Raw genomic sequence first — 288,358 nt, 5'->3', positions numbered from 1 at the left:
ATTTGGAATCACTAGTTTTCAAAGCGCTGCTCCTTCATCGGTTGGTTGTGGAGCAGAATCATAACACACAGACTTTATAGCAACAGGATTGCAGTGTCATGGAATGGAATATTAAACAACTTTAGCTGACCTCTACCATCTTTTAGAACGACCATGTTAGTTTTGATTCCTTCAATCCCAGAACTTTTCAAAAGTTCCCTTCTCAACATAGCTTTTAACAATAGGTGTCATCTCAATCAGATAATGCATTGAAGGTGTTAAGTTAAAGCCTGTCTGTGTCCCAATGTTAGGTCAGACAGATTCTATTTCTATCGTGGTATTACAGAATCTTACGTGTATGAGTTTTTGAGCAAAATAAAATGCGATTCTGCAAGTACAAATTCAACCCACAAACTTTTATGTGTGTGAGTGTGTGCAGGAGAAACCGAGTGATCGTGTGTGTGTGACAGAGTGTAATGGGGTATAAGTCTGTGAGAGGGTGTGTATGTGTGTGTGAGTGAGTGAGAGAGAGAGAGAGAGTGTGAGTGTGTAATGGGGTATAAGTCTGTGAGAGGGTGTGTGTGAGAGAGAGAGCCTTTGAGAGAGCGCATGTGTATAAGAGAGAGTCTGTGTGAGTGTGTTGGTTTGGAGGAGCATGTATTTGTGTAAATGCATGAGTGTGTGAGAGAGTGAGTGAGTGTGAGTGAGTGTCAGTGAGTGAGTGAGTGAGAATGTATATTATAGTGGGGTCACTTGTAGTGTGACTGGAACACAAGGTCCTGGTTGAGGCCATCTCCATGGGTATTGAGCTTGGCTATCAGCCTCTGCCCAGCCACTTTCCGTTGTTGCCTATCCTGAAGTCTACCTTGAAGGATGGTCACCCGAAGGTTCAAGGCTGAATGCCCCGGACCGCTGTAGTGTTCCCCGACTGGGAGGGAACACTCCTGGCTGGTGATTGTTGTGCAGTGTCCATTCATCTGTTGCTGTAGCCTCTGCTCGGTCTCGCCAATATACCAAGACTCAGGGCATCATTGCCTGCAGCGTATGAGATAAAACAACGTTGGCTGAGTCACATGAGTACCTGCTGCACTCATGGTGGGTGGTTTCCCCACGTGTAATGGTGGTAATTGTGTCAACACTCTGATACGTCTTTCATCATCTGCCGTGACAGAGTTGTATTGTGTTGTCCTGAAGGCCAGGCAGTTTTCTGAGAACAATTATCTGTTTAAAGTTTGGCAGTTGTTTGAAGGCGAGAAGTGGAGGCGTGGGGAAGGTCTTGGCGAGGTGCTCATCCTCATCAATAATGTGTTGCAGGCTGTGAAGAACATGGCGTAGTGTTTCGGCTCCTGAGAAGTACTGGACAACAAATGGTACCATTTTGGTTGCAGCTCGTGTCTGTCTCCTAAAGGAAGTCATTCCAATTTCTTGCTGTGACACATTGGAAGTGGCAGTTGATGAGTTGAACATTGTATCCCGTTCTTATGGGATCATGCTTGTGTACTTCCAAGTGTCTGTCACGTTCCTCCTCACCTGAACAGATCCTATGTATGCGAAGGGCTTGTCCAGAGGGGGTGGCTGTTTTAATATGTTTCACTCGAGAAGTGTAGCACTGTCAGGTTATCCTTGGGTTTGTGGTACAGAGAAGTGCTGAGATATCCATCCTTGATAGAGCTGCATGTGTTCAAAAATGAGACAGATACTAAAGAGTGTGGCGAGTGTGATGGTGGGATGAAGCTTGTTAATATCACAGTATCGTTGTTTCAGTGACTCCTCACCATGGGTCCAGAGGAAGAAATGTCATCAATATATCTGGTGTATAATGTTGGTTGGAGGTCCTGTGCAGAAAAGAAGCCTTGTTCGAACCCCTGCGTGAAAATGTTGGCATACTGGGGAGAAAATTTGGTCCCCATGGCTGTTCTATGTGTCTGGATGAAGAACTGGTTGCCAAAGGTGAAAATGTTGTGGTTGAAAATGAAGCGGATGAGTTGTAGGACAGTGCTCAGAGATTGGCAGTTGTTGGTATTGAGTACTGAGGCTGTTACCGTGATGCCATCGTCATGAGGAATGCTGGTGTAGAGTACTGACACATCCATGGATTGAACTAGTCCGTGGATGCTGAGCCTCTGGAAGGATTGGATCAGAAGTCTTGATGAATGCTGTCAGTTCACGGTTGTGCTCTTTGGACAGATCAGCTGGCAGTTGCCTGTCGTGTTCCTGGTCAGTTGTTTGTACACTTCCTTGCAGAAGTCCATTTATTCCGAATTACTCAAAAACTATATAAATCCATGTAAGATTCTGTAGCTCCCACTTTGGAAATAGAATCAGTCTGACCTAACATTGGGACACAGACAGACTTTAATGTCTCACCTTCAATCCATTATCTGAGCTGAGATGACACCTATTGTTAAAAGCTATCTTGAGAATGTAAGTTTAAAAATGTTCTGGGATTTACAAATGAAGGAATCGAAACTAACATGGTCATCCAAGATGCAAGCTCACCTGCACACTTTAGCACAGCTGATCCACCGTAAAGTGCAGATCTTTGGACTGTGGGAGGAAGCCAGAACACCCAGAGGTAACCGACACAGACACAAGGGGGAGAACATGCGAAACTTCACACAGACAGTCACCCAAGGGTGGAATCAAACCCAGGCTCCCGGCGTTCTTAAGCAGCATTGCTAACCACTGAGCCACCATCCCACCCAGTGCTTTGAGGTTCTGCTTTGTCTTTGCAGCTTTTATCTTCTCATGCAGCCTCAGCAGAGGCTGTGTCCTGCTGACGTTGTTGGACCACACCCATTACACTTCCCTTTCCCACTTCTGCAGCCCAGAGCACAGCGGTTCTTGAATCCTGGCATCAGATTCTGATGCCATCTGTGCTTCTGCTGCCAACTGCAGAGAACGGAGTCAATCCCCGTCACTATTCTGTCCCTTATCTCCCCCTCCCTAACGTTGTTCTTACTCCCACCACCCCACAGTTAGCTCCTCTCCCCTGCAGCCTTCTCTCAGGTCCCCTTTACCTGCCTGACCCAGGCTCACACCCTCCTGACCCTGTCCACAGATCCCATCAGAAGGCTCTGTCGGGAGGGAAAGACCATCTCCCGGAATAAAAAGCATCTGATTAACTTTCCTCCTTGCCCTCCCAGCGTGTCAGCAACCTGGCTTCCAGCTCCACCTCTCTGAGCCGAAGGTCCTCCAAGTTGTGTTTGCCCTCGATCACATCATCCAGAGCCTTCCACCTTTTGCAAATCGAAAGACAATTCTCACCCTGCCCTCTCCCGTGTCTATTGTGTAACTGCTTAATCATTTCTAGTCGCTGAGCAGAGACTGATAGCCAAGTTTGGAACCCATGAGGATGGCCTCCACCAGGACCTTGGGTTCATGTTACATTACAGGTGACCCCACTACACTGTACACATTCTGTCTCTCTGTCTCTCACACACAGCCATACATTCTCACATACTCACGCAGGCACTCTCTCAGATATACGCGCTCTCTCAGATGCATACACATGTACCCACCCACACTCTCATCCACACACACATCCTCTCACAGACTTATCCTGCGCACTCTCACTTTGAGCAAAATAGAATGTATCTTCAAACATAATTCTGAAAATGCAAATTCACCCCATAGTCTTATCTATGTGTGCATGCATGAGAGTGAGTGACTGTGTGCATACACTTGAGTCTGGCTGCGAGAGTGTGTGTTTGCATGTGTGCACGCTTGGTAAAGTCAGAGTCCGACGGTAGGTTCAGGTAACTTTTGTTGGGACCCAACTTTGTTGCAGCTTCAGATCGTCCCAGCAAAAAGGTGCACACAAAGTAGCTTTTTTATAAACACACACACACACACACACACTCCCCTGCATCCCACTTTCTTCACTATTGGTCAGCTGAGTTGTCCCTTTGTAATTCGATCCTTGGTGCAGCCTTAGCCTGGAGGAAGTATTGCTTCACTCAGCAATTGCAACCCATAGCCTGTATGCAAGTAAGATTCCCCCCGCGCATTTGCAGAGGGGCTGTCAAGAGTCAACCGCACTGCTGTGGGTCTGGAGTCACATATAGGCCAGACCAGGGAAAGGATGCAGCTGGGACGACTGAGTGAATCCTTTCCCACAACAGCAGTTTCCTTCCCTCAAGCATGAGTGAATCAGATTGGGGTGTTTGTTCCCCGAAGATCATAATGAGATTCTGAATTCCAGATTTCTGACTGAACTCCAAATCCGCCATCTGCTTTGGTGAGATTCAAACCCGGGAGTCCCCAGAACTGGGTTATTAATGCAGTCGATAATGGCACTCGGCCGAAGCTCCTTCAATCCCCCTGCGATGGTCGGTGAACTCACTGATGTCTCTGCAGGTGGGAGGAGCGGGTGAAGCCCTTCCCGCACAGTGAGCAAGTGAACGGTCTCTTTGATCCTCCAAGCTGAGTAAGTGGTGTGAAGTACTGTACTTTTCACAGTCACCGCACTGAATCTCCCTCATTCGGGTGTATCAGTATTCTTCCTGCCACACCAGTGTCCAAGCAGACAAAAGCAATCATTTCTTCTCGACTGGAATGGCTGCTGATATTCAAGTCCCAATGAATCAAGTGGCTCTGTCAGAAGCTGATGTATCTTTTGGTTTCAGATTTCTTTCCCCATGTCTTCCTGCAAAACAAATCACGAAATAAGTCATGGTCAGTACAGTCAAATGAACATAACATCGGTGACAATTCCTTCGATTGCCAGATACCTGCTGATCATATATTATCCATGACACAGAAACCTGAAAACCCTCATTCAGCAAGGTAGCATTAGGTATATAAAGAGGAAAACTTCATCTAGGTGACAATGACCTGGAACAACCTTCCTACAAAGGTGCTGGAAATGGAGCTGAATCAAGGATATGAAAATGAAATGTCAAGGCTGCTTCAGGAAAGAAAGCCAGTAAAGTTGCTGAAAGACTTCCTGCTGACCTGTTCAATAAAAATGAATACAAGAAATACAGGATGTAATCCCATTACTATATTAGAAGGTGAAAAATCATAGCCATGCAGCGTGTACAACGGTGGATATCAGATATACACCATATTATGCAATCATAAAATCCCTACAGTGCAGAAAGAGGCCATTTGGCCCATCGAGCCTACTCCACCATTCTTTAAGGTCATGGCTGATCTATCCATCATCTCAGCTCCTCTTACCTGCATTATCCTGACTACCCTAAATTCACCTACCATCCAAAATCCCATCGATTGTCTTGAATATGCCTGCTTCTATTGCTTCCTTGGGCAAAGAATTCCATAGATTCACCACTCTCCAGGAAATGTAGTCCCTCCTCCTCTGCCTTAAACCTACCCCTAATCTTGTTACCTAGTCTAACCCACCAGCAGAAACGACGAGGTAGGTTGAGTCTGGGTGGCATGCTGTTCGATGGGTCAGTGTGGACTTGATGGGTTGAATGGCCTCCTTCCACACTGTAGGGCTTCTATGATTTACTGCAGTTGTGTTTGTCCAGAACCACAGCTCCCAGAACCTCCCAACTTCTGCAAATTGAAAGACAAGTCCCACTCTGCCTGCTCATATGTGTGTTATCAAACTGCTTCATCGCTTCCACTGAATACAGCCCACACCTCCCGCTGCTGCCAGTAACCTTTACAATGCTGATACAACAATGCAATAACTGCAGTACTGAAAATTGTAAGACTTCTGATGATACCAGTAACTGATTCACCGCTCGTTCTGATGCACAGCATTTGAACTCCATTGTTGGGGGCTGAACGAAATGAGCAGTTTAAAGCAAAAACCCACCTAACCCTTCACTAGGCTTCCCGCTCAGGACACTTTACTTGAAACACTTCAACTCCACATGGCAACAAATTCCCACATTCCATCAAAATCCTGGATGTCCTCACTTACTCAGTTGCTGTCTCTCAAATGAAAGATTTCATTGTAGCTTCTGCTCCCAGTAAGGACAAAATATCTTTGAAAGCTGCTCTGAAATTCCAGTCTTCACGACAATATTTCTGCTTTCCTTCAGTCCAAATTGTCTGTGCTGACCTGATATCCCAAATTAACATAGTCCCATTTGTCAGCACTTCGCCTATATCCCTCTCAATTCACCCTGTTACCAGATGCCATTTAAAATGCTGTAATTATACCAGCTTCCAACACTTCCTCTGGCAGCTCATTCCACGCTTGCATCAGTCTGTGTGAGAAAGTTGTCCATAAGGTTCCTTTTAAATCTTTCCCCTCTCACCTCAAATCTGTGCCCTCTAGTTTTGGACTTCCCTACTCTGGGGAAATGTTTTTGGCTATTCACCCTATCCATGCTCCTTATGAACTTCTATAAGGTCACCCCACAGCCTCCAATGCTCCAGGGAAAACAGCCCCGGCCTATTCAGCCTCTCTCGAGAGCTCAAACGCTCCAACTCTGGCAATAGCCTTGTAAATCTTTGCCAAACCCTTTCAAAGGTTCACAACACTTTTCCTGTAGCAGGGTAACCAGAACTGAACACAGTATTCCAAAAGTGGTCTAATCAATGTCCAGTACATGGGCAACATGACCTCCCAACATCTGTACTGAAATGCACAGACCTATAAAGGCAAGCACATCAAACACCTCCTTCGCAATCCTGTCTACCTGCGACTCCACTTTCAAGAAACTATGAACCAGAACTCCAAGGTATCTGGTCAACAACACTCGTCATTAACTTTGTAGATCCTGCCCTGATCTGCCTTTCCAAGATCAAAATTTCAAAATGAGGTTGAGAAACGTATCAGTTGTGATTGAATGGTGGAGTAGATCTGATGGGCTGAATTGCCTAATTTCTGCACCTATGTCATATGGTCTCTTGCTGTCCTGGGCACAGAGTGAGAGAATTGGGAGCAGGAATAGGTCATTTGGTCTTTCCAGTCGGCACCAGCATTGAACAGTTCATAACTGGATATAAATATACCGGCATCTCGGTGGACAGGGTGGGATTTTTTTCACTGTAGCATCGGAGGTTGAGAGATTACCTTAGAGAGGATTATAAAATTTTCAGGGGTATCGATGAGGTGAACAGCAGGTATTCTTTCCCCGGGATGGGTGTTTCAAGGTTAGGGAGCAAACTTTGAAGATGAGAGGAGAAATATTTGAAAAAGACATGAGGGGCACCTTTTTATTTTAAGACAGAGAATGGTTCTCATGTGGTATCAATGTCCAGAGGAGGTGGTGGATGCAGGTACAGTTACAGTGTTTAAAAGACATTTGGATAAGTACATAGAGTCCTAGAGATGTACAGCATGGAAACAGACCCTTCGGTCCAACCCGTCCATGCTGACCAGATATCCCAACCCAATCTAGTCCCACCTGCCAGCACCCGGCCCATATCCCTCCAAACCCTTCCTATTCATATACCCAGCCAAATGTCTCTTAAATGTTGCAATTGTAATAGGAAAGGTTCAGAGAGTCTGGGCCAAACACTGGCAGGTGGGACTAGTTTAGTTTCAGAACACAGTCAGCATCGACTAGTTGGACTTAATGGTCTGTTTCTGTGCTGTATGACTGTAACTGTTCTATACTGGTCTTAAAACCATTTTCTTACCTTCCCCCAATACCCATCCACTTCTTTCTTCTTCAAAGTCAAATGAACTCAGCCTTGAATACATTCAATGACTGACCTAACTGCAGGAAGACAACCCCTCTTCTGAACTCAACTTCTCTTGCTAATATATCACTTGCCTTGCTGATTGCTTGCTGCTCCTGTCTGACAACTGGCAATGACTGGTGTAGAAGGACGCTGAGGCGCCTTTGTCCATCCACACATCATTCCTGATGAAGGGCTCGTGCCCAAACATTGACTCTCCTCCTCCTCAGTTGCTGCCTAACCTGCTGTGCTTTTCCAGCGACACACTTTGGAACTCTGATCTCCATCATCTCACTTTCACCACATCTCAACATATCACCATTTAAACAATGCGCCTCCTCTCTGCGTTTTTTAAAACACATCAAAGGCTATAGATTGTGTCACTGCATTTGACATGAGTTTGCAAATTGAGACACAGACCTGGATCAACTTTTCCAGATGCTGTCCCCTCCCTCGATTCACTCTTTCCTTTCAGTTGCTGCAAGTTAAAAATTGAAACCCAGAATGAAACAAAAAATGGAAAAATGGTGAGAAACAGACTGTTGTACTCACAAAAGTTAGACAGAGGAAGGAAGTTACAGTCTGGGGTGAAGTTCACAGAGAAAGGAGCGGCAGCATCTTCAGAGATCACAGTCCAACCTCCACATTTCGACAATGGCCGTCTCTGATTGGCAGGAGGACCAGTCTCCTTCCGGTCCTCCAAGGTTCTTCATTGGTCCATGGAAAGGAGCTGACGCGCAGTTTCTGCGGGCACCAAGGAATATGCGCAGTGCTTTGCTGACACTGGCGGTTATGCACATTGACTGCTGACACCGCGGAGCATGCTCAGTGTGCAGGAATTTGTTACAAATTTTAAAGTTAAAAATCACAAAACAAATGGTTATAGTCCAACAGACTTATTTGGAAGCACTAGCTTTCAGAGCGCTGCTCCTTCATCAGGTGGTTGTGGAGTATAAGATCGTAAGGCACAGAATTTATCATCTTATCCTCCACAACCGCCTGATGAAGGAGCGGCGCTCCGAAAGCTTGTGCTTCCAAACAAGCCCATTGGACTGTAACCTGGTGTTGTGCGTTTTTTAACTTCGTACACCCCAGTCCAACACGGGCACCTCAAGATCATGACAAATTTTAAGTGTCCAAATGCGAATACGAGAGAAAAATACCAAAGCAATTTTTTGTCGAAATGTTTTTTTTCCCCTGTGCCTTGACATGTTATTCCTTTTGCATTTTGTCTGGATGCTCAACGTTTCTGTCTTTTCCCCAGAGTAGAGGTATTCCAAAACTACAGGGTATAGGTTTAGGGTGAGGGGAAAAGATTTTAAAAGATTTAAAAGACTAGGAATATAACATTCACCCCTTACAGGGCGAAAGTGAGGACTGCAGATGCTGGAGATTAGGGTCGAGAGTGTGGTGCTGGAAAAGCACAGCAGGTGAGGCAGCATCCGAGGAGCAGGAGAATCGACGTTTCGGGCAAAACCCTTCATCAGGAAATAGCCATGGGGAACTGCAGGGCTGTAGCATAATCGAGTGAGTCTGAGTGGGATGCTGTTGGGAAGGTCGGTGTGAATGGCCTGCAGGGATGATATGCCTTAGCCATATTTATATTGAGAAATGGTTGCCCCAAATCTGCTGTGGAAAGAGTGGGTTCCAGTTCATGGGACACTGACACCAGTCCTGGGGAAGGTGGGATTTGTGCTGTCTCTTGCTTCCCATTCTGCCCCTTGTCCATTTTCTCCCCACCCACTGCCACCGCCCTTTCTCCCCTCTTCACACTGCACCCCAATTCTCTCCCCAACCCTCTGAACCCCAGTCATTCTCTACTCCCCAACCTCTGTCCCCTCTCCATTTCTCTCCCTTTTCCACCACCACCAGTGCCCCCGCCCGTCCTTTCTGGTGCCTCAGCCCTCTTTGATCTAGTGGCCGAGCAGAGGCTGATAGCCAAGTTGAGAACACATGAGGATAGCCTCAGCCGAGACCCTGGGTTCATGTCACACTACAGGAGACCCAGCGACACAATACACTCACACACACACAAGCACACTCTCTTACATACTCACACGCTCGTGCAGACCCTCTCTGATAGACATGCTCTCTCTCAGACAAACAGTAATACATCCCCACACTCAAACTTACGCATCATACACACTCCACACACACACACACACACACACACACACACACACTGTACCCAGCATGCACACGCACACACACGCTCTCTCTCATGCATCCACTCATATATAGAAGTCTTTGGGGTGAATCTGCGTTTGCAGGATTATATATTTGGAAATAGAACCAGTCTCACTCAAGATTAGGATACAGATAGACCCTACCCTCACAGCTTTCATGCATTGTCTGACCTGAGGTGTCACCTCCGTTTATAGAACCTTAAGTTATCTGGAGAATGTGACTTAAAAAGTTCTGGGATTTACAGATTAATGAACCGAAATCTACAACCCGTTTTAAAAGATGAAAGACTCAACAGTAATCTAGGTTTCTTCAATATATCATTTATGTTACATGACACTATAATATTTTATTCGATATTCTGTGTCTTATCATCCTCCTCCACAGTAACCATTGGTCCAAGGAGATCTGTCCCAACTTTCCAATCTACCTTCAGAACTGACAATTCTCAGGCACGGCACCATTCACGTCAACCTGTTCATACCCTGAGACCAACGAGCCACATGCCATGGGCGCAGTCAGCTCCAGAAGCAGCTGAGACTTGCTCAGTACGAAATATATTGTACATTACTCCCAGAATTTCAAGCAGCAACGAGTATCAAGAACATCTGCTTCTTGGTCTGTCTCCCTGCTCCCAGGACACTGCTGTTTGTCCCGTCCCCAGGGACCGGGCTCTCTCCACTAGTGGATAATTGAACCATTTTGTTTCTACTTGCAAGCTGTGCTGGTGGAAGGCAGAGCCCATTCGCTCTTCTGCTCTCTCTCCCTATCACTTGGGGGAGGAGACGTCATTGACACGAATGCATCAAATGGCAACTTTAAACTTGTTCCAAAGGTCTGTTCTCGGAGAAATGGCAAGGTGATGTGCTATCGGGACAGACAGAAATGGACACCGGAGACTCTTCCCTCAGGTAAATTGATATGAGTGCCTTCTTGTGCGACCTGTTTGGTGTTCAGAATTTGCCTTGACACAGCAATCCTGCAGAAAGTATTTTGTTACAAGGGCGTCTGTTTCTTTACCGCAGGAAATGGACAAAAACAGCAAGTCATGTGTTTCTACTTCACCAGTTCATTACCATCTGAGGGAAGAGGTTTCACACTTGAGATCAGAACACAGCGACAGAAGAGGACAAGACAACTCAGAGCTCTACAAGGGTGCCAGCGCAACTGTGTAAATCTGACCCTAACCACTCTCTGCACGAAAACGTTCTTCATAATGTCATTTTAACTTCCTTTGCTCAAGACTCTGCCGAATTGTGAGCGATCCTTTCAGGCGTGGTACCATTTTCATGGTAATATTTTCTCTGTCTAGATCCCTCATGTCTTGGAAAACGTCAACTGGGCCAGATTTCAAACTTCTGTTCTCCAAGGAGAACTGCCCCAACTTTCCAATCTGCCTTTATAATTGACATTCCTCATACACGGCACAATTCACGACAACCTGTTCAGCGCTGTCTCCAATCACTTCAATTCTCCGCTTCCTGAAATTTCACTCGCAGATTTGAGCAATAACGCAGCTGGAGAATTCATTCAGACTCGGATTGTGTGGGCGAACAATCTGCAAAACATGTTCTAACTTTGGACAAATGTTTCCCTTCACAGTGTTCGCTGCAATGGCAGCTCAGCCCCATCCCCGACTTCTGGCAATCCGATCTCGTTTAACAAAGATGCTTTAGTGGAAAAGTGATCTAGCACTTTTGCGGTTCAGATGTCTCCCTCTCTCTGAATCCTTTGGGTGAGAGTTGTCAGTTTCGCTAAAAAGGCCCTGACCTTGCGGTTGCCTGCCGCTTTAACACATCAACCTGTTCCCTGGCCAACATCCCTGTCTCAGGCTTGCAGCAGTGTTCTAGCTCCAGATGAAAGAACAACACCTCATTTTCCACTTGGAGATCTTACAGCCCTCCGGTCCCAGAGACAGGCATGGGACGGCATAAACACGTAGCATCATTCTCGCGGAGACAGAAGCCATTCAGCCCATGGATTCAACGGCGACAGTCTGTCACTCGTCTCTCTCTCGATCTGAGGTTCTTCACAATTGGTGGTTTCCGTCTTAAGAGTGGGGGACGATGTCTGAGTCGTGATGCGTTTTCTGACATGCCTGTCATTCACGTCTGAACCAGGGTGGTGAATTACTGCAGGGAATGGCCGAAACCGCAAGGCATGGGTTTCAACTTTACCCGCTCATTAGCATCGTAGAGAACCGGTTTTCCGATTCGGTTCAGAGGAAACCGACCAAGAACAGAATATCACCGAGACCTCTAAAACCATGCCGCTTGAATGGAGTGGATTTGGCGAGTGCATCGATAAGAACATCGGCAAGTAGATGCAAAGGCAGTTTGCGGAAGAAAGCAGATCAAGGTGAGAGTGAACGATAGCAGCGGATGGTTTCGATCCATCGACCTCTGGGTTACGGGCCCCGCACACTCCCGCTGCGCCACTCTGCGGCGGCTTGCAGAAGCGCGTTGCACAGAACACGTCAGGTTTTTGTCTGGCACGCGGCAGGCACCTTCGAGCCTGATGTCAAAGACCTCCACTGGTGTCGTGTGATATGCTGTTTCGCAGACGTATGGAGGCTGTGTAAATATAAACTTTTCTCTAAATTCCCACATTCTATCGGTCGAACTGTGATTTCACACTGAAACACAACATGTGTCACAGCGCAGACGGAGGCTATGCGGCCCACCTTCGCTCTGCTGGTTCTACACTTCAGTAAACGTGTGACTCGAGTCGTTTCATTCTCTCGCCTTCTCAGCGGAAATCTGCACATCTGAACGTGACCACCGAATTCCCTTTTGGGTCCATTGAATCTTCCTCTTTCTCAATGTCAGACAGGGACTTACTGACCCTCACCACTCCCTGTACGAAAACGTTCTTCCTAATGTCACTTTTACTTCTTTTCCTCGTGACTTAAAATTCTTCCGAATCGTTATGGATCCTTTCAGGCGTGGGAGCATTTTCACAACATTATTTCCTGTTTCTAGGTCCCTCATGACTTGGAAAAGTACGGTTCTCCGAGGAGAGCTGTCCCAATTTTCCAATCTACCTTGATTGCTGACATTCCTCAAACACTGCACCACTCACGTCAACCTGTTGAGCACTATGGCAAAAACAATGACTGCAGATGCTGGAAACTAGATTCTGGAAACTAGATTCTGGATTAGTGGTGCTGGAAGAGCACAGCAGTTCAGGCAGCATCCAAGTAGCTTGTTGAACACGATCTCCAACCATTTCATTTCTCTGTTTTCTGCCTCATTCGTACTCCAGGCAGCCCACGGTCGTTTCACGAAGGTGTTTTTTGAGAAAGGTAATCAGGCAATTTTGCACAAGTCAAGTTAAAAAACGCGGGATCGTCCGGGATTTGAACGCGGGACCTCTCGGAAGTCAGCGCAGTAACAGACCCAAAGCGAGAATCATACGCCGAGACCAACGAGCCAGAAAGCACGCCCGCAGCGAATGCCCCAGACCTCTTGAGCGACCTGAGACATGCTCAGTATGAAATACATTTGAGATTGCTCTCAGAATTGCAAGCGGCAAAGACTTTCCCGAACAGTTGCTTCTCATCCAGTCTCCCTGCTGCTATTTCATTCCACCGCATTCGCTGCTCACAGTGTCGTTTCCCCAACGTAGCATGAAGCATAAACTGGGTGACTGCTTCGCAGAACATCCCGCTTCTGCCCGCAGAAACTAAAGGCCCTGACCTTGCGGTTGCCTGCCACTTTAACACATCACCCTGTTCCCTGGCCAACATCCCTGTCTCAGGCTTGCAGCAGTGTTCTAGCTCCAGATGAAAGAACAACATCTCATTTTCCACTTGGAGACCTTACAGCCCTCCGGTCTTCAATATCGAGTTCTATAACTATAGGGCCTGAACTCCCCCATGTCCTTGACCCCTACCACACAAAAGACTCCTGTTTATCACCTCGTCTGCAATGACACACGACGTATTGTTAGCCACTAACAGTCTCCATTAACAGTTATTCGCCCTCTCACGCGGATCGTTATTCACTCCTACGTCCTTCATATTGTTCTTTCTCTGAGCTGGCGGCAAACACAGCAATGAACATTGGAGACTCTGAGCCAGCTGAAACTTGCTCAGTGTGAAGTACATTCCACATTGCTGCAAGAATTGCAAGCAGCAAAGCGTTTCCAGAACATCTGCTGGTCATTCTGTCCCCGGGGGGGCTGATGTTTGTCTCATCCCCAGGAACTGGACTATCTCCACTGGCGGATAATTAAACCATTTTATTTCTACTTGCACGTTGTTCTGGGGGGAGGGTTGTGGGGGAATGTAGGGTTGGGGGAGGGTAAGAGCCAATTCGCTTTTCTGCTCTCTCTCCCCCTCTCTCTCTCTCTCTCTGAAACTCTTGGGGTGAGAGGTGTCAGTTACATTAATGCGGGGAACATGAAGAAGTTTGATTGTGAACTTTCTCCAAAGGTCTGTTATCGGAGAGACAGAAAGATGCTGTGCTGGCAGGACAGAGAGAAATGAACACCGAGGACTCTTCGCCCAGGTAAATTCACATTGTTGTGCAGCCTGCTTGGTGTTCAGAAATCGTCTTCACGCAGCAATCTTACGGAAAGTCTATTGCAAAGTGGGCATCGCTTTCTTTGCTGCGACCGCGCAGCAGTTAACATCTGAGCCCCAAGTGTCCCAGATGAAGAGAATCCGTGTGAAACCTTCACTCACTGAGAGTCATCCCCACGGCCCTGAGCTGAGGGACTGCAGGCAGTCCAACACGGAAGGGACGGTTAAAAATGAACCATTTTTGCTCCCTCAGCCTGTCTGTCCTAGAGACAGGCAGTGGGATGGCATAAACACGTAGCATCATTCTCATGGAGATAGAAGCCGTTCAGCCCATCAACCCACAGCGACTGTCTGTCACTTGCCTATCTCTGTACTTATTCACAATCGGTGATCTGTCCTAATCGTGGGGGAATGTGTCTGAGTCGTAATGCGGTTTCTGACTTGCCGACTGTCTTATCACTCACGTCCGAACCGGCGTGGTGAATTACTGCAGGGAATGGACAAAAACGTAAGGCATGGGTTTAAATTTTATCAGCTCATTGACATCTCAGAAAAGTGGTTTTACGATTCAATTCAGAGGAACTCGACGGAGAACAGGAGAAGCCCACTCAGACGTCCAGAAGCGAGTCACTTCACTTGCGTGAATTTGGCGAGTGTATCAGTATGATACATGTCACTCAGACACGCGAAGTTTTGGGGAGCAGATGCAAAGGCAAGATATCGAACAGGGCCTCACTACAAAGGAAAGCTACTCAAGGAGAGATTGAGCCATAGCAACAGAGGATAGTATCGATCTATGGGACTCTGGGTTGTGGGGCTTTCGCTGCACCACTCTGCGTTTGGTGTGCCCAGTGTTTTCCTCATAACCCTTCAGCTTTTCGACAGGCGTCTGGCATGCACGTTCCAGACTCATATCAAAGATCGTCACGGCTGTTATGTAATACACTGCTGTCCAGAGGTGTGGAGGCTGTGTTGATATAAACATTCTGTTGGTCGAACAAGACCATCGAATTCAATTGTATGTCCATTGAATCTGCCCCTTTGTCACAGTCAGACAGGGATTTACTGACCCTCACCACTCCCTGTACGAAAACGTTCTTCCGAATGTCACTTTTACTTCTTTTCCTCGTGACTTTAAAACGCTGCCGAATCGTTCCTGAACCTTTCAGACGTGGGAACAATTTCACGACATTATTTCCAATCTCTAGACCCCTCATGACTTGGAAAACTTGCCACGCCGGATTTCAAACTTCTGTTCTCCGAGGAGAGCTGTCCCAATTTTCCAAACTACCTTCATTGCTGACCTTCCTCAAACACGGGACCACTCACGTCAACCTGTTCAACGTTATCTCCGATCATTTCACTTCCCCGCTTCCTGTCCCATTCGTACTCCAGGGAGCCCAGCCTCGTTTAACGAAGGTGCTTTTTGAGAAGTTTAATCGGGCATTTTTGCACAAGTCAAGTTAAGAAAGCCAGGATGTCTCGCAAGACTGCGCGATAGAAGACCCAATGCAAGAATCATACCCCTAGACCAACGAGCCACAGGCCGCTGGCTCCAGCACCTCCTGAACCAGCTGAGACTTGCTCGGTGTGAAATACATTCGCCATTGTTCTCAGAATTGCAAGCAGCAAAAGAGTTTCCAGAACAGTGCTTCTCATTCTGTCTCCCTGCTCATTTTGTTCATTTTCAAATGAACAAAACCAGCAGGTCTAGTCCATCTGTGGAGAGAAAGGAGAGATAATGTTTTGAGCCCAACGATCCGTCTTCGGAACTGATGGGATGTGTGGGCGGGTAAAGACCGTGGAAGAAGGTGGACAGGTTCTAAAATGATTGAACTCGGTGTTGGGTCCTGAAGGCAGCACGGTCTCTCCGTAGAAAATGAGGTTTCGCTCTTCCAGGTTGCGCTGTGCCTTGTGGGATCACTGCAGCAGATCAGACACTGAAATGGTGTCATGGGAACACAGTGGGAGGTTGAAGTGACAGGAAACTGGAAGCTGACGGTTTATGGGAGAAAGGACACAGAAGGGGGATGTGCTACAAAAGTGTATAGAAAAGCCACATCCCAAGACCAGACCCTGAACGACAACACCAAAACACAGACAAGAGAAGCTGCATTAGGACGCTGTTCAAAAGGGCGACAACACACTGCAGCACTGCCTACCTGTGAAGGGAAGAAGAACACGTCTACAGAGGCTTCACCAAGAACGGATATCACCGCAAGTTCATCCACAATTGCCAAGCAGACAAACAACGGGACGAGGATCTGCCACGACCCAACACACTCACCACTTTACCTTATATAATAAACCTCACAGAACTAATAGCCAGACATCTCCGACCACTCGGATTCATGACAGGCCACATACTGACAGCCATGCTCAGACAACAACTCACCAGAACAAAAGACCCAACCACATCATGTGGAAAAATATATAGTTTACAAGATTCCATGCAAAGGCTGCATGAAAACTATACAGTCCAGGACAAGCAGGCAATCCGTAACCATGAACACCATCTACCCATTAAACACTGTCTCTGGTACCCACACAAACACAGATGACAAGGACGATAAAATCGACGAGGACAGCACAACGGTCATAGCACAACTAAACAGAGGACAGCCAGAGAAATCAACAAACATGGCACTCACCCACGGACTCCACCAATAAACACATTGACATATGCCAATCACTGCAACGAACAACCAGAACCGTCAAACAAAAGCAGCAGAAACAGAACCAAATAAATTCCAGAAGACACAGTACAGCAGCGCTTCACAGGTCGCTCCAACGCATTGAAGATGTCACCTAGACAGAGGATGTAACTCCTGCAAATCAACTTCCCAGCTCAGCGAGCTACGACAATCGGCAACCGAGCTACAAAGCTTTCCGTTAATCTTGAACAGAAGTGTAATTCCTGTCGAAATTTGAGAGCATCCTGTTTTTGTCACTCAGTTCCTGCAAACAAAACCTTTGTTGTGGTTCTGTTCGCCGAACTGGGAACTTGTGTTGCAGACGTTTCGTCCCCTGTCTCGGTGATATCCTCAGTGCTTGGGAGCCTCCTGTGAAGCGCTTCAGTGATGTTTCCTCCGGCATTTATAGTGATTTGTATCTGACGCTTCCGGTTGTCAGTTCCAGCTGTCCGCTGCTGTGGCCGGTATATTGGGTCCAGGTCGATGTGTTTGTTGATTGAATCTGTGGATGAATGCCATGCCTCTAGGCATTCCCTGGCTGTTCTCTGTTTGGCTTTTCCTATAATAGTAGTGTTGTCCCAGTCGAACAATGTTGCTTGTCGTCTGTGTGTGTGGCTACTAAGGATAGCTGGTCGTGTCATTTCGTGACTAGTTGTTGTTCATGGATGCGGATCGTTAGCTGTCTTCCTGTTTGTCCTATGTGGTGTTTTGTGCAGTCCTTGCATGAGAATTTGTACACCACGTTGGTTTTGCTCATGTTTGGTTTGCTGACATTCTATATTTTTGGATTCAGTACCACGTGACCCATGCCGAATACATATTCATGTTCCTGGGGCCAGTATCATTATTGCGTCACAATAGCTGCAGGCCATCTCTGGGCATGTCCTATGACGTCGTGTTGCGGCTGGAATTTCTGGTGACAGTTTTTTAAAGAGGGTCAGGCAGCCCTGCATCGGGGCTTCCCTTCCTTCCACTTAAGTTCAAGACCTATCAAACCCCGAAATTCCTCAGGAATGTCTGGAAGCACTTTTTCCCGATGTTGGCTAATGATTTCTGCAGACATTTGGTAAAGTTTGAACACGGTGAGAGCCATCGGCTTCTAAACCACGTTCCCGAATTACTCGACCAATACTTAAAGCAGTGATAGTGCGATAAAAGCACTGTATGATTACGGCTGAGAAAGACTGTATTTCGTTCAGTCAGTTCGTGTTTCGAAAGCGAGACAAAAGTGACAATGCAAGTGAAACGAACGAAATTGCAGACAGGCTGCCATACCACTCTGTTTGTATCCCCACACAGGGGTGGTTTCTGTGACATGGGTGTGTCTGCAGTGTCTGTGGTCAGACTGTTTACAATGAATGTCGCAGCCTTTATTTTGGTAAAGTCACACTGATAAAGGACAATTGCTATTTCAGTAATTGTAGTCTGAAGCTGGAATTCGCTAACACTCGGGTTTCGTGATCTTACTGTTTTTTTACATCTCAGACTCTTTGGTGCATTTAGTCAGCAAGTCCGGCTGTTCACCAAAATAGTTGTAAGTCGAAATGGAGCAAAATTATAGAATTAGGGCCAGACTTTTCAGGGTACATGTTCAGCAGCACTTCTACACAATGAGTTTGTCAGATGTTTGGAAATATCCTACATAAACGGCAGTGGGTACAGGATAATTTGTCAGTTTTAAATCCGAAACAGATTTTTTTTTGTTCAGGAAAGGTATTAAGGGACATGGGCCAAAGACAGATAAATGGAGTTAGGCCTCTGATCAGCCATGATTTCGTTGAACGTTGGAACACACTTGAGGGGCTAAATAGCCTACTCATATTCCTATGTTCCTATAATCTTAACCGTTTCCTTGTTGCACATTTCCGGCCTGTTATTGGGGACACAATCTGCAAGAAAATATTCTCCAGTTATTTGTTCTTGAAATATCGAATACAGACACACCCAGACATCTTATACCAATATTCGGACAAACACAGTCACAGAACAGATAACTGATTGAATTCCTGCACTTGAATCTTTAGAAACGTAATGTTCTTGGTTTCCCGATAATGATTCGCTTTCCTCAGTCCCAGATGGAACGACACAGGAAGAAATAGAAAAGCAGCAATGTTCTGGTCCTATAATCTCTAATCTTCTGCTGCCAGTGAAAAACATCAATGTAACGTAAGTCGGGGTCGACTGCAACCCGGGCCTAATCTCCCAATGAACCAAGCACAGGCTCAGCAAAACTGAGGGAGATTATGTCCTGATCACGAAACCTGCGAGCAGCGTTGGCAAAGGCCCAAGCGAGTCACCCATAAATGTCAGTCATCTACTATCTAAACGTGCTCAACTGCTTACTTTATTTTATAGACCTTTGCAAATCTGAAAGTGAGAATTGGGGATATGTGGGAGCGAGGAGCTGTTTGTGTGTCAGGTTTGCCTGACAGTTTTGTTGATATTGAAGCGAATTTGCTTTCAAAAAAGGCAAAAAAAGACAAACAACTTTACATTCAATAAGAGAAACTGAAGAAACTGGATGTTAGCGTTGAGAAAGAAGCAAAAAGGAAGTGGAATCTTAATGATTTACCTGAGGTTTGAGCAGAAAGCATTGAAGCTGTGGACTTCTGCTGATAAATGTATGTATTTTCGTAAATTTTAAGAAGTTATTTTGCCTTGATAAAATAACTGGTCACACCCTGACTATATGTTCGAATACCTCAGTAGTAGAACAAAAGATTTTTATTCTGAGGTCATGAGTTTGACATCCATATTGTGCAATGTTCCCGTGAAACTTTGCTTTTGTGCGGAACATTCGCTCTTTCTTCAACTGGCAATCTAATCATATTCAAACTGAGTTTTACTCCCGTTCCTTTTCTTCCTGTCCCCGTTGCTCGGTTATGAGGGAAAGCTGAGAGTGAACGGGAGACAAGTTTGTAGTTGTGCGTTAACGGTGGCACTTGAAAATTGACAGATTCTACTCATGTCTCGAGGCCAATAAATGGCTCAATCACAGAATTAGAACGGTCAAGTGCTATGGGAATTAATACCAGTCCATATTAAAGAACACTGAAATGAGTAAGATGTCATTCATTTCGAGGAAAGGAATTAAGAAACTTCGTCACCCAGATTATCTCAGAGCAATCGTTGCGTATGGTACGTTTTATAGTTACTTTCAAAGCTCATGGAACCACTGGATTGTGACTTGATCTGGTACTCAGGCTTTACTAAGTGATTTTGATGCATTTTGTTACAGAGTTGCGACATAGGCTGGGGAGCAATTCCTGTACATAGAGATGAGGAGGGTCGAATCAATTAAACAAGAGGGCGATGCTATAACGAGGACTGTTACCAAATACATTTACCAGTCTACGTTCATCCTATCGATTGTATTAGCAACATCAACACTTCCCATCAAATAACTCGAGAGACTTGCATCACAATTTTCTGTGAACAGTTCGACATTAGCATTGCTGAATGAACCCCATATTTCTTGAAGTGGCTCCTTATTTTCAGCCCTGAATATTAATCTCTCGACGCATGGGAATGGATCCTTCCCACCCGCTCTATCTCTCATCAATGTGTGTAGTTCAATTCGATCTCCCATCAGCCTCCTCTGTCCTGATCAAATCCAGGGGAACAGGAACCGTTGGGGTTATGGCGCGGACAGGACAAGCCCAATACTCACCTTTCCTGTTAGAACTATTCCATGAGAAAGTTTAGACCACAACTTTGGGCGTGTAGTTGCGTCCGAAGAGTTAACGTGTTGGCATAGAAATCCTGAGGGGCTCCCCGCCCAAGGTGGTAACCTGCTGACGAGGTCCACGTCATCTTTCGTGATGAAACACCCAGACCCGCCATTTGCAGATTTTTAACCATTTCGAATCTTGTGAAGTGATTGGATTCAATCAAACTCTGCAATGATTCCCTCTTTCTCAACTCCAGAGGCAGAGAGACCTGGGAAATGAAGCTGTCAGTGTGGTTCTGTACTGGTGGGCCGAGTGGTGAGTGCGATGGAGATGAAATCCATTGCACTTTCCCCACGCAGGTGTGAACCCTGCCGACTACAGTTGAGAAATGTCGTATAAAGGAAAGGGAGATTGCTCCACGATTTTTTTCAAGATGCAACTCAGTGGAGGAGTTGAAATATTTCAATCACATTGGGCCTGGTCGGGAATCTGCAACCCACTGCCAGTCAGGGTGGAACAAGCAGATACCCACAGAGCAGTTTTTGAAGCTATGAGCCAAGTATTTGGAAATGAGACGAGAACAGTTAGGGGTGTGAAGTCGTGATCGAAGTGAAGTAGGCACCTGAGGATTAATGTGTTTTATTTGCCAGTGAAAGATAGTGCTTCACAAAGTTGGGACTATGGAAGGGAAGCAGTGACGGTGATTATCTTCGGCTGTTCCTCTTGTGAATGTTCCCATTGCTGCGCATGTCCGTGTTAACGTCAGAACTCTGCAGCATGGCGGTGTCAGGTCCGCACAGTGCCGGGACGCAATGGTTGACGCATCTGACTCCACCTACCTGTTTGAAATGCAGCTCACAGCTTCTTCACACACCCCAAATAATCTTTCGCATTGTCCTGAAGCCGGCATATGGTTTGAATTCCTGATCTGCGGGAATGAGAATCTTTTCACTGTCTCGCGTCGGGAAGTGTCCCTGAGAACATCAGAGTAAAGTCATAGCGCTGTCAGAGGAGGGGAAGCTGAAATAGCCCCACACGCTGCTCACGGGCACATCTCACTTTCCCCAACTCACCGCCCAAACCACTGCGGCTCCTGGGAGTGAAAAGGGAACAAGCACCAAAACCCAGTCTCAGCTTTGTAAATCTTCAGGAAATAAGAAAACTGTTCATCCCTTCGGGTCTTCCATCCTGGGCTGACAGCGTTGATTTTAAATGGCTGTCCAGTCAGTGCCGATTCGTCTTGGCTGAAATAATCTTCATTATCTCATCCCAGCATTTCTTGCCTCAGAGACCTGTGTGGCAGAGTTCATGTATATATTTCCTTGTGTGGTATTTTTTAAATAACATTCGTTCGCTGGTTGTTTGTATCGGGTATTTCAGGTTCATTAGCCGCTGTTCAAGTGTGATGGTAGGTTTGTGGGCGACCATGATGCTGAGAGGGTTGAGTTGTCTGGACATCATTTCCCAGATGTCTTTAATGTAAAGTAATGTGCTAGGGTTTCTGTCGACGTTGTGTCTGCTTGTGTCAGTTTGTTGATGTGAAATCGTCACACTGAGTTTATTGGTGAGTCAAAAGTGAGGACTGCAGATGCTGGAAACCAGAGTTTAGATCAGAGTGGTGCTGGAAAAGTACAGCAGGTCAGACAGCTTCCGAGGAGTAGTAAAATCAACGTTTCGGGTAAAAGGCCTTCATCAGGAATTAAGGCAGGACGCCTCCAGGGTGGAAAGATAAATCGGGTGTTGCTGGGCCAAAGGTAGCAAAGAGTACAATAGGTGAATGGGGGTGGGGATGGAGGTGACAGGTCAGAGAGTAGGGTGGAGCGGATAGGTGGGAAGGGAGATTGGCAGGTAGGACAGGTCATGAGGACAGCGCTCAGCAATAAGGTTGGAACTGAGGTAAGGAGGGGGGAAGGGGAAATGAGGAAACTGTAGAAGTCTGCATTGATGGCTTGTGGTTGACTTTATCTGAAGCAGAAGATGAGGCGTTCATCCCCTAGGCATCGGGTGGTGATGGAGCGGCGATGGAGGATGCCCAGGACCTGCATGTCCTCGGCAGAGTGGGAGGGGTTTGAACTGTTGGGCCAGAGGGCGATGAGGTTGATTGGTGCGGGTGTCCTGGAGATGTTCCCTCAAGCGCTCTGACACGGCTCTGCGAGGAGTCTCCAGTCTCCCCAATGTAGAGGAGACCGCATCGGGAGCAATGGATACAAGAAATGACATTGTTGGATACACAGGTGAACGCCTTCTCACGACCGTGGCCCAGATTTGATTTCCGGGCAGGGAAGAAACTTTTGGTAGAGCTGTCAGCATTTGCCTGTGTCTCCCTGGTGGTCTAGTGGTTACGATTGGGCGCTTTCAGCCCCGTGGATCGGGTTCTATTCCCGGTCAGGGAACCACTTCTCAGGGGTTTCATAGGTTGCCCGTGCTTCTTAAATACTCGGTTTGTTGATCTTCGTAGTTCCTCGGTGCAGCTGTGTGTCGTGGCTCGTTGAAATAGTGTCCTGATTCAGATTTGTTTGTATGTGTAGGGATGATTGCTTCTGTAGTTAAGTTCTTGGTTCGCGTGCATTGTTTTCCTGTAGACGCTGTTTTGAATTTACCATTGACTGTTCACTCTACTGTGACATGTAGAAATGGCACTTTGTTGTTGTTCTCCTCTTTTGTGAATTTTATGCCAGTCAGGATATTGTTGATGGTGTTGTAGGTTTCCTCTAATTTGTTTCATTTTTTGATGACAAAAGTGTCATTGCTGTAGCGGACCCAAAGTTTGGGTTGGATCGTCGAAAGGGCTGTTTGTTCGAGTCTCTGCATTATTGCTTCTGCCTGGAATACTGATATTGGTGGTTCCATGGGTGTTTCGTTGATTTGTTTGTAGGGCTTGTTACTGAATATGAAGTGGGTGGTAAGGCACAGTTCCATGAAGTTGACAGTGGTATCTTTGCTGATGAAGTTGATGCTGTGTTTGTGTCTTTGGTTGTTCGAGTAGTGTCTTCAGTTTTCTTTGGCCACGTTGATGTTAATGGATTGAACAGGGCTGTTATGTCAAAGGACATCATTATTCCATCCTCTTCGATCTTAGTGTCTTTGGTGTTCAGGAATTCTTGGATGGAGTAAATAGAGTTGTGTGAATCTTCGACTTGGTGTTTTAGCCTTCTACGGAGGCCTTTGACAAGTCTGTATATTGGTGTTCCAAGTAGTGAGACTATGGCCGGAGGGGGGCTCCTGGTTTGAAGAGAAGGAGAACAACAACAAAGTGCCATTCCTAGATGTCACAGTAGAGCAAACAGTCAATGGGGAGCTTCAAACTAGCATCTACAGAAAAACAACACACACAAACCAAATCCTTAACCACAGAAGCAATCATCCCAACACACACAAACGAAGCTGCATCAGGACATTATTTCAACCAGCCACTACACACTGCAGCACAGAGAAACTACGAAGAACAGAAGAGAAATACGTATATAGTGTATTTAAGGAGAATGGGTACCCAATAAACCCAGTCCGCCGATTTCTCATTGATGCTTCCAAGCTGACTCTCAAACATTCGATTTTTCCCTCCATTCTTTCCTGTTTGTTTATTGTGGGTTTTGAAAGCTTTTGCAATCTTCTGACTGAGTATTGGAGTTGGGAAGTTATATTGTAGCTGTACAGGACATTGGTTAGACCACTTTTGGAATATTGTGTGCAATTCTGGTCTCCCTCCTCTCAGAATGATATTGTGAAATTTGAAAGGGTTCTGCAGCAGTAATGGGCAAACAGAGGGGAAGAAGCCCTTCTGCTCCCCGGAGTGCGGGAAGGCCTCTGCCCTGCTGACGCACCAGTTGGTCCATACTGGGGAAGGCTGTTCTCCGGCTCCAAGTGCGAGATGGCCTTCAGCAGTTCTTCCCACCTGCAGAGACACCAGTGGGTCCACACTGAGGAGAGGCCGTTCTTCTGCTCCGAGCTCAGGGAGGGCTTTGTTCTTTCTTCCGACGTGATGGCCCATTGATAGGTCCACATCGAGGAGATGTCGCTCAGTTGCCCTAAGTGCAGGAAGGCCTTCAGCAATTCCTCAGCCCTGCTAAGAAACTAGCCCGTCAACACCGGGGAGAAGCCGTTGTCCTCCCCGGGGTGTGGGAAGGGCTTTACCCGCTCCTCCACACTGCTGAAGCACCAACCAATCCACCCAGGGGGAGGGTTGTGGGGGCGGAGGGCGGTGTCGGAGGGGGGGAGGCCTTTCTGCTGCCCTGAGTGCGGGAAGGCCTTCAGCAATTCCTCCGCCCTGCTGAAGCACCAGTGTGTCCACACTGGGAAGAGGCCCTTCAGCTCGCCCGAGTGTGGGAAGAGGTTCATATTTTCCTGCAACTTGCGGAAGCACCAGCGGGGGCACCATCGCTCCCAGCAATCAGATCCCACCGGTGACGCTGTCTTGGGTAACCCCCCAGGGCTGAACATCCTGCCAGTCCTGACAGTGGGTGCAGTGGGAGAGTCGGTGGGTTGTTTTGTTTTCTGCTGGACTGCAATTGTGTCCCCTACACCCCACAACCACAACCCCATAGTGGCTCAGAGTTGCACTGCTGCCTCATGGCACCAGGAACCCAGGAATAATTCCACCCTTTGGGGTCTGTGTGCAATTTAGGGAGGGTAGGAAAATGGATCTGACTGGGTTACTCTTCAGAAGATCAGTGCAGATGTGTTGGGCTGAAGGACCTGTTTCCACATTGTAGGAGTTCAACCATACTTTGAGCTTTGCTTTCAGTGAACACTGCTGCTCAATGAGCCTGGTACTGCTCATTGCCAAATGAAATGATCCAGAGAAACCTAAGACCGCAAGACCATCGGAGCAGAAGTTAAGCCATTCGGCCCGTCGAGTCTACTCTGTCATTCGTTAGTGACAAAAGTAGCGCAGATGAGATTAGCTTCAGTGTGAAAACAGGCCATTTGTCCCAACAAGTCCACAGCGACCCTCCGAAGAGTAACCCATCCAGACCCATTTCCCTCTGCCTAATGTACCTACCTCTACGGGCAAGGAAGCATGGCCAAAGACCTGCACATCTTTGGTGTATGGAAGAAAACATTTTCACCAGAGAAAACCCACGCAGACGCTGGGAGAAAGTGCAAACTCCTCACATACAGTCACCCAAGGCTGCAATCAAACCTGGGCCCCCGGCACTATGAGGATGCAGTGGTAAACACTAAGCTACTACATACTGCATGCCGAAGCAGGAGGTTGGGAGAATACAGCAAGCCAGGCAGCACCAGAATGTGGAGTAGTCAGCGTTTTGGGTATTAACCCTTCTTCAGGACTGAAACGTTGACCACTCTATGAGAAACGATTTACGGGAATGTTGCAGGGGTTTGGAGGATTTGAGCTACAGGAAGAGGCTGCATAGGCTGGGATTTTTTTCACTGAATCATCAGAGGCAGAGGAGTGACCGAATAGAGGTTACAAAATCATGAGAGGCATGGACAGGGTAAGAGACAAGGGCTTTTCCCTGGGCTGGGGGAGTCCAGAACTAGAGGGCAGAGGTTTCGGTTAAGAGGCAAAATATATTAAAGGGACAACTTCTTCATGCAGAGGGTGGTATATATACGAAATGAGCTGCCAGAGTATATGGGTCAGGTGCTGTCAAATGGGACTAGATTAATTTAGGATATCAGGTCAGCATGGACAAGTTGGATCGAAGTGCCTGTTTCCATGCTGTACGTGTCTCTGACTACTGGTCCTGATGTAACTTTAAAATAGAGTCCAAGTAACTTTGAATAGTTCAATCTTGTTGAGCTCACCTCCTCAAAAGTTTCAAATGAATCCCTCCGAGCGATACTGTTTACAAATGCTGAGTTGGACAAAGTATCCCATCAAGTTCAACATAAATCCAGAGTTGAAGAAGTCAGAAGTCAGAACACCAAGGGGACCAGAACTGAGAGCGATCTAGGGTTGCGGGTTATTAGCTTCTAGAAAATGGAGTCGTGGGTAGGCAGGGTGGTGAAGAAGGCTTTTGGCATGCTTGCTTTCATTGGTCAGAGCATTGAGCACAGGAGTTGCGACGTCTTGTTGCAGCTGTCACACATGCCACACAACAACGATAGGCGTGGCCCTGCCCCCCTCTGACTGGCTGTCCCTTTGAATATCTGTGGGAAGATTAGACCCACCTGCCTGTGTTTGACTCATATGTACGTATCCAAATAATTTTAAATATTGTAACATTACCTGCATCCATCACTCCCTCTGACAGTTCATTCTACACACGAACCACCTTCAATGTAAAAAACGTGATCCCCTTCTGTCCTTTTTAAATCTTTTCCCTCTCATCTTAAAAATATACTCCCAAATTTTAAATGTCCCTACCCTTCGGGAAAATACACTGGTTATTCAACTTATCTTTATCCCTCATGACTTCATAAACCTCCATAACCTCCACCCTCAACCTTCTACACTCCTGTCAAAAAAAGTCCCAGCCTATGCCGTCTATAAATCATTCTGGCAACATCATAGTTAAAAAAAAACGTTAGCTTTCAGAATTTACTGAAAGGGCAGTGAGGATTCAATCAGCTGACAGTGGATTTGAAATCACATGTAGATCATATCAGATCACGTTTAGACAGCAGGAAACCAGATAAGTTTTTACAACAAACCACAACAGTTTTATTATTAGAATCTTAATTCCAGATTTATATTGAATTCAGATTCCACCATCTGCCGTGGCAGGTTTTGAACCCAGGTCCCCAGAACATTACCTGGGTGAAGAGTCTGGTGACAATAAAGTCGGCTATCGCCTCCCCTGAACACATTGACATATTGTGTTTAGAGGTAACAAAGGAGCAAGAGGTTTCAGCAGCTGCTAAGTTGTTGATATTACACAAGGGAACATCAGCACTCTCAGTAAAGGACTCGGGGAACCATCAGAAATAGGAACAGGAAAATGCCATTCAACCCCTTGAGCATGCTTCTCCATTCAGTCGGATTGTGGCCGATCTGACATTCTCCACATGCACTTTCCTGCCCTTTTCCTGTAACTGATCATCCCCCGACTGACCACGAATCTATTGATCTTGGTTTTAAATGTGACATGAAGACTGTCAACAGAGTTCCTTGGATGGGGGAGGGAGGAGCTCAGGTCGAACTTGGGGACTAAAACAGTGGGTTCACACTTCACAATATTTAACTAATGGAATGTTTATAGTTTTTACATAAAAATTCCTGAAGAAGGGCTCATGCTGGAAACGTCGATTCTCCTGCTCCTTGGATGCTGCCTGACCTGCTGCGCTTTTCCAGCAACACATTTTCAGCTCTGATCTCCAGCATCTGCAGTCCTCACTTTCTCCGAGAGAATCCCATGGAGTCTCACAGAGTGACACAGATGTACAGCACGGAAACAGACCCTTCGGCCCAACTTGTCCATGCAGCCCAGATATCCTAACCTCATCTCGACCCATATGCCAGCACTTGGCCCAAATCCCCATAAAACCTTCCTGTTCATATACACATCCAGATCCATTTTAAATGCTGTAATTATACAGCCTCCATCACTTACTCCAGCAGCTCATGCCGTACATGCATCACCCTCTGCGGGAAAAGGTTGCCCCTTAAGTCCCTTCTATATCTTTCCCCTCCCCTCCCTAAAACTATGCGCTCTAGTTCTGGACTCCCCAATCCCAGGGAAAAGAACTTGCCCATTTGCCCTATCCATATCCCTCATGATTTTATAAACTTCTATAAGGTCACCCCTTAGCCTCCGACGCTCCAGAGAAAACAGTCTTATTCAGCCTCGCTTTTTCGCTCAACCCTCCAACCCTGGCAACATCCTTGTAAATCTTTTCTGCACCTTTTCTAGTTTCACAACATCTTTCCGATAGGAAGCAGACTAAAATTACATGCAATATTCCAAACGTGGCCTGACCAATGTTCTGTACAGTGACAACATAAGCTCCCAACATCTATCCTCGATGCTCTGACCAACAAAGGAAAGCACACCAAACGCCTTCTTTACTATCCAATCTGCCTGCGTCTCTACTTTTAAGGAACTATCAACCTGAAAACCAAGGTTTCTTTGCTCAGCAACACTTCCAAGGAACTTACCATGAAATGTAAAAGTCCTGCTCTGATTTGTTTTTCCAAAATTCAGCACCTCATATTTATCTGCATTGACCTCCATCTGCCACTTCTCAGCCCATTGGCCCATCTGATCAAGGTCCCGTTGTAATCTGAGGTAACCTTCTTGACCGTCCCCTACACCTCCAATTTTGGTGTCATCTACAAACTTACTAACTATACCTCCTCCGTTTACATATAAATCATTCATATAAATGACAAAAAGTAGCGGACCCAACATCGATCCTTGTGATACACCATTGGTCACAGGCCTTCAGTCTGAAAAGCAACCCTCCATCACCACCCTCTGTCTTATTTCTCCTAGCAAGTTCTGTATCCAAATAGCTAGTTGTTCCTGCATGCCATGAGATTAAACCTTGCTCACCAGTCTCCCATGAGGAAACTTGATGAACGCCTTCCTGAAGTCCATAGAGATCACGTCCATCGCTCTGCACCCATCATTCCACTTTGTATTTCTTCAAAAAACTCAATCATGTTCGTGAGACATGATTTCCCAAGCATAAAGCCATGTTGACTATCCTTAACCAATTCTTTCCTTTCCAATTACATGTAAATCCTATCTTTCAGGATTCTCTCCAAAAACTTGCCCGTCACGGATGTCTGCCTCATTCCCTGGTCTCTCGTTCCCTGGCTTTTCCTTACCACCTTTCTTAAATAGTGGCACCACCTTAACCACCCTCTAGCCTTCCGGCACCTCACCTGTGACTATTGATGATACAAATATCTCATTGAGAGGCCTAGCAATCACTTCCCCAGTTTCCCATAGAGTTCTGTGGTACTCCTGATCAGGTCCTTGGGATTTATCCACTTTTCTGCATTTCAAGATATCCAGAAATTTATCATCTGTAATATGGACATTTCTTCAACATTTCACCATCTACTTTCTCACATTCTATATCTTCAATGCTCTTCTCCACAGTAAACACTGATACATAATATCCGTTCAGTATCCACGCCGCCCCCCCCAACCCCCACCCGATGTACAACAGCTCCACACAAAGGCCGCCTTGCTGATCTTTGAGGGGCCCTATTCTCTCCCTTGCTATCCTTTTGTCCTTACCCTATTTATAAAAACCCTTTGGGTTTTCCTTAACTCTATTTGCCAAAGCTATCTCATGTCCCCTTTTTGCCCTCATGATTTCTCTCTTAAGTATACTCGTACTGCCTTTATACTCTAAGGATTCACTCGATCTCTCTGTCGATACCTGACGTATGCATCCTTCTTTATCTTAACCAAAATCTCAAATTCTCTAGCCATCCAGCATTCCCTACACCTACCAGCCTTTCCTTTCACCCCAACAGGAATATACTGTGTCTGGACTCTTCTTATCTCATATTTGAAGGCTTCCCTTTTTCCAGCAGTCCTTTAACCTGCGAACATCTGCCCCCAATCAGGTTTTGAAAGATCTTGCCTCATACCTGCGTCTTCCTCCAATTTAGAACTTCAACCTTTAGATCTGATATATTATTTTCAATCACTATTGTAATGTTAATAGAATTATGGTTGCCGGCCCTTAGCTTTTGCACCCTCGCCAGTATGTACATCCTGATTGTGAATTAGAAAATTTCCTTGTACACACTTAACAAATTTCTGTATTTGGCGGATAAGTAAATGTGCAGGAGTTATACCTTGGGTCAACTCTTCCTTCATTCCCATCAACCCTAACCCCATTCCCACCCAATGGCACATTACCTTGCAACTGCTGAATGTGTGACACCAGCCCATTTACCTGCTCCCTCACTATCCAAGGACCCAACCTTACTTTTCAAGTGAAGCAGCACTTTACCTGCTCTTCCTACAACCCAATCTACTGCATTTGTTGCTCACAATGTGGTCTCATCTTCATTGGGGAAAACGAAGCATAAACTGGGTGACTGCTGCACAGAACATCTACGTTCTGCCCGCAAAAAGACCCTGAGCTTCCAGTTGCCTGCCAATTCCACACCCCACACTGTTCCCGGGCCAACATCTCTGTCTCAGGTTTGCTGTAGTGTTCCAGCCATGCTCTGGGCCGTGAGTTTGTGACGCAACGGTCGTGCGTCTGACTCCAGATTAGGACGTTGTGTGTTCAAATCCCATCAAGCTCCCGATAACCAACGTCTTACACTGCAAATCAAGAAATGAGTACGTTCACTCCGGATATCTGTTGAGCCAAGTCTTCTTTCTGGAAACTTTCGATCACACGTGAAGCTTTGCTGTCAGTTTGATTTGTGAACACTGTGTCAGGGAGGTGGAGTGCCCATTGTTTGGGGAAATGCTCAGCTCCCCCAGTTCATCACGGGATTTGAACACAGCCACCTCTCTCTGGGCAGCTGCCTCGTTTAGTTGGTGACAGCTCGGTGTGAACAACATAATACCAACGCTTTAACAACATAATCCAGAGACTCCCAGCTTTATGTTTCTATCGATCAGGAGAGTGACAGCGAGTTCAGATAGAAATGTTTCCCACCAACAGCAAATCCTTTCCTCTCACTGGACACTGTTAAAATTATCGTTATTCAACAGAAGGAGCGGAAACTACAGTCTGACGGCCCCTCTCCACATTAACGGTGAGCCTGAATTTTATAAACGGTGTCAGTAAAATCCAATGGCGGACACTGATTTGGTTCAATCGATTTTTTTGCCAAGTGTAATTCACCGAGAGGATGCTGCTGTGTGAAACAGCGTGGGGAATTAATGCAGGGCCTCCTGCACATGGAACACACCGCAACTGATGTGTTTCACCTTCGCCAGTTTATTCCTATCTCGGAGAAGAGAGGTTTGATGATTCGGATCATAGCAGCCCGACAGAGAACAGAAGAGCACTCAGACATTCACAAGCTTGTCACCACAGCTGGGTCATCGTGGCCCGTGTATCAGTATGGGATAGTGATCTGCATCTACTGACTGGAAGCACAGCAAATTGGAGTGCTGGTGGGACTATCACACAGGAGAAAACGTCTTCGTCCTATCAACTGGAGTGGCCCCAATGCGCATCTCCGCTCACCTCAACTGAATAACTGTAAACAAATTACTCCGTGATTCAAAGGGATACTCGGTTTTGAATCTGCATTGCGTCATGTACCTTCGAGAATGATGTCAAAACACCTTCATTGCTGTGATGGAGTATCCTGTTGAGCAGAATATACCCGTTGTCAATTTTCCTACGTTCTGTTGGTCCAACTCCGATTTCACTCAGAATCACGAAATGTGTGACAGTGCAGACTGAGGCCATGCAGCCCACCTTAGCTCTGCTGGCTCAACACAATATGTAAATAAGTGTCTCATTGTGTCGCCTTCTCCCTGTAAATCTGCACATTGTTACATTGAACATGCCCACCGAATTCCCTTTTGTGTCCATTGAATCTACCTCTTTGTCACTGTCAGACAGCCACTTACTGGCCCCACTCCCTGTGCGAAAACGGTCTTCCTAATGTCACTTTTACTTATTTTCCTGATGACTTTAAATCTCTACCAAATCGTTCTTGATCCTTTCAGGCCTGGGAGCATTTTCACTGCATTATTTCCTCTGTCTAAAACCCTCATGACGTGGAAAACTTCAATCAGACCAGCTTTCAGCCCGCTGTTCACCAAAGAGAGCTGCCCCAAACTTTCCAATCTCCCTTCATTGCTGACATTCCTCAGGACGGTACCATTCACTTCAACCTGTTCAGCGCCGTCTGCAATCACTTCACTTCCCCGCTTCCTGAAGTATCACCCTCAGAATTGAGCGTAATACAGGTGGAGGATTCATTCAGACTCGGATTGCGCGGGTGAAAAATCTGCAATACTTGTTCTAACTTTGCACAAGTGTTTCCCTTCACCGTGTTCACTGCAATGGCAGCTCTGCGCCGTCCCTAATTCAGGCAGTCCGATCTTATTTAATGAAGCGGCATTATTGAGAAAATTCGTTGGGCATTTTTGCTCAGGTCAATTTAAGGAATAATGGTTCGCCTGGAATTGGAACCCTCACACGGCTGCATATGCACGAAGACCCAAAGCTAGAATCATACCCCACACTAACGAGCCACCAGCCATGGGTGCAGCCACCTCCTGAAGCAGCTGAGACTTGCTCAGTACGAAATTCATTGTACATTGCTCCCAGAAACACAAGCAGCGAAGAGTTTCAAGAACATCTGCATCTCAATCTGTCTCCCTGCTCCCAGGACGCTGGTGTTTGTCCCGTACCCAGGGACCAGGCTCTCTCCACTGGTGGATAATTGAACCATTTTGTTTCTACTTACAAACTGCGTTGGTGGAAGGCAGAGCCCATTCACTCTTCTGCTCTCTCACACTATTACGTGAGGCAGGATAAGTCAGTTACCGTCATGCGTAGGAAATGGGCAACTTTGAACTTGTTCCAAAGGTCTTGTTAATGGAGAGATAGAAAGATGCTGTGCTGCCGGGACAGAGAGAAATGGACACCGGAGACTCTTCCCTCAGGTAAATTGATATGAGTGCATTTTTGTGCAGCCTGCTTGGTGTTCAGAATTTGTCTTGACGCAGCAATCCTGCGGAAAGTCTTTTATTACACGGACGTTGGTTTCTTTACTCAGGAAAGGGACTAAAACAGCAAATCACGAGTTTCAACTTCACCGGTTCATTGCCATCTGAGGGAAGAGGTTTCACACGAGATCAGGACACACCGGCAGAGAACAGGACAAGACAACTCAGAGCTCCACAAGGGTGCGAGCGCAACTGTGTAAATTTGACTTGTGTATCGATTTGATATATTGAGCTCAGATCCCGAAGTTTTAGGAAGCAAATGACATGGCAAGGAAAAGAACAATGCACTGTTAGAGAAATTTAGACACTCAGGTAGTCGTTTGAAAAGCAAGATGCTGAACAGAGTACCATCACAAAAGAAAGTCGCTCAACGAGACTCGAAACAATAGCAGAGAATGGCTTCGAGCTCGGGGTATGGGCCCAGCACGCTCCCGCTGCGCCACTCTGCTCCCACGCAGAGCACGCCACTCCACAGGTCCCTTCAGGCTTTCGTCTGGCGTGTGGCATGCACGTTCGAGACTGATGTCAAAGATCTCCAATGCTGTCGTCTTATATGGTGTTGTGCAGACGTATGGAGGCTGTGTAAATATAAACTTTTTCTAACTTCCCGCAGTCTCTTGTGATTTCACTCTGAATAGACGCCATGCGGCCCACCTTCGCTCTGCTGGGTCGACACAGTAAGTAAACGTGGGTCTCTATTCGTATCATTCTCTTGCCTTCTCCATGTAATTCTGCACATTGTTACTTTAAACATGATCACCGAATTCCCGTTTGCGTCTAATGAATCCTCCTCTTTGTCAGTGTCAATTAGGGATTTACTCACTCCAACCACTCCCTGGACAAAAGCGTTCTTCCTCATGTCACATTTGGTTCTTTTCCTGATGACTTTAAAATTCTGCCGATTCTTTCAGGCGTGGGAGCATTTTGATGACATTACTTTCTCTGTCTAGACTTCGCATGACTTGGAAAGCTTCAATCGGGCCAGATTTCAAACTTCTGTTCTCCGAAGGGAGCTGTCCCAAATTTCCAACCGACCCTCATCGCTGACATCCCTCAAACACTGCACACTCACGTCAACCTATTCAACGCTATCTCCAATCATTTCACTTCTCTGCTATCTGCCCCATTGGTACTCCAGGGAGCCCAACCTCGTTTAACGAAGGTGCTTTTTGAGAAAATTAAACGGGCACTTTGGCACAAGTCATGAAACGCGGGCTTGTCCAGGATTTGAGCCTCGAATCTCTCGTACGTCTGCGTCGAAAGAAACCCAAAACGAGAATCATAGCCCGAGACCAACAAGCCTCACAGCAGCTAGCTGTGCGGCCCCGCTCTACCTCTTGAACCAGCTGAGTCTTGTTCAGAGTGAAATATAGTTGACATTGAACAGGCTGGGGCTGTTTTCTCTGGAGTGTCGGAGGCTGAGGGGTGACTTTATGGAGGTTTGCAAAATTAGCATTGATAGGATACGGGCTGAAAATGTGTTGCTAGAAAAGATTTACAAGGATGTTGCCAGGGTTGGAAGATTTGAGCTATCGGGAGAAGCTGAATAAATTGGGGCTGTTATCCCGAGAACATCGGAGGCTATGGGGTGACCTGATTGTGGTTTATAAAATCTGGCAAATGTCAAGATTGTTGGGTAGATGCCAATGTTGTAACTGCACTGATGAGCTGAGAAAACTGAATGCAGTTAGTATTACACTCGGAGCAAGTGAATGATTTCTCCCTAGTGTGAACTCATTGATGTGTCGGCAGAAGTGAATTCTTTTACACACTCTCACCAGAATGAATGTGTTGATGTATCAGCGGGTTGTGGGACTCTCCGAATCCCTTTGCAAACTCTGAGCAAGTAAATAATTTATCTCCAGTGTCAACTCGCTGATGTCGCAACAAGTTTGATGTCCGGCAAATTCCTTCCCACATACAGGGCACATAAACAGCCTGTCCCCAGTGTGAACTCGTTGGTGCACAGTGAGGTTGACTGACTGTGTGAAACACTTTCCACAGGAGGTTCAGCTAAACGGTATCTCCTCAGTGTGATAAGCAAATTTTTCTGGAAGCTGGAATACACTGTGAATCCCTTTCCACATGTGGAGCACGCAGAAGCTTATTTCCAGTGTGACTGTATCAATCAATTTCCAGCTCGACAGGGGAACTACAATCTCTTCCCATAGTCTCCCCAATTACATGGTTGCATCATGGTGTTGGAGTCTTCGTGTTCGTCCAGGACAAATGATCAATGCAATGTGATGAAGTCGAAAGCATGTCTTGCCAGTTTAAGATAGAGAGTGCTTTTCTCAACTTAAAGTACAGCCACAGCTACGAGCAAAAGGTCGGGCTGTTTCAAATGTAGCAATTGGCTGTTAAATGGATACCTGTGTTCGGTTTGATGTTTTTACAACAATTCAAATTTAATTAATTTCAGCTCTGCCTAGGATACCAGAAGGCAATGAGATTTTGAATTTTATTGTTTTGATCTCTGGAAATCAATCAAATAAAAATTTAATGTGTCCTATGGGGGATATAAACCCGGCATTTTGAAAGTTAGTGGGAGAGCAACTGCCGATCTAATACCTTGCTCTCAGAGAAATTGAAAACACTCTCCATCAAAGGTACCTGTTCACGTGAAACATAAAGTAAAAAGAAGAGCACCCAGGAAGATCAGCAGCTAGAAAGGTGAAAACATCAATGAAGAGGAGACTGTGTGGCATTGAGATTATATAACGTTTGTAACGTTTAATAAATATGTTATTACAATAGCATATGAAGTCGTGTCGAGTTGGGGTCAGATAGTAAGTAGTTAAAGAAAGGGGGTGTTGGATTTGTGAATAGGTTTTGTTTAGTGTTCACTATTTGAATTAGAAAAATATTTTCTTTCAATAGTGGAATTTAGGAATTCTGTCACTCACATTTTAACAGATTATGAGGCAAGGTGAGTTTTTCTGGGCGTTTAGTTTAATTAACAGGGTTTGATCTCCATAACGTAACAATATGTATTATTCTTACTCACACACGGACTTATGGATTATGATTCTTCTTTTCCTATGTAAATCTTCACCCCAAAATCCTGTGAGGGAGTTTTACAGAAGGTATTCCTGTCAGTTCATCTTGGAAATTCTGAATAGATACTTCTGGTTTCCCTGAAACACTGTGTCCTCTTGTTGACCAAAGCTGGAAATTCCTGTCTGAGAAAACAGTGGTTTTGTCTCAATGTAACTGGTCTACTCCTAACCAATCCTGGTTAATGTTCTGTGAGAGGTGTTCAAATCTCACCAGGCCAGTTAGGGGTGTTCCGTTAAGTCATTAAAAATCTGGACTGTCTATTATTGTAAGATACCATTGGGCTCACCTTTCTCCGGTTTGACCTATACGTGACTCCATTGTGGTTGACTCTTCACCGTCCTCCAGTCAACGAGGGATGGACAATAAACACACGCCGGCTCAGAGATGAACGCATATCTCTTTTATGCTTCACCTCTTGTGTGATTGACCGCATGTCCTGCCCAATAGAAAGTGGGGCAGCTCGGGACGACATTCTGGAATTGGCGGGACACCGAGCCAATCAGAATGAACAAAAGGCAGCGCCAAGTTGTTTATGGAGCATGCGCAGTGCGGGTGTCTGAGCTGGTGTCGTCGAAAAGTGAGAGACAGAGCTGGAGGGAGGAAATGTATGGGTTTAGGTCAACCTACTGGGAAGTGTTTGTATTCAAGTTAGTACTGAACTCTGGGAAATTCCTTTACACGGGGTTAGAGTGGGTAAGCCATGGGCAATGCAGGGATATGGGGTGAGTCTGTGTGGGATGGTCTTCAGAGGATGGGTGTGTATTCAAACGGCCTGCTTCCACACTATAAGGTTTTTATGATTCTTAACTCCTTTTAGTATCTTAAACAGTACGATTTCTCAATCTCTGATTTTTCCTGATTTAAGTTTGTTTCACAGAGTATCACAGAGACACATCTATCAGCGTGAATTCTAAGCAAATATCTTATCAGCATCTTAGAGTGAGTCAATTCATCAGGATTTGAAAACCATTAGATTGTCAATGTTTGTCTGTGGGAAAAGTTTGCAAACATCGGTGTACCCAGTGACAAATGGACAAGTCCTGCACCAGTTCCACAGATTGAATAACATCCCACCATTCACAGCAGGGAGAGATTGTATCGCCACAATAGCTCAATCCCAGCCTCAGCCGACTGTATCTGTGGAGTTTGCACATTCTCCCTGGGTCTGCGTTAGCTCCATCTGGGTACTCCGGTTTCTTCTCCCAATTCAAAGATGGGCAGGTTCGGTGAATTGACCATCTAAAATTGCACATTGTTTTCAGGTATGTGTAGGTTAGGTGAATTAGTCAAAGGTAAATGTTCAGTCATGGGGTAGGAGAATGGGTCTGGATGTCTTATCCCCAGAGGGTTGGTGTGGACTTGTGGGCTGTAGGGATTCTATAAGTCTATTAACCCTGACCTGTGTCGAAGTGAGGAATCAGCTGATCATCCAATATGGAGAGACATGATCTACACCACAGAAACCATGGAAATGTGCAAACTGTGGGAAGGGATAAAAATGTCGAGACATGCTGGAAATTCATTGATGCAGTCACACTGGAGATAAGTCATTCATCTACTGTTTGTGGGAAGGGATTCAATCAATCACCCGTCCTTGAGAAACAAGAATGGACTTAGTGGGGAGAGGCCATTCATCTGCCCTGAGTGTAACAAGGCATTCTCTGTTATCAGCCTCTAGACACACCAACTGGTAAACACTGAGAGACCTTTGAAATGCTTACATTGAGAAAAAAGCTTTCAACACAGACATGAAATACTGATACATGAGTCCGTTCACACTGGGGAGAGGGCATTCCCCTCTCTGTATGTGGGGAGCGATTTGTCCATTCAAAAAAAAACCTTCTGAAACCCCAACGAATACACACTGGTGAGAAGCTGTTACCTGCTGCTTTTCTGGGAAAGGATTTACTCAGTCATCCCACCTTCTGAGTTCACACCTGACTCAGGCAGCTGTGTGCTGCTGCTGCTGTTCTCAATTAAATTTTGATGAATCTCAACCCCCCCCCCCCCCCGCCCCCAGGACACAGATGTAGTGGAACAGGGAAATGTGGCACTTGTGATGTCACATGGGTAGGCCAGCAGAAGCCGGCATTGTGTTACTGTACTTCTCAGAGAGAGAGAAACTCTGACTTTGAAAGAATGAATTATAAACGTGATGAATCAAAGTTTGTCCCATTGCAGGCAGGACTGGGCACACACCAACACTCACAGGCACAAAATCAGATTCACAGACAGCAACAAAGAAATTTTCAGACACAGGCTTCTGGGACAACGTGTGCCACTGCAGACAGTTTGTCATTCATACACAGACAGACACACTCAAACTTCCCTCCGACATAATCTGTGTCCCATTGCTTGCAGAGATAGTCATATAAACACAGAAAAACAGACATTAACACAGAGATGGAAGCGTAATACAGTCAGAGTGAGACACAGAATCACTGACATTTACAAACATGTCCAGAGATATACTCAGACATTGTTGTGTTTAGCTGTGTGAAAATCCTTGTTTCCTTATGAAATAAATTTGAGTCCTGTGGGTGCAGAATTCTGTGTTTTGTTGTCTAAATGAAAGTGTGTTGTGGCTGCTGCTGGTTTGAAACTGCAGCTTTGTCTCTGTGTGGATTTTAAGTCTGTAATCTGTGTGTGAGGTGAGGAGGTGGGGGAAGGAGGAGAGGGACAGACAGACAGATAGTTTGGACTCAACAATTGAGCTGCTGCTTTCTCTCACACCACCCCCGCTTCCTCTCAACTCACAACTTGTGATGCTCCATCTCTGGGGGAGGTATACTCTCGGAAGAAGAGCTGAGTTTTGGGAATAGAAGGATCTTTAAGTCATAGACCTGAAGGTATTTAAAGCAGGTCCTGTCAGCCATAGTTCCCTCTGCCATGTGGATTGAGCAGGAGGTGAGTGTCAAAGGGTGTGTGTGTGTGTGTGTGTGTGGGTGTGTGTGTGTGTGTGCATGTGTGTGCGCGCGCACGTGTGTGTGAATGAGTGTGGTTACTGTTCGAGTCTCAATGTCAGTTTTGATCGATTAACCACCGTCCATCACCCCCACACTGTCCCTGAACCAGCCAGACTGACGTAGATTCTAGGAGCAGGGCATGTCTCTCATGGATGAGAGGGAGTGTATGAAACCACAGAGAAAGCTGGGACCCACTGGAATTGTATCCCTTCCTCAGTCTCTCTGTGTTTTTCCTTAACTTCTGTTTTTCTGACACTTCACCCTTTTCTCGCTCACTCTGTGTCTCTCTTTCTTCTTGTCTTCCACTCCCATCCGTCTGTCCTATGGGTTCAGGACCATAATTGTTTGAAGTTTGCGTCACCTACTGACCCTGATCACTCCCTGTACGAAAACGTTCTTCCTAATGTCACTTTTACTTCTTTTCCTCGTGATTTTAAAACTTTGCTGAATCGTTGTCGATCCTTTCAGACGTGGGAGCATTTGCACTACATTATTCCTTTGTCTCGACCCTCATGACTTGAAAAACGTCAATCAGGCCAGCTTTCAACCTACTGTTCTCCAAGTAGAACTGTCCCAACTTTCCAATCTACCTTCATTACTGACAATCCTCATACACGGCACCATGAACATCAACCAGTTCAGCGCTGTCTGCAATCACTTCACTTCCCCGCTTCCTGAAATTTCACGCTCACAATTGAGTAATAATGCAGCTGGAGGATTCATTCAGAGTCGGACTGCGCGGGCGAACGATGTGCAATGCTTGTTTTCACTTTGAGCAAGTGTTTCCTTTTACCATGTTCACTGTAATGGGAGCTCGATCCATCCCGACTTCAGGCAGTCCGATCTCGTTTCATAAATGTGCTTGTTAAGGAAATTGCGCCGGCATTTCTGCACAAGGCAACTCAAGAAATTAGGGACTGTCCGAGATTTGAACCCGGGATCTTTCGCAAGTCCACCCACCTGGAGGCCCGAAGCGAGAATCATACCGAAAGGCCAACGGCCCACACGCCAACCCAGGCGCGCACTGCCCTGACCCCGGACGCTCCAAGCGCCCTCCCCTGAAGCAGTTGAGACTTGCTCAGTGTGAAGTACGTTTGAGTTGCTCCAAGAATCGCAAGCAGCAAAGAGATTCCACAACATTTGCTTCTCATTCCGTCTCCCTGCGCCCAGGACGCTGCTGTTTGTCCCGTTCCCAGTAACTGGACTCTCTCCACTGGCGGATAATTAAACCATTTTGTTTCTACTTGCAAACTGTTCTGGGGGAGGGCAGAGCCCATTCGCTCTTCTGCTTTCTCTTAATCATTTGGGATGGGAGACGTCAGTTCCACTAATGCGTAGGAAATGGGCAAGTTTTAACTACATTACAAAGGTCTGTAATCAAAGAGACAGAAAGATGCTGTGTTGGTGGGACAGAGAGAAATGGACACCGGAAACTGGTCCCTCAGGTAAATTCATATGAGTACATTTGTGTGCAGCCTGCTCGGTGCTCAGAATTCGTCTTCACACAGCAATCCTGCAGAAAGACTTTTCTAACACAGGCGTCTGTTTCTTTGCTGCGAACGGGCAGCAGTGAACATCTGAGCCCCAACTGTCCCAGATGAAGATGAAAATGAACCATTGTTTCTCCCTCAGCCGCTCTGTCCCAGAGACAGGGAGAGGGACGGCATCAACGCGTGACGTCATTCCGCCGCAGCCTGAAGCCGTTCAGTCCATCATTTCCATGTGACTCTCTGTCACTTGTATCTCTCCGAGATGATTCCCAATCGGTGATATGTGTCCTCATCATGGGAACTGGGTCTGTGTGGTGATGCTGCTTTCGAAATGCTGATCGTCCTGTCATTCACGTCTGAACCGGAGTGGGGAATTATTGCAGGGAATGAATACGACCGCAAATAATGTGGCTTTGTGGCTCAGTGGTTAACCCTGCTGTCTCATAACGGGACATGAATTCGATCCTACCCGTGTGCGGCTTGTTTGTGTGGAGTTTGTTCAATCTCCCCGTATCTGCATGGGTTTCCTGCGGTGCTCCGGTTTCTTTCCACAGTCAAAAGATGTACAGGTTAGGTGGACTGACCATGCTAAACTGCCCCATAGTGCCCAGAGGTCGGTAGGTTGGGCGCATCATTCAGAAGTAAATGTCGGGTCTGGGCGGGTTACTCTTCGGCGGGTTGATAAGGAATGTTGCGCAGGAGGGCCTGTTTCCACACGGTAGGGATTCAAATTCGAATTGTTTCAACTTCATCAGCTCATTCCCATTTCAGAGAAGAGGTGTTAGGATTCAGTTCAGAGCAGACTGGCGGAAAAGAACTCAAATCTCCACAAGCACTTCCCCTCAATTGTGTAAACTGGGCCCGTGTTTAGTGACATATTCAGCTCAGATGTTCGTAGATTTGGGAAGCAGAGGCAAAGGAAAGACACAGAACAGAGTCCTGGTACAAAGGGAAGCAATAGCAGACGACAGTTTCGATCGAGGGACATGAACCCAGCACCCTCCCGCTGCGCCACTCTACTTTCCCGCACGCAGTGTTTTCCATAGATCCCTTCACCCTTTCGTCTGGCGTGTGACAGGCAAGTTCGAGACTGGTGTCAAAGATCTCCACTGCTGTCGTGTTATATGGTGTTTCGCAGACGTACGGAGGCTGTGTGAATGTGAACTGTTTTCTAAATTCCCATATTCTGTTGATCGAACTGTGATTTAACTCTGAATCATAACATATGTCACAGCGTAGACGGAGGCCATGCGGCCCACCTTCGCTCTGCTGGTTCTACACCGTAAGTAAATGCGTGTCTCAATTCGTATCATTCTCTTGCCTTTTCCGTGTAAATCTGCGCATCTGAACATGACCACAAGCATTGCCCTCCTCAACAGAGAACAGGAGAAGACCACGCAAACCTCCACGAGTGTGTCACCTCAACTGTGCACATTGGGCCAGTATATCAATGTGAAATATTCATGTTGAGTTTTTTGGGAAGCAGATGAGAAGGCGAGGTGCAGAACAGAGCACCCTTAGACGGGTAAGCTGCTAAAGACGACGTTACATGAATAGGAGAGAATAGGACATGGCGGATTTCAGGCCCTAAAGTCATGGAACTCGATATTGAAGACAGGGGGCATGTAGGGTCTTCAAGTGGAAAATGAAGCGTTGTTCTTCCACCTGGAGCTGAGCTTTGCTGGAACACTGCTGCATGCCTGAGACAGAGATGTTGGCCAGGGAACAGGGTGGCGTGTTAAAGTGGCGAGCAACCCGAAGCTCAGGGCCTTTTTTGCGGGCAGAATTGAGATGTTCTGCGAAACAGTCACCCAGTTTATGGTTCATGCTACTTTGGGGAAACCACACTGTGAGCAGCGAATGCAGGAGACTAGGTTGTGGCAAATGTGCAGGTAAAGTGCTGCTTCACCTGGCGGGGATGTTCGAGCCCTGTGATATTCAGGAGGGAGCAGGTAAATGGGCAGGTGTTACACATTCGGCGGTTAGAGAATAAAGTGCCTTGGGACAATGGGAGGTGGGTGTGGGGTGTTGAGAGTGAAGGAAGAGTGGACCCGAGGTGTAACCCTGCCCACTTACCTCCTCTCACATATAAATCCGTGAAGTTGAAAGAACATTCCATCCAATAATTCAGTACCACGTGACTCATGAACTAATTTGTATTCATGTTCCGGGGCCAGCATCATTATTGCGTCACAGCAGCTGCAGGCCATCACCGGGGGCTCGCCCTGTGACGTCACGGTACGGCTCGATGCCCCCGGGACAGTTTATCAAAAAACCTCCCTGTGTGTCAGGGCAACCCTGCATCGGGAAGCACTGGGATGGTCAACCACTACCAGTTAACATGGGGAACACATCTCCACATTACATAGCCTCGAGGCAAACTTCCCGTCATTCTACTTAAAGTTCAAGAGCCCTCAGACCGAAATTCCCCAGGTACGTTTGGAAGAACTTTTTCCAGGTGTCCGCAAAGTACATCTATGAGCAATTTGTTAAAGTTTGAATTTTGCGAGTGTTGAAATTATGTGCTTTTGAGTGAAATCGCAGTTCGAAAAAATAGAATGTGGGAATTTCGACAGAGTTTATATTTGCGCGTCAGTGATATGTCTGCGGGTGCGTGATGGGAGCATCACCCAGAAGGGAAACCATCTCTCCTATTCACTCAATGTCCTCTTTAGCAGCTTTCCATATAAGGGCGCTCTGTTCTGCACCTCGCCAACTCATCTACTTCCCAAAACACTTCGACATAAATATTTCACATTGATACACAGGCCCAGTGTGCAGAGTTGAGATGACACACTCGTGGAGGTCTGCGTGGTCTTCTCCTGTTCTCTGTACCCTATGTTGAGGAGGGCAATACTTGTCACTGGTCACTCAAGTCTCAGAGAAAAGTTTCGAAAGAAAACGGTTTAATTTTCGGCCAGTAGAGAGGGCCCGGTTCCTGGAGACGGGACAAACGGAAGCAGGGAGACAGAATGAGAAGCAGCTGTTCTGGAAATTGTTTGATAGACCCCATTAAAAGCACACAACCCAAGCCAAGGAGGAGCAACCAACACACCGCCACTGGGTGGGCTCGAACAACCAACTTTTCAGTTAACAGCTGAATGCACTGGCCAATAGCGCCACAGAGACAGGCAACGACAAAACGTCATCGCTTAGGGGAGGCTATTAGTGAATTCAAAATTCAGCCTGCCCCGCCGAGAATTACAAGTGTGGTCTATCAGTCTTAATTTTCACAAATAAAGTCTGGGACATTTACTGTGGAGACACTGAACAGTCTGATCCCACTCTCTGCAGACACATCCATGTCACGAGGAACTAGCTTTCTTACTCCGGGGCCGGCGCCCTTCCAGCCTTTCAGTGTTTTGCCTGTTCCCGAGTTCTCTCATTGGCTCGCAGGGGAGAAGGGGTTTGAATTCCTGATGTGCAGGAACGACAATTCTTTCAATGTCTCAGATCAGTTCATGTGCCGAGAACATCAGAGTCGACCTCCCGGCCTCTTCAATAAGGGGACGGTGTCTGGACTGTCTCTGCTCAATCGGACCGGTCATCTTTCACTCTCCTCTAAATCCGCTTCCCAAAGTGTTTCTAAAGGTTCACAAAGCTGGAGACTGGGATTTCTGTTTTGCTTCATGAACATTGGCACATTTTTTCCATTTCCTAACTGACAATATTTTGCCAAATTCGCTTCCCTTGCCTCATGTCCAGGGATGAGGAATTTCCATTCTGGGGAGACATTCCCAAGGTGGAGAATGTTCGCTTTGGAGCAAAGAAGGATAACTGGAGATTTCCTGGGGCTGTTGGTCATGATGGGAGAAGAAGCGGTGGGAATGGGCAGTTTAATGATCAGAAGAACCAATTGCCACTGACCAGAGTCAGTTACCAGAGGACAGGGATTGAAGTTCTTGAATGAAAAGCAGCACTTGTGCCTAATAAACACAGAGAATACTGCAGAAAGCCAACGGGTCGAGCAGCATCTGTGGAAAGGGAAACAGAGCTGACGTTGTGAGTCTGGTACGTTGTTTGTTCAGAACCCGAGTTTCCTGCATGGCAATCAATTCCCAGACATGAGAAAACGGGTCTTTATTGAGACGGGTTTTGTGAAGTTTGAGCGATAATGCAACCAACAGGAAGTCATTTAAAATCGCCAGCGGAGGAAGCATAGCCAGCAGGTTACCACCCTGGGTGGGGGAGACCCAAAGGATCTCTACGCCAACACCTTAAGTGTTCGGCCACAACTACACGCCCAAAGTTGTGGTCGAAACTTTCTCATGGAATAGTTCTAACAGGAAAGGTGAGTATTGGGATTGTCCTGTCTGCGCCGTAGTCCCAACGTTTCCTGTTCCCCTGGATTTGATCAGGACAGAGGAGGCTGATGGGAGATCGAATTGAACTAAACACATTGATGAGAGATAGAGCGGCTGGGAAGGATCCATTCCCATGCGTAGAGAGATTAATAATCAGGGCCGAAAATAAGGAGCCACTTCAAGAACTTTGGGGCTCATTCAGCAAAGCTAATGTAGAACTGTTCACAGAAAATTGTGATGAAAGTCTCTCGAGTTATTTTGATGAGAAGTGTTGATGATGCTAATACAATCGATAGGATGAACGTAGATTGGTAAATGTATTTGGTGACAGTTCTGTTCTAGCCCTGTGAGCGAAACCTGGATCTGAAGGAGTAGAAGGGACATTAACAACATCGATCTGAAATTGGACACGTGACAAGAAACAGAGCCATCATGAACAGTTGGCTTTTGAACTGGAGAAGGTTTCTCGTGAAATTCGCTTGAGGCTTGAGGTATGCAAGGTCAAGATAATTTAGGTAAAACACGGAAACGCTATCCTCATTAGCAGACAGTGAAAGAATTACAAGACACAAATTAAACATTTTCGACAAGTGATACAGGGGACTGGGAAGATAAGTATTATAAACTGTGAACAGCAAAGTTCTGGAGCACAACACTTCCATTCAAAGACCGAAAACATCCAGGTCCTGATTAATCAGATTGCATTGTGGTGCTTTTTTGCAAAACATCCACTTGCAATGTCCTACAAAAGAGTGACAAAACCCATCCCTGTCAGCCCAGGATAGAAAATCCGAAGGGATGAACGTTTGCTGATTTTCTGAAGATTCACAGAGCTTAGACTGGGTTTTGGTGATTGTTTCTTTTCCACTGCCAGGAGCCGCAGTGGTTGAGGCGTTGAGTTGGGGAGAATAAAATGTGCCCGTGAGCAGCATGTGGGGCTATTTCAGCTTCCCCTCATCTGACTGCACTGTGAGTTGACTCCGATGTTCTTAGGGACATTTACTGACGCGAGACAGTGAAAGGATTCTCATTCCCGCAGATCGGGAATTCAAACCGTATGCCGGCTTCAGGGACAATGAGAAGATTATTTGGGGTGTGTGAAGAAGCTGTGAGCTGCATTTCAAACAGGTAGGTGGAGTCAGATGCATCATCCATTGCGCCCCGTCCCTGCGCGTATCTAACGCCACCATGCTGCAGAGTTCTGACGTTAACACGGACATGCGCAGCAATGGGTTCATTCACAAGGTGAACAACCAAAGATAATCACCGTCACTGATTCCCTTCCACAGGCCCAACTTTGTGAAGCAGTATCTTTCACTGGCAAAGGAAACACCCTTGTCCTCAGGTGCCTGCTTCATTTCGATCACGATTTCAAGCACCTCACTCTTCTAGTCTCATTTCCAAACACTTTGCTCATAGCCTGAAAAGAAGCTCTGCGGGTATCGGCTTGCTCCACCCGAACAGGCAGTGGGTTGCAGATTCCCACCAGTCCCAATTTGAGTGAAATATTTTTCCCCCTCCACTGATTTGAATCTTAAAGAAGAAGCCGGGGAGCAAGCTCCCTTTCTTTTCGACGACATTTCTCATTTTGTACTCGGCAGGGTTCACACCTGCGTGGGGAAACCGCAATGGATTTCATGTACATCGCATTCACCACTCGGCCCACGAATACAGAACCACACTGACAGCTTGACTTCCCAGGTCTGTCTGCCTATGGAGCTGAGAAAGAGTGAATCATCGCAGAGTTTGTTTGAATCCAATCACTTCACAGTGATTCGAAAGGGTTAAATATCGGCACATGGTGTTTGCAGATATTTCGGTGTTTCACCCCAAAAGATGAAATGAACTTTCAGTTAGAAATTGCAGGAGGAACTCAGCAGGTCAGGCAACGTCTGTGGAAAGAGAATCAGAGACAACATTTCAGAATTTTGTTTTCTTCGACAGGTACTGTCAAACCTACCGAGTTTCTCTTTTGGTCTGGTCTTCTCAGCATCCGCAGTCCCTTTCCGTTTGGGGAATATTTTCCTGACCCCATTAAAAGCGCACAGCTTCGCCGCCATGGCATCTGTGAGTTTGTGGCGCAGCGGTGGCGCGTCTGGCTCGAGTTCTGAAAGTTGGATGTTCAAATCTTGATCAGCTCCACAACGGCAGCTCCTTACATTTCAAATCCTGGAAGGAGTTCGTTGACTCCGTATATCGTTTGAGCCAAATCTTCCCCTTTGCGTCGAATGAATCTGCCTCTTTGTCGGTGTCAGTTCGGGATTTACTGACCCCAATCATACCCTGTACGAAAGCATTCTTCCTAATGTCACTTTTGGTTCTTTTCCTCATGCCTTTAAAACTCTGCCGAATCGTTGCCGATCCTTTCAGGCGTGGGAACATTTTGACGACATTACTTTCTCTGTCTAGACTTTGCATGACTTGAAAAGCTTCAATCGGGCCAGATTTCAAACTTCTGTACTCCGAAGAGAGCTCTCCCAAATTTCCAATCGACCCTCATCGCTGACATCCCTCAAACACTGCACCACTGCGTCAACCAAATTAAATTGTTTTCTTTCTAAAGTTTTCTCTGACACCGGAGTGAACAGTCACAAGCATTGCCCTCCTCAAAATAGGATACAGAGAGCAGGAGACCCCTCAGCGGTTGTCACCTCAACTGTGCACATTGGGCCAGTATATCATTGTGAAATATTTATGTCGAAGCTTTTTTGGGAAGCGGATGAGAATGCAAGGTGCAGAACAGAGCGCCGTTATACGGGAAAGTTGCTAAAGACGACGTTGAATGAATAGGAGAGAGTGGTCTCCCTGTTGGGTTATGGCCCCAACACATCCCTCATACACTGCACCACTCACGTCAACTTATTCAACGCGATCTCCAATCATTTCACTTCGCTGCTTTCTGTCCCATTGTTACTCCAGGGAGCCCAACCTCGTTTTCCGCAAGTCACGAAACTGGGGCTCGTCCGGGATTTGAACTCGGGATCTCTCGCACGTCTGCGTCGGCGAAGACCCAAAGCGAGAATCATACCCCTCGACCAACGAATCACACGGCGAGCGCGTAGACACCCCTGCCCCCTCCCTACCTCTTGAACCAGCTGAGTCTTGCTCAGAGTAAAGTCCAGTTGACATTGAACAGGCTGGGGCTGTTTTCTCTGGAACGTCGGAGGTTGAAGGGTGACTTTATGGAGGTTTACAAAATTATGAGGGGCATGGGTAGGATAAATAGGCAAAGTCTTTTCCCTGGGGTCGGGGAGTCAAGAACTAGAGGGCATAGGTTATGGGTGAGAGGGGAAAGATATACAAAAGATCGAGGGGGCAACTTTTTCACGCAGAGGGTGGTGCGTGTATGGAATGAGCTGCCAGAGAAAGTGGAGGAGACTGGTACAATTGCAACATTTAAGAGGCGTTTGGCTGGATATATGAATAGGAAGGGTTTGGAGGTATATGGGCCGGATGCTGGCAGGTGGGACTGGATTGGGGTGGGATAGCTGGTCGGCATGGACGGGTTGGACCGAAGGGTCTGTTCCCATGCTGTACATCTCTATGATTGTATGATCAGTTGCTTCTCATTCTGTCTCTCTGCTGCCGTTTGCCCGTCCCCAGGAACCGGGCCCTCTCTACTGGCAGAAAATTAAACCGTTTTCTTTCTAAACGTTTCTCTGACACCGGAGTGACCAGTGACAAGTATTGCCCTCCTCAACATAGGGCACAGAGAACAGGAGAAGACCCCGCAGACCTGCACGATTGTGTCATCTCAACTCTGCATAATGGGCCTGTGTATCAATGTGAAATATTTACGTCGAAGATTTTTGGGAAGCAGATGAGAAGGCGAGGTGCACAACAGTGCGCCGTTATACGGGAAAGCTGCTAAGCTCGACATTGAGTGAATAGGGAAGATGGTTTCCCTTCTGGGTTATGCTCCCATCACGTACCGGCAGACATATCGCCGACGAGCAAATATGAACTCTGTCTAAATTGCCACATTCTATTTTTACGAACCGTGATTTCACTCAGAAGCACAATTTACCTGCTCCCTCCGGAATATCCTTCCAGGCTCGAACATACCTTCCAGGTGAAGCAGCACTTTACCTGCACATTTGCCGCAACCTAGTCTACTGCATTCGCCGCTCACAGTGTCGTTTCCCCAACGGAGCATGAAGTATAAACTGGATGACTGCTGGATCTCGGTTCTGCCCGCAAAAAAAGGCCCTGAGCTTCTGCTTTCCTGCCACTTTAACACGCCACCATGTTCCCTGGCCAACATCTCTGTCTCAGGCTTACAGCAGTGTTCCAGCAAAGCTCGGCTCCAGATGGAAGAACAACGCCTCATATTCCACTTCAACACCCTACAGCCCTCCGGTCTTCAAGATCGAGTTCCATGACTTTTGGGCCTGAAATCCCCCATGTCCTTGACCCCTACCACACACATACGAGCCCTTGTTATCACAAAGTCTGCTACGACACACTACTTATTGTTAGCCACTAACGGTCTCCATTCACAGTTATTCACCCTCCCACACGGATCGTTATTCACTCCTTTGTCCCTCCTATTGTTCTCTCTCTGAGCTGGCGGGAAAGAGAGCAATGTACACTGGAGACTCGGAGCCAGCTGAAACTTGCTCAGTGTGAAATACATTCCACTTTGATCCAAGAATTGCAAGCAGCAAAGAGTTTGCAGAACATCTGCTTGTCATTCTGTCCCCTGGATGCGGTTTCTGACATACGGATCGTCTTGTCATTCACGTCGGTACGGACTTGGCGAACTCCTGAAGGGAAGGCACGAAACCACAAGGTATGCGTTTCAATGTTATCAGTTCATTGGCATCTCAGAGAAGTGGTTTTGCGATTCAGTTCACAGGAATCCGACGAAGAACAGGAGAAGGCCACTCAGACCTCCAAAAGGACCTTACTTGAACGGTTTGAAAGGCAAGGTGCTAAACAAACAGATCACCATTGCAAATGGTAAGTCGCTCAAGGAGGCACTGAACAAGAGCAGAGGATGATTTCGATCCATCGACCTCTGGGTTACGGGCCGAGCACGCTCCCGCTGCCCCACTCTGCTCCTATGCACAACTGGCCGCTCCACAGGTCCCTTCAGCCTTTCGTCTGGCGCGTGGCGTGCACGTTCGAGACTGATGTCAAAGATCTTCACTGCTGTCGTCTAATATGGTGTTGCGCAGACGTATGGAGGCTGTGTAAATATCAACTTTTTCTAACTTCCCACATTCTCTTATGATTTCACTCTGAATAGACGCCATGCGGCCCACCTTCGCTCTGCTGGGTCGACACAGTAAGTAAACGTGGGTCTCTATTCGTATCATTCTCTTGCCTTCTCCATGTAATTCTGCACATTGTTACTTTAAACATGACCACCGAATTCCCGTTTGCGTCTAATGCATCTGCCTCTTTGTCAGTGTCAGTTAGGGATTTACTGACCCCTCAGGTTGTCACCTCAACTGTGCACATTGGGCCAGTATATCATTGTGAAATATTTATGTCGAAGCTTTTTTTGGGAAGCGGATGTGAAGGCAAGGTGCAGAACAGAGCGCCGTTATACGGGAAAGCTGCTAAAGACGACGTTGAATGAATAGGAGAGAATGGTCTCTCTTTTGCGTTATGGTCCCAACACGCACCCGTTGTGCCATTCTCCTGCATTGTTCGGCAGTTTTTCCAGAGAAGTATTCAGCTTTTCATCTGGCGTGTGGCAGGCACGTTTGAGAATGACGTCAGAAGATCTTCTCTGCTGTCGTGTCATATGTTGTTGTGCAGACAATCGTCGATGTGCAAAAATAAACTCTGTCTAAATTCCCACATTCTGTTTTTCGAACTGTGATTTCGCTCAGAATCACTAATTTTCAAAACTCGCAATATTCAAACTTTAACAAAGTGCTCATAGAAATGATTAGTGAACACCTGGAAGAAATTCTTCCAAACTTACCTGGGGAATTTCGCTTTGAGCGGTCTTGAACTTTAAGTGGAAAGAAGGGAAGTTTGCCTCGAGGCTGTTTAATGTGGAGATGTGTTCTCCATGTAAACTGGTCGTAGTTGATCATCCCAGTGCTTCCCGATGCAGGGCTGCCTGACCCCCAGGGAGGTTTACTTGTAGTAACTGGAGTGAATCCATAGATGGAGCAGATTCTGCAAAGGTGCTCAAGTACTTTCTCTCTCTCTTTTAGGTCTTTTCCTTGTGTATTCCCTCAGTTTGGCACGTATGCAGCAGTTTTCACCCTGGAAAATGATTGCTTTTTTCCTCATGTTCACAATTAAAAGTGTAGTTTCTCATGGAACTGAGCCGCATTGAAAGGAATGGCATATTGATATATATATGTACACGTATTTAGCTTAAGATTCGATTAGATTTGAATGACGTTTTCCTCTAAATACACCTGAGGCTATCTGGCTGCATGAGGGATTTCAGGTTTCTGTGTGCTGGGTATTATGTGATCAGCAGGCATCTGGCAAACTACAGTAACTGCCATCTATGTTCTGTTCGTTTAAGTGTACTGCCAATGATCGCTTATTTTGTGATTTTTTTTTGCAGGAAGACGTGCCGAAAGAAATCTGAAAACAAATGATACATCAACTTCTGACAGAGCCACTTGATTCATTGGGACTTGAATATCAGCAGCCATTCCAATCAAGAAGACATGGTTGCTGTTGTTTGCTTGAGAGATTTTGGACACTGGTGCGGCAGGAAGAATACTGAGACACCGAGTGAGGGAGATTCAGTGCGCTGACTGTGAAAAGTGCTTCACACCATTTACTCAGCTTGGGGGAATGAAAGTCTCATCCCTGACGGTGGGGATAGACTATGTCGCCGTTCTGATTGTAATTTCAAACCCAGACCAACACAAGGAAAGCTCCCCCAATGGGGAAACTGTGGAAATATGGGGACTAAGGGAAAGGATTCCCTTCCCCATCCGTGTTGGAAACCCACAGACGTATTCACAGCGGGGAGAGGCCATTCACCAGCTCAGTGTTGCGGAAGGGCTTCAGTCGGATCAGCCATGTGGAGACGCACCAGTGGGTCCAAAAGTGAGAGAAGCCATTCACGTGCCCCATGTACGGGAGGGGGTTCACTCAGTAAACTGCACTGCTGACCCACCAGTGGGTCCACACCGGAGAGAGGCCGTTCACCTGCTGTCAGTGCCGGAAGGGCTTCAACTGCTCCTCCCACCTGCGGAGGCACCAGCGCGTTCACGTGCCATCGCAGGGGCGATGGGAGGAGCGATGGCCGAGCGCCGCTAACAACCCAGCTTTGGGGACTCTCAGGTTCGAATCCCGTCGCGGCAGATGGCAAAATTGGGATTCGGTCAGTAATCTGGACTTCAGAATATAAGGATGAAACCATTTTCAGAGGGCAAAAACCCATCTGATTCACTCCTGTCCTTTTCAGTGATGGAAACTGCTGTTGCGGGAAAGGATTCACTCAGTCGTCCCAGCTGCATGCTTTACCCGGCTGTACAAAGGATACAGTTACAAAAGGACAACTCAACTAACCAATAATAAAGAAGTGTGGTGGGGGGAGTGGGGGTGAGGGTGTGCACTTTGAGCTTGAGGTGCTTTTTTTAAAAGAAAAGCTACTTTTTGTACTCCTTGTGATGTGGAGATCTGAAGCTGCAACAAAGTTGGGTCGCAGTAAAGGTTACCTGAACTTACCATCAGGCTTAAACTCTCATTGAAAGCTGGGAAATCCAACAGCTTCTCATTTCTTTCAGCCACCAGGACCGAGTTTCCAATGTCGTGTCTCAGAAGGAACAGTAAATGAGTAGATGGTATTGTTCGAAATTGTAAATTTTTTAGGACTGCCGGTTTATTGTTTCATTGGCATTGCAAAGTTTACTGGCAACAGTGGGAGGTGCGGGCTGTATTCACGAGAAACAAAGTTTTAAAATGACACAAACACCAGGGTATAGTCCAACAGGTTTATTTGGAAGCACGAGGTTTTGGAGCGCTGTTCCTTCATCAGGTAGCTGTTGAGTAGAATGGTAAGACAAAGAATATATAGCAAAAGATTATAGTGTCATGCAATATAAATGATATATTGAAGAAACCTGTTCAGTCTTTCATCTTTTAAAATGGGTTGCAGATTTCGGTTCATTCATCTGTAAATCCCAGAACTTCTTTTTAGTAACATTCTCCAGGTAACTTAATGTTTTATAAAGGGAGGTGACACCAGAGTTCAGATAACGCATGAGAGCTGTGAGGTTAGAGTCGTTCTGTATCCCAGTCTTGAGTTCGACGTTTTCTATTTCCAAACATATAATCCTACAAATGCAATTCACCCCAAAGACTTCTATGTGTGAGTGCATTCATGAGACAGAGCGTCTGTGTGTGTGTGTGTGTGTGTGTGCATGATGGGTAAAGTGTGCGTGTGATGGAGTATAACTGTGTGAGAATGTGAGTGCATGGGTGAGAGTGTGAGGGGTATATCAATGTGTGTCTGAGAGGGAGCCCTGTCTATCAGAGAGGGTCTGCACGACCGTGTGAGTACTTGTGTGTGTGTGTGTGTGTGTGTGTGTGTGTGTGAGAGAGAGAGAGAGAGAGACAGAGAGAGACAGAGAGAGAGAGATAGGGTTTGTATGTATCGTGTAGCTGGGTCTCCTGTAGTGAGACATGAATCCAAGGTTTCAGCTGAGGTTATTCTCGTGTGTTGCAAACTTGTTATCAGCCTCTGCTCGGCCACTAGAAATTATTAAGCAGTTAAGCAGTTTCACAACACACACTGGAGAGGGCAAGGTGAAGGGCTTATGTCTGAAATGTTGATTCTCCTGCTCCTTGGATGCTGCCTGACCTGCTGTGCTTTTTCAACACCACACTCTCGACTCTGATCTCCAGCATCTGCAGTTCTCACTTTCTCCTCATGGGCGAGGTGGGATTTGTCTTTTATTCGCTCATTCACTCATACAGCCTATCCTTGGTTGTGGCCCAACTGTGCATCCTGAAGAAGGGCTTATGCCCGAAACGTCGATTCTCCTGTTCCTTGGATGCTTCCTGACCTGCTGCGCTTTTCCAGCAACACATTTTCAGCTCTGATCTCCAGCATTTGCAGTCCTCACTTTCTTCTCAGAGAATAGGGCCCCTCAAAGATCAGAAAGGCGGCCTTTCTGTGGAGCCACAGAAAATGGGGGAGATACTAAATGAATATTTTGCATCAGTATTTACTGTGGAAAAGGATATCGAAGATATAGACTGAAGGGAAATAGATGGTGACACCTTGCAAAATGTTCAGATTACAGAGGAAGAAGTGCTGGATGTCTTGAAACGGTTAAAGATGGATAAATCCCCAGGACCTGATCAGGTGTAACCAAGAACTCTGTGGGAAGCTAGAGAAGTGATTGCTGCACCTCTTGCTGAGTTATTTGTATCATCGATAGTCACAGGTGAGGCGCCGGAAGACTGGAGGTTGGCAAATGTGGTGCCACTGTTTAAGAAGGGCGGTAAAGACAAGCCAGGGAACTATAGACCGGTGAGCCTGACCACGATGGTGGCCAAGTTGTAGGAGGGAATCCTGAGGCGCTGGATGCACATGTATTTGGAAAGGCAAGGACTGATTCGGGATCGTCAACATGGCTTTGTGCATAGGAATTCATGTCTCAGAAACTTGAATGAGTTTTTTGAAGAAGCAACAAAGAAGATTGATAAGGGCAGAGCAGTAGATGTGATCTATATGGACTTCAGTAAGGCGTTCAACAAGGTTCCCCATGTGAGATTGATTAGCAAGGTTAGATCTCAGGGAGAACTAGCCATTTGGATACAGAACTGGCTCAAAGGTAGAAGGCAGAGGGTGGTGGTGGAGGGCTGTTTTTCCGGCTGGAGGCCTGTGACCAGTGGAGTACAACAAGGATCAGTGCTGGGCCCTCTACTTTTTGTCATTTACATAAATGTTTTGGATGCGAGCATAAAAGGTACTGTTAGTAAGTTTTCAGATGACACCAAAATTGGAGTTGTAGTGGACAGCAAAGAGGGTTACCTCAGATTACAACAGGATCTGGACCAGATGGGCCAAGGAGCTGAGAAGTGGCAGATGGAGTTTAATTCAGATAAATGTGAGGTGCTGCATTTTGGGAAAGCAAATCTTCGCAGGACTTATATAATTAATAGTAAGGTCCTAGGGAGTGTTGCTGAATAAAGAGACCTTGGAGTGCAGGTTCATAGCTCCTTAAAATTGTAGTCGCAGGTAGATAGGATAGTGAAGAAGGCGTTTGGTATGCTTTCCTTTATTGGTCAGTTTATTGAGTACAGCATTTGGGAGGTCATGTTGCGGCTGTACAGGACATTGGTTAGGCCACTGTTCGAATATTGCGTGCAATTCTGGTCTCCTTCCTATCGGAAAGATGTTGTGAAACTTGAAAGGGTTCAGAAAAGATTTACAAGGATGTTGCCAGGGTTGGAGGATCTGAGCTAGAGGGAGAGGCTAAACAGACTGAGGCTGTTTTCCCTGGCGCATCAGAGGGTGAGGGGTGACCTTATAGACGTTTACAAAATTATGAGGGGCATGGATAGAATAAAGAGGCAAAGGCTTTCCTCTGGGATCGGGGAGTTCAGAACGAGAGGGCATAGGTTTAGGGTGAGAGGGGAAAGATAGAAATGAGACCGAAGGAGCAACTGAATCACGCAGAGGGTGGTACGTGTATGGAATGAGCTGCCAGAGGAAACGGTGGAGGCTGGTACAATTGCCACATTTAAAAGGCTTTTGGATGGGTATATGAATAGGAAGGGTTTGGAAGGATATGGGCTGGGTGCTGGCATGTGGGACTAGATTGGGTTGTGATAGCTGGTCGGCATGGATGGGTTGGACTAAAGGGTCTGTTTCATGCTGTACATCTCTATGACTCTATGATTTTGTCTGGCAGCTCAACTTTTGTCTATCTATTCCCCAGGGTGGAGGAAGTCCAAAACTAGAGGTGTTTAGGCTGAGAGGGAAAAGGTTTAAAAGGGACCGAACGGGGTAACTTTTTCACACAGAGCGTGGTATGCGTTTGGAATAAGCTGCCAGAGGCAGTGGTCGAGGCTGGTAGAATTACAACATTTAAGAGGCTTCTGCATGGAGGTATGAATAGGAAGGGCTGAGAGAGACATGGGCCAAATGCTGGCAAATAGATCACTAGTTTAATTTAGGAAATGTTGTCGGCGTGGACCGAAAGGTTTGTTTCTGTTCTCTGCAACTCTATGACTGTATTTCTACATATTCTGAACCAATTTCACAAGACTAGGGATAGGCCATTCCAAGCTTACCGGCTGTCCTCAATTGTGGCCTAACTGCGCAGATTTCAATGCAGGTTTCAGAAAGATGTCTGCAGCTTTTTTTAAACATTTGAATGTGCTTTCAGACATTACTGACGTTTCTGAACACATCATTTTAGGTATTCTCAATGTTAAAGGTCAGCCATTTCTCACCGCTTCCCTTCCCCACCCCCACCCCAGGTCGCCATCACCATCCATTCTCTCTCTATCATTAGAAGGGTTTGATACAGCGATCAAAGAGGGCTCGAGGCACGAGAAAGGACGGGGGGAGGGTACTCAGAGTGAGATTTGACCGGGGGCGCAGAGACTGGGGAAAGAGAAAGAGAGAAAATGGGTAGGAGAGCAGAGCATCGGGGGTAGAGAATGCATGGGGGTACACAGGGTGGGAGCAGAGAGAGAGAATGTGGTGAAGAGGATTGGGGAGGAGAGAGAGAATGCGGAGTTACAAAGTGTGAAGTGAAAGAAATTGGTTGCAGAGTGTGGGGAGAGAGAATGGACGGAGCAGTGGGTGGGGAGAGAATGGACGGGGGCCTGTGGTGGGGAGAGAATGGACGGAGCAGAGGGTGGGGAGAGAATGAACGGGGGCAATGGGTGGGGAGAGAATTCATGGGGCAGTGGATGGGGAGAGATTGGACGGGGGGCAGTGGATCAGGACTGAATGGACACGGGGCAGTCGGTGGGAAGAGAATGGACAGGGGTCAATGATTGGGGAGATAATGGACGGGGATAGTGGGTGGGGAGAGAATGGACGGTGCAGTGGGTAGGGAGAGAATGGACGGGGCAGTGGGTGGGGACAGAATGGACGGGGGCAAAGGTTGGGGTGAGAATGGTCGGGGTAGAGGGTGGAGAAAGAGAGCAACAATGAATGGCGGGAGAAGGTGGGGGAGAGAAGGAATGGATGGGGGCAGCGTGTGGGAGGTGAGAGAAAATGAGTGTAAGGGAAGGGACTGGATTGGGGAAGGCAGAGGGTGGTGCGATAAAGGGAATGGATGGGGACAGAGGGTGGATGAGGGACTGGACAGAGGGCAGAGGGTGCAGCGATAGAATGGACGGGGTGGGGAGAGTGGCATGTGTGGGACAGAGAGAGAAGGGACTGGTAGGTAAGGGTAGAGAGAGAGAATGGACAGGGGATGCTATGGGTGGCGGTGAGGGAATGGACAGGGGATGCTATGGGGATGATTGGATGGGGAGGTGAAAATGCATCCCACCCACTCACAGCATCCCCTTCTCTGCACATATGCAGTGCAGACTTTTCTGAATGACACGAGAGACGAGTCTGGAACACTGTGTGAGTGCAGTCACCCTCACATCCTGGCATCAGCAAACCACTGCCTTTCTGTTTTAAAAACTAAATAAAGATGTGGGCTCGATACTAAGGATGGCGAGATGTGGCTGAGAAACTGAACAGAGGGTCAGCATTTTCAGGAGAGGGGAGCTGGGCAAAGGCAGGAGGATGGAAGGATGAATTTGGGTTGGAATACATTGAAAGGTTTAGGGATTGAGAGACAGAGATTTCGGGGAGAAGAAATAGAAGGCTGTTCTGTGCAAACTAAAATTCTCTCATCCTATTTTCTGCCCTGCACTGACAGCAGGGATCTGTTTTCTCAAGTTTTTTAGCAGAGGAGGATTTGCTTTTCAGGCATGGACAAGAAATTTAGTCAGGGCCTGAATATCAGCAATGTTTGAATCCAGGAGGGGAAATGTTTGTCTGCAGGAAATGATTTCAAATATCAAAATGCATTGAGAATCCCCGTGAATACACGCAACCTGCGTGGGAGTGCTCAAGGGTTCTAATTGCGGAGAGAACTTTAATTTTTCAGCGAAATGTGGACCAGTATTCTCGCTATAGACGAGCCCTGCATTGGATCGTTGAATCTGCCGCGTTACACCGACCCCTGCCCCGTGGAAACTCTGTGGAAGCAAATTGAATTCCTCAAACTGATTGGAGTGTCACCAGGATTGGGGAGAAGCCAATCGATTGCCGAGAGCTGGAGAGGGGATTCCTCGCAGCGCCAGGGACCTGGGTTCAATCCCACTCTCACAGTGACTGTGTGGATTTTGCACTTTCCTACCCTTCCCCCACCCCATGTCCGCGTCGATTTCCTCTGGGTGCTCGGGTTTTCTCCCATGTTCCAAAGATGTGCAGGCTAGAGTGGATTGGGCGTTCTAAATTCAGGGATTAGCTGTGGGGTTATCGGGTGGGTCGGGGGGGGGTGGGGGTATGTTCTTCGGAGGGTCAGTGTGGACTTGGTGGGCCAAACGGCCTGTTTCCACAGTGAATCCCCCAACGTGTCTGCAGCCTGGCTTCCAGCTCCATCTCTCTGTGCCGAAGGTCCTCCAGTAGGTGCATTCCTTAGTTTCCAGCACCCAGAACGTCCCACCTTCTGCAAATCGAAAGACAAGTCCCACCCTGCCCTCTCCAATGTATGTTGTGTAACTGCTTAATAATTTCTAGTGGCCCAGCAGAGGCTGATAGCCAAGTTCGGAAACCAGGAGGATGGCCTCAATCGCGACCTTGGGTTCATGTCACATGACAGGTCACCCCACTTCACTGTTACGCTCTCTCTCTCTCTCTCTCACTCTCACACACACTCTTACATACTCACACACTTGTGCAGAGCCTTTCCGATAGACATGCTCTCTTTCAGACACACACTCATACGCCCCCCACTCACACCCACGCATACATCTTCGCACATGATTACACTCCATCACACACACACTTTACCCAGCATGCACACGCACATCCACACTCTCTCTCTCATGCATGCACTCACACATTTGGGGTGAATTTGCATTTGCAGGATTATATATTTGGAAATAGAAACAGTCTGAATCAAGATTGGGACACAGACAGACTCTCACCTCACAGCTTTCATGCGTTGTTTGATGTGAGGTGTTACCTCCTTTTATAAAACATCAAGTTTCCTGGAGAACGTGACTGAAAAGATGTTCTGGAATGTACATATTAATGAACCGAAATCTTCAGCCCATTTTAAAAGATGAAAGATTTAACAGCAATCTCGATTTCTTCAATATGTCACTTATGTTGCATGACACTCTAATGTTTTTGCGTTAAATTCTGTCTTGTGATTCTACACCACAGCTACCTGAAGAAGGAGTAGCACTTCGAAACCTAGTGCTTCCAAATAAACCTGTTAGAATATACCCTGGTGTTTGTGAGATTTTAAAACTTTGTTTCCATTGAATACAGCCCACACCTCCCACTGTTGCCAATAAACTTTGCAATGCCAATGAAACAATGAACCTGAAGTCCTGAAAAAATATACAGTTTGGAACAATATTAGCTACTCATTCACTGGTCCTTCTGAGACATGACATTAGTGCTGGAGGCAGAAAGAAATGAGCAGCTTTAAAACAAAAACCTGTTGGACCTCACAGAGTCTAAGCCGGGCGGTAAGTTCAGGTAACCTTTACTACGACCCTATTTTGTTACAGCTTCAGATTTCCCCAGGAAAAAGACATACAAAAAGTAGTTTTTAAAGAAAACACCTCCAGCTCAAAATGCACCCAGTCCCCCCACCCCACTTTCTTTGTTGGTCAGCTGAGTTGTCCGTTTGTAACTGGATCCCTGGTACAGCCGGGGAAAACATGCAGCTGGGATGACTGAGTGAACCCTTTCCAGCAATGGCACTTTCCTTCACTAAAAAGGACATGAGTGAATCAGATGGTGTTTTTTCCCCCTAAAAGTGGTTTCATCCTTAGATTATGAAGTCCAGATTACTGACCGAACTCCAATTCTGCAATCTACCACAGTGGGATTCGAACCTGGGACGCCCCAGTGCTGGGTTGATCGGAGCACTTGGCCATCGCTCCTTCAATCCCCTTGCGCTGGCACGTGAACTCGATGGCGCCTCCTCAGGTGGGAGGAGTAGGTGAAGCCCATTTGGAACTTCCTGGCCTCTCTCCAGTGTGGACCCACTGGTGGGTCAGCAGTGCAGCTGACTGAGTGAACTCTCCCCTGCACATGGGGCACGTGAATGGCTTCTCTCTGACTGAACCCCTTCCTGCACACTGAGCAGGTGAACGTCCTCACCCCGTTGTGAATGTGTCTTTGGGTTTCCAGCACTGATGGGGAACGGAATCCTTTCCCACAGTATCCACATTTCCACGGTTTCCCCATTGGGTGGAGCTTTCCTTGTGTTGCTCTGGGTTTGAAATTACAACCAGAGCGGGGACATAGTCTTTCCCACCGTGAGGTGTGTGATTTTAATTCCCCAATCTGAGTAAATGGTTTGAAGCACTTTTCACAGTCAACGCACTGAATCTCCCTCACTCGGTATCCCAGTATTCTCCCTGCTACACCAGTGTCCAAAGTCTCTCAAGCACACAAAAGCAAACATTTCTTCAGGACCATGGGGGCAATGGATGACGTATCTGACTCCACCTACTCGTTTCAACTGCAGCTCACAGCTTCTTCACACATCCCAATTAATCTTTCTCATTGTCATGAAACCGGCGTATGGGTACAATTCCTAATCTGCAGGAATGAGAATCTTTTCACTGTCTCGCGTCAGTAAATGTTCCTGAGAACATCAGAGTCACGTCATAGAGCTGTCAGAGGAGGGGAAGCTGAAATAGCCCCACACGCTGCTCATGGGCACATTTCACTTTCCCCAACACACCGCCCCATCCACTGCGGTTCTTAGGAGTGGAAAGGGAACGAACACCAAAACCCAGTCTCAGCTTTGTAAATCTTCAGGAAATAAGAAATAAATTCATCCCTTCGGATCTTCCATCCTGGGCAGACAGCGTTGATTTTAAATGGTTGTCCAATCAGTGTCGATTCTTCTTGGCTGAAAATATCTTCCTTATCTCATCCCAGCATTTCTTGCCACAGAGAACTGTGCGGCAGAGTTCATGTTTTTATTTCCTTGTATGCTATTTTGTAAATTACATTCGTTTGCTGGTTGTTTGTATCGGGTATTTCAGGTTCATTCGAGGCTGTTTAAGGGTGTTGGTAAATTTGTGGGCGACCATGATGCTGAGAGGGTTGAGTTGTCTGGACATCATTTCCCAGATGTCTTTAATGTAAAGTAATGTGGCTAGGGTTCTGCAGACGTTGTGTCTGCTTGTGTCAGTTTGTTGATGTGAAATCGGCACACTGGGTTTATTGGGTAGGCAAAAGTGAGGACTGCAGATGCTGGAAACCAGAGTTTAGAACAGAATGGTGCTGGACAAGCACGGCAGATCAGACAGCTTTTGAGGAGCAGGAAAATCGACGTTTCGGGCAAAAGCCCTTCATCAGGAATAGAGGCAGGACCCCTCCAGGGTGGAGAGATAAATTGGGGCTGAGGTGTGCTGGGCCGAAGGTAGCAAAAAGTACAATAGGTGAATGGGGGTGGGGATGGAGGTGACAAATCAGAGAGGAGGGTGGAGTGGATAGGTGGGGAGGGAGATTGGCAGGTAGGCGAGGTCATGAGGACAGCGCTGAGCTGGAAGGTTGGAATTGAGGTAAGGTGGGGGGCAGGGAAATGAGGAATCTGATGAAGTCCACCTTGATGGCCTGGGGTTGAATTTACCCCAAGCGGAAGATGAGGCGTTCATCCTCCAGGCATCGAGTGGGGAGGGAGCGGCGATGGAGGAGGCCCAGGACCTGTATGTCCTCGACAGAGTGGGAGGGGGTTTGAAATGTTGGGCCATAGGGCAATGGGGTTGATTGCTGCGGTTGTCCTGTAGATGTTCCCTCACGCGCTCTGACTTGACTCTGCGAGGAGTCTCCAGTCTCCCCAATGTGGAGGAGACCACATCAGGAGCAATAGATACAAGAAATGACATTGTTGGATACACAGGTGAAAGCCTTCGACCGACCAAGGCCCGGATTCGATTTCCTGGCAGGGAAGAAATTTTCAGTAGAGCTATTTGGCTGGGTCCGTATCTCCCTGGTGGTCTAGTGGTTAGGATTCGGCGCTCTCACCGCCGCGGCCCGGGTTCGATTCCCGGTCAGGGAAACCGTTTTCCGGGGGTTTATAGTCCACCCGTTCTTCTAAAATGCTCTGGACAGTTATTTATTGATCTTCGGAGTTCCTGCGTGCTGCAGTGTGTCGTTGCTCGTTGAAATAGTGTCCTGATTCAGATTTGTTTGTTTGTGTAGTGGTGATTGCTTCTGTAGTTAATTTCTTGGTTTGCGTGCAGTGTTTTCCGGTAGACGCTGTTTTGACTTTCCCATTGACTGTTCGCTCTACTGTGACATCTAGAAATGGCACTTTGTTCTTGTTCTCCTCTTTTGTGAATTTTATGCCAGTAAGGATATTGTTGATGGTGTTGGAGGTTTCCACTAATTTGTTTCATTTTTTGATGACAAAAGTGTCATCGCTGTAGCGGACTCTCAGTTTGGGTTGGATCGTTGGAAGGGCTGTTTGTTCGAGTCTCTGCATTATTGCTTCTGCTCGGAATCCAGATGCCGGTGGTTTCATGCATATTTCGTTGATTTGTTTGTCGGGCTTGTTACTGAATATGAAGTGGATGGTAAGGAACAGTTCCACGAGCTTGACAGTGCTAACTTTGCTGATGAAATTGATGCTGTGTTTGTGTCTTTGGTTCTTCGAGTAGAGTCTTCAGTTTTCTTTGGCCACGTTGATGTTAATGGATGTGAACAGGGCTGTTATGTCAAAGGAGAACATTTTTCCATCCCCTTCTATCTCAGTGTCTTTGGTGTTCAGGAATTCTTGGATGGAGTAAATGGAGTGGAGTGAATCTTCGACTCGGTGTTTTAGCCTTCAGTGGAGGCCTTTGACTAGTCTGTATATTGGTGTTCCAAGTCGTGAGACTATGGTCTAAGGGGGGCTCCTGGTTTGAAGGGGAGGAGAACAGCAACAAAGTGCCATTCCTTGATATCACAGGAGAGCGAACAGTCAATGAGGAACTTCAAACTAGCATCTACAGAAAAACAACACACACAAACCAAATACTTAACCACAGAAGCAATCATCCCAACACCCACAAACGAAGCTGCATCAGGAGATTACTTCAACGAGCCACTTCACACTGCAGCACAGAGAAACTACGAAGAGCACAAGAAAAATACGTATATAGTGTATTTAAGGAGAACAGCTACCCAATAAACGCAGTCCGCCGATTTCTCATTAATGCTTTCAAGCTGACTCTCAAAAATTCGGTTTATCCCTCCATTCTTTCCTGTTTGTTTTGTGTGGGTTTTGAAAGTTTTCCCAAATCCTCTGACTGAGTATTGGAGTTGGGAGGTTATGTTGTGGTTGTACAGGACATTTTTAGACCACTTTTGGAATATTGTGTACAATTCTGGTCTCCCTCCTATCAGAAGGATATTGTGAAATTTGAAAGGGTTCTGAAGCACCAATGGGTCCACAGAGGGGAAGAGGCCCTTCTGCTCCCCTGAGTGTGGGAAGGCCTTCAGTGATTCCTCTGCCCTGCTGTTGCACCAGTTGGTCCACACCGGGGAAGGCTGTTCTCCGGCCCCAAGTACGAGATTGCCTTCAGCAGTTCTTCCCACCTGCTGAGACACGAGTGGGATCATATTGAGGAGAAGCCGTTCTTCTACCCCGATTGCAGGAAGGGCTTTGCTCTTTCTTCCGACCTGCTGGCCCATTGGTGGGTCCTCATGGGGGAGAGGTCGTTCAGTTGCCTAAGTGCAGGAAGTCCTTCATCAATTCCTCAGCCCTGCCGAGGCACCAGTCCGTCCACACCGGGGAGATGCCATTCTCCTGCCCGAGTGTGGGAAGGGCTTTACCCGCTCCTCCACACTGCTGAAGCACCTGCTGGTCCACATGGGGGGATGGGGGGCGGAGGGGGGAGGCCTTTCTGCTGCCCTGAATGCGGGAGGTCCTTCAGCAATTCCTCCGCCCTGCTGAAGCACCAGTGTGTCCACACCGGGGAGAGGACCTTCAGCTGGCCCGAGTGTGGGAAGAGGTTCATGTTTTCCTGCAACTTGCGGAAGCACCAGCGGGGGCACCAGCGCTCCCAGCAATCAGATCCCACCAGTGACGCTGCCTTTAGTCACCCCCAAGGACTGAACCTCCTGCCAGTTCTGACAGTGGGTGCACTGGGAGAGTAGGTGGGCTGTTTTTGTTTTCTGCTGGACTGCAATTGCCTCCCCCACCCCCCACAACCACAACCTCATGGTGGCTCACGGTTAGCACTGCTGCCTCATGGCACCAGGAATCCAGGAATACTTCCACCCTGGGGGGTCTGCGTGCAATTTAAGGAGGGTAGGAAAATGGATCTGAGTGGGTTACTCTTTGGAGAATCAGTGCAGATGTGTTGTGCTAAAGGACCTGTTTCCACACTGTAGGAGTTCAACCATCGTATGAGCTTTGCTTTCATTGGATACTGCTGCTCATTGAGCCAGGGACTGCACATTGCCAAATGAAATGATCCAAAGAAACGTTAGACCGCAAAACCATCTGAGCAGAAGTTAGGCTAATCGGCCCATGAAGTATATTCAGCCATTCGTTAGTGACAAAAGTGGTGCAGATGAGATTAGCTACAGTGTGGAAACAGGCCATTTGCCCCAAAAAGTCCACATTGACCCTCCGAAGAGTAACCCATCCAGACCCATTTCCCTCTGACTAATGTACCTAACTCTATGGGCAATTAAGCATGGCCCATCCACATGACCTGAACATCTTTGGACTATGGAAGAAAGCAGGACCACCCAGAGAAAACGCACTCAGACACTGGGAGAATATAAAAACTTCTCACAGACAGCCACCCAAGGCTGGAATCAAACCTGGGTCCCTGGCGCTGTGAGGCTGCAGTGGTAAACGCTGAGCCACTAAATGTTGCAACTCGAAGTAGGCAAGCAGGAGGTGGCGAGAATACAGCAAGCCAGGCAGCACCAGGATGTGGAGTAGTCAGCGTTTTGGGTATTAACCCTTCTTCATGACTGAAACGTTGACTTCTCTGTGAGAAACGATTTACGGGAATGTTGCTGTGGTTTGGAGGGTTTGAGCTACAGGGAGAGGCTGAATAGGCTGGGACTGTTTTCACTGGATCATCAGAGGCAGAGGAGTGACCTAATAGAGGTTAAAAATCATGAGGGGCATGGACAGGTTAATAGACAAGGTCTTTTCCCTGGGATGGGGAGTCCAGAATGAGAGGTCAAAGGTTTTGGGTGAGAGGCGAAATATATTAAAGGGACAAATTCTTCACGCAGTGGGTGGTACTTATATGAAATGAGGTGCCACAGGATTTGGGTCAGGTGCTGTCAAATGGGACTAGATTAGTTTATGATATCAGGTCAGCATGGACAAGTTGGACCGAAGGGTCTGTTTCCATGCTGTATGTGTCTCTGACTACAAGACCTGATGTAAGTTTCAAATCGAGTCCAAGTAACTTTGAATAGTTCAATCTTGTTGTGCACACCTCCTGAAAAGTTTCAGATGAATCCCTCTGAGAGATACTGTTTAAACGTGCTGAGTTGGACAAAGTATCCCATCAAGTTCAACACAAACCCAGAGATGAGGAAGTCAGAAGTCAGAACACCAAGGGGACCAAAACTGATCACAATATTCCAGGTGCAGCCTCATCAACGTCCTGTATACCTACAACATAACTTGCCAACATCAATACTCAATTCCCTAATTGATGAAGGTCAGTGTGCTGAAACCTTTCTTCACTGCCTTGTGTACCGTTGTAATCAGAAATATAGGACCTACTTTAAACTGATCTACAATCCTGCTTCTGGGAACACAGTGACTAATAGGGAAGGCAAAAGGGAGATTGGCCTTTAAATGGAGTATAAAAGTAGGGAGGTTATAGAGGAGGTTTTGATTGAAAGGGCAGTGAAGATTCAACCAGCTGACAGTGGATCTGAATCACATGGAGATCAGGTCAGGTTCGGACAGCAGGAAACCAGATAAATTTTTACAACAAACCACAACGATTTCATCATTAGACTCTTAATTCCAGATTTATATTGAATTCAGATTCCACCATCTGCCGTGGCAGGTTGTGCATCCAAGTCCCCGGAACATTACCTGGGTAAATAGTCTGGTGACAATAAAGTCGGCCATCGCCTCCCCTGAACACATTGGCTGATTGTGTTTGGAGGTAATAAAGGAGCAAGAGGTTTCAGCAGCTGCTAAGTTGTTGATATTACACAAGGGAACATCAGCACTCTCAGTAATGGCACACACTGAAGTCAGTGTCCTGTATCAGAGGTAAGGGCTCGGGAACGATAAGAAATAGGAACAGGAATATGCCATTCAGCCCCTTGAGCCTTCTTCTCCATTCAGTAGAATTCTGGGTGATCTGGAATTCCCCACATTCACTTTCCTGCACTTTTCCTGTAACTTTTCATCCCCCGACTCTTCACGAATCTATCGATCCTAGTTTTAAATGTGACATGAAGGCTGTCAACAGAGTTACTGAGGTGGGGGTGGGGGTGGGGAGGGAGCTGGGGGCTCAGGTCGAACTTGGGGACTAAAACAATGGCTTCACACTTCACAATATTTAACGAAGGGAATGTTTATGGTTATCCAATGCTGGAAATTGGGCAGACATTCAGATGAAATTATTGATAAATTATGAATGATCGAGGAGTCGGGAGAGAAGTGGTGTTCAGGCACAGTTGGATATCATCAGTATAGATGCCAACACCAGCAGCTACGGTTAAACAAATCAGAATGGAAGACGCGAAAAGCAGACCCTCCCAGAGGATAGAGTGATGCTGGAGAGGGACAGTACTGTCATTAACCCTGATCAAGGCTGTCCGCAGGTCGACGAGGGAATGTTTATCCCTGTCATCGTTACAAAGGATGTCAAACATGACCTTGATAAGAACAGTTTCAGGGGTGGAAACCAGACTCGAGGGCTTCAAACACAGAATTCTGGAAAAGATGGGAATGGCTAATTCAACAATGTTACATCCAAACCAACACTTCCATTCGTGCGATAATAATAGAAGTGTTTTGGTTTGTATTTCGAAGATTCTCAGCAACACCGAGTAAGAAGCAACAAAATTAACACAAGAAATACTGCAATTGCTACAATGTACCTGCTCCCAATAGGGGGCCATCGGTGTGAAATTAACTGTCTACAAGGGGCAATATTGGAAAGGAATTACCCAGTTCATAGCTGTAAGAGGGGAGACACAGACTGCTTGATACAAACATATAATGGGCGGGAGTAGGCCAATCGGCACTTTGAGCTTGCTGCAACATTCAATAAGATCATCCCTGATCTGAATTTAACCTCAACTCTACATTCCAACACATCCCCGACAATCTTTCATCCACTTGGTTATCAAGAACCTATCTACCTCTGCCTTAAAGATTTTGAATCCACTGCCTTTTGAAGAAGACACACAACCCTCAGAAAGAAAAGAAATCATCCTCAATTTTGTCTTCTACATTTGAAATATGACCCTGTACTTTCAGATATTAAGATAGGGACACAAGCTGCATTCAAATAGTACCTGTGGTACAGTTAACTGTGTCAAAGTGCTTCACATGAACATAATGAGAATTCCTTTAAAAATCACAACTGCGGAGCACAGATTAGGACAGGTGACCAAAGACTTGGTCAAAGGGACAAGTTTAGGGCAATCTTTTAAACAGGTTCAATTTCCCAAATATCAGAGGACAAAGACGTGAACAGCAAACACAAAACAGCAAACAATGGGAAACAACAGTGGAGTCATAATGTCACAGGATGGGTAATCCAGGGAACATGAGTTCAAATCCCACCACAGCAAGAGGTGAGATGTGAATAATTCAAATCATAAATGGGGAACACAAAGTTAGTCTCTGTATGGTATCGATGGCACTCGTCAATTGTCATAAGAACCCATGCTCACCAATGTCCTTTCAGGAGGGAAACTTCCATCCATGTATGGTCTGACTTACATGTGACTCCAGACCCACAGCAATGTGGTTGACTCTTAAACTGCCCTCTGAATTGGCACAAGCAAGACACCTTGCACTTAGGGATGGATAAAAAACATCAACCTTACGAAAGTGTCATAACAGAAACTGCTGGAGAAATTCAGCCAGTCTGGCAACACCGGTGGAGAGAGAGAGAGAAAGAAACAGAGACAATATTCTGGCTTGAGTCCAGAACAGTTGTGAAGAAGGGTCACAGCATTGGAAATGCTAACTCTGCTTCGCTCTCCACATGTGCTGCCAGTCCTATTGCCTTTCTCCAGCATTTGATGAATTTTGGGGTTTCAGATCTCCAGCATCTGCAGTTCTTCATTACACTGATTTAGGGACGCTCAAATCCCATAAAAGGGTAGCGCAGAAAGGCTGGAATTACTCAGCAAGTTTGGCACCAGCTATGGAGATAAAAACAGTTCGTACTTCGGGTCATTGAATGATCTTACATCTGGGACAAACTTTTGGGGAAGCTGCAAGAGTAAAAGGCACTGGTGTAACTTCAACATCTGGGAGAACTCTCTCAGCCATGGGGGTCAGGCTGACTCAGCATTCTGGTCCTGCTCATTACCTGTTAAATTCTCCATTTGTTGTTCTTGTTATATTTCTACATGGTTGACATATTCCTCTGTTTTAAAATGAAATTCCAAACAGACAGGAATTTTCCATGTAAGTAATCATACATTAGAGGGTTTGGAACGTGAATGTAACTTTTAAACTATTTATTCATGCATGGGGCGTGGGCATCGCTGGCAATGCCAGCATTTATACCCTTCCTTAACCACCCTGTGGTTGGTTGGAAAAGTGCATGAAGGTGTCTGAGATTGTTTTGATCAGCACAGCAATCTCAAAGATGGGTGTGCTCAGGTACAAGTACCCTCCACTCCCACAGCCAAGTCTGCATTCACTTCAATTATAGATGCCATTTAAACCTCCCAGGACAAAGACAGCATGGAATGACAATCAGAATAAAGCTTCCTCTACTCTTAAATTTCAAGTGAAGCTACTTCAACACTGTCCCCAACAAACACTGCCAAGACAGAGACTGCATTGGGTTAGATACAGAGTAAAACTTCCTCTACACTCCCCCATTCATACAGTCCCAGGACAATGACAGCAGAGGGTTAAATCATCAGTAGAGCTTCTTCCATTCTGACTGACACTTAGTACGTCTTACACCAATCATCAAGGAAAATTCAGAACTGAGTCCATTATCTGGGACTGAATTCACACATCCTAATGGGAATGGCAGAAACAGAAAATCATGTTGTGAAACACAGATAAAACACACACAATGTACAACAAATCTAGACTGTTATTGGGATCAAAGACATTGAAATGACAGGAGACATAGTCCCTGCAGTGATCCGAATGTGAGCTGAACAACATTCTCATGTGAATAATATTCTCTGGGAATGCAATGTCCACCTCACTGATGTCTGGTCAGTTCCTCTGCTCTCGTTCAGGGCTGAGTTGCGGCTGACCACATTGTGGCGTGGGGGTCAAGAGGTTAGACAGTTAAGGTCAACTTGGATTGAGGGCATCCTTTGTCATGCCAGTGAGGTCGAGGGTCGCTCATTTACTCAACTTATAATCGGGGAGAAGGGGATGTCAGGCTGGGCTTGTATCAGTTTGAGTTTAGAAGAAACAGATGATCAGATGGAGCTGTATAACATCTGGAGAGGACTTAATGCAAATGTAATGTCAACTCAATTTTAGCCAGAGATTAGTCTCTCATTTAAGATAGGAGAGTTTTGTTTTTCTCACAAGTGTTCTCGAGTCTTTGAAATTCACTTCTTTAGAGAGCAGCATGTGTCACGGTGGTTAGCACTGCTGCCTCACGGTATCAGTGACCTGGGTTTGATCCCACCTTCGGGCCGACCGTCTGTGTGGAGTTTACACATTCTCCCCTTGTGTCTGCGTGGGTTTCCTCTGGTGCTCTGGCCTCCTCCCACAGTCCAAAGGATGTGCAGGTGAGGGTGGATTGACCATGGGAGATGCAGGGTTACAGGGATAGTGTAACGAACTGTGTCTGGGTGGGACGGTCAGTCAATGTTGACTCGATGGGCTGAATGACCAACTTGCACGCAGTTGGTCTATATCAATCAATAGTATGCACTTGCTTTATGGTTACCGACATCAAATTACATGATTGGTTTTGGTTATTTCATCTCTTATTATCGTATTCAACCAACTACAGCATCTAGAAACTTGCTTAATTACTATATCCAATATCTGCAGAGTACTTTTTCTTTTTGTCACGACCATTTTCTTGAACTCTGACGTGTGACCTTTTCATTGCTGTCAAAGTTCCTTATTTATCCCGACATTATCATGTTTTTACTTTGTCGAATGTCTTCCTGGCTTTTGCAGTTAAGAACCTATATTCTGCCCTTGTCAACATTTTCCCTTACAATTCTCTACTCAGGATTTCATGAAAAACCTCAGAGTGTGGTGAGACTGCGGAACTCACTACCATAGTGAATAGTTGGGGTGGAAGACACGACAACTAAGGGTAAGCAACCCAATACAAATGAATGTCACTCTCACCAGATTCACAACAGAGTGAAATTAAAATATGCAATGTCCCTCAATTTCTCAACGGTTCCGAACCAGACTTTTTGAAGAACAGATCTTGCACATCAACATTATAATTTAAATAAAAAACAACAATGATAAATATGGCAAATTTTCTAGGGCAAAGTTAAAGAAGATAATCTAATTAATAGCAATTATTTAGACCCTTTTATCAAGTCCCCCACCTTCTCAGAGACAAACTTTAGCGGCAAATTAAGAAAGAATTTTTTTTTAAACTTACCAATTCAAGCAAACACTTTCCAACAATGGATTGCCAAGACTTTGTGCAATCCTTGGACAATGACTGTTTCACAGACACGTAACTGTAAATCTGATTTAAAAGTCAATGCTGAATGTGAATAGACACCCCAAAGTATTCAGCCATTTTTTACACCCTGGGACTCATTCCCAGAAAGAGTCAAAAATTCTTTAACTGGACAGTAGAATCTAGAGAGAACAGCTCCTGGGCTCAACAAGCAGCAACGCCCAATGGAAGCAGTTGGCGGCGGGGCAGGGCGGGGCAAGGGCAAAATCAAAAAAGCCCACTGACTCTCCCACTTCACACACGCTGTCAGAATACACAGGGGCTCAGTCCTGGGAGTGACCCACAGCAGTTTCGTGAAGTGAACCACACTTGATGAACAGATCTTGCACACCAGAATTATAATTTAAACAAAAACAAACAATTATGAATACTGCAAATTTACTAGGGCAAAGTTAAACAAGATAATCCAGTTAATAGCAATGATTTAATCCCTTTGATCAACTCCTCCACCATCTCCGAGACAGAAACTTAAGGGGTAAATTAAGGAAGAGAATTTTTCAAATTATCAATTCAAGCAAACAGTTTCCAACAATGGATTGCCAAGCCGTTGGGCAATCCTTCGATGATGAGTTGTTCACAGGCACATAACCGTAAATTTAATTTCTAAGTCACTGCTGAATGCGAATGGACACCCTGAAGTATTCAGCTATTTCTTACAGACTGGAACTCGTTCCCAGACAGAGTCAATAATTGTTTAACTGGACGAAAAAATTCTAAAGAGAACAGCTCCTGGTCTCAACGAGCAGCAGCGCCCACTGGAAGCAAAATTGGAGGGGTGGGGAGCACGACGGCATAAAACAAAAAAATCCAACCGACTCTCCCACTATAAGCACTGTCAGAATGGGCAGGGGTTCAGTCCTCTCAGTGACCCACAGCAGCTTCACCAGCAGAATCAGATTGTTGGGAGCACTGGTGTGCCCGCTGGTGCTTCTGCAAGGTGCAGAATGATGAGAAACTCCAGTTCCACTCGGGGCAGGTGAACGGCCTCTCCCCGGTATGGCCCCACCTGTGCCTCAGCAGGTGGGAGGAATTGCTGAAGGCCTTCCCGCACTCTGGGCAGGAGAAGGGCCTCTCCCCCGTATGGACCCGAAGGTGGGATGCCTGGCTAAAGCCCTTCCTGCACTTGAGGCAGGAGAACGGGGTCTCCCCGGTGTGGACCCGCTGTTGCCTCAGCAGGGCAGAGGTATCATTGAAGGCCTTCCCGTGCTTGGAGCAGCTGAAGGACTTCTCTAATATGTGGACCCGGTGGTGGGTCAGTAGGATGGAGGAAATAGCTGAAGGCCTTCCCGCATTCGGGGCAGGAGAATGACCTCTCGGCTGTGTGGACCCGCTGGTGCCACTGCCGAAAGTAGGAACTGCTGAAGGTCTTCCCGCACTCAGGGCAGGAGAACAGTCTCACCCCGGTGTTACTGCGCCCATGAGTCTCCAGGTCAGATGGGAAACGGAAGCCTTTCCCACAGTCGCCACATTTTCATGGTTTCTCCACGGGACGGGATTCCTTGGGTTTCTCCATGACCGAAGCTTCAGCTGCACACAAACGCGTGTACAGCACCTCTCTGCCGTGAATTCCTCTTCCCAGTCTGTATAACCTTTACTGCCTCCATAATCAGAGTGTTGCAACAGTCGGGTCTCTCTTCCAGTCTCACTGATGCTGAAAACGTACTGAAAGAGGAACCAAAAAGCTTGGTTCCTTCTCACAGAATCATAGCCGAAAAATGTTATACTCCCGATGGATTCAGTGACTGCCAGACATTGACGTGAAATTGAGGACTGCAAATGCTGGAGAGTCAGAGTCAAAGCACAGCAAATCAGGCAGCATCTGAGGAGCAGCAGAGTCAATGTTTCAGGCAAAGCTCTTCATCTATTGATATTGAAATGTCCGTCTTCAGATCTTCAAATAATCTGTAAAAAGAGATTACAAAAGTCATCACTATAAGCCCAGGTTATAAATTCCAAACAAGCAATTCTACTTTCTGCAGAACATTCTTTTCTTTTTCTACAAAATTGAAAGAACCATCCCACCCCCTCTCACCCCTCTATTCTCACTCCGCTCAAACTAATCCTCCCGATGGTACTGATTCAGGATTTTGCAGAGACCGAAAAGTGAAATCATCAAGACAGACACCTCTGAACTTTGGATACCTCCACCTGCGAGTTAGTAACTTTCACGACATCTAGGAGTGAGTAAGTCTGATTTTGCGGAGCAAACAAAAGTGTCAATTCAGGATGAACCTTCAATGCAGCTTCTTGAGAAACAACCAGATACGAAATGGTTAACATCTGGGGAGTGGAAGTGGGGAGATGGAGGAAATGAGATATCAAGGCATTGTCACCGACAACGGATAGATACTGAATATACAGACATGGCAAACATTACGGGCAAACCAGAGTCATGGAGATAACACCTCACAGAAACAGGTCCTTCAGTCCAACTCATCCGTGCCGACCAGATAGCTTAAATTAATCTCGTCTCTTTTACCAGCACTTGGCCATATCCCTCTGAACTCTTCCTATTCATATACCCATCCAGATGCCTTTTTAAAATGTTATAATTGGAGCTACATCCACCACTTCCTCCGACAGATAATTCACACTTGCTTCCCTCATCCCAAACATAATATCGTCCTGTTCTGTACTTCTCCCATCCCAGGGAAATGACTTTGTCTATTTACCCTATCCATACCTCTCATGATTCTATAAACGTCTGTAAGATTACCCCTCAGCCTCTGGTATACGGGGGAAAACAGTTCAAGCAATTCACTGCGTTTACTTCTAGCTTCACACGCACGGATCCTTACTCCCGTGTAAAACATTGTTTTCCTCCCGCACACTGTCCATGGGAAAAGCCAAGAGTGCTGAGACTCTGGAGTTGGGGGAATACCACGTAGAATTCCTGCAATGTGGAAACACGCCATTCAGCCCAACAAGTCCGCACCGACCATCCAAAGCGTAACCCATGCAGACACTTTCCCCTATCCCATGCCACGGCACTTACTGCACACTATGGGCCCATTTAGTATGGCCTATTCTCCCGAAACTGCACATCATTAGATTTTGGGAGGAAATCAGAGCACCCAGAGGAAACCCAGCAGACACGGCAGGGAGAATGTGCAAACTCCACACAAACAGTCGCCCCAAGGCTGGAATCGAAAGCGAATCCCTGGCGCTGTAAGGCAGCAGTGCGAACCACTGATCCATCGCGCTGCGTATGTGTGCAGAAAGAGGTGGGGGCTGGGAACTTTGTTAATTGTACCGCACAGTGGATTGTTGAGTAAGGTTAAATCTCACGGGATCCAGGGAGAGCTAAACAACTGGGTACAAAATTTAGAAGCACGTTGTTGTAGATGCTGGAATCCTTGCTGAAATTAACAAATGCTGGAGATCACAGTGGGTCAAGCAGCGCTGTGCTACTCTATGACTGGATAGTGTGGACGTGGAGATGATGTTTCCACTAGGAGAAGGGTTGAGGATGCCAAGTCATTGAGGGCATTTCAGACAGAGACAGGTTCTTGATTAGTAAGGGGTCAAGGGTGATGAGGAGAAGGCAGCAGAATGGGATGGAGAAACGTATCAGCCATGATAGACTGGTGGAGCAGACTCGATGGGCCAAATGTCCTCATCCTGCTCCTGTGTATTATGGTCTTAAAGCTGGGAAGATGACTTAAGGGGTTCTCACAAACTATTTCAGAATCCTGAAGAGGAGTTGCTGGACTCGAAATTTTAACTCTTCTTTCTCTCCACAGATGCTTCCAGTCCTGCTGAGGTTTTCTAGTGTTCTCAGTTTTTGTTTCAGATTTCCAGCATCCACAGTTCTTTGTCGTATTTATCAAATTCATTTCTTGCCCTTCCCAAGTGTCTGGAACTTCATCTTCCTGATCTACAAACTGTTCACTTACCCTGGAAATGACCAAACCTCCTTATCAAAGTAGACCCCTTTGTTGCAAAATGATTGTCCAATTCTGTGACCAAAATAATTGCATTCGTAATTACTTACACCAGGGACTCTCAATATCTCAGGCCAGAACACAGCTAGATTGTTTCAGACAGTACATTTATGTGATTTGATGTAATTCCCTATTCCCTACTTTACCAGCGTGTTGCTGGGAATGGAGCGTTTGAATTAAGAAGCTGGTACATTTTTTCCAACGGAGCCGAGCAAGTTGACAGATAACTTTGTAGAGATTTTTAAAATCAGGAGGGGTATAGATAAGGTGTCATTTCCAGGAGGCTCAGAATATTTTATTGCTCCAGAAGGTGTAAAAGGGGGTCAAAGCTTCAACAGAAATCGAGCAGAGCTGAGAACAGACAACATTTAATCAGAGGAGAGAGAAATCAGGACCAGAAATCCGAGCTGACACCAGACTACCATGTTATCAGTGCTTTGATTAGCAGTGCCCACCCTCTACCTTTACTGAGCCTCTCACTCGACTTGAATGCCACGTATCTCTTCAAAGTTCTGGATCCAATCCTTGTCATTCTGAAGCCATATCTCTGTAAGGAGTCTCAGATCATAATTATTCTCTTCAATATGTGCAGTCAATTAATTCGCTTTTGTTACAATGCAGCATACATTCACATACTGAGCTTTTAGTTTTATTTATTGTGATGGTTAGAATCCAGTTTTGATTGCTAGTACATTTATTCTCCTTGTCCCTTTCTCTCATTCTCTGGTGTTTGGTTTCCACATCACTACATTGCTCAAAGGCCTTGATTTGGATTGGCCATGCTAAATTGCCCAGTGTCCAGGGACGTGCAGGTTAGGTGGGGAGGCCATGTGAAACGCAGGGTTATCGTTTCAAAGTAATAGAAGGAGTAGCCCATTTGGCCCATCGACCTTGCTCCGCCATTCATTAAAATCATGGTGGATCGATCAATCGTCTCAGCTCCTTCTAATTGCATTATCCCAACTTCCCTTAATTCCCTTACCACGCAAAAAAAACCATCCAACAGTGTCAAAATGAAGCCGCCTCTACTGCTTCCTTGAGCACAATATTCCATTAATTTACCATTAACCACATAGGCCCTGCCCTGAGTTGCCTCATCAAAATGCAACAGCTCATATTTGTCGAAATTAATCTCCATCCACTACTCCTTGGCCCATCGGCTCATCTGATCAATTATAATTTATATTAAACTTTCTTTCCAACCTTATTCCCTAAAAGCTGAAAATCTCCATCCCACACTCTCACCCTCCATTCTCACTTTGTTGAATCTAATCACGGATGTCCTCATCCTGAAGGGTTTGGTTCATGCTGATTAACAGGCCCACATTCAAGGGGGATCTAACTGAAACGTACAGAACATTGAACGGCCTGGACAGAATGGACATTGGGAAGATGTTTTCATTGGGAGGAGAGACTAATACGCATGGGCATAGCCTCAGCATAAAGGGAGAATGGAGAAAATGAGAAATTTCTTTCGCCAAAGAGTGGTGAATCTATGGAATTCATTGTCACAGAAAACTGTGGAGGCCAGGTCACTGAGTATGTTTAACAATGAGATAGAGATGTACAGCACAGAAACAGACTGTTTGGTCCAACTTGTCCATGCCGACCAACTATCCCAACCCAATCTAGTCCCACCTGACAGCACACGGCCCCATATCCCTCCAAACCCTTCCTATTCATACACCTACCCAAATGCCTTTTAAATGTTGCAATCGGAGTAGCCTTCACCACTTCCTCTGGCAGATCATTCAATAAATGTACCATCCTCTGCGTGAAAAAGTGGCCCCGTGGATCTCTTTTGCATCTTTTCCCTCTAACGCGAAACCAATGTCCTCTCGTTCTGCACTCACCCACCCCAGGAAAAGACTTTGTTTATTAATCCTATCCATGCCCCTCATGATTTTATACACGTACAGTTACGACGTTCAAAAGACATTTGGATAAGTACATGAATACGAAAGGTTCGAAGGTTATGGGCCAAACACTGGTAGGTGGGACGAGTTTAGTTTCAGAACATACTCAGCATGGACTAGTTGGATGAAGGGTCTGTTCAGTACTGTCAGACTCTGTGACTGACATGTACTGGTCTTAAAACCATTTTCTTACCTCCCCCCATAAGCATCCACTTCTTTGTTGTTCAAAACTCAGATGGACTTAGCCTTCAATATGTTCAATGACCCCACTTCTGAACTTAATTCCTCTTCGTAATATACCACTTGCCTTGCTCATTGCCTGCTGCATCTGCCCGACAACTGGCATTGACTGGTGTGGAGGGACTCTGAGACCCCTTTCTACGTCCATACATCATTCCTGATGAAGGGCTTGTGCCCGAAACGTTCCCTGTCCTGCTCCTCAGAAGCTGCCTGACCTGTTGTGCTTTTCCAGTGCCACATTTTTCGACTTTCACCTCTCGTCCTCACTTTCTTCACATTCCAATATATCACCATTTAAACAATGCACTGCTTTTTTTTTAAACAGCAAAGGCTATAACTTCACATTGCGGCACTGCACTTGCCATGTGTTTGCCAATTGAGACACAGACCTGGACCAACTTCGGGAAGAGGCAAAAGACTGAGTTCTGAACAAAAACCGTAGCACACTCAAAACGCCGGCTGTTTACCTTTCCACAGATGCTGCTCGACCCGTTGGCTTTCTGCAGTATTCGCTGTGTTTGTTCTACACAAGTGCTGCTTTCCATTAAAGAACTTCAATCCCTGTCCTCTGGTAACTGACCCTAGTCAGTGGCAAGAGGTTCTTCTGATCATTAATCTGCCCATTCACACCACGTCTTCTCCCATCATTGCCAACAGCCCCTGGAAATCTCCAGTGAACCTTCTTTGCTCCAAAGAGAACATTCCCAAACTTGGGAATGTCTCCACACAATGGAAATTGCTCATCCCTGGACATGATGGAAATGTTACAATGGGGAAGAGGTTTTGGCAAAATATCATCAGTTAGCAGGTGGAAAAATGTTCTGGAAGTAAAACAGAAATCCCAGTCTCCAGCTTTGTGAATCTTTCGAAACTCTTTGGGAAGTGGAATTAGAGGAGAATGAAGGATGAACTGTTCGACTGAGCAGAGATAGTCCAGACACCGTCCCCTTGTTTAAGAGACCGGGGGATTGACTCTGATATTCTCGGGACATGAACTGACCCGAGACATTGAAAGAATTCTCTGCACATCAGGAATTCAAATCCATTCTCGGCTCGGGGCCAATGAGAAAATTCGGGAAGAAGCAAAACACTGAAAGGCTCGGAGGGCGATGGCCCCGGTGTAGGACAGCTCGTTCCTCGTGACATGGATGTGCCTGCAGATGGTGGGATCAGTATGTCCCCATGTCTCCACAATGAATGTCCAGGGCTTTATTATGGAAAAGTAAAACAGATATCGGACAATGGTAATTTTTGGGCGGGGCGGGTTGAATTATGAATTGATTAGTAGGTTCCTCAAAGACACTGTGCGGCTGGTGTTTGGCCCGGTCTCTGTGGCGCAATTGGTCAGCGCGTTCGGCTGTTAACCGAAAGGTTGGTGGTTCGAGACCACCCAGGGACGCAGTGTTTCCTGTTCCTGCTCCTATCGCTTTTTAATGGTTTCAGGAAAATGTTTCCCAAACGGAAATCTTCTCCACTGAGGCAGCACAAAGGGGTTTCTGAATTGATTGAAATTCTAATGTCAAGGGCTGCGGATGCTGAGAATCCGAGAGAGAAAGCGAAACTGCTGGAGAAACTCAGCAGGTTTAGCTGTCCCTGGATGAGAAAAAAAACGAGTTCTGAAATGTTGTCTCTGATTCTCTTTCCACTGATGCTGCCTGACCTGCTGAGTTGCTCCTGCAATTTCTGGTTTTGTTTTTAACTGAACGTCCATTTCATCTTTTGGGATGAAACACCCAGACTCGCCATTTGCAGATATTTACCCCTTTCAAAACCTGAGAAGTGATTGGATTCAAACAAACTCTGCAATGATTCACTCTTTCGCAGCCCCACAGGCAGAGAGACCTGGGAAATGAAGCTGTCAGTGTGGTTCTGTATTGATGGGCCGAGTGGTGAATGCGATGGAGATGAAATCCATTTCGGTTTCCCCACGCAAGTGTGAACCCTGCCGACTACAGTTGAGAAACGTCGTCAAAAAGAAAGGGAGATTGCTCCACGGTATTTGTTAAAGATGCAAATCAGTGGAGGAGTTGAAATATTTCAATCACATTGGGACTAGTCGGGAATTTGTAGCCCACTGCCTGTCAGGGTGGAACAAGCAGATACCCACAGAGCTGCTATTGAGGCGATGAGCCAAGAGTTTGGAAATGAGATCGAACAGTGAGGGGCGTGAAGTCGTAATCGAAGTTAAGCAGGCACCTGAGGACAAAGGTGTTTTATTTGCCAGTGAAAGATACTGCTTCACAAAGTTGGGCCTGTGGAAGGGAAGCAGTGACGGTGATTATCTTTGGCTGTTCCTCTTGTGAATGTTCCCATTGCTGCGCATGTCCGTGTTAACGTCAGAACTCTGCAGCATGGCGGCGTCAGGTACGCACAGTGCCAGGGGCGCAATGGATGACGCATCTGACTCCACCTACCTGTTTGAAATGCAGCTCACAGCTTCTTCACACACCCCAATTAATCTTTCTCATTGTCCTGAAGCTGGCATACGGTTTGAATTCCTGATCTGCAGGAACGAGACTCTTTTCACTGTGTCGCGTCAGTAAGTGTCCCTGAGAACATCAGAGTCCCGTCATAGCGCTGCCGGAGGAGGGGAAGCTGAAATAGTCCCACACGCTGCTCACGGGCACATTTCACTTTTCCAAACTCACCGCCCCAACACTGCGGCTCTTGGGAGTGGAAAGGGAACAAACACCAAAACCCAGTCTCAGCTTTGTAAATCTTCAGGAAATAAGAAAACTGTTCATCCCTTCGGGTCTTCCATCCTGGACAGACAGCGTTGATTTTAAATGGCTGTCCAGTCAGTGCCGATTCGTTTTGGCTAAAAAAAACTTCCTTATCTCATCCCAGCATTTCTTGCCACAGAGAACTGTGCGGCAGAGTTCATCTATATATTTCCTTGTATGGTATTGTGTAAATTACATTCGTTTGCTGGTTGTTTGTATCGGGTATTTCAGGTTCATTAGCCGCTGTTTAAGTGTGTTGGGCGGTTTGTGGGCTACCATGATGCTGAGAGGGTTGAGTTGTCCCGACATCATTTCCCAGATGTCTTTAATGTAAAGTAATGTGGCTAAGGTTTCTGCAGACGTTGTGTCTGCTTGTGTCAGTTTGTTGATGTGAAATCGGCACACTGGGTTTATTGGGTAGGCAAAAGTGAGGACTGCAGATGGTGGAAACCAGAGTTTAGATCAGAGTGGTGCTGGAAAAGCACAGAAGGTCAGACAGCTTCCGAGGAGCAGGAAAATCGATGTTTCGGGCAAAAGCACTTCATCAGGAATAGAGGCAGGACCCCTCCAGGGTGGAGAGATAAATTGGGGGTGGGGTGTGCTGGGCCAAAGGTAGCAAAAAGTACAATAGGTGAATGGGGTTGGGGATGGAGGTGACATATCAGAGAGGAGGGTGGAGCGGATAGGTGGGGAGGGAGATTGGCAGGTAGGACAGGTCATGAGGACAGCGCTGAGCTGGAAGGTCGGAACTGAGGTAAGGTGGGGGGAGGGGAAATGAGGAAACTGGTGCAGACCACATTGATGTCCTGGGGATGAATGTATCCGAGGCAGAAGTTGGGACGTTCTTCCTCCAGGCATCGGGTGGGGAGGGAGCGGCGATGGAGGAGGCCCAGGACATGCATGTCCCTGGCAGAGTGGGAGGGGAGGTTGAAATGTTGGGCCACAGGGCGCTGGGGTTGATTGTTGCGGGTGTCCTGGAGATGTTCCCTGAAACGCTGTGACTTGACTCTGCGACGGGGCTCCAGTCTCCCCAATGTAGAGGAGACCGCATCGGGAGCAATGGATACACAAAATGACATTGGTGTTCGCCTTCTTCCTTCCGTGACCCGGGTTCGACTTCCGGGCAGGAAAGCAATTTTCAGGAGAGCTGTCAAACTTCTCCCGTATATCCCTGGTGGTCTAGTGGTTAGGATTCGGCGCTTTCACCGCTGCGGCCCGGGTTCGATTCCCGGTCAGGGAATCAATTCTCAGTGTGTTGCATGGCTATCCATTCTCCTTAAAAGCGCTGGACAGTTACTTATTTGTCTTCGTAGTGACTGGGTGCTACAGTGTGTCGTGTTTCGTTGAAATAGTGCCCTCGTTCAGATTTGTTTGTATGCGAAGGGATGATGACTTCTGTAGCGAAATACTTGGTTCGCGTGTGGTGCTTTCCTGCAGAGGCTGTTTTGATTTTACCATTGACTGTTCGCTCTACTGTGACATCTAGAAATGGCACTTTGTTGTTGTTCTCCTCTTTTGTGAATTTTATGCCAGTAAGGAGATTGTTGATGGTGTTGTACGTTTCCTCTAATTTGTTTCATTTTTTGATGACAGAAGTGTTTCATCGGTATTTCGTTGATTTGTTTGTAGGGCTTGTTACTGAATATAAAGTGGGTGGTAACCACGAGATTGACAGTGCTATCTTTGCTAATGAAGTTGGTGCTGTGTTTTTGTCTTTAGTTCTTCGAGTAGTGTCTTCAGTTTTCTTTGGTCACGTTGATGTTAATGGATGTGAACAGGGCTGTTATGTCAAAGGACAACATTATTCCATCCTCTTCTATCTTCGTGTCTTTGGTGTTCAGGAATTCTTGGATGGAGTAAATGGAGTGGCATGAATCTTCGACTTGGTGTTTTCGTCCTCAGTGAAAGGCCTTTGACTAGTCTGTATATTGGTGTTCCAAGTAGTGAGACTATGGCCTGAGGGGGGCTCCTTGTTTGAAAAAGAGGAGAACAACAATAAACTGCCATTCTTAGATGTCACAGTAGAGCGAACAATCAACGGGGAACTTCAAACTGGCATCGACAGAAAAACAACATACACAAACCAAATACTTAACCACAGAAGCAATCATCCCAACACCCACAAAAGAAGCTGCATCAGGAGATTATTTCAACGAGCCACTACATACTGCAGCACAGAGAAACTACGAAGAGCTCAAGAGAAATAAGTATATGGTGCATTGAGGGAGAACGTGTCCCCAATAAACCCATTCCGCCGATTTCTCATTGATGCTTTCAAGCTGACCATCAAAAATTCGGTTTGAACCTCCATTCTTTCCTCTTTGTTTTTTGTGGGTTTTGAAAGCTTTCCCAATCCTCTGACTGAGTATTGGAGTTGGGAAGTTATGTTGTGGTTGTACAGGACATTGGTTAGACCACTTTTAGAATATTGCGTGCAATTCTGGTCTCCCTCCTATCACAAGGATATTGTGAAATTTGAAAGAGTTCTGAAGCACCAATAGGTCCACAGAGGCGAAGCGGCCCTTCTGCTGCCCTGAGTATGGGAAGGCCTTCAATGATTCTGCTGACCTGCTGACGCACTAGTTGGCCCACACCGGGGAAGGCTGTTCTCCGGCCCCAAGTGCAAGATGGCCTTCAGCAGGTCTTCCCACCTGCTGAGACACCAGTGGGTCCACACTGAGAGGCCGTTCTTCTGCCCCAACTGCAGGAGGGGCATTGCTCTTTCCTCCGACCTACTGGCCCATTGGTGTGTCCACATGGTGGAGAGGTCGTTCAGTTGCCGTATGTGCAGGAAGGCCTTCAGCAATTCCTCTGCCCTGCTGAGGCACCTGTCCATCCACACCGGGGAGAAACCGTTCTTCTGCCCCAAATGTGGGAAGGTCTTTACCTGCTCCTCCACACTGCTGAATCACCAACTGGACCACACGGGGGTTTTGGTGGTGGGGGGGGGGCGAGACAGTGGAGGAGGGGGGAGGCCATTCTGCTGCCCAAAGTGCGGGAAGGCCTTCAGCAATTCCTCCACCCTACTGAAGCACCAATGTGCCCACACCAGGGAGATGCACTCCAGCTGGCCCGAGTGTGGGAAGAGGTTCATGTTTTCGTACAACTTGCGGAAGCACCAGCGCTCCCAGCAATCAGATCCTACCATTGATGCTGCCTTCGGTCACCTCCCAGGACTGAACCTCCTGCCAGTTCTGACAGTGGGTGCAGTGGGAGAGTAGGTGGGCTGTTTTTCTTTTCTGCAGGACTGCAATTGCCTCCCCCACACCCCACAATCACAACTCCGTGGGGGCTCAGGGTTAGCACTGCTGCCTCATGGCACTAGGAATCCAGGAATAATTCCACCCTTGGGGTCTGTGTGAAAGTTATGGAGGGTAGGAAAATGGATCTGAGTGGGTTAGTCTTTGGAAGATCAGTGCAGATGTGTTCGTTTGAAGGACTTGTTTCCACATTGTGGGAGTTCTATGATTCTATGAGCTTTGCCTTCAGTGGACACTGCTGCTCATTGAGCCCGGGACTGCACATTGCCAATGAAATGATCCAGAGAAACCGAAGACCGCAAGACCATCGGAGAAGAGGTTAGGCCATTCGGCCTACTCTGCCATTCGTTAGTAACAAAAGTATTGGATGAGATGAGCTACACTGCGGAAACAGGCCATTCGTCCCAACAAGTCCACACCGACCCCCCCGAAGATTAACCCATCCTGACCCATTTCCCTCTGACTAATGTACCTAACTCTATGGGCAATTAAGCATGGCCCATCCACATGACCTGCACATCTTTGGTTTATGGAAGAAAACAGGATCACAGAGAGAAAACCTACGCAGACACTGGGAGAAAGTGCAAATTCCTCACAGATAGTCACCCAAGGCTGGAATCAAACCTGGGCCCCTGGTGCTATGAGGCTGCAGTGGTTACCACTGAGCCACTACATATTGCAACCCGAAGTTGGCAAGTAGGAGCTTGGGAGAATACAGCAAGCCAGGCAGCACCAGAATGTGGAGTAGTCTGCATTTTGGGTATTAACCCTTCTTCAGGACTGAAACGTTGACTTCTCCATGAGAAACGATTCACAGAAATGTTGCTGGGGGTTGGAGGGTTTGAGCTACAGGGAGAGGCTGAATAGCGTGGGGCTGTTTTCACTGGAGCATCGGAGGCAGAGAGGTGACCTAATAGCGGTTATACAATCATGAGGGGCATGGACAGGGTAATAGACAAAGTGGGCGGCACGGTGGCACAGTGGTTAGCACTGCTGCCTCGCAGCGCCGGAGACCCGGCTTCAATTCCCGCCTCAGGCAACTGACTGTGTGGAGTTTGCACGTTCTCCCCGTGTCTGCGTGGGTTTTCTCCGGGTGCTCCGGTTTCCTCCCACACTCCAAAGATGTGCAGGTCAGGTGAATTGGCCATGCTAAATTGCCCGTAGTGTTAGGTAAGGGGTAGATGTAGATGTAGGGGTATGGGTGGGTTACGCTTCGGCGGGGCGGTGCGGACTTGTTGGGCCGGAGGGCCTGTTTCCACACTGTAAGTAATCTAATCCTTTCCTTGGGGTGATGGAGTCCAGAATGAGAGGGCATAAGTTTAGGGCAAGAGGCGAAATATATTAAAGGGACAACTTCTTCATGCAGAGGGTGGTACATATATGAAATGAGCTGCCAGAGTATATGGGTCAGGTGCTGTCAAATGGGAGTAGATTAATTTAGGATATCAGGTCAGCATGGACAAGTTGGAACGAAGGGTCTGTTTCCTTGCTGTACGTGTCTCTGACTACTGGTCCTGATGTAAGTTTAAAATAGAGTCCAAGTAACTTTGAATAGTTCAATCTTGTTGAGCTCACCTCCTGAAAAGTTTCAGATGAATCCCTCTGAGAGATACTGTTTAAACATGCTGAGTTGGACAAAGTATCCCATCAAGTTCAACACAAACCCAGAGTTGAAGAAGTCAGAAGTCAGAACACCAAGGGGACCAAAACTGATCACAATGTTCCAGGTTCAGCCTCATCAACGTCCTGTATACCTACAACATAACTTGCCAACATCTGTACTCAATTCCCGAACTGATGAAGGCCAGTGTGCTGAAACCTTTCATCACTGCCTTGTGTACCGATGTTATCAGAGATATAGGACCTACTTTAAACTGATCCACGATCCAGCTGCTGGGAGCACAGAAGTAGAGTAGTGCTGCGTGAATGTGCTGGGTCGATAACCCAGAGGTCGATGGGTAAAAAACATGTGATGCTATTGCTCAATGTCTCTGTAAGCTGCTTTCATATACAAAGGTTCTGTGCATCTGGTTCCCAAAGCTTCTTCAGTGGAGGCGTGGCCGCTGGAGCCCAGGAGTTCAACAACCCCCCGGAGCTGGAGGAAGTTCCAAGCTCCAAGAAGCGGGGGGTAAGGCTGGAAGCAGGATTTGCTCAAGGCTTGTATTTTTAACTCATTTTAATGGTACCTACTGTATGGGGCTATGGTTTACATTAAAACCGGAGGATCATATCAGAGTGTTTATATTTAGCAGTGGTAGTTGGTAAAATGCACTCTCTGGAGGAGCACTTTCTATGATGCTGCATTTCTTGCCTTCTGCCCTTACCCCATTTCTTATCTCCCATCTTGATTTTATATTTTTTTGGTCAAATTTAATTTCATATTAATCAGACTTGCGATTCACTGTGTGCTATTAATTTGTTTGTTTGAATATTGTAAGTCAAAATTAATGGTGTCATGTCATTTCTGATGTCAGAGTTTGACATTGAATGTGCAGGTGTGAATACCAGTAAGTTGTGAAAATAAATCAAGAACTTGTGGTTTTTAACAAAAAGAGCAGTTCACTGATATTCATGGCATCGTCTCATTTGGGTGTGATGATTCAAATCTGACCAACAAACCGTTTCATGCAGTCATCCAATTGAATAAAAAAATTCTTTAATTTAATTAAAGAAAATAACTCTGGCAAGCTAAGATTTATGCAATCTATTTATAAGATTATGTCCATTGCTCGCAATATGGTCCCATCCACATTGAGGAAACTGGACGCCAACTAGCGGAACATTCCAGGGAACAACTCTGGGACTCTAAATCTAAACGACCGACCACCCTGTGGCGAAACACTTTAACTCCCCCTTCCATTCCACCAAGGACATGCAAGTCCTGGGCCTCCTCCACTGCCAAACTCTTGCTACCTGACACTTGTAGGAAAACACCTCAACTTCTGCTTTCAGACCCTCCAACCACATGGTATCAATGCATTTTCCTTATTTCCTCTCCCCCACCTTGTCCCAGATCCAACCTTCCAATTCGACACCAACCTCTTGACCTGTCATACCTGTCCACCATGCTTCTCACCTATTTGCTCCATCCTCATCTCTGACCTATCACCATCAATCCCCACCTCCATCTACCTATTGCACTCCCAGCTGCCTTCCCTCCAGCCCCACTTCCTTCCCATTTATCTCTCAGCCCCCTTGGGCCACCCTTTATTCCTGATGAAGAGCTTATGCTCTAAACCAAGACTGTGATGAAGCAACATCCTCAACAAATATGAAATATCTCCCAAGTCAGATTTCATTCCCTCTTGTGTTTCCCAGTTCTTTCAGAAATAAGGAATGTCTTTTTCTTCCACTAGAAAGTGGTCTTCCCCTTTGCGCTGTCTGAAGTGTTATCCCTCACCACTCCTTCAGACACCTTTTAAGAATCCTTTCAACCTGTTTTTCTAACAATTGTGGAGGTGACCAAAAGCAAACATTTCACTTCTCCTCAATGTCCCATTTCTCCTCCTATGAGCCATTTTGTCCTGTTGTCTATGTTACAAACAGCCGAGTGCACTTGGTTTCTCAATTGAAATTTTGCCATTGAAGTGAACAGGATTAATATTTATCGATAGCTAGCTGTGTTTGCACTAACTATAATTATCCACCAATACGATGTCTTTTGTTCCACCAAAACTGGAAACAATGATCTGTGCTTATATTGCAGTCGGATATAGAAAATCATCCCAGCGATCTTCACGTTATTATAGTTTACTGAGGCCATAACATCATTACCTGGCAGTTTGATGTGACTAAAACCTGGATGGGAATCTCTAGATTATGTTGTTAAAATATCGGTATAATGTTATTCACACTGCGCTGTCACCAACTAAACGAAGCGGCTGTGTGTTTAAATACCGTAATGAACAGTTTGTGTTCGACTTCTCACATTGCGGGGAGCTGAGCATTTACCCAAACAATGGGCACACCACCGCCCCGACACAGTGTTCACAACTCAAACTGACAGCAAAGATTCACGTGTGATCAAAAGTTTCCGCAAAGAAGATTTGACACGACCGATATACGGAAAGAACGTACTCCTTTCTTGATTTGAAATGTAAGAAGTTGAGTGTAGTGAGCCAGACATGTTTTGAACAAGGAACCTTCTGATCTGGAGTCAGACGCGCTACCGTTGCGCCACAAGCTCACGGACAGCTGATGACCTCTATTCATGCTTAAGGGAAGTGATCGCACTACAATAATTTTACGTTCAAGTCTGTTCTGTTTCTCCCCCTTCTCTTCCAAGGGTTGGGATTGTCTTTCGATTTGCAGAAGTTGAGATGCTCTGGATGCTGTGATCCAGGGCAAACACAGGCTGGAGGACCTTCGGCTTAGAAATAGTGACGAGCATGTACGGTTATGTCAAGCTACAGGAGAACAAAATTGTGGCTCTACTCTTTTTTTTCCCTACTGGCATTTGACCACTTAAAATCTGTCAGTAACAGCAGCATCTCCAGAGCATACTGCACATGCTCCTCGGTGTCAGCAAGGTCTGTGCTCGTTAGCCGGTGTCAGCAAAAACTGCATGCTCGGCGCTGTCCCCGGAAACGGCTCGCGACCTTCATAGACCAATGGAGAGCATTGTCGGACTGGAAGGAAACTTATCCTCCTGCCAATCAGAGCCCCCTTACTGTCTGAATGTGGAAGGTGGACCATGTCATTCTGAAGCTGCTGCTGTTCCTCTCTCTGTAAATGAAGATTGAGCTTCACCCCAAACTGTAACTTCCTTCCTTTGTGAGTACGGCACTCTTTTCTCACCCTCTTTTTCCATTTATTTTTCATTCGGGGCTTCAGTTGTTGACTTGCAGCAACTGAAACGGAAGAGAGTGAATCCGGGGGGCGGGGCAGACTCTGGAAATGTTGGAGAAATTACTACTGCAGATGCTGAAGATCAGAGTCGAGAGTGTGGTGTTGGAAAAGCACAACAGGTCAGGCAGCATCAAACGAGGGTATGAAGGAACAGAGACTTTCAGCTTCTGTGGAATGAGAGAAAGAGTTCATTATAAATTAGCATTGATCAGATAGGCCAATGGGAGATGGAGTTTAATTTAGAGAAATACATTTTGGTCAAGCAGTCCAGGCAGGACTGACTGGGGAGTGTTGCAGAATAAAGAGACCTTGGAGTGCAGGTTCATACTTCATTGAAAATGGAGCCTCAGGTAGACAGAATAGTGAAGGCAGTGTTTGGTATGCTTTCCATTATTGGTCACAGCATTGAGTATGGGAGTTGGGAGTTGGCTGTGCAGGACATTGGTTAAGCCACATTTGAAATGCTGCATCCACTTCTTGTCTCCTTTCTATCGGAAAGATGTTGTGAAACTTTGAAAAGGATCAGAAAAGATTTACAAGGCTGTTGCCAGAGTTGGAGGGTTTCAATAGACAATAGACGCAGGAGTAGGCCATTTAGCCCTTCGAGCCTGCACCGCCATTCAATATGATCATGGCTGATCATTCCTAATCAGTATCCTCTTCCTGCCTTATCTCCATAACCCTTGATTCCACTATCTGAGAGCTCTATCCAACCCTTCCTTAAATGAATCCAGAGACTGGGCCTCCACTCCTCATCTCTGTCCTAAATGGTCTACCCCGTATTTTTAAGCTGTGTCCTCTGGTTCGGCACTCACCCATCAACGGAAACATGTTTCCTGCTGCCAGTGTCCAATCCTTTCATAATCTTATATGTCTCAATCAGATCCCCTCTCAGTCATCTAAACTCAAGGGTAAACAAGCCCAGTTGCTCCAATCTTTCAGTGTGAGGTAATCCCGCCATTCCAGGAATTGACCTCGTGAACCTACGCTGCACTCCCTCAATAGCCAGAATGTCTTTCCTCAAATTTGGAGACCAGAACTGCACACACTACTCCAGGTGTGGTTTCACCATGACCCTGTACAGCTGCAGAAGCACCTCTTTGCTTCTATACTCAATCCCTCTTATTATGAAGGCCAGCATACTATTAGCCTTCTTCACTACCTGCTGTACCTGCATGCTTGCCTTCATTGACTGGTGTACAACGACACCCAGATCTCTCTGTACTGCCCCTTTCAGCTCCAAGGAGAGGCTGAGTAAGCCAGGGATATTTTTTCTCTGGAGGGTCAGAGGTTGAGGGGTGACCTTATAGAGGTTTATAAAATTATGAAGGTCATGGATAGGATAAATAGACAAGGTTGTTTCCCTGGAGTCAGTGGGGGGGGGGGGGAGGGGGGGTGCGGGGGAAGAGACTGGAGACTAGAGACATAGGTTTTCAGTGAGAGGGGAAAGATATAAGAGTTCTGAGGGGCAACTGTTCCACGCAGAGTGTGGTGCATTTAAGGAGTAAGCTGCCAGAGGAAGTGGTGGACACTCATACAATCGCAACATTTAAAAGGCATCTGGATGGGTTTATGAATAGGAAGGGTTTGGAGGGATATGGGTCAGGTGCTGGCAAGTGGGACTAGATTGGATTAGGATATCTGCTCCACATGGACAGGTTCGAGTGAATGGTCTTTTTCTAAGTTATACATCTATGACTCTATTTGATTACAGATGCTGCTCCTCTCTCTGAATGAAGATTGAGCGTCACTCCAGACTAACTTTCTTCCTCTGTCCAACATCTGAGTACAATACTCTCTTTTATCACCCACGTTTTCAATTTTTTTTCATTCTGGGGTTCAATTGTTGACTTGCAGCAACTGAATGGAAAGGGAGTGAATCCAGGGAGGGGACAGACTGTGTCTCGATTGACAATGTAGACAGTCAGAAGGCTGGAAGAACACAGCAAGCCAGGCAGCATCAGGAGGTGGAGAAGTCTACGTTTCAAGTGTTTCTTCAGGAAGAGGGATGGGTGTAGGACAAGATGCAGATAAAGGGGTGCCGGGAGCAAGGTGTTGAAGTGGGAATTGGTGAAGACAGAGGGTACAACCTGATGGTCGATGGGAGGAAGGAATCTGGTTGGTGGCAGGGAAGAGTGAATGGGAGGGGCAGAGGCCGTGAAGGGAGTTGGGGGATGGAGAACTCCATGTGGAAGATGAGGTGTTGTGGATTGGATCGTTGTGGCAATGAAGGAGGCCAAAGCTGGTCATGTCAGAAAGGGAGAGGGAAGAGGAATTAAAATGGGTGGTGACTGGGACATCTGGTCAGCCTCTGCAGACCCTCTTGCCCTTCCTTGTTTTCGCAAAATGCAACCCCTGGCTTTTATCCACACCTCTCTTATGCACATACTCTCTGACACACACACATCCCCAATACTCCCCCTCGCACAGGCTGATACTCCATAACACTCACTTCACCAAGCAAGCACACATGCAAAAACACACTCATGCACAAACTCACATGGAGACACCTGTGCTGCCCTGCATAGTTTGCAGAAATCTCTCTTCTCTTCAGAGAATCCCCACAGTGTGGAAGCAGGTTACTCGACCCAACGAGTCCACCCGACCCTCCAGAAAGTAACTTCCCTACCCCCATTTCTCTACATTCATCCCTGACTAATGCACCTTACCTGGACATCCCTGGGCACTATGGGTAATTTGAGCTTGGCCAATCCACCCTAACCTGGACAAAGTTAAAAATCACATAACACCAAGCTATTTGGAAGCACTGGCTTTCGGCACGAAACTCTTTCATCAAGTGGTTGTGAAGAATAAGATCATAAGGGTCAGAATTTATGGAAAAACATTTCAGTGGCAGGACACTGCAATGATATATTGAACCAACCTGGATTGTTAAGTCTTTCATGTTTTCAAATGGGTTGCAGGCATCATTAATATGTAAATCTCCAACTTTCTGTAAGGCACTTCTCAACATAACTTAAGGTTTTGTAACAAAAGATGACATCTCAGCTCAGACAATGCATTAAATGTGTGAGGTCAGAGTCCAAACCTTGAATTAAACTGGTTCTATTTCCAAAGTCAAATTTCCAAAATATTATATGTATTGACTGCCAGCAGATTGTGCATTTTTAAGCAAAATAGGATGTATCTGCAAATAAAAATTCACCCCCATGGACTTCTGTGTGTATGCACGCATGAGACAGAGAAAGTCTGCTTCCGTGCAGTACATGTCTATCTCTATTTGATAAGATGCTTCATTTCTGGTGTAAGTATTGTAAATCATAGCTGGGTACTAACAGTTAGATGTAAGGGAGAGAGGATCCTCAAGTTGGGCACAATCAGAATCCTGGGAGAGCCCAATTTCTGGTTTGCTTCCTAATGAACAGACATTAAGCACGAGCACCTATTTATTTCTCATGTTGTTGTTGTTTCATTTTTCTTGTTTGATTCCCTGCTATGACTACACTTTTGTGTCTGGTTGGTTGAGAGACTGGGAGATTGTGCATTGGACTTTGATTGACTGACTGAATATTTTATTGTTCCAGAAGGTGTAAAAAAGAGGGGGTGGGGGTAAAAGCTTCAGCAGAAATCCAGTAGAGCTGAGAACAGATTGACATCTTATTCTGTGGGAACAGGGAGATCAGAGGACAGAAAAATGAGGACCTGAAATCGGAGCGGACACCAGACTACCCTGTGGTCAGTGCTTTGATTAGCAGTGGCAACCCTCTACCTTTACCTAGCTTCCCATTTGACTACCCCCTCGATATTCAGGATCCAATCCTTGTCATCCTGAAGCCATGTTTCTGTGAGGAGCCTCAGATCATAATTATTCTCTTCAATGTGTGCAGACAATTCATTTACTTTTGTTGCAGTGCAGCACACATGCAGAAACACCACTTTTTGTTTCCATTTTTGTGATCATTCAGAATCCAGTTTTGATTGCTGGTATATTTACTCTCCTTGTCCCTTTCTATCATTCTCTGATGTTAATTTCCCACATCACTACATTGCTCACCAGTCTTGATAATGGATTGACCAGGTAAATTGCCCATCATGTCCAGGGATGTGCAGGTTAGCTGGGTTAGTCATGGGAAAGGCAGGGTTATAGTTTCATAGTAATAGAAGCAGGAGTAAGCCATTTGGCCTATCTAGCCTGATCGGCCATTCATTAAGATAATGGTAAAACTATCTATCGTCTCAGCTCCCCCTCCCTGCATTATCCAACTGTCCTTAATTAACCTTCCATGTAAAACCCTAACCAACTGTGTCTTCAATATACTTAATGAGGCTGTCTCTACTGCTTCCTTGGGCAGAGAATTCCATAGATTGACTACTATCCAGGAAAAATAGTTCCTCCTCATCTCTGTCCAAAATCCAGTCCTCCAAATTATGTGGCCTAGTCTCATCCACCAGCAGAAATGTCTGGATAGGGTAGGGTTTCATCCCTACAGTGCAATGAATTCCCAGTTTCCACCAAAGTCCCCTACATAACTGGATATTAAATCTACCTACATCTCAGTGGATAGACTGGGACTTTTCTCACTGCAGCACAGGAGGTTGAGAGGTAACCTTAGAGATTTATAAAATCATGAGGGGGGGTAGATGAGGTGAATGGTGGGTGTCATTCCCCACATGTGGGGATTTTAAGATTAGAGAGCAAACTTTGAAGGTGAGAGGAGAAAGATTTTAAAAAGACTTGAGGGGCAGCATTTTTTTTTAAAAAAGAGAGTGGTTTGTGTGTGGAATGAACATCCCGACACAGTAGTGGATGCAGGTAAAGTAACAACATTTAAAAGACATTTGGATAAGTACATGAATAGGAAAGGTTCAGAGGGATATGGGCCAAACACAGGCAGGTGTGACTAGTTCAGTTTGAGAACATAGTCAGCATGGATTAGTTGGACTGAAAGATCTGTTTCTATGCTATATGACTCTATAACTGTTCTGTACTGGTCTTAAAAGCCATTTTCTCACCTTCCCCCATAAACATCCTCCTCTTTGTAGTTCAAAAATCAGATGAACTCCACCTTGAATATATTCAATACTTCCCTAACTGTAGGCAGGCATCCCCACTTCTGAACACAATTCCACTTGCGAATATACCACTTGCATTGCTCGCTGCACCTGACAACTGGCATTGACTGTTGTTGAAAGATGCGGAGGCCCCTTTGTACATCCAAACGTCATTCCTGATAAAGGGCCCGTGCCCGAAACGTCAACTCTCCTGCTCGTCGAATGTTGACTGAGCGTTTCCAGCGCCACACTTTTCGACTCTGATCTCCAGCATCTGCTGTCCTCACTTTCTCCATATCCCAATATGTCACCATTTAAACAATGCACCTCTTTTCTGCATTTTTTTTAACACCGCAAAGGCTCTAACTTCACATTGGGTATTGTATTTGCCATGTGTTTGCCAATTGTGGTCTTCGGGAGACAGAGGGTAAACGCGGGGAACGGTTCGCCGAGCGTCACAGCTGGGTCTGCAGAGGCCGCCCTGACCTCCCAATCACCATCCATTTTAATTCCCCTTCCCACTCCCTTTCACCCATGACCATCTTAAGCCGCCTCCATTGCCACAACAAACCAAACTACAAATTGGAGGAACACCACATCTTCCACCTGGGCAGCCTACAGCCTGGAGGATTCAACACTGAGTTCTCCAATTTCAAATAACCTCCTTCCCCACTCCTCAAATCCCTTCCCAGGCTCATCCCCACCCCTCCCTGCCACCAACCAGATTCCTTCCTCCCAGTGACCAACCAGTTTGTACTCTCTACCTGTCTCCACCTATCCCCAATTCACCACCCTGCTCCTAGCACACCCTTGTTCTGCAGTTCTCCCAACACCCACCCCCAGTCCTGAACAAGGGTGACACCCAAAGCAAGGAACATGCGCAATGCTTGTTGACACAGAGGAATGTATGCAATATGCTCAGTGGCGATGCTGGTATTATTGACAGATTCTGAAGTGTCCAAATGCCAAGAGGAGAAAAAAAAAGTAGAACTTTCTTATGTCTTTTCCCTAGTGTAGGGGGTGAAGGTCTGCACTAAAGAGGCTCGGTTCAGGGTGAGAGCAGAAAGATATAAAAGGTACCTCAGGGGCAACGTTTCCATGCAGAGGGTGGTGCGTGAATGGGATGAGCTGCCTGAGGAAGTGGTGGAGGCTGCTACAATTAAAGCCCTTAAAAGGTCTCTGGATGGGTCTACTGTAGGAAGGGTTTAGAGGCAGATGAGCCAAGTGCTGGCAAGTGGGACTGGATTAATTTAGGATATCTGGTTGGCATGGACGGGTTGGACCGAAGGGTCTGTTTCCGTGCTGTACATCTCTACCATTCTAAATAATAAAATGTATACTTTGATAAATTACAAACTATATCCATGTTAATAAGGCTTAGTACACCACACACTTCACTAACCATTCTCAACAGGGTCCTACCCCTTCAATGACTGAGGAACATCCGCCTCCAGAATGGGCACCGGCTCCTGCCTGCTGTACAGCCGGGCGGTGTGGCCGTGACACAGCAGCTGCACCAGGAAGGCGGCGGTGCCCAGTGACGGGTGTCTGCCCAGGGCCGCACGGCGCCATTTTCCTAACGGCCACCCCTTCCCCGCTCGAGCGCCTTCTCCTCCCAACCGCCTTCACCCCCGCGTGACGTCAGCTCAGGGGTGATGGGCGGGGCCGGGGAGCCTCACCGTCACCAAGTAACAGCCACCTCGCGCTACAACTGCTGCTCCCTGAAGCGGGAAATCTGCATTTTAAAAGGGACCTGGACATTTAACGGGCTATTTCTGCAAATAGATTGAAATGGACAAGATTACATTTCAAAGGGATGTAGGCACATTCAAAGGGGTATCTCAATATGCAAAATGACGCAGTCATATCTAAATGAATCTACATTTCAAAGAGACGTTGCCCTATTTATAAGTAGAAATGACCCTTTAAGAGACAGTCATATCTCAAGGGGTAAATATACATTATCGAGGGGCAAGATTGCACTTAGAGGAACACAACACATTTAAAGGGCATAATTACATTTGAAGGGGCATTTTTATATTTAAAAAGACACATTGAAATCTCATAATTAAAAGTACATGGTAATATTTAGAAAGCATGACCATGTTTGAAATAGTGCAGCCACTTTATAAGAAAAGGGATTTGGGCTGGGGCGCGGGGGAAGATTTAATTTTTAAGAAAGTAAGCAAGTTATTACGATTTGGAATGATCTTGAAGGGGTGATGGCACCAGTGAGTGGCAAAAGTTAATACAAAATTCTTGAAAAGAAAATGATTCCAGATATATGCGGATGTAGGGAAATAATTCAACAAAAGAGCCATTACAAATTTATGGAGCAAACAATATCTTTTTGAGAGATATAAATGGTAGCATCAATATTTAAATAGGAATTCCAATTTTTGTTTTCCTCCCAAAATCTGTCTTATCGGGGTGCAGTGTAAGCCAGCACAATTTGTTATGCCACAGTAGGCCTTGCAACTCAACCTCATTGTGTCCTCACCCAATATTCATATCTGTGTGCTTAGCAGTCAAGGGAAAGAGGGGATGATGAAACATACTGGTTTTGCCAGTGATGCTCACGTTCCATGAACAAATAAAACAGATCATGGTGCTGCCATCACTGCATGGGTCAGAATTAAATGATCAGAAAAATTCTGAACTCACTACAAACAGTTTGTGCACAATGCCATTATTTCTACTTATTTTGATTGCAATTTAGTCTGTACCAAATTAATAGCAGCCTTGGTTTACGTTTCATTGGCAATTCTACATGTTGACTTTCTATTATCACAATCTCTTTAATTTTTTTATATGTATTTAAATTAATCTTCAGATTGTTCACAACTGAATGACATTCCAGACTGAAAATTCACAGCCTAAAAAATGTTTTGGCATTTGATGAAGTTATTTGGGCAATAGCAATAGCAAAAGCAAATGAAATATCAAAGAAATACAAAGTTATGAGGAGGGATACATATCTTGTTGAACCAAGCACAATGGCAGTGCAGAGAATTTCAGAAATGCACAATAAATATTCACAGTGTACCCCTTATTCAACTCATTCAAGAATTTCAAATTGTGTTTGAGGCAATTCAATGGCAAATGGCAACATTTGTTTGTTAAAACACTCACCATAAATTGTGAATATGATTTTGATAAATAATCTATGTTTAATCCCAAATGGAACAATTAAGTGCAAAGTTACCTTCAACCATTTAATAAAACACTGCAAATTTTATTTCATATGAAAATACAATCATTTTATAAAATCTTTACAAAGGAAATATATTAAACAAAATAGCTTTCCTGGGTATCAATATTTACAACAGTAAAGCAGCTATTATTTGTCAATCGACCAACTAATTTAAATAATTTCAGAATAAATTAGCTGTTTCATTATTATACATTGAGATATTTTAATTAAAATGTCACAAAGGAAATCATATCCGTTGAATCACAAAAAGATGATGCTCAATGTACTAAATGATGGACAAACATTGGAAAGAATGTATATATCTCAATTATGTCTTAAATGAATATTTACTCTGCCTTGGACAACACAACTGAAAGTTTTTTTTAACAAATTGACAACTACAATAGCAAAGCTTTAGAAAATCCACCACTGAGCCAAATCTTGCATAAAAGTTTTTTTCAGGAAATTCTTTCAAGATTTAAGGCTTCTCCAGCTTCAATTAGCTGAAGTAGAAAAAAATGCATCTGGTTGGAGACACGAATAGAACAGAATCAGAGGGATATGGACCAAATGTTGGCAAATGGGTCCCGAGATTAATTTAGGATATTTGGTTGTCTGGACTGAAGGGTTTGCTTCTGTGCTCTACAACTCTATGACTCTATTTCTACATAGTCAGAATCAATTTCACAAAACTAGGATTAGGCCATTCATCCTTTACAGCCTGTCTTGGGCTGTGGCCTAACTGCGCACGTTTCGATGCAAGTTTCAGAAAGATTTCAGCAGTTCTTTTCAAAAAGTGAACATATATTCAGAAACATTGTTAAAGTCTGAAAGTATCAATGTAACTATTCTCAATGTTAAAGATCAGCCATTTCAGAAAGTCATTTAAATGTCGAGCTTTTCTAACAATAGGTGTGAATTCTGTCTGTGTCCCAATATCGAGTCAGACTGACATTGTTGTTCGAAAAGCTCTGCATTTACATGACATTCTTGAAGGTAATTTGAAACAAGTTCTGGGATTAATGTACCAAAGAACAGAAACCCATTCTGAAATATGAAAGTTTTAATCTAAAATTGTTTAGTGAAGGACATCTCCATGACCGTGGACTCCTTTGGCTATAAATTCTGTGATCATGATCTTATTGTCCATGACCACCTGATGAAAGAGCAGCACTCTGAAATGGAGTGATCAGTAAAAATGTCTCATTTGGATCACCCAAGGTTAGAAATGGAAGCATATCTCTTCAAGGTTACAGTTTGATTTGCCCTTTCAACACTCTTCAAATGTAAGATGTTCCATTGTAGTGTTCAATTCTGATCCATTAAAATCAGAATCCAGTCTCATCTGAGTGCAGAACCAACTCAACTGACGGAACAAACAAAAACTTTTCGGTTTGCTTTTTAGATGTGACATCTTCTCTCCCTCCCTCTCTGGTGACCCAACAGGACTACCAGAGCTGGAAGTACCACACTGGAAATACGATTACTGACCTAGTTTTCTTGTGCTGCTGAACATAAGGATTTAAAAGCTGCTAGCCTGATCTCTCACAAAGCACAAAAACAGACTGCTCACCCATGTCTGCATAGAGGAGAAATTTCAGGTGGAACAGATCACAAAATAACTGTTACCAGTCCCACAACACGTGTTTCCCATGGACAAAGCTAAAAATCTCACAACACCAGGTTATAAACCAACAGATTTATTTGGAAACACTAACGTTTGGAGCACCGCTCTCTTATCAGGTTGGTTGTTGAGAATGAGATCATGTTCATGGAATTTATAGCCAAAGGAGTCCAGTGTCATGGAGATGACATATATGAAACAATTTTAGATTAAATCTTTCGTCTTTTAGAGTGGGTTTCTGCTCTTTGGCATATTAATTCCAGAACTTGTTTTTAATTACCTTCTCAAGAAAGTCATTCAAATGCAGAGCTTTTCTAACAATAGGTGTGAATTGAGTCACACGGACATTTTTCTTAGAAATGTTGTGCATTTAAATTACATTCTTGAGAAGGTAGTTTTTAGATTAGGGTGTAGGTTAGGCTGGATTGGCCATGCTAAATTACCCTTATTGTTCAGGACATGCAAGGTAGGGGGGATTAGCTATGAGAAATATGAAGTAAGGGGGTGGGTCTGGGTGGCAATGGTGCTAAATGCCTTCTTAACCATCCAGTCTACCAGTTCTTTGCAGGTTGCATCACTATGTATCTGAATCCTCTTATGTCTCTGTTTTAACTATACAAGCCCTGTCCTTCCTTGTTTTAGCAAAATGCAACCCCTTGCTTTTATTCATACCTCTCTCATATATGCACACCCTAACACACTCCGATTTATACTTCATCACACTCAACCAAGCATGCACACACTCTTACATGCACTCTCACATACAAACTCGCATGCGCATGTACACGCACACACACACAACTCTATGGAGTGAATTTTTATTGGCAGAATTATATTTGCAGATACTTTCAATTTTGCTCATAAAGCACATAATCTACAGGCAGTCAATGTAATATTTTATATATTCCTACTTTAAAAACAGAACTAGTCTGATTCAAGGTTGGGATACTGACAGAATCGAACCTCACAACTTTAATGTATTGTGTGACATGAGATGCCACTTTTTAAAAAAAATATAAAACCATAAGTCATCTCAAGAACATGACTTAGATGTTGTTCTTGGAGTAACATGTTAATGAACCGAAACCTGCAACCCATTCTAAAAGATATCAGTTGTATGACACTGTGAATTTTGCTATAAGATCTATGTCTTATCATCCTGCTCCACAGCTACCTGTGGAAGGAGCAGCGCTCCAAAAGCTAGTGCTTCCAAATAACCTGTTGGACTATAACCTGGTCTTGTGATTTTTAACTTTATCCACCCCAGTCCGATACTGGCACCTCCATATCGTTTCTAGTGAACACAGCCCATACCTCCCAGTAAACTTTACAATGCCAATGAAACAACACTAACCTGCACTCCTGAAAGATTTACAACTTATAACGATACTAGCTACCCATTCACTGCTCCATCTGATACACAACATTGCAAACTTAGTGCAGGAGGCTGGAAGAAATGAACAGCTTCAAAACAAAAAACCTCTTGGAGCTCAAAACTTTCAATGAGAGTCTGAGCCCAGCGGTAAGTTCAGGTAATCTTTATTGTGACCCAACTTTGTTAAAGCTTCAGATCCTCCAGAAAAAAGGTGTAGAAAAAGTAGCTGCTTTTTAAACAGCTCAAGGTCAAAGCACACATATTGCTCACCACCACCCCAACACCCCCCCCCCCATCCCACCTCACTTCCTTTACTATTGGTCATCACCGAGTTGTCCCTTTGTAATTGGATCCTTGTTACAGCCGTAACCTGGAGGAAGTATTGCCTCACTCAGCAATTTCAACCCATACCCTGTCTCCTAGTAAGTTTCTCTCTGCTCATCTGCCAGGGGCTGAGTGGGCAGGAGGGGAAGAGGGGAGGTGCTGGGCAGTGTAGTGTTAACCACACAGCTGTGGGTCTGGAGTCTCGTGTAGGCTAGACCAGGTAAAGGATGCAGCTGGGTGACTGAATGAATCCTTTCCCACAATGGCAGTTTCCTTCCCTAAAAAGAGCATGCGTGAATCAGATGGGCCCCCCACCCTAAAAACGGTTTCATCATCAGATTCTGAACTCCAGATTTCTGACAGAATTCCAATTCCGTGATCTGCCATGGCTGGATTCAAACTCCGGAGTCCCCAGAACTGGGTTGATAGTCCAGTCCCTAATGGCACTCAGTTGTTGCTCCTTCAATCACCCTGTGATGGCACGTGAACTCGTTGGTGCCTCCGCAGGTGGGAGGAGCAGGTGAAGGCCTTCCCACATTCTGTGCAGCCAAAGGGCTTCTCCCCAGTGTGGATCCGCTGGTGGGTCTGGAGATTGGAGGAATCACTGAACCCCTTCCTGCAATCAGGACAGCTGAAGGGCCACTCCCCTGTGTGAACCCTCTGGTGTCTCAGCAGGATGGAGGAATTGCTGAAGGCCTTCCCGCACTCGGTGCAGGGGAATGGCCTCTCCCCCATATGGATATGCCGGTGGGTCAGCAGAGTGGTGGAATTGCTGAAGGCCTTCCTGCACTTGGGGCAGCTGAAGGGCTTCTCCCCAGTGTGGAGACGCTGGTGCTTCCACAAGTTGCTCACCTGACTAAATCCCTTCCCGCACTTGGGGCAGGTGAACGGCCTCTCCCCTGTGTTGACCCGCTGGTGAGTCAGCAGGTGGGAGGAATTGTTGAAGGCCTTCCCACACTCGGGGCAGCTGTAGGGCCTCTCCCCCGTGTGGACCCGCCAGTGGGTCAGCAGGTCAGAGGAATGTCTGAACGCCTTCTTGCACTCGGAGCAAGAAAACGGCCTCTCACCAGTGTGGAGTCGCTTGTGGGTCTGGAGATTGAAGGAATTGCTGAAGGCCTTCCTGCACTCGGCACATGGGAACGGCCTCTCCCCTGTGTGGACCCGCTGGTGAGTCCGCAGGGCAGAGGCCTGGGTAAAGCCCTTCCCACACTCAGGGCAGCTGAAGGGTCTCTCTCTGGTGTGACTGCGCCGATGAGTCTCCAGGGCAGATGGGACACAGAAGACTTTCCCGCAGTCACCACACTTCCATGGTTTCTCCACAGGGCGGGATTCCTCAGATTTCTCCATGGCCAAAGCGTCAGCCACACACAAACGCGTGTAGAGCCCCTTCGCACCGTGATTTTCTCTTAACAGGCGGTATAGCTGTTCCACGCTCCACACTCAGTGCACTGCAACAGTAGGTCTCTCATCCAGTCCCACTGATACTGGAAATGTACTCAAACAGGAACCAAAAAGCTTTGCTCCTTCTCACAGAATCACAGTCAAAAATCGTTGTGGTCCTGATGGATTGAGTGACCGTCAGACATTGACACCAAAGTGAGGACTGCTGACTCTGGAGAGTCACTGTCAAAAAGTATGGCACTGGAAAAGCTCAGCAGATAAGGCAGCATCCGAGGAGCAGGAGAGTTGACGTTACAATTAATTTTGAAAATTCTGTCTTCAGATCTTCAAACGCTGTAAAAAGAGAATATAAAGTCATCACTTTCAGTTCTGCTTTCTGGTGAATATTCTTTTCTTTTATTATTCCACAAAACTGAAAGCGTCATCCCATTCTCTCTCTCTCCCCATCTGTTCTCACTCCACTTTAACTAATTCTCCTGAAGGTGCTGATTCAGGATTTTACAGGTGCAGAAAAGCAAAGACGTCAAGCCTTATCTCTCTGAAACTCCACCTGAAAGTTAATATCTTTCACGTCATTGGCATAATGCGGAGAGTGAGCAGGTCTGATTTGGAAAGCAAAATAAAGTGTGCCAATTCAGGATGAGCCTGCAATGCAGCTTCTTGAGGAACAACCTCAAGAAATGGTTAATGTCCCCAGGAAGGGGAGCATAATGAGACTTCTAGGTATGAACACAGACACCAGAGAGAGAAACTGAACATACAGACGAGGCAAACATTGATGGAAAGCCAGAATCATAGAGATATACACACAGAAACAGATTCAGGCATTTCAGTCAAACTATTGTGTGCTGACCAGATATCCTAAATTAATCTAGTCACATTTGCCAGCACGTGTTCCCTGGCCCTCTGAACAGTTCGTTTTGATACACCCGTCCAGATGCCTTTTAAATGCTGTAATTGTACCAGCCTCCACTACTTTCTCTGGCAGGTCATTCCATACACACATTCACACCCGCCCAAACCTTGTGAAAAAGTTGCCTCCTTAGGTCTCTTTTAAATCTCCACGCCCCCTCCCCCGCCGCCCTCACCCTAAACCAATCACCCTCTAGTTCTGGACTCCCCCACCCCCAAGGAAAAGACCATGTCTATTTACCCTATCCGTGCTCCTTATGATTTTATAAAAGTCTATAATGTTACCCCTAAGATTCTGGCGCGGGCTGGGGAAAACAGCCCCACCCTACCCTTCCGTCCCTCCTCACCCGGGCAATTAAGACACATACATGAGTTTGCAGAGTCTGCTCCCTCCCTGGATTCACTCCAGTTCCTACCAGTGAACAGATTTTCTCCCTCTTAGATTGAACAGTTGCTCAGCGAAAGGGTTTTACTCTGAAACGAGCAGAGCCACTTCCGCGTTCTGACGTCATCGATGCGGGGGAGGGGCGAACAGCGAGGAGGGGGCGGAGCGATAGGGCGGAGAGACGATTGGGGTCAGGGGCGGGGCGACTGGGTGGAGCCAGGGGCGGGTACGGAGGCGGAGTGCGGCCGGGACAGTGGGAGGAGCAAGTGTCGAGCGACGGCCGACGAGATGGGGCGTGACGAGGAAAAGGGGCGGGGCGAACGGCGGCTCTGCACTGCGCCTGCTCCGGATTGACGGCCCACACTGCTCTGCACAGTTTGCAAAAATCCTTTCCCTTCAGAGATTCCGCACAATGTAGAAGCAGGTCACCCGGCCCAATGAGACCACACCGACCCTCCGAAGGGTAACCCACCCACATCCATTCCCTTTCCTCTCCTGCCCGATATTTACCCCCCGAATAGACCTCACCTGCACGTATCTGGGGACTATGGGTCATTTAACATGGTGAATCCACCCTAAACTGTACATCCCTGGACCATGTGGGGCAATTTAGCATGGCCAATCCACCCTCATCCTTCACAGATTAACTACCCTCCGGGAAAAAACAGCTCCTCCTAATCTCTACCTGAAATCTACTCCCCCTAATTTTATGGCCGAGTCTCATCCACCAACAGAAACTACTAGACAAGGCAGGGAGCTGGTGGGCGTGGGTCTGGATGGTATGCTCTTCAGAAGAGTTGAATGGCCAACTTCCACACTGTAGAGATTGAATGATTTATTGCAGTCGTGTTTGCCCCGGATCACAGCGCGCAGAACCTCCCACCTTCCACCAAGTCAAAAGACAAGTCCCACTCTGCCCTCTCGTATGTGTGTTATCTGTCTGCTTTATCGTTTCCAGTGAATACGACCCAAACCCCGCTGCTGTCAGTCAACTTTAAAATGCTCAGGAAATAATGTAATACCTGCGGTACTGAAAACCGCAAGTTTTCTAATGATAACAGTGACTGATTCACTCCTTCTGATGTACAGCAGTGGAAATACATTGTTGGAGGCTGAAAGAAATGAGCAGTTTAAAACAAGAACCCACCTAACCCTTCACTTCGCACCCCACTCAGCACACTGTACTTACTGCCGGTAAACCTTAAAGCACTTCATCCCCACAGTGCAATGAATTCCCACTTTCCACTAAAATTCTGGATGTACTCATTCACTCAGTTGCTGTCCCACGAATTAAAGATTTCACTGTAACTTGTTCTGTGCAACGAACCAGAATTGATCAGGGACCTCGAAGCGAAGGAGCCTTTGAGATGTAGTGACCATAATACAATACGCTTCAATCTCCAATTTGAGAGGGAGAGGGTGCAATTGGAAATGACAATATTTCTGTTCAGTAAAAGGAACCATGGAGCTATGAGGGAGGAGCTGGCCAAAGTTCAATAGTGCAATACCTTGGCAGGGATAACAGTGGAGGAACAATGGCAGATATTTCTGTGTATAATGCAGAAGATGCAGGATCAGTTCATTCCAAAAAGGAAGAAAGATCCTATGAGGAGGCATGGGTGGCCGTGGCTGACGAGGGAAGTTAAGAAACATATAAAGTTAAAAGAGAAAAAGTATAACATAGCAAAGATAAGTGGGAAAATGGAGGACTGGGAAGCTTTTAAAGAACAACAGAGGATTACTAAGAAGGAAATACACAGAGAAAAAATGAGGAACGAAGGTAAACTGGCCAAAAATATAAAGGAGGATAGTAAAAGCTTTTTTAGGTGTTTGAAAGGCAAAAAAATGGTTAAGACTAAAATTGAGCCCATGAAGACCGAAACAGGGGAATATGTTAAGGGGAACAAAGAAATGGCAGAAGAATTGAATTGGTACTTCAGATCTGTGCTCACTGGGGAAGACACAAGCAATCTCCCTGAAGTAACAGTGGCTGAAGGACCTGAACTTAAGGGAATTTATATTTGCCAGGAATTGGTGTTGGAGAGACTGTTAGGTCTGAAGGTTGATAAGTCCCCGGGGCCTGATGGTCTACATCCCAGGCTACTGAAGGAGGTGGCTCCAGAAATCGTAGATGGGTTGGTCATTATATTCCAGAGTTCGATAGATTCAGGATCAGTTCCTTCGGATTGGAGGGTGGCTAATGTTGTTCCACTTTTTAAGAAAGGTGGGAGAGAGAAAACAGGAAATTATAGAGCAGTTAGTCTGACCTCAGTGGTGGGAAAGATGGTGGAGTCTATTATAGGGGATGAAATTACGACACATCTGGATAGTAGTAACAGAATAGGTCAGAGTCAGCATGGATTTATGAAGGGGAAGTCATGCTTGACTAATCTTCTGGAATTTTTTGAGGATGTAACTCTGAAGATGGATGAGGGAGATCCATTGATGTACTGTACCTGGACTTTCAGAAAGCTTTTGATAAAGTCCCACATAGGAGGTTAGTGAGCAAAATTAGGGCACATGTTATTGGGGGAAAAGTACTAACTTGGATTGAAAGTTAGTTGGTTGGCTGACAGAAAACAAAGAGGAGTGATAAATGGCTCCATTTCGGAATGGCAGGCAGTGACCAGTGGGGTACCACAGGGATCAGTTCTGGGACCGCAGCTTTTTTACAATATATATTAATGATATAGAAGATGGTATTAGTAATAACATTAGTAAATTTGCTGATGATACAAAGCTGTGTGGCAGGGTGAATTGTGAGGAGATTACAGGGTGACCTGGACAGGTTAGGTGAGTGGTCAGATGCATGGTAGATGCAGTTTAATGTAGATAAATGTATGGTTATCCACTTTGGTGGCAAGGACAGGAAGGCAGATTACTACCTAAAGGGAATCAATTTAGGTAAAGGGACAGTACAAAGAGATCTGGGTGTTCTTGTACACCACTCAATGCAGGTAAGCATGCAGGTATAGCAGGGAGTGAAGAAGGCTAATAGCATGCTGGCCTTCATAACAAGAGGGATTGAGTATAGAAGCAAATAGGTTCTTCTGCAGCAGTACAGGGCCCTGGTGAGACCACACCTGGAGTATTGTGTGCAGTTCTGGTCTCCAAATTTGAGGAAAAACATTCTAGCTATTGAGGGAGTGCAGCATAGGTTCACGAGGTCAATTCCTTGATTGGCGGGACTACCTTATGCTGAAAGATTGGAGCGACTGGGCTTGTATACCCTTGAGTTTAGAAGGGATCTGATTGAGACATAAGATTATTAAAGGATTGGACACTCTGGAGGCAGGAAACATGTTTCCGCTGATGGGTGAGTGCTGAACCAGAGGACACAGCTAATAAATACGGGGTAGACCATTTAGGACAGAGATGAGGAGAAACTTCTTCACCCAGAGAAAGGTGGCTTTGTGGAATGCTCTGCCCCAGAGGGCAGTGGAGGCCCAGTCTCTGGATTCATTTAAGAAAGAGTTGGATAGAGCTCTCAAGGACAGTGGAATCAAGGTTTATGGAGCTAAGGCAGGAACAGGATACTGATTAAAGATGCTGGATTAGTGGTGCTGGAAGAGCACAGCAGTTCAGGCAGCATCCAACGAGCAGCGAAATTGACGTTTCGTGCAAAAGCCCTTCATCAGGAATAAAGGCAGTGAGCCTGAAGCATGGAGAGATAAGCTAGAGGAGGGTGTGGGTGGGGAGAAAGTAGCATAGAGTACAATGGGTGAGTGGGGGAGGGGATGAAGGTGATCGGTCAAGGAGGAGAGGGTGGAGTGGATAGGTGGAAAAGAAGATAGGCAGGTAGGACACGTCCGGACAAGTCATGGGGACAGTTACTGAGCTACAAGTTTAGAACTAGGGTGAGGTGGGGGAAGGGGAAATGAGGAAACTGTTGAAGTCCACATTGATGCCCTGGGGTTGAAGTGTTCCGAGGCGGGAGATGAGGCGTTCTTCTTCCAGGCGTCTGGTGGTGAGGGAGCGGCGGTGAAGGAGGCCCAGGACCTCCATGTCCTCGGCAGAGTGGGCGGGGGAGTTGAAATGTTGGGCCATGGGGCGGTGTGGTTGATTGGTGCGGGTGTCCCGGAGATGTTCCCTAAAGCGCTCTTCTAGGAGGCGCCCAGTCTCCCCAATGTAGAGGAGACCGCATCGGGAGCCACGGATACAATAAATGATATTAGTGGATGTGCAAGTAAAACTTTGATGGATGTGGAAGGCTCCTTTAGGGCCTTGGATAGAGGTGAGGGAGGAGGTGTGGGCGCAGGTTTTACAGTTCCTGAGTTGGCAGGGGAAAGTGCCAGGATTGGAGGGTGGTTTGTTTGGGGGCGTGGACCTGACCAGGTAGTCGCGGAGGGAACAGTCTTTGCAGAAGGCGGAAAGGGGTGGTGAGAGAAATATACCCCTGGTAGTGGGGTCTGTTTGGAGGTGGCGGAAATGTCAGCGGATGATTTGGTTTATGCGAAGGTTAGTAGGGTTGAAGGTGAGCACCAGGGGCGTTCTGTCCTTGTTACGGTTGGAGGGATGGGGTCTGAGGGCATAGGTGCGGGATGTAGACGAGATGCATTGGAGGGCATCTTTAACCATGTGGGAAGGGAAATTGCAGTCTCTAAAGAAGGAGGCCATATGGTGTGTTCGGTGGTGGAACTGGTCCTCCTGGGAGCAGATACGGCGGAGTCGGAGGAATTGGGAATATGGGATGGCATTTTTGAAAGAGGTAGGGTGGGAAGAGGTGTAATCCAGGTAGCTGTGGGAGTCGGTGGGTTTGTAAAAAATGTCAGTGTCAAGTCTGTCGTCATTAATGGAGATGGAGAGGTCCAGGAAAGGGAGGGAGGTGTCAGAGATGGTCCAGGTAAATTTAAGGTCAGGGTGGAATGTGTTGGTGAAGTTGATGAATTGCTCAACCTCCTCGCAGGAGCACGAGGTGGCGCCAATGCAGTCATCAATGTAGCGGAGGAAGAGTTGGGGAGTGGTGCCAGTGTAATTACAGAAGATCAACTGCTCTACGTAGCCAACAAAGAGACAGGCATAGCTGGGGCCCATACGTGTGCCCATGGCTACCCCTTTGGTCTGGAGGAAGTGGGACGATTCAAAGGAGAAATTGTTAAGGTCCAACACACTGATTAAAGATGATCAACCATGATCATATTGAAAGGTGGTGCAGGCTCGAAGGGCAGAATGGCCTACCCCTGCACCTATTGTCTATTGCTCCCAGTAAGGGCAAAACATCTTTGAAAGCTGCTCTGACTCTCCTGCTTTCAGCAAAGCTAATTAGAGTTATAAAGCATGGAAACAGACCCTTCGGCCCAGCTCGTGATGCCAACCAAATATTCTAAATTAACCTCGTCGCATTTGGCCCATATCCCACTGAATCCTTCCTATTCATGTACCTATCCAGATGCCTTTTCAATGTTGTCATTATCTGGTAGTTTGTTACACACGTGCACCATCCTCTGCACGAAAACCTTGCCGGTCACGTCCCTTTTAAAACATTCCCCTCTCACCTCAAACATATGGCCTCTAGATTTGGACTCCCCTACCCTGGGGAAAAGTACTTGGGTATTTACCCTATCCATGCCCCTCATAAACATCTGTAAGATCACCCCATAGCCTCCAATTCTCCAGGGAAAATATCCCTGGCCTCTTCAGCCTCTCACTCTAGGTCACAAGCATGGCAACAGCCTTGTATATCTTCTCCAACCACTTCCAAAGTTTCACAACCCTTTTGCTATAGCAGGGGGAGACCAGAACTGAACACAGTATTCCAAAAGTGGCCTAAACAATGTCTTATCCAGCTGCAAAATGCAGCACCTCTCATTTCTCTAAATTAAACTCCATCTGCCACTCCTCGGCCCATTGGCCCACCTGAACAAATCTAATTTATAATGAACTCCCTTTCCTCTCTTATTCCCTAGAAGCTGAAAATCTCCATCCCACATACTCTCTTTCCATTTGCTGAACCTAATCACTGCTGTACCTCATCCTGAAGGGTCTGCTTCATGCTGACTAACAGGCCCACACTCAGGAGAGATCTAATTGAAACACAGAGAATACTGAATGGCCTGGATACAGTGGACGTTGGGAAGATGTTTCCGTTGGTAGGAGAGACTCGGGCCCGAGGGCACAGCTTCAGAGTAAAGAGAAGGCCTTTTAGAACATAGATAAACATAAAACTCTTCAGTCAGATAGTGGTGAATCTATGGAATTCATTGCCACAGAAGGTTGCAGAGGCTAGGTCACTGAGTATATTTAAGGCTGAGACATATGTTCTTGAGTACCAAGGGGATCGAGGGTTATGGAGAGAAAGGAAGAGAATGGGATTGAGAAACCTATGAGCCACAATTGAATGGTATGAGCAGACTTGATGGGCTGAATGGCCTACTCTCTGCTCCTATGTCTTATAGTCTCTTGCTGTCCTGGACACAGAGTGAGAACTGGGAACAGAAGTCGGCCATTTGGTTTTTAGAGCCTGCATAAGCATTGAACAGATCATAACCGGATATGAATCTAACTACATCGAAGTGGATAGGCTGGGACTTTTTCACTGGAACACAGCAGGCTGCGAGGTGACCTTATAGAGGTTTATAAAATCATGAAGGATATAGATGAGGTGAACGGCGGGTCTTCTTTCTCGAGGGTGGTTTCAAGATTAGGGAGCAAAGTTTGACAGTGAGTGGAGAAAGATTTTAAAAAGACATGAGGGGCACCAGTTTGTTTTAAAAAAACACAGAGCGTGGTTTGTGTGTGGAATAAATGTCCAGAGGAAGGATGCAGGTACCGTAACAACGTTTTAAAGAAATTTGGACAAGTCCATGAATAGGAAATGTTTGGAGGGATATGGGCCAAACACAGGCAGCTGGGACTAATTTAGTTTGAAAACATAGTCAGCATGGACTAGTTGGACTGAAACTGTTCTCAAACCATTTCCTTGCCTTCCCCCATAAACATCCACTTATTTGTTGTTCAAAAATCAGACAAACTCAGCCTTGAATACATTCAATGACCCCCTAACTGCAGGAAGACATCCCACTTCTGAACTCAATTCCTCTTGTTAAAATACCACTTGCCTTGCTGATTGCTTGCTGCACCTTTCTGACAACTGGTATTGACTGGTTTCAATTACATTCACACATCATTCCTGGTGAAGGGCTCATGCCCAAAACATCAACTCTCCTACTCCTTGAATGCTGCCTGACCTGCTGTGCTTTTCCAGTGCCACACTTTTCAAATCTGATTTCCAGCATCTGCAGTCCTCACTTTCTCCTCATCCCAATACATCTCCATTTAAACAATACACCTCCTTTCTGCTTTTTTTTCACAGCAGAGGCTATAATTTTACATTTTGGTACTGCATTTGCCATGTGTTTGCCAATTGTGGACTTCTCTACATCGGGAGACTTGGAGAACAGCATCGTGCCTGGGCCCGCAGAGGCCGACCAGCCCTCCCAGTCACCAGCCATTTTAATTCCCCTTCCCACTCCCTTTCTGACATAACCATCTTTGGCCTCCTCCCTTACCACAATGAATCAAACTGCAAATTGGAGGAACAACATCTCATCTTCCGCCCGGGCTGCGTAGAGTTGGGAGGACTCAACATTGGGGAACTCAATTTCAAATAAGCTCCCTATCTTTCTAGCTTCTCCTCCTCCCTGCCATCAACCAGATTCCTTCCTCTCATTGATGGGGGCTAGAGGGTGGGGCTGGGGAGAACAGAAAGAGAATGGACGGGGGCTGGGAGAATAGAGAGAATGGACGGGGGCTGGGTGGAGCTGTGGAGAACAGAGAGAGAGAATGGACGGGGGAGCAGAGCGTGAGGGAGAGGAGAAGGACTTGGGGGGGGGGAAGAGGAGATGGACTTGGGGGCGGGGGAGAGAAAGGCCTGCAGGGCAGAGCGTGGGGGACCCAGAGAATGGGGGGGGGGAAGGGTCTGAGAGGGAGAATGTGGGGCTAGAGTGTTGGGGGGGGGGGCAGGAGAGAGAATGGTGTGGGGTGCAGAATGTGAGGAGAGACAGAGAATGGACGGGGGCAGAGGATGGATGGAGATAGAGAATGAGTGGCAAGGAGATGGTGGGGGCGGTGGAAGAATGAGCAGCAGAGAGTTGGTGGAGAGAGAGAATAGACAGGGAACAGAGAGATGGAGAGCAGAGGGTGAGGGGAGAGAGGGAGGATAGATGGGGTCAGAGGGCGGGGAGAGGGAAATGCACATGGGGCACTTTGGGTAGCAGAGTGGAAATGGACAGGAGGAGCTGTGGATGGACAGGGGGTGCTGAGGGTGGGGGGGACGGAAAGGAGGTGCTGTGGGTAGCAAGAAGGGAATAAGTGACCTCAAGGACGATCTTTTTTATGCAGAGGGTGGTGTGTGTGTGTGTGTGTGTGTGTGTGTGTGTGTGTGTGTGTGTGTGTGTGTGTGTGTGTGTGTGTGTGTGTGTGAGAGAGAGAGAGACAAGCTGCCAGGGAAGTGGTGGAGATGGGTACAATTACAATATTTAAAAGGCATCTGGCAGGGATATGGGCCAAAGGCTGGAACTTGGGATTGGGTCAGCTTGGACATCTGGTCAGCATGGATGATTTCAACCAAAGGGTCTGTTTCCGTGCAGTGTGTCTCTAGATGTCTATAACTCTATGATTGAAACCAGATCGTTTTACTGATAATCTTCCTGCTGGACTTTTGTAGTGCACCCAGTTTCAGGAGATTTGTGGTGGGTATAAGTGGCACATGTCTCCTATCATGGGAATTCTGGAAAATATAAAGGGGCTGTTAAAAGTACTTCACCTTTGGGAACACTGGGTCTTGTGGAAGCAGGGCATTTGACAAACCTTTTCAGAGAAATTCTCTCCAACTGGTGGACTATAGACAGTTTTCCCAAGGAACATTACACAGATATTAAGAATGTTACCTTCTGTAAAACATTTTCCTGAAAATTGCAGAAGAATTCAACTTGCTAATGTGAAACAAATGTTGGAGAGAAAGGAACCTGCCAAGATCAAAAGGCTGATGAATGTCAACTCTTATCAGATTGTTTCGAGAACAGAAAAACCTGCACTGGAGACACCTGAAGAGGGTTGTCTCATACCTATTCCTTCAATTAGTTTTGTATGTCTTAATTGTTAAGTCATACCTAGCACATGGAAAGATGGCTATGGTTTGTGGAGGTCAGTCATCTCGGCTTCAGGACATCTCTGCAGGAGTTCATAGGCCAAACCATCTTCATCAATGACCTTCCTCCATCATAAGTTCAGAAGTGGAGATGTTGCAATAATTGCAGATGTTCAGCACTATAAACAACTCCTCATAAACTGAAGCAGTTCAGTTTGAAATGCTACAAGATCTTAACCATATCCAATGGGCTGATGAGTGGCAAGTAACATGAATGCCATGCAAATGTCACACAATGACTCATCCCCAAAAGAAATAATCTGACCACTGACCTGTGATATCAACAATGTTACTGTCACTAAATACCTCACGATCAACATCCTTGGGGTTTACCATTGAACAGAAACTCAACGTGATGAACCATATATACACAGTGGCTACAAGAGCAGGTCAGAGGCCAGAAATACTGCAGTGAGTAACTCACCTCCTGACTCTCCAAAACGTGTTCCAATTTCTACAAGCCACAAGTCAGCAGTGTAATGGAATACTCCCCACTAGCTTGGATGGGTTGCAGCTTCAACTGTATTTGAAACGCTTCAAACCATCCAGGTCAATGTTGCCTGCTTAATTGGTACCTTATCCACTGTTCAGAAGCAGTAGTGTGTAGTATCTGCAAGACGTACCGCAAAAATTTACCAAAGCACCTTACAAATTGCCTTTCAAACAAACAACCACTTCCATCTAGAAGGACCAGGAAAACAAATACATGGGAACATAACCTCTTGCAAGTACCCCTCCAAGCCACTCACCATCTTGACTTGGAAATATATTACTGTTCCTTCAGTGTCACTGGTCCAAATCCTGGAATTCCTTCCCTGAAGACATTGTGGGTCATCGTACAGGATGTGGACTGCAAAGGTTCAAGAAGGCAGCTCACCATCACATTCTCAAGGAGATCCAAATGCTGGCCAGCCAGCGACGCCCATGTACCAGAAGTAGATTTTAATAAATTATTGAAACAGCGGGTTGGAATCTGCAAACTAAAGAAAATCGACGTTAAGAAGGGTCAGATGGAGAGCATTGATTCGGTGCTTATTTGAGAACAGATAAAGAGTGATTATACTGACACTGATTTGGAACTAGAGTTTAGAGTTAAACACCTGTAGTGTTGCACTCAATGCATAAATCTAAAATCGCTGAAAGATTTGCCCCTGACGTGTACTTCATTAACACATGAATAGGACAATTAAGAAGGCATATGGGATACTGTATTTCATGACATTAATGGCGCCTTCAATTCCCACGATCCCATGCGATCGAGAAACCTCTCTATGGGGCCCCTGCAGTGCGCATGCGTGCGGTGAGTGTGAGCGAAATTGCGCCGGCGGCCGAAGGAACAAGAACAGAAATCGCTGGAAAAGCTGAGCAGGTCCGGCAGCGCCTGTCGAGAGAAATCGAGGAGGTGTTTCGGGTCAAGTGATCCTTCTTCAGATCAGGAACAGGTTTCATAAACATCCCGGGGAGAGGAGACAGTGAGACAGGGTAGGATTGGAAACCGCGGGAGGAGGGAGACTGGGGAGTTTATAAACTCCTCGGGGGAGGACTGAGGCCGCGAATAAAACCTCCCCAGGCCCACTTCACCGCCGGAGGAGCTCTCGTGTTGCCCGGGCAACAGGGCGCCATCATTGTAAGGATAAGGCACATGTTGACTTGGGGCGGGGAGCGTGGGCGGCCATCTTGGTGAGGGCACCATCAGTCGTCATTTCCGGGAGAGAAATGACAGTTGGTGTCATTCAACTAGAATTTCCTCATTTCACTCAGAGACCTGTCCCTGAGCTTGGTCTGTGTGTCCTTCAGACAGGAAAAGGGAGTGTGAGGGAGAGAGAGAGAGATCTAGAATGACACGAAGGCGGACTGTGAATTTGTGGTGAATGAATCTGATCATTTGTGGCGCTGGGTACTTCCAAGATCGCAGTGACCAGGAGAGCATTGATGTGTTGATGTTATTTTCAGTTTGTAGACTGGGAAAAGAGAACGCCAGGAGTGGAGGAAAGACATGATGAAGATAGATTTGAAATTCAATACAGGAGGAGGGTTAACTTGAGCCAGCACCGGCCCATATCCCTCCAAACCCTTCCTATTCATATACCCATCCAGATGCCTTTTAAATGTTGGAATTACACTAGCCTCCTCCACGTCCTCCAGCAGCTCATTCCATACACTTACCACTCTCTGCATGAAAAAGTTGCCCCTTCGTTCTCCTTTAAATCTTTTCCCTCTCATCCTAAACCTATGTTCTGTAGTTATCGACTCCCCCACCCCAGAGAGATGACTTTGTCTATTTATTCTATCCGTGCACCTCATCATTTTATAAACCTTTATAAAGTCACCCCTTAGTGTTCGACTCTCCACGGAAAACCGCCAGACTGTTAACTTCTCCCTATAGCTCAAATCCCTCAACCCTGGCATCATCCTTGTAAATCTTTTCTGAACCCTTTCAAGGTTCATACATCCTTCTGATAGGAAGGAGACCAGAATTGCATGCAATATTCCAAAATTGACCCAACAAATGTCATGTACAGCCGCAAACAATACCTCCCAACTCCTGTACTCAGTACTCTGACCGATAAAGGAAAGCATACCAAACACCTTCTTTACTATCCTATCTATCTGCAACTCTACTTTCAAGGAGCTGTGAACCTGCACTCCAAGGTCACTTTGTTCAGCAACACTCCGTAGGACCTTACCATTAAATAGTTCTGCTAAGATCAGCCCAAGATTTGCCAATTGCATGACCTCGGACCATAGTTTGGGGTGTGGGTTACCAGCACCGGGATTTGTAAACTTTTAATCCCATCAATAGCCCCAACACCATTTCCCCACAAGTACTCATTTCCTTCAGTTCTGCTCTCAGTGGACCATGTGTTCCCCAATATTTTGGGGATGTTACCTGTGTCCTCCTTTGTGATGATAGAAGCAACATATGTGGTTAATTGGTCTGCCATCACTTTGTTCCACATGAGAACTTTGCCTGTTCTAGTTGTTATTGTTTTCTCTAATCTTTTTTTTATCTTCACATACCCATTGTCCCCTTTTGATCAATCCTTTTGTTGAAACCTGAACTGCTCGCAGTCTTCAGATCTGGTACTTTATTTTTAGCCAATTTGTACGCCACTTCTTTGGATATCGTCCTATCCATCATGTCCCTTGTTAGCCGTGGCTGTGCCACCTTCTGTGTTTTATTTTTTCAGACAGGAATGGACAACTGTTGCAGTTCCTCCAGGTGCTCTTTAAATGTTTGTCATTTCTTTCAATCGTGTTACCTCATTTATTGTGGCCTGTTTGTGCCTCTGCCATTGTAATTTCCTTGCTTTAGATATAATTCCCCAATCTCAGAATCACCTCTGTTCCTCTCCATTTTAATGGAAAGTTCTCTCACTTGGTTCTTCACTCTTCTGCAAGAGACCTCTTACAGCTACAATTCCAATTATTCCCTTCTCACGAAGAAATTAATATTTTGGAATTAAATTGCCATTGTTCAGCAGAACCATAGCCACTTTTGGAATGTTGTGTGCTGTTCTGGTCTCAGTCCTATCAGAAGGATGTTGTGAAACTTGAAAGGGTTCAGAAAGAATTTACAAGGATGTTGCCAGGGTTGGAGGGTTTGAGTGATAGGGAGAGGCCAAGCAGACTGGGGCTGTTTCCCCCTTGTGCGCTGGAGGCTGAAGTTGATAAAATCATGAGAGGCATGGATAGGGTAAATAGTCAAGGTCTTTTCCTTGAGATGGGATACTCCAGAATGTAAGGGTAATAGGTTAAGGGTGGGGTGGGGAAGGGAAGGTTTAAAAGGGACATAAGGGGCAACTTTTTCATTCAGTGGGTGGTGTGTGTAAGGAACAAGCTGCTACAGGAAGTGGTGGGGGCTGGTACAATCACAACATTTAAAAGGCATCTGGATGGGTATATGAATAGGAAGGGGTAAAAGGAGTATAGGCCAAGTGCTGGCAAATAGGCCTAGATTGATTCTGGATATCTGGTCGGCATGTTCGCTTTCTCTCTGGTGTCGGTGTCAATACCTTGATGTCTCGTTTTCTCCCCCTTCCTGGGGACGTTAACCATTTCATGTCTCATTGTTTGTCAAGAAGCTGCATTGCAGGTTCACCCTGAATTGACAGTTTTTGCTTCCCAAAATCAGATCTGCTCACTCTCAGCAGTATTCCAGTGTTGGGAAAGAAACTAACTTTCAGGTGGAGCTATCCAAAATTCAGAGAGATGTCAGTCTTCACATTTTTGCTTTTCTGCCCCTGTAAGATCCTGAATCAGCACCTTCAGGAGAATTAGAGTGGAGTGAGAACAGAAGGGGGAGTGAGAGGGAGAGTGAGAGTGGGATGATGCTCTCAAATTTGTGGAATAACAAAAGAAAAGAATGTTCTGCAGAAAGTAGAGTTGCTTGTTCTGAATTTCTACCCTGGACTGACAGTGCTGACTTTTGTAATTTTTTTTAACAGAGTATTTGAAGATCTGAAGACAGAAGTTTCAAAATCAACAGATGAAGGCCTTATGCTTGAAACATCGACTCTCCTGCTCTTCGGATGCTGCCTGACCTGCTGTGCTTTTCCAGCACCACAATTTTCAACACTGAGTGTCCAGCGTCTGCAGTCCTCACTTTGATGTCAATGTCTGACAGTCACTCAATCCATTGGGAACACAACAATTTTCGACTGTGATTCTGTGAGAAGGAGCAAAGCTTTTTGGTTCCTGCTTCTATATGTTTTCAGAGTCAGTGGGACTGGATGAGAGACCGTATGGTTGCAGTGCACTGAGTGTGGAGCCAGAAATAGTTATATGACCTGGAAAGAGGAATTCATGGCAGGGAGGGGCTCTCCACATGCTTGTGCGCAGCTGAAGTTTTGGCCATGGAGAAACCTGAGGGATCCTGTCCCGTAGAGAAACCATGTCAATGTGGTGACTGTGGGAAAAGTTTCCATTTCCCGTCTGCCCTGGAGACTCATCAGCGCACTCACACCGGGGAGAGGCCGTTCCCCTGCACAGAGTGCGGTAAGGCCTTCAGCAATTCCTCTGACCTGCTGAAGCACCAACGGGTCCACACAGGGGAGAGACCCTTCAGCTGTCCCAAATGCGGGAAGGGCTTTACCCAGGCCTCCAGTCTGCTGACCCACCAGCAGGTCCACACTGGAGAAAGGCCGTTCCTTTGCACCAAGTGCGGGAAGGCCTTCAGCAATTCCTCAGCCCTGCTGAGGCATCAGCGGGTACACACTGGAGAGAGGCCCTTCAGCTGCCCTGAGTGTGGGAAGGTATTTAGCAATTCCTCCGCACGGCTGAGGCACCAGCGTGTCCACACGGGGGAGAGGCCCTTCAGCTGCCCCGAGTGCGGGAAAGCCTTCAGCAATTCCTCCGACAGGCTAAAGCACCAGCGGGTCCACACGGGGGAGAAGCCCTTCAGCTGCCCCAAGTGTGGGAAGGGCTTTACACAGGCCTCCACCCTGCTGGCCCACCAGCGGGTCCACACTGGGGAGTGGCCATTCACCTGCTCTCAGTGTGGGAAGGGATTCACCCGCTCTTCCCACCTGCAGAGGCACCAGCGAGTTCACATGTCATGACGGGGGATTGAAGGAGCAATGGCAGAGTCCCAATATTGACTGGACCCCTGGGTTTGAATCCTGACGTGGCAGATGGCGGAATTGGAATTCGGTCAGAAGTCTGGAGTTCGGAATCTAACGATGAAACCATTTTTGGGGGCGGGGGCATGAGAACCCCCATCTGATTCACTCATGTCCTTTTTAGGAAAGGAAACTGCCGTGTGGGAAAGGGTTCATTCAGTCGTCCCATCCTTTACCCGGGCTGGCCTACATGTGACTCCAGACCCACAGCTGTGTGGTTGACACCCCCACCTGCAGAAATGAACAGGGAGAAACTTACTTGGATACAGGGTCTGGGTTGAAATCGCTGAGTGAGGCAATACTTCCTACGGGTTAAGGCTGTCCCAAGGATCCAATTCCAAAGGGATAACTTGGTGCTGACTCATAGTAAAGAAAGTTGGGGGTGGGGGGGCTGTGTACTCTTTGACCTGGAGCTGTTTTTTTTTTAAAAAAAGCTACTTTTTCTTCGCCTTTTTGCCGGGGGGATCTGAAGCTGTCATAAAATTGGGTCTTGATAAAGGTTACCTGAACTTACCACTGGGCTCAGACTTTCATTGAAAGCTTTGAGCTCCAAGAGGTTTTTGTTTTAAAGCTGCTCATTTCTTTCAGCTTCCTGCACTAAGTTTCCAATGTCATGTATCAGATGGAGCAGTGAATGAGTAGCTGGTATCGTTAGAAATTGTAAATTTGTCATGAGTGCAGGTCCTGCATCATTCCCTCAGCATTGTAAAGTTTCCTGGCAGCACCGGGAGGTGGGGCTGCCTTCACTAGAAAAGATGGGGAGGAGCCAGAGATGGACTGGGTTGGATCAAGTTCAAAAATCACACATCAGGTTATCGTGGTTTATTTGGAACCACTAGCTTTCGGAGAGCTGTTCCTTCATCAGGAAGCTGTGGAGAAGGATCATAAGACAGAATTTATAGCAAAAGATCACAGTATAGTGCAACTGATCGGATATATTGAACAAACCTAGATTGTTGTGAAGTCTTTTGTCTTTTAGAATAGGTTGCAAGTTTTAATTCATTAATGTGTAAATCCCAGAAAGTCTTTGAAGTCAGATTCTCGAGATGACTTAAGGTTTTATATAAATAGGTTTCATCTCAGTACAGACAACAATGAAATGTGTGAGGTTTGAGTCTGTCTGTATCCCAATCTTGAATCAGACTGGTTCTATTTCCAAATTAGGAATTTACAAATATTACATGTATCAACTGCCTGCAGGTTGTGTGCTTTTTGATCAAAATTGAATGTATCTGCAAATGCACATTCACCCCATAGACCTGTGTGTGCATGCATGAGAGAGTGTGTGTGCATGAGAGCGCGTGTGTCTGTTTGTGTAGGTGCTAATGTCTCCTCTGAAACGGTGAGGTGCTTCCATTGTCCTGTCCCAGGAGCAATGCTCTTGCTGGTGCCTCTCTGTCTGACCTGTCCTTTGTGTGGCTTTGGTACTGCTGGGTTGTGAAACTGCCCTCCCTGAGAAGGATTTAAGTGAATCCTCGAGAGATGTTGTATCCATTGGACTATTCCCAGCAAGTGAATGAACTATCAAGACTCTTGTAAAGATTCGTGGGAACTCTTGCAGGGATGTAAAGAAAACTAGATTTACAATTTAAGGCCATACATCCCATTCTGCTCAGTTACACCAGTTAATGGGTAATTTTTATTTGTTTAAAAATGTGAAATCTTAATGAAGAGTTCTTCCAGTTAATCACTGGGTATTCAAATTTCTCTTCAGAATTAAAGATCATAACAAAACTGGGTGTCATTGTGGGATGTTGAATCTGTAGTATGTGCTTGGTAAAATTTGGATGAACAATATTTCAAAGTGAATTTTATCGTGTTAAGTACTAAGACTTTCTGGAGAGGAAAGATTTGCCCTTGTGTGTTTTGCAACACTTAATCAAGGTCAGTTCAATAGAATACGCAGACAAGTTGATGCTAGAGTTGAGAGCTATGGCAAAATATCAGAAATAATGCAGGCAGTAGCACGGCAATTTAGGGTTAGAAAGTTAGCTAAAAAAATTATAAAAAAAGGTGGAAAGTTTTGACAGCTTTTCTTAAAAATAGTTAACAAAATAAGTGTTGGTTCTGCAGAAAATGAGTCTGGGGATTCAGTAATGGAGGATAAAGAGATGGCAGATGAATTGAAAAGAGTTTGAATCTGACTTCACTTGAGAGGATACAAGTAACACCCTAGAACTAGCTGTAAATCAGGAATTGAAAGGGAGGGAGGAACTGAAGAAAATTACAATCACCAACTGAGTAAACTGTTGGAACTTCAAGCTGATAAGTCCCGGGTATTTGAAGGAATTCATCCTAGACTCTGAAAGAGAAATTAGGGCGTGAAATAAGACCATAAGACATAGGAGTGGAAGTAAGGCCATTCGGCCTATCGAGTCCACTCCGCCATTCAATCATGGCTAATAGGCATTTCAACTCCACTTCCCTGCATTCTCCCCGTAATAGTTAATGTATTGGTTTTAATTTTCCAAACCTCATTAGTTTCAGGGGTGGTTTTTTTTAGATTGGACAAATCCTTTCTTCAAAAAGGGAGACCATTTAACTTAACATATGTAATGGGGAAAATGTTCAAAGCTATTATCAAAGATATTATGACAGAGCACTTGTATAAGTTCAAGGTAATCAGGCAGCGTGAATGTGTTTTTGTCAATGGGAAATAATGTTGTAATAATTTTTTGAAGAACGGCCTCTCCGCACTGCGACTGAGCTGATGAACCTCCAGTGCCCCCAGGGAATGGAATCCCTTCCCTCAGTCCCCACATTTCCCCAAATTCTCCGCAGTTCTGGTGTCCTTTTGGTTCTGTGTTTCCGATGAACAATTGAAACTGGGATCACACTCAGGAAACGTGTACAAGTCACTCCCTCCTGCGAATAGTGTAATGTTTCTTCAGTCTGTGTAACTGGTTAAAGCGCTGCCCAAAGTCAGCTCACGGGGAGACTCTCTCAACAAGCGGAGAAGACAAAAGTTGAGCAGCGAGACAAAATGCAAAACCAATCAAATTTCGAACCACGGACAAAAAATATTGTGGCTCTACCCCTTTTTTTTCCTATTGGCATTTGGACACTTAAAATCTGTTAGTAAAACCAGCATCCCGATAGAGCATACAGCGCATGATTGACGGTGTCAGTAATGTCGTGCGCATGCTCGCTAGGTGTCAGCAAAATACTGGGCATGCTCATCGCAGTCCGCACAAAAAGGCGCGCGATCTTCTTTTGATTGACCAATAGGGAGTACTGGAGGACCGGAAGGAGACTAGTCCTCCTGCTAATCAGAGCCACCCCATTGTCTGAATGAGGAAGTTGGACCATGAGTTTCTGAAGATGCTGCTGCTCCTGTTTCTCTAAATGAAGATTGAGCTTCACCCCAGACTGCAATCTCCTTCCTCTGTCCAACATCTGTGAGTACCGCACTCTCTTTTCTCACCACCTTTTCCATGTTTTTTTCATTCTGGGATTCAGTTGTTGACTTGCAGCAACTGAAAGGAAAGGGAGTGAATCGGGGTGGGGACAGACACTTGGAAACGTTGCTCCACGTCTGTGTCGCAATTGGCAAAATAGACAGGCAGGAGGCTGGAAGAACAGAAGAAGCCAGGTAGCATCAGGAGGTGGAGAAGTCGACGTTTCAGGTGTAACCCTTCTTCAGGATTGGGGATGGGTGCAGATAAAGGGTGTCCTGGGGGCAGGGTGGTGAAGTGGGGATAGGTGAAAGGTCTGACCTGGTTGGTGAATGGGAGAAATAAATCTGGTTAGTGACAAGGAGGAGTGGAAATGAGGGGGATGGGCTGAGAAGGGAGTCGTGGTGGGGTGGGGGGAGGGGAGGAAGAGATGGGAAGTGAGGTTATTTGAGACTGGAGAACTTAATGTTGAGTCCGCTGGGCTATAGGCTGCCCAGGCGGAAGTGGAGTCGCAGGTAGACAGGATAGTGAAGAATGTGTTTGCTATGCTTTCCTTCATTGGTCAGAGCATTGTGTACAGGCATTGGGAGATCATGTTGTGGCTGTAACTTGGTAAGGCAACTTTTGGAATAGTGCGTCCAGTTCTGGTCTCCCTGCTTTCGGAAAGAACTTGTGAGACTTTGAGAGGGGTCAGAAAAGATTTGCGAGGATGTTGCGAGACTTGGAGGGTTTGACCTACAGGGAAAGGCTGAGTAGATCCAGGATATTTTCCCTGGAGCATTGGAAGCTGAGGATCAGCCTTATAAAGGTTTATAACTGGCATGGATAGGGTGAATATCCAAGGTCTTTTCCCCAAGGTATCAGAGTCCAAAACTATAGGGCATATGTTTGAGATGAGAGGGGAATGATTTAAAAGGGCCCTGAGGTGCAACTTTTTCACGCAGAGGATTGTGCATGTATGGAATGAGCTGCCAGAGGAAGTGGTGGGGCTGGTACAATTATATTTAAAATGCATCTGGCTGGGTACATGAATAGGAATGGTTTAGAACCATAAGATCCACGTGCTGGCAAATGGGACTAGAGTAATTTCGGATATCTGTTTGGCACAGACGAGTTTGACCAAAGGGTCTGTTTCCGTGCTGTATGACTAATTGTCTTTGGTGAAAGCAGAAGTGTAGTTGTGAAGGCTGGGAGCAGAAGCAGTTACAATGAAATATTTAATTTATGAGAGAGCAACTGAGTGAGTGTGGACATTTGGGATTTTGGTGGAAAGTGGGAATTCATTGCACTGTGGGGATCAAGCCCTCACTATCCAGTCATTTCAGCTGGTGGATGAGACTCGGCAGTTCATGCAGGCAGTCAATCCAGATAAAATTTTGTAAATTCCTGCTTTGGAAATAGAAACAGTCTGAGTCAAGACTGAGATACAGGCAAACTCTGACCTCATACCTTTAATGCATTGTCTGAGCTGAGATGCCACCTTTTGTTGTAAAGCCTTATGTTATCTTGAGAGGGGGCCTTACAGGAAGTTCTGGGATTTACATATTAATGATACCTGCAATCCATTCTAAAAGATGAAAGACTGAACAATCCCGATTTGTTCAATATATCATTTCAGTGGCAGGCCACAAATGTCTTTCCATAAATTCTGTGCCTTATGGTCTTATTCTCCACAACCACCTGATGAAGGAGCAGTGCTCCGAACGATTGTTCTTCCAAATAAACCTGTTGGACCATAACCTGCGTTTGTGTGATTTTTAACTTTGCCCAGGTTAGGGTGGATTGATCATGCTAAATTATGCATAGTGCCCAGGGATGTGCAGGTGAGGGTGGATTGGCCGTGTTAAAGTACCCATCATGCCCAAGGAGGTGCAGGTTTGTGTGGGTTAGCCGTACTAACTTACACATAGTGTCCAGGGATGTGCAAGGTAGTGTGGATTGGCCAAGGGATATAGGCCAAGTGCTGGCAAATGGGACTAAATTGATTTACGATATCTGGTCAGCATAGACGAATTTGACCAAAAGGTCTGTTACTGTGCGGTATATCTTAATGACTCTGGCTTTCTACTAACGTTTGCCACGTCTCTTCTGTTCAGTTTCTCTCTGGTGTCTGTGTTAATACCTTGCTGTGTCTGGTTATTCCTCAAGATGCATTCCTGATTCATCCTGAACTGACACCATTTTGTTTTGCTTCCCAAAATCAGACCTGCTCACTCTCAGCAGTATCCCAGTGTTGTGAAAGATGTTACGTTTCAGGTGGAGTTATCCAATATGTAAGTCTTGATGTTTTTGCTGTTCTGATCCTGAATCAGCACCTTCAGGAGAATTACTTAGAGTGAGAACAGAGGTGGGGGGGGCAGAGAGAGAGAGAAAGAGAGAGAGAGAGAGAGAAGGATGTTGCTTTTTGGAATCACAAAATTTTGTGGAATAACAAAAAAAAAGAATGCTCCACAGAATGTAGGATAGCTTGTTCTGAATTTCTACCCTGCACTGACAGTGTTGACTTTTGTAATTTCTTTTTCCAGAGTATTTGAAGATCCGAAGACAGAAGTTTCAAAATGAACAGATGAAGGCCTTATGCCCGAAATGTTGACTCTCCTGCTCCTTGGATGCTGCCTGACCTGCTGTGCTTTTCCAGCGCCGCACTTTTCAACACTGACTCTCCCGCGTCTGCGGTCCTCACTTTCACGTCAATATCTGACAGTCACTCAATCGATTGGGACAGCCACAATTTTTGATTACAATTCTGTGATAAGGAGCAAAGCTTTTTGGTTCCTGTTTCAGTACATTTTCATGATCAGTGGGACTGGATGAGGGACCCGACTGTTGCTGCGCACTGAGTGTGGAGCCTGAAACTGTTATACGGCCTGGAAAGAGGAATTCACAGCAGTGAGGGGCAGGACACGCATTTGCTTGTGGCTGAAGCTTTGGACATGGAGAAACCGTGGAAGTGTGGTAACTGTGGGAAAGGCTTCCGTACTCCGTCTGACCTGGAGATTCATCGGCGCATCCACACCGGGGAGAGGCCGTTCTCCTGTCCCAAGTGCGGGAAGGCCTTCAGCGATTCCCTGGTTAGGCACCAGCAGATCCACACGGGGGAGAGGCCTTTCACCTGCCCTGAGTGTGGGAAGGCCTTGAGCGATTCATCCTCCCTACTGACCCACCGGCGTGTCCATACGGGAGAGAGGCCCTTTAGCTGTCCCGAGTGCGGGAAGGCCTTCAGCAATTCCTCCACCCTGCTGAGGCACCAGCGGGTCCACACGGAGGAGACCCCCTTCAGCGGCCCCGAGTGCGGGAAGGCCTTCAGCCGTTCCTCCAATTTGCTGACCCACCAGCAGATCCGCACAGGGGAGAGGCCCTTCTGCTGTCCCGGGTGCGGGAAGGCCTTCAGTGATTCCTCCTCCCTGCTGACCCACCGGCGAGTCCATACGGGGGAGAGGCCTTTCAGCTGCCCTGAGTGTGGGAAGGCTTTCACCCGCTCCTCCCACCTCCGGTGCCACCAGCGATTTCACGTGACATTGCAGGGGGACTGACCAAGCGACTGCTGAGTGCCGTTATCGACTGGACTCTCAACCCAGTTCTGGAATCTGTTGGGTTTGAATACCACCGCGGCAGATGGTGAAATTAGAATACGGTCAGAATCTAAAGATGAAACCATTTTCTGTTGGGGAGGTGGGGGAGGGGAGAGAAAACCGCAATCTGATTCACTCACGCCCGTTTTCGGGAAGGAAACTGCCGTTGTGGGAAAGGATTCACTCAGTAGTCCCAGCTGCATCCTTTACCCGGTCTGGCCTACACGTGACTCCAGACTCACAGCTGAGGTGATCATCGAGGCATTGCTGATGATCATTCTGGAATCGATGGAGTCATGGAGAGTCCCAGAGGACTGGAAAATACTTCTTCATTAAGGCAACATTGACTCTTTAACACAATGAATTTCAATAATTTGCCTGTAAAGCTGTAAACATCATATTGCACGGTTTGCATATACTTTGCTCAGATTTTCTGACGTTAGACCAGAAGTAAATTTTACATTTGCAATCACCTAGTTCATGAGGATTTAAGAGTCACAGCCAGAATGTGTGTGTCATTGGTTAAGGGACAGAAAGGAATAGGAGATGGTGGCTGTGGAGAATGGAAAGTGATAAAGTGCCTTCTCACAGTCACCAATATCTTTTTGATAGACAGAATCAAATAAAATACAGGGAGAGAACAGAACAAACTTGGAACAAGGAATGGCGCTTGGAAGTGTAAACAAATCAGGTTAATTTGAAATAGAATGTAGGAAAATGATTTAATGCAAACTGCTTAATGTGTTTTTGCAGATAGATAAATTTGTGTACATGTGCCCAAGACCGTGAGAATGAACAACAGAGATACAGTCACAAAAAACATGATCCATGAGATTTACAATATTTATAAAACATTAAAACATCCCTTAATTCTGTGTTGATGCCTTAACGTTCCCCTTTTCTGGGATTCCATACTGGAAACTCGCATTATTATTAAAATGTGTCTTGTAAATTCTTGCTTCTGTTATCTGAAGCTATTTCAGTTAATCCATTTTTTACCTGGTATGTTCTGTCAACAACTGCTGTTTGTCATATTATTCCAGATAAATGTTGTTGCTTCAAACACAACACTTGAACATGTTACCCTGTTGTGCAAACACCTTCCAAAATATCACAGTACATGGGCATTGCCAAAAGGAATAGGAAGTCTGTCGAATTTTGTCAATAACCTCGTTTTTTGATATTTTATTTATTTTCTCCTCGTCTATATTCTGTCTCTTTCTTTTTCTCTTTGTACGTAATTAATTAATTAGAACGATCTTCTAATCGTTCTCTGTATCCCAGCTCTGAAATCTCCCCCTCTCAGTTTAAACCTGTTGCTAACTCTTGGATGAGAAGTGATTATACTTATTCAAATTAAAGACAAGCACAAAAGGGTGCAGCTGGCCAGTGTTAACTGAAAGAGGGAACAGAGCAGGGTAGACGGTGAACCAGAAATGGTAGGAGTTGCTCGGGATAAATCAGATGCACAGCTTAAATTCATCCCAAGGAGACAAAACGTACTCAGTGGAGGACAAGATAATATTGAGTGATAAGGGAAGTCAGAGACAACAATTAACCAATTGCAAAAGCATACAATCTGCTGACGATTATTAGCAATCCAGAGGATGAGGAAAACTTTCAATACCAGCGGACAATAATAAATGAAAGCAATGGGGGAAGAGGATGAAATAGTATAGCCAGACTGTTAAGAATATTACAGAGATTTGTAAGAGGGATTTAGATAAATAACAGAGAAGAGAGGGAAGTAAAACGAAACAAACCGTTGGAAAATGGGTCTGGAGTAAATATGCGAAATAATGAAATGGCAGAGTATTTGAATAGAAACGTCTGCATCAGTTTTCATGGTAGTTCCTGACGGGACTTCGAGAGCGTCAGGAGGCAGAGGTGAGTTTATAGACGATGACTAAATAGAAGGTGTTGAGGAATCGCAGTCTAATAATAGCAGGGAAGAAGTTATTCTTGAACCTGTTGGTACATGTGTTCAAGCTTCTGTATCTTCTGCCTGGCAGAAGATGGTGCAGGAGATCATTCCCGGGGTGGGAGGGGTCCTTGAGGTTGGTAGCCTTTCCACGACAATGAGAAGTGTAGATGGATTTCATGGGTGGGAGGTTGTCTTCCGTGATGAACTGTGCTGTGCACACAACCTTCTGTAGTTTCTTCCATTCCTGGGCAGAGCAGTTGCCGTAGCAGGGCGTAATGCACCCAGATTCAATGCTTTCTGTGGTGCATCTGTGAATGTTGGTGAGTGTCATTATGGACATGCCGAATTTGTTGAGCATCTTGAGGAAGAAAAGGTGTTGTTGTGCCTTCTTGACCGTTGCATGGGTAGGTTTAGATATTTAGCCACTCCTTTGTCATTCTTACTAACTCCTTTACTTGATGCAGTCACAGTCAGTTTCATACCTTGTGCTAATCTCTTTTGAAGGTCTTCTTCAGAAGGATAAAATATTATGAGGGGCAAAGGTAGTGTACATACATAATATGAAATCTTTAAACTTGAATTCATTTTAAAGAGCAGAACAACATATTTATGGTAAAAATGGGTAAACTTAACAGGTTTTATGAAGGGTGAGAGTGGGGAGTATGTGGAGGTGCATGTTAAAACAAGACCGAATCTGCATGGCTTTGACAACAGGAGGTCATGTCTGACAAATCTATTAGGATTCTTTTGAGCAGGTAATGAGTAAGTTAGACAAAGGGAGAGCCAGTGGACGTGAGCAATTTGGATTTCCAGAAGCCCTTTGACAAGGTGCCGTGCAGGAGGCTGCGAAGTAAGATAAGACTCCCTGGTGTAGGAGCGAGGTCGACCTCATTCTTGTAGAGGATTTGCTGACTGGCAGAAGGCAGAGTGTTGGCATAAAGGGGTCTTTGGAGTTCCAAAGGGGTCCATGCTGAGAATGCTTGGACAGGCCAGGAGAATGGTCAGAGAAGGGGCAGATGGAATACAATGTGGTAAAGTCTGAGGTTATGCACTTTGGTGGGAAGACCAGAAACAGAGACTGTTTTCAAAATGGGAAAGGCTTCGGAAATGTGAAACAGAAAGGGATTGGGGAATCCCAGCTCAGGATTCTCAGGGGGAGGATTGGACCATTCATTTGGGGTGGTGTGGAAAGGATCGTACCATTGAGACTTGGGAGGTTGTACCCTTAAGGCTGTGGGGGAGTAAAGGATTATACCATTCAGAGGGGGAAGATTGCATCATTCGAAGGTGGAGGAGGTAAAGGAAAGGGGAGGATTGTACCATTCACACCACGGGGTGTGGATTGTACCATTCACAGGAAGAATTATTTATTTTTATTTTTCAGAATTTCCAGGATACAGGACATATGCCAATTTTACTCACCAGAAATCGACAAACTGGGTGCACTAAAAAAGTCCAGCAGGAAGATTCAGGAAAAAGTTTTAGTTTCGGTCATAGCAATTATAGACTTAGAGTCACACTGCACAGAAACAGACACTTCATTCAAATCATCCATGCCGACCAAATGTTCCAATCTGGCCCAGTCCCAAGTTCCAGCATTTGCTCCATATTCCTTTAAATCCGAACTATTCATCTAGACACCTTTTAAATGTTGTAATTGTACCCCCCTCCACCACTACCTCTGGCTGCTCATTCCATACACGCTCTACCTTCTGCGTGAAAACGTTGCCCCTTAGTTCCTTTTTAAATCTTTCCCCTTCTCATCTTAAACTTATACCTTCTAGTTTTGGACTCCTCCATCTTGGGGGGGGGGGGGGGGAAGTCCTTGGCTATTCGCCCTATCTGTGATTTTCATGATTTCATAAACCTCTCAGGTCACCCCTCAGTCGCCTCCACTCCAGGGAGAACAGCCTCAGCCTAGTCAACTTCTCCCTATAGCTCAAATCCTCCAACCCTGGCAACATCCTTGTAAGTCTTTTCTGAACCCTTTCAAGTTTCACAACATCCTTCCTCTTGGAAGGATGCCAGAAATTGTACATTTATTTCAAATGTGGCCTCAACATACTCTTGTACAGCCACAACATGACCTCTCAAATCCTATACTCAATACTCTGACCAATAAAGGAAAGTATACCAAAAACCTCCTTCACTATCCTATCTACCTGCAACTCCACTTTCAAGGAACTGTGAACCTGCACTTCACGGTTTCTTTGTTCAACAACACTCCATAGAACCTTACCATTAAGTGTAGATGTGCTGCTTTGATTTGTTTTTCCAAAATGCAGCACCTCACATTCATCTAAATTAAACTCCATCTGCCACTATTCAGCCCAATGAAACATCTGATCAAGATCCCATTGTAATCTGAGGTAACCTTCCTCGTTGTTCACTACACCTCCAATTTTGGTGTCATCAGTAAACCTACTAACTATACATCCTATGTACACATCCAAGTCATTTGCATAAAAAATATAGAAAGTGGTGGACCTAGCATCGATCCTTGTGACACTCCACTGGTTATAAACCTCCAGTCTGAAAAACAACGTTCCACCACCACCTTCTTCCTTTGAGCCAGTTCTGTATCCAAATGGCTAGTTCTCTCTGTCTTCCATAAGATCTAACCTTGCTAACCAGTCTCCCTTGGGGAACCTTGTCAAACATCTTACTGAAGTCCACATAGATCATGTCCATTGCTCTGCCCTCATCACTCTTCTTTGTTACTTCTTCAAATCACTCAATCAAGTTTGTGAGACATGATTTCCCACGCACAAAGCCATGCCGAATATCCCTAATCAGTCCTTGCCTTTCCAAATATGTGTAAATCCTGTGTCTCAGGTTTCACTCCAACAACCTGCCCACCACCGATGTCAGGTTCCCTGGCTTTTCCTTATCACCTTTCTTAAATAGTGGTACCACATTAACCAACCTCCAGTTTTCCGGCACCTCTCCTGTGACTATCAATGATACAAATATTTCAGCAAGGGGCCCAATAATCACTTCCCGTAGCCTCCCACAGAGTTCTCTGGTACACCTGATCAGGTCCTGGAGATTTATCCACCTTCGTGTTTCAAGACATCCAGCACCACTTCCTCTGTAATATGGACATTTTAAAAGATGTTATAATCTATTTCCCTACATTCTATATTTTTCATGTCCTTCTCCAGAGTAAACATTGATGCAAAATACTTGTTTAGTATCTCCCCATCTCTTGTAGTTCCACACATTGGTTGCCTTGCTCATCTTTGAGCCCTATTCTCTCCCTAGTGACCCTTTTGTCCTTAATGTATTTATAAAAACATTTTGGATTCTCTTTAACCCTATTTGCCATAGTTATCTCACGTCCAGTTTTTTCCCTCCTGATTTCCCTTTTAAGTATACTCCTACTACCTTTATACTCTTCTAAGGATTCACTCAATCTATCCTGTCTATACTTGACATATGCTTCCTTCTTTTTCTTGACCAAACACTCAATTTCTCCAGTCATCCAACATTCCCTACACCTACCAGACATTCCTTTCATCCTAACAGGAATATACTGTCTCTGGACTCACGTTATCTCATTTCTGAAGGCTTCCCGTTTTCCAGCCGTCTCTTTACCTGCAAACATCTGCCCCCAAATAGCTTTTGAAAGTTCTTGCCTATTACTGTCAAAATGAGACATTCTCCAATTTGGAATTGGAATTGGAATTTTTGATCTGGTCTATCCTTTTCCATCACTATTTTAAAATTAATAGCATTCTGGTCATTGGCCCGAAAGTGCACCCCACTGACACCTCAGTCAGCTGTCCTGCCTTATTTCCCAAGAGTAGGTCAAGTTTTGCACCTTCTCCATAGGTATATCCACATACTAAATCAGAAATCTTTCTTGAACACGCTCAACAAATTCCTCTCCATCTAAACCCTTAAACCTATGGCAGTCCTGGTCTATGGTTGGAAAGTTAAAAACCCTACCATAACCATATAAGGGGAAATGAGTTTAAAACTGGTCCCAATCCTCCAGCATTCCTTTCAGCAATGCTATGTTTGGTTGCAGCAACACTTCCTTCATGTTCTATTCCTTTAGCGATAAAAGCAAATGCTGCATTCACTTTCTTTATTATCTACTGTACCTGCATCCTAGTTTTCTGTGACTCATTAATGAGGATACCCAGATCTCTCTGCACCAGATCATCCCAAACCCTCTATTAGATAATAGGTTGCTTTGCTGTTTTGTTTTACCAAAATGCATGACCTCACACTTATCCACATTAAACTCCATCTGCCACATTTTGTCCCACTCTCCTAACCTATCTAGATCCATTTGAAAGGTTCATGTTTCCTCATTGCAATTTACCATCACGCCTATTTGTGTCATCCACAAATTTGGCAAATGAGCCTTTTATATGTGTATCCAAGTCACTAATGTGGATTGTAAATAGCTGGGGTCCCAGGACCCAACCCTGTGGCACCTGACTTGCCACATCTTGCCATCCAGAAAAAAGAGCCATCAATTCGGACGGTCTGTCTTCCGCCCATCAGCCAGTCACCTATCCAAGCTGATAAATCAGCCCATATTGCATATGATCTAACCTTGTGAATTAACGCTTTGAGTGGCACTTTAGCAAATGCCTTCTGAAAAGCCAGATATATTACATCTACAGGATCACCATTATCCACTTGTTACATCGATGAAGAACTTAGTCAAATCTGATTTGCCCATCATAAAACCATGCTGACTCTGATGGATAGAGTTTTGACTTCTCAAACGTCCTGATATTGCTTCCTTGATAATTGACTCTAACACCTTCCCAACAACAGATGTTAAACTAACTGGTCTGCAATTTCCCACATATTGCCTGCCTCCCTTTCTGAATACAGGCATTACATTAGCATTTTTCCAATCCACTGGAACCATAGGGTCCTAAGATATAGGAGCAGAAACTAAGCCATTCAATCATGGCTGAAACGTTTCTCAACTCCATTCTCCCGCTTTCTCCCCATAAACTTTGATCACCTTGACAATCAAGAACCTACCTATCTCTGTATTAAATAAACTCAATGAATCTTACTCATGTCCAGGGAATTTTAGAACATTGTAACTAATGAATCCACAATCTCCACTGCCACTTCCTTTAGTACCCTGGGATGGAGGCCATCAGGACTAGGGGAGTTGTTTGCCCTCAATCCTAATAGTGTACCTATCGACGTTGATGTGACTTTGACTTGCTCGTTCCAATCCGAATTTTACTGCTGTCCTCCAACGTGAAAACTGAGGAAAAGTATTGATTTAGCAGCTCTGTCATTTCAGTGTTCCCCTTATTAACTCACCTGTTTCACCTTCCAAGGAACCAACATTTACTTTAGCGACTCTGTTCCCTTTGGCACAACAACAGAAGCTTTTGATATTTTATACTCGGCTTCTTTTGTAATTTACCTTCCCTATTTCTATTCATTTTTTAAAACCCCTTTGTTTGTGTCTGGAAGTTTCCCGATGTTTCAGCCTTCCAAAGGTCTGGAGTAACGTTCCTGAACAGGCTGAACATTAAAAAGAAAACCACATTCACATTTAAATGAAACCCACCTTTCAGGGGCTGGGGGCGGGGAAAACCAACCCCCATTGTCCCCTATTGGTTGGAGGCCTCCCCAACCACGCCCCCTCGGTTGGTGACGACATTGTATGGACCCCGCCCCCCGTGTGTTGGCGCATGTGCAGTGTAGGTCCCGCGGCCGGACAATGACAGTGTTACTGAATGTGGGAGAGGAATGGCGCCGGCGGCTGAAGGAACAAGAACAGGAGCCGCTGGAAAAGCTGAGCAGGTCCGGCAGCTCGTGTCGGGAGGAATGTGAGGACGGGTTTCGGGTCCCGGTGATCCTCCTTCAGAACAGGACCAGGTTTCAGAAACATCCCGGGGAGGTCGCCAGGCCCGAGCGCCAAGACCTGGCTCCTGCCCCCGGGGAGAGGAGACAGTGAGACAGGGTAGGATTGGGAACCGCGGGAGGAGGGAGACTGGGGAGTTTATAAACTCCTAGGGGGAGGACTGAGGCCTCCAATAGAAGCCCCACAGGCCCCAGTGTTTACTTCACCGGCGAAGGAGCTCTCGGGTTACCCGGGCAACCGGCCGCCATCTTTGTGAGGGTCAGGCGCATGTTGTCCTGGGACGGGGTTGTTGGATTGTTGTATAATATTGATCTCTCTGTACTTTTAATCTTGAATATTTTTAAAATGTACACTGGCTTCAATTTATGAATTCTAAGTACAGAAGCAAACTATAAACATCTCCTTACATGGATCCCAACATGTGCATAGGAGCCAAGACTGTCTCAAGATTTACTGAGGTGCTGAATCAATAGCTCTTTCCCTTTTTGATTAATGAAGGTGGTGCCCAGCAGACTCCTGCTCACAGCCTGTTCTGTCAGCCTTTATGGGAAAGATACGACAGCAAAACATCTCTATGACTCTATAATTGCTGAGATTAGCTTTACAGCCTTTCTTAAACCAGGCTGCAATGTTTGCAGTTCTCTAGTCTTGTGGCACCTCCTCCAAGTCCATGGAAGACTGATAAATTACGGCTTCCACAATTTCTGTTGTCCCTTCCTTCAAGATTGTTGGATGCATTTCATCAGTGCCTTGTCAAACTTTAAGTACCAAATGCTTATCGAAGACTTCTTTCATGTTAATTTTGTACTCTTGGGAGGTCATGTTGCGGCTGTACAGAACATTGGTTAGGCCACTGTTGGAATATTGCATGCAATTCTGGTCTCCTTCCAACGAAAAGATGTTGTGAAACTTGAAAGGGTTCAGAAATTATTTACAAGGATGTCGCCAGGGTTGGAGGATTTGAGCTATAGGGAGAGGCTGAACAGACTGGAGCTGTTTTCCCTGGAGCGTTGGAGCCTGAGGGGTAACCTTATAGAGGTTGCAAATTTATGAGGGGCATGTATAGCATAAATAGACAAAGTCTTTTCCCTGGGTTCAGGTCTGTTTCCATGCTGTACATCTCTATGACTCTGTTGGTTGCATCTGTAAGATCCTGAATCAGCACCTTGAGGAGAATTAGAGTGGAATGAGAACAGAGGGGGAGAGAGAGTGGGATGGTGCTTTCAATTTTGTGGAATAACAAAAGAAAAGTATATTCCGCAGAAAGTAGAATTGCTTGTTCAGAGTTGTTACCCTGCACTGAGTGTAATGACTTTTGTAATCTCTTTTTACAGAGTATTTGAAGATGGAAATTTCAAAATCGACAGGTGAAGGCCTTATGCCCGAAGCATTGACTCTTCTGCTCCTCGGATGCTCCCTGACCTACAGTGCTTTTCCAGCGTCACACTTTTGAAGTCTTGACTCTCCAGCATCTGCAGTCCTCACTTTCACATCAATGTTTGACAGTGACACTGGGACATCGGGACTGCAACGATTTTTGACTGTGATTCTGTGAGAAGGAGCAAAGCGTTTGCTTCCTGCTTGAGTACATTTTCAGAATCAGTGGGACTGGATGAGAGACCCTACGTTGCAGCGCAGTGAGTGTGGAGTCTGAAACAGTTATACGGCCTGGAAAGAGGAATTCACGGCAGGGTGGGGCTGTACCCACATTTGTGTGCAGCTGAAGCTTCGGCCATGGAGAAACCTGAGGAATCCCGTCCCGTGAAGAAACCGTGGAAGTGTGGCGACTGTGGGAAAGGCTTCTGTGCCCCGTCTGCTCTGGAGACTCATCGGCGCAGTCACACCGGTGAGAGGCCCTTCAGCTGCCCCGAGTGCAGGAAGGGCTTTACCCAGGCATCCGCCCTGCTGACCCACCGGCGGGTCCACACGGGGGAGAGGCCTTTCAGCTGCCCCGAGTGTGGGAAGGTCTTCAGCAATTCCTTTGCCCTGCTGAGGCACCAGCGAATCCACAAGGGGGAGAGGCCACTCTCCTGCCCCGAGTGCGGGAAGGCCTTCAGTGATTCCTCTCACCTGCTGACCCATCGGCGGGTCCACACAGGGGAGAGGCCCTTCAGATGCTCCGAATGCAGGAAGGCCTTTACCCAGGCCTCTGCCCTGCTGATCCACCAGCGGCTCCACACAGGGGAGCGGCCCTTCAGCTTCCCCATAGTGCGGTAAAGGCTTCAGCGATTCCTCCACCCTGCAGACCCACCAGCGGGTCCACACGGGGGAGAGGCCCTTCAGCTGCTGTGAATGCGGGAAGTGCTTTACCCAGGCCTCTGCCCGGCTGAGACACCAGCGGTCCCATACTGGGGAGAGGCCTTTCAGGTGCCCCGAGTGTGGGAAGGGCTTTGCCCGGGCCTCCAACCTCCAGACTCACCAGCGGATCCACTCGGGGGAGAGGCCCTTTAGTTGTCCCGAGTGCGGGAAGTGCTTTACCCAGGCCATCACACTTCAGAAACACCAGCAGGTCCACATAGGGGAGAGGCCCTTCAGTTGCCCCGGGTGCAGTAAGGTGTTCACCTGCTCCTCCCACCTGCGGAGGCACCAGCAAGTTCACGTACCATAGCAGAGGCATTGAAGGAGTGACGGCTGAGTGCCATTATTGACTGGAGTATTAACCCAGTTCTGGGGCCTCCCCGGTTCGAATCCTGCCGTGGCAGATGGCGAAATTGGAATTCAGTCAGTAATCTGGAGTTCCAAGTCTAATGATGAAGCCAATTTTGGGGGCGGGGTTGTGGGGGTGGGGGGTGGTGTTGGGGTGAGAAAACTCCATCTGATTCACTCACGCCATTTTTCGGGAAGGAAACTGTCGTTGTGGGAAAGGATTCACTCAGTCGTCCCAGCTGCATCCTTTACCCTGTCTGGCCTATGGTTGACTCCACACTGCACCCATGCCCCCACCTCTGCGCCCCCCCGCCCCCTTTCTCTCCCCCACTGGGCCCCTCCCATTCCCTTTTTTGCTGGGGGGGGGAATCTGAAGCTGTAACAAAGTTGGGTCACAATAAAGGGTCACCTGAACTTACCGCCAGGCTCAGACTCTCATTGAAGGCCTTGAGCTTCAAATGGTTTTTGTTTTAAACCTGTTGATTTCTTTCAGCCTCCTGCACTAAGTTTCCAATGTCGTGTATCAGATGGAACAGTGAATGAATAGCTCGTATCGTTGGAAATTGCAGATATTTCAGGAGTGCAGGTACTGTGTTGTTTTATGGGCATTGTAAAGTTTCCTGGCAGCACCAGGAGGTGGGGGCTGTGTTCATTCGAAATGATGGGCAGTTGCTGGTGTTGGACTGAGGTGGAGAAAGTTAAAATCGACACAACTCCAGGTTAGAGTCCCAACAGATTTATTTGGAAGCGCTAGCTTTGGGAGCGCTGCTCCTTCATCGGGTAGCTGTTGGGCAGGATCATAAGACATAGAATTTATCGCAAAACATTACAGTGTCATGCCGTTGATAAGATTTCCTGAACAAGTCCAGTTGCGATTCAGTCTTTCATCTTTTAGAATGGGTTGCAGGTTTCGGTTCATTAACATGGATATCCCAGAACTACCTTTAAGTCACGTTCTCCCGATGACTTAAGATTTTGTAAAAATAGGTGACATCTCAGCTCAGACAAAGCAAGAAAGGTGTGAGGTTCAAGTCTGTCTGTATCCCAGTCCTGAGTCACACATGTTCTATTTCCAAAGTAGGAATTTATAAAATATTACATAGATTGACTGCCTGCAGATTGTATTTTGCTCAAAAAGCACAATGTATCTGCAAATGCAAATTCACTGCATAGATTTGTGTGTGTGTGTGTGCACGGGTGCGCATGAGAGTGAGAGAGATGGAGTGTTTGCATGTGCATGCTTGATAAAGTGTGTCGATGCAGTGGAGTATAAACCTGTGAGAGGGTGTGTGCATGGATTTGAGTGTGGGAGGTGTGTGTGAGAGAGGGTCTGTGTGACTGGGTGTGTATGTATGGGAGTGAGAGACAGTGTTAAGTGTCGTGTGGTCACCCAAGGTCCCGGTTGAGACCGTCCTCATGGGTTCCAAACTTGGCTATCGGCCTCTGCTTGGCCAGTAGAAACAATTCAGCAGTTACTGGGTGACATGGTGGCTCAGTGGTTAGCAGTCCTGCCTCGCAGCACCAGGGATCCGGGTTCGATTCCCACCTCGGGCAACTGTATGTGGAGTAGGCACATTCTCCTCATGGGTTTCCTCCGGGTGCTCCAGTTTCCTCCCACAATCCAAAAGATGTGCAGGTCATGCTAAATTCCACATAGTGTTGGGTGCATTAGTCAGGGGTAAATTTAAAGTAGGTGAATAGGTCTGGGTGGGTTACTCTTTGGAGGGTCAATGTGAACATTTTGGGCCAAAGGGCCTGTTTCCATACTGTAGAGAATCGAATCTAATCTACACACACACATTGGAGAGGGCAGGGTGAGACTTGTCTTTCACTTTGCAGAAGGTGGGAGGTCCTGGATGCTGTGATTCAACGTAAACACATGCTGGAAGACCTTTGGCTCAGAGAGATGGAGTTGGAAGCCAGGCTGCAGACACGTCATGGGGAAAGTTAACCGGACACTTTATTCCAGGAGATGGTCATTCCCCTCTGGACAGATCCTTCTGATTAAGGTCACTGGACAGGGTCAGAAGGGTGTGAGTGTGAATCACACAGGTAAAGGGGATCTGAGATTGGGAGGCAGGGGGAGGAGCTAACTGGCTGAGTGGTGGGAGGGGGGGACGCTGGGGGTAAGGGCAGAATATTGACAGGTGATTGTCGTCTTTCTCTGAAGTTAGCAGCAGGAGGCCAGATGGCATTGGTGTCTGTCTGGCACCAGGTTCAGGAACTGATGTGCTCAGGACAGGAGAAGTGGGAAAGGGAGGCTGCAGTGGGTGTGGTCCACAAATCTCAGGAGGGCAGAGCCTCTGCTGAGGGCACATGAGAAGTCAGAAGCTAAAAAGATAAAGCAGAACATCAAAGCTCTGGGTGGCATGGTGGCTCAGTGGTCAGTACTGCTGCCTCACAGTGCTGGGTTTGATTCCAGCCTCAGGTGACTTTGGCACATTGTCCCCCTTGTGTCTGCGTGGGTTCCTCCCACAGTCCAAAGATCTGCAATTTAGGGTGGATCAGCTGTGCTGAAGTGTCCAAGGATATGCATTTTCAGGTGGGTAAGCCATTGGGAACTGCAGGGCTGTATGGTAAGTGGGTTGGTCTGGTGGGATGCTATTTGGAAGGTCAGTGTGAGGTAAATGGGCTGAATGGCCTGCAGGGATTATGTGATTCTACTGCTTTAGCCATTTGTATATTGAGAAATGATTACTGTGGTGCTGGGGAAGGTGGGATTTGTAGTGTCACTGCCCTCTGTCAATTCTCTTTCTGTCCCCCTGTCCATTTTCTCTCTTGACACCCACCCTCAGCTCCTCCCCCTCCCCCCTCAACCATTCTCTTTCCCCACCACCTGTTATTTCTCGTGCCTCCATCCCTCTTTGTTTGTTGTATCAAGTCCTTCTAAGAGGAGAGAGACAGATGGTGATGACTCTACCTGGGAGATGGGGGTGCACGAGAAATGGCTGATCTTTAACATTGAGAATAGCTACTCAGAAACAACATTAAAGCATGTTCAATTCTATTTTTTAAAAAGCTGCAGGCATCTTTCTGAAACTTGCGTTGAAATATGTGCAATTTGGCCACAGTTGAGGACAGGCTGTAAGGGGTGAGTTGCCTATTCTAATATTGTGAAATTGGTTCTATGTAGAAATAGAGTCATGGAGCATGGAATGAAACAGTTTGGTCTGTGCTGACCAGATATCCTAAATTATTCTATTCCTATTTGCCAACACTTGGCCCAAACCCCTTTAAACCTTCCTATTCGTACACCCATCCAGATGCCTTTTAAAAGTTGTAATTGTACCAGCCTCCACTCCGGCAGCTCATTCAATACATTTACCATCCTCTGCGTGAAACAAGTTACCCCTTAGGTCCGTTTTAAACCTTTCCCCACTCACCCTAAACTAATGTCCTCTAGTTCTGGCATTTCTTGAGGCAAATTAAATGTCACACGTTTTTTCTAATCCTTTGGTCCCTTATCTTTCCCCACTCAACCTAAACCTATCCCCACTCAACCCTCCAGTTTGTGGCTCCCCTAACAGAGGGAAAAGAAATACAAAAGTTGAGCAGCCAGCCAAAATGCAAAAGGAATACAATGTGCTGAGGGGGGAGGGGGGAAGGAAATTGTGGTTCAACTTTTGTTTTCCTCCGATTGGCATTTGGACACTTCAAATCTGATAGCAACGTAGGCATTGCTGACGAGCGTAATGCGCATGCGTCTCTGTGTCAGCAAGCACTGCGCATGTCCGCTGGTGTCAGCGAAAGACTGTGCATGCTCCTGGTTGTGCGCACAAACGACTCATGACCTACTTTTGATGGACCAATAGGGAACTCGGGAGGACCGGAAGGAATCTTGTCCTCCTACCAATCAGAGCACCGCTATTGTCTGAATGCGGAAGTTGGACAATGAGCTTCTGAAGCAGCACCTGCTGCTGTTCCTGTCTCTCTGAATAAAGACTGAGCTTTATCCCAAACTGCAACTTTCTTCCTCTGTCCAACAACTGTGAGTACGGCACTCTCTTTTCTCGCCATCTGTTCCACTTTTTTTTCATTCTGGCGTTCAATTGTTGACTTGCAACAACTGAAAGGAAAGGGAGTGAATTCAGGGTGGGGACAGAGTGTAGAAATATTGGTCGACAGTGTGGTGCTGGAAAAGCAGAGCAGATCAGGCAGCATCCGAGGAGCAGGAAAATCGACGTTTCGGGCAAAAGTCCTTCATCAGGAATTTTCCTGCTCCTCGGATGCTGCCTGACCTGCGTGCTTTTCCAGCACCACACTCTCGACTTTAATCTCCGGCATCTGCAGTACTCACTTTTGTCTAGAAATGTTGGTCCAGATCTGTGTCTCAATTGGCAATCACATGACAGATGCATGACTGCAATGTGATAATATAGCCTTTGCTGTGGGAAAACAAAAGCAGAAAGGAGGTGCATTGTTTTAATGGTGATATGTTGGGATATGGAGAAAGTGAGGAGTGCAGATGCTGGAGATCAGAGTTGACAAGTGTGGCCCTGGAAAAGAAAAGCGGGACAGACAGCATCCAAGGACCAGGAGAGTCGACGTTTTGGACTCAAGCGTTTATCAGGAATGTTATGTGGATGTACAAAGAGGTTTCAGTGTCTTTCTACACCAGTCAATACCCGTTGTCAGACAGGTGCACTAAGCAGTCAGCAGGGCAAGTGGTGTATTAGCAAGGGCAATTGAGTTCAGAAATGGGGTGGGGCCTTCCTGTGCTGAGGGGGTCATTGAATATATTCAAAGCTGCGTTCATCTGATTTTTGAAGAACAATGAAGTGGATGGTTATGAAAATGATTAAGATCAGTTACAGAATCGTACAGCACAGAAACAGATACTTGATTTCATGCTGACTATATTCATAAACTAAACTAGTCCTACCTTGTTTGGCCTATATATCTCTGAGCCTTTCCTATTCATAAGAGCAGAAATTAAGCCATTCAGCCCACTGGATCTGCCCATACCATTCAATCACGGCTGAGAAGTGTCTCAGCCCCATTCTCCTGTTTTCTCCCTGTAACCCTCGATCCCCTTGATAATCAAGAACTGTTTCTGTCTCAGTGTTAAATATCCTCAGTTACCTGGCCTCCACAGCCTTCTGTGGCAATGAATTCCATCAGTTCACCGCTCTCTGGCTAAAGAAATTTCTCCTAATCTCCGTTCTGAAAGGTCTTCCCTTTACTCTAAGGCTCTGCCCTCGGCTGCTAGTCTCTCCTTCCAATGGAAACATCTTCCCAACATCAACTCTGTCCAGACCATTGAGTATTCTGTTTGTTTCAATTAGATTCCCCTGAGTGTGGGCCTGTTAATCAGCATGAACCCAGACCCTTCAGGATGAGGTACAGCAGGGATTAGGTTCAACAAAGTGAGAATGGAGGGAGTGTGTGGGATGGAGATTTTGAGCTTCCAGGGAATAAGAAGTACAGAGAGTTCGCTATAAATTAGAATTGATTGGATGGGGCAATGGGCCAGGGAGTGGCAGATGGAGATTAATTTAGGGAAATGTGATGTTTGCATTTTGGTAAGGCAATCCAGGCAGGACAGTTAAGGGAGTGTTTCAGAACAAAGAGACCTTGGAGTGCAGGTTCATTGTTCCTTGAAAGTGCAGTCTCAGGTAGCCAGAACAGTGAAGAAGGCATTTTGTACACTTTCCTTTATTAGTCAGAGCATTGAGTATCGGAGTTGGGAGGTCATGTTGTGGCTGTACAGGACATTGGTGAGGCCATTTTTAAAATACTGCATTCAATTCTGGTCTTCCTGCTACAGGAAAGATGGTGTGAAACTTTGAAAGGGGTCAGAAAAGACTTGAAAGGCGGTTGCCAGAGTTGGATGGTTTGATCTACAGAGAGAGGCTGAATCGGTCAGAGATATTTTCCTGGAGCATCGGACGCTCCGGGATGACCTTATAAATACTTATAAGGGGCATGGATAGGGTGAATGCAAAAGTAGAGAGCATATGTTTGAGGTGAGAGGGGAATGATTTAAAAGGGACATGAAGGGCAACTTGTTTCATGCAGAAGGTGGTGCATGTATTGAATGAGCTGTCATAGGAAGGGGTGGAGCCTGATACAATTACAGCATTTAAAAGGCATCTGGATGGGTACAAGAATAGGAAGGGTTTAGAGGGATATGGGCCAAATGCTGGTAAGTGGGACTAGATTAAGTTAGGATATCTGGGCGGCACATACGAGTTGGACTGAAGGGTCTGTTTCTGTGCTGTATGACTCTCTGGATCTTTGGTGAAACCAGAAGTGTCATTGTGAAGACTGGACTTTCAGAGCAGACTTCAAAGATGTTTTGTCCTTACTGGGAGCAGAAGATGTTACAATGAAATCTTTCATTTATGAGACAGCACCTGAGTGAGTGAGTACATCTGAGATTTTGGTGGAAAGTGGGATTTCATGCACTGTGGGGATGAAACCCTACCCTATCCAGTCAGTTCTGCTGGTGGGTGAGACCACTCCTCAAGATTAGTTGGAGTAGATTTAGGATAGAGAGAAGGAAGAACTGCTTTTCCCAGAGAATAGTGAATCTACGTAATTCTCTGCCCAGGGAAGCAGTAGAGGCAGCTTAATTAAGTTTATTCAGGACACAGTTAGATGGGTTTTTGCATGGTAAAGGTATTAAGGGTAGTTGGGACAATGCAGGGAGGAGAAGCTGAGACAATGGAGAGATCATTCATTAAATGAATGGCAAAGCAGACTCGACGGGCCAAATGACCTACTCCTGCTTCTATCACTATGAAACTCTAACCCTGCATTTCCCATGGCTAACCCACCTAACCTGCACATCTCTGGACACTATGGGCAATTTAGCATGGACAATCCGAATCAAGGCCAGTGAGCAATACAGTGATGTGAAAAATGAACATCCAAGAACGACAAAAACATGGAGAGTAAATGTACCAGCAATCAAAACTGGATTCGAAAGATCATAAAAATTGAAACTAAAAATGGTCTGTCTGAATGTGTGCTGCATTGGAGCAAAAGGGAATGAATTGACTGCACACATTAAAGGGAATAATTAAAATATGGGACTCCTTACAGAGATATGGCTCCAGGATGACAAGGATTGGATCCTCAATATTGAGGAGGTGATCAAATGGAAAGTAAGATCAAGGTAGAGGGTTAGCACAGGTAATCAAAGCACCGATCACAGGGGAATCTGGTGTCAGCTCCGATTTCAGGTCCTGCTTTCTCACACCTTCTGGATTCCTGCTGTGATGCTTTGACCCCCCCCCTTTTTTTTTACACCTTCCGGAACAATAAGTCAATCCAGACCCACAATCTCCCAGCCTGTTAATCATCCAGAAACCGAGTGTAGTCATAGCAGGGAATAAAACAAGAAATGTGAACCAAAATTAGAAATAAGTTGGTGCTTGTGCTTAATATTGTTCAATAGGAAGGAAACCAGAAATACTATTCTCCCAGGATTTCTACAGTGCCTTATGTGAGGAATTCCCACACTGTTACATCGAGCTATTAGTACCCACTATGACTTACTTTTTTTTGCTGGTATACATATTGTTGTATCTGTTCTCAAATTGACATAGAGATATACAGCATGGAAACAGACTTTTTCTCTCTCTCATGCACACACATGCACAAGTCCATGGGGGTGAATTTGTGTTTGCCAAATGATATTTAAATATGCATTCTATTTTCCTCAAAAAATGCACAATCTGCAGGCAGTTAATACATGTAATATTTTGTAAATTTCACTTTGGAAATAGAACCAGTCTGACTCTAGACTGGGATACAGACAAATTCTGACCTCACACCTTTAATGCATTGTTTGAGCTGAGGTGTCTCCTTTTGTTATAAAGCCTTAGTTATCCTGAGAAGGTGCCTTACAGGAAGTTCTGGGATTTACATATTAATGATATCTGCAATCCATTGTAAAAGATGAAAGACTTAATGATTCAGGTTTGTTCAATATATCATTTTAATGCCAGGACACTGTAATGGTTTTCCAGAAATTCTGTGTCTTGTGATCCTACACTTCACAACCACCTGATGAAGGAGCAGCGCTCCAAATGCTAGTGCTTCCAGATAAACCCATTGGACAATAACCTGGTGTTGTGATTTTTAACTTTCTGTCCAGGTAAGGTTTGATTGGCCAGGTCAAATTACCCATAGTGCTTAGCGATGTGCAGGTTAGGGTGGATTGGCGGTGCTAAATTACCCACAGTGCCCAGGGATGTGCAGGTTAGATGTATTAATCAAGGGGTAAATGTAGAGCAATTGGAGTAGGAGAATGGGTGTAGTGAGGTTGCCATTCGGAGGTTGGTGTGGACTTGTTAGAACAGTGAGGGTTCTCTGAAGAGAAGGGATTTTTGTTAACTGTTCAGGAAGGGGGAGGAGGGGGGAAGCGGTGGGTGGAGTGCGGGGTGGGGGAAAACTTGTTCACTTGTAGCAACTGGAGTGAACCCGGGGAGGGAGCAGACGCTGCAAACTCAGATAGGTGTCTTAATTACCCGGGTAAGGAAGGTTGGAAGGATAGGGTGTTGCTGTTTTCCCTAGTGCGTCAGAGTGAGAGGGGTAACCTGATAGACTCTCTTAAAATCATGAGGGGCATGGATTGGGTAAATAGACGAGGGCTTTTCCTTGGGATGGGGAGTCCAGAACTCGAGGGTAATAAATTTAAGGTGAGGGCAGGGGGAGGGAGACTGCAAAGAGACCTAAGGGGCAACATTTTCACACAGAGGATATTGCATGTATGGAATGAGCTGCCAAAGGAAGTGGTGAAGGCTGGTACAATGACCATTTAAAAGTCATCAGCATGAGTGTATGAAAAGGAAGGGTTCAAAGGGATATGGGCAAAACGCTGGAAAATGGGACAAGATTAATTTTGGATATCTGGTTGGGCACAGAAGAATTTGACCAAAGTGTCTGTTTTTGTGCTGTACATCTCGATGACTCTGGCTTTCCACGAATGTTTGTCATGTCTGTATGTTCAGTTTCTCTCTGGTGGTGGTGTCAATGTCTTGATGGCTCATTTTGCTTTCTCCCCCCCCCCCCCCCCCCCAACCTCCTGGGAATGTTAACCATTTTGTCTGGTGGTTCTTCATTGCAGGTTCACCATGAATTGACATTTTTTGACTTCCCAAAATCAGACCTGCTCCCCCTCAGCAATATCCCAGTGTTGTGAAAGATATTAAATTTCAGGGACGTTTTTGCTTTTCTGCCCCTATAATCAACACCTTCAGGAGAATGAGTTAGAGCGGAGGGCGGGAGAGAGAGAGTGTGTGTGGGATAGTGCTTTCAATTTTGTGGAATAACAGCACAAACAAATTGCTTGTTCTGAATTTTTATTCTGGACTGACAGTAATGAATTTTGTAATCTCTCTTTTTTTCAGAGTATTTGAAAATCTGAAGACGGAAGTTTCAAAATCAACAGATGAAGGACTTATGCCCAAAATGTCGACTCTCCTGCTCCTCAGGTGCTGCCTGACTTGCTGTGCTTTTCCAGCATCACACTTTTCGATACTGACTCTGCAGCGTCTGCAGTCCTCACTTTGACATCAATGTCTGTCAGTCACTCAATCCATCGGGACTGCAACAATTTTCAACTATGATTCTGTGAGAAGGAGCAAAGCGTTTTGGTTCCTGTTTCAGTCCTTTTTGAGCATCAGTGGGACTGGATGAGAGACCCTACTGTTGGAGTGCACTGAGTGTGGAGCCTGAAACAGTTATAAGGCCTGGGAAGAGGAATTCACGGAGGGGAGGAGCTCTACACATGTTGTGTGCGGCTGAAGCTTCGGCCATTGAGAATCCTGAGGAATCCTGCCCCATGGAGAAACCGTGGAAGTGTGGTGACTGTGGGAAAGACTTCCGTTTCCCATCTGCTCTGGAGATTCATCGTCGCAGTCACACCGGGGAGAGGCCGTTCCCCTGCACAGAGTGTGGGAAGGCCTTCAGCAATTCCTCCGACCTGTTGAGGCACCAGCGGGTCCACACCAGGGAGAGGCCCTTCAGCTGCCCCGAGTGTGGGAAGGCATTCAGGAATTGCTCTGACTTGTTGAGGCACCGGCGGGTCCACACGGGGGAGCGGCCCTTCAGGTGCTCTGCGTGCGGGAAGGGCTTTACCCAGGCCTCCACCCTGTTGGCCCACCGGCAGGTCCACACTGGGGAGAGGCTGTTCCTCTGCACCGAGTGCGGGAAGGGCTTCAGCAATTCCTTCGCCCTGCTGACCCACCAGCGGGTCCACACGGGGGAGAGGCCATTCCCCTGCACAGAGTGCAGGAAGGCCTTCAACAGTTCCTCCGACAGGCTGAAGCACCAGCGGGTCCACACGGGGGAGAGGCCCTTCAGCTGCCCAGAGTGCAAGAAGGGCTTTACCCAGGCCTCTGACCTGCTGAGAAACCAGTGGGTCCACACAGGGGAGAGGCCGTTTACCTGCTATCAGTGCGGGAAGAGTTTTAACCGCTCCTCCCACCTGCGGGGACACCAGAGAGTTCACATGCCATCGCAGGGGGTTTAAAGCAGCGACGGCTGAGTGCCTTTATCGACTGGACTATCAACCCAGTTCCGGGAGCTGCCAAGGCAGATGGTGGAATTGGAATTCGGTTAGAAATCTGGAGTTCAGAATCTAACAACGAAACCATTGTCAGGGAGGGGAGGGGAAACCCCCATCTGATTCACTCGCAACCTTTTTAGGGAAGGAAACTGCTGTTGTGGGAACAGATTCACTCACTCGTCACAGTGCATCCTTTACACGGTGGCACAGTGGTTAGCACTGCTGCCTCACAGCGCCAGAGACCTGGGTTCAATTCCCGCCTCAGGCGACTCCATGTGGAGTTTGCACATTCTCTCTGTATCTGCGTGGGTTTCCTCCCACAGTCCAAAGATGTGCAGGTCAGGTGAATTGGCCATGCTAAATTGCCCGTAGTGTTAGGTAAGGGGTAGATGTAGGGGTATGGGTGGGTTGCGCTTCTGCGGGGCGGTGTGGACTTGTTGGGCCGAAGAGCCTTTTTCCACACTGTAAGTAATCTAATCTAATCTAATTACCCGGGCTGGCCTACACGTGACTCCAGACCCACAGCAGTCTGGTTGACTATTCTGCACTCCTTCTTTCCCACCCCCCCACCCCAACTCCAGCCGATGAGGGGGGAGAAACCTACTTGGAGACAAGGTACGTGTTCAAATTGGTGCATGAGGCAATACTTCTTCTAGTTTATGGCTATACCAAGGATCCAATTACAAAAGGAAAACTCTGTGCTGACAAATAGTAAAGAACGTGGGGGTGAGGGGGGCGTGGGGAGAAGTGTGTGTGCTTTGACCTTGAGCTGTTATTTTTAAAAAAAGATACTTTTTCTACACCTTTTTGCTGGGCAGATCTGAAGCTGTAACAAAGTTGGGTCGCAATAAAAGTTACCTGAACTTACTGCTGGGCTCAGACTCTCATTGAAGGCTTTCAGCTCCAAGAGGTTTTTGTTTAAAAGCTGATCATTTCTTTCAACGTCCTGCGCTAAATTTCCAATGTCATGTATCAGATGGAGCAGTGAATGAGTAGCTAGTATCATTAGAAATTGTACATTTTTTAGGAATGCAGGCACTGCGTTGTTTTATCAGCATTGTAAAGTTTAGTGGCGGAAGTGTGGGCTGTGTTCACCAGAAACGTTGTGGAGGTGTCAGTGTTTGGACTGGTGTGCACAAAGTTAAAATCTCACAACACCAGCTTAGAGTCCAACAGGTTTATTTGGAAGCACTAGCTTTCAGAGTGCTGCTCCTTCATCAGGTAGCTGTGGAGCAGGATCAGAAGACACAGATTTTATAGCAAAAGATCACAGTGTCATGCAACTGATAGGATATATTGAACAAACCTAGATTGCTGTTAAGTCTTCCATCTTTTAGAATGGTTTGCAGGTTTATGTTCATTAATATGTAAATCCCAGAACTACTTTTAGTTCATGTTCTCAAGATGACTTAAGGTTTTATAAAAATAGGTGACATCTCAGTTCAGACAATGCATGAAAGGTGAGAGGTTCAGTCTGTCTGTATCCCAATCTTGAATCAGACTGGTTCTATTTCCGAAGTATGAGTTGATAAAATATTACATGGATTGATTGCCTCCATTAACTGCCTGCCGATTTTTCCACAAAAAGCACACACTGAATCTATCTGCAAATATAATACTGCAAATGCAAATTCATCCCATGGACTTGTATGTATGTGCATGCATGAGAGAGTAGTGAGTGTGTGTTTTTGCATGTGTGATGGAGTATGAGGGTATCTGCAGTGGTGGATTTGTGTGTGTCTGAGAGAGACCATGTGTATGAGAGAGGGTCTGCGTGAATGTGAGAGAGTGTAGGGTGTAGTGGGGTCACCCAAGGTTCTCCTCGTGGGTTCTGAACTTGACCATCAACCTCTGCTCAGCCACTGGAAACAGTTAAGCAGTGACACAACACACATCGGAGAGGACAGAGTGGCACTTGTCTTACAGAAGGTGGGAGGCTCTGGATGCTATCATCCAGGGTAAATACACGCTGGAGGACCTTCGGTTCAGATTCAGCTAGAGGCCAGGCTGCAGACACGGTGGTGGTGGGTGGGGGGAATCTTAACCGGACACTTTATTCTGGGAGATGGTCATTCCCCTCAGGACAGCCTTCTGATTGGGTCAGGGATTGTCTCCGTTCTCTGCAGTTCCCAGCTGGAGGCCAGATGACATTGGTGTCTGCCTGGTGCCAGGATTCAGGAACCGATAAGAAGAGGGAGAGAGAACGGATGGTGATGACTCTACCTGGGAAATGGCTTATTTTTAAAATTAAGAATAGCTAAAATGATATATTCAGAAACATTATTAAAGTATGTTCAATTTTATAAGAAAGCTGCAGACATCTTTTGAAACTTGCATTGAAATATGTGCAGTTAGGCCACAGCTGAGGACAGGCTGTAATGGGTGAATGGCCTATTCCTAGTCTTGTGAAATTGGCTCAGACTATGTCAAAAAAGAATCATACAATTGTAGAGCACAGAAACAAAGCCTTCGGTCCCAACTGACCAGATATCCTAAATTAACCTAGTCTCATTTGCCAGCACTTTGCCCATATCCCTGTCAACCTTCCTGTTCATGTCCCCATCCAGATACCTTATAAATGTTGTAATTGTACCACTTCCTCTGGCAGCTCATTCAATTTACGTACCACTCTCTGTGTGAAACAAGTTGCCCCATAGGACACTTTTAAGTTTTCCCCTCTCACCCTAAACGACTTCTAGTTCTACTCCTGGACCTCTCCACCTCCGGAGAAATACCTTGTCTATTTACATTATCTATGCCCTTCATGATTTTATAAACCTCTATAAGGTTACCCCCTCAGTCTCCAATACTCCAGGGAAAACAGCTCCAGCCTTTTCAGTTTCTCTCTCTGTAGCTCCAAACCTAACAACATCCTTATAAGTAAGTCATTTCTGAATCCTTTCAAGTTTCACAACATTCTTCCCACTAAGTGATCAATAGGCTGTGAACAATTTATTTTTTTGTTGGGGTGTAAGAGAGGGCATTTCTTAAGACCAATTAACTTTCACACTTTTTCTTTCTAATCCGAGGTCACTCAAATCTTTCCCCACTTACCCTAAACCTATGCCCTCTCGTTTAGGACCCCCAACCCTGGGGAAAAGATATACAAAAGGTGAGCAGCCGAACAAATGCAAAAGGGCTAATAAGTCGAGCCACAGAGGGGAAAAGAAAGTGGCTCCAGCCTTTTTTTCTCCTATTGGCATTTGGACACTTCAAATCTGTCAGTATTACCACCTTCCAGGATCTCCAGCGTCTCTGTGGCAGCGAGCACTGCGCATGCTCCTCGGAGTCAGCGAAAAAAAACTAAGCCTGCTTCTCGGTGTCCGCGCACACGGCTCGCGCCCTTCTTTTGATGGACCAATAGGAAGCACTGGACGACCGGAAGGAGACTGATCCTCCTGCCAATCAGAGCGCCCCTATTGTCTGAATGCGGAAGTTGGAACATGAGCTTCGGAAGTTACTGTTGTTGCTCCTCTCTCTGAATAAAGATTGAACTTCACCCGAGATTGCAACCTCCTTCCTCTGTCCAATATCTGTGAATACGGCACTCTCTTTTCTCACCCTATTTTCAATTTCTTTTCTAAATTCTGAGCTTCAGTTGTTGATTTGCAGCAACTGAAAGGAAATGGGGTGAATCGGGGGTTGGGGGAACAGACTCTGCAAACGTTGGTTCAGGTCTGTGGCTCCATTGGCAAACGCATTACCACAATGTGATGATTTTGCCTTTGCTGTGGAAGGAAAAGCAGAAAAAAGGTGCATTGTTTAAATAGTGATATATTGGGCATGTGGACAAAGTGAGGACTGCACAGGCTGGAGATTAGAGTCGAAAAGTGTGGTACTGTAAAAGCACAGCAGGTCAGGCAGCATCCGAGGACCAGGATTGTTGGTGATTTGGACACGAGCCCTTCGTCAGGAATGATGTGTGGATGTACAAAGGGGCCTCAACATCCTTCCACACCAGTCACTGCCAGTTGTCAGACAGGTGTAGTAAGCAATCAGCAAGGCAAGTGGTACATTAGCAAGAGTTCAGAAGTTGGGATGGCTTTCTGCGATCAGGCAGCCATTGAATATATTCAAGCCTGCGTTCATCTGATTTCTGAACCACAAAAAAGTGGATGGTGATGGGGATGGCAAAAATAATGGTTTTAAGACCAGTACAGAACAGTTACAGAGTCATACAGCTTAGAAACAGACACTTCAGTCCAACTAGTCCATGCTGATTATATTCACAAACTAAACTAGTCCCATGTAGTTTGGCCCATATCCCTCTGAACCTTTCCTACTCATGTACTTATCCAAATGTCTTTTAAATGTTATTACTGTACCTATATCCACCACTTCCTTAGGACATTGATTCCACACACAAACCACTCTCTTTCAAAAAAAGGTGTTCCTTATGTCTTTTTAAAATTTTTCTCCTCTCCCCTTAAAAGTTTGCTCCCTAATCTTGAAACCCCCATCTGAAGGAAACAGCACCAGCCACTCACCTCATTGACACCCCTCTTGGTTTTATAAACTTCTCAACTTCCTGTGCTCCTGTGAAAAAAGTCCCAGCCTATCCACTTAGATGTAGGAATATTCATATCCAGTTATGATCTGTTCAGTGCTGGTGCATGCTCAAAAGACCAAATGGCCTACTCCTGCTCCCAATTCTCTCACACTGTGTCCAGGACAGCAAGAGACCATAAAACATAGGAGCAGGAATTAGACCATTCAGCCCATCAGGTCTGCTCATACCACACAACCGTAATTGATAAGTTTCTCAACCTCATTCTCCCACTTCCTCCCCATAACCCTTGATCCCCTTGATACTCAAGAACCTATCTATCTCAGTCTTAAATATCCTCAGTGACCTAGCCTCCACAGCCTCATGCCGCAATAAATTCCATGGATTCACCACTCTCAGGCTGAAAAGTTTCTCCTTATCTCCCTTCTAAAAAGGTCTTCCCTTTTCTAGTCTCTTTCAGGTCCTGGCCTCGCCCATCAATGGAAGCATCTTCCCAATGCCCACTTTGTTTAGGCCTTTCAATGTTCTGTATGTTTCAATTATATCTTCCCTGAGTGTGAATGTGGGGCTGTGTTATGGACTAAGCCAGACCACTCAAAACATTCTTAAGCAGGCAGCCCCAGACCATAACTTTGCAATTTGATTTGGTAAGTGTACAGTGAAAATTACCTGGAGTAAGTTAGCTTGGTTGACTACTAGATTTTAAAACAGACAAAAATTTATTCACAAAATTACACAATGAAACACAAAGCTCAGAATAATGAACCCCTACAGAACTCAACCTTGCCAACTAGACTCAGTTATGCTGTTCTGAATATACACAACAGTCCCAATAAGCCAACTCCCTTTGAAAACCAGTATAAATGGAACACACAGGTTGAAGTTGAGAGGCGGAAAAGAGAGTGAGTTTCCACATAGCTCCCTGTTGAACTTCCAACCAGTTCAATACTGAACTAAAACTGCTCAGCTCACTCCACTTTCTTTATACAGGTCACTTCTAAAACATGACCAATTTGGCCTGAAGTCACACTTGTTTCATATAAACTAAAGGCCTTTCAAAATCCCTTTCATCTCTGTTCAAACCAGACTGATCAGAACCCGGCCGGTTTATTACCTCTCTGAAAAAAGTCATGGACAGAGTCTCCTTGAGCCAGAGAAAAGCTTTTAGTCAAAAAAGGAACTAGCTTTGTGACACCTGTTAATCAGCATGAACCAGACCCTTCAGGGTGAGGTAGAGCAGGGATTAGGTTCAGTAAAGTGAGAATGGAGGGAGAGTGTGTGAGATGGAGATTTTCAGCTTCCAGGGAATAAGAGAGGAAAAAGAGTTTGCTGTAAATTAGAATTGATCAGATGGGCCAATGGACCAAGGAGTGACAGATGGAGTTTAATTTAGAGAAATGTGAGGTGTTGCATTTTGGTCAAGCAATCCAGGCAGGACTGGCACAGTTAAGGGGAGCGTCACAGAACAGAGAGATCTTGGAGTGCAGGTTCATGGGTCCTTGAAAGTGAGTCTTAGGAGTTCATGGAGTGTCTGTACAGGACATTGGTTAGGCCACTTTTAGAATACTGTGTTCAGTTCTGGTCTCCCTGCTACAGGAAAGATGTTGTGAAACTTTGAAAGGGTTCAGAAAGGATTTTCAAGGCTGTTGCCAGAGTTGGAGTGTTTAAGACAGGAAGAGGCTAAATAGGCCAGTGAAAATTTTCCGTGGAGCATTGGAGGTTGAGGGGTGACCTTATAGATGTTTATAAGGGGCAGGATAGGGTGAGTACCCAGGTTAGGGGAGTCCAAAACTGGACGGCATATGTTTGCGGTGAGAGGGAATGATTTAAAAGGGACCTGAGGAGCAACGTTTTCACAGAGGGTGATGGAGTCTGATACAATTACTACAAAATTTAAAAGGCATCTGGATGGGAATATGAAGTGGAAGGTTTTAGGGGGATATGGGCCAGATGCTGGCAAATGATTTAGGTTAATTTAGGATTCCTTGTTGGCACAGATGAGTTGGATTGAAGGGTATGTTTCTGCGCTGTATGACTCTCATCGTCTTCGGTGAAAGCAGAAGTGTGGTTCTGAAGACTGGACTTTCAGAGCAGCTTTCAAAGATGTTTTGCCTTGACTGGGAACAGAAGTTGCAAATTAAATCTTTTATTTGTGAGACAGCAACTGAATGAGTGAATACATCTTGGAAAGTGGGAATTCATTGAACTGTGGGGATGAAGCCCTACCCTATCCAGTCATTTCTGCTGGTAGATGAGACTCGGACTCAAGATTAGGGGGAGTAGATTTAGGACAGAGATGAGGAGGAATTGCTTTTCCTGGAGAGTAGTGAATCTATGGAATTTTCTGCGAAGGAATCAGGAGAGGCAGCTTCATTAAGTATATTCAAGACACAGTTGGATGGGTTTTTGCAATGGTGGGGGAATTCAGGGTAGTTGGGACAATGGAGGTAGGAGTAGCTGAGACGATGGATAGGTCAGCCATGAGCTGAATGAATGGCAGAGCAGGCTCAATGAGCCAATAGCCTACTCCTGCTTCTATTACTATGGAACTATAACCCTGCATTTCCCATGGCTAACCCACCGAACCTGCACTTTTGGCACTTTAGCATAGTCAATCCAAATCAAGGCCAGTGAGCAATGTAGTGATGTGGAGAATTAACATCAGAGAATGATAGAAAGGGACAAGGAGAGTAAATATTCCAGCGATCAAAACTGGATTCTAAAGATCACAAAAATTGAAACAAAAAAACGGTGTGTCCGAATGTGTGCTGCATTGTAACAAAAGAGAATGAATTGACTGCACACATTGAAGAGAATAATTATGATATGTGACTCCTAACGGAGACATGGTTTCAGAATGACAAGGGTTGGATCCTGAAAATTGAGGGGGTGGTCAAATGGAAAGCAAGATAATGGGAGAGGTGCTAATGAAAGTGCTGATCACAGGGTAATCTGGTGTCAGCTCGGATTTCAGGTCCTGGTTTCTCTGTCCTCTGATTTTTCTGTTCCAACAGAGTAAAATGTGGGTCTGCCCTCAGCTCTGCTGGATTTCTGCTGAAGCTTTGACCCCACCCCCACCCCTTTACACCTTCTGGAACAATAAAACATTCAGTGAATTGAGACCCAACCCACAATCTCCCAGTCTCTCAAACCAATCAGACACAAGAGTGTAGTTATAGCATGGAATCAAACAAGAAAAATGAAACAAAGTTAAATGTATATAGGTGCTCGTGCTTATTTAGATTAGATTCCTATAGTATGGAAACAGGCCCTCCCACCGAAAAAGTCTACACTGACCTTCGAAGAGTAACCCACCCAGACCCATTCCCCTACATTTACCCCTATCTAATGCACCTAACATTATGGGCAATTTAGCATGACCAATTCAACTGACCTGCGCAACGTTGGACTGTGGGAGGAAACAGGAGCAGCCGGTGGAAACCCACTCAGACCCGGCGAGAATGTGCAAACTCCACACAGAATCAAACCCAGGTCCCGAGTGCTGTGAGGTAGCAATACTAACCACTGAGCCACCATGCTGACCCCAAATGTTTGTTCATTAGGAAGTAAACCAGAAATAGAGCTTTCCCAGGATTCTTATAGTGCCCTACTTGAGGAATACTCTCTCCCTTACATCTATTAGTACCCAACTATGATTTACAATAATATTTACACCTATGTAAATAAAGCATCTGTTATCAAATAGACATAGAGATATACAGCACGGAAAGAGACTTTTTCTCTCCCTCATGCATGCATGCACACACATGACTGACATGAATTTTAGGATTTACATATTATTGTTACCTGCAACCCATTCTAAACGATGAAAGACTTAATCCAGGTCTGTTCAATCTATCATTTCAGTGGCAGGACACTGTAATGTTTTTCCATGAATTCTGTGCCTTATGATCTTATTCTCCACAATCACCCGATGAAGGAGCAGCGCTGTTAACACCAGTCCTTCCAAACAAACATGTGAGGTGTTTGATTTTTAACTTTGTCCAGGTTAGGTTGGATTGGCCAAGCTAAATTACCCGTAGTGCTCAGGGATGTGCATTAGTCAGGGCAATAGGGGGAATGGGTGTAGGTGGGTTACCCTTCGGAGGGTCGGGATGGACTGCTTGGGCCGAGTGGCCTGCTTCCACACTCTGGGAATTCTCTCAAAGAAAGGGATTACTCTGTTGCAAATTGCAGGGCAGCGCAGGCGCAGTGCGCGGAGCTGTTGTCGGTCTTTCCCCGCCCCCTCACTTCATCTATGACGTCATAACGCGGAAGTGGCCCTGTCCGTTTCAGAGTGAAACTCCCTCCCTCTGGGCAACTCTTCATCCTGGGAGGGAGTGGGAGGAAAATCTGTTCACTTGAAGCAACCGGAGTGATTCCAGGGAGGGGGCAGACTCTGCAAACTCAGGTATGTGTCTTAATTACCCGGGTGAGGAGGGACGGAGGGATGGGATGGGGCTGTTTTCCCTCCTGCGCCAGAGACTTAGGGGTGACCTTATAGACTTCTAGAAAAGCACGAGGGGCATGAATAGGGTAAATATACAAGGTCTTTTCCTTGGGATGGGGGAGTCCAGAACCAGAAGGTAATAGGTTTAAGGTCGGGGGAAGATTTAAAAGGGACCGAAGGGGCAACTTTTTCATGCAGAATGTGATGTCTGTAAGGAATGAGCTGCCAGAGGAAATGGTGGATGCTGGCATCTGGATGGGTGTTTGAATAGGAAGGGTTCAGAGGGATATGGGCCAAGTACTGACAAATGGGACGAGATTGATTTTGGGTATCTGGTTGGCACGGAAGAGATTGACCGAAGGGTCTGTTTCTGTGCTGTGTATTTCTATGACTCTGGCTTTCTACTAACGTTTCTGTCTGGTGTTGGTGTTAATGCTTTGATGTCTCCTTTCCCCCCCCCACTTCCCAGGGACGTTAATGTGAGAACAGACGGGGAGAGTGAGATGGTGCTTTCAATTTTGTGGAATAACTAAAGAAAAGAACGTTCCCCCAAAAGTAGAAATGCTTGTTCTGAATTTCTACCCTGGACTGACACTGATGACTTTTGTAATCTCTTTTTACAGAGTATTTGGCGATCTGAGGACGGAAGTTTCAAAATTAACAGATGAAGGGCTTATGCCTGAAATGTTGACTTTCCTGCTCCTCAGATGCTGCCTGACCAGATGTGCTTTTCCAGCACTGCACTTTTCGGCACTGACTGTCCAGTAACTACAGTCCTCTCTTTGTTGTCAATGTCTGATAGTCATTCAATCCATTGAGACTGCAACAATTTTTGACTGTGATTCTGTGAGAAGGAGCAAAGCTTTTTGGTTCTTGTTTGAATACGTTTTCAGCATCAGTGGGACTGGATAAAAGTCCATACTATTGCAGCACACTGAGTGTGGAGCCAGAAACAGTTGTACAGCCTGGAAAGAGGAATTCGCAGTGAGGAGGGGCTCTACACGCATTGGTGTACAGCTGAAGTTTCGGCCATGGAGGAACCTGAGGAATCCCATCCCGTGGAGGAATCATGGAAGTGTGACGACTGCGGGAAAGGCTTCCGTGCTCCATCTGCCCTGGAGATTCATCGGCGCAGTCACACCGGAGAGAGGCCATTCATTTGCCCCAGGTGTGGGAAGGCCTTCAGCAATTCCTCCGCCCTACTGAGGCACCGATGGGTCCACACGGGGGAGAGGCCCTTCAGCTGCCCCGATTGCGGGAAGGACTTCAGCTATTCTTCTGACCTGAAGACCCACAGGCGGGTTCACACGGGGGTGAGGCCGTTCTCCTGCACTGTGTGTGGGAAGGCCTTCAGCACCTCCTCCACCCTACTGACCCACTGGCGGGTCCACACTGGGGAGAGGCCATTCACTTGTTCCGAGTGCAGGAAGGGATTCTCTCAGGTGGGCAAGTTGCGGACGCACCAGCGGGTCCACACTGGGGTGAAGCCTTTCAGCTGCCCCGAGTGTGGAAGGCCTTCAACGATTCCTCTGCCCTTCAGACCCACAAGTGGATCCACACACAGGAGAGGCCTTTCCCCTGCACAGATTGCGGCAAGATCTTCAGCAATTCCTCCACCCTGCTGAAGCACCAGCGGGTCCACACAGGGGAGAGGCCCTTCAGCTGCCCCGAGTGTGGGAAGGGCTTTACCCAGGCGTCGGTCCTGCTGATCCACCAGCGGATCCACATGGGGGAGAAGCCTTTCTGCTGCCCTGAGTGTGGGAAGGGATTCACTCAGATGGGCAACTTGCGCACGCACCAGCGGGTCCACACCGGGGAGAAGCCCTTCATCTGTCCCAAGTGCGGGAATGCCTTCAGCGATTCCTCCACCCTACTGAAGCACCAGCGGGTCCACACGGGGAAGGGGCCATTCCCCTGCCCCGAGTGTGGGAAGGCCTTTAGCAATTCCTCTGACCTGCTGAAGCACCAGCGTGTCCACACGGGGGAGAGGCCCTTCAGCTGTCCCAAATGTGGGAAGGCCTTCAGCGATTCCTCCGCCCTGGTGAAACATCAGCGGGTCCACACGGGGGAGAGGCCCTTCAGCTGTCCCGAATGTGGGAAGGGCTTTACCCGGGCAGCCATCCTGCAGAGGCACCAAGGAGTTCACGTGCCTTCGCAGGGGAATTGAAGGAGCGACTGTCGAGTGCCATTATGGACTGGGCTATCAAACCAGTTCTGGAACTCCCAGGTTTGAATCCCACCGCAGCAGATAGCGGATTTGGAATTCGGTCAGAAATCTGGAGGTCAGAATCTAACAATGAAACCATCAGGCGGGGTGGGGGCGGAAGCCCCATTCTGATTCAGTCACATCCTTTTTAGGGAAGGAAACTGCTGTTGTGGCGAAGGATTCACTCAGTCGTCCCAGCTGCATCCTTTCCCTGGTCTGGCCTACACGTGACTGAGACCTACAGCAGTGTAGTTGACTCCACCTGTTTCCCCCCACTTCTTTCCCTCCCGGCAGATGGGCAGGGAGAAACTTACTTGGAGACAGGGTATGGGTTGAAATCGCTGAGTGAGGCAATACTTCTTCCGGATTAAGGCTGTACAAAGGATCCAGTTACAAAGGGACAAGTCAGTGGTGACCAATAGGAAAGAAAGTGGTGTTGGGGGGGTGGTGGCGGAGGGGTGCTTTGACCTTGAACAGTTAAAAATCAGCTACGTTTTCAACACCTTTTTGCTGAGGTGATCTGAAGCTGTAACAAAGTTGGGTCGCAATAAAGGTAACCTGAACTTACTGCTGGGCTCAGACTTTGAAAGCTTTGAGCTCCAACAGGTTTTTGTTTTAAAGCTGCTCATTTCTTTCAGCCTCCTGTACTAAGTTTCCAATGCCATGTATCAGATGGAGCAGTGAATGAGTAGCTGGTATTATTAGAAATTGTAAATTTTTCAGGAGTGTAGAGTGCGTTGTTTCATCGGCATTGTAAAGTTTACTGGCAGCACCGGGAGGTGTGGGCTGTGTTCACGAGATATGATGTGGAGATGCCAGCATTGGACTGGGGTGGATAAAGTTAAAAATCACACAACACCAGGTTATAGTCCAACTGGTTTCTTTGGAAGCACTAACTTTCAGACCGCTGCTCTTTCATCAGGTAGCTGTGGAGCAGGATCATAAGACACATATTTTATAGCAAAAATCACAGTGTCATGCAACTAATAGGATATATTGAACAAACCTAGAGTGCTGTTAAGCCATTCATCTTTTAGAATGGGTTGCAGGTTTTAGTTCGTTAATACGTAAATCCCAGAACTACTTTTAAGTCATGGTCTTGAAATGACTTAAGGTTTTTTTTAAAAAGTGATATCTTAGTTCAGACAATGCATTACAGGTGTGAGCTTCGAGTCTATCAGTATCCCAATCTTGAATCAGACTGGTTCTATTTCCAAAGTAGGAATTTATAAAATATTACATGGATTGACTGGCTGCAGATTCTGTTTTTGTTTGAGCAAAATTGAATGTGTCTGCAAATATAATTCTGCCAATACAAATTCACCCCATAGAGTTGTGCGTGCATGAGAAGAGTGTGATTGTGTGCATGTCAGTTTGTGCATGCGAGTGTGCGTAAGACTGTGTGAACATTTGGTAAAGTGTGAGTGTGATGGAGTATAAGCCAGTGAGTGTGTTCGGGGGGGGTGGGGGGTGTGTGTACATGTATATGACTGAGAGAGCGTGTGTGTATGAGAGAGGTATGAATAAAAGCGAGTAGTTACGTTTTGCTAAAGGGCAGGACTTGTACAGTTAATGGTAGGACTCTGGGTCATGTTGTAAAACAGAGACATGGGGGGAGTTAAGGTACATAGTTCTTTGAAAGTTGCATCACTGCTAGACAGGATGCTTAAGAAGGCATTCAGCAGCATTGCCTCCACTGTTCACACCACTGAGTTGGGACATCTTGTTGAGGTTGTACAGAATGTTGTTGAGGCCACTTTCCGGGTACTGAGTACAGCTCTGGGTGACCCTGTAAGAGGAAGTATACTTCAAAGTTTGTGAGAATATTTGTAGCTCGGGTGCTCGTTGTTGTGGTTCTGTTCGCCAAGCTGGGAATTTGTGTTGCAGACGTTTCGTCCCCTGTTGAGGTGACATCCTCAGTGCTTGGGAGCCTCCTGTGAAGCGCTTCTGTGATGTTTCCTCCGGCATTTATAGTGGTTTGTACCTGCCGCTTCTGGTTGTCAGTTCCATTTCTAACCTTGGATAACCCAACGGAGACATTTCTACTGATAGCTCCATAATTATTTTACTGCTGGATTTTTTTTTCAGGGCAAATAATTTCTGGGAGAAAATTTCTATCCTGGGAAGGCAGGGAAATTTAAAGAAAAAGCTGTTAAAAGCATTTTAACTGGCCCCACGAGCTCTCGTGGGACAGTGCATTTGCCATAAACATTTCAGAGAAATTCTGTCTAACTGTTGGACTGAAAACAGTTTCCCCATTGAATGTTAAACAGCTATTGAGAACATTGCACATTATAAAGTGCGTTCTTGAGGAACGGAGGAGGATTGAACTTGCCAACGTGAACCACATTTTGCAGAGAGAGGAAATTTCTCAGGATTGAAGAGGTTGGTATATGTCAACAATTGTCAAATTATTTCATGAAAAGTACAGCTGGTATGGGGAGATGACTGTGGATCACAGAAGAGGAGTATCTGTAATGAGCACATAGAAACAAACCCTTCAGTCCAGGCCAACCAGATATCCTAAAGTAATCTAGTGATCCATTTGCCAGCATTTGGCCCATATCCCTCTGATTCCTTCCTTATTCATCTCCCCATCCAGATGCATTTTTTTCTTCGTTGGAGAATACTTGGGTGAGAGCCAAGATATTGCTATTGCTCATCCTTTCCGCACTGTGCCTAACCTTCCCTTCGTGCTAATTGTAGCTGGAGAAGCCTGAAATCTGAAAAGGAATTCCTGGAAAAAAAACATTGATTCGAGGTTGGGTTCAGTGATGGATTTTCTACAGCTTTTGACAAAAGAATTTTCAGTCATTGTTGTCCAAGACAGAGTAGATATTCATTTGAGATATATATGTTCTTTACAATGTTTTTCCTTCATTACCAGTGATTGTCTGTCATTTGGTACATTGAGCATCATCTTTTTGTGATTCAACAGATATGATTTCAAATTAATTCTGTAAGATGGTTTTGTATTTTATTTAACTTTGTGTTAAAGATTTCCTTTTCATGGCTTTATTAAAATATCTTAATGTATTATAATGAAGCAGCTAATTTATTCTGAAATTATTTCAATTAGTTGGTCAATTGCCAAATAATAGCTGCATAACTGTTGTAAATATTGACACCCAGGAAAGCTATTTTGTTTAATATATTTGTAAAGATCTTATCAAAACTATAAAATTGTTTTTCATAGGAAATAAAATTTGCAGTCTTTTACTAAATGGTTGAAAGTAACTTTGCATTTAATTGCTCTGTTTGGGATTAAACATTGTGACTTTGATAAAAATAATCTTTCAGAGTTTATGGTGAGTGTATTAACAAACAAATGTTGCCATTTGCTCTTGAATTACCTCAAGCTCAATTTGAAATTCTTGAATGAGTTGAATAAGGGGTACACAGTGAATATTTATTGCACTTTGCTGAAATTCTCTGCACTGCCAATGTATTTGGTTAAACAAGATATGTATCTCTCCTGATAACTTTGTAATTCTTTGATATTTTATTTGTCAGTGCTCGTGCCCAAACATCCTAAAAAAAAATGTTTTGGCATTTGGTGAATTTGTGAATTTTCAGTCTGTTTCACAATTAAATGACACAACCAATCTAAAGATTAAATACATATAACAACGTCAAAGAGATTGTGATAATAGAAAGTCAACATGTCGAATTGCCAATGAAACATAAACCGTGGCTGCTCTTAATTTGGTAAGACTGAATATCAATTGAAATGATCAGAATTAGTAGACATGATGGCATTGTGCACAAACTGTGAGTAGTGTGAGTTCAGAATTTTTCTGATCACTTAATTCTGACATATGCAGTGATGGCAGCATCATAATCTGTTTTATTTGTTCATGGAATGAGAGGATCACTGGTAAAACCAGTATTTTTCATCATCCCTTAATTTCCCTTGAATATTGGGTGAGGACAAGATGAGGTTGAGTTGCAAGGCGTACTGGCTTACATTGTCCCCTGACAAAACAGAGACTTTGGGATGAAGTTTACTTAAATATTGATGCTCCCATTTATATCTCTCAAAAGGCACTTGTTTGGTCCATCACATTTGTAATGGCTCTTTTTATAGAGTCATAGAGATATACAGCACAGTATTCTTCCAATAACAGAGTGACCAGACCTGTACTCAGTACTCTAGAAGTGGCCTCACCAACATCCTGTACAACCTCAACATGATGTCCCAACTCCTATACGCAGTGGTGTGAACAATAAAGGCAATGGTGCTAAATACCTTCTTAACCATCCTGTCCACCAATGATGCAACTTTCAAGGAACTATGTATCTGAATGCCCTTCTACACCAACATTTCTCTGTTTCACAACATGATCCAGCCCCGACCATTAACTGTACAAGTCCTGCCTTTCCTTGTTTTAGGAAAATGCAAGCCCTCCCCTTTATTCATACCTCTCACAGCTAACCGATGAAGGAGCAGTGTTCCGAAAGCAAGTGCTTCCAAATAAACCTGTTGGATTATAACCTGGTGTTGTGTGAATTTTAACTTTGTCCACCCCAGTCCAATACCAGCTCCTCCATATCGTTTCTAGTGAATACAGCCCACCCCTCCCGGTGCTGCCAGTAAGCTTTACAACGCTGATGTAACAACACAGTACCTGCACTCCTGAAACGTTTACAATTTCTAACGATACTAGCTCCTCATTCACTGCTCCATCTGATACACGACATTGGAAACTTAGTGCAGGAGGCTGAAAGAAATGAGGAGCTTTTAAACAAAAACCTCCTGGAGCTCAAAGCTTTTAATGAGAGTATGAGCCCGGCGGTAAGTTCAGGTAACCTTTATTGTGACACAACTTTGTTACAGCTTCCGATTCCCCAGTAAAGGGGCATGGAAAACGTAGCTGCTTTTTAAACAACTCTGGGTCAAAGTGTGCATACACCACCCCACCTCACTTCCTTTACTACTGGTAACCACCAAGTTGTCCCTTTGTAATTGGAACCTTGGTACAACCTTAATCCAGAGGAAGTAGTGCCTCACTCAGCAATTTCAACCCAGACCCTGTCTCCATGTAAGATTCTCCCAGCCCATCTGCTGGGGGAGGGTGGTTGGAGATTTGGGACAGTGTAGAGTCAACAAGACTGCTGTGGATCTGGAGTCACCTGTCAGTGAGACCAGGTAAAGGATACAGCTAGGGTGACTGAGTGAATCCTTTCCTCAAAAGGATGTGAGTGAATGAGATGGGATTCACCACCACCCCCCCAACCATGAAAATGGTTTCATTTACAGATTCTGAACTCAAGATTTCCGACAGAATTCCAGTTCCACCAACTGCCACAGCAGAATTCATACCCGGGAGTCCCCGGAACTGGGTTGATAGTCCAGTCAATAATGGCACTCAGCCATCACTCCTTCAATCCCCCTACAATGGCACGTGAACTCGCTGGTGCCTCCACAGGTGGCAGGAGTGGGTGAAACCCTTCCCACACTGAGAGCAGGTGAAGGGCCTCTCCCCAGTGAGGACCCGCTGGTGGGTCAGCAGGGTGGAGGCCCAAGTAAAGCCCTTTCCGCACTTGAGGCAACTGAAGGGCCTCTCCCCGTGTGGACCGGCCGATGCCTCAGCAGGGTGGAGGCATCACTGAAGGCCTTCTCACAGATGGGGCAGGAGAACAGCCTCTCCCCGGTATGGCTGTGCCAATGAGTCTACAGGGCAGACGGGGCACGAAAGCCTTTCCCATAGTTGCCACACTTCCACGGTTTCTCCATGGGGCTGAATTCCTCAGATTTCTCCATGGCCGTAGCTTCAGCTGCAAACAATCATGTGTACAGCTCCTCCCTGGCGTGAATTCCTCTTTCCAGGCCGTATAGCTGTTTCAGGCTCCACACACAGTGCGCTGTAACAGTAGGGTCTCTCATCCAGTCCCACTGATGCTGAAAATGTACCGAAACAGGAACCAAAAAGCTTTGCTCCTTCTCACAGAATCATGGTTGAAAATTGTTGCAGTCCCGATGGACTGAGTGACTGTCAGACATTGACGTCAAAGTGAGGACTGCAGACGCTAGATAGTGAGTGTCGAGAAGTGCAGCACTGGAAGAACACAGCAGGTCAGGCAACATCAGAGCAGTAGGAGAGTCTGTTTTGGGCATAAGGCCTTCAGCTGTTCAGTTTGAAACTTCAGATCTCAAATACTCTGTAAAAAGAGATTACAAAAGTCATCACTGTCAGTCCAGGGTAGAAATTCAGAACAGTTAATTCTACTTTCTGCAGAATGTTATTTTCTTTTGTTTCTAGATTAGATTCCCTACACAGTGTGGAAACAGGCCCTTCAGCCCAACAGGTTCATACTGACCCTGCAAAGAGTAACCCACCAAGAACCATTTCCCTCTGAAGAATGGACCTAACACTACGGGCAATTTAGTATGGGCAATTCGCCTAAACTGCGCATGTTTGGACTGTGGGAGGAAACCAGAGCACCCAGAGAAAACCCACGCAGACACTGGGAGAATGTGCAAACTCCACACAGACAGTCACCCAAGACTGGAATCGAACCCAGGTTCCTGGCGCTGTGAGGCAGCAGTGCTAATCACTGAGCTACAGTGCCGTACCCTCCACAAATTTGAAAACACCATGCCACTTACTCTCTTCCCCCTCTGTGCTAACTCATTCTCCTGAAGGTGCTGATTCAGGATCTTACAGGGGCAGAAAAGCAAAGATGTCAAGACTGACATCTCTCTTTCTTTTGGATAACTCCACCTGAAAGTTAATATCTTTCACAACACTGGGATCTGCTGAGAGTGAGCAGGTCAGATTTTGGGAAGCAAAAAAAAGTGTATCAATTCAGGGTGAACCTGCAATGCAGCTTCTTGAGGAACAACCAGACGTGAAATGGTTAACATCCCCAGGAAGCTGGGAGCAAATTGAGACATCAAGGCATCAACACAGACACACTTCAGTCAAACTCTTCTGCTCCCAAGAAGGGCAAAACATACTTGAAAGCTGCTCTGAAAGTCCAGTCTTCACAACCACACTTTTGCTTTCACCGAAGACAATTAGCACCAGACAGCACTGAAACAGACCCTTTGGCCCACTTCATTTGAGTTGACCAGATATCCTAAATTAATCAAGTCACATTTGCCATTATTTGGCCCCTATATAGGCCGGGTGCTGGCAGATGGGACTAAATTGGATTGGCTATCTTGTCGGCATGGACGAGTTGGACCGAAGAGTCCGTTTCCATGCTGTACACCTCTATGATGCCAGTCACATTTGCTATCACTTGGCCCCTATCTGTCTGAACCGTTTGTATTCATGCACCCATCCAGATGCCTTTTAACTGTTGTAATTGTACCAGCCCCCACCACTTCCTCCAGCAGCTCATTCCATACATGCACCATCCTCTCTGTGAGAAAGCTGCCCCTGAGATCTCTTTTACATCTCCTCCACCCTCACCTGAAACCTATTACCCTTGAGTTCTGGACTTCCCCATCCCAAAGAAAAAGCCTTGTCTACTTCCCCTATCCATGCCTCCCATGATTTTATAAAAGTCCATAATGTCACCTATCAGACGTTGGTGCGATGGTGAAAACAGCCCTACCCCATCCTTCTGTCCCTCCTCACCCGGGTAATTAAGACACATACCTGAGTTTACAGAGTCTGCTCTCTTTCTGGGTTCACTCCAGTTTCTGCAAGTGAATAGATATCCCCCCTCCCCTCTCTCCCACAGGAGGAAGAGTTGCCCAGAGGGAAGGAGCTTCACCCTGAAACTGACAGGGCCACTTCCACGTTGTGACGCCATCAATGGGTTGGGGTTGGGTATGGTACGGGAGAAGGGGCGAGAGAAAGGGGTGGGGTGAGATCCAGGGCTCAGCCAGCAGTGGGACCCAACACTGCGCCTGCGCTGCCTTGCACAGTTTGCAGAGATTCCCTTTCCTCCAGAGAATCCCCACAGTGTGGAAGCAGGCCACTCAGCCCAACAAGGCCACACCGACCCTCCCAAGGGTAACCCACCCACACCCATTCCCCTACCCCTCGTGCTCTACATTTCGCCCCTGACTAATACACCTAACCTACACATTCCTGGGCACTATGGGTAATTTAGCACTGCCAATCCACCCTAACCTGAACATTCCTCTGCATTATGGGTAATTTAGCGTAACAAATCCACCCCCCCCCCCCCCAACCAGGACAAAGTTAAAAATCACAACACCAGGTTATGGTCCAACAGGTTTATTTGGAAGCACTAGCATTTGGAGCGCTGCTCCTTCATTAAGTGGTTATGGAAAATAAGTTACAGAATTTATAGAAAAACATTATAATGACCGGCCATTGAAATGATATATTGAACAAACCTGGATTGTTAAGTCTTTCATCTTTTCGAATGGGTTGCAGGCATCACCACTATGTAAATCTTGAACTTCCTGTAAGGCACCTTCTTGAGATAACTTAAGGCTTTATAACAAAAAGTGACACTTCAGCTCAGCTGTGCAAAAATATACATTCACTCCCACGGATTTATGTTTGTGTGTGCTTGAGAGAGAGAAAATGTCTATTTCCATCCTGAATGTCTTTGTATCTATTCGAGAACAAATGCCTCACTTCTGTTGGTGTAAATATTGTTGTAAATCATAGCTAGGTACTAATAGTTAGATGTAAGGGAGAGCGTTGTCCTCAGGTTGGGCAGTATAAGAATCCTGGGAGACCCCCATTTCTGGTTTACTTCCTAATGAACAAACATTAAGCATGAGCACCTATTTCTTTCAAATTTGGTTTCATTTTTCTTGTTTGATTCCCTGCTATGATTACACTGTGTCTGGACAGTTGACAGGCTGGGAGATTGTGGATTGGGACTTGATTGACTGAATGCTTTATTGTTCCAGAAGGTGTAAAGGAGGGGGGGGGGGGGGGGGGGTCAAAGCTTCAGCAGACAGACAGAACAGACAGACATCTTACTCCTTGGGAACAGAACAGAGAAATCAGAACCTGAACTCTGACCTGACACCAGCTGACCCTGTGATCAGTGCTTTGATTGGCAGTGCTGAAAATGTGTTGCTGTAAAAACGCAGCAGGTCAGGCAGCATCCAAGGGGCAGGAGAATCGACGTTTTGATTAGCAGTGCCAACCCTCTACCTTTACCTAGTGTCCCATTTGACTACCCCCTTCATATTCAGGATCCAATCCTTGTCATCCTGAAGCCATGTCTCTGTAAGGAGTCTCAGACCATAATTATTCTCTTCAATGTGTGCAGTCAATTCATTCAGTTTTGTCACAATGCAGCACACTTTCAGACACTGTTTTTAGTTTCAATTGTTGTGATCTTTACAATCCAGTTTTGATTGCTGATATATTTACTCTCCTTGCCCCTTTCTGTCATTCTCTGATGTTCATTTTCCACGTCACTACATTGCTCGCCGGCCTTGATTTGGATTGGCCAGGCTAAATTGCCCATGGTGTCCAGGGATGTGCAGGTTAGTTGGGTTAGCCATGGGAAATAGTAATAGAAGCAGGAGTAGGCCCATTTGTCCCGTCTACCCTGCTCAGCCATTCATTAAGATCATGGCTGATCTATCCATTGTCTCAGCTCCTCCTCCCTGCATTATCCCAACTACCCTTTATTCCCCTATTATTGCAAAAACCCATCCAACTGTGTCTCAAATATACTTAATTAAGCTGCCTCTACTGCTTCTTTCAGCAGAAAATTCCATAGATTCACTACTCTCCAGGAAACGCAATTCCTCCTCATCTCTGTCCTGAATCTACTCCCCCTAATATTGAGGCCTGGTTTCATTCACCAGCGGAAATGACTGGATAGGGTAGGGCTTCATCCCTACAGTGCAATGAAATCCCACTTTCCACCACAACCTCACTCACTCAGTTGCTGTCTCACAAATGCAAGATTTCACTGCAACTTCTTCTGCTCCCATTAAGGGCAAAACATCTTTGAAAGCTGCTCTGAAACTCCAGCCTTCACAATCACACTTCTGCTTTCACCGAAGGGGATTAGTCATACAGAACGGAAACAGACCCTTTGGTCCAACTTGTCCGGCCAAACAGATATCCTAAATTAATCTAATCCAATTTGCCTGCATGTGGCCCATATCCCTCTGAACGCTTCCTATTCATGTACCAATCTAGATGCCTTTTAAACCTTCCCCTCACCTCAAACATATGCCTTCTAGTTTTGGACTCTCCTACCTTGGGGAAAAGACCTTGGGTATTCACTCTATCCATGCCTCTGATGAATGTCTGTAAGGACACCCCTCAGCCTCCAATGCTCTTAGCAAAATATCCCCAGCCCATTGAGCCTTCCCCTGTAGCCCGAACCCTCCAACTCTGACAGCAGCCTCGTAAATCTTTTCTGACCCCTTTCAAACTTTCACAATCGGGTATTCCGGTTTCCTCCCACAGTCCAAAAATGTGCAGGTTCGGTGAATTGGCCGTGCTAAGTTGCCTGTAGTGTTAGGTGAAGGGGTGAATGTAGGGAAATGGGTTTGCACTGCAGCAGGTCGGTGTGGACTTGTTGGGCTGAAGGACCTGTTTCCACACTGTAAGTGATCTAATCTAATCTAATCTAACCTAATCTTTTTTATAACAGGGAGACCAGAAATGAATGCAGTTTTGCAAACGTGGACTAACCAATGGCCTATACAGCCACAACATGACCTCCCAATTCCTGTACTCTCTACTCTGACCAATAAAGAAAAGCATACCAAACACGTTCTTCACTATCCTGTCTACTGGTGACTCCACTTTCAAGGAACTATGAACCTGCACTCCAAGGTCTCTTTGTTCTTCAACACTCCCCTTCACTGTGTCAGTCCTGCCTGGATTACTTGTCCAAGATGCAAACCACACATTTCTCTAAAGTATACTGTCACTCCTTGGTCCATCAGCCCATCCGATCAATTCTAATTCATAGTGAACTCTCTTTCCTCTCTTACTCCCTCGAAGTTGAGAATCTCCATCCCATACACTCTCCCTGTATTCTCAGTTTGCTCACCTAATCCCTGCCGTACATTATCCTGAAGGGTCTGGTTCATGCTGATTAACAGGCCCACACTAAGGAGGGTTCTAATTGAAACATAAAGAATACTGAATGGCCTGGACAAAGTGGAAGTTGGGAAGATGTTTCCATTGGTTGGAGGGACTAGAACCAGTGGGCACAGCCTTAGAGTAAAGGAAAGACCTTTCAGAATGGAGGTAAGGAGAAACTTCTTCAGCCAGAGAGTGGTGAATCTATGGAACTCACTGCCACAGAAGGCTGTGGAGGCCAGGTCACTGAAGATATTTAAGACTGAGATAGAGACGTTCTTGAGTATCAAGATGATGGAGGGTTATAGAGACAAAGTGGGAGAATGTGGTTGAGAAACCTATCAGCCATGATTGAATAGCAGAGCAGACTTTGGACAGCCTAATTTCTGCTCCGATGTCTTATGTCTTATTTCCTCCTGCAACATGTATGAGGTGAGGGATGCCATGGTCGTCCCTGCTAATTACACTTGCAGGAAGTGCACCCATCTCCAGCTCCTCCAAGACCGTGTTAGGGAACTGGAGCTGGAGTTGGATGAACTTCAGATCATTCTGGAGGCAGAGGGGGTCATAGATCGGAGCGATAGGGAAGTAGTAACTCCAAAGATGGCAGATAGATGGGTGACAGTGAGGGGGACTGGGAGGAAGCAGCCAGTGCAGGGACCCCCTGCGGCCGTTCCCCTCAAGAACAAGTATACCGTTTTGGATACTTGTGGGGGGGACGACTTACCAGGGGTAAGTGACGGGGCTAGGCCTCTGGCACGGAGCCTGTCCCCGCTACTCAGAAGGGAAGGGTGGAGAAGAGCAGAGCAATAATAATTGGGGACTCGATAGTTCGGGGCACAGATAGGCGGTTTTGTGGGAACGAGAGAGACTCACGTTTGGTATGTTGCCTCCCAGGTGCAAGGGTACGTGATGTCTCTGATCGTGTTTTCCGGGTCCTTAAGGGGGAGGGGGAGCAGCCTGAAGTCGTGGTCCATATTGGCACCAATGACATAGGTAGGAGGAGTGCTGAGGATGTTAGACAGGCTTTTAGGGAGCTAGGTTGGAAGCTCAGAGTTAGAACGAACAGAGTTGTTGTCTCTGGTTTGTTACCCGTGCCACGTGATAGAGAGTCGAGGAATAGGGAGAGAGAACAGTTAAATGCGTGGCTACAGGGATGGTGCAGGAGGGAGGGATTTCGGTACTTGGATAACTGGGGTTCTTTCTGGGGAAGGTGGGACCAATATAAACAGGATGGTCTGCACCTGAACCTGAGGGGCACCAGTATCCTTGGGGGGAGGTTTGCTAGTGCTCTTGGGGGGGTTTAAACTAACTCTGCAGGGGCATGGGAACCCAGACTGTAGCTTTAGGGTGCAGGACCTGGAGTGTAGGGAGGTTAGGAATATGGCATCAATCTTAAAGGAGGGTGCCTGTAAACAGAAGAGTGGCTTGAAGTGTGTCTACTTTAATGCCAGAAGTATACGAAATAAGGTAGGTGAACTTGCAGCATGGGTTGGTACCTGGGACTTCGTTGTTGTGGCTATTACGGAGACATGGCTAGATCAGGGACAGGATTGGCTGTTGCAGGTTCCAGGGTTTAAATGTTTTAGTAGGGTCAGAGGTGGGGGTAAAAGAGGGGGGGGTGTGGCTTTGCTTGTCAAAGATAGTATTACAGCGGTGGAAAGGAAGATGGACGAAGATTTGCCATCTGAGGTAGTTTGGGTTGAGGTTAGGAATAGGAGAGGTGAGGTCACCCTGTTAGGAGTCTTTTACAGGCCTCCTAATAGTCCTAGAATCGTTGAAGAAAGGATTGCGAAGATGATTCAGGAGAAGAGTGACAGTAATAGGGTGGTTGTTATGGGGGACTTTAACTTTCCTGATATTGATTGGGAAAGCTATAGCTCAAGTTCGTTAGATGGGTCAGTGTTTGTCCAATGTGTGCAGGAGAGTTTCCTGACACAATATGTAGATAAGCCAACAAGAGGTGAGGCCATACTGGATTTGGTTCTGGGTAACGAACCAGGCCAGGTATTAGAACTAGAGGTAGGTGAGCACTTTGGGGACAGTGACCACAATTCGGTGATTTTTACTCTAGTGATGGAGAGGGATAAGTGTGTACTACAGGGCAAGAGTTATAGCTGGGGGCAGGGAAATTATGATGCGGTGAGGCATGACTTAGGACGTGTGGATTGGATAAGTAGATTCCAAGGCAAGAGCGTAATTCATATGTGGAACTTGTTCAAGGAGCAACTATTGAGTGTCCTTGATAAGTACGTACCTATCAGGCAGGGAGGAAAGGATCGTGTGACGGAGCCATGGTTTAATAAGGAATTGGAATCCCTTGTTAAATGGAAGAGGGCGGCCTTTGTAAAGATGAGGCGTGAAGGTTCAATAGGGGCGATTGAGAGTTATAAGGTAGCCCGGAAGGACCTGAAGAGAGAGCTAAGAGCAGCAAGGAGGGGACATGAAAGGTCCTTAGTTGGTAGGATTAGGGATAACCCTAAGGCTTTCTATAGGTATGTTAGGAATAAAAGAATGACTAGGGTAGGAATAGGTCCAATCAAGGATAGTAATGGGAAGTTGCGTGTGGAGGCTGAAGAGATTGGGGAGGCACTGAATGAATACTTTTCGTCAGTATTCACTCAGGAACAGGACATTGTTGTCGATATGAATACTGAGGCACGAATAAGTAGAATGGATGGCTTTGAGATATGTAGAGAAGAGGTGTTGGAAATTCTGGCAAGGGTGAAAATAGATAAGTCCCCTGGGCCTGATGGCATTTATCCTAGGATTCTCTGGGAAGCAAGGGAGGAGATTGCAGAGCCATTGGCCTTGATTTTTGTGTCCTCTTTGTCTACAGGAGTAGTGCCAGAGGACTGGAGGCTAGCAAACATGGTTCCCTTGTTCAAGAAGGGGAGTAGGGATAACCCTAGTAACTATAGGCCAGTGAGTCTCACTTCTGTTGTGGGCAAAGTCTTAGAGAGAATTGTAAGGGATAGGATTTATGCACATCTGGATAAGAATAATGTGATCAAGGATAGTCAGCATGGTTTTGTGAAGGGCAGGTCGTGCCTCACAAACCTTATTGAATTCTTTGAGAAGGTGACTAAGGAGGTAGATGAGGGGAAAGCGGTAGATGTGGTATATATGGATTTTAGTAAGGGGTTTGATAAGGTCCCCCATGGTAGGCTACTGCAGAAAATACAGAGATATGGCATTGAGGGTGAGTTGGAGGTTTGGATTAGGAATTGGCTGGCTGGAAGAAGACAGAGGGTAGTAGTTGATGGCAAAGGTTCATCTTGGAGTGCCATCACTAGCGGTGTTCCTCAAGGATCTGTTTTGGGACCATTGCTGTTTGTCATTTTTATAAATGACCTGGAGGAAGGGTTAGAAGGTTGGGTGAGCAAGTTTGCGGATGATACGAAAGTCGGAGGAGTTGCAGACAGTGAGGAAGGATATGGCAGGTTACAGCGGGATATAGAGAAGCTGCAGAGCTGGGCAGAAAGGTGGCAAATGGAGTTCAATGTGGGTAAGTGTGAGGTGATTCACTTTGGTAAGAGTAACAAAAAGATGGGGTACTGGGCTAATGGTCGGATACTTGGTAGTGTGGAAGAGCAGAGGGATCTTGGTGTCCATGTACACAGATCTCTGAAAGTTGCCACCCAGGTAAATAGTGCAGTGAAGAAGGCATATGGCGTACTGGCTTTTATTGGTAGAGGAATTGAGTTCCGGAGTCCTGAGGTCATGCTGCAGTTGTATAAGACTCTGGTGCGGCCGCATCTAGAATATTGTGTGCAGTTTTGGTCGCCATACTATAGGAAGGATGTGGAGGCACTGGAACGGGTGCAGAGGAAGTTTACCAGGATGTTGCCTGGTATGGTAGGAAGATCCTATGAGGAAAGGCTGAGGCACTTGGGGTTGTTTTCATTGGAGAAAAGAAGGTTTAGGGGTGACTTGATAGAGGTGTACAAGATGATTAGGGGGTTAGATAGGGTTGACAGTGAGAACCTTTTTCCACGTATGGAGTCAGCTATTACAAGGGGGCATAGCTTTAAATTAAGGGGGGGTAGATATAGGACTGATGTTAGGGGTAGGTTCTTCACTCAGCGAGTCGTAAGTTCATGGAATGCCCTGCCAGTAGCAGTGGTGGACTCTCCCTCTTTATGGGTATTTAAGCGGGCATTGGATAGGTATATGGAGGATAGTGGGTTAGTGTAGGTTAGGTGGGCATTGATCGGCGCAACATCGAGGGCCGAAGGGCCTGTACTGCGCTGTATTCTTCTATGTTCTATGTTTTATGTTTTATGTTCTATGTTCTCTTGCTGTCCTGGACACAGTGTGAGAGAATTGGAAGCAGGAGTAGGCCATTTGGTCTTTCAAGCCTGCACCAACATTCAACAGATTGGTTGTGAATCTGCCGACATCAAGCTGAATAGGCTGGGACTTGTTCACTGGACCACATGAGGTTGAGAGGTGACCTTACAGAGGTTTATAAAATCATGAGGGGGATAGATGAGGTGACTGCTGGGTATCCTTTCCCTAGGGTGGGGGTTTCAAGATTAGGCAGTAAATTTGAAGGTGAGAGGAGAAAGATTTTGAAAAGGCAGGAGGGGCACCTTTTCTTTTACACAGAGTGGTTTGTGTGTGGAATGAATGTCCAGAGGAAGTGGTAAATGCAGGTCCAGTAACAACATTTAAAAACCATTTGAATAAGTACATGAATAAGGAAGGTTTGGACGGATATGGGTCAAACATAGCAGGTGGGACTAGTTTAGTTTGTGAATATAGTCGGCATGGACTATTTGGACTGAAGGGTCTGTTTCTGTGCTGTATGGCTCTGTAACTGTTCTATATTGGTCTTAAAATCATTTCCTTGTCTTCCCCCATTGACATCCACTTTTTTGTTGTTCCAAAATCAGATGAACTCAGCCTTGAATAATATTCAATGACCCCCTAACTGCAGGAAGATATTCCCACTTCTGAACTCTATTCCTGTTGCTAATATACCACTTGCCTTGCTAATTGCTTACTGCACCTGTCTGACAACTGGCAGTGACTGGTGTAGAAGGACATTGATCATTTGTACATCCATACATCATTCTTGATGAAGGGATCATGCCCGAAACGTCAAATCTCCTGCTCCTGGATGCTGCCTGACTTACTGTGTTTTCCAGTGCCACACTTTGACTCGGATCTCCAGCATCTGCAGTTCTCCCTTTCTCCACATCCCAATACATCAACATTTAAACAATACACCTCCTTTCTGCTTTTTTTCACAGCAATGGCTATTACTTCACATCGTGTTACTGCATTTGCTATGTGTTTGTCAATTGTGGTCTTCTCTACATCGGGGATACAGAGGGTAAACTTGCGGAATAGTTGGCTGGTCATCGCAGCCAGGTCCACAGAGGCCAACCAGACCTCCCAGTCACCACCCGTTTTCATTCCTGTTCCCACTCCCTTTCTGACATGACCATCTTAGGCCGCCTCCATTGCCACAACAAACCATACCACAAATTGGAGGAACACCACTTCATCCTCCGTCCAGGCAGCCTAGGGCCTGCAGAACTCAACATCGAGTTCTCCAATTTCAAATAATCTCCCTTTCCATCCCCCGACTCCCTTCTCAGCCCCGTATCCCTCATTTCCACTCCTTCCTGCCACCAACCCGATCTCTTCCTCCCATTGAATAATCAGGTTGTATCCTCTCCCTATCTTCATCTATCCCCACTTTAGCCCCCGGCCCCGGCACCTATCTCCAATCCTGAAGAAGCATTAAACATTGACTTCTCCACTTCCTGATACTGCCTGGTTTGCTGTGTCCTTCCAGCCTCCTGCCGGTCTATTTTGCCAATTGAGACACAGACCTGCACCACGTTTCCAGAGTCTGTCACCTCCCGGATTCACTCCCTTTCCTTTCGGTCGCTGCAAGTCAACAAATGAACTCCAGAATGGAAAAGGGGGCGAGAAAAGAGCGTGCCATCCTCACAGATCTTGGACAGAGGAAAGATTTTGCAGTCTGGGTGAAGCTCAATGTTGATTCAGAAAGAGAGGAGCAGGAGTAGCAGCTTCAGAAACTCATGGTCGATCTTCCGCATTCAGACAATGCAGTGGCTCTGATTGGCAGGAGGACCAGTCTCCTTCCGGTCCTCCCTGGTTTCCTATTGGGCCATCAGAGGAAGGTCGCGCGTTTTTTTCAGTTTTGCTGACACCGGAAAACATGTGTAGTCCGCTCACTGCGGGTGCTGGTGTTTTCAGAGTCCAGATGCCAATAGGGAAAAAAGGGGTAAAGCCACAATTTGTTTTTCCCTGTGATTCGACATTTTAATGCTTTTGTAATCAGTCTGGCTGCTCAACCTTTATGCGTCTTTTCCCCTGGGTAGGGGCGTGAGTCCAGAACTGGACGGCAGAGGTTTAGGGTGAGAGGGGAAAGATTTCTGATGGGCAACCTTTTTGCACAGATGGCGGGGCGTGTATGGAATGAGCTGCCAGAGGAAGTGGTGGAGGCTGGTACAATGATAATGTTTAAAATGCACCTGCATGGGAATATGAATAGGAAAGATTCAGAGGGATAAGGGGCCAAATGCTGGTAAATGGGTCACTAGATTAATTTCGGATATCTGGTCGGCGTGGACCGAAGAGTATGTTTCTGTGCTCTGTGACTCTATTTCCAGATAGACGGAATCTACTTCACAAGACTAGGGACTAGGCCATTCACCCCTTTACAGTTAAGATCTGAGTTCAGCTGGAAATGCACAGCAGGCCAGGCAGCAACCGAGGCCCAGGAAAATCGATGTTTTGGCCAGGAGCCCTTCATTCCTGACAGGAGCAGAGTGTGGGTGTAGAGAGAGACTGGGGAGGAGGGGGGGGGGGTGTACAGAGGGTGGTACAGAGAGAAAGAGAATGAGTGGGCTTGATAGAGAGATTGGGCGGGGGGAGAAGTGGGATCTGGCACGGGGCAGGGTGACACTAGGTACATGGATACACAAGATGGCCGCTGAGCCATCCGTTGGCCAACTTGACACACAAAAAGGCCCCCGGATCACAATACGGAGAGAAACAGCAGAGCAGGTACAGATACTGCCTGGGCCGACCACAATACCAGCAAAATGGACTCACTACCCAGTTGATTAGTTTAAGGCGGGTGGGGGAGACAATACTCATGAGTAATGAACACTGCCCGCCGAAGTGTCTGGGTCCAGCCAACACCTCTTACAGAAGTGCTAACAGCTTGATACAGACTCAATACGAAATGCTAATAGCCAGGGCTGCAATAATCCCCCTTCTCAGGAAGAGCAATTCGCGCCCATTACTACAACAATGGATTTCCATGCAGACATTGAAATGGACAATGTCTGCACTGAAACTGACAATGACTGTGCGGACATTAACAAAGGCTGTGCTGGAACTGACAAAGACTGTATGGAAACTATCAACGATTCTACAATGATTACCATAAACAAATCATATGAGGGGCATGGATAGGATAAATAGACAAAGTCTTTTCCCTGGGGTCGGGGAGTCCAGAACGAGAGGGCATAGGTTTAGGGTGAGAGGGGAAAGGTACAAAAGAGACCAAAGGGGCAACGTTTTCACGCAGAGGGTGGTGCGTGTATGGAATGAGCTCCCAGAGGATGTGGTGGAGGCTGGTACAATTACAACATTTAAGAGGCATTTAGATGGGTATATGAATTGGAAGGGTTTGGAGGGATATGTGCCGGGTGCTGGCAGGTGGGACTAGATTGGGTTGGGATATCTGGTCGGCATGGACGGGTTAGACCGAAGGGTCTGTTTCCATGCTGTACATCTCTATGACTCAATGTTACAAAGACAGTAATCTCATCACTGATCGATTGTATCATAAGATGCATAAAAGTTTCTTGACATGTGCTCTGGGTCGAGAGAAGACACACAGCTGACACTGTGTTGTTGGTGTCTTTCTCTCCCCTGAGCGCCGGTATTTCATTATGCAATAAACTCTGTCATTGAACCCCAATTCTGACTCTGAGCCTCGTGTTTTTCCCACAACAGGGGAGAGAGAATGGGCGGGGGTGGCGGATGGTGGGGGTGGGGTGGGAGGGAGAAAGAAAGAATGAATGGTGGGGGACTGGAAGAATGGACATGGGATAGAGGGTGTGATGAGAAAGAATAGATGGGGGCAGAGAGTGGGTAGGAGGACTGGAAAGGAGGCAGAGGGTGGGGAGAAAAACAACAGGGGTGCAGAGGGTTGCGTGAGAGAGAATGAACAGGGTGGTCGGAGTATAGAGGGAGAATGGACAAGATGCTGGGGATGGAGAGAGAATGCACAGGGGGAGCTGTGGGCGGTGGGGGGGAATGGACAGGGAGCGCAGTGAGTGACAAAGATCAAAAAGGTTGATGAAAGTCAACACTTATCAGATTGTTTCTGGACCAGAAAAGCTTGCACTGGAGATTTACAAAAGAGGGGTGTCTTCTGTGTATTCCTTCAATTAGTTTTGAAATATTGTTTGCGTGTCTTAATTGTTAAGCCTTACCGGGCACATAGAAAACTGGCTATGGTTGTTGGAGGTCAGTCATCACAGTTCCAGGATGGTCTCTGCAGGAATTCATAGGGTAGTGTCTTAGGCTCAACCATCTTCATCAATGACCATCCTCCATCATCAGGTCAGTGGCGGAAATATTCGCCAATAATTGCACAATGTTCAGCACGATTCACATCTCCTCACAAACTTCAGTTTGAAATGCAACAAGACCTTAACAATATCCAATGGGCTGACGAGTGGGAAGTAATATTTATGTCATACCAATGCCAAACAATGACTCATCCCTAAAAGAGATAAATTGACCACTGCCCCATGATATTCAATAGTGTTACTGTCACTAAACACCCCGCTATCAACATCCTTGGGGTTTACCATTGAACAGAAACTCAACTAGACTAACCACAGCCACAACGACAACAAGAACAGGTTACAGGTGGCTCAGTGGTTAGCACTGCTGCCTCATAGCACCAGAGACCTCGGTTCAATTGCTGCCTCGGGTAACTGTCTGTGTGGAGTTTGCACATTCTCCCTGTGTTTGTGTGGGTTTCCTCCGGGTGCTCCGGTTTCCTCCCACAGTGCAAAGATGTGCAGGTTAGGTGAATTGGCCATGCTAAATTGCCCATAGTGTTGGGTGTATTCGTCAGGGATAAATACAGGGTAGGGGAATGTGTGTGGCTGGGTTGCTCTTCGGAGGGTTGGTGTGGGTTTGTTGGGCTGAAGGGCCTGTTTCCATAATGTAGGTCATCTAATCAGGTCAGGAATATTGCGGCAAGTAACTCACCTCCTGACTCCCCAAAACCTGTCCATCTTCTACAAGGCACAAGTCAGCAGTGTAATGGAATACTCTCCCACCAGCTTGAATGGGTGCAGCTTCAACAGCATTCAAATAGCTTGATACCATGCAGTACAAAGTCGCCCACTTGATTGGAACCATCTCCACATACATCCACTCCCTCTGCCCCACTGTTGAGAATCAGTGGTGTGTCCGATCTACAAGATGCACCACAGAAATTCACCAAAGATACTTAGAAATTACCTTCCATACCACAAACCACTTCCATTTAGAAGGACTGGGACAACAGATACTTGGGAACAGAACCTCTTGCAAGTACCCCTCTAAGCCACTCTCCATCTTGACTTGGAAGCAACTTGCTGTTCATTTAGTGTCGCTGGAGCTAAATCCTGGAATTCCCTCCATAAGGGCATTGTAGGACACTGTATAGCATGTGGATCACAGCTTCTCCACCACCACCTTCTCAAGAGGAAATAAATGCTGGCCAGCCAGAGATGCCCATGTACCATGAATAACTTTTAATAAATGGTTGAAACAGAGGGTTGGAACCCGCAAATTTAAAAAAAAATCGACGTTCAGGTGGAACAGATGTCGGGCTTTGATTCAGTCCTTATTTGAGGACAGATAATAGACAATAGACAATAGGTGCAGGAGTAGGCCATTCTGCCTTTGAGCCTGCACCACCATTCAATATGATCGTGGCTGATCATCCTTAATCAGTATCCTGTTCCTGCCTTATCTCCATAACCCTTGATTCCACAATCCTTGAGAGCTCTATCCAACTCTTTCTTAAATGAACCCAGAGACTGGGCCTCCACTGCCCTCTGGGGCAGAGCATTCCACACAGCCACCACTCTCTGGGTGAAGACGTTTCTCCTTATCTCTGTCCTAAATGGTCTACCCTGTATTTTTAAGCTGTGTCCTCTGGTTCGGCACTCACCCATCAGTGGAAACGTGTTTCCTGCCTCCAGAGTGTCCAATCCTTTAATAATCTTATATTTCTCAATCATATCCCCTCTCAATCTTCTAAACTCAACGGTATACAAGCCCAGTCGTTCCAGTCTTTCAGTGTAAGGTAATCCTGCCATTCCAGGAATTGACCTTGTGAACCTACATTGCACTCCCTCAATATCCAGAATGTCTTTCCTCAAATTTGGAGACCAGAACTGCACACACTACTCCAGGTGTGGTCTCACCAGGGCCCTGTATAGCTGCAGAAGCACCTCTTTGCTTCTATACTCAATCCCTCTTATTATGAAGGCCAGCATGCTATTAGCCTTCTTCACTACCTGCTGTACCTGCATGCTTACCTTCATTGACTCGTGTACAAGAACACCCAGATCTCTCTGTACTGCCCCTTTACCTAAATTTAGGTAGTAATCTGCCTTCCTGTTCTTAGCACCAAAGTGGATAACCATACATTTATCCACATTAAACTGCATCTGCCATGCATCTGACCTAACTTGTCCAGGTCACCCTGTAATCTCCTAACATCCTCCTCACATTTCACCCTGCCACCCAGCTTTGTATCATAAAGAGCGATGTGCTGACACTGACTTGGAAATAGAGTTTAGAGTTGAACACCTGTAGCGTTTCACTCAGTGTAACAGTTTAAAATCGATTAAAGATTGGTTTATGATGTGTACGTTACCAACGCATGGAAAAGGACGATTAAGAAGGCATGTGGGACTCTTGATTTCATGTCTGTAATGGCCGATGTAGTCTCCACAATCCCAGGCGATCCAGGAACCGCTCTATCGGCCGTGAGCAATGTTCATGGTGCGCATGTGTGAGATGAGTGGGGCCCCACCCCTCATCGTTCTGATGGACGGGGAGACCAACCTTTGGGAATCCCTGGAGGACCGGAAGGAGACTGGTCCTCCTGCCAATCAGAGCCCCCCCATTGTCTGAATGCGGAAGTTGGACCACGAGCTTCGGAAGTTGATGTTGCTCCTCTCTCTCTCTGAAAGAAGATTGAACTTCACCCCAGACTGCAACTTCCTTCCTCTGTTTAACATCTGTGAGGACGGCACTCTTTTTTTTCATCCCCTTTTCCATTTTTTTTCTCATCCTTGGGTTCAGTTGTTGGTCTGTAGGAGCTGAGGGAAAAAGAAAGTCAATCGAGGGGAAGGGACAGACTCTGGTCTAGATCTGTGTCTATTAATGTTTGACAGGCTTTGTTTCCTCAGCTTGACACATTTACTTGTCTGGCAAAAATGGGTGGCCCCTTGATCCATGCTGGGACTGGAAATAGATTATGCTGTGGGTGACTTGCTTGTAGTAGTCCAATTTAGATATGTAATCATGACACAAAAACCTTGGGTTATTGACTATTCATTCAGGAGCTCACAGGGAGAGCTAAGTCAACCTAATGGTCACAAGTCACTCCAATGAGAAAGAGAGAGTTGTGTGATAATTTAACAATTAGCAAACTAAGTCACTTTGCCCAGTGACTTAGTGTCTAGACAGTGTTGGTTAGTAGCTGATAACTATATAATAGGTCCTTGCAAAGAGAAGAATATTCCCATGCAAGGAAAGAATGTGTTTAACAGGTAGCAGTACAGCTGCAAGGCCGACTGTCTCTGATGAACCTGGAAAAGACAATCTTTTCCTGGAAACAAGCTTGAGCAAGCAGGCACTGAGCTGAGATTGAAAATGGTTTCCAGGTTTTTAATATGTGACAAAATGGCTGACCAGAATGCAATAATTCTCCCACAATTCCTTCTTTCTTTTCACCAAATCAGGAGGGCAGTTCAGAGGAACCGGCAAAAGGAGGGACGTAGCGGACCCAGTGGTGTGTGTTGGTGGTGGGGGTTTAGAATCGCCTAGGTAACTGTCATAGTCAGGGTCACCAGGATCGAGAGAGTGAGAGTCAGTGAAACCATCCATTGGTGGGGGAATGTCAGAAAAGGTTTTTCCTTCACTTTAAGGCTGGGCACCCGGGTCTTAGTCTCTCCTCCCAATGGAATCATCTTCCTAATGTCTACTCTGTCCAGGTCATTCAATATTCTGTATGTTTCAATTAGATTCCCCCTGAATGTGGGTCTGCTAATCAGCGTGAACCAGACCCTTTAGGATATGGTACAGCAGGGATTACGCTCATCAAATTGAGAATGGAGGGAGAGTGTGTGGATGGAGATTTTCAGCTTCAAGGGAATAAGAGAGGAAAACTGTTTGGTATAAATTAGAATTTACCTGATGGGCTGAGGACTGGCAGATGGAGTTTAATTTAGAGAAATGTGAGGTTTTGCATTTTAGTCAAGCAATCCAGGCAGGACTGGCACAGTGAAGGGGAGTGTTGCAGAACAAAGAGACCTTGGAGTGCAGGTTCACAATTCCTTGAAAATGGAGTCTCAGGTGGACAGGTTAGTGAAGGCGGCGTTCGGTATGAAGATGAAGAGGAGCTCCATTTTCTGTTGAGTAGTGAATCTATTGAATTCTTTGCCGAAGAAAGCAGTAGAGGCAGCTTCATTAAGTATAGTCAAGACACAGTTGGATGGGTTTTTGCATGGTCGGGGAATTAAGGGATTACTTGTGACATGCAGGGAGGAGGAGCTGAGACAATGAGCCACGATAATAACGAATGGTGGAGCAAACTGGACGGGTCAAATAGCCTACTCCTGCTTCTATTACTATGAAACTATAACCCTACATTTCCCATGGCTAACCCATCTAACCTGCACATCCTGGACACTATGGGCAATTTAGCCTGGCCAATCCAAATCAAAGCCGGTGAGCAATGTAGTCATGTGGGAAATTAACATCAGAGGACAATAGAAAGGGACAAGGAGAGTAAATATACCAGCAATCAAAACTAGATTCTAAGGATCACAAAAATTGAAACTAAAAACGGTGTGTCTGAATGTGTGCTGCATTGTAACAAAAGTGAATGAATTGACTGCACACATTGAAGAGAATAATTATGGTCTGAGACTCCTTACAGAGGCATGGCTTCAGGATGACAAGGATTGGATCCTGAATATCAAGGGCATAGTCAAATAGGAAGCTAGGTAAAGGCAGAGGGTTGGCACTGCTAATCAAAGCACTGATCACAGGGTAGTCTGGTGTTCACTCTGATTTCAGATCCTGATTTCTCTGTCCTGTGCTGATCTCCCTGTTCCCACAGAGTATGATGTCGGTCTGTTCTCAGCTCTGCTGGATTTCTGCTGAAGCTTTTATGCCTCTTTACAGTTTCCAGAACAATAAAACGTTCAGTCAATCGAAAGCCTACCCACAATCTCCCAGCCTGTCAACCATCCAGACACACAGTGTAGCCATAGCAGGGAATCAAAGAAGAAAAACGAAACAAACTTAGAATAAAATAAATGCTTAATGTTTGTTCATTAGGAAGTAAACCAGAAATAGGGGTCTCCCAGGATCCTGATGTCTACTACATGAATTCTGTCTCCCTTAGATGTAACTGTTAGTGCTGTTGGAACAAAGTGTGCCAAATCATTTAAAGCAAAGTAGTCAGGAGAGGAGACCTTGAGCAATTAACTAGCTTTATTCATTGCCATTGGGAAGACCTATTTGGAGTACGTTGGACTTTGTGTTGAACAATGAAATACAGAATGTTACAAGTTTTATGATAAAACACAAGCCTACTGTCCATTAATTATGCAACGGAGGGGCAGTTGTAAGGTTCACATTTCTTAATGTCTGCAAAACTGAATGTTATCTTCTACTGCTGGTTTAGCTCAGCTCGAATCACCAATAAGGAACAGAGGGAAACAATACATCATAATATGAAGCAGCACAGTCTAATGGTCTGAGGAGCAGAGACAGCCCGCAGCTGCAAGGTCAGGCTATCAAAACAGAATTCCTTAGCCACAGCTCAGACAGCATTATGTTAGCAGGCTACATTTTACTGCTAACATTGCTTTGTGACAAAATGACTTCCACGCAGTTTTGTGTCAATTTTGGTCAAATTCTCCCACAATCTCTCCTTTTTTTTAATTAAAAAGAAGAGATTAGGGGTGTCAGCAAAAGGGGAATTATACCCAGAGCAAGAGGGATTGTCAGGGGTTGTGGTTGGAGATCAGACAGATAGTCCTCTGGTTAGTAAGGACAGGGGCAGAAGGCTCCAGGGATTGGGAGTCATCATCAGGGGTTTCATCAGGAAGGGGAAATCTCGGCAACTGGGAGATCACTGGAGAGGAGGGCCACAACAGTGAACTGAGCCAAGCGCAGGATTGTCTGCGGGGTGACTTTGATTTTCAGTTGAGCAGTTCCAAAGGCAGGGGAAAGAAAGGTGCAAGTTGGTTAAATTCTATAAGTGCTCGCTTGGTGCAAGTTTGGGATGAATGGGAATATGGGCACATACCAGCAGCTAGAGTGGTTGACCTTCTGTGTAGAAAGAAAAGTATTAACCTGTAATTCCCGTTTACTAGAGGTTATCAAGTCCAATCAAACGTAGTTCATGAAAGAAAGCTAAGAAAGAACGCAGTGAAAGGCAGAATGATCAGGCTGAGCCATTCACGGATGAAGGCTGAAGATCTATCTCTGACGGGGTCTTCTGTGTTCCTCCAGGAGGTGGCGCTCTTTTGCATTCTGTTGTGTGTGTCCATGTGGCCTCCCTTGACCTTGACTGCTGAATGGGTGACCAACAGGACTAGGAATGGGCCCTTCCATCTCGGCTCCAATATGCCCGGTACTAATTCTTAGGCTTGGCGTACCTGTGAATGCAAACTTTGAAGAGTTTTGGTTAATTGATGCAAATATTTTGCATTTGTCCAACACTATAGTGGCAGCTGTTTCAATCATTGGGATGGTTTTGATTCATCTACTAAATACATCTACTCTTATTAGACAATATTCATAACAACGTACGCAACAATTCTATCTGAGCCGGTTGTAGACAGGTAAAAAGGCCCACGAGGCAAGGAAGTGGTTAACCAAGACAGGGCAGCCCTCTTACAGCATGCATATTGTTTATTTACAAATTAAACACTCTTCAGCTCTTTTCCTCGCTACTTTCTGAAAATCTGGGCACCACCAAGTTTGTAACAGAGTATTAACCGTTCCCTCCCTGCCCAAGTGTGTACAATATTGCATATATTCAATTGAAATAGGCAGCAGCAAAGAAGGAACACAAACCAGTCCATCAGGGGTCACCCACATTTTGGTTTGGGTGTGGAGGGAGTACCCTATTTGAGGCCATAGTTTGTGTTCTTCTTCAGGGGCGTCCCCTGTGATTTCAGCACCATACCCAGGCAAATGTGCATTCAAACCAGATTACAAAGTGTTAACCTTTATGCAACCTGGAGGGTTTCGGCACTGAGTTGAAAAGTGTGGTGCTGGAAAAACACAGCAGGCCAGGCAGCATCCGAGGAGCAGGAGAATTGACGCTTCGGGCATAAGCCCTTCTTCAGGCCCGAAACATCGATTCTCCTGCTCCTGGGATGCTGCCTGGCCTGCTGTGATTTTCCAGCACCACATTTTTCAACTCTGGTCTCCAGCATCTGCAGTCCTCACTTTCTCCTCGGTGTTGGCACTGTGTCAGTCTCTCCCTGCCGATGTGCCTCTCTATTTTTGCACTTGTCTGTGTCTCTCTCTCTGCCTGCGCCCCTCTTTCTCTCTCTTCCTGCCTACGCGTCTCTCTCTCTGCCTGCCTGTTCCTCTCTCTCTACATACATGCCTCTCTCCGCAATATTTTCCAACTTTCTTCGAATCTCAGTTTCAGTTTTTGTTTATTCCTTCCTTTCAAGGGTAATGAGACACGCTCATTCCAGAACAGTCCAAGTTCAGGAGTTGAGCCTCATAAATCCTGGCTGTGACACATAGCTGCCTAACCAACTGTGCAAACTCTAAATACCTCTCAGCTATTCCATTTGCAAATTGAACACTGTTTTCAAGGCAAGTTTTTGGGCAGCACGGTGGCACAGTGGTTAGCACTGCTGCCTCACAGTGTCAGAAACCTGGGTTCAATTCCCGTCTCAGGCGACTGTGTGGAGTTTGCACATTCTCCCCGTGTCTGCGTGGGTTTCCTCCGACAGTCCAAAAATGTGCAGGTCAGGTGAATTGGCCATGCTAAATTGGCGGAGTTTTAGGTGAAGGGATAAATGTAGGGGAATGGGTCTGGGTGGGTTGCGCTTCGCCGGGTCGGTGTGGACTTGTTGGGCCAAAGGGCCTGTTTCCACACTGTAAGTAATCCAATCTAATCTAATCAAGTTGTTAGTGTCTCTGCATTAGTCCACAACCCAGGGGAAATACAACAGAGTATTTAATAGTTGCCCACTGCATCGTGTATGCCAAATTTATTCAAGTCTGGACATTATACTTATTGCAGAATTTTACTAGCCAATTAAAACTAATGTTGCGCATTTGAATGGATCGGTGGCATTTTGAAGCCTGCCGCAGACATCAGTGTAGCTCCAGGTCTTATCAAAGAAGGTTTCACCAGCCATAACCCTGGGGCAAGCAAATTCTTTATTACTCATTTTTTAAAGCATAAGCTGCTCTCAGCAGCATTACGTCAGGACACTCTCACTCGTATCTTGTGGCTGAGTAGCGAGAATTGTATCACCATTTTTGTCCCTGGCCAGCTTTCCTTTTTATTTGGACACAACAAAAGCAGCAACCACCCTCTGTGTTTCATCTCTCAAAGGATATCAGTCAGTGACCTGGCAGCAGCAGGGTATCTCCTGGCTGACTCGCCAACTGTGGGGGATGGAAATAAAGTCCCATGCAAAGAAAGAATTTGTTTATCAGGGAGCAGTACAGCTGCAAGGCCAACCGTCTCCACTGAGCCTGGGAAACATAAGCTCTGGAAAGCAAGCACTAAGATGAGATTCAAAATGGTTTCCAGGCTTCAATATGTGACAAAATGGCTGACCCAAATCTAACAATTCTCCCACGTCATTGCAAGGAATAAAACAATGAAAATGCAATAAAATTAGAAATAAACAGACGATAGAGCGTAATGTTTGTTCATTAGGAAGTAAACAAGAAATAGGGGTCTCCCAGGATTCTTATCATGCCCTACTTGAAGAATTCTCTCTCTCTTACATCTAACTAAGATTTACTACAATATTTACATCTATAGAAATAAAACATCTGTTATCAAATAGACATAAAGGCATCCAACACTGATGTAGACTCTTCTCTCTCTCATGCACATACGCGCATACATAAGTCCATGGGAGTAAATGTGTATTTGCAGAATTATATTTGCAGGGTTAAAAATCACACACACCATGTTATAGTGCAAAAGGTTTAATTGGAAGCACTGGCTTTCAGTGCAGCTTCTTCATCAGGTGTTTATGGAGTGTGGGATATAGGTAAATTAATGTTACTTCTGCAATTCTGCAATTCCATCTTACAAAGTAAAATGAACTCACACCAGTGTGTAATTGTTTTAGCCACGAGCTGAGTCAACAAGAATGGAAACAATGTGGAGGAAATATATAATTGTTTTTGTATTAGCTAAAACTGTATGTCAGAAGGTAGACATTATGGGCAAGTAGATAAGATGTTGTGAGGGGATGAAGTTAAGCTAGATACGCCTGTACAAACAGTAGAAATAAACATGTGTTTCCCACTTTTACAAAAACACAGGAACAAACCCCAATTAAAACGGTCATTGGGATCAGAACGGCCTCGGGAAAGGCACAGATGAAGGGGGTAGATAATGATGAAGAAAGAATATGCCCAACAATGACCTACAGCAGGATGAGGTCAAACAGCCTTGTGAGACCAGAAATAAGCATTTTATCACAGACAAGGCCGGATAAGGCAAGAGATAAACAGGGGTAATGGGGGCCGGTCTTAGGGAAGTGGACGATGTAAGCAGGGGAGGAGCAGTGTAAAACAATAGACATCAAATCATATAAATATTATGTATGAATTGAATTTGGTGTGTATGTCCCTTGCCTTGAAGACAGTGGACATCACACCCACTTGCAAGTGTAAAATAAATGACACTACTGATTCAGATCTTGTCTCGGACTGAAATTATTGAAGTGAGTGGGCTTTGTTTCTCACAATTGGGGGCTCGTCCGGGATTTTCTTCCATCACCAGGGGGAGTGGCTGGCCTTGGACACTGGGAAGACGCGTCCCGTTCCCCATTGAGGAGCGGTCTCGTGTCCTGGTTTGGTCTGCTCCCTTGTGCGACTGGTACGAATCCCACAAGAGAGACATCTGAATCAGACAGTGATAGGAGCTCGATAGACAATACGGCACAAAGGGGCCAGGCAACTCTGTGCACAGACCAAGGTAAGAAACCTGACTTTTAAGTATTGCCTTGGTGGCCGGGATTGAGTTTTAGTAGTTAATAAGGGACTAACGAAGGAACTCAATATGGGTTGTGCTGTGGGTAAGGAAAAAGCCTCCGGGAAAACAAAAGAAGGAAAAAGCAATGGAATTGGAGGCGGGGTCCCTTACAACATACCTCCAGAAAGTTCTTTGGGGAGGATGTTGTGGAATTGGCAAAATAATACTTGTACAGGGGAAAAAGATGATTAAATATTGTTGCTTCATATGGACTAAGGAATCCATTCTTCGTCCCGCCTCTTTTGGCCAAAATTCAGGTCGGACAAAGACTGGGTTTGTAAATATCTGAATTTATTTGTCAATGAGTGAGAGAGAGAGAGAGAGAATGAGGAGAGCTGTACAGCTGGTCGAAAGTTTAACCCTTTGTGATTTGGTTTGAATGCACATTTGTTTGTTGGTGATTGAATGTTTGTGTTTTATTCCCTGGAGCTTGAGTTCCGGGACTGTTTTGAATCTGATTCTTATTATGGAAACTTAACATGATTTCTTTAAAGGTTAAGGATTCTATAGAGATTATAAAAAAAAAAGAATGATAACTCCTGTTCTTCTTACAGGTCATGACTGCCTTACTATCAGTTTCTAACTAATCTCTTTTATCTTTACATGAAAGCGATTTATGGAGGACAGTTGAAGTTTCAGTTCAACATTAGATTGTAGTAAAAACAAGATCCTATGGTTAATATCTGTGACCTTGGATTCGGCCATTGTTCATGCATTAGAAGTTTTTTTTCTTTAAACTTGAATAGACAAATAATTTTAAGGCAGCTCTGATTATTTCACGACCTATAGTATTGTAATTGAGCAATGATTGGTCAGCACTACTTAAGAAAACTAATTTTGGATTTAAATTAAGGGACTAAAACTGGGTGATTACAGTGGATTTCAAAATTGAGAACTGTATGCATTTTACATTTTGAATATTAAATACTGAATAAATGAATAAACTTATAAATATATTTACAAGTTTGGAACAGGCTTTAAAGTTAGTCAAGCATGAATTGATGAATTGGTTTTTGAAGTTATGGGGAGCTATAAATATTGCAATATTTCATTAAAAAAAAGAAAGAGGGGAAGAACGTAATGACTTATCCCCTTCGGGAGGTACCAATAGGGGACAAAGAGATTGGGTTTGTAAGTGTCCCCCTCAGCAGTGGGGACGTCAGGACATTTAAAAAAAAAATGAAGGTCCTAGTTGAGGATCTGGTAGGGTTGTCTGAACAAACTGATCAATTTTTGGGGCCCAGTCTGTATACCTGGGCTGAGTTAATGTCTATTTTGAATATACTATTTACTGGGGAAGAAAGGGGACTTATATGGGGAGCAGCCATTAAAATATGGGACAGGGAACACCCCATTGGAGATGGAGATGCTGGACAGGGAGAGGTGAAGTTTCCCCTCAGAGACCCCCAGTGGGAAAATCAAAATCCGGAGCAGAGAGAAGAAATGAAGGAATTGAAAGACCTGATTCTAAAAGGAATAAAAGAGGCAGTTCCGAAGTCACAGAATTTGACTAAAGCCTTTGAAGTTAGACAGGAGAAAGGTGAGACTCCCTCAGCTTTCTTGCAAAGATTAAGAGACTCAATGTGGAAATACTCTGGAATGAACCCTGAGGACCCAGTGGCACAGGGTCTTTTGAAAGTATATTTTTGTGACAAAGGAATGGCCAGACATACAGAGAAAGATACAGCAAATAGAAGGGTGGAGTGAAAAGCCATTAGATGAATTGTTAAGAGAGGCCCAGAAAGTGTTTGTAAAGAGAGAGGATGAGAGACAGAAACAGAAGGTGAAAATGATGGTAGCTGTGGTTGATGAGGTAGTTAAAGAAAAGAGTGGAACCAATATTGAGCAACTGGAGCGGTGGGTGGCAGCATGTAGAACAGAGAGGAAGGGGGAAAGGGAGAGAGAGAGAGAGAGAGGACAAGGGGGAGTATTTGATAGAGGGTTCGAGCGACAGGGGCAGAGCTGGAGGTCTCCACAGGCAGGATGCTATTATTGCGGAAAGATAGGGCATTTTAAGCGGGAGTGTCCTGATGTACAAAGGGAAGAGAGGGCAATTCCGCTTATGAATTTTGATGAAGAATAGGGGTGTCAGGGGTTCCTGCCCTTGGGGGCCCACCAGGAACCCTTGATAAACCTGAAGGTGGGACCCTGTAGGGAAGAGGTAGTCTTCCTAGTAGATACGGGGGCAGCACGGTCATCGCTGAATTTTAAACCAAAGAAAGTAGGAATGTCAACACGGTCAATTACTGTTTCGGGGTTAAAAAGGGGAAGGATTTACTGTTCCAGTATTTGAACCTATGATGATAGAAGGTCCTAAGGATAGGGTCACAGGGGAACTGTTGTATATCCCTGATATAGGAAGTAACTTATTAAGGAGAGATTTAATTATCCTCTTAGGACTGGGGATTGGAATTCAGGAAAAAGAATTAGTTGTACAAAAGGCAATGTTGGCAGAGGATGTGGAGAGAGAGATAGACCCTATTGTATGGGCTAGGGAAGGGAATTGTGGAAAACTACAGATCCCCCCCCTTGAAATAAATTTAAAAAGGAAAGGGGATGTTGTCTGTGAGCGACAATATCCCATTTCCATAGAAGGTAAACGAGGACTGCAGCCAGTAATTGAAGGATTGATTAGAGATGGACTGTTGGAGCCATGTATGTCTCCTTATAATACCCCAATTCTACCAGTGCGGAAATCCGATGGAACTTATCGATTGGTGCAGGATTTGAGAACATTAAATCGAACAGTACAGATCAGGCACCCAGTGGTGCCAAACCCCTCTATGTTATTAAGTAAGATCCCTCATGACCACAAATGGTTTAGTGTGATAGATTTAAAGGATGCCTTTTGGGCTTGTCCCTTGGCAGAGGACGGTAGGAATTTGTTTGCCTTTGAGTGGGAAGACCCTAAGACAGGACAGAAACAGCAACCCAGGGGTTTACGGAATCCCCGAATTTATTTGGGCAGATGTTAGAACAAGTATCGGAGAAATTTAGCAGCCCCAAGGGGACTACCCTGTTGCAGTATGTAGACGACCTCTTAGTAACAGGAAAAAAGAAGAGAAAGAGTAGTAGAAGCCACTAACAAATTATTGAATTTCCTGGGTCAGCAAGGACTGAGGGTATCTAAAAACAAACCACAATATGTGGAGCAAGAAGTGAAATACTTGGGACATTTAGTTAGTGAGGGAAAGCGAAAGATAAGCCCGGAACGGATAGAGGGAATAGTGGGAATGCCGCTGCCCAGCACTAAACGGGAGTTACACAAATGTTTGGGTCTCACGGGTTATTGCAGATTGTGGATTGATTCCTATATACAGAAGACTAAGAAATTATATCTCAAACTATTAGAGGGGGAACCAAAATGTCTAAGTTGGGATGATGAGGCAAAAGAGATCTGATCCATGCCCCCGTGTTAGCCTTACCTTTCCTAGATAAACCTTTCCACCTCGTTGCTACCGTGGATAAGGGAGTGGTTTTGGGAGTATTAACCCAGAGGTGGGGGAAGGGATTAGTACATGAAGAATTGATTAAACGGGTCTTGGAGCCCCTATTACTTCCCCGAGAAATAGCAGTAGTGCATGTAAATGGTCATCAGAAAGGAAATGAACTAGAGGTTAGGGGAAATAGATTAGCCGATGAGGTGGCTAAGGAAGCAGCCCTGAACCCACAAGAAGTGGTGATTCATTCCCTAATACCTACTGTCCCAGGTCCTTGGGAAGCTCCTATATTTACTGAAAGCGAAGAAAATGAATTGAGAGATTTAGGGGCTGTAAAAACAGCAGAAGGGCATTGGAGGTTACCTGATGGAAGGGAAATGTTAAACAAAATGATGATGCAAGAGATTATGGCTGTCCTACACCAAGGCAGCCATTGGGGAGTACAAGCAATGTGTGATTTAGTTCTTAGGGAATATGGATGTAAAGAAATATATACAATTCCTAAACAAATATGTGACGGATGTATCATATGCAGAAAGGTAAATAAGAAAGTCTTGAGAAAACAGACCCCGGGAGGAAGAGACCCAGGATTGAGACCTTTCCAGAGTATACAAGTAGATGATACTGAACTCCCCAGGGTAGGAAGACTAAAATATATGTTGGTTATAGTAGATCATTTATCTGGTTGGGTTGAGGCATACCCCCTAGCTACCACCACTGCGAGTGGGGTGTCTAAAACAATATTGGAGCACATAATTCCCCTATATGGGCTCGTGAACCATATTGATTCCGACCAAGGAACTGACTTTACCTCTAAAGTGATACGGGGGGTAATGAAAGGGTTGGGAATTTCCTGGGAGTTCCATACTCCATGGCACCCGCCATCATCGGGAAGGGTTGAGAGAATGAACCAAACACTCAAACGACAGCTCTCTAAATTGATAATAGAAACCAGACTCCCCTGGATCAAATGTTTACCTATAGCTCTCTTGCGAGTATGAACAGCCCCAAGGAAAGATTTGGGACTATCCCCCTATGACATCTTATTTGGATTACCTTACTTGGGAACGAATGGAGAATTGCCAATTCCCGAAACTAAAGATTTGTTTTTAAAGAAGTATATACTGGGTTTGTCCTCCTCTTTGTCTTTCCTCAGGAAACAGGGTTTATTGGCACAGACTCCACCCCTTGAATGCACCATTCATCCCATCTGGCCAGGAGATTGAATCTTAGGAAAATCATGGACAGAGACTAAATTGCAGCCGGACTGGGAAGGGCCGTACCAGGCTCTTTTGACTACCGAAACGGCAATAAGGACAGCGGAGAAAGGCTGGACTCACTACACTCGGATCAAAGGGCCAGTGGACCCTCCAGTTGAGGAAGAAGTCTGGACAGCCGAATCAACGCAAGATTCGCTGAAACTCAGGCTAAAGAGACTTTGAGTAACTGATTATACAGTGGCGACGCGAGCGCGGGATTATTTCTGTAAGATTGTATATTCAGCATGATGGTTAGAATACTGGGAATGCTGCTAGAGATATGATGCTAGCCCTTTTAGTATTGGGATTTTGTCAAATATCATTTTCATATGTATTATTAACGGTCCCCAAGTCTGATAATCCACAAGTAATAGACGCTGATGTATGCAGCTTAGTAAATTGTGGGGATGTAGATAATCAGAGACAGTACCGCAGCTCTGAGATACATCTTAAGTCCTATGGGGATAGCCTTGGGGATGGTATTTAGTATAATGGTCTCGTCACAGTACACCAGGCCCCCTTCCGACCAGCTCGTGATTGCCCTGATAAAAAGTGTAACCCAATATACCTAACAATAAGGAAAACCACATGGCACGAAACAATCCTGGTGGGGGGGGGGGGGGGGGGGGGGGGTGGGGGGGGGGCACCTACGAGATACAATGAAATGAAATGTTTGGGATAGAAATGAAAGCAAATGGGAAGGATTTCTTGGGCTATTGTTTTTGAATTAGCGTAGGACAGGGAAAACGGGTAGAACTACTGGGTAATAAGATACAATCTTTCACCCCTCCCGATGATCCTAAAGTAGTAAAATTTATAGAGGTAAAGGACTTGAAACAGACCATTGAAATAGAAACTGGGTACGGGGATGCAAATGGTTGGGTTGAATGGGTAAAGTATACTGTGAAAAGTCTGAACAAGAGCAATTGCTATGCATGTGCCTCCGGTCGGCCAGTGGCCCAGGTGGTTCCCTTTCCGCTCGGGTGGAAGCGAGACAGGAAGGGCATGAAATGTATGATAGCCCTGTACCAGGATGATACTGCGTGGAATGATAGGAATTGTACCTCCCTATCACTGATGTTCCCTCCCTTGGAGAATAAAGATGCAAAAGGTCCCCCCCCTGTTTTCTGCCGCAGTTGGAAATCATACATCGTGTGCGGAGACGAGGTACAAGTCAGTCGAAAGATTTGGGGGAGCTGAAATTATGTACAGAAATTAAGAATGTTACCGAAACGGAGAAGGGAGGGAACTACTCAGCACTAAAGGTTCCCCGAGTGGATCTGTGGTGGGACTGTGGAGGCAAAATATTGAGACCCACGCTACCTCCAGATTGGAGAGGGATATGTGCAATTGTACAATTGGCAATTCCATTTACCCTGGCATTTGAGAAGGAAAACAAAGGAGGGAAAAAGGGAAGGGGTAAGAGATTACTGTTAGACACTTCTTTTGATGACAGGATTTATCTCGATTCGGTAGGAGTCCCTAGGGGGGTTACCTGATGAATTCAAGGCTCGTAACCAGATTGCAGCAGGCTTTGTGTCAGCTCTCTTTTGGTGGGTAACAATTAATAAAAATGATCATACCCTGTATGCGAGGGGTCACCCAAAGACTGATTGAAACAGCCTTGATGAAACAGGTGCCCCTGAAAGAAAAATGCAGAAGATAACAAATGGTAATTAAAGAAAAGGGGGAAATTGTGGGATATAGGTGAATTAATGTTACTTCTGCAATTATGCAATTCCATCTTACAAAGTAAAATGAACTCACACCAGTGTGTAATTGTTTTAGCCAAGAGCTGAGTCAACAAGAATGGAAACGATGTGGAGGAAATATATAATTGTTTTTGTATTAGCTAAAACTGTATGTTAGAAGGTAGACATTATGGGCAAGTAGATAAGATGTTGTGAGGGGATGAAGTTAAGCTAGATACGCCTGTACAAACAGTAGATATAAACATGTGCTTCCCACTTTTACAAAAACACAGGAACAAACCCCAATTAAAAGGGTCATAGGGATCAGAACAGCCTCGGGAAAGGCACAGATGAAGGGGGGAGATAATGATGAAGAAAGAATATGCCCAACAATGACCTACAGCAGGATGAGGTCAAACAGCCTTGTGAGACCAGAAATAAGCATTTTATCACAGACAAGGCCGGATAAGGCAAGAGATAAACAGGGGTAATGGGGGCCGGTCTTAGGGAAGTGGACGATGTAAGCAGGGGAGGAGCAGTGTAAAACAATAGACATCAAATCATATAAATGTTGTGTATGAATTGAATTTGGTGTGTATGTCCCTTGCCTTGAAGACAGTGGACATCACACCCACTTGCAAGCGTAAAATAAATGGCACTACTGATTCAGATCTTGTCTCGGACTGAAATTATTGAAGTGAGTGGGATTTGTTTCTCACAGGAGTATAAGATGGTAAGACACAGAATTTATAGCAACAGTTTACAGTGTGATGTAACTGAAATTATACATTGAATAAGACCTGGATTTGTTAAGTCTCTCATCTGTAAGGATGACCATGTTGGTTTCAGTTCTTTCATATGTAATTTACATACGTTTTTGAAAAGTTAAATTCTCATGTGAACTTTAGCAATTGGTGTCGTGTCAGCCCAGATAATGTATTGAAGGTGTGAGCTCCCCTGTGTGAGACTGTCTGTGCCACAATGGTTAAACTGATTTACGGAATCTTACATGGATTCATGCAGTTTTGAGTAAAGATGTAATTCTGCAAGTACAAATTCACCCAACAAACGTGTGCGTGGCTGGGGAGGTATATTTGCAGATACATTCTATTTTGTTTAAAAAATGCACAATCTGCAAACAGTCCAATACATGTAATAGTTTGTAAATTCCACTTTGGAAATAGAACCAGTCTGACTCAAGATTGGGATACAGGCGGACTCTGACCTCACACCTTTAATGCATTGTCTGACCTGAGAAATCACCTTTTGCTATAAAACCTTGTTGTCTCGAGAAGGTGACATACAAGAAGTTCTGGGGTTTACATTGTAACGATACCTGCAACCCATTCTTAAAGGTGAAAGATTTAACAATCCAGGTTTATTCAATATACCATTTCAGTGGCAGGATGCCTTAATGTTTTGCTATAAATTCTGTGTTTTATGATCTTATTCTCCACAACCACCTGATGAAGAAGCAGCACTCCAAACGTTACTGCTTCCAAAGAAGCCTGTTGGACTACAACCTGGAGTTGAGATTTAAACTTTGTCCAGATTAAAAGTGGATTGGCCATGCTAAATTACCTATTGTGCCCAGGGGTGTGTAGGTTAGGGTGGATTGGCTCCGCTAAATCATGCATAATGTCCAGCGATATGCAGCTAAGGTGCGTTACTCAGGATTAAATGTAGAGCAGTGGGAGTAGGGGAATGGATGTGGGTGCGTTACCCTTGGGAGGGTCGGTGTGACCTGCTTTCCACGTGATGGGGTGTTGTCCTCCCCTTGTGCTGCCGGGCACCGCATGCGCAGTGCGTGGGCCGCTCTCGGTCTGGTCCCGCCGCCTTTACCGTCATTTGGCTCCGCTTTTCGCCCCGCCCCTCGTTCCTTTATTGACGTCACAACGCGGAAGTTGCCCTGAAAGTTTCAAACTGAATCCCCCTCCCTCTGGGCAACTCTTCATCCTGGGAGGGAGACAGAGATGGCAGGAGGGGAAATTGTTCACTTGTAGTAACTGGAGTGAATCCAGGGAGGGAGCAGACTCCGCAAACTCCGGTATGTGTCTTAATTATCCGGGTGAGGTGAAAGAGAAGGATCGACGTTGGGAAGGCGGATGGTAGATAGCTTTTCTGTTTTTATTTTTAAAATGCACCCGATTCCTACAAGTAACTGCAGCAGGTGCAATATTCCTCATTGCAGCTTGAAGCCGGTTTTGTATCCTCTGTTCTTCCTGCGCCTTGGCTCCAGCACATTCAGTTTCCTTCCCTCATTCTCATCCCCCGCCCTGATGTCCAAGCTGACCCGCAAAAGTTCGGTTTGTTCCTCCATTCTTTCCCGGTTGTCTTTTGTGGGTTGTGAAAACTTTCCCAATCCTCTGATTATACGAGCTGGGAAGTTATGTTGTAGCTGCACCAGACATTGGTTAGGCCACTTTTGGAATGTTGTGTGTACTTCTCGTCTCTCTGCTATAGGAAGGATGTTGCAAAAATTGAAAGGGTTCTGAAAAGATTGACAAAGATGTTGTCAGCGTTTGAGCTGAACAGGGTGGGGCTGTTTTCTCTCGAGCGCCAGAGGCCGAGGGGTGACCCTACAAACCTTTGTAAAATCATGAGGGGCACGGATAGGATAAATAGACAAGTCTTTTCCCTGGACGTGTCATAGGTTCACTGAGGGTGAGATTTAAAAGGAACCTAAGGGGCAACTCCTATATTCAGAAGGTAGTGCGTGTAAGGAATGAACTGCCAGAGGAAGTGGTGGCGGCTGATACCTTTTAAATGCTGTAATTGTATCTGGATGGTTATATGAATGGGAAGGGTTTAGAGGGACATGGGCCAAGCGCTGGCAAATGGGACGAGATAGATTTAGGATATCTGGTCGGCACAGATGAGTTGGACGGAAGGGACTGTTCCTCTGCTGTAACTCTCTAACGTTTGCCATATCTGTTTGTTCAGCTTCTCTCTGGTGTTGGTGTTAATGCCTTCATGTCTCATTTTGCTCCCCACATCCTGGGGACATTAACCATTTCCTGTTCGGTTGTTCTGATGTTCTGAACTGCTGTCCAGGTCTTCGGGTTTCTGGGATTGGTCGATAAATGCACCTGGAAATGACTCTTTGTTGATCACACAAGCAATTGTTTATTCTTTAGTATGGCCGGGTTGGTAGACTGATCAGCCCAGAAGGATGAGTACTCCTAGACTGCCAAAATAATCTGCCGACTTTTTCAGAGTTTGTATAGAGCTTATATACATTGTTTATAGTCAAACACTGAGCATGATGACATAGTAACAACTGTCATGGAAATTAGAACATAGAACATAGAACATAGAACAATACAGCACAGAACAGGCCCTTCGGCCCACGATGTTGTGCCGAACTTCTATCCTAGATTAAGCACCCATCCATGTACCTATCCAAATGCCGCTTAAAGGTCGCCAATGAATCTGACTCTACCACTCCCTCGGGCAGCGCATTCCATGCCCCCACCACTCTCTGGGTAAAGAACCCACCCCTGACATCTCCCCTATACCTTCCACCCTTCACCTTAAATTTATGTCCCCTTGTAACACTCTGTTGTACCCGGGGAAAAAGTTTCTGACTGTCTACTCTATCTATTCCTCTGATCATCTTATAAACCTCTATCAAGTCACCCCTCATCGTTCGCCGTTCCAACGAGAAAAGGCCGAGAACTCTCAACCTATCCTCGTACGACCTACTCTCCATTCCAGGCAACATCCTGGTAAATCTTCTCTGCACCCTCTCCAAAGCTTCCACATCTTTCCTAAAGTGAGGCGACCAGAACTGCACACAGTACTCCAAATGTGGCTTAACCAAAGTCCTGTACAGCTGCAACATCACCTCACGACTCTTGAATTCAATCCCTCTGCTAATGAACGATAATACTCCATAGGCCTTCTTACAAATTCTATCCACCTGAGTGGCAACCTTCAAAGATCTATGTACATAGACCCCAAGATCCCTCTGTTCCTCCACCTGACCAAGAACCCTACCATTAACCCTGTATTCCGCATTCTTATTTGTTCTTCCAAAATGGACAACCTCACACTTGGCAGGGTTGAACTCCATCTGCCACTCCTCAGCCCAGCTCTGCATCATATCTAAGTCCCTCTGCAGCCGACAACAGCCCTCCTCACTGTCCACAACTCCACCTATCTTTGTATCATCTGCAAATTTACTGACCCACCCTTCGACTCCCTCATCTAAGTCATTAATAAAAATTACAAACAGCAGACGACCCAGAACTGATCCCTGCGGAACTCCACTTGTAACTGGACTCCATGCTGAATATTTACCATCTACCACCACTCTCTGACTTCGACCGGTTAGCCAGTTTTCTATCCAATTGGCCAAATTTCCCTCTATCCCATGCCTCCTGACTTTCCGCATAAGCCTACCATGGGGAACCTTATCAAATGCCTTACTAAAATCCATGTACACTACATCCACTGCTCTACCCTCATCCACATGCTTGGTCACCTCCTCGAAGAATTCAATAAGACTTGTAAGGCAAGACCTACCCTTCACAAATCCGTGCTGGCTGTCCCTAATCAAGCAGTGTCTTTCCAGATACTCGTAAATCCTATCCCTCAGTACCCTTTCCATTACTTTGCCTACCACAGAAGTAAGACTAACTGGCCTGTAATTCCCGGGGTTATCCCTATTCCCTTTTTTGAACAGGGGCACAACATTCGCTACTCTCCAGTCCCCTGGTACCACCCCAGTTGCCAGTGAAGACGAGAAGATCATTGCCAACGGTACTGCAATTTCCTCTCTTGCTTCCCACATAATCCTAGGATATATCCCGTCAGGCCCGGGGGACTTGTCTATCCTCAAGTTGTTCAAAATGTCCAACACATCTTCCTTCCTAACAGGTATCTCTTCTAGCTTATCAGTCCGTTTCACACTCTCCTCTTCAACAATACGGTCCCTCTCGTTCGTAAATACTGAAGAGAAGTACTTGTTCAAGACCTCTCCTATCTCTTCCGACTCAATACACAGTCTCCCACCACTGTCCTTGATCGGACCTACCGTCGTTCTCGTCATTCTCAGGTTTCTCACATACGCATAGAATGCCTTGGGGTTATCCTTGATCCTATCCGCCAGGGATTTTTCATGCCCTCTCTTAGCTCTCCTAATCCCTTTCTTCAGGTCCCTTCTGGCTATCCTGTATCCCTCCACTGCTCTGTCTGAACCTTGTTTTCTCAACCTTATGTAAGCCTCCTTCTTCCTCTTTACTAGACATTCAACCTCCCTCGTCAACCAAGGCTCCCTCACACGACCATTTCTTTCCTGCCTGATCGGTACATACATATCAAGGACACGTCGTATCTGCTCCTTGAAAAAGTCCCACATTTCCACCACATCCTTCCCTGACAGCCTATGCTCCCAACGTATGCTCCTCAAATCCTGTCTTACAGCATCGTAATTTCCCTTCCCCCAATTGTAAAAACTTCCTTGTTGTGCGCACCTATCTCTCTCCATAACCAAGGTGAAAGTCACAGAATTGTGGTCGCCATCACCAAAATGTTAACCCACTAACAAGCCCACCACTTGTCCCGGTTCGTTACCGAGTACCAAATCCAATATGGCCTCCCCTCTGGTTGGACACTCTACATACTGCGTTAGAAAAGCTTCCTGGACACACTGCACAAACACCGCCCCATCCAATCTACTTGATCTAAAGAGCTTCCAATCAATATTTGGGAAGTTGAAGTCGCCCATGACTACGACCCTGTGGCTTCTGCACCTTTCCAAAATCTGTTTCCCAATCTGTTTCTCCACATCTCTGCTGCTATTGGGGGGCCTATAATAAACACCCAACAAGGTGACTGCACCTTTCCTATTTCTGACTTCAGCCCACAATACCTCCAGAGGCAGATCCCCCTCAAACTTCCTTTCTGCAGCCGTTATACCATTTCTAATTAGCAATGCCACCCCCCCCTCCTTTTTTACCACCCTCCCTAATCGACTCGATTCAAATGTTTATTTCAGACCTTTGCAAAAGGACCCAATACATTGGCAAGATGCTTCACGTAAGGGGCGCCTGAGAGCTCTCACATCCTCCCTTTATATTATAATTCGCTTTTCCTTATCAGCTCCTGCATGGCCAGAGGCCTGGGTCATTCAAGTTCCTTTCCAAATATGGAGTTGATTTTCTCCTTTCTTGGCTGCTGATATGGTAGTTTAACTGGCCGTGTGAGTCTGCTGTTAGGTCGGTTTGCCTTCACATTTTTGTTTGTTTGTAATCCCCTTTGTTCCAGTCAGACCCTTACTTCTTTGTTCCCCTATGTCTTTATAGATTTCACAATAAATGTTAATTTTCCATTTCATGACAACAATGACATGAAAATATACCGAGCCAGATAGCTATATATCATCTGCTTAGAGAGCACCAGGCCTTTCCTCCAACATCATCTACCTGGAACACAGTTTTCTGGTGTTATCGCCACTTGCTCTGGTGTGCCCTGTACATAGCCCATTTTCACACGTCACACACTTCAACATTACTGTATGGTGGGATCCACGCAATCAGGTCTTCCTGCGGTGGAACCTCTGGTCGTTTTACCTCTTGGTATCCTGCTGCACTCCTAAGCAAACGCCATAGGCAGGTACACAAGCAGGGTCCTTATACAAAGCACTATCAGTATGACCATCCCTACAACTAGTAGAGCGTGTAGAATCTAATACCCCCAAGCTTCCCAAAGGGTGGTAAGCTGTTGGAACTAAGAGTCATATGCTGGGGGAGGCGGTCTTACTGCCGCCTTCATATGATTTATCACACTAGTGATATTCTGGGACTCATCGGGAATATTAAAACAGCAGGAGGTACATGACAATTTGCAGACGCCCCCTCTCTCTGCCATCAGTATGATTAGTACTAATCGATTTTGTATCGCTGCTTCCCTTACTGCCGTTAGTTAATTAATGGTGAGTGCTAGACCTTCCTCCGTCTCACTTGCTAACAGTAATATACTATATGCCACGCCATTAATCTTGTTTATTGCCAATGTTGTCCCAGCTCCCAAGAGAATAGACCACCCAATGTTCGCTCCTGGTGTAGTCCAGGGGACTGCGAGTGTGTTCTCCTTCCAATGCAGTGGCACGTCCCTTCGGGTTTGCCCATTACTAGCTTTTGGGATGAACACTGTTGTGCCAGTGGACAGTACCATGGGGTAGCAGCACCCTTTCCATCCCGGAGGGAGGTGGTGGTACCCTCTCTCTCCACAGGCCCATATTATACCCGCCATCATGGTCTGATAACTGATTAAAGGAACAAGTAATGTTGACGTACCATTTGCATAGGTTGCTGAGCAAGAATCGTTGTTCAAGTACAATGTCGTAATACATTGGGAGATCCCCAAATGGAGTCTACCCTGATTTCTGCAAATACACATTTCTCCCCTGCCTTCCACTATATAGAAGGCTGTGGTCGGGAGTGTGTCTGCCTTTGGACTGCAGTTAGCCTTGTGTTCGGGTGGTGGTGCGAGTTTTGCCCTAATTGCTCCCCCTATCAGGGTCAGGGCAGTCGCTGCCCGCAGAAGCAGGCAGCTAGCATTTCTTGCCGGGCTCTGTGATTGGTTCGGCAGTCCACCATTGGGCTGTGTGCAAACATATCCAACAAGGGTAGCCAACCTCTAATCTCCGGTGTTGTATTTGGGCCAAGGCACAAGCTCTGTTCCCTTCACATCTAGCGATGGCCCTTCGCACCTCCCAACCTACTGGCGTGGCATTTACACCATTTATCTCATGGAGGGCCAATTCCACTACCGAGTTAGACTGGCACCTGAGCCCCGGCTGACTCCCTCTAGGTTCTGGCGTGACATGAATGCCCTTTGCCCTGCTTCGGGTTATGTCCATGATTTGGTTTGTTTGGTTGTCGTGCACTGGTGCTACTATCTTCTGTAGGACCTTCTGCTGGGTTGGGGGTGTGGGGAACTGTACCACTATATTCACCCTTCTATAAATGTCGGAGAAGGGTCTATCTATTCCACACCACCAGACACCCTCATCATTCTTCTGAGTCTTGGTTATTATTACCTGTGTCTTGGGACCTCCTTCCTTGATAATAGAATACCTATTTCCTGTGTCAGGTGCCTCTGTAGCCGTGGTGGCCACTATTAAGTGCCAGTCACTGGGACACAAGGATCCTTGCATAAATATTTATCATCCCATTTATAGTCATCCTGGTTACTAAACAGCTATGGGTCACATTTAAAGTTCCCCTTAGCACCCTTGGTTATGATTACCATCTGCGGCTGTATCTCAGATGCCCCTGCCCTTGGGAATAGTCCTGCCAGGGCGCTTACTGACAGTGTGAGCTGGGACAGCCCCAAATTTCTGAGGCATCTAGCAACCTTACAATCCCCATGTATATAAGTCTAATCTGGTTATCGGAGTTTCACTGCTTGCACTTATTTGGTTCTGGTGTCGTCCGATGTCTCCTCCGGTCCAGCTACACATTTGCAATGGCTGGCGTGTATCCATGTGGTTCTTTCAGTGATCTTAACAGCTGTCTGTGTTGTAAGGAGCACTTGAAATGGCCCCAGCCACCACTTTGATTTCCAGCTTTTCCTCCTGAATTCTTTCATCACTATCCAGTCTCCAGGTTCTAGATCGTACAGTTTCCCTTCTGCTGGTTGGGGTAGTGCTGCTTTCACTTGATTCTGTATTTGAGACACAAGTCTAGAGTTTTATACAGTAACACAACATCTCATCCCCACAGTGGTCTGTTATTTGTCTTGCTTTAGGTCTTGGGCCAACTCCTGTGTTGGGTGGTCTACCAAACGAAATCTCAAACGGGCTAAGATTAGCTCTTCCTCTCCTCCTAGTTCTCATATACACTAGCACAATTGGAAGTGTCTTTGTCCATGTCACTCCTAGTTCCTCACAACATTTTGTCAATTTATTTTTTAGGGTAGCATTCTGTCGTTTCACTGTCCCATCGCTTGCTGTGTGGTAGGCACAGTGTTGTCTCATGTTTATTCCCGAATAATCACTGGTCTGCTGTAAAGCATTATTGACAAATGGTGTCCCATTGTCACTCCTAAGCCTTTCAGGGATGCCCCATCTTGGAATTATTTCAGTTAGCAAAGCCTTGGCTACGGTACTGGCATCCTGTTTAGACGTGGGGAATGCTTCCACCCACTTGGAAAACATACCAACTATTACCAAGCAAAACCTTTTCCCTTAGCTGGGTATTAGTCCAATAAAATCCATCCGTAAATGTTCAAAGGGTTTTTGGGGTTGGGGGTGTGCTGCCTGACTCATCTGTATTCCCCTCCCCACACTAATAATGGCGCAGATAACACATCATTCACAATATTTCTAGGAGTAGTGAGTAAATCCCTTAATGTACCAGTGTGCCGCAATACTGTTGTACATCCCCCCCCCCCCCGACCTTTTTTGACACATGGTCCTTACCGTGTGTCAGTTTGGCATAGAATGGGAATCATGATCACGATAGACAGTGTTTATCATTGGTGCCACACCACACCCCTTCCTTCATGCTGCACCCTGCCCTTGTCCACTCACGCTTCTCCTCCAGCGTGGCCTGTGACTGTAACTCCCATATGTCTGCTGTTGGGGTACAAAGTTTTGTCATACGCACGTCAAACTGATCACTTGGCAGCTGCTGGGCTGCTGTCTTTGCTGCTGTTTGCTTTGCCTTGAGAAATGGAATTGTTATTTTTCGTGTGGGCTTCACACTTAAACACAGCGAGTGATTTGGGCAATAGGACCGCTTCCAGGAGGTCAGACATCAGGCCAGGGTGTGTGATGGGCTTTCCAGAGGAGGTCAAGAAGCCCCTGTGTTTCCATAGGGTTCCAAAATCATGTACAACCCCAAATGCATATCTGCTGTCTGTGTAAATATTCACTGTCCTTCCCTTTGCCTTGACTGAGGCATGTAATTTGACTATCAGCTCTGCTGCTTGCGCTGACAGATGAGAAGGGAATGATCCCGCTTTGACTACCTTGTGGGTAGCAGTAAAGATGCAGCATGTGGGGCCCGTAAGGTTAATTCCCTATCGCCGACTATGTCCCTGGACGCTACAACACCCTTTTTAGCTGCAGCCATGGCTCGCAGGCATTTAGGCAATCCTGCCACAATGGGGTTTAGTATTGCCGAAAAATAAGCTACCGGCCTCAATTTTGCCCCATGATCCTGCAACAGCACCGATGTCATGCAGCCATGCTTATCATCGACCGTTTGTACAAAAGGCTTGTTTGGATTCTGAATCCCCCGTGTCTGTGTACTTTGGAGGGCCTTTTTCAATTCAGCAAAGGCCCTCTTGGCCTCTGGGGTCCACTGCTACAGACTCTGGCTTAGCGACCCTTTGCCATGGGCTATGTCACTTAGGGATGCCTCAAGGGTTGCGTAATGTAGATAAACATTCTACAGTAGGAGTACATGCCCAAAAAGGACAGCAATTGTTTCTTCGTGTGAGGCTTTGGAATTTGCTGGATTGCTTGAACAATGGTCTTCCCTTGTTCAGATATTAAGTGACCTAAGAACTTCATCAGTTGTTGCACAAATTGTAGCTTTGCGAGACTAGCTTTGTGCCCTTCCCTTGCTGGATGGCAGAGCAATGCAAGGATATCTTTCTCACATTGTTCCTCTGTTGGTGCTGCTATTAAGCAACCATCTACATACTGCAGAAGCGCTGACTCTGGGGTTAAAACAAGAGTCTCCAGACTCCTGCAGAGACCCTCATTATATATGGTGGGGGGACTCACAGTAATCTTGACCAAGTCGCGTGAAGGTATATGATTTTCCTTTGAATGAAAAAATGAACCAGAATTGTCTATCTGGGTGTACCGGTAGACTAAAGAAGGCATTTGCTAAACCCACAATAGAGAACCATTTACTGTCTGGTGAAATTTGAGCTTATATAGTATAGGGGTTGGGAACATTTGGGGCGCGCAGAACAACAACGTTATTGACTGCCTGCAGGTCTTGAACAAACCTCCATTCCTCTGGTTCTCCCGGAATATTTGCTTTTTTGACTGGAAAAATGGGGGTTCTCGCTAGTGAGTTTTCTCAGGGGATTATCATTCCAGCCTTTAGGAGGGATTCAAAGACTGAAGTAATTCCTTTTATAGCCTTGGGTTTTAATGGGTGTTATGCTCTGTAAGGACAATACTCAGACTTCAGGGTTATTTGTGTGGGTTCACAGCCTGATATGAGCCCTACGTCATGTTTGCCTTTTGCCCACAACTCCGTAGGGACCTTTCTCAATCTTGGGTCCGAGATTTCTACTTTAAGAAAATGCCAGTATAGTATAAAGCTACCTTCCTAGGCTCTCCAGGGCTAGCCGGGGTTACCTGGACTGCCCTATCTGCCTGAGTTAGCCAATTTAGTTTCTTCCTCTATGTCCGCATATCTTCACTGAACCAGATACCCACATCGTCCCTCAAGACACAATCTTTTGTTTTTTGTGCCTTTAGTACCCATGGTCCCAAATCCTGCCACCCATTGCCAGACGCCTTCGCCAATGACACGTGAGAAAAAGAGCCTTCCACGTCAAAAAGCTAGGCTCTAATTGCCGTCCCAGAGACCTTCGATAAGTTCACACTGACTGCACATCTGTAGTCATTCCAATAAAATTCGCACAATGACAATTGATCTGGTTTAACCCGTCTCCTGAACCAATCCTTCCCATATGATTGGTCAGGGCTATCGCGGTGTATGTGTGCTGTGCAGTGCAGCATATCCCCAGTGAGAAAATCGGTGTTAATAGGATGAACTTGGTTACTTGCTTCCATGGCGAGTGAATCGCTCACTGATCTTATCGCTGTCTGGCTTAATCACCATTCATAGACATACATCAGGGGTCGTGAGTTGTATTTTACAGCCTGCACTGGTAAATCATTCTTTCGTATTACCTGCTAGCCTGACGGGATACTGAGCAAATCCAACCCCAGTCTCACTGAGATCCTGAGCCATCAGATTTAAAGGACAGAATTCCAATAACAAAACTGAGAATTGGAATGTTTCCCCATTACTGGTTTTGCACAACTGGGGTGTAGTAAACCCCTCTCTTATCACAACTCCTGCTGCACCCATTGAGTTCAGGAACCTTCCACTCATCTTTATTTGCGTTGACTCTCTGAACTGGCCTGATTTTAAGGACTGAATATGTTGCCCCTGAACCTACCAAAAAGGTAACTGGTGTACGTTCCACGTGTGACATAGAGGTAGGCATCATCGTATACGCATCAATGTTATACTGAATGTATGGTCCACGCTCCGCAATCTCAGCACTCACTATGGAGGTGGGACATGTTTCAGTGCCTGGAAGGTTAGTAGAAGAGATTAGCATAAGCGAGTCTTCATTGCCAAGCATAAAGGAAAGAGGCTTACCTGTTCCTTGTGGGCTGCCCACCTCCACCATAGCCTTCCCCCGTCAGTCACCCTGCTGTCCAGCCTCCAGGGTTGACTGAGGCTGTCTATGTGGGCACTGCCTCACCCGGTGGTCCATTGTTCCACAAACAAAGTACCTGCCAGATCTACCTCAGCCAGCCCCTCTTCCTCTTCCGCGACCTCCACCTCTGCCTCTCCCTTTTCCCACAGCATCTCCCTCCAACGGCTGGGCGACCGTTTGCATCATAGCAAGCTGAGCTTATCCTTCTCTTGAGCCAGCAATTTTTCAGCATGTATCGCGTGTTGTTCTATCAAATTGAGCTTTCCCATGTCCCAGGTAATAAATGTGTCTTTTACCTTTTTTGCTATTTTGTCCTTCATTCCATTGATGAAGCTGTTCCTCAGGTGTGCCTCATACGGTGTGATTTCTGCCGTTGTTATGTCCTCGGATGGTGTCAGTCCACGACAGGCATCATGGATTAGAGTGAGGCGCGGAAGGTATTGGGACACTGTCTCACCTTCTTGTTGTTTACACTTTGCAATGTTGGTCATGTCCATTCATACTGGAATGTCCGTCTCTCTTTCTGTCTCTCTCTCTTTCTGTGTGTGTGTGTCTGTCTGTCTGTCTGTCTCTCTCTCTCTGTCTGTCTCTATTTTTTTTTGCTAATATGACTTTTATCTCCAGAGGGTCCCTCTCATTGGGCGCATCCGGGCAAGTCCAACTCAGCCAGTGGTGGTTCCAGGGCTAAAAACCACCCTTAAACCTGCTCTTTCTTAAACGCTCTAGAGTCAGCAATACTTTCCCTTGAGTTTTACTCTAGTACCGCGCGAGAGTTCACTGGACCCTACTCCTGATTTATTTATTCTCTTAGAACGAGTCTCTATGTAGGATTTTTTAAGCAACGACTCTTACCTGGAACCTATTTGATTCGGATCCCGGCGCCAGGATGATCCACAGATTCCCAACTCTCTCGCGAAAGGGGCCAATTTAGCGCTTGAGATGAAGTGAAAGTCCTTCAAGGCGCTGGCGCCTACACCTCCTGGGAATCTTCAGAATCTTCCCCAGTTGCGGGGTCCTGGGCGAGCCCCCAAGTTTACTATCATGCAAATTAAATCGACTCGACTAATAGCAACAGCAAAGAAAAAGTTTATTTTTAACCTCTGCAAAGGGACCCGATCCATTGGCAAGACGCCTCATGTAAGGGGTGCCTGAGAGCTTTCCCATATTCCCTTTATAATATAATTCTCTTTTCCTTATCAACACCTCAAGGCCAGGAGCCTGGAACATTAGAGTTCCTTTTCATATATGGAATTATTTTTCTCATTACTTTCTGTTGATATAGTAGTTTACTGGCCCTGAAAGTCTACTGTTAGGTCGGTTTAATTTTACATTTTTCTGTCTGTCTGCAATGCTTGCCCTCTGCAAAGTCAGGCCCTTACTTCTTTGTTCCCCTATGCTTTTATAGATTTCACAATAAATGTTAATTTTCCAATACACTTCCCAATGAACAAACATTAAACATAAGCACCTATTTATTTCTAATTTTGTTTCATTTTATTTGCTTGTTAACCCTGCTATGACTACACTCCACGTCTGGATGGTTGACAGGCTGGTCAATTGTGGTTTGGGTCTCAATGGACTGAATGTTTTATTGTTCCGGAAGGTGTAGCAGGAGGTCAGAGCTTCAGCAGAAATCCAGCAGAGCTGGGAACAGACACACATCTTGCTCTGTGGGAACAGGGAGACCAACAAGGGACAGAGAAATCAGGACCTGAAATCCGAGCTGGCACCAGACTACCCTGTGATCAGTGCTTTGATTAGCAGTGTCAACCCTCTACCTCTACCTAGCTTCTGACTAAAACCTCTATATTCAGAATCTAATTTCTGCCATCCTGAAGGCGGGTCTCTGTAAGGAGTCTGTGATCATAATTATTCTCTTCAATGTGTGCAGTCAATTCATTCACTTTTGTTACAATGCAGCACACATTCAGACACACAGTTTTTAGTTTCAGGTTTTGTGATCCTTAGAATCCAGTTTTGATTGCTGATATATTTTCTCTCGTTGTCCCTTTCTTTAGTTCTCTGATCATTTTCCACATCACTCACCAGCCTTGATTTGGATTGGCCAGGCTAAATTGCCCAGAGTGTCCAGGGATGTGCAGGTTAGGTGGGCTAGCCAATGGGAAATGCAGGGTTATAGTTTCATAGAAGAGAAGCAGGAGTAGGCCATTTGGCCCGTCCAGCCTGTTACACCATCGTTTAGATGGTGGCTGATCTTTACATCATCTCGGCTTCTCCTCCCTGCATTATCCCAACCACCCTTTATTCCCCACCATGCAAAAACCCATCCAACTGTGTCTTGAATATTTTTAATGAAGCTGTCTCTTCTGCTTCCTTGGGCAGAGAATTCCATAGATTCACTATTCTCTGGGAAAAGTAGTTCCTCCTCATCTGTGTTCTAAATCCCATCTTCCAAATCTTTTGGCCACCAGCAGAAATAACTGGATAGGGTTTGGCTTCATCCCCATAGCGCAACGAATTCCCACTTTCCACCAAAATCCCGGATTTACTAATTTAGTTGCTTGCTGTTTCAGAAATGAAAGATTTCATTGTAACTTCTTCCGGTCCCAGTAAGGGCAAAGCATCTATGAAAGTTACTCTGAAAATCCAGTCTTCACACTATACTTCTGCTTTCACCAAAGGTGATTAGAGTCCTCCACCATGGAAACAGACAGTTCGACCCAACTCGTCCGTGCCAACAGATATCCGAAATCAATCGATTCCCATTTGCCAGCTTGTGGCCCATGTCCTTCTCAACCCTTCCAATTTATGTGTGCACTCAGATGCTTTCTAAATGTTGTCATTGTACCAGCCTCCACCACTTCCCCTGGCAGCTCATTCTATACGTGCGCCACCCTCTGCATGAAAACGTTGTCCCTTAGGTCCCTTTTAAATCTTTCCCCTCTCACCTCTAGCTTATGCCATCGAGTTTGGACTCCCCCACCATGGGGAGAAGACCTTGGGATTCACCCTATCCATGCCCCTTATAAACGTCGACAAGTTTACCCCTCGGCCTCCGATGCTTCAGGGAAAATTTCCCTGGCTTACTCAGCCTCTCCAACCCCGGTAACAGTCTTGTAAATCTTTCCAACCTCTTTCAAAGTTTCACAAGTTCTTTCCTATATCCGGGAGACCAGAACTGAACGCAGTATTCCAAAATAGGCCAAAATAATGTACAGCCACAACATGACGTCCCAACGCCTATACTCAATGCTTTGACCAATAAAGGAAAGCATACCAAATGCCGCCCTCACTATCCTATCTACCTGTGACTCCACTTTCAAGGAACTATGAACCTGCACTCCAAGGTCTCTTTATTCTGCAACACTCCCCTGAAGTGTGTCAGTCCTGCCTGGATTGCTTGACCAAAATTCAAACCTGACATTTCTCTAAATTAAATTGCATCTGCCACTGCTCGGCCAATCCAATCAATTCTAAGTTATAGTGAACTCTCTTTCCTTTCTTATTCCCTAGAAGCTAAATATCTCCATCCCCCACACACCCTCGATTTTCACTTTTCTGAAAGTGGGAGAATAGGGTTGAGAAACGTATCAGCTACGATTGAATGGTATGAGCAGACCTGATGGGCTGAATGGCCTCATGTCTGCTCCTATGTCCTATGGTCTCTTGCTGTCCAAGACACAGAGAGAGAATGTGAGCAGGAGTCGGCCATTTGGTCTTTTGACCCTGCACCAGTATTGAACACATCATAACTGGATATGGATCTACCTACATCGAGGTGGATAGACTGGGACTTTTTCACTGAAGCACAGACGGTTGAGAAGGTGACCTTATCGAGGTTAATAAAATCTTTAGGGGGCGGGGGGAATAGATGAGCTGAATGGCAGGTGTCATTTCCTTCGGGTGGTGGTTTCAAGATTAGAAAGCAAATTTTGAACATGAGTGGAGAAAGATTTTAAAAAGTCTTTGGGGCACCATGTTTTTTCATAGAGTGGTTCATGTGAGGGATGAATGTCCAGAGGAAGTGGTGGATGCAGGTACAGTTACAATGTTTTAAAAGACATTTGATTAAGTACGTGAGTAGGAAAGGTTTGGAGGGATATGAGCCAAACACAGGCAGGTGGGACTAGTTTGGTTTGAGAACACAATCCCCATGGACTGGTTGGACTGAGGGGTCTGTTTCTTTGCTGTCTGACTCTGTAACTGTCCTGTACTGGTCTTAAAAACATTTTCTTGCCTTCCCCCATAAACATTCACTTCTGTGTTGTTCCAAAATCAGATGAACTCAGCCTTGAATATATTCAAGGACCCCCGAACTGCAGGGAGATATCCCCAATTCTGAACTCAATTCCTCTTGCTGATTGCTTGCTGCATCTGTCAGATGACTGGCATTGACTGGTGTAGGAGGACGCTGAGGCCACTTTGTACACGCACACGTCATTCCTGCTGAAGGGCCTGTGCCCGAAACGTCGAGTCTCCTCCTTGGATGCTGCTTGACCTGCTGTGCTTTTCCTGCACCGCACTGTTTGACTCTGATCTCTAGCATCTGCAGTTCTCACTTCCTCCACATCCGAATACATCTCCATTTAAACAAAAGCTATGACTTCACATTGTGGTTCTGCATTTGCCATGTGTTTGCCAACTGTGGTCTTCTCTACATTGGGAAGACCAAGCGTAAACTTGGGGAATGGTCCACCAGGCATTGCAGCCAGGTCTGCAGAGGCTGTACAGACTTCCCAGTCACCACCCGTTTTCATTCCCATTCCCACTCTCTTTCTGACATGACCATCTTTGGCCTCCTCCATTGCCACAACAAACCAAGCCGCAAATTGGAGGAACAACACCTCACCTTCCTCCTGAGCAGTCCACAGCCCAGAGGACTCAACATTGAGTTCTCCAATTCCAATAACCTCCTTTCCCATCCCCAACTCCCTTCCCAGTCCTTCCCCCTCCCTTCCACTCCTCCCTGCCACCAACCCTCGTGATGAAAGGCTTATGCCCGAAATGTTGATTCTCCTGCTGCTCGGATGCTGCCTGACCTGCTGTGCTTTTCCAGCACTACACTCTCGACACTGAGTTAGGATACCTGGTCGGCATGAACGGGTTGGACCAAAGGATCTGTTTCTGAGCTGTACAACTCTATGACTCTAAATAACAAAAAGTATACTTTGACAAATATCAAACTCTATCCTTGTTAACAAGGCTTGGTACATCACATGCTTTACTAACCATTCTCAACAGGTCCTGCCCCTTCAGTGACTGGGTAACATATACATGTTAGTGCATAATCTCCTTCACTAGTATTTACACACTACCCTAAGCAATTGCACAAGTAACAGCAAGGGTAAACAGCACAAGGATTAAAAAAAGTATGGGTAAACAGCACAGGAATTAAAAAAACAGTGAGGGGGTAAAAAGCACAAGCCCCAGTAAAAACAGATGGAAAGTGAGTGTAACATGTCACTATGACAGATTCTAGATTAGTGGTGCTGGAAGAGCACAGCAGTTCAGGCAGCATCCGAGGAGCAGTAAAATCGCCGTTATATGTGCGCATGTGGGTCTTTGTCGGTCTGGGTTGGGGGTTGTGCGTGTGAGAAAGTGTATGTGTGTGTTGTGAGTGCGGAATGTCTTAAGTCTGTGAGGCGGTGAATGTGGGAGTGTGTGTGTCTGTAAGGGTGTGTGTGGGTGTCTGTGTGCGCGTATGTGTGTATATGTGTGTGTGTGTGTGTGTGTATAGTGTACTGGTGGTCACCTGTAATGTGACATGAACCCAAGGTCCCGGTTGAGGCCCTCCGTATGGATACCGAACTTAGCTATCAGCCTCCGCTCGGCCACTTTCCTCTGCTGCATGTCCTGAGAATGCTAACCCGAGAATGCAACTTTTTTAAAAAAAAGGTTTTGTGATTTACACATGAAGGAAGTGAAACTATCACTGTAATCTAACAGATAAAAGCCTTAACAGACAATCAATTTTTCAATGTATAATTTCAGTTACATCACACTGTAAATTTTTGCTATAAATTCTGTGTGTTAGGATTGAGCCCTCCACTATCACCTGATGAAGGAGCGTCACTCCGAAAGCTAGTGTGCTTCCAATTAAACCTGTTGGACTATAACCTGGTGTTGTGTGATTTTTAACTTTGTACACCCCAGTCCAACATGACTGTTATCAAACAGGCACAGAAATATACAGCACAGAAATGGACTTTTTTTCTCTCTCATGCACATACACATTTATAAGTCCATAGGGGTGAATTTGAACTTGGAGAATGATAAATGCAGATACATTCTATTTTGCTGAAAAAATGCACAATCTGCAGGCAGTCAATCCATGTAATAGTTTGTAAATTCTGCTTTGGAAATAGAACCAGTCTGACTCAAGATTGGGACACAGACAGACTCTGACCTCACACCTTTAATGCATTGTCTGAACTGAGATGTCACAGTTTGCCATAAAATCAAGTTATCTTGAGAAAGTGACCTACAAGAATTTCTGGGATTTACATAGTAATAATAACTGCAAAAGATGAAAAACTTAATAATCCAGGTTTGTTCAATACAGCATTTCAGTGGCAGGACACTAGAATTTTTTCCTTTTAATTCTGTGACTTAGATTAGATTCCTTGGTGTGGAAACAGGCCCTTCGGCCTAACAAGTCCATACCGACCCTCCGTAGACCAACCCACCCAGACCCATTCCCCTACGTTTACCCCTTCACTGAACACTACAGGCCACTTAGCATAGCCAATTCACCTGACCTGCAGATCTTTGGACTGTGGGAGGAAACCAGAGCACCCAGAGGGTGCCCACACAGACACGGGGAGAATGCAAGCTCCACACAGACAGTTGCCTGAGGCTGGAATTGAACCCAGGTCTCTGGCGCTGTGAGGCAGCAGTGCTAACCGCTGTACCACCCTTATGATCTTTTTCGTCCACAGTCACCTGACGAAGGATCAGCATTCTGAAAGCGAGTGCTTCCAAATAAACCTGTTGAACTATAACCTGGTGTTGTGTGATTTTTAACTTTGCCCAGGTTAGGATGGATTGACCATGCTAAATTACATAGTGCCCAGGGACGTGCAGGTTAGGCACATTAATCAGGGGGTAAATGTTGAGCAATAGGGGTAAGGGAATGGGTGTGGCTGGGTTACCCTTCAGAGGGACAGTGTGGAATATTTGGGCCGAGTGGTCTGCTTCCACACTGTGGCGATTCTCTGAAGAGAAGGGATTGTCACAAACCTTTTGCTTCCCAAAATCAGACCTGTGCACTCTCAGCAGTATTCCAATGTTGTGAAAGATATTAACTTTCAGATGGAGTTATCCAAAATTCAGAGAGATGTCAGTCTTAATGTTTTTGCTTTTCTGCCCCTGTGAGATCCTGAATCAGCAACTTCAGGAGAATTAGATAGAGTGGAGTGCGAGCAGAGGGGAAGAGAGAGTGGGATGGTGCTTTCAATTTTGTGGAGTAAGAAAAGAAAGGAATGTTCCACAAAAAGGAGAATTGCTTGTTCAGAATTCCCACGCTGGACTGACAGTGATGACTTTTGTAATCTCTTTTTACAGAATATTTGAAGATCTGAAGACGGAAGTTTCAAAATTAACAGATGAAGGGCTTCTCCCCGAAACGTTGACTGTCCTGCTCCTCTGATGCTGCCTGATCTGCTGTGCTTTATCAGCGCTGCACTTTTTGACTCTGACTCTTCAGCATCTGCAGTCCTCACTTTGACGTCAATGTCTGATAGTCACTCAATCCATCGGGATCACAACTGTTTTCAACTATGATTCTGTGAGAAGGAGCAAAGCTTTGTGGTTCCTGTTTGAGTACGTTTTCAGCATCAGTAGGACTGGCTGAGAGACCCTACCATTGCAGTACACGGAGAGTGGAGCCTGAAACAGGTGTACAGCCCAGAAAGAGGAATTCACGCCGGGGAGGGGCTGGACACACGTTTGTGTGCGGCTGAAGCTTTGGCCATGGAGAAACCTGAAGAATCCTGTCCCATGGAGAAACGGTGGAAGTGTGACGACTGTGGGAAAGGTTTCTGTGTCCCGTCTGCCCTGGAGATTCATCGGCGCAGTCACACCGGGGAGAGGCCGTTCTCCTGCCCAGAGTGTGGGAAGGCCTTTATCAGTTCCTCCGACCTGCTGACCCACCGGCGGATCCACACGGGAGAGAGGCCGTTCTCCTGTCCTGTGTGTGGGAAGGCCTTCATCAATTCCTCCAACCTGCTGACTCACCAGCGGGTCCACACAGGAGAGAGGCCCTTCAGCTGTCCTGAGTGCGGGAAGGCCTTTACAAAAACCTCCAACCTGCTGACCCACCGGCGGATCCACACAGGGGTGACGCCCTTCAGTTGCCCCAAGTGTGGAAAGGCCTTTACCCAGGCCTCCACCCTGCTGACCCACCAGCGGGTCCACACAGGGGAGAGGCCCTTCAGCTGCCCTGAGTGCGGGAAGGCCTTTACCCAGGCCTCCAACCTATTGACCCACCGGCGGATCCACACAAGGGAGAGGCCCTTCAGTTGCCCAAAGTGCGAGAAGGCCTTCAGCTATTCCTCTGCTCTGCTGATCCACCAGCGGGTCCACACAGGAGAGAGGCCCTTCAGCTGCCCTGAGTGTGGGAAGGCCTTCACCCAGGCCTCCAACTTGCTAACCCACCGGCGGATCCACACGGGGGAGAGGCCGTTCTTCTGTCCCGAGTGTGGGAAGGCCTTCATCAATTCCTCCAACCTGCTGACCCACCAGCAGGTCCACACAGGGGAGAGGCCCTTCAGTTGCCCTGAGTGCGGGAAAGCCTTTACCAAGGCCTCCAACCTCCTGACCCACCGGCGGATCCACACGGGGGTGATGCCCTTCAGTTGCCCCGAGTGTGGAAAGGCCTTTACCCAGGCCTCCGCCCTTCTGACCCACCAGCGGGTCCACACAGGGGAGAGGCCCTTCAGCTGCCCTGAGTGTGGGAAGGCCTTTACCAAGGCTTCCAACCTGCTGACCCATCGGCGGGTCCACACGGGGGAGAGGCCCTTCAGCTGTCCAAAGTGCGGGAAGGCCTTCAGCCATTCCTCTGTTCTGCTGGCCCACCAGCGGATCCACACGGGGGACAGGCCCTTCAGCTGCCCCCAGTGCGGGAAGGCCTTCACCCAGGCCTCCAACTTGCTAACCCACCAGCGGATCCACACAGGGAAGAGGCCCTTCAGCTGCCCTGAGTGCGGGAAGGCCTTCAGCAATTCCTTCGACCTGCTGACCCATCGGCGGGTCCACAGGGGGGAAGAGGCCCTTCAGCTGCACTGAGTGCAGGAAGGCCTTCATTCGTTCCTCCCACCTGTGAGTTCACGTGCCATTGCAGGGGGATTGAAGGACTAACGGCCATCATTATCGACTGAACTATCAACCCAATTCCAGGGCTCCCGGGTTCGATTCCCACCACGACAGATGGTGGATTTGGAATTTGGTCCGAAATCTGGAGGTTAGAATCTAATGATTAAACCATTGACGGTGGGCTGGGGGTGGAAGAAAACTCCCATCTGATTCACTCAGTTCCTTTTTAGGGAAGGAAACTGTCATTGTGGGAGAGGATTCACTCAGTCGTCCCAGCTGCATCCTTTACCCAGTCTTGCCTACATGTAACTCCAGACCCACAGCAGTCTGGTTGACTCTACACTGCCCGTCCAACTTACTAGGAGACAGGTTGAAATTGCTGAGTGAGGCAATACTTCCTCCGGGTTAAGGCTGTTCCAAGGATCCAATTACAGAGGGACAACTGGTGGTGACCAATAATGAAGAAAGTGAGGGGTTGGAGGGGGTGTGTGCACTTTGACCTTGAGCTGTTTTTAAAAAATTGCTACTTTTTGTACGCCTTTCTGCTGGGAGCTTCTGAAGCTGTAACAAAGTTGGGTCGCAATAAAGGTTACCTGAACTTCCCGCCGAGCTCAGACTCTCATTGACAGCTTTGAACTGCAACAGGTTTTTGTTTTAAAACTGCTCATTTCTTACAAGTCAAAGTGAGAACTGCTGATGCTGGAGATTAGAGTGGTGCTGGCAAAGCACAACAGGTCAGGCAGCATCCGAGGAACAGGAAAATCGACATTTTGGGCAACGTTGATGTTCCTGCTCCTCGGCTGCTGCCTGACCTGCTATGCTAATTTCTTATAACCTCCTGTATTATGTTTCCGATGTTGTGTCTCAGTTGCAGCAGTGAATGAGTAGCCAGTATTGTTAGAAATTGTAAATTTTTCAGGACTGCAGGTACTACATCATGTCATCGGCATTGTACAGTTTCCTGGCAGTGCTGGGAGGTGTGGGCTGTGTCCACTAGGGTGGATAAAGTTAAAAATTACACAACACCAGATTAAGGTCCAACAGGTTTATTTGGAAGCACTAGTTCAGAATGCTGCTCCTTCATTAGGGAGCTGTGGAACAGGATCATAAAACACCGAATTTAGAACAAAAGCTCAGTGTCATACAACTGATAGGATATATTGTACAAATCTAGATTGTGGATTAGTCTTTCATCTTTTACCATGGGTTGCAGGTTTCAGTTCGTTAATATGTAAACCCCGAAACTATTTTTAATTCATCTTCTCGAGATGGTTTAAGGTTTTATAAAAATAGGTGACATCTCAGCTCAGACACTGCAAAAAATGTGTGAGGTTCGAGTCTATATCCCAATCTTGAATCAGACTGGTTCTATTAACCAAAATAGGAATTTTTAAAATATTACATGGATTGACTGCCTGCAGTTTGTGTGCTTTTTGAGCAAAATTGAATATATCTGCAAATGCAAATTCACTCCATAGACTTGTGTGTGCATGCAAGCTTATGCATGCATGCTAATGAAGTGTGTGTTTGATGGAGTATAAGCCTGTGAGACGGAGTGAGTATTGGGTGTGTCTGAGAGATTAACAGATGAAGGCAAGGAGTTGCATTTTACTAAAACAAGGACGGAAAGGACTTGTACAGTTAATGGTAGGGCCCTACGTCGTCATAGAGACGTGGGGTGGGGGAGTTCAGGTACATAAAGTAAAAATTCACACATCATCAGGTTGGAAGCACAAGCTTCTTCATTGGGTGTTTGTGGAGCAGGATCATAAGACACAACCACCTGATGAAGGAGCAGTGCTCCAAAAGCTGTGCTTGCAAATGAGCCTGTTGGGAGTATCACGGTGTTGCGTGAATTTTAACTTTGTACACCTCAGTCCAACACCAGCATCTCCAAATCAGGTACATAATTCTTTGAAAGTTGCATCATTGGTAGACAGGACGGTGAAAGAGGCGTTTAGCACACTTGCTTTCATTGTTAAAGCCGTTCAGTGTAAGAATTGGGACATCATGTTGATGTTGTACAGGATTTTTGCAATATTGGTGAGGCCACGTTTAGAGCACCGAGTACAGTTCTGGTCACCTTATTGACGACCACAGGTTGACGGGTGACCTTATTTCGAATTATAAACTCATGAGGCACGTTGGAAAGGTAAATATCACCAGGGGAAAAAAGTTGTGAATCTCCCCTATTTTTACTTCACTTGGCATTTGGACACTTAAATTCTGACAGCATCGCCAGAGCGCACACTGCCGGTGTCAGGAAGAAAATGCGCAGGATCCTGACTGCACGGAAGTTACACATCACGACTTTCTTTTGGTGGCCATGATTTGGAGATGCCGGTGTTGGGCTGGGGTGTACAAAGTTAAAAATCTCACAACACCAGGTTATAGTCCAACAGGTTTAATTGGACTAGCTTTCCAGGCTGTTGCCGCGATGCCATCCTTGTGGGGGGTGCTGGTATAGAGTGTGGAAACGTCCATTGTGATGAGGAATGTTCGACTGGTCCGTGGGTGCCGAGTTTCTGTAAGAAATCCGTAGTGTCGCGATAGAAGCTGGAGATCCCCTGTACAATAGGTTTCAAGATGCCTTCCACATAGCCAGAGAGATTCTCACATAGGGTCCCATTGCCCGACACGATGGGACGTCCCGGTGTGTTGGCTTTGTGTACCTTTGGAAGACAGTAGAAGTCGCCTACACGAGGAGTACGTGGGATGAGGACACGTAGGGAACTCTGAAGGACTGGGTCCAAAGTTCTGATCAGTGTGTTTGATTCTCGGGTGTGTTCTTTGGTCGGATCAGCTGGTAGTTGCCTGTAGTGTTCCTAGTTGTTCAGTTGTCGGTACACTTCCTTGCAGTAATCTGATCTATTCTGAATGACAATGTCATCAAACCAGCAGATAAAGGAGGAGCCAATTTTGTGATTGGTTTTGAGAGCGTGGATGGCATTGCGCTGTGAACGGGTGATGTTTTGCTCTACCTTGTGGGTACGGCTGAAGAATCTGGCATTTATAATATTTCCTGACGGTTTGAGCATACATGTCAAGCCCAGGGCAGCGGCCCTCCGGTGGGGTCCATGTTGACACCTCCTTTGGTCGCACCTCTACAGATCCCTGTGATGACTGTTCCAGTTCATCAGTGGGATCACTGCCGGCACCTTGAAAGAATTCCCGGAGTCTCATTCGTCTGATGAACTCCTGTGTCTGCTGCCAGGACCAACGGATCCATTTTGGTGGTGGGGCAGAAGTTGAGACCCCTCCTCAGGACTTCAATCTCTTCCGGTCGAAGGGTATAGTCTGATAAGTTGACAATAGACTTCCCCGCAGTGATAATGTTGTCTACTGTGGTTTCAGGGCGGGCTTTGCTATTACTGGTAAGAATGCCAAGCTTCTCCAGTTTTTTGTTCTTGGCGTGTATGTACGTGATGTAGTTTTGTCACCTTGTCTGTTTGGCAATGTCACATAATTGTACTGATGTATCCTGTGTGCAGGCTGAGTGTGGACTCCATCTGAATTTCAAGGTTGTGGCGCCTGCTGTAGAGTTGGTGTATGAGATGATGGAGAGGTTTACGAGAGGTGCAGTGGCAAAGTCTCTCTGCGTAGTCTGTGTTGTAGGTCGACCTAAGTGGGTTCGTGATCCGTAATCCTTTCGGGATCTTGCCTGTCTTCCTGTAGAAACTTGATGTCTGTGTCGATATGTGCAATCTTCTTGGAGATCCTCTCCACTTTAAGCCAGTGGTTAGTGGTGTCAATAGTAGTCATGATTGCTACTTAATTACACTCACGCTCACGCTCACACACACACACACACACACACACTTTCTCACACTCACAACCCCCATCCCAGACAGACAGACAGACACACACACACACACAGACAAAGACCCACATGCACACATATACTTGGTGGGGTGAATTTGTACTTGCAGAGTTACATTGCCCTTTGCTCAAAAGCTGCATCCATTCATGTAGAACTCGGAGCTCAAAAACTGCATGAATTTATGTAAAACTCTGATTCTAATCTAAAGAGTGAGATAACAATCTAAACATCAGGTCATAGACAGAGAACACAGAGGCCTAACACCTTCAACATATTGTCTAGCTACCACCATTGGTAACAGCGAACTCGAGAATGTACCTTTAAAAAAAAAGGGTTTTGTGATTTACAAATGAAAGAAGTGAAACTATCACTGTATTCTAAAAGATGAAAGGCTTAACAGACAATCAATTTTTCAATGTATAACTTCAGTTACATCACACTGTAAATTTTTGCTAGAAATTCTGTGTAACGATCGAGCCCTCCACTATCACCTGATGAAGGAGCGTCGCTCCGAAAGCTAGTGCTTCCAATTAAACCTGTTGAACGAAAACCTGGTGTTGTGTGATTTTTAACCCCGAATGCTTGGAGGACTCGCTATCTCCACAATAAATGTCCCAGGCTTTATTATGGAAAAATAAAACTGATGGACGACAATTGAAATTCTCGGCGGGGAGGCTGAATTATGAATTCACTTAGCGATGGTGCAGAGCCCGTCATCGCCTATCTCTGTGGCGCAGTTGGTCGGCGCATTCGGCTGTTAACTGAAAGGTCGGTGGTTCGAGCCCGCTCAGGGGCGATGTGTTCGCTGCCCTTCTTTGGCTTCGAAACTGTGCGCTTTTCATGGGGTCAGGAAAATGTTCCCCAAACTGAAACCTTCTCCACAAAGGGGTTTCGGAATTGAATTAATGTCTAACGGAAGGGACTGCGTATGCTGAGAAGACCAGACCAGAAGAGAAACTCGGCAGGTTTGACAGTACCTGACGGAGAAAACAGAATTTTGAAATGTTGCCTCTGATTCGCTTTCCACAGATGTTGCCTGACCTGCTGAGTTCCTCCTGCAATTTCTAACTGAAAGTTCATTTCATCTTTTGGGGTGAAACACCTAAATATCTGCAAACACCATGTGCCGATATTTAACCCTTTCGAATCACTGTGAAGTGATTGGATTCAAACAAACTCTGCGATGATTCACTCTTTCTCAGCTCCACAGGCAGACAGACCTGGGAAGTCAAGTTGTCAGTGTGGTTCTGTATTCGTGGGCCGAGTCCTTAATGCGATGTACATGAAATCCATTGCGGTTTCCCCACGCAGGTGTGAACCCTTCCGAGTACAAAATGAGAAATGTCGTCGAAAAGAAAGGGAGTTTGCTCTCCGGCTTCTTCTTTAAGATTCAAATCAGTGGAGGGGAAAACTATTTCACTCAAATTGGGACTGGTGGGAATCTGCAACCCACTGCCTATTCGGGTGGAACAAGCAGATACCCGCAGAGCTTCTTTTGAGGCTATGAGCAAAGTGTTTGGAAATGAGACTAGAAGAGTGAGGGGCTTGAAATCGTGATCGAAATGAAGCAGGCACCTGAGGACAAGGGTGTTTCCTTTGCCAGTGAAAGATACTGCTTCACAAAGTTGGGCCTGTGGAAGGGAATCAGTGACGGTGATTATCTTTGGTTGTTCACCTTGTGAATGAACCCATTGCTGCGCATGTCCGTGTTAACGTCAGAACTCTGCAGCATGGTGGCGTGAGATGCGCACAGGGCCGGGGCGCAATGGATGATGCATCTGACTCCACCTACCTGTTTGAAATGCAGCTCACAGCTTCTTCACACACCCCAATTAATCTTTCTCATTGTCCTGAAGCCGGCGTACGGTTTGAATTCCCGATCTGCAGGAATGAGAATCCTTTCACTGTCTCGCGTCAGTAAATGTCCCTGAGAACATCTGAGTGAACTCACAGCGCAGTCAGATGAGGGGAAGCTGAAATAGCCCCACATGCTGCTCACGGGCACATTTTATTCTCCCCAACTCAACGCCTCAACCAGTGCGGCGGCTCCTGGCAGTGGAAAAGGAACAATCACCAAAACCCACTCTAAGCACTGTGAATCTTCATAAAATCAGCAAACGTTCATCCCTTCGGATTTTCTATCCTGGGCTGACAGGGATGGGTTTTGTCACTCTTTTGTAGGACATTGCAAGTGGATGTTTTGCAAAAAAGCTCCACAATGCAATCTGATTAATCAGGACCTGGATGTTTTCGGTCTTTGAATGTAAGTGTTGTGCTCCAGAACTTTGCTGTTCACAGTTTATAATACTTATCTTCCCAGTCCCCTGTATCACTTGTCGAAAATGTTTAATTTGTGTCTTGTAATCCTTTCACTGTCTGCTAATGAGGATAGCGTTTCCGTGTTTTACCTAAATTATCTTGACCTTGCATACCTCAAGCCTCAAGCTAATTTCACGAGAAACCTTCTCCAGTTCAAAAGCCAACTGTTAATGATGGCTCTGTTCCTTGTCACGTGTCCAGTTTCAGATCGATGTTGTTAATGTCCCTTCTACTCCTTCAGATCCAGGTTTCGCTCACAGGGCTAGAACAGAACTGTCACCAAATACATTTACCAATCTACGTTCATCCTATCGATTGTATTAGCATCATCAACACTTCTCATCAAAATAACTCGAGAGACTTTCATCACAATTTTCTGTGAACAGTCACATATTAGCTTTGCTGAATGAACCCCAAATTTCTTGAAGTGGCTCCTTATTTTCGGCCCTGATTATTAATCTCTCTACGCATGGGAATGGATCCTTCCCAGCCGCTCTATCTCTCATCAATGTGTGTAGTTCAATTCGATCTCCCATCAGCCCCCTCTGTCCTGATCAAATCCAGGGGAACAGGAAACGTTGGGGCTATGGCGCGGACAGGACAAGCCCAATACTCACCTTTCCTGTTAGAAGTATTCCATGAGAAAGTTTAGAGCACAACTTTGGGCGTGTAGTTGTGGCCGAACACTTAAGGTGTTGGCGTAGAGATCCTTTGGGGCTCCCCGCCCAGGGTGCTAACCTGCTGGCTATGCTTTCTTCACTGGCGATTTTAAATGACTTCCTGTTGGTTGAATTATCGCTCAAACTTCACAAAACCCGTCTCAATAAAGACCCGTTTTCTCATGTCTGGGAAGTGATTGCCATGCAGGAAACTCGGGTTCTGAACAAACAACGTATCAGACTCACAACGTCAGCTCTGTTTCCATTTCCACAAATGTTGCTCGACCCGTTGGCTTTCTGCAGTATTCACTATGTTTATTAGGCACAAGTGCTGCTTTTCATTCAAGAACTTCAATCCCTGTCCTCTGGTAACTGACTCTGGTCAGTGGCAATTGGTTCTTCTGATCATTAAACTGCCCATTCCCACCGCTTCTTCTCCCATCATGACCAACAGCCCCAGGAAATCTCCAGTTATTCTTCTTTGCTCCAAAGCGAACATTCTCAACCTTGGGAATGTCTCCCCAGAATGGAAATTCCTCATCCCTGGACATGAGGCAAGGGAAGAGAATTTGGCAAAATATTGTCAGTTAGGAAATGGAAAAAATGTGCAAATGTTCATGAAGCAAAACAGAAATCCCAGTCTCCAGCTTTGTGAACCTTTAGAAACACTTTGCGAAGCGGATTTAGAGGAGAATGAAAGATGGCCGGTCCGATTGAGCAGAGACAGTCCAGACACCGTCCCCTTGTTGAAGAGGCCTAGAGGTTGACTCTGATGTTCTCGGCACATAAACTGATCTGAGACATTGAAAGAATTGTCGTTCCTGCACATCAGGAATTCAAACCCCTTCTCCCCTGCGACCCAATGAGAGAACTCGGGAACAGGCAAAACACTGAAAGGCTGGAAGGGCGACGGCCCCGGAGTAAGAAAGCTAGTTCCTCGTGACATGGATGTGTCTGCAGACTGTCCCCGGTATCTCCACAAGACATCTCCCAGGCTTGATTATGGAAAAGTAAAACTGATAGACGACAATTGTAATTCTCGGCGGGGAGGCTGAATTATAAAATCACTAAGCGATGGTGCAGCCCACGACAGCGCCTGTCTCTGTGGCGCAATTGGTCAGCGCGTTCGGCTGTTAACCGAAAGGTTGGTGGTTCGAGCCCACCCAGGGGCGGTGTGTTCGCTGCCCTTCTTTGGCTTCGAAGCTGTGCGCTTTTAATGGGGTCAGGAAAATGTTCCCCAAACGGAAATCTTCTCCACAAAGGGGTTTCCGAGTTGAATTAATGTGTAACGTAAGGGACTGCGTATGCTGAGAAGACCAGACCAAAAGAGAAACTCGGCAGGTTTGACAGTACCTGTCAGAGAAAACAGAATTTTGAAATGTTGCCTCTGATTCTCTTTCCACAGATGTTGCCTGACCTGCTGAGTTCCTCCTGCAATTTCTAACTGAAAGTTCATTTCATCTTTTGGGGTGAAACATCTAAGTATCTGCAAACACCATATGCAGATATTTAACCCTTTCGAATCACTGTGAAGTGATTGGATTCAAACAAACTCTGCGATGATTCACTCTTTCTCAGCTCCACAGGCAGACAGACCTGGGAAGTCAAGCTGTCAGTGTGGTTCTGTATTCGTGGGCCGTGTGGTTAATGCGATGGACTTGAAATCCATTGCGGTTTCCCCACGCAGGTGTGAACCCTTCCGAGTACAAAATGAGAAATGTCGTCGAAAAGAAAGGGAGCTTGCTCCCCGGCTTCTTCTTTAAGATTCAAATAAGTGGAGGGGGAAAAATATTTCACTCAAATTGGGACTGGTGGGAATCTGCAACCCACTGCCTGTTCGGGTGGAACAAGCAGATACCCGCAGAGCTTCTTTTGAGGCTATGAGCAAAGTGTTTGGAAATGAGACTAGAAGAGTGAGGGGCTTGAAATCGTGATCGAAATGAAGCAGGCACCTGAGGACAAGGGTGTTTCCTTTGCCAGTGAAAGATACTGCTTCACAAAGTTGGGACTGTGGAAGGGAATCAGTGACGGTGATTATCTTTGGTTGTTCACCTTGTGAATGTTCCCATTGCTGCGCATGTCCGTGTCAACATCAGAACTCTGCAGCATGGTGGCGTTAGATACGCACAGGGACGGGGCGAAATGGATGATGCACCTGACTCCACCTACCTGTTTGAAATGCAGCTCACAGCTTCTTCACACACACCAATTAATCTTCTCATTGTCCTGAAGCCGGCATACGGTTTGAATTCCCGATCTGTGGGAATGAGAATCCTTTCACTGTCTCGCGTCAGTAAATGTCCCTGAGAACATCGGAGTCAACTCACAGCGCAGTCAGATGAGGGGAAGCTGAAATAGCCCCACATGCTGCTCACGGGCACATTTTATTCTCCCCAATTCAACGCCTCAACCACTGCGGCTCCTGGGAGTGGAAAAGAAACAATCACCAATAATTCATAAGGAAGAAAAGCTAATTGACAGATCTGTGAAGCTTGACTAATTACTCCTACAGACCCTAAGCCATTCGTGAGGTGGGAACCTGCTTGTGAGATAAACTCCTCTCATAAAGAGGTACCAGTCTCAGCTAATTGGAGAGTTCACAAGATAACCTTGCACAGCTCACATTGTCAGATACAGTTCTTTTATAAAACGGCTTCTTAGTAAGGAGGGCAAACGTTCAATCATAAAATGGCTTCCCGACACATTGTGCAAGAATCTCTTCAATATTCAACCTTGAATATTTTCTAAGCTAGCAGCAGACTCTTGCTTTTTCAGCTCTAAACCATTCTGTACCTGAGGCAGAGATGTTACCATAAGGTTGCATTCAAACTGATTCATTCGTCTTCAAATGAAACATGCCTACTTTTCAAGTTTGTGATTCAAATTCAAATAAGACATAAGATCTAATTAGTTAGAATTGACAGTGGGGCAGTCTGTAAAAACAGAAAGTAAGTTAAAGCTTTATCAGTATTTCTTTTTACAGAATTTGCACTTCAGAACCAGAATTGGCTTCTCAAAATGCAATTAAATTCAATCCATACCAGCTAAGCACTAAGAGTTAATTTTCTGCTGGATTCAACAGCCTCAGCACTAAAATGGTGTCTCTCTCTAGTGTCCTTTTGAACTCTCATGTCAGGGTTTTGTAACAGCAAAGATTTATTTTCTCTGTGACTGCCCTGCTTGCAAGGGGTATACGAATCCATTATAATTGTCAGCAACTGAGTGTTAATTACAAAGTTTTTGATAGTACCGAGTTTCGTTTCAGGGTCAGAATCAAATACTGTCATTAATTTCACAAGGGAACGGTTGTGAATGTTATCACTTGGTGTCCTGTTCATACAGATTCACCGATGCTAAGGCAAACCTTCTTAATTGTCTTACAGCATCCTGTTGTCACTTGGTAAGCCCAGGTGTCCCTATCTTTTGCATTCTTTAAGATGCCCCCCTTTCTGAGTCTTGTTGTCTGTCTATTTTGTGTTCTATAATTCAGCCTTACATTTAGTCGAAATATTTAAAGACAAGTTTTAAGGCTATAGACCTTCTCAGTGACAATGATGACTTTTGTAATCTCTTTTTACAGAGTATTTGATCTGAAAACTGAAGTTTAAAAATCAACAGATGAAGGGCTTATGCACAAAATGCCAACTCTCCTGCTCCTCAGATGCTGCCTGACCTGGTGTGCTTTTCCGCACTTTTTGACTCTGACTCTCCAGCGTCTGCTGTCCTCAATTTCAAGTCAATGTCTGACTGTCATTCAGTCCATTGGGACTGGAACGAGTTTTGACTAAGATTCTGTGAGAAGGTTCAAAGTTTTTTGGTCCCTGTTTCAGTACGTTTTCAGCATCAGTGGGACTGAATGAGAGACCCTACTGTTACAGCGTACTGAGTGTGGAACCGAAAACAGTTATCCAGCCTGGAAAGAGGAATTCACAGCAGGGACGGACTGTACACGTGTTTGTGTGCCGCTGAAGCTTCAGCCATGGAGAAACCAGAGGAATCCCGCCCCGTGGAGAAACCTTGGAAGTGTGGCGACTATGGGAAAGCCTTCCATGTCCCGTCTGTCTTGGAGGCTCATCAGCGCAGTCACACTGGGGTCAGGCCATTCTCCTGCCCAGAGTGTGGGAAGCGGTTCAGCAGTTCCTCCACCCTGCTGAGGCACCAACGGGTCCACACAGGGGAGAGGCCCTTCAGCTGCCCTGAGTGCAGGAAGGCTTTCAGCAATTCCTCTGACCTACTGAAGCACCAACAGGTCCACACCGGGGAGAGGCCATTCGCCTGCCCAGAGTGTGGGAAGGGTTCAGCAGTTCCTCCGCCTTGCTGACCCACCGACGGGTCCACACAGGGGAGAAGCCCTTCAGCTGCCCTAAGTGTGGGAAGGGCTTCACCCAGGCCTTTTCCCTGCTGAGGCACCACAGTGTCCACACAGGGGAGAGGCCATTCACTTGCCCAGAGTGCGGGAAGGGGTTCAGCGATTCCTCTGCCCTGCTGACCCACCAGCGGGTTCACACATGGGAGAAGCCTTTCAGCTGCCCTGAGTGTGGGAAGGCCTTCACCCATGCCTCCAACCTGCTGACCCACCGGTGGGTCCATACTAGGGACAGGCCCTTCAGTTGCCCCGAGTGTGGGAAGGCCTTCAGCAATTTCTCCCACGTGCTGATCCACCGACGGGTCCACACCGGGAAGAGGCTATTCGCTTGTCCTGAGTGCGGAAAGGCCTTCAGCAATTCCTCTGACTTACTGAAGCACCAGCGGGTTCACACTGGGGAGAGGCCCTTCAGCTGCCCTGAGTGCGGGAAGGCCTTCACCCAGGCCTGCAACTTGCAGAGACACCAGCGGGGGCACCAGCGCTCCCAACAATCGAATTCTGCCGGTGAGGCTGCTGTGGGTCACCCCCAGGACTGAACCTCCTGCCCAGTCTGACAGTAGGAGAGTTGGTGCTTGTTTTGTTTTCTGCTGGACTGCACCCACTCCCACGGTGGCTCAGTGGTGAGTAGCATTGCCTCACAGTGCCAGGGACCCAGCTTTGATTCCACTATTGGGGCAACTATCTGTGTGGAGTTTGCACATTCTCCTTCTGTGCCTGCGTGGGTTCTCTCTGGGTGTTCCGGTTTCCTCCCACAGTCCAAAGGTGTGCAGGTAGGGTGGATTGGTGAAGTTAAATTGTCCCAGTGTTCAGGGATGTGTAGGTGTGGTGCATTAGTCAGGGGAAATGTCGAGTAATAGGGGAGGGAAATGGGTCTGGGTGGGTTACTCTTCAGAGGGGCAGTTTGAACTTGTTGGGCTGAAGGACCTGTGTCCACACTGTAGGGATTCTGTGATTCTATGAACTTTGATCCATTGGGCGCTGCTGCTCGTTGAGCCCAGGACTGCACATTCCCACTGAAACAATCCGCACAAACCCAAGCCTGCGAGACCTTTGGAGCAGAAGTTAGGCCATTCAGCCGATCGAGTCTGCTCTGCCATTCGTTAGAGACAAAAACAAACTGCAGATGCTGGAATCCAAAGTAGACAAGCAGGAGGCTGGGAGAACACAGCAAGCCAGGCAGCACCAGCAGTGAAGTCAGTGTTTCAGGTATTAACCCAAATCATTGACTTCTCGACCAGAAATGATTTACCAGGATGTGGCCGAGTGTTTGGGCTACAGGGAGAGGTTGAATAGACTGGGGCTGTTTTCCCTGAAGTGTCCGGGGTTGAGGGGTGACCGAATAGGGGTTTATAAAATCATGAGGAGTATGGATAGGGTAAATAACAAGGTCATTTCCCTGGAGGTTGGGCAGTCTAGAGCCAGAGGGTTTATGGTGAGAGGGGAAAGATTTAAATGGGCCCTAAAGGGCAACCTTTTCATACAGAGGGTGACACATGGATGGAATGAGCTGCCAGAAGAAGTGGTGGAGACTGGTACAATGACAGCCTTTAAATAGCATCTGGATGGGGACATGAATAGGAATGGTTGAGAGGGATATAGGCCAAGTGCTGGAAACCGACCCTTTGGTCCAACTCATTCATGCTGACCAGATATCCTCAATTAATCTAGTCCCATTTGCCAGCACCCCTCGAAACCCTTCCTGTTCATACACCCATCCAGGTGCCTTTTGATTAGATTCCCTACAGCGTGGAAACAGGCCCTTCGGAGGGTCGGTGAGGACTTGTTGGGCCGAAGAGTAACCCACCCTAACACTACAGGCAACTTAGCATGGACCTCAAGGGACAAGTTTTCACACAGAGGATGGTGCATGTACAGAATGAGCTGCCAGGGGAAGTGGTGGAGGCTGGTACAATGACAACATTTAAAAAGCATCTGGATGGATATATGAGCTAAATGCTGACAAATGGGAGTAGATTAAATGTTGGATGTCTGGTCAGTATGGACGAGTTGTACCGAAGGGTCTGTTTCAGTGCTGTACATCTCTACGACCATCTCTACGGCCTCTCGGGTTCACACACAAAGAATCTGTCAGTAACGTTGGGTTTCAGAGTTCAGTTGAAGCAATGTGGTATCTTTTAGAGACTTCGAGTCAAAAGAGATGCACAGCAGGGAAACAGACCCTTCAGTCCAACTCGTCCATGCTGACTGCATATCCCAAATTAATCTCATCCCATTTGCCAGCACTAGTCCGTATCCCTCTAAACTCTTCCTATTCATGTTCCAATCCAGATGCCTTTTAAATGTTGAAATTGTACCAGCCTCCACCACTTCCTCTGGCAGCTCATTCCATACATACACCACTCTCTCTGTGAAAAGGTCTCCCCTCAGGTCTCTTTTAAATATTTTCCCCCTCATCCTAAACCTCTAGTTTTGGATTCCCCATCCTGGGGAAAAGATTTTGACTATTTACCCTATCTGTGCCCCTCATAATTATATTAATATCTACCAGGTCACTCCACAGCCTCTGATGTTACAGGGAAAAATACCTGCAACTTATTCAATCTCTCCCTATAACTCAAACCCTCCAACCTCAGAACCATCCATTTAAATCTTTTCTGAACCCTTTCAAGTTTCACTACATCCTTCCTGGAGACACAATTTGCAGGTGTTCAGTGTTATGGACCAGGCCAGATTCCCTCAAAACATTCTAGGAAGGTAGCCCAGACCCTAACTTTTTTTAGTTGTTTTAGGCAGAGGTATCTCAGGAGTGATGTAGCTGGTCAAATCACTTGGCTTCCAGGAAAACAATTTATTTACACACCGCCGAATGAAACCTTTGTGACCACTCCACTGACCTGTGTTGCCACCTTCAGGGTACAATCGACTGAACACCCAGATCTCTAACTCCCCCTCGCGAGAGCCAAGAGTCCTCAGTTCTATTGAGAGGGGGAAATTGGATGTCAGTCATCCCTGTATTAGAGAATGCATCATTTAAAAAAAACTGAGAAGGGCATTCCTGACAGAAGATACAACAGAAGGTGGCACAGAGTATTCCAAGAGGCACGTAACCTGGCTGTAATCTGAGAGACTAAATTCCATTTTTTGTTACAAGAGGGAATCATATTTATTGGATCAGCATATCACGTGAATCTTGTTTTATTCCGGAACAGTCAGTAGTTAGAAGGGATTTATTTGGTTTGTTAATAGTTTATTTCATCTGTTCACCATTACTGTTGGATAAATAAATGGATTTTTGTTGATTTTAAAGTGTCAGGGATTTATTTTTAAACATTAGAGCAGGTTACACGACTGTTCACATTAATTTTACAGATTATAGGGCGATGCGCTTCTCTTTGGGTGTTTCGGTTTGAGATCTCTGGTGGGGTTGGAGTTGGTGTCAGCTTTCCCTTTCTAACAGTATTGACGTGGTGTCATGCTGAATGCAGTGGAGTCAATATTAATCCCAGCCTCTTGCTCTGGTTGTGGGTGAATCACCTTAATTTGGCCACTGACTCAGAAACAACACACAGAACCAATTGCTGAAACAATGATTCACACTTCATTGCACGTTACAACCAAAACTAAAAACCCTTGAGTAAGCAAGTTCAGTCTCACGGCTGCCACCCTCCCCCCACCCGGCTATCACCCTCCTCCCACCCGGCTATCACCTGATTGCTGGCAGAATTTAACCGAGTTTCCATCGACAGTGCCCATCTCTGGAAGGGTCAAGGGGTTTGACGAAATATTGTTCTTCCAATACTGCTGCTGCATCGTTCTGGAGCGAGAACGTAGAACAATACAGCACAGTTCAGACCCTTCAACCCTCGATATTGTACCAGCCTTTTATCCAACTTGAAGATGAGACTAGCCTGCACACCCCTCAATTTACTGCCATCCATGTGCTTGTTCAGCAGTCGCTTAAATGTATCTGACTCTCATTCCAACCCTGGAAGTGCATTCCATGCACTCACCATCGGAGTAAAAAACCTACCTCTGACATCTCCCCTAAACCTTCTTCCAAATACCTTAAAATTATGCCCTGTCATTTCTGACCTGGGGAAAAAGTCTCTAGCTATTTGTTCTATCTATGCCTCTCAACTTATAGTACACCTCTATAAAGTCACCTCTCATCCTTCTTCGCTCCAATGAGAAAGGCCCTAGCTCCCCCAACCTAAGACATGCCCTCCATTCCAGGCAGCATCGAGGTAAATCTCCTCTGTACCCTCTCTCAGCTTACACAGCTTCCTGTTGTGGTTCTGTTCACCGAGCTGGGAATTTGTGTTGCAGATATTTCGTCCCCTGTCTAGGTGACATCCTCAGTGATTGGCAGCCTCCTGTGAAGCGCTTCTGTGATGTTTCCTCTGGCAACTTCCCTACACATCTTCCCTAAAATTAGGTGACTAAAAGTGAACACAATATTCCAAGTGTGATCTAACCAGTACTCCATACAGCTGCAGCATAACCTTGCAGCTCTTAAGTTCAAACTCCCTGCTAATGAAAGCCAACACAGCGTACACCTTCGTAACAACCTTCTCAACCTGGGTGGCAACCTTGAGCAATCTATGGACTTGGACTCCAAGATCCCTCTGTTCCACCACATGGTCAAGAATCCTGCCTTTCACCCCAAAGGTTGAACAAACAGAGGAGTTTGGTGAAATGAGAATCATTAGATAAATGCTATTGAGCGAACTGATGGTGCTCTGGGCTGGCAAATCTCTGGGTACAGGTGGACTTCATCATAGAATTTTAAAAGGTGGCTAATGAGTTCATATTTGCATTAATGTTAATTATCCAAGATTTATTAGATTCAGGCAAGTTTTCCTCAGACCGGAGAGTAACATATTTAATACTTCTGTCCTCGAAGGGAAAGATACATCATGGAAAATGTGGTCCCTTGAGTCTATGGCAATTAAACATTTGTTTCTGAATCAATTAAGGAGATTATAACCACCATGTCAAAGAGCTTGTGATAATTGAAAAGAATCAGCATGCTAATATGAAAACAAAATGTTGTTTCACCAATTTATTCATAGAATTCCGAGAGTGTGGAAAGAGACCATTTGGCGGATCAAGTCCTGCACCAACCCTCAAGTGCATCCCACCCAGATCCAGACCGCCATTCAACTCCTGTAACCCTGCATTTAGCATGGCTAACTTACCTAGCTTGGACATCCAAGGACATTACGCAATCCAGCATGGCTAATCCACCCAACCTACACATCTTTGGACTGTGGAGCCCCTAGTGGAAACTCACAAAGACATAGACAGAACATGCAAACTCCAAACAGATAGTCGACTCAAGCCTGAAATCAAATAGGTGTCTCTGGCCGTGAGAGGGAGCCACTGTGCCACCATGCTGCCCTCAAGGAATTATTTAAAAGAGTATGTAAATTGAAGCCTGTGGATATACTGAACTTGAATATCCTAAAGGTGTTTGACATGTTTTCACGAAAAGCATATTGCACAGAGGAGCTCATGGTGTAAAGTATAGTTATAGAACATCAACTGACTGGCAGAAAACAGAATATGCAAAAATGGTTCTTTTGTCAAATTGGTTGTATATGACAATGTATGGTGGGGTTCCAACAGGCATCTCTGCTGGCTCCTCAACTTTCTACAATTATATAGATGACTTACAGGAGGGGATCAAAGGTATGTGGTTACATTTGCAGGCAACACAAAGATAGATGGAGATGTACATTGTGGGGATGACATATCAAGGATGCAGATTGATAGATTGGTTAAATAAATAAGCAAAACTCTTGCAAGTGGTGTACAATATGGTAAAATGCAATTTGTTACCTACTTGGAGAACAACTGCATAATTCTGAGATGCAGAGGGATCCGGGGGCCTTGCAAATAAGTCACAAGTTAGAATGCAAGCACAGCAAGTGATTAGAAAGGCCAATGACATAAATGTAAGGCGATTATGCCTCAGTTACAGAGCAATGGTGGGACTACATCTTGAACACGGTGCTCAGTTTTGATATCCTCATCTAACGAAGAATGAAAATGCATTAAAGGCAATTCCCAGAAGGTAAACTAGATTGACACCCACAATGAACAGACTGTCTCATGGAAAATCATCAGACAGACAGGTCTGACTTTCAACCAGAGTTTGGAATAGCAAGGGGTGATTTGATTGAAGTTTCTATGAGCCTGAATGGTCTTCAAAAGATGGATGTTGAAGGATGTTCACTGATTGTTGTGAACGAACAATTAGATCACCCATTTATAGAGTCATACAGATGTACAACACAGAAACAGACCCTTCGGTCCAACCCGTCCATGCTGATCAGATATCCCAACCCAATCTAGTCCCACCTGCCAGTACCCGGCCCATATCCCTCCAAACCCTTCCTATTCATATACCCATCCAAATGCCTCTTCAATGTTGCAATTGTAGCAGCCTCCACCACTTCCTCTGGCAACTCATTCCATACACATACCAACCTCTGCGTGAAAAGGTTGCCCCTTAGGTCTCTTTTATATCTTTCCCCTCTCACCCTAAACCTATGCCCTCTCGCTCTGGACTCTCCGACCCCAGGGAAAAGACTTTGCCTATTTATCCGACTCATACCCTCATAATTTTGTAAACCTCTATAAGGTCACCCCTCAGCCTCCGATGCTCCAGCAGCTCAAATCCTCCAACCCTGGCAACATTCTTGTAAATAGTTTCTGAACCCTTTCAAGTTTCACAACATCTTTCCAACAGGAAGGAGACGAGAATTGCACGCAATATTCCAACAGTGGGCTAACCAATGTCCAATACAGCCGCAACATGTCCTCTCAACTCATGTACTCAATACTCTGACCAATAAAGGAAAGCATACCAAATGCCTTCGTCACTTTCCTATCTACCTGCGACTCCACTTTCAAGGAGCTATGAACCTGCACTCAAAGGTCTCTTTGTTCAGCAACACTAAGTGCATAAGTCCTGCTAAGATTGGCTTTCCCAAAATGCAGCACCTCGCATTTATCTGAATTAAACTCCATCTGCCATTTCTCAGCCCATTAGCCCATCCTGTTGTAATCCGAGGTAACTCTCTTCGCTGTCCACTACACCTCCAATTTTGGTGTCATCTGCAAACTTACTAACTGTACCTCTTATGCTCGCATCAAAATCATTTTGTTAGATGACAAAAAGTAGAGGGTGCAGCACCAATCTTTGTGGCACTCCACTGGTCACAGGCCTCCAGTCTGAAACACAACCCTCCACCACCACCCTCTGTCTTCTATCTTTGAGCCAGTTCTGTATCCAAGTGGCTAGTTCTCCCTGTATTCCGTGAGATCTAACCTTGCTAATCAGTCTCCCATGGGGAAACTTGTCGAACGCCTTACTGAAGTCCATATAGATCACATCTACTGCTCTGCCCTCATCAATCCTCTTTGTTACTTCTTCAAAAAATGCAATCATTTGTGACAAAGAAGGGGGGAAATGTTTTGGAAGGTTGTGCAGCTTTGGAATACTTTGCGACAGAAGATAGTGGAGGCAGGACCATTGAGTATTTCTAAGGCAGAAGTAGATTAATTCCTTTGCTTAAGAAGAATCTAAGGTTATGGGGATGGATGCGAATGTGCAATGTATAACACAAAGTAATCAGCCATTATCTTCTTGGAGTGGAGCAGCTTAATGAGCCAAATGGCTTACTTCAGCTCCTAATTTGGACATTCATATATTCTGCTAGCTATAATGACCTGAGTTTGACCAGCATATATTTCCAATAAGCCCATGTTGATTCTGCTCAGTCCTATTATTAATTTTTAAATGTCCTGTTGTTGTACCTTTTATTATAGATTCCCTGTGCAGTCTTTCTTCTTTCTAAAACAGTGGGATGACATGTGCCACTTTCCAATTACCACTTTCCAGTGAACTAGCGTTAACCACCAAGCCCAGGGAATTTAGCTACTTTAAATCCTATTCAATTCTCTGATGCATTTTTGTTTCATACATATTAATATCCTTCAGTTCTTCATTTATACTAGCCCCAACATTCGCCATAATTTCTGGGAGCTATTAGTATTTTCCACTGAATGGCATTTCCATCACTGAACCTCTTACCAGCAACATCCTGTGATTTAAACCTGTGACCTCCTGATTCAGAGAGAAGGCTGATCCCTACTAGCAGCTGGTTTGGGTGTATGACTGTCACCAACACTGTGGCAGTTTGGGAAATCCATTCTTGTTTGGCCAGTAAATAATCAATTCACGCTGCTCAGCATCAAAGGAGTTGACAGTGTCATGACAGTGTCAGTATCAAAGGAGTTGACAGTCAGTAATTTGATTTATCTGAAACAGGTGAGATGTTTCCTGCCTCTGTGCCAAAAGCAAAGATCATGTCCAAAGAATCTGTCCCGAGTGGAGGTTTACTACTAACAATTGGAATCCAACTCCTTTGTCCTTGGTTACTGATAGCTTATTGCTTGAGAGGTTGGATCAAGGGGACACCTATCCAGTTCTTGGTCAACTATCAACTATCCAGGGGCAGAGGGGCATCAACTTGTGCAGAAAGGAGCAGGAAGAAGCTAAACAGCGTTCATGGGTTAAACGGATGAGTGGGAAAAATGTTTAATGTCACCCAATACGACAACATCAGAACCATTTACTTTTCACCCAAGAAAGACTGATTGGAGAACTGCGAAATTATTAGAAACTAAGTACTATAAAAGGGAAAAAAAGACTTTGGAGACCAAGTACACAAATCATCAAAAGGAGCAGACAGGTACAAAAACCAATTGAAAAATACAAATAGAGGCCTCTATTACAAAGGAGATGAAATACTTGGGGTTGAAAGTTATGTTTCAGTCCCAAGCATCATAGAATTCCAACATCACAGACAGACACCATTGGCCTGTCATGTCTGATAATTGAATTCTGGTGGAGTTTCCTCGCTTTCAAATTTATGGTGTTAAATTCTAACACCACCTCTGCACACTTCTGGAGACCTCGAGTTTACAGAATCACACCACATTCCTCTCTACCTCCTGCAGGAATAACAATTTCTCCTGAGATATTGCCAGTTCCTCAGATTACTTGGTACCCCCGAATACAATCCGCATGTCAGGAAATCTCTGGTGCTGCCCCGACACCAACAGTCACCCTTAGATTTCTGCATTTTCTTCAGTTCCAAGGTGCAAAGAGACTTGGGTGTTCTCGTCCAGGATTCTCTCAAGGTAAACTTACAGGTTCAGACAGTAGTTAGGAAGGCAAATGCAATGATGACATTTAATTTGACAGGACTTGAATGTAAAAGTAGGGATGTACGTGAGGTTTTGTAACACTCTGGTCAGGTCATATTTGGATTATTGTGCGCAGTTTTGGGCACAAATCTCAGGAAGGATGTACTGGCCTAGACATGTGTTCAGAGGAGGTTCACGAGAATGGTCCCAGGAATGAACATCTGAACAAATAAGGAATGTTTGAGGACTGTGGGTCTATATTTAATGGAATTTAGAACGATGACGGGGGATCTAATTGAAACCTACAGAATTCTGAACAGACTGGATGTTGGGAAGATGTTTCCTTTGGTAGGAAAGGCTAGGAACCGAGGGCACAGAATGGAGGTAAAGAGAAACTTCTTCAGCTCGAGTGGTGAATATATGGAATTCACTGCCAACGAAGACTGTGGAGGCCAGGTCATTGAGTACATTTAAGCTGTGAAAGATAGTTTCTTGAGTATGAAAGGGATCAACGGTTACTGGGAGAATGGGGTTAAGAAACTTATCAGCCATGACTGAATCGCAGAGCAGTCACAATGGGCTGAATGGCCTAATTTCAGCTCCTATGGTCTTATGATACACTGATGTGTGGAGGGGTGAGGAACGGGGGGGGAAAGAGATGAAGAGAGGAATACAATTAAGGGGAAGCTGGATACAGATGAGGGAGAAAGGAAGAGAAGGAAATACAAGAAACGTACATTAAATTAGAGAACGCATAGGAGATCTGGCATACAGAGGGATCTGGGCATATAGATCCCTGAAAGTGGCAAAGCAGGCAGGCACGTGGTCAAGAAGGCATACAGCACGCTTGCCTAGAGTGGAAGAGTTTGCGAGTTATGTCACAGCTATTTATTCGGGCCACATTCATAACATTGCGTGCAGTTCTGGCCAGCATGCTACCGGAAGGACGTGGATGCTCTGGGAGAGGGTGCAGAGAAGATTCACTAGGACGTTGCCTCTCATGAAAGCAAAAATCCTCTTTGGATTTCTTTTGATTAGCGAAAACAGATACTAATGTGGGTCTTTTGTAAAAGCAAAGTGGCATAAAGCAAAGTGTGATAAGTGGGGGATATCAGTTTGCTGATGAGGGATGGGAAGGGGCGATGAAGAGGGGTGGGTGGAGGCTCAGGCAGAGCGAAAACACTGATAGAGGCCGATTGAGCCGACCAGCCTAGCCCTGTGCTGGAGCCTCAATGGGACAGAGACAAATGTATCTATTTCAGACCTACCTGCAGGGTTTGGACAAACATTACGCTCCATCCAGGGTAAAAATGTCCTCCATCTGCTCCTGCAGATCAATTCCAGAAGGAAGGTGCTGTCAGACAGCACTGGAAGTAAAGTGGGTGCGAGAGCAGCAAGTCCGACAGAAAGGATCCTCTTGCCCCTCCCACTTCACCCACTAAACAGGGTTCAAGGTTGACTCAGCGGCAGTAACAGCAGAATACACTGGCATGAGAGTGTGCCCAGCAGAGATTCACACAATCGATCCCTGGAATGGTACGTCTAACACACGATGAATGGCTGATGATCCTGGGATTGTATTCATTAGCGTTCGGAAGATTGAGGAGAGATCTAATAGAAACTTACAAGATTATGCTTGGTTTAGAAAGGGTGGATACTGGGAAGTTGTTTCCATTAGGCGGAGGAGACTAGGATCCAGGGACACAGCCTGATAATTAGAGGGGGTCAATTTAGAACAGAAACGAGGAGACATTTCTTCAGCCAGAGAGTGCGGCCTGTGGAATTCATTGCCAGGGAGCGCAGTGGAGGCCAGGATGTTAAATGACTTCAAGGCAGAGATTGATAAATTCTTGATTAAGGAATTAAGGGCTACGGGGAGAGTGGGGCTAAATGGAGCTGAAATGTCCATCAGCCATGATTAAATGACAGAATGGACTCAATGGGCTGAATGGCCTTACTTCCACTTCTGTGTCTTATGGTCTTAATTCATTGATGTTGACTAGATATTCTAAATTAATCTAGTCCCATATGCCACCACATGGCCCATACCCCTCTGAACACTTCCTATTCAGAAACCATCCAGATGCCATTCACATACTGTAATTGTACCAGCCTCCACCATTTCCTCTGGCAGCTCATTCTTTACGCTCACTACCCTCTGAGTTAAAAAGTTGCCCTTAGGTTTCTTTTAATCTTTGCTCATCCACCTCACCCTAAAGCTATTACACTTTAGTTCTGGACACCCCCAAACCCAGGGGACAATATCTTGTCTATTTACCCAATCCATGCCTTTCATGATTTTATAAATGTATACAAAGGCCTTTTGCCACACTCGGGAAAACAGCCCAAAACAATTCAGCTCAAACCCTCCAACACTGGTAGCATCCTTGTAAATCTTTTTTGAACCTTTTCCAGTTTCACAACGTCCTTTTGATAGGAGTGAGAGCAAAAGTGGCCTAACCAATGTCCTGCACAGCCACAACATAACCTCCCAACTCCGATACTCAGAGGATTGGGAAAGTTGTATTTTGTGGGTTTTGAAAACTGGGAAAGAATGGAAGTATAACCTGAACTTTTGAGGGTCAGTTTGGAAGCATCAACACTTCGGGGGTTGGGGGGGGGAGGAGCAGAAAGAAGAAAAGAGGGAAGGAACCCAAATGTACCCCCTCCCTCTCTCCCTCCCAGGATGAGGAGTTGCCCAGAGGAGGGTGTTTTCCATTGAAACTGATACGGTCACTTCCGCGTTGTAATGTCAGAAATGGGGCAGGGAGCGGGGACAGGCCGACAGCAGAACTCTGCAGCAGATGGAAGCAGAGCAGTTTGCAAAAATCCCTTCCCTTCAAAGAATCCTCACAGTGTGGAAGCAGGCCACTCGGCCCAAAAAGTCCAAACCAATGCTCTGAATGGTAATTCACCCATATCCCTCCCCTTATTGCCCTACATTTATCCCAGAGTAATACACCGAACTTACACATCCCTGGACACTATGGAGGGAATTTAGCATGGCCAATCCACCTTGAAGATCTGGATCCCAGGTGGGACCCCTCCGTCTCGAGATCGGTCAAAGAACAAACGGAATGCGGACTGTACAAAGCAAAGTTATCAGTTTAATAACGCAAGGCAATCTGACGCAATTCTGTCCAGCAACACAGAAGTGAAAGTTTCTGAGCTCCGTGGCGAAATTGCAGAATTACTTTTGAAAATTACACATCATTTACACATTTTTTAAGAGACAGCACAGCCTTAAAAGACCAATCAAATGTAATAAGGTAACATGATTGACAGCAGGTTAGTCCAATATTTCCTAGGAAACAGATTGTTTTACTCTCAAAATCATCCCGTGCTTGCTAGTTCAAGGTTAGTTCGAATACCAAATTCATTTGATTCATATTATTAAACTCCATTGTTTTCTTTTCCCCAAAGCTAACCAACTCAGCAAAGCAGCAATTCAAGTTCACAGTATCAAATCATAACCTGAAGCAATTTTATATTGAAAAGCCATTCTGTGTGGACTTGCCATTCCCAGCATTGGTGCACAAGAGGGAACAGTTTACCTGTGTGATCCTGAGCAACAAGAGACTGTGCACCAACTATGCCAGGAAGATGTCCTCGTCTGCTGAGGGACTGAACATTACCAAGAATGACTATTGCAGTGGTCAGAGATTGAACAGTTCATTTACAGAACAAGTCTAAATGGTCTTTACCCTGTAAAGGTGTTGTGTGCCAGTTTGATACCAGTTGTGCTGTGAGCTACCCTGGTAAGCCTTGCCCCATCCAAATAGGTCACACCACAAGAGAAGATAGGGAAATGTTATCTTTCGATTACAATTTGTTTCTTCAAAGTCACAATAGAATATTTGGCAGAGATGAAGTGGTCTGTTATGTGCTGACTTAAGCAAAAGATTCTTTGACCCCTACTGGCACCAATGTCTTCCCAATTATGGGATGGGTGGAACTCTTCTGGGACTATAACTGCATCTTTTACCAAAAGACCTATCTATTGAACAGCCTCAAGGAAGTTAGAAAGACAGGCATGCCTCTTAATGGCAAGGTCCCTACCTTACCTACACTAAACCTGGTTATTATTTTGAATAAAGTAAGTACTCCTCGTGCTGTAACTGTAGGAACATAGTCTCCCCTGAGTTTTGCATAGAATGGAAGAATCCAAAAGCTCTACAAAAAGTAATATCACTCTTTGGGATATGCAGCTCTCGGTGACTTTTTTCTGTAGGAGGGTTTTCAGGAGTTATTAGCCATCAAAACCGTACTTATATCGTTTGTGGTCTCAACCTTTTGGGTAATGAGACAACTGCTGCTTTATTGAGATCAGGATTTAAAATTTGAATTTAGGCTGTTGTTAGGAGCAACAGGTGTATGTAGGTTTTTATTAACCACAAAATGGCATTTAAATTGTAAATAATATTTTAAAATAAATATAACAAAATGGCTTCAGGTAATGATTTGACATTGAACTTGAATTGCTGCTTTGCTGAGTTGGTTGGATTTAGAAATAAAAGAGAACAATGGAGTTTGCATAATATGAATCATAAGTAATTTGGTATTCGAACTAATCTTGAACTAACAAGCATGGAATTATTTTGCGCGTAAAACAATCGGTTTCCCGGGAAATATCATTGGACTAACCTGCTGTCAATCATGTCACCTTATTACATTTTATTGGTCTTTTCTTGTAATTCAGGCTGCGCTGTCGCAAAACTAAATAATGCGTAATTTTCAAATGTAATTGTGTAATTTTGCCACGGAACACAGAAGCTTTTAACCTGTGTTGCTGGACAAATCTGTGCAAGGCTGCCTTATGTCATTAAGCTGATAACCTTGCTTTAAATAGACCGTACTCCTGGTGATTCTTTTGACCGATCTCGGATCGAGAGAGCCGATTGAGGGGGTCCAGACCTTAACCCTAACCTGCAGAACCCCGGAAACTATGGATACACTTACCTCGGCCAATCCACTCTAACCTGCACATCTCTGGACACTGGGGGTAAATTAGCATGGTCAACATACACTAACAAGAACATCCTTGGGCATTATCAGTAATTGAGCATGGCTGAACCCCCCCTAACCTGCACATCGCTGGACAGTCTGGGGAATTAAACTCGGCAAAGGCCGAGGTTACCACGAGGTTGGAATTCTCTCCCAGAAATGACAGTTGATGGTGCCCTCACCAAGATGGCCGCCCGCGCTCCCCGCCCCAAGACAACATGCGTCTGACCCTCACAAAGATGGCGGCCGGTTGCCCGGGCAACCCGAGAGCGCCTTCGCCGGTGAAGTAAACACTGGGGCCTGTGGGGCTTCTATTGGAGGCCTCAGTCCTCCCCCTAGGAGTTTATAAACTCCCCAGTCTCCCTCCTCCCGCGGTTCCCAATCCTACCCTGTCTCACTGTCTCCTCTCCCCGGGGGCAGGAGCCAGGTCTTGCCGCTCGGGCCTGGCGACCTCCCCGGGATGTTTCTGAAACCTGGTCCGGTTCTGAAGGAGGATCACCGGGACCCGAAATGATTTCTCTCGGCACGAGCTGCCGGACCTGCTCAGCTTTTCCAGCGGTTCTTATTACTTCAGCCACCGGCACCATTCTGCTCCCACACTCAGTAACACCGCCTCAGTCCCGCTGCAGGACCTGCACTGCACATGCGCCAGCTCACAAGGGGCGAGGCCCAGGATTGTGACGTCTCCTGGGTTGAGGGGGCGTGGTTGGGGAGGCCACCAAACAATCGGTGACAATGGGGGCGGGGCGATCGTTTTGCCGGCCCCCAGCCTCCAGAAAGGTGCGATTTTAAAAAGTTTCAACGTAGTGTTTTTTTTAACTTTTCAGCCTGTTGTGAAATGTTATTCTGGACCTCTGGAAGGGTCAAACATTAGGAAAGTTTCAAACAGAAACAAAGGGAAATTAAAAATTATAAATAAAAATAGGTAAGTTAACTTACAAAAGAGACCTCGCACCAAATATCAAAAAGGACAGCAAAAGCTTCTGTTGGTATGCTCATGGGAGCAGAGTCGCTGAGCTAAGTGTGGTACCTTGGAAGATGAAAACTGTGAGTTCATGGGGGAACATTGAAGTGGCAGAGATGATCTCAGTTTTTATGTTGGCAGACAACAGAACTATTCCTATTAGAATTGGCAAGTCAGAGGCTGTAGAAAGGGTAGGACTTAAACAATCAACATTGAGAGGGTAAAGGTACACAGGAAACTATTTGGATTGAGGACAGACAAGTCCACTGGTGTTGATGGCCTACACCCTGGGTCCTGAAGGAAGTGGCAGCGGAGATAGTGAACTCATTAGTTACAATATTGTAAAAATCTCTTAACATGGGAAAGATTCATTGCGTTTATTTAAGACTGAGATTATATATATATATATATATGTTCCTGATTGTCAAGGGGATCAAAGGTTATGGGAAGAAAGCTGGAGAATGGAGTTGAGAAACATCTCAGCCATGATTGAATGGTGGATCAGACTCGATGGACTGAATGGCCTAATTTCTGCTCCTGTGTCATATGATCTTATGGTTCCATTGGATTGGAAAAATGCTAATGTAACACCTGTATTCAGAATGGGATGGAGGCCATATGTGGGAAATTGCAGACCAGCTCGTTGAACATTTGTTATAGAGTCATAGAGATGTGCAGCACGGAAACAGACTCTTCAGTCCAACTTGACCATGTCAAAAGATATCCTAACCTAATCTAGTCCCATTTGCCAGCACTTGACTCATATCCCTCTAAACCCTTCCTATTCATCTACCCATCCAGATGCCCGTTAAATGCTGTAATTGTACCAGCCTCCACCACTTCCTCTGGCAGCTCATTCCATACAAGCACACCCTCTACATGAAAACGTTTCCCCTTAGGTCCCTTTTACGTCTTTCCCCTCTCACCCTAAATCTATGCCGACTAGTTCTGGACTCCCCCACCCCGTCCAAAAGACCTTGTCTGTTTATCCTATCCATGCCCGTCATTGTTTTATAAACCTCCATAAGGTCACCCCTCACCCTCCGAACCTCCAGGGAAAACAGCTCCTGCCTATTAAGCCTCTCCCAAATGCTCCAACTCTGGAAACATCAGTGTAAGTCTTTTCTGAACCTTTTCAAGGGACAAGGCAGGAAAATGGGGGTGATGAGCAGTCTTGATCGAATGACGCAGCAGACTTGATGGGCTGAATGGCCTAATTCTACTCCTATATTTGTGAACTTTTGAACTCTGGAGCAGGCAGGACCTGAACCCGATCCAAGGTTAGGGTCGCTACCTCTGTGCAATAAGACATCCATAAAAATATCAAATCCTCCCCATTGGGGAATTGCACCCCCAGTCTCCTGAGTCACAGATGGGGATACGAACCACTACACTACCGAGGATGCTGGACAGTTGCAAGATGATGGATATAGGGGTGGAGAATAGGTGGGTGTTTCAGGAACTATTATAGACATGAAAGTGTGAATGGCATCCTTATGTACTGTGTAAAAACAGGGACTGCAGAAGCTGGAAACCAGAATCTAGATTAGAGTGGTGCTGGAAAAGCACAGCAGGCCAGCAGCATCCGAGGAGCAGGACTAAGCCAGCCAATGCACTGAGCTGTGCCACACAAGCACAGTCCCCCTGGAGTGTTACGAGAGGTATGTTCAGGCTGTAGGAAGAGATCCAATTCCCGGTTTGACCTGGAATGTAATCTCCACGGGCACACAGGGAGCGGTGATCAACTTGCTCCACATGTGGGAAGGGATTCACTGAGTCATTCAAATTCAAACACATCATTGACTTCCTACTGGACAGAAAGGATTAAACTTCTCAGCAACAACCGCTTTAAAAAAAATCAATTTTTATAGTCGTAGCGAGAATCACAGTTTTCCAAACTGTGGGCCAATACTAGTGATGTTGAGAGACCAGGTTTGGAATGCATGGCCGCCCAGGTAACAATGGTTGCTATGGGGCTCACAGTGATGACTGAGGGGCCGTCCCTTTAGATGCTCAGTTGTTTCTGTGTTGTTGATGAGGCTTGGCCTCATGGACTGATCTCTGAAGTCAGATTCAAAATAAGTTTTGAAAATTATGAGAAATATCATACCCAGAAAAGACAGTGAAAAACTGTTCACCATGGTAAAAGCATTGAGAATAAGAATGCAGATTTCAAATCCATTACAAGGAAGAAAATGTGATGTGAGAAAGAAATTTCACACAGTGAGTAAATAGATCTGGAAGACATCGCATGGAACAGTGGTTGAAGCAGATTCAGTTAAGAGCATTGGAAAATTATTTGATGACAAGCAATGTACCAGTTACCAAGGAAACGTCAGGAAAATGGCACAGCATCAGAAAGCTCATTTCGAGAGCTGCATGGACACGATGGGCTGAATGGCCTGCTTCTGTGATTTAGTAATTCAGTGGTTCATAATTGCTTATCAGGTCTTCGTCAGTTGTGAATGTCAAGCTAATATCTGCTATTTTGTATGGTCAGTCTGATTGATGTTTTATAACTGCAGGGATTGGGACTAGGACCCCAGGTATTCACAGTATGTGTCAATGATTTAGATGAGGGAACTAATTGGAATATGTCACAAATTGCAGATGACACGAAGCTGGGTGGAAGGGTGAGCTGTGAGGAGGATACAATGTTATTTGGACAGTCTGAGTGAGTGGGTAAATGTATGTCAGATGCAGTTAGTGTGGATAAATGTGAGGTTATCCACTTTTCTAGCAAAAATAGAAAAGCAAATTATTTGAACAACTGTAACCTGGGAGATGGGAAGGTTCACCAAGAACTAATCCAAGATGGAGGACTGGAAAATTTGTGGCTGTAAGAGCTGCTCCTTTTTTGAGGTATTTTCAGTGTTGGAGGCGATTTCCTTGAATTCCAGGAGCAGCAATTAATGTTTTATATGCTGATGCATTGTTTTGGAACTTTAGAGTAAAAAAATCAAGACAACAGCAATTTTAAAATGGAGAAAGACAGCCAAAGGCAGCAAGCACATGGTCTGTAAGGGAGAGAGAGAGAGAGAGAGAGAGAGAGAGAGAGAAAGAAACGTATACTACTAACGGATACAGCAGTGAATCTGCAGTTACTGCCTTTGCTGTTTGAAATCATATATCTCTGAACATCTTGGAAAAATGAACAAACAGCAAAATTCACAGCTGATCTTGGAGGAACATGTGTAGGAGAGCTCACAGCACAGGAACAGATTATTGCAGAGTTTTTAACGTGTAACCTTGCCGTAAGTCTGCAGTAGTGAATAGAGTGGGTGCTTTCTTGATTATATGTCTTGAGATTTTAGAAGTTTACCAGCGAGTCCACAACAGGGAATGGCTAATCACCTGCTCCAAGCACAGGAAGGGATTCATCAATTCTTCCAGCCTGCAGACGCACCAGCGGGTCCACACCAGGCACAGCATGCTCACCTGCTCTCAGTGCGGCAAGGGCATCACTCCCTCCTCCCACCTGCGGAGGCACCAGTGAGTTCATGTGCCATCACAGGGTGATTGAAGGAACAAGGGCCGAGTGCCATTATCGACTGGACTATCAACCCAGTTCTGGGGACTCCTTGGGACTCCTGGGTTTGAATCCTGCCACAGCAGATGGCGGAATTGGAATTCAGTCAGAAATCTGGAGTTCAGAATCTAATGATGAAATCATTTTCTGGGGAAAGAAAACCCTCTGATTCGCTCATGTTAGAGTCTGTCTGCAACCCAACCTTGAGTCAGATTGGTTCTGTTTCCAAAGTAGGGATTTATCACATGACACATGGATTGACTGCCTGAAGATTGTGTGCATTTTGAGCAAAATATAATGTATCTGCAAATAAAATTCTGCAATTACAATTTCACCCCATAAACTGATGTGTGTGCATGCATGAGAGCGTGTGTGTTTGTGCATAAGAGCATGTGTTTGCTTTCGACCATGCTTGGTAACGTGTGTGAGTAATGGGGTACAAGCCTGTGTGAGTGGGGTCACTTGTAGTGTGACATGAAACCAAGGTCCCTGTTGAGGCCATCCTCATGGGTTCCATCCTTGGCTATCAGTTATACAACACACATTGGAGAGGGCAGGGTGGGGCTTGTCTTTCAATTTGCAGAAGGTGGGAGGCTCTGGATGCTGTGATCCAGGGCAAACACATCCTGGAGGACATTTATTCAGAGAGATGGAGCTGGAAGCCAGGCTGCAGACATGTTGAGGGTAAAGTGGGAAAGCTAACCAGGCACTTTATTCTGGGAGACGGTCATTCCCTTCTGGAGAGAGCCTTTTGTTTGCATCAGTGGACAGGGTAAGGATGGTGTAAGTGCAGGTCTGGCAGGTAAAGGGGATCTGAGCGAGGGCTGCAGGTGGTAGAAGCTAACTGGTTGGGCAGTGGGAGTTAAAACAACATTGGGGAGGGGGAGGTGGTGGTAAGGGACAGAACAGTGACCGGGATGGTCTCCGTTCTCTGCAGTTGTCAGCAGGAGCACAGATGGCATTGGTGTCTGTTTGGTGCCAGGATTTAGGAACCGATGTGCTCAGGGCTGGAGAAGTGGGAAAGGGAGGTTGCAGTGGGTGTGGTCCAACAATGTCAGGAGGGGAGAGCCTCTGCTGAGGGCACATGAGAAGTTAGAAACTACTAGGACAAAGCAGAACATGAAAGCTCTGCGTGGCACAGTGGCTCAGACCACTGACTCACAATGTCAGGGACCTGGTTTCGGTCCCACTCTTGAGCAGCTGTCTGTGTGAACTTTAACACGTCCTCACCCTTCTGTCTGCATGAGTTAACTCTGGGTGCAGTTCAGGTGGATCGGCCATGCTAAAGTGTCCACATATGTGCAACTGAGGGTTGGTTAACCATGGGGAACTGCAGGAAAAACGGGTGGGTCTGGATGGGATACAGTTTGGAAGGTCAGTCTGAATTTTATGGGCCAAAAGGCCTTGCGGGATTATATGATTCTACTGCATTAGCCAAGCATCTATTGAGAAACACTTGCCTCAGGTCTGCTGTGGGTGGAGTGGATTCCAATCCATGAGACACTGACACCAGTCCTGAGGAAGGTGGGATTTGTGCTGTCAGTCCCCCAAACTTTTGGTCCACGTCCACTCTCTCTCCTCACACTCTGCACCTACCAATTCTCTGTGCTCAGCCTTCTTCACTCTCTTCCCCTCATTTTCTGCACCCCACCCTCTGTCCTCTGTCATCTTCTCTCTCTCTCTATCCCCACTCCCCTGTCCATTCTCCCTCCCTTCTACCATACTTTCTCGTGCCCTCTTTGATTGCAGTATCTCTTTCTCAGGAAAGAGAGAGAATCGATAGTGATGACTCTACCTGGAAGACAGGGGTGTGCAAGAAATGGCTGATCTTTAAAATTAAGAACAGCTAAAATGATATATTCAGAAACATTGTTAATTTATTTTTTAAAAGGCTGCAGTCATGTTTCTGAAACTTGCATTAAAATAGACGCATAGAGTCATACAGCACAGAAACAGATCCTTCAGTCCAACTCGCCCATGCCCTCCAGATCTCCTAAATTGATCTAGTGACCCATTTGACAGCATTTCGCCCATATCTCTCTCACACCTTCCTATTCAGATACCCATCCTGACCCCGATGCCTTTCAAATGTTGTAATTGTAGCAGCCTCCACCACTTCCTCTGGGCAGCTCATTCCATACACACACCACACTCTACATGAAAGTTACCCCATAGGTCCATTTTAAATCTTTCCCCTCTCACCCTAAACCTATGCCGTCTAGTTTTGGACTTCCTCTACCCTGGGGAAAAGACATACAAAGCCGGACGAAATTCAAAAGGAATAAAATGTCGAGCCACAGGGAAAAATAAAATTGTGGCTGCAGCTTTTTTTTCTCCTATTGACATTTGGACGCTTAAAATCTGTCAGTGTCGCCCGCACCCCCACAGAGCGTACTGCGCATGTACTGCGGTGTCAGCAACAACTGCGCATGTACTGCCGTGTCAGCAAAAGCACTGAGTATGCTCGTCGCTGTCCGCGGAAGCGGCGCTTGACTTCCTTCTGAAGGTAAAAGGACCAATGGTGAGACCCGGAGGACCGGAAGGAGCCTGGTCCTCCTGCCATTCAGAGCCGCCTCTGACTGAACGCGGAAATTGAGCCGTGAGTTACTGAAGCTGCTGTTGTTCCTCTCTCTCTCTCTCTCTCTCTCTCTCTCTCTCTCTCTCTTTGAATGAAGATTGAGCTTCACCCCAGACTGCAACTCCGTCCAACATCTGTGGGTACGGCACTCTCTTTTCTCACCCACTTTTTCATTTCTTTTTCGTTCTGGGATTCAGTAGCTGACTTGCACGAACTGAAGGGAAAGGGAGTGAATCCAGGGAGGGGACAGACTCTGGAAAAGTTGGTGCAGGTCTGTGTCTCAATTGGCAAACGCACAGCAAATGCAGTACCACAATGTAAAGTTAAAGCCTATTGCTTTAAAAAAAAAGGCAGAAAGGAGGTGCATGGTTTAAATGATAATATACTGGTATGTGGAGAAAGTGAGGACTGCAGATGCTGGAGATCAGAGTCAAGTGTGGTGCTTGAAAAGCACCGCAGGTCAGGCAGCATCCGAGGAGGAGGAGAGTCGACGTTTTGAGCACGAGCCCTTCATCAGGAATGATGTGTGGATGTACAAAGGGACCTCAGCGTCCTTCTACACCAGTCACTGCCAGTTGTGAGACAGGTGCAGCAAACAGTCAGCAAGGCAAGTGGTATATTAGCAAGAGGAATTGAGTCCAAAAATGGGGATGACTTCCTGTAATTAGGGGGGGTCATTGAATATATTCAAGGCTGAGGTCATCTGACTTTTGAAGAACAAAGAAGTGGATGGTTATGGGGAAGGCAAGAAAATGGTTTTGAGACCAATACAGAATCATATAGCACAGAAATAGACCATTCAGTCCAACTGGTCCATGCTGTGTTCGCATACTAAACTAATCCCATCTGCCAATGTTTGGCCCATATCCCTCTGTCAAAAAGCTGGTCCTTTTTCTAAAAGCTGGTCCTTCTTCTCAAGGATACCGTGTCCTTGGTTTTTTTTTCAGAGTGGCGGGAAATTGGCCCCGGACTCCAAAATGGATGGTTTAGTACAGAAATGAAAAGGGCTTTTTTGTTTATATGTCAACAGATGAGACTTTAGGCCCAAGCTTTTATGTTTTCGAAGTGACCTGCACAATGAAAGACGAGTGATCTGTCGTGAAAGCTGAGGCCTTGTTTGAGTGAATTCAGCAGTGGACTGTGTAGAGAAAGGTTGTTAAACTCTCTCTCCTTCTGCCCTTCTAACTTCGACCTGTCCGCCTCTGTTTCAGTTTTACTGTGTGTTTAAGGAGTTTGTTTATTGGGACTGTTGTGTACATTTGGAACAGCATAATTAAGTCTAGTTTAGACCGACTGAGTTCTGTGGGTACTCTATATTCTGTTCTTTGTGTTTCATTCTGTATTCTTGTGAATACATTTATCTGTTTTAAATCCTGGTAGTCAACCAAGCTAACTTCGGGTAATTTTCACTGTGCACTTACTGAAACAAATAGCAAAGTTACGGTCTGTGCTGCCTCCTTAAGAATGTTTTGAGTGGTCTGGCCTAGTCCATAACACCTCCAAACCTTTCCCATTCATGTCCTTATCCAAATGTCTTTTAAACATTGTAACTGTACCTGCATCCCCACTTCCTCAGGACATTCATTCCACATACGAACCATTCTCTATGGGAAAACAAAGGTGTTCCTCCTGTCTTTTTTAAACCTTTCTCCACTCACCTTCAAAATTTGCTCCCTAACCTTGAAACCCCCACTCTAAGGAAAGGACACCCATCATTCACCTCATCTATACCCCTCATGACTTTATAAAGCTTGATAAGATCACCCCTCAACTTCCTATGCTCCGGTGAAAAAGGTCCCAGCCTATCCACCAAGATGTAGGTATATTCATATCCAGTTCAATGTTGGTGCAGACTTGAAAGACCAAATGGCCTACTCCTGCTCCCAGTTCTCTCTCACTATGTCCAGGACAGCAAGAGACCATAAGACCTAGGAGTAGAAATTAGGCCATTCAGCCAATCAGGTCTGCTCCACCATTCAATCATGGCTGACAAGTTTCTCAACCCCATTCTCCAGCTTTCTCCCCGCAACCCTCAATATTCTTGATTCACAAGAACCTATTTATCTCAGTCTTGAATATACTCAGTGACTTGCCCAACACAGTCTCTGTGGCAATGAATTCCATAGGTTTCGCACTTTCTGGCTACAAAGGTTTCCTCTTTATCTGCATTCTAAAAGGTCTTCCCTTTACTCTAAGGCTGTGCCCTTGGGGCCTAGTCTCTCCTACCAATGGAAACATCTTCCCAACATCCACCCTGTCCAGGCCAATCAGTATTCTGTATGTTTCAATTAGATCTCCAAGTGTGGGCTGTAAATCAGCGTAAACCAGACCCTTCAGGATGAGGGACAGCACGGATTAGGTTCAGCAAAGTGAGAATGGAGGGAGAATGTGTGGGATGGAGATTTTCAGCGTTTAGGAAATAAGAGAGGAAAGAAAGTTCAATCTAAATTAGAATTGAATGGATGGGCTGATGGGCCGAGGAGTGGCAGATAAAGTTTCACTTAGATAAATGTGAGGTGTTGCATGTTGGAAAGGCACATCAGGGCAGGATTTACACACTTAATGGTAAGGCCGTGGGGAGTGTTCCTGCATCAAGAGACCATGGAGTGCAGATTTGTAGTTCTGTGAAAGTGGAGTCACAGGTAGACACGGTAGTGAAGAAAGCGTTTGGTGGCGCTTGCGTTTATTGAGCAGAGCATTGAGTACGGGAGTTGGGAGTCATGTTATGGCTGTACATGACATGAGTTAGGCCACTTTTGGAATACTGCATTCAGTTCTGGTCTCCTATGTTAGAAAGATGTTGTGAAACTTCAAAAGAGTTTGGAAATGGTTTACAAGGCTGTTGCCAGATTTGGAGGGTTTGAGTTATAGGGAGAGGCTGAAAAGACTGCGGCTGTTTTCCCTGGAGCGTAGGAGGCTGAGAGATGACCTTATAGAGGTTTATAGGGGCATGGTTAGGAGTCCAAAATGAGGGAGAGAGAAAAAGAAATTTACATTGTAGTGAATCTGCACAGTTACTGGACATTGCAGTGCATCTGGGAAAGGTTAATGAACAACAAACTTCACAGCTGACCATGGAGGAACCTGTGTGGGGGAGCTCACAGAACAGGAACAGAGAAGTGTATAGTCTTTAATGTGTAACTTAGCTGTAAGTCTGCAGTCGTGAATGGAGTGGATTCTTTCTTGATTATATGTTTTACTGACATCTGTCTCTTGATTAAATTTTAAAAATATAAATCACAAGTACTGTGTTAGCCCGGAGCACATTTTTAGAGCAAAAAGATGGTGCTATTTTCTGGGTCTGTAGATTGTGAAGGAGCAAAGGTGGCCTTTATGAGAGTGATATGCTCTTCGACAATAGACAATAGATGCAGGAGTAGGCCATTCAGCCCTTCGAGCCTGCACCGCCATTCAATATGATCATGGCTGATCATTCCCAATCAGTATCCTGTTCCAGCCTTATCTCCATAACCCTTGACTCCACTATCTTTAAGAGCTCTATCCAATTCTTTCTTAAATCAATCCAGAGACTGGGCCTCCACTGCCCTCTGGGGCAGAGCATTCCACACAGCCACCACTCTCTGGGTGAAGTAGTTTCTCCTCATCTCTGTCCTAAATGGTCTCCCCCGTATTTTTAAGTTGTGTCCTCTGGTTCGGCACTCCCCCATCAGCGGAAATATGTTCCCTCCTGCCAGAGTGTCCAATCCTTTCATAATCCTATACGTTTCAATTAGATCCCCTCTCAGTCTTCTAAACTCAAGGGTATACAAGCCCAGTCACTTCAGTCTTTCCGTGTAAGGCAATCCTGCCATTCCAGGAATTGACCTCGTGAACCTACGCTGCACTCCCTCAATAGCCAGAATGTCTTTCCTCAAATATGGAGACCAGAACTGTACACAGTACTCCAGGTGTGGTCTCACCAGGGCCCTGTACAGCTGCAGAAGCACCTCTTTGCTTCTATACTCAATTCCTCTTGTTATGAAGGCCAGCATGCTTTTAGCCTTCTTCACTACCTGCTGTACCTGCATGCTTGCCTTCATTGACTGGTGGACAAGAACACCCAGATCTCTCTGAACAGCCCCTTTACCTAATTTGATACCATTGAGGTAGTAATCTGCCTTCCTGTTCTTGCCACCAAAGTGGATAACCAGACATTTATCCACATTAAACTGCATCTGCCATGCATCTGCCCACTCACCTAACTTGTCCAGGTCACCCTGTAATCTCCTAACATCCTCATCACATTTCACCCTACCACCCAGCTTTGTATCATCAGCAAATTTGCTAATGTTATTGCTGATACCATCTTCTATATCATTCACATATATTGTAAAAAGCTGCGGTCCCAGCACGGATCCCTGCGGTACCCCACTGGTCACTGCCTGCCATTCCGAAATGGAGCCGTTAATCACTACTCTTCCTGTCAGATGTGGGAGATTAGGGAGAGTATCCATGTTACTGGTGATTATGTCTGCAGTAAGTGTGTTTGCTTGCAAATCCTATTGGATTGTGTGGATAAGCTGCAGCGACTCAATGATAGGAAGGGAGAAAAGCCGCAGCTACAGTCAGGGTGATGGGTTAACTCCAGGAAAGGTAGGAGGGGTAGGCAGGTAGTGTAGGAGTCTTCTGTGGCTGTCCCCATTTCAAACAAGTCTGCTGTTTTGGAAAACGTAGGGGGTGATGGTCTCTCAGGGAATGTAGCACGAACAGCCAAGTTTCTGGTCTCGAGACATGCTCTCATGCAATGAGGGGTACGTCGGGTTCCAAGTGATCAATTGTGATAAAGGGCTCTCTAGTCAGAGATACAAACTGACGCTTCTGTGGTTAGCAGCGAAAAATCAGAATGGTGTGTCGCCTCCCTGGTGCCAGGATCAAGGATGTCTCCGAGAGGGTGCAGAATGTTCTCAAAAGGGAGAGGGACCGATTGGAGGTCATTGTACACATTGGAACCAATGACATAGGGAGGGAAAAGGATGCGATTCTGAAGGGAAAGTGTAGAAAGTCAGGCACAAATTTAAAAAAAAAGAGGTCATAGAGTCAAGAAAAATCTGGATTACTGCCAGTGCTATGAGCTAGTGAGGGTTGGAATAGAGAGGATAGAGCAGATGAATGCATGGCTGAGGAGCTGGTGCATGGGAGAAGGGTTCACATTTTTGGATCATTGGAATCTCTTCTGGAGTAGATGTGACCTGTACAAGAAGCCTGAATATTGAAAGAGAGCTAATATACTGGCTGGGAAATTTGCAAGAGCTGCTCGGGAGGAATTAAACTAGCAAGGTGGGTGCGTGGGGAGGTACCCAGGGAAATAGTGAGGAAAGAGATCAACATGAGACTGGTACAGTTGGGAAAGGGAGTGAGTCAAACAGTCAGGTCAGGAAGGGACAAAGCAGAGAGCAAGGTAGGGCTAACAAATTAAACTGCATTTACTTCATTGCAAGAGGCCTAACAGGGAAGGCAGTTGAACTCAGGGCATAATTAGGAAGATGGGATATGATATCATAGCAATTACAGAAACGTGGCTCAGGGATGGGCAGGACTGGCAGCTTAATGTTCCAGGATACAAATGCTGCAGGAAGGATAGAAAGGGAGGCAAGAGAGGAGGGGGAGTGGTGTTTTTGATAAGGGATAGTATTCCTGTTGGACTTAAGGAGGATATTCCTAGGAATACATCCAGGAAGGTTATTTGGTTGGAACTGAGAAATAAGGAAGGGATGATCACCTTATTGGGATTGTGTTGTAGACACCCTCATGGTCAGTGGGAAATTGAGAAACAAATTTGTATGGAGATTTGAGTTACCTGTCAGAGTAATAGGATGGTTATTGTTAGGGATTTTAACTTTTCAAACATAGACTGGGATTGCTGTAGTGCTACGGGATTAGATGGAGAGCAATTTGTTAGAAACGGACCGAAGGGGCAAGTTTTCATGCAGAATGTGGTGCGTGTACAAATTTGCCAGAGGAAGTGGTGGGTGCTGGTAAGAGTATGACATTTAAAAGGCATCTGGATAGGTATATGAATAGGAGGGGTTTAGAGGGTTATTGGCCAAATGCTGGCAAATGGAACTAGATTAATTTTGGATATCTGGTCGACATGGATGAGTTGGACCAAATGTTTCTGTGCTGTGTCTCTCTCTGACTCTGGCTTGCCACTAACGTTTGCCATGTCTCTATGTTCAGTTTCTTTCTGGTGTCGGTGTCAATACCTTGTTGTCTCATTCCGACCCCACCTCCCCCCGGATTGACAATGATGACTTTTGTAATCTCTTTTTACAGACTATCTGAAGACGGATGTTTCAAAATCAACAGCTTATGCTTGACTCTCCTGCTCCTCAGATGCTGCCTGACCTGCTGTGTTTTTCCAGCACTACACTTTTCGACTCTGATCTCCAGCATCTGCAGTCATCATTTTCACATCAATGTCTGACAGTCACTCAATCCATCGGGACAGCAAAGATTTTCAACTATGATTCTGTGAGATGGAGCAATGCTTTTTGGTTCCTTTTTCATGTTTTCAGCATCAGTGGGACTGGATGAGAGACCCTACTGTTGCAGTGCACTGAGTGTGGAGTCTGAAACAGTTATACGGCCTGGAAAGAGGAATTCACACCGGGGAGGGGCTGTACACACGTTTGTGTGCGGCTGAAGCTTCAGCCATGGAGAAACCCGAGGAATCCTGCCCCATGGAGAAACCGTGAAAGTGTGGCGACTGTGGGAAATGCTTCAGTTTCCCGTCTGCCCTGGAGACTCATCGGCACAGTCACACCGGGGAGAGGCCGTTCCCCTGCCCTGAGTGTGGGAAGGGCTTTAAACGCTCCTCTGACTTGCTGGACCACCAGCAGGTCCACACTGGAGAGAGGCCGTTCAGCTGTCCTGAGTGCGGGAAGGGCTTTACCCAGGCCTCCAACCTGCTGAGGCACCAGCGGGTCCACACCGGGGAGAGGCCGTATGCCTGCCCCAAGTGCAGTCGGAGGTTCACGTCGTCCAGTAACTTGCAGAGACACCAGAGGGGGCACCAGCAGATTCCACCGGCGTCGCTGATGTGGGTCACCCCCAGGACTGAACCTCCTGCCCGTTCTGACAGTGGGTGCAGTGGGAGCGTCAGCGAGCTCTCTTTGTTTTCTGCTAGACAGCACCCCCACACCCCTCCCATCTTCCCCCAACCCCAGGTTAGCTCACGGGCGGCACAGTAGCTCAGTGATTAGTGCCACTGTGTCACATCGCCAGGGACCGGGGTTCGATTCCACCCTCAGGGTGACTGTCTTTGTGGAGTTTGTACATTCTCCCCCCATGTCTGCAAGGGATTCCTCTGGGTGCTCCCACAATCCAAACATGAGCAAGTGAATTAGCCAAGCTAAATTGTCCCAGCGTGTTCAGGGATGTGTAGGTGCAGTGTATTGTTTAGGGGGTAATGTAGACTAAGGTAGGGGAGTGGGTTACTCTTCAGAGGATCTTTTTTTTTTAAGATTAGATTACTCAGTGTGAAAACAGGCCCTTCGGGCCAATAAGTCCACACCGACCCGCCAAAGCGTAACCCACCCAGACCCATTCTCCTACATTTACCCCTTCACCGAACACTACAGGCAATTTTGTATGGCTAATTCACCTAACCTGCACATTTTTGGATTGTGGGAGGAAACCGGAGCACCTGGAGGAAACCCACGCAGACACGGGGAGAACGTGCAAACTCCACACAGAGTCACCTGAGGCCGGAATTGAACCCGGTTCTCTGGCGCTATGAGGCAGCAGTACTAACCACTGTGCCACCAGTGTGGACTTGTTGGGTGAAAGGGCCTGTTTCCCTGTAGGATTCTGTGAGCTTTGCTTGCAGTGTTGCTCACTGAGCCCAGGACTGCACGTTCCCACTGAAGTTATCCGCACAAACCTCAGATGGCATCCAAACCAATGTACCAAACTAAAGGGGTAGCCATGGGCACCCGCATGGGACCCAGCTATGCCTGCCTCTTTGTTGGGTACGTGGAACAGTCCATTTTCCTCAGTTACACCTGTTCCTCCAGGACATCGATGACCATATTGGTGCCACTTCATGCTCTCACAAGGAGTTTGAACAGTTTGTCGTCTTTATCAACACCTTTCACACCGACCTCAAATTCACCTGGACCATCTCCCTTTCCAGGACCTCTCCATCTCTGGCTACCGACTAACCGTGGACATCTACTACAAGCCCACCGACTCCCACAGCTACCTAGATTACGCCTCCTCCCACCCCACCTCCTGTAAAAACACTATCCCTTATTCCCAATTCCTCCGCCGCATCTGTTCCCAGGATGACCAATTCCACCGTAGAAAATCCCAGAGGGCCTCCTCCTTCCAAGTTCGCAATTTCTCTTCCCACGTGGTCGACAATGCCCTCCAGCACATCTCCTCCACATCCTGCAACACCGCCCTTGAACCCCCCCCCCAATGGAACAAGGACAGAACCCACCCCCAACCGTCCTCACCTTCCACCCCACCAACCTCCGGATACATCACATCAGCCTCTGCTACCTACAAACGGACCCCACCACCAGGTATATTTTTCTCTCCCCACCCCTACCAGCATTCCAGAGAGGCCATTTCCTCTGCGACTCCCTCGTCAGGTCCATGCGCCCACAACCAGCCCACACCCCACTCCCGGCCCCTTCCCCGCCACCACAGGAAGTGTAAAACATGTGTCCATACCACTCCACTCACCTCTATCCAAGGCCCCAAAGGATCCTTCCACATCTGACAGAAATTTCCCTCGACCTCCACCAGTGTCATCCACTGTATCCATTCCATCCAATGTGGTCCTCTCTCTGTCGGAGAGACAGGACGCCAACTTGTGGATTGTTTCAGAGAACCACTCTGGGATACCCACAAACCCCACCGCCCTGTGGCTGAACACTTCAACTCCCCCTCCCATTCCATCAAGATCATGGAGGTCCTGGGCTGTCTCCATCCCAAACCCTTACCACCTAACGCCTGGAGGAAGAACACCTCTTATTCCACCTTGGGACCCTGCAACCACATGGGATCAATGTGGAATTCAAAAGTTTCCTCATGTATCCTCCTCCTCCTCCTCTTCCCCCCCCCCCCCACCTTATCACAGCCCCAAGCCTCCACTTGCCCTCCTGACCTGTCCATCACCTTTCCCATCTATCCGCCCCACCCTCCTCTCCGACCAATCATCTTCATCTGCTTATCACATTCTCAGCTACCTTCTCCCCAACACCACCCCCCCCTTCCATTTATCTCTCAGCCCTCCCGGCCCACAAGCCTCATTGCTGATGAAGGGTTTATGCCCTAAACGTCAATTCTCCTGCTCCTTGGATGCTGCCTGACCTGCTGTGCTTTTCCAGCACCACACTCTCGACTGTGTCCACCGATGTTGTCAGAGATATAGGACCTGCTCCAAACTGATCCACAGTCCAGTTGATGGGACAGGAAACCGCTTCCTTTCTCGAGACAAGTCTCCCGGAGAGAACTTGCTGGTTAACTGATGTACTGAACTTCACAGTGTCCCACTGCTCTCAGTTATCTGGAAGGGGTCCACACATGTGCCTAAGGTGGTGCTCGAGACCTTTAATATCTCTTTGGGATTGATCCCCATTCATTTGAGGCTGTGTAGTCATACAGTCTGGAAACAGACCGTTCAGTACATGATCCCCAACTAAACTAGTCCCACCAGCCGACTCCTGGACCTTATTCGATATTCATAGTCATAGAGATGCACAGGACGGAAACAAACCATTTAATCCAACTCATTCATGCTGACCAGATATCCTAATATAATCCTACCGAAGGATGCAGGATTAAGAGTTCTCTTTGGCAAGAGACCTTAACAAGCTGTAGTAATGGACTCAAAGTATGCAATCATATTTCATCTCCTATTTTAGAGACATGGTAACTAGATTTAGCCCGTCTACAATAATATATATAAAGAGGAGGGGATCATAACACAGGTAATGGAAAAATGAATAAGGAATGGAAGGGGTGGGGGGGAATGGTAGCTAAAATACAGTGAAATGGGGGGATTTCATTCAAACCTAATTTTGAGGTATGTATGAAAATATAGAGATTGCAGTACTGAACATGACAGTAAAATGTCCCTTTCCGAAAGTAGCATGTGCAAGAAATCAGACAGGTACATAAAATCCCGACAGTGCAGAAAGAGGCCATTTGTCCCATTGAGCCTGCACTGACACACCAAAGACCATCCCACCCAGGATCATCCCGTTCTCCTGCATTTAGTATGACTAATCCACATAACCGACACATCACAGAGCAATTTCGCATGGTCAATCCACCTAACCTGCACATCTTTGGACTGTGAAAGGAAACCCATGCAGACAGGGAGAACATGCAAACTCCACACAGACACTCACCTGAGGCTGAAATTGAACCTGGGTCCCTAGTGCTGTGAGGTAGCAATGCCAAGCACTGTGCCACCTCAATGTGATATAAAATTTAAACAAATGCTCTAAGCTGCAAATTTGTCCATGTGAAGAACTTACTGCAAATGATTTGAAGCAAGATGCAGATGAATTGTGTTTTGGGAGAGATCCAGAACATATTTCATTAATGATTGAAAATCTTCGACCTTTGGAATGGTCTGCGAGAGAGTGTGTTGGAGTCAGATTCAATTATGGCATTCAAAACATAGTTGGATCATTAAACTGAAAAGGAAAGTAATCCGTGTTCGGTGAAGAGGAGCACTGGATACTGTGGTGATTATAATGAGGTCAGTCAGGTGAGTTCCCTTATTGGGGGTGTTCACCTGCTCTTAACATTTCACTTCAATAACCTTTAGGTTCCCAATATCTGTCGGGCGCTTTCTCTGTTCAAGTGTCTACTCGAGTGACTCAGTGTCAAATTTTGTTTATGAATTGTTCCTCTGATATCTCATTAGAGGGGCTATGATATTGACAGTGGTGTCTAAATAGTTGTGGGTCACAATGTGCTCAAGTGAGAAAGAATAAACTGACCATTCTTAAATATTCATTTTTAAACCATGGAAATAAAATTAATGTTTGGAAAATATCCAACTTGTCATGTATGAAGAAGATCAGAAATAGGAATGGGAATAGGTAATTGACTGTTGAGATGCTCTGTCTTTCATCACCATCCATGGCTGATCATTTATCTGAATTCTCTTTCCTGCACGTTTTGTTTTCCATGTCTTCACCTGATGAAGAGGCTACGCTCCAAACGCGTGCGATTTCAAATAGACGTGTTGGACTATAGTTGTGTGACTTATGACTGAAAAAAATTGAGTATGTTATTACACAGACTGGAGCAGTGGGATTTAAACCTGAGCCTCAGGGCTCTATGGGAGACTACAGCTGCATCACAAAAAAAGCCCTCTGTAGTAAATAGGTCCTCTTCTGTTAAATGAGAGGAAACACCTTCCTCCTCAACATGAGACATGACCACTGTAACCCCACAGCCCATTACAGTAAATTGAGCCCATCTCCTGTTGAATGAATGAGTGAGAACACCTTCCTCCTGAACCCCTCGAGCCCATTGTAGTAAAGGGGCGGGGACAGTGAAGGGCCTGCGAACCTCTCCACCAATCTCAAAGGCTGCGGTCGGTGCGGACGAATCGGAGAGCGACATTCCGGGTTGTGTCTTCCTTTTTAACTGCAAAGACGGCCGCCATTGGTCAGGTGGAGTAAGGTGTACTCTGATTGGAGGGAGCGTGGATGACACGCGTCACTGAAGGAGGAGACGGAAAGAAGAAGAAAAACAAAGATGGCGGCGCGAGGCTGCGGTTTTCTCATCGACTCAGCGGGCGGTTTCTGACGGAGGGAGGGGGGCAGACAGGCATCGTTTACCTCAGAAAATACCTTTAAAATACATTTCAAATTAAAGCCGGAACTTTTCAAACAAAAGTTGTGAAGAAAAGGAGACAGTCCCCGGTGGGGTTTATTGTTTATTTTTGTATAATTTCCGGGGCCCGGGAAGGGGGAGGTGACGGTTACCGGGTGAACGAGAAAACAAATTAAAAATGTCGGCGGTGGAGGAGAGAGAGCCGGCGCCCGCGGCTTCTTCGGCGGCGGCCGGAGCCCAGGAGCTCAACAACCCCCCGGAGCTGGAGGAAGGTCCGAGCTCCAAGAAGCGGGGGGTCCGGCTGGAGGCTGGATTTGCTCAAGGCTTGTATCTATTAACTTATTTAAATGGTACCTACTGTATGGGGCTATGGTTTACATTAAAACCGGAGGATCATGTCAGAGTGTTTGTTTATATTTAGCAGTTGTAGTTGGTAAAATACACTCCCTGGAGGAGCACCTTCTATGATGCTGCATTTCTTGCCTTCTGCCCTTCCCCCATTTGTTATCTCACATCTTATTTGGTCAAATTTAATTTCATACTAATGAGATTAGGTATTCTCTGTGTGTTATTAATTTGTTTGTTGGATTATTGTAAGAAAAAAATAATGTTGTCATGTCATTTCTGATGTCAGAGTTTGACATTGAATGTGCAGATGTGAATATCAGTAAGTTGTGAAAATAAATCAAGAACTTGTGGTTCTAACAAAAAAAGCGGTTCACTGATATTAATAGCATTGTCTCTTTTGAGGATGATGACTTGAGTCTGACCAACAAACCGTTTCATGTAGTCACCCAATTTAATTAAAATTTTCTTTAACTTAATTGAAGAAAATAACTGGCAGGCTAAGATTTGTACAATTTGTTTATAAGATTTATTTATACGTCCATTGCTCTCAATGTGGTCTCTGCCACATTAGGGAGACTGGACGCCAACTTGCAGAACATTTCAGGGAACAGCTCTGGGACACCAAAACTAAACAACCCCACCGCCTTGTGGCTGAACGCTTTAACTCCACCTCCCAATCCATCAAGGACATGCAAGTACTCTGCTGCCTCCCCCTTCAAGCTCTAGGTACCTGACACTTGTGGGAAGAACACCTCGTCTTCTGCCTTGGGACCCACGAACTGCATAGGATCAATGTAGATTTCACCAGTTTCCTTATTTCCCCTCCCCTTCCCCCACACCACACACCTTGTCCCAGATCCAGAGTTGAAAAATGTGGTACTGGAATAATGCCGAGAGGCCATGCCTCTCGGAATTCCCTGGCTGTTCTCTGGCATGGCACTCGTCCACAGATTCTATCAACAAACAGATTGACCTGGACCCAATATACCGGCCACTGGAGTTGGAACTGACAAAGGGAAGCGGCAGAGACAAACCACTATAAATGCCGGAGGAAACATCACAGAAGCACTTCACAAGAGGCTCCCACGCACTGAGGATATCACCTAGACAGGGGATGAAACATCTGCAACAAAAATTCCCACCTCGGCAAACACAATCACAACGAGCACCCGAGCTACAAATCTTCTCAAACTTTGAATTGAGCATAGGAGTTGGGACATCCTGTTGCAACTGTCACACATGTCACACAACACAAGGCATGGTCCTTCTCTGACTTACCATCCCTTTGAATATCAGGGGGAAGACACCCCTTTAATTGTAACATTCAGGAAAGATGCCTTACTTCAACAAAAATGTGCTGTGCTGTGCTCACAGATGCTTGGACAGAGAAAGGAAGTTGCAGTCTGGGGTGAAGCTCAATATTCATTCAGAGAGAGAGAGGAGCAGCAGTAGCTTCAGAAGCTCATGGTCCAACTTGTGCATTCAGACAATTGTTGGGCGGGGGGGGCTCTTCTGGGCAAAATCTGGGAATGAAGCAATGTCTCCACCTTTCCATTCCTTATCCTGGGAGGGAGAGAGAAGGGGGGAAGCACTGTTCACTTGCAGCAACGGGAGGCAGAAATTATGAATCCAAGCAGGGAGCAGACTCTGCAAAAGTCAGTTTCAGTCAGCTTCTTCTGAAATATTGTGTGCAATTCTGGTCTCCCGCCTATAGGCAGGATGCTGTGAAACTTGAAAGGATTCAGAGAAGAGTCACAAGGCTGTTGCCAGGGAAGGAGGGTTTGAACTACAAGGAGAGGCTGAATAAGATGGGGCTGTTTTCCCTCGAGCATCGCAGGCTGAGTGTGTGTTTTTTAAAGAGGTTTATAAAAACTTGAGGAGTGTTGACGGGGTAAGTACACAAGGTCTTTTCCCTGGGATAGGGGGAGTGCAGAACTAGAGGGCATAGGTTTAGGGCGAACGGGGAAAAAATTAAAAGGGACCTTGCAGTCAACCTTTTTTTGCAGAGGGTTGTGTGTGTATGGAATGAGCTGCCAGAGGAAGTGTTGGAGGCATCTGGATGGGTATATGAATAGGAAGGGTTTAGATGGATATGGACCAAGTGATGGCAAATGGAACTAGACTAATTTTGGATATCTGGTCAGCAGGGACAAGTTAGATTGAAGGATCTGTTTCTGTGCTTTACGTCTCTGACTCTGACTGGTGAAAAGCGTTGGCATTCGTCGAAACATTTATGCAACAGAAAATTATGAGAGAGTAAAGATAAGCCTCACGTCGTTGATTCATGAATCCTGGTGTAGTATGGATGTATTTCCAGTAATAGAGTCAGTATAGCATGGAAGGAGTCCAAAAGACGGCTTCTTTTACAAAAAGTCACACTTAAAACTTAAATCTGAGTCTTCTGGAAATGTAAGACAACCGTGCGTTAATATAAGACAGATAAGTCTGGGGTATATGTTACATATTTGATGGAATGTTTAAGGCTCTAAAAGCATGATGTGCAGTGTTTCTGGGCTCATAATATTGTACTGCAGAATATTGTATATCTTCAGTAAGAACGTCAATACCGCATGATAGATGTTCATTCAGCAACTTGAGTGAACTCTTCATGGAGTATGCAATCCACCACATTACCCTGCTGTATTCATTTACATATAGATCAGCACAAAGATCTTGGGTATTAAGAGAGGAAAGAATGTTCCACAGAAACTACAATTGTGTGTTCTGATTTTCTATTGTGGACTGACAGCGATGACCTTTGTAATATTCCTGTGGAAAGAGATTGCAAGAGAAGAATTTAGAGGCAGAAATCTCAGACCAAACAAGTCTGACAGTTGGTTGATTCACCAGGACTTGGATATTGATGGCCTTGAAAACAAAGGGGAGAAGGTCTGCCTGCTTTGTTAGGTTTTAAACGTCAGTGTGACTGGAGACTCAGTCTCACATACCCACACACCAGAGTCGTGATTGGAACATGCTTTACAGACTGAATGAGAGAGTCCTCCAATGATCAGAGGGTTCACCAGTAACACCACGCATATGCTGTAAGTGTGAGCGAGTTTCAACTGATTGTTGAACCTGGAGAAATATGAGGACACCTGCACCATGGAGAAATCATGAAAATGCAGGGAGTGTAGGAATGGTTTCCCTTCCCCGCCTGCGCGATATTCATCAGCATTTGCACACCGGGCAGCGGCCATTCACCTGCATTCAGCACGGGAAAGGCTCCACTCAGTCGCATCACCTCTTGGTCCGTACCGGGGAGAAACTGCTCATCTGCCCTGTATGCTGAAGCAGATGAAGGACATTTTTTTTTATCCTGGATGGAGCATACTGCAGGTATACCTGAAATAGATACATTTGTCTCTATCCCATTGAGTCTCCAGCACAGGGCCAGGCCAAGCTGCTCAATTGGTCTCTGTGTTTATTCTCCACCGGAGCCTCCATCCACCCCTCTTCATTGCTCCCCCATCTCCCCTCCATCAGCATAAAGGTATCCCCCACTTTTCGAAAGTTCACTTTACATTACTTCACTTTTACAAAAGACCTACATTAATACCTGTTCTCACAAACCGAAAGAAATCTGAAGAGGATTGTCGCTTTTACAAAGAAAGGCATAATATAAATTAATTCATGGTAATTGCTTCTTTGCTTTAGGCCATTTCGCCTTATGAAAGGAACACTCTATTTTCAAATAGTGGGGGAAAGCTGTATCAATACAATACAGCACAATCACAGGCCCTTCTTATTTAGTTTAGGCACCACCTCCAAGCCTGTGCTAATTCTTAATCCTTACTTAGATCTGCTATTTATTGCCCATGTTTGGTTTCTGTTCCTCTGTTCACCTCCCGTTCATGCGTCTTAAATGTTGTTAAGGTGCCTGCTTCCACTACCTGCACTGGCAGTGCATTCCAGAAACCCACCACCCCTCTGTGTAAATTCCCCACCCCCACCACTTCTCCCCCAAACAGTCCCCCTCTCACCTTGAACCTCTTTTATTTGACTTTTCCACTTTGCAGGGAAAAAAACACCTCTGACTATCACAGAATCCCTCCAGCGTGGAAACAGACCATTCAGCCCAACAAGTCAACACTGGCCCTCTAAAGATTAACACGTGGAGCCCCGTTTTCTTACCCCCATTATCGACATTTACTCCTGACTAATGTACCAAACTTTCACATCCCTGAACATTGGGGCAATTTACACACAGACGATCCAACTTAACCTGCCTCTCCCTGGACACTATGGGTAATTTAGCTTCGCTAATCCTAACCGATACAAGTTTGGATTGTAGGAGGAAGCCGGAGCACCCGGAGGAAGCCCACACAGACACGGGAGGTGGGGTGCAGGGACAATCTGCCAACTCCACACAGATAGTTGCCTGACACTAAAATCGAACGCAGGTGTGCAGAATAAACAGCTGTAATGTAACTCTTACACTGAAGGAAGCGTGCTGTGTACCTTCTTGACTACCATGCCTACCTGCATTACCACTTCCATGGATCTATATGCCCAGATCCCTCTGTATGCCAGTGCTCCTATGTGTTCTGCCATTTATCATACAATTCTTATACTTCCTTCATCTCTATCGAGCTTCACCTTAACTGTCTTTCTCTCTTCATCTCTTTTTTTTCCCCCTCCTCACCCCTCCACACATCAGCATATCATAAGACCATAGGAGCAGAAATTAGGCCATTCAGCCCATTGAGTCTGCTTCGCCATTCAATCATGGCTGATAAGTTTCTCAACCCCATTCTCCTCGTAACCCTTGAAACCTTTGATACTCAAGAACCGATCTATCTCAGTTTTAAATATACTCAGTAACTCGGCCTCCGCAGCCTTCTGTGGCGGTGAATTCCATAGATTCACCACACTCTGGCTTAAGAAGTTTCTCTTGCCTCTGTTCTAAAGGTCTTCCCTTGATGCGAAGGCTGAGCCCTCAGGTTCTAGTCTCTCCTCCGAATGGAAACATCTTCCCAACATCCACGCCATTCATTATTCTGTAGGTTTCCATTAGATCCCCTCTCATCCTTCTGAACTCCATGAAGTATAAACCTAGAGTCCTCTAATGTTCTTCATATGTTAAAGTCTTCATTCCTGGACCATTCTTGTGAACCACGTCTGAACATGTTCCAGGGCCAGTACATCCTACCTGAGATATGGGGCCCAAATCTACATACAGTACTCCAATTGTGGCCTGACTGGAGCCTCTCAGAGCCTCAGAAGTACATCCCTGCTTTTATATTCAAGTCTGATCAAAATATTTACCTTCCTAACCACTAACTCAACCTGCAAGTTTACCTTGAGAGAATCCTGGAGTAGAACTCCATAGTTTCTTTGCACATCAGATTTCTGAATTTTCTCCCCATAATCCTTCTGTTCCAGAGTAGCAGCAGAGATTTCCAGACACCTCGATTGTTTTCAGGGATACCAAAGGATCTTGGGAATTGCCAGTATCTCAGGCGAAGGCAGATGGGAATGTGGTGTGGTCCTTTAAACTGCAGAACTTTCCAAATTCCCTGAGTCAGCAGGAACTCTTTCTGGACCAAGAAACAAAACGGCCACTGAGAAACTGCTACATCAGAAGACCTCAGAGGCAGAAATTAGGCCATTCAGCCCATTGAATGGTGGAGTAGATTCAATCATTCTAAAGTATCAAGGGTTACGGGGAGAATTGGGTTGAGAAACATATCAGCCATGATTGAATAGTGGAGCAGATTCAATGGGCTGAATGGCCTAATTTCTGCTAGTTAACCATCCCTGGGAAGAAGGACGCAAAACAACGAGCTGTTTCCTGGGACAGATGAGCGAAGTGTTTAATAAGCTCATGACAAAAGGACAATTAAGTTTGTCTGTGGAAGGAAGGCCCTGACGTAAAGGGTTTTTTTTGCAGGAAAGGCTGTACCAAGCAAACCACTAAACCTCGAGGATAAGAAGGTAAGCGACAGACCGGAGATCTCCAGAAATGTGGGGAGGTGGTGTTAGAATCTAAAGAAGCATCACATCACAGATTTGAAAGCGAGGAATCTCCACCAGAATTCAACCTCAGAATGAAGTGGCAGCGGTACTTGGAAGAAGAATGCTGCATTGAATCCCTGGACACTTCCAGAGACAGATACTTTTGGTGGAAATTCAGTTAAATTCTGCCATCAATTGGGTGATAGCCAAATTGTGAGGTTGAACTTGGTTACTTGAGGAGTTTTATTTTTGGTTGCTACATACAATAAAGTGTAAATCATTGTTTCAGCAGTTAATTGTGTGCAGTTTCTGAGTTAAGAGCCAAATTGAGGCGATTCACCCACAACCACAGAGAGAGGCTGGGATTCATGTTGACTCCATTGCATTCAGCAGTACATCACGTCAATACTCTTATAAAGCGAAGGCTGACAGCACCACCTTTCTCAAACAGAAACACCCAGAGGACCGTGTCACCTAATAATCTGTAAAATTAGCATTAAAAGTGGTGTAAACGTCTCTAGTGATAAGAATAAATCCCCAACACTTTAAAATCAACAATCAGCTATTTATTTGTCCAACTCTCACGTTGAACAAAACTATTAACAAACTGGATACAGGCCAGGAGCAGATGGGTGGCACTAGTTTAGTTGGGGATCATGGACTGGTTGGTCTGATTCCAGGCTGCATGACTCCATAGCACGGAATGAATGGGGATCCATCCCAAAGATGATAAAGGTTTCAAGCACCACCTTAGGCAAATGTGTGGACTCCCTCCAGATAACTGAGGGCAGTGGGGTACTGTGAGGGTCAGTAGATCAGTCAGCCAGCCAGTTCTCTCCAGGAGACTTGTCTCTCAAGAAAGGAAGTGGTTTCCTGCCCCATCAGCCAGATTATCCAGTTTGGATTAGGTCCTATATTTCCAACAAAATATGTAGACAGGGCAGTGTCTATAACAAATATGTTATTAAACCTGGAAGAGTGCTGAAGACATACACAAGGATGTTACCAGGATTCAAGGGTCTATGTAAAAGGGAGAGGTTGGACAAGCTAAGATATTTTTATTTAGAGCATTAGAGACTGAGAGGCCCTGAGAGAAGTGAAGAGATCGTGAGAGGATGAATGCACTCAGACTTTTACTCCAGGGTTGGGGAAGTGAGGGCTAGAGGGCATCAGTTTAAGGTTCGAGGAAAAAGAATAAAAGGGAATGTGAGGGGCAATGTTTCTTTTTACGCAGAGGGTGGTACACATATGGAATGAAATGCCAGCGGAAGTGGTTGAGGTGGGTCGATTAACAACATTTAAAAAGACATTTCGACAAATACGTGGAAAGGAAAGGTATGGAAGGAAATGGGCCAAGTGCAGGGAAATGGGCTTAGTGTTGATGGACAGTTTGTTCGGCGTGGACCATGTTGGGCCGAAGGGCCTGTCTCCTGCTGTGGGACTCTATGATTCGCATCTCTTTGTCGGTCCGACAGTTTTGAATTTCCAAATGAACACCTCACTAAATCAGGCCGAATAAAATCCAATCTAATTCGTCAACTCTGATGCAGAGGTGCTGGTGTTGAATTGGGGTGGACAAGGTCAGAAGTCACACGGCGCCAGATGAAGTGATGAAGGAGCAGCACTCGTGAAAAAGCAATGCTCCTAAAGCTTGTGATTTCAAATAAACTTGTTGCACTGTAACATGGTGTCATGTGACTTCTTCAACTCTGGGTTTGTCTCAAACTTGACGGGATACTTTGTCCAACTCGGCATATTTTATCAATATTGCTTGGAGGAATTTTTTTGAAAGATTAGATTCCCTACAGTATGGAAACAGGCCCTTTGGCCCAACAAGTCCACACTGGCCCTCCGCAGAGTAACCCAGCCAGACCCATTCCCTTATCCCTATTCCTCTACATTTACCCCTGTAATGCACCACACCTACACATCCCTGAACACTATGGGACAATTTAGATGGGCCAATCCATCCTAACCTGCACACCTTTAGACTATGGGAAGGAAACCAGAGCACTCAGAGGAAACCCATACAGACCTGCTGGGGCGGGGTGGGGGGTGGGCATCGTGAAAGCTACACACAGACTGTCACCCCGAGTGTGGAATTGAACCCAGGTCAGCATCGTGAGGCAGTGGTACTAACCACGGAGTCATCGTGCCACCCTTGAGCCATGTAGGTGGGCTTGTTTGGGGGGGGGGGGGGGGGAAGAGAGGGTGGTGCGAGTCCAGCACAAAACAAAAAAAAAGCTCACTGCACCCACTGTCAGAATGGGCAGGAGGTTCAGCCTTGGGGGTGACCCACAGCAGTGTCACTGGTGGAATCTGATTGTTGGATGCACTGGTGCCCCTGCTGGTGCCTCCGCAAGTTGCAGAACAACGTGAACCTCCGCCCACAGTCAGGGCAGGCAAACGACTTCTCCCCGGTGTGAACCCATTGGTGGGCCAGCAGGTTGGAGGAGCGGGTGAACCCCTTCCCACACTCGGGGCAGCTGAATAGCCTTTCCCTGGTGTGGACCCGCCGGTGGGACAACAGGTCAGAGGAATTGCTGAAGGCCTTACAACACTCAGAGCAGGCAAAAGGCCTCTCCCCCGTGTGGACCCGCTGGTGTCTCAGTAGGGTGGAGGTACTGCTGAAGACCTTCCCGCACTTGGGGCAGCTGAAGGGCCTCTCCCCCGTGTGGACCCGCTGATGGGCAAGCAGGTTGGAGGACTTATTGAAGGCCTTCCCACACTCTGGGCAGCTGAAGGGCCTCTCCCCCGTGTGGACCCGCTGATGGGAGAGCAGGTTGGAGGAATTGCTGAAGGCCTTCCCACACTCTGGGCAGCTGAAGGGCCTCTCCCCCGTGTGGACCCGCTGATGGGCCAGCAGGTGGGACGATTTCCTGAAGGCCTTCCCACACTCTGGGCAGCTGAAGGGCCTCTCCCCAGTGTGGATTCGCCGGTGGGTCAGCAGGGAGGAGGAATAGCTGAAGGCCTTCCCGCACTCTGGGCAGCTGAAGGGCCTCTCCCCCGTGTGGATTCGCCGGTGGGTCAGCAGGGAGGAGGAATAGCTGAAGGCCTTCCCGCACTCTGGGCAGCTGAAGGGCCTCTCCCCCGTGTGGATCTGCTGATGGGCCAGCAGGTGGGACGATTTCCTGAAGGCCTTCCCTCACTCTGGGCAGCTGAAGGGCCTCTCCCCCGTGTGGATTCGCCGGTGGGTCAGCAGGGAGGAGGAACAGCTGAAGGCCTTCCCGCACTCTGGGCAGCTGAAGGGCCTCTCTCCCGTATGGACCCGCTGATGGGCCAGCAGGATGGAGGAATTGCTGAAGGCCTTCCCACACTCTGGGCAGCTGAAGCGCCTCTCCCCCGTGTGGACTCGCCAGTGCGTCAGCAGGTTGGAGGAGTCGCTGAAGGCTTTCCCGCACTCATGGCAACTGAAGAGCCTCTCCCCTGCGTGACATCGCTGGTGGGTCTGGAGGTTGTCCACCCAAGTGAACCCTTTCCCGCACACGGAGCAGTAAAACGTCCTCTCACCAGTGTGTATATGCTGGTGGGCTAGCAGGACACAGGAGCAAGTAAAGCCCTTTGCCCGCTCGGGGCAGGAGAACGGCCTCTTCCCAGTGTGATTGCACTGATGAGTCGCCAGGACAGATGGGACACGGAAGTCCTTCCCGCAGTCGCCACACTTCCATGGTTTCTCAACAGGTTGTGTTTCCTCGGGTTTCTCCATGGCCGAAGCTTCACCTGCACACACACGTGTACAACCTCACCATGAATTCGTCTTTCCAGGCAGTAGAGTTGTTTCAGGCTCCACACTCAGTGCGCTGCAACAGTAGGGTCTTTCAACCAGTGCCCCCGTACTCAAACAGGAACCAAAAAGAAAGCTTTGCTCCTTCTCACAGAATCATAGTTGAAAATTGTTGCGGTCCTGATGGATTGAGTAACTGTCAGACACTGACGTGAAAGTGAGGACTGGAGACGCTGGAGAGTCAGAGCCAAAAACAGCATCGCTGGAAAAGCGCAGCATCAGAGAAGCAGGAGAATCAACATTTTGAACATAAGCCCTTTATCTGTTGACTTTGAAACTTCTGTCTTTAGATAGTCTGTAAGAAAAGATTACAAAAGTCATCACTGCCAGTCCGGTTAAGAATGAGATATCAAGGCATTGACACTGACACCAGAGATAAACTGTACACATAGATGTGGCAAATGTTAGTGGCAAGCCAGAGTGATAGAGATATTAGGCACAGAAACAGACCCTTCGGTCTAATTCATCCGTGCCAACTAGATAACCTAACCTAATCTCGGCCGATTTGCCAGCATTTGGCCCATATCGTCTCAACCCTTCCTAATCGTATACCCATCCAGATGCCTTTTAATGTCATAATTGTACCAGCACCCACCACTTCCTCTGACAGCTCTTTCCTTAAACACGCCACTTTCTGCATGAAAGACTCATCCCTTAGGTTCCTTTGTTAAGTTCTTTTGCTTGAGCTTCTTACACTGCAATACGCCAACTTCTGTGAACAACCAAACTTTATTAAGTACAGTACAAGCTGTGGAGAAACTATTAACACTCTTTGCAATGCTGGTACACAACAGTACCAAACAAAAACCCCTTAAACAAAGTAAAACTGAAACAGAGGCTTACAGTTGAAGTTAGAAGGCCAGAAGAAGGAGAGAATGTTAGCAGTCATTCTCCACATAGTCCACTGCTTAACCCAAACAAGACTTCAGCTTTCAGGACTGACCACACCCTTTCATTATACAGGTCACTTCTAAAACATAAAAGCTTTGGCCTCAAGTCTCATCTGTTCACATATAACCAAAAATGCCTCCCAATACCGTTTTTCATCTCTGTACTAAACCAGTCGCTTCTGAGCCCGGGTTTTTTTTACCATCGCTCTGAAAAAAACTAAGGACACAGCATCCTTGAGAAGAAGGACCAGCTTTTAGTAAAAGTACCAGCTTTGTGACAGAGGGATATAGGCCAAACACTGGCAGGTGGGATTAGATTAGTTTGAGAACATAGCATGGAGTAGTTGGACTGAAGGGACTGTTTCTGTGCTGTTTGACTCGGTAACTGTTCTGCAATGGTCTGAAAACCATTTTCTTGCCTTCCCCCATAAACATCCCCTTCTTTGTTGTTCCAAAATCAGATGAACTCAGCCTTGATTATATTCAATGATCCCATAACTGCAGGAAGACATCCCCACTTCTGGACTCAATTACTCTTGCTAATCTAACACGTGCTTTGCTCATTGCTTGCTACATCTATCTGACAACTGGCATTGACTGGTATGGAAGGATGCTGAGGCCCCTTTATACACATTCCTGATGAAGGTCTCGTGCCTGTAACGCTGACTCTCCTGCTCCTCGGATGCTGCCTCATCTGCTGTGCATTTCGAGCACCACACTTTTCGACTCTGATCTCCAACATTTGCAGTCCTCACTTTCTCCACATCCTAATATATCACCAGTTAAACAATGCATCTCCTTTCTGCTTCCCCACCCCACAAGGGAATGCTATCACTTCACATCATGGTACTCCATTTTCCATGAGTTTGCCAACTGAGACACAGACCTGGCCCAACTTTTCCAGAATCTGTCCCCTCCATAAATTGAGATTGTGAGAGACAGACAATAGGGTGTCTCTGATTAGCAGGAGGACTACGCTCCTTCCGGTCCTCCAGTGCTTCCTATTGGCCCAACAAAAGGAGATCACGCGCAGTTTCCGTGGACAACCAGGAGCACGCACAGGTTTTGCTGACACCAGCGAACATGCGCAGTGTTAGTTGTCACCGAGGAGCATGCGCAAGACGCTCTGTGAAGTTGCTGGTGTTACTGACAGGTTTTGTGCCCAAATGACAATTGGAGACAAGAAAGGCTGGAGCGACATTTTATATTTATCCTGCGACTCGACATTTTATTCCTTTTGCATTTTATTTGACTACTCATCTTTTTCTCAGGGTAGGGGACTCCCAAACTGGAGAGCATAGGTTGAGGGTGAGAGGGAAAGGATTTAAAAAGGACCTAAGGAGTAGAAAAAAAGTGTGAAAGTTAATTCCCCTCAAGAAGTGCCCTGTCCAAACCTGCACATCTTTGGATTGTGGGAAGAAACCGGGGCACCCAGAGGAAACCCAAGCAGACACGGGGAGAATGTACAAACTCCACACAGACAGTCACCCAAGGCTGGTATCGACCATGGTGGTGTGAGGCAGCAGTGCTAACCAATATTCGCAAAATACTAAATTCAAACTTGATTGGAATTCAGTATTTTGGGGCAAGATTTAAATCAATTGGCCAAAATTGAGTATATTTTTGTCTCCAGGCAACCCAGCTACTGAGCTGTTAAAATGTTAAATTGTTACCTTGTTCAGAACGTTTGGTGCTATGTCAGGTGGTTCTGCTCACTTTTCAACTCTCTTGAAGGTAGAATACACCTCTACACCTTCTAACAGAACCAATTTTTCAAGACTAGGAATCGGCCATTCACCCCTAACAGGCGAAAGTGAGTACTGCAGATGCTGGAGATTAGAGTCAAGACTGTGGTGCTGGAAAAGCACAGCAAGTCAGGCAACATCCAAGGAGCAGGAAAATTGACATTTTGGACAAAAGCCTCATTCACCCCGAACAGCCTGTCCTCAACTGCACATAGTTCAAAGCAAGTTTGAGAAAGATGGCTGCAGCTTTGTCTTAATATAAAATTGAACATGCGTTCAAACTTTAATGCTGTTTCTGAATATATTATTTTAGCTATACTCAGTTTGAAAGATCAGCCATTTCTCGTGCACCCCTATCTCCCAGGCAGTGTCATCACCAACCATTCTCTCTCTCTCTTCTGAGATGAGCTTAATACAGCGATCAAAGAGAGCTCGAGGCATGAGAAAGTTTAGTGGGAGTTGGAAGAGATACAGAATGGACAGGGTGACAGAGTGTGGGGGTCATTGAGAAACTGGGGGGAACAGAGGGTGGTGGGGGTGGAAAGGAAAGACTCGGGGATCAAAGGGTGGAGGAAGACAATGAGAGCGAGAGAGAGAAAATGGGGGGCAGAGAGTTGCGGGGCGAGAGAGAATGGATGGGGGCAGTGGGTGGGGAGAGAGACAGCACAATTCCCACCTTCCCCAGGACTGGGGCAGTGTCCCATGAACTGGAACCTACTCCTCCCACAGCAGTCATTTCTCAATCCACATGTGGCTAAAGCAGAAGAATTATATATTCCCTGCAGGCCATTTCACCCAGACTCATCAACTTACTCTACAGCCCTGCAGTTCCCCATAGCTAACCCACTCTAACCTGCACATACCTGGACACTTTAGCACAGCCGATCCATCCGAAACTGCAGATCCTTGGACTGTGGGAGGATACCGGAGCACCCAGAGGTAACCCACGCAGACAGAAGGGGGAGAACATACCAAAGTTCACACAGACAGTCACGAGAAGGTGGAATCAAATCGCTTCTAACAATTCTCCCACACCTGCAAAACCCTGATCACTATGGGTAATTTAGCAGGGCCAATCCACCCTAACCTGGGCAAAGATAAAAATCACATGACGCCAGTCCAACACGTTTATTTGGAAGCACTAGCTTTCTGAGCACTGCTCCTTCATCAGGTGGTTGTGGAGTATAAGATCATAAGACACTGAGTTTACAGCAAAACATTAGAGTCATGCCACTGAAATGATACATTGAAGAAACCTGGATTGTAAAGTCTTTCATCTTTTAGAAAGAGTTGCTGGTGTCATTAATATGGAAACCCCAGAACTTCTTATAAGACACCTACTCGAGATAACTTAAGGTTTTATTCGAAAAGATGACAACTCAGCTCAGACAATGCATTAAAGGTGTGAGGCCAGAGTCTGTCTGTATCCCAGTTTTTGAATCAGACTGGTTCTATTTCCAAAGTGGAATTTATAAAATATTCTATGTATTGTCTGCCTGCAGATTGTGCATTTTTTGAGCAAAATACATGGTAACTGCAAATACAAATTCACCCCATAGACCTTGGTGTGTGTGTGTGCGCACGCACACACGAGAGAGAGAAAAAGTCTAGTTCCATACTGTATATCTCTAGGTCTATTGCATAACAGGTGCTTTATTTCTGTTGATGTAAATATTGTTATAAATCATAGCTGGGTCCTAATACATAGATGTAAGGGAGAGACAATTCTTCAATTAGGGCACTATAAGATTCTTGGCAGACCCCTATTTCTAGTTTACTTGCCAATGAACAGACACAAGCACCTATTTAATTCTAACTTTTCATGTTTTTTGTTATATTTTCTGGTATGATACTCTATGTCTGGATGGTTGACAGGCTGGGAGATTGTGGGTTGGACTTTGATTGACTGAATGATTTATTGTTCCGGAAGGTGTCAAAGGAGGTTAAAGCTTCAGCAGAAATGAAGCAGAGCTGAGAACAGACAACAACTGTGTGGGAACAGGGAGATCAATAGAGGACAAATAAACCAGGACCTGAAATCCGAGCTGACACCAGACTACCCTGTGATCAGTGCTTTGATTAGCAGTGTCAACCCTCTACCTTTACCTAGCTTCCCATTCGACTTGAATGCCACATCTCCCCTCAATATTTAGGATCCAATCCTTGTCATCCTGAAGCCATGTCTCTGTAAGGAGTCCCAGATCAAAATCATTCTCTTCATTGTGTACAGTCAATTCATTCACTTTTGTTATGTTGCAGCACTGGTACGACACGGGGTAACCCCCTCTGCTAAATTAAACCATCAACACAGAAGTGATTCACCCCATGCAGTAATATGTAAAAGTTTGAGAGGCAAAGAACTATCCCAGAGGTAAATATTTAAAAGTAAAAATTAACAACTTTACTCTTTATGTCCAACACAGAGAATATTAAAACTCACAAAAATGCCTGGTGTTATAGTCCAAAACATCGGATCATTTTATTGGTGTTAATATTATCAAAATATTTAATTCAAACTTGATTGGACTTTGGTATTTTGGGGCAAAATCTAAACTGATTGGCCGAATTTGAATTTGTTTGTGCCTTTTGGCAACCATTTATTAAGATCGTGGCTGATCTATCCATCATCTCAGCTCTTCTTACTTGCATTATCCCGAATCCTTGATTCCCTAAGGGGTGGGGGTGGGAGGGGTGTATGAGCAGGATGCTCTTCGGAGGGGTCAGAATGGACTTGATGGGCTGAATAGCCTGCTTCCACACTGTAGGGCTTCTATGATCTACCGCAGTTGTGTTTGCCTCAGATCACAGCTCCCAGAATCTCCCACCTTCTGCAAATCGAAAGACAAATCCCACCCTGCCCTCTCGTATGTATGTTATCTAAATGCTTAATCGTTTCTCGTGAACACAGCCCACACCTCCCTCTGCTGCCAGTAACCTTTACAATGCTGATGAAACAATGCCATTCCTGCAGTACTGAAAACCGTAAGGCTTCTAACGATACCAGTTACACACAGCTCCTTCTGATGGACAGCATTGGAAATACAATGTTGGAGGCTGGCCGAAATGAGCAGTTTAAAACAAAAATCCACCTAATCCTTCACTGGGCACCCCAATCAGCACACTGTCCTTACTGCTGGGAAGCCTTAAAGCACTTCACCCCCACAGTGCAATGAATTCCCACTTTCCACCAAAATCCTAAACGTGCTCACGTACTCAGTTGCTGTCTCACCAATGAAATACTTCATTGTCACTTCTTCTGCTTCCAGTAAAGGCAAAACATCTTTGAAAGCTGCTCTGAAAGTTCAATCTTCACAACAACACTTCTGCTTTCACGCAAGATGATTAATGTCATACAGCACAGAAACACAGCCTTCGGTCCAACTCATCCATGCCGACCAGATATCCTAAACTCATCTAATCCCATTTGCCAGCATTTGGCCTGTATCTCTCTAAATCCTTCTTATTCACATACCCATCCAGATGCCTTTTCAATGTTGTAATTGTAGTCGCCTCCACCACTTCCTCTGGCAGCTCATTCCAAACATGCACTATCCTCTGTGTGAAAAAGTTGCCCCTCAGGTCCGTTTTAAATCTTTCTCCTTTCACGTGAAACCTATGCACTCTAGGTTTGGAGTCGCCTATTATGGGGAAAAGATTTTGGCTATCCAACCTATCTATACCCCTTATCAACTCTTGTAAGGTCACCCATCAGCCTCCAATGCTCCAGGGAAATTATTCCTGGCATATTCAGCATCTTCATATCGCTCAAACCCTCCAACTCTGCCTACATCTTTGTAAATCTTTTCTGAACCCTTTTAAGTTTCACACTATTCTTCCAGAGGAGGGCAACTGGAATTGCACAGTTTTCCAAAAGTGGCCTAACATGACCTCCCAACCCCTGTACTCAATGCTCTGACCAATAAAGGAAAGCGTACCAAATGCCTTCTTCACAATCCTGTCTCCCTGCAATTCCACTTTCAAGGAATTATGAACTGCAAGGACACTTTGTTTAGCATCACTTCCCGTTAATTATGTAAGTCGCGCCCTGATTTGCCTTCCAAAATGTAACACCTCACATTTATCTAAATTAAACTCATTTTGCCACTCCTTGGCCCATCAGCCCATCCGATCAATTCTAATTTATATTGAACTTCGCTTCCTCTCTCATCCCCTAAAAGCTGAGAATCTCCATCCCACACACACTTCCTCCATTCTGACTTTGCTGAACCTAATTCCTGCTGTAACTCATCCTGAAGGGTGTGGTTCATGCTGATTAACAGGCCCCCACTCGGGGAGGGGTGAGATCTAATTCAAACAGACAGAATTCTGAATGGCCTGGACAGAGTGCACATGGGGAAGATGTTCCTATTGGTCGGAGAGTCTAGGACCTGAGGGCACAGCATCAGAGTAAAAGGAATATCTTTGAGAACAAAGATAAGGTGAAACGTTTTCAGCTGGTGAGTGGTGAATATGTGGAATTCATTGCTACAGAAGGCTGTGGAGGCCAGGTCACTGAGTAGATTTAAGATGGAGATAGATAGGTTCTTGAGTATCAAGGGGATCGAGGGTTACAGGGAGAAAGTGGGCGAATGGGATTGAGAAACTAATCAGCCAGAACGTAATAGTGCAGCAGCCCTGATGGGCTGAGAGGCCTAATTTCTGCTCCTGTGTTTTATGGTCTCTTGCTGTCCTGGACTAGGAGTGTGCAAATTGGGAGCAGGAATAGGCCATTTAGCCTGTCAAGCTTGAATCAGCATTGAACAGATCATAAGTAGATATGAGTATACCGACGTAAAAGGTAAAAACAAGGACTGCAGATGCTGGAAACCAGAGTCTAGATTAGAGTGGTGCTGGAAAAGCACAGCAGGTCAGGCAGTTCCTTGGATGCTGCCTGACCTGCCATGAATATACCTACATTCAGGTTAATAGGCTGGAAATTTTTCCACTGGAGCAGAGGAGGAGTATAAAATTGTGACGGGTATAGATGAGGTGAACGGCCAAAATCCTTTCTCTAGAATGGGGGTTCAAGACTACGGAGCAAAATTTGAAAGAGAGAGAGGAGAAAGATTTTAAAAGGACATGAGGATCGCCATTTTCCTCCCCCCCCCCCCCCCCCAGAGAGTGGTTTGCGTGTGGAATGAATTACCAGACAAAGGGGTGGATGCAGATACAGTTAGAACATTTAAAAGACATTTGGATTAGTATATGAATGATGAAGTTTAATTTAAATAAGTGTGAAGTGCTGGATTATAGAACATAGAAAAATACAGCGCAGTACAGGCCCTTCGGCCCTCGATGTTGCGCTGACCGAAGCCTACCTAACCTACACTAGCCCAATAACCTCCATATGCTTGACCAATGCCCGCTTAAATGACCATAAAGAGGGAGGGTCCACCACTGCTACTGGCAGGGCATTCCATGAACTCACAACCCGCTGAGTAAAAAATCTACCCCTAACATCTGTCCTATACCTACCACCCCTTAATTTAAAGCTGTGTCCCCTAGTAACAGCTGACTTCATTAGCGGAAAAAGGTTCTCACTGTCAACCCTATCTAAACCCCTAATCATCTTGTACACCTCTATCAAATCTCCCCTAAACCTTCTTTTCTCCAATGAGAAAAGCCCCAAGTGCCTCAGCCTTTCCTCATACGATCTTCCTACCATGCCAGGCAACATCCTGGTAAACCTCCTCTGCACTCGTTCCAAAGCCTCCAGATCCTTCCTATAGTATGGCGACCAAAACTGCACACAATACTCCAGATAAGGCCGCACCAGAGTCTTATACAACTGCAACATGACCTCAGGACTCTGGAAATCAATTCCTCTACCAATAAAGCCCAGTACACCATATGCCTTCTTCACAGCACTACTTACCTGGGTGGCAACTTTCAAAGATCTGTGTACATGGACACCAAGATCCCTCTGCTCATCCACACTACCAAGTAGTCTACCATTAGCCCAGTAATCCATCTTCTTGTTACTCCTACCAAAGTGAATGACTTCACACTTAGCTACATTGAATTCCCTTTGCCACCTTACTGCCCAGCTCTGCAACTTATCTATATCCGCTGTAACCTGCCACATCCTTCTTCGCTGTCCACAACTCCACCGACTTTCGTGTCATCTGCAAACATGCTCACTCAGCCTTCAAGCCCCTCCTCCAGGTCATTTATACAAATGACAAACAGCAATGGTCCCAAAACAGATCCTTGTGGAACACCGCTAGTAACTGCACTCCAAGATGAACCTATACCATCAACTCCTACCCTCTGTCTCCTTCCAGCCAGCCAATTCCTAATCCAAACCTCTAATGCACCCTCAATGCCATACTTCCATAGTTTTTGCATTAGCCTGCTATGGGGTACCTTATTTTGGAAAAGCAAATCAAAGCAGGACTTATGCACTTTATGGTAAGGTCCTGGGGAGTGTTGCTGAACAAAGAGACCTTGGAGTGCATGTTCATAGTTCCTTCAAGGTAGACTCCCAGGTAGATAGGATAGTGAAGGCAGCATTTGGTATGCTTTCCTTTATCAGTTACAGCACTGAGTAAAGGAGTTGGGAGGTAGGTGATGTTGCAGCTCTACAGGACATTGGTGAGGCCACATTTAGAATATTGCGTGCAACTCTGGTCTCCTGCCCATCAGAAGGACGGTGTGAAACTTGAAAAGGGTTCAGAAAAGATTACCAGCATGTTGCCAGATTTGAAAAAATTAGCCCTCGGGAGAGGCTGAATAGGCTGGGGCTGTTTTCCCTGCAGCGTCGGAGGCTCAGGGATGACCTTAGAGGTTTATAAAATCATGAGAGGCATGGATAGGGTAAATAGACAAAGTCTTCTCCTGGGGTGGGGGAGTGCAGAACTAAAGGTTTTGGGCGAACTGGGAGAGACATACAAGAGCTCTAAGGGGAGCCTTTTCACACAGAGTAGTGCATATATGAAATGACCAGCCAGAGGAAGTGGTGGAGACTGGTATAATTACAGAATTTAAAAGGCATTTGGATTGGTCTATAATAGAAGGGGTTCGAGGGATATGGGCCCAGGGCTGACAAATAGACTTGATTAGGATAACTAATAGGCAGTAACAAATTGGACCGAAGGGTCTGTTTCTGTGCTGTACATCTCTATGACTGCAATATAAAAGGTTCAGAGGGATAGAGGTGAAACACAGGCAGGTGGGTGGGTCCAGTTTAGTTTGAGAACATAGTCAGCATGGCCGAGTTGGACTGAAGGGTCCGTTTCTGTAAGTGATCTGTATTGGTCTTGCTTCCCCCATAACCATCACAGCTTGTTGTTCAAAACTCAGATGAACTCAGCCTTGGATATATTCAGTTACGCCCAAACTGCAGGAAGGCGTCCCCACTTCTGAACTCAATTCCTCTTGCTAATATACCACTTGCTTTACTCACTACTTGCTGCACCTGTCTGACAACTTGCACTGACTGGATTAGAAGGATGCAGAGGCCCCTTTGTTCATCCACACATCATTACTGATGAAAGGCTCGAGCCTGAAATGTCAATTCTCCTGTATTTGCCATTGAAAAAAGACCTGGACTAACTTTTCCAGAGGAGGGTGGGGGTGGGGAGAGAGTTGCATAGAGTACAATGGGTGAGTGGGGGAGGAGATGAAGGTGATAGGTCAAGGAGGAGAGGGTGGAGTGGATAGGTGGAGAAGAAGATAGGCAGGTCGGACAAGTCCAGACAAGTCAAGGAGACAGTTACTGAGCTGGAAGTTTGAAACTAGGATGAGGTGGGGGAAGGGGAAATGAGGAAGCTGTTGAAGTCCACATTGATGCCCTGGGGTTGAAGTGTTCCGAGGCGGAAGATGAGGTGTTCTTCCACCTCGGAACACTTAAACCTCAGGGCACCAATGTCTCCTTGACTTGTCCGACCTGCCTATCTTCTTTTCCACCTATCCACTCCACCCTCTCCTCCTTGACCTATCACCTTCAACCCCTCCCCCATCTCACCCATTGTACTCTATGCTACTCTCTCCCCACCCCCACCCTCCTCTAGCTTATCTCTCCACGCTTCAGGCTCATTGCCTTTATTCCTGATGAAGGGCTTTTGCCCGAAACGTCGATTTCGCTGCTCGTTGGATGCTGCCTGAACTGCTGTGCTCTTCCAGCACCACTAATCCAGTATTTGGTTTTCAGCATCTGCAGTCATTGTTTTTAACTTTTCCAGAGTCTGTCCTCTCCCTGGATTCACTCCGTTTCCCTTCAGTTCCTGCAAGTCAACAGCTCAACCCCAGAATGGAAAAGGGGTTGAGAAAAGTGTGTTGTACTCACAGCTGTTGGACAGAGGAAGGAAGTTGCAGTCTGGGGTGAAGCTCAATCTTCATTCAGAGAGAGAGGAGCAGAAGCAGCAACCACCTCAGAAGCACATGGTCCTACTTCCGCATCCAAACGATGGGTTTGCTGTGATTGGCAGGAGCACCAGTCTCCATCCGGTCCTCCAGAGCTTCTCATTGGTCCATCAAAACAAAGTCACAGAGTGTTTCCGCTTTTTGCGTGATGATACGTAATGTCTTGCTGACACTGTAGAACATGCGCATTTCGTTGCTGACACCGCGTAGCAAGCGCAGTATGGAGATGTTGGCATGACTGTCAGATTTTCAAAGTTAAAAAGTACACAATGCCACGTTGTCGCCCAACAGGTTTATCTGGAATCACTAGTTTTCGAAGCGCTGCTCCTTCATCGGTTGGTTGTGGAGCAGAATCATAACACACAGACTTTATAGCAACAGGATTGCAGTGTCATGGAATGGAATATTAAACAACTTTAGCTGACCTCTACCATCTTTTAGAATGATCATGTTAGTTTTGATTACTCCACATGTAAATCCCAAAACTTTTCAAAAGTTACGTTGTCAAGCTAGCTTTTAATAATAGGCGTCATCTCAAACAGATGTTAAGTTAAAGTTTGTCTGTGTCCCAGTGTTAGGTCAGATGGATTCTATTTCTATCGTGGTATTACAGAATATTACGTGTATGAGTTTTTGAGCAAATTAAAATGCGATTCTGCAAGTACAAATTCAACCCACAAACTTTTATGTGTGAGTGTGTGCAGGAGAAACCGAGTGATCATGTGTGTGAGAGAGAGTGTAATGGGGTATAAGTCTGCGAAAGGGTGTGTGTGAATGTATGCTTGTGTGTTTGAGTGAGTGAGTGTGAGAGAGAGAGAGAGAGAGAGAGAGAGAGAGGGAGAGAGAGAGACAGAATGTATAGTGTAGTGTGACATGAACCCAAGGTCCTGGTTGAGGCCATCTCCATGGGTATTGAACTTGGCTATCCTCTGCACAGCCACTTTCCATGATTGCCTGTCCTGAAGTCTGCCTTGAAGGATAGTCACCCGAAGGTCCAAGTCTGAATGTCCCAGACCACTGTAGTATTTCCCAACTGGGAGGGAACACTCCTCGCTGGTGATTGTTGTGCAGTGTCCATTCATCTGTTGCTGTTGCCTTTGCTGGGTCTCACCAATATACCAAGACTCAGGGCATCATTGCCTGCAGCGTATGAGATAAACAATGTTGGCTGAGTCACATGAGTACCTGCTGTACTCATGGTGGGTGGTGTCACACGTGTAATGGTGGTAATTGTGTCAACACTCTGATACGTCTTTCATCATCTGCCGTGACAGAGTTGTATTGTGTTGTCCTGAAGGCCAGGCAGTTTTCTGAGAACAATTATCTGTTTAAAGTTTGCCGGTTGTTTGAAGGCGAGAAGTGGAGGCGTGGGGAAGGTCTTGGCGAGGTGCTCATCCTCATCAATAATGTGTTGCAGGCTGTGAAGAACATGGCGTAGTGTTTCTGCTTCTGAGAAGTACTGGACAACAAATGGTACCATTTTGGTTGCAGCTCGTATCTGTCTCCTAAAGGAAGTCATTCCAATTTCTTGCTGTGACATTGGAACTGGCAGTTGATAAGTTGAACATTGTACCCCCTTCTTATGAGAGCATGCTTGTGTACTTCCAAGTGTCTGCCACGTTCCTCCTCACCTGAACAGATCCTGTGTATGTGAAGGGCTTGTCCAGAGGGGGTGGCTGTTTTAATATGTTTCACTAGAGAAGTGTAGCACTGTCAGGTTATCCGTGGGTTTGCGGTACAGAGAAGTGCTGAGATACCCATTCTTGATAGAGCTGCATGTGTTCAAAAATGAGACAGATACTAAAGAGTGTGGCGAGTGTGATGGTGGGATGAAACTTGTTAATATCACAGTATCGTTGTTTCAGTGACTCCTCAACATGGGTCCAGAGGAAGAAATGTCATCAATATATCTGGTGTATAGTGTTGGTTGGAGGTCCTGTGCAGAAAAGAAGCCTTGTTCGAACCCCTGCGTGAAAATGTTGGCATACTGGGGTGAAGATTTGGTCCCCATGGCTGTTCTATGTGTCTGGATGAAGAACTGGTTACCAAAGGTGAAAATGTGGTTGAGAATGAAGCAGATGAGTTGTAGGACAGTGCTCAGAGATTGGCAGTTGTTGGTATTGAGTACTGAAGCTGTTACCGTGATGCCATCATCATGAGGAATGCTGGTGTAGAGTGCTGACACATCCACGGATTCAACTAGTCCGTGGATGCTGAGCTTCTGGAAGGATTGGATCAGAAGCCTTGATGAATGCTGTCAGTTCACGGTTGTGCTCTTTGGTCAGATCAGCTGGTAGTTGCCTGTCGTGTTCCTGGTCAGTTGTTTGTACACTTCCTTGCAGAAGTCCATTTATTCCGAATTACTCAAAAACTGCATAAATCCATGTAAGATTCTGTAGCTCCCACTTTAGAAATTCAATCAGTTTCAGCTAACATTGGGACACAGACAGACTTCAATGTCTCACCTTCAATCCATTATCTGAGCTGAGATGACAACTATTGTTAAAAGCTATCTTGAGAATGTAAGTTTAAAAAAGTTCTGGGATTTACAAATGAAGGAACCAAAACTAACATGGTCATCCAAGATGCAAGCTCACCTGCACACCTTAGCACAGCTGATCCACCCTAAAGTGCAGATCTTTGGACTGTGGGAGGAAGCCAGAACACCCAGAGGTAACCAACACAGACACACGGGGGAGAACATGCCAAACTTCACACAGACACTCACCCAAGGGTGGAATCAAACACAGGCTCCCGGCATTATTAAACAGTAATGCTAACCACTGAGCCACCATCCCACCCAGTGCTTTGAGGTACTGCTTTGTCTTTGCAGCTTTTAACTTCTCATGCAGCCTCAGCAGAGGCTGTGTCCTGCTGACATTGTTGGACCACACCCATTGCACTTCCCTTTCCCACTTCTCCAGCCTAGAGCACAGCGGTTCTTGAATCCTGGCATCAGATTCTGATGCCATCTGTGCTTCTGCTGCCAACTGCAGAGAACGGAGGCAATCCCCGTCACTATTCTGTCCGTTATCTCCCCCTCCCTAACATTGTTCTTACTCACACCACCCCACAGTTAGCTCCTCTCCCCTGCAGCCTTCTCTCAGATCCCCTTTACCTGCCTGACCCGGGCTCACACCCTCCTGACCCTGTCCACTGATCCCATCAGAAGGCTCTGTCCAGAGGGAAAGACCATCTCCCGAAATAAAAAGCATCTGATTAACTTTCCTCCTTGCCCTCCCAGCGTGTCAGCAACCTGGCTTCCAGCTCCACCTCTCTGAGCCGAAGGTCCTCCAAGTTGTGTTTGCCCTAGATCACATCATCCAGAGCCTTCCACCTTTTGCAAATCGAAAGACAAGTCTCACCCTGCCCTCTCCCGTGTCTATTGTGTAACTGCTTAATCATTTCTAGTGGCTGAGCAGAGACTGATAGCCAAGTTTGGAACCCATGAGGATGGCCTCCACCAGGACCTTGGGTTCATGTTGCATTACAGGTGACCCCACTACACTGGCTGTCTCTCACAGACAGCCATACATTCTCACATACTCACGCAGGCACTCTCTCAGATATACGCGCTCTCTCAGATGCACACACATGTACCCACCCACACACACATCCTCTCACAGACTTATACTCCTGCACACTCTCACTTTACCAAGCATGCACACACGCAAACACACAGTCTCTCAGCCAGACCCGCGTGTATGCACACACACACTCACTCTCATGCATGCACACATAGATAAGACCATGGGGTGAATTTGCATTTGCAGAATTATATTTGTAGATACATTCTATTTTGCTCAAAAAGTGCACAATCTGCAGGCAACCACTCCATGTAATATTTTCTAAATTCCTACTTTGGGAACAGAACCAGTATGACTCAAGACAGACTCTAACCTTACATCTTTCATGCATTGTCTGGGCTGAGATGGCACCTCTTTGTAAAACCTTAAGTTATCTCGAGACTGTGACTTAAAAGAAGTTTTGGGATTTACATACTAATGAACTGAAACCTGCAACCCATTCTAAAGATGAAACACTTAAAAGCAGTCGAGATTTGTTCAATATATCATTTTGCTTCAAATTCTGTGTCTTATGATCCTGCTATACAGCTACCTGACGAAGGAACAACACTCCGAAAGCGAGTGCTTCCAAATATAACTGTTGGACTATAACTGGATTTTTAACTTTGTTTCCAGTGAAGACAGCCCACCCCTCCCACTGCTGCCAGTAAACTTTACAATGCTGAGGAAACAATGAACCATCAGTCCTGAAAAATGTACGATTCTAATACTAAGAGCTACACACTGACTGCTCCTTCTGAGAGAAGACATTAGAAACCTTGCGCCGGAGATTGAAAGAAATGAGCAGATTTTTAAAAAAACCTGTTGGATCTCATAGCCTTCAATGTCTGAGTCCGACGGTAAGTTCAGGTAACTTTTTTGGGAACTAACTTTGTTGCAGCTTCAGGTCGTCCCAGCAAAAAGGTGCACAAAAAGTAGCTTTTTTTTTAAACACACACACACACACACACACACACACACACACACAGTCCCCTGCATCCCACTTTCTCCACTATTGGTCAGCTGAGTTGTCCCTTTGTAATTCGATCCTTGGTGCAGCCTTAGCCTGGAGGAAGTATTGCTTCACTCAGCAATTGCAACCCATAGCCTGTATGCAAGTAAGATTCCCCCCGCGCACTTGCAGAGGGGCTGTCAAGAGTCAACCGCACTGCTGTGGGTCTGGAGTCACATATAGGCCAGACCAGGGAAAGGATGCAGCTGGGACGACTGAGTGAATCCTTTCCCACAACGGCAGTTTCCTCCCCTAAAGCATGAGTGAATCAGATTGGGGAGTTTGTTCCCCGAAAATGGTTTCATAATGAGATTCTGAACTCCAGATTTCTGACTGAACTCCAAATCCGCCATCTGCTTTGGTGAGATTCAAACCCGGGAGTCCCCAGAACTGGGTTATTAATGCAGTCGATAACGGCACTCGGCCGAAGCTCCTTCAATCCCCCTGTGATGGTTGGTGAACTCACTGATGTCTCTGCAGGTGGGAGGAGCGGGTGAAGCCCTTCCCGCACGGAGAGCAAGTGAACGGTCTCTTTGATCCTCCAAGCTGAGAAACTGGTGTGAAGTACTGTACTTTTCACAGTCACTGCACTGAATCTCCCTCATTCGGGTGTATCAGTATTCTTCCTGCCACACCAGTGTCCAAGCAGACAAAAGCAAACATTTTTTCTCAACTGGAATGGCTGCTGATATTCAAGTCCCAATGAATCAAGTGGCTCTGTCAGAAGCTGTTATATCTTGTGGGCGGCACGGTGGCACAGTGGCTAGCACTGCTGTCTCACAGCGCCAGAGACCCGGGTTCAATTCCCCGTGTCTGCGTGGGTTTCCTCCGGGTGCTCCGGTTTCCTCCCACAGTCCAAAGATGTGCAGGTCAGGTGAATTAGCCATCCTAAATTGCCCGTAGTGTAGGTAAGGGGTAGATGTCGGGGCATGGGTGGGTTGCGCTTCGGCGGGGCGGTGTGGACTTGTTGGTCCGAAGGGCCTGTTTCCTGTAAGTAATGTAATCTTTTGGTTTCAGATTTCTTTCCCCATGTCTTCCTGCAAAAGAAATCACGAAATAAGTCACAGTCAGTACAGTCAAATGAACATAACATCGGTGACAATTCCTTAGATTGCCAGATATATGATTGCTGATCATATATTATCCATGACACAGAAACCTGAAAACCCTCATTCAGCAAGGTAGCATTAGGTATATAAAGAGGAAAGCTTCATTTAGGTGACAATGACCTGGAACAACCTTCCTACAAAGGTGCTGGAAATGGAGCTGAATCAAGGATATGAAAATGAAATGTCAAGGCTGCTTCAGGAAAGAAAGCCAGTAAAGTTGCTGAAAGACTTCCTGCTGACCTGTTCAATAAAAATGAATACAAGAAATACACGATGTAATTCCATTACTATATTAGAAGGTGAAAAATCATAGCCATGCAGCGTGTACAACAGCGAATATCAGAAAATCCCTGCAGTGCAGAAAGAGGCCATTTGGCCCATCGAGCCTACTTCGCCATTCTTTAAGGTCATGGCTGATCTATCCATCATCTCAGCTCCTCTTACCTGCATTATCATGACTACCCTAAATTCACCTACCATCCAAAATCCCATCGAACTGTGTCTTCAATATGCCTGCTTCTATTGCTTCATTGGGCAAAGAATTCCACAGATTTACCACTCTCTCTAGGAAACGTAGTCCCTCCTCCTCTGCCTTAAACCTACCCCTAATCTTTTTACCTAGTCTAACCCACCAGCAGAAACGACGGGATAAGGTGGGTCTGGGTGGCATGCTGTTCAATGGGTCAGTGTGGACTTGATGGGTTGAATGGCCTCCTTCCACACTGTAGGGCTTCTATGATTTACTACAGTTGTGTTTGCCCAGAACCACAGCTCCCACAACCTCCCAACTTCTGCAAATTGAAAGACAAGTCCCACTCAGCCCTCTCATATGTGTGTTATCTAACTGCTTCATCGCTTCCAGTGAATAGAGCGCACACCTCCCACTGCTGCCAGTGACCTTTACAATGCTGATAAAATAATGCAATACCTGCAGTACTGAAAACCGTAAGACTTCTGATGATACCAGTTAATGATTCACCGCTCCTTCTGATGCACAGCATTGGAAATACATTGTTGGGGGCTGAAAGAAATGAGCAGTTTAAAACACAAACCCACCTAACCCTTCACTAGGCTTCCCGCTCAGGACACTTTACTTAAAACACTTAAACCCCACATTGCAATAAATTCCCACATTCCATCAAAATTCTGGATGTCCTCACTTACTCAGTTGCTGTCTCTCAAATGAAAGATTTCATTGTAGCTTCTGCTCCCAGTAAGGACAAAATATCTTTGAAAGCTGCTCTGAAATTCCAGTCTTCACAACAATACTTCTGCTTTCCTTCAGTCCAAATTGTCTGTGCTGACCAAATATCCCAAAGTAACATAGTCCCATTTGTCAGCACTTAGCCTCTCTCCCTCTCAATTCACCCTGTTACCAGATGCCATTTAAAATGCTATAATTATACCAGCTTCCACCATTTCCTCTGGTAGCTCATTCCATGCTTTTGCATCACTCTCTGTGTGAGAAAGTTGTCCATAAGGTTCCTTTTAAATCTTGCCCCTCTCACCTCAAATCTATGCCCTCTAGTTTTGGACTTCCCTACTCTGGGGAAATGTTTTTGGCTATTCACCCTATCCACGCTCCTTATGAACTTCTATAAAGTCACCCCTCAGCCTCCAATGCTTCAGGGAAAACAGCCCCAGCCTATTCAGCCTCTCCCTATAGCTCAAACCCTCCACCTCTGGCAATAGCCTTGTAATTCTTTGCCAAACCCTTTCAAAGGTTCACAACACTTTTCCTGCAGCAGGGTAACCAGAACTGAACACAGGATTCCAAAAGTAGCCTCATCAATGTCCAGTACAGGGGCAACATAACCTCCAACATCTGTACTAAATTGCACTGACCTTTTAAGGCAAGCACATCAAACACCTCCTTCGCAATCCTGTCTACCTGCGACTCAAGAAACTATGAACCAGCACTCCAAGGTAATGGGTCAACAACACTCCCCATTAACTTTGCAGATCCTGCCCTGATCTGCCTTTCCAAAATCAACATTTCAAAATGGGGTTGAGAAACGTATCAGTTGTGATTGAATGGTGGAGTAGATCTGATGGGCTGAATGGCCTAATTTCTGCACCGATGTCATTTGGTCTCTTTCTGTCCTGGACACAAAGTGTGAGAATTAGGTGCAGGAATAGGTCATTTGGTCTTTCCAGTCGGCACCAGCATTGAACAGTTCATAACTGGATATAAATATACCGGCATCTGGGTGGACAGGGTGGGATTTTTTTCCACTGTAGCATCGGATGTTGAGAGATGACCTTAGAGAGGATTACAAAATCTTCAGGGGTATTGATGAGGTGAACTGCAGGTATTCTTTCCCCGAGATGGGTGTTTCAAGGTTCGGAAGGAAACTTTGAAGATGAGAGGAGAAATATTTTAAAAAGACATGAGGGGCACCTTTTTATTTTAAGACAGAGAATGGTTCTCATGTGGTATCAATGTCCAGAGGAGGTGGTGGATGCAGGTACAGTTACAGTGTTTAAAAGACATTTGGATAAGTACATAGAGTCATAGAGATGTACAGTATGGAAACAGACCCTTCGGTCCAACCCGTCCATGCTGACCAGATATCCCAACCCAATCTAGTCCCACCTGCCAGCACCCGGCCCATATCCCTCCAAACCCTTCCTATTCATATACCCATCCAAATGCCTCTTAAATGTTGCAATTTTAATAGGAAAGGTTCAGAGAGTCTGGGCCAAACACTGGCAGGTGGGACGAGTTTTGTTTCAGAACACAGTCAGCATGGACTAGTTGGACTTAATGGTCTGTTTCTGTGCTGTGTGACTGTAACTGTTCTTAAAACCATTTTCTTACCTTCCCCCAATACCCATCCACTTCTTTGTTCTTCAAAGTCAAATGGACTCAGCCTTCAATACATTCAATGACTGACCTAACTGCAGGAAGACATCCCCACTTCTGAACTCAACTTCTCTTGCTAATATATCACTTGCCTTGCTGATTGCTTGCTGGTCCTGTCTGACAACTGGCAGTGACTGGTGTGGAAGGACGCTGAGGCCCCTTTGTCCATCCACACATCATTCCTGATGAAGGGCTCGTGCCCAAAACATTTACTCTCCTCCTCCTCAGTTGCTGCCTAACCTGCTGTGCTTTTCCAGCGCCACACGTTTCAATTTTGATCTCCATCATCTCACTTTCACTACATCTCAACATATCACCATTTAAACAATGCGCCTCCTCTCTGCGTTTTTTAAAACACATCAAAGGCTATAGATTGTGTCACTGCATTTGCCATGTGTTTGCAAATTGAGACACAGACCTGGATCAACTTTTCTGTCCCCTCCATCGATTCACTCTTTCCTTTCAGTTGCTGCAAGTCAACAATTCAACCCCAGAATGAAACAAAACATGGAAAAAGTGGTGAGAAACAGACTGTTGTACTCACAAAAGTTAGACAGAGGAAGGAAGTTACAGTCTGGGGTGAAGTTCACAGAGAAAGCAGCATCTTCAGAGCTCACGGTCCAACCTCCACATTTCGAAAATGGCCGGCTCTGATTTGCAGGAGGACCAATCTCCTTCCGGTCCTCCAAGGTTCTTCATTGGTCCATGGAAAGGAGCTGACGCGCAGTTTCTGCGGGCAC

The 288,358-nt window shown here is 46.0% G+C and overlaps 4 protein-coding genes, 1 long non-coding RNA gene, 4 other non-coding genes and 1 pseudogene across 9 annotated transcripts; 8 read left to right on the top strand and 2 right to left on the bottom strand.

Annotated features, from left to right (window-relative positions):
• Window positions 1-62,211: 62,211 nt before the first annotated feature.
• On the top strand, window positions 62,212-62,283 carry trnae-cuc (transfer RNA glutamic acid (anticodon CUC)). Its single transcript has one exon. It is a non-coding gene; the product is annotated as a tRNA-Glu (tRNA).
• Window positions 62,284-78,511: 16,228 nt separating this feature from the next.
• On the top strand, window positions 78,512-78,585 carry trnan-guu (transfer RNA asparagine (anticodon GUU)). The gene has a single exon. It is a non-coding gene; the product is annotated as a tRNA-Asn (tRNA).
• A 2,492-nt stretch (window positions 78,586-81,077) lies between these two features.
• On the top strand, window positions 81,078-81,149 carry trnae-uuc (transfer RNA glutamic acid (anticodon UUC)). The gene has a single exon. It is a non-coding gene; the product is annotated as a tRNA-Glu (tRNA).
• A 1,516-nt stretch (window positions 81,150-82,665) lies between these two features.
• LOC140460124 (uncharacterized) lies at window positions 82,666-123,976 on the top strand. The gene is made up of 3 exons (XM_072554522.1): window positions 82,666-82,839; window positions 116,264-116,944; window positions 123,423-123,976. Exons 1-3 carry the CDS (start codon window positions 82,666-82,668, stop codon window positions 123,939-123,941), a joined length of 1,374 nt encoding a protein of 457 aa, XP_072410623.1. The 3' UTR covers window positions 123,942-123,976.
• Window positions 99,525-102,349, bottom strand: LOC140460643 (uncharacterized). Its single transcript, XM_072555259.1, has 2 exons — window positions 102,228-102,349; window positions 99,525-101,280 (listed from the first exon to the last, which is right to left on the bottom strand). Exon 2 carries the CDS (start codon window positions 100,891-100,893, stop codon window positions 100,009-100,011), a length of 885 nt encoding a protein of 294 aa, XP_072411360.1. The 5' UTR covers window positions 100,894-101,280; window positions 102,228-102,349; the 3' UTR covers window positions 99,525-100,008.
• Window positions 123,977-131,616: 7,640 nt separating the features above from the next.
• On the top strand, window positions 131,617-145,649 carry LOC140460644 (uncharacterized). The gene is given in 5 exon segments (XM_072555260.1): window positions 131,617-131,860; window positions 133,096-133,969; window positions 133,971-134,295; window positions 136,653-136,654; window positions 144,219-145,649. Coding segments are annotated over 4 exon segments (1,473 nt in total). The 5' UTR covers window positions 131,617-131,860; window positions 133,096-133,495; the 3' UTR covers window positions 144,891-145,649.
• Window positions 145,650-154,914: 9,265 nt separating this feature from the next.
• LOC140460123 (uncharacterized) lies at window positions 154,915-253,578 on the top strand. Its single transcript, XM_072554521.1, is given in 8 exon segments — window positions 154,915-155,389; window positions 155,392-156,029; window positions 212,280-213,701; window positions 213,703-213,755; window positions 217,104-217,167; window positions 224,452-224,839; window positions 224,842-225,428; window positions 252,888-253,578. Coding segments are annotated over 8 exon segments (4,098 nt in total). The 3' UTR covers window positions 253,359-253,578.
• trnan-guu (transfer RNA asparagine (anticodon GUU)) lies at window positions 221,646-221,719 on the top strand. Its single transcript has one exon. It is a non-coding gene; the product is annotated as a tRNA-Asn (tRNA).
• Window positions 253,579-257,863: 4,285 nt separating the features above from the next.
• On the top strand, window positions 257,864-264,573 carry LOC140460645 (uncharacterized). The gene is made up of 2 exons (XR_011954257.1): window positions 257,864-258,299; window positions 264,218-264,573. It is a non-coding gene; the product is annotated as an uncharacterized lncRNA (long non-coding RNA).
• Window positions 264,574-266,483: 1,910 nt separating this feature from the next.
• LOC140460642 (uncharacterized) lies at window positions 266,484-284,084 on the bottom strand (annotated as a pseudogene).
• Between the last annotated feature and the right edge of the window lie 4,274 nt (window positions 284,085-288,358).

The sequence above is a fragment of the Chiloscyllium punctatum genome, chromosome 36, assembly GCF_047496795.1.
Source record: "Chiloscyllium punctatum isolate Juve2018m chromosome 36, sChiPun1.3, whole genome shotgun sequence".
NCBI lineage: Eukaryota > Metazoa > Chordata > Chondrichthyes > Orectolobiformes > Hemiscylliidae > Chiloscyllium > Chiloscyllium punctatum.
This window is presented reverse-complemented; position numbering and strand designations above follow the sequence as displayed.

Bases quoted from the DNA above. Each gene is read 5' to 3' on its own strand.
- LOC140460124 (XM_072554522.1), top strand. From the start codon at position 82,666: ATGGTGGAGAGGTCGTTCAGTTGCCGTATGTGCAGGAAGGCCTTCAGC. The intron at 82,840-116,263 runs GTTTTGGTGGTG...GAGAAACCTGAG, and splicing joins ACCAACTGGACCACACGGGG to GGATCCTGTCCCGTAGAGAA. The intron at 116,945-123,422 runs ATGTCATGACGG...CGGCGCATCCAC, and splicing joins AGAGGCACCAGCGAGTTCAC to ACCGGGGAGAGGCCGTTCTC.
- LOC140460643 (XM_072555259.1), bottom strand. From the start codon at position 100,893: ATGGAGAAATCTGAGGAATCCCGCCCTGTGGAGAAACCATGGAAGTGT.